A 288358-nucleotide genomic window follows, 5' to 3' on the forward strand; every position below is an offset into this window, starting at 1 on the left:
ATAAGCAACAGGGGTAAGAGGATAAGGAGGAGCCAGCCTATAACACAAGGGCAGAAGACTTGCCCTCGAAAACAGAGGGAGAAAGGGAGGCTCTCTGTTGATGTGGATATGTCTGCAGGTAGTATGGTGGGTAGGGAGGCAGAAGTTAAGAGACAAGTGATCAATGGTCTCATTTTCTCAATGAAGATGCATAGTGATCCACAAAAAAAGTGAATGAGGGTAGGTGTTAAGTAAGAAACTTAAAAAGAGCAGAAAAGCTGTGAATAATCCTTGAAGGAAAGAAGAGAAGAGAGAGGAAAGAGGAGATAGACTGAAGAACAGTACTCAAATCCCAGGTAAAGTTTGCATCAATTTGTCATAAATCATTTTGCATGCTTGTATGGCTTTTATGAGGTAAAATAACAAAATAGTGATAGACTATCACTATGAGGTAAAATAACAAAATAGTGATAGACTATCATGCCACGGATCCCTCACTTGTTATATGTCATTGATTCTTAGATGCAATTTTTTGCACATTTAACACCACTGAAATCAGGATGTATCTGTCAACTGATGGCACCTTGTAGCTAGAATTGCAGCATTTTCTTTTAGTTTTTTTAAAAAATAATTAAATGTCTATAATTTGATACACTCAAGTGCTTTTGATTTGATATAATGCTTTGGGCACATTAGTTAATCGTTGTGAAACAGATTTCTTGCCTGTAAAATGGGCAGAAATGTCCCTCATGGTTAGTAAGGATAAAATAAGATCATATACAGAAAACACTTAGAATGGTGCTAAATGTAGCCAGACTAGACAAATATTAGTTATTTTTTTTCCTTCTACAATGCTTATCTGACTGAATGTAGGAGAAAAGAATGGTCATTATGCCACTGATGAAAGGAATCAAGGGTGTAAGTAGGTTAGAAAAAGGAGCAACTGCAGGCAGAGACATGAAAGACTGGGAGGAAAGTGGGGGAACTGGAAGTCTTACTGAAGGCAGAGAAAACAGGTGTAAGTGGAGTAAGGAGAGGGCATACTGAAAGGCAGGAGAGGGAGATTCATGATTCAGATTTCAGAGGTGGAGATTTTCCCATCTTTGTGCTGTGAATCCTAAGCACAACCACTGAAATAAGTGGCTAAGATGAAGTGATAAAGTCCACTGTAATTGAGCTCCACCTTTCTTGTAAGTCTGAAAATAATGAATTGAAATGGTCATCCTGTTTCATAGAAGCTGAAGGTGTGTGACATCACCATCCTAATCAGATGGCCTAGAGCAGCTCTTGACAATGGAAATAAAAATTATTTTAAAAGATAATTTTTTATGTCTAGCTGGTATCTGCTCATATGCTTTTTTTTCTTTTCAATATAATAGTGATGTGTTGCATAAGGATGATGTTTCAGTCAACAATGAACTGCATATAAGATGGTGTTCCCATGAAATTATAATCTACATTTTTTACTGTACCTTTTCTGTGTTTAGATGCACAAATACTTACCACTGTGTTACAACCGCCTACAGTATTCAGTGCAGTAACACGGTGTACAAGTCTGTAGCCTAAGAGCAATAGGCTATACTCTATAGCCTAAGTGTGTTGTAGACTATGCGATCTAGATTTGTATAAGTACACTCCGTGACATTCGCACAACAACGAAATCGCCTTACGATACTTTTCTCAGAAAGTATCCCCAACATTAAGTAATGCATGACAGTAATTACTTGGGACAGGAAGTTTTGACCTTCAGTATACTTTTGTACTGCCACCCTGGAATATAATGTCCTGATTAAACATTTCTCATAAATGTAAGTTACCAACTTGCACTTGTCAATTAACTAATCATCTTATTGAATTTTTAAATTTAGAATAAGAACCTAACCACTACATACTCTGTTGTAATATCTATTTATATTTATTGGTTATTGGGGCAACTTGGCAAGATTCTTGGGAAGGGGAATGTATGTGGGTTTTTTTGTTTGTTTGTTTTTGGCTTTTTTTTTTTTTTTTTTTTGAGACAGAGTTTTGCTCTTGTTGCCCAGGTTGGACTTCAATGGCACCATCTCGGCTCACTGCAACCTCCGCCTCCCAGGTTCAAGCGATTCTCTGCCTCAGCCTCCCGAGTAGCTGGGATTACAGGCACTTGCCACCATGCCTGGCTAATAGATATATATATTTTTTGTATTTTTAGTAGAGATGGGGTTTCACCGTCTTCACCAGGCTGGTCTTTAACTCCTGACCTCGTGATCCACCTGCCTTGGCCTCCCAAAGTGCTGGGATTACAGGCCTGAGACACCACATCCAGCCATTTTTTAATCCGGATCCCCACTCTCAACTTGATAATTGCGAGAGGAACGTGGCATTCCAATTCCTGCATTTAGATAAAAAGAAAGCCACCACCAAGTCATTTAATTGAAACACTCTATATTCTGTGGAACACATAAGGATGCTTAGTTTGATGTCTTATCTTTGTGGTTTCATTTTCACAGATTAGACTCTCTAGCAAAGGTTAACATTTGGATGGCACCTACATTTTACAAAACGTTATTTTCATATTCGTGGTCTCAGGTGATGTCGAAGAAAACACCATTTTTTTCCTTCCTGTTTCCCATTACGGGATTTTCATTGGGTCACTTAGTTGATTAAGAGTGATGGTTCTTTTTCTAAAACTTAGCTTGATTCACTGTCATTTATCTGTCCTAAATAATGTGCATTGTCTGTCACTCTCTATTAACTTTAGCATATAGTCTATCCTTATTCCTCTACTTGTCCCCAATATCAACTAGGAAGGAGCACAGGGCAGTCTCAACTGTAGAGAAAATAATTTTAACAATTTTCATCTGAACTCAGTTCATCACAACATCATCCTGACTTGTTAAAAAATATTCAGAAAACCAATGGTCATTTTAAAATTACATGATGCTAAATTACTGGTTTGACTGGCATTTGTCACCCAAAGAGTTGCTTCAGCTTTGTGCAGTTGCAACCTAGGGCTTAGGATGACTAGGTGAAAAGTAAATTGCAATTAGCTGAAGGTGCCCCATGGGTAGATTTTCTGATTTTTGCCACTTGAAGCAATTCTCAAAGACATTAAAAAGGACTTCTGATTAGTTTTAATGAAATTCGAGAGCAGTTATATAGATAGTTTGCATCTTCAGCGGTGCATTAATTTGCAAATGATGGGGACAACCTTTAAGAATTGGGTGCTTCTTTAACATTTAGGATCAGATAGCAAAAATAATTATTTTTCTCCATTCTTTTGTGCTTTTCCATCATTTGGAAATGGCAATAAACAAGGACAATTTCCTGGAATGCTCATTGGGGTAGGTGGATGAGTCATTCTTAAAGTGTCATCAAATTTATATGGATAAGTTGCAGTGAAGTAGTCAGATGATATCGGACATTGATTACAAAATGTGTGAAAAAGGAAAGTTACTTGGGGATACAGGAATAGTTCATTCATGTTTTTTCTTCTTGTCCAACTGAAGACACTGTAGTTGTAATAATAGATGTAGTAGTGTTTTTTCCCCCAGGGTGCTTATCAAGATACTTGCATTCTTTGACCATTCTTTCAAGCAGGTTTCAAAACCCATAGGGATTCCTTTGGCTTTGCAAGAGTTGGGTTTTTCCTTTTGCAATTATCCCAGCAGTTCAAGAGTGGCTATTACAGACATCAAATTTCAGAATTGTCCTATTTTTTGTCCTGCTGATTTCCAAAAAAAAACTGCAATATAATTAATTCGTTTTCAATTTGGTTTATATACCAAGGCAACAATGACAAAGGTCTGTGATTTTAGAATTGTAAGTTTCCTTTTCCTAAGGCTTAAATTATAATGGAGTAGGAAAAAAACCAAAACAAAAACCAACCCAAAACAAACCATAAAATTTCTACTTTAACATATAGGAAGCAGGATTCACAAAGCCTGGGGTCCAATGGCAGTCATGGACTTCTGCCAAGCTGAAAACGTCTGTGAAAAATGAGGATGTAGACCTATATGTTGAATGCATAAAACCTCTTACAGTTTGAGCAGGGCTTCCGGGATGAGGAGATTTCCTTGATTCATGTATGTCTAAGGGAGTTGGTTCTGCTGTGCACTATGTTACCATACAATTTTGTTCATACTTGCATTATTTGCTTAGTGTATTCTAATTGTTATACATGCCTATCTGTCTCACCTCACCTTCCCACTGCTACTTAAACTAAACTATGAACTCCTTCAGAGTGGGAGCCATGTTTAACCATTCTCAGTCTTAGAGCCCAAAACATGTATGATAATGTCCTATTCAATGTTGGTTGAAGTTACATATGAGAATTGCCCCTTTTTGAATCTGAGGCTGGACATGTGTCATTAATGAACTTTGGTGAATTTTCTTTCACATGTCTGGACAGTGAAGTAAAAACGTCAGTCAATTAGTTGAGGTTTTTTTCTTCATCCAGTGCCCAAAATGTTAATTACACTTTTGCTGAATGAGGATGCTGCTTTGATGTGATTAGGAACACATTTTCTAAAATGAAGTTTCTGATTGAAAGACTATCATCTGAAAAGTAGATGGCAGGTATAAAAAAAGTATAAAATCTTTTTTCTCTGAAGAAAAAAAATTCATATCCAATTATAAGATTTTAAATTTATGTCATTAGAAAATTAGAAATATTTTAAATCTAGTTTGAGATCATTTTTGTAACTTGGTGCATCAGCTAGGAATGCATTAAGCTGTAAGTAACAGAAAAACTGACTACATGTGGCTGCTGATGTTAGTTCAGGGGTCCAAGGATGTTAGCCCTACCTTTCCATAATTTTCTTGACCTTTCTTAAACCCATAGGTTGGTTGCCACAGCTCCAGATATAAAATCTATATGTCAGGCGGGAAGCAAGTGGAAGGATTGCTCCAGCCCAGCCACATCTACCCCCTTTTAAGAAAGAAAGTAAACGCATTTCATAACCCTCAACAGTGGACATAGGCTTGAAATTCATGAACTATATCTAAATCACACGGTAATTAAGAGATGCAAACAAGTTTAGGCAAAAAGACCTTCAGTGGGAGAAAGTAAAGTACTTTGTCCAAGGAGCTGAGAATGGCTTTCTTTGGAGACAGCAAGTTTAATTCAAGGTAATGTGAGCTGATGGGAAACAATGCATTGAATAAATTCAAGCTTAACCCTATATTAGGATAATTTCTTTTCTGCTTATTTTTTTATTTTCTTAGGGCTTGACTTATTCTCTTAAAAATGAAAGTTTATTATTACTCATCAAACATTATTTATTTGAGAAATAGAAGATGCTGGCAAGAATGCAATGATGGTTGCATAAACTATTTGGGACTACATGTGAAAGTCCATCATTTCTAGGACTTTAAGCAGATCATTTCATCTCTTCTATGCGTCATTGTTCTCCTCTGTAAATTGAGTGGGTCCAATTAGGTAATCTCAGAATTTTTTCTTGCTTTATCAATTTATTATTCCATGATTTGTGACACTAATCTATTAATTCAATAAATGCCTAGAAATCCTTGTGTTTATCAAATTATTAAAATTAAGAACTAGAGTGGTAAGATCACTGTAGAAAAGAGTTAAACATTGATATATCTCATGAGAATCTATTACACTCCTTGATATAAATGAGAGAGAAATACTTACACATGTACACTAAGAAATATGCACAAGAACATTCACAGAGACACTATTCCTATGGAAAATACAGGGAAGAACTCAAATGCTCCAAGAGTAGGAAATGAATAAATAAACTGTGGTATATTTACACAATAGACTATTTCACAGCAGTTAAAATGAATGAAGTACAGCTAGTTGGAACACCACGGATGGATTATAGAAATATAATATTGAGAAGGAAAACATAAGTCCCCAAAGACTATATATGGAATGTCAATACCCTTTTTATAAAGTCAAGACAACTAAAACTTAATAACACATTTATTAAGAATAATAAAAATTATGTTTAAAAAGTATGTTTATTGTTACCAGAATCAAGGTACTAATTACATTAGGGGAGAGGAGGCCAAGAACATGACAGAGGAGTTTGCCATAGGCAATATTAGTTACTGTCAATGTTTTAATTATTATATTGAGTGGTAGACTCATGGATATTTATGATTTTAAATAAATATGTAAGTATATAAATACATATATGCATATGAAAGGCCAATGGAATCATGATAGGGTATATCAAAATATAGGGTATATCAATGATAGGGATAATGATTAAATCCATTCTGTGCACCTATATTTCAAGTAAAAAAATAGAAGTCCATATTGCCCATGGAACATCTTTATTCTCAGCGAATGTTCTTCATTCCTCATGTAAAACAGATGGTGCAAACATTAATTCACCAAAAATGGTAGAATTCTCTTGGCTATTTAGGATGTCTTCTATGAAAGAGCCTAGTCATTTAACTCGTGTTAATAAAACAAGGAGGGAAACTGGAAATATATCACGTACTGTCCTGAACTCTAGTTGGGATGCCAACAGGGAAGACAACAGTCACTGTCTATTTTCTGTGACCACCAGTCTCACCCCTGCTCATTCACCGAAGTGAGGTCAGGACAGTGAGATGTGAGGGGTCATCCATAGCATCTTTCTGAGCAAAGAGAAGATTGTTGAGATGACCAAATACTTGCTATTTCAAAGCACATACTCTACTGGGTGCCATCAAAGATCATCAAGATACGTTTTAAACCACTGAAGAATCCACAAGCTAATGGAGAACACAGCAGACAAGAGCAGACAGAGTACAAGGCACTGAAATATAATGACAGACATGCACAAGCAAAAGCAATTCACTTGTTTCATATTACACGTGCACATGCACACACACACGCCGTCTGTCATGGACGTAAAGGAATATATCAATGGATAAAGTTAGCAAAGTCTTTGCTCTCCAGGAACTTCCATTTCTCCTGGAGAAAACTAACAATATTTAAATAAACAAATAGATCAACAAGATAATTTTAAACAGCACAAGTGAAACAAAGACAATACAAGCATGTATTATGATAGAGATCAAGGAGAGAAACATGGCGTTAAGAGCAGAAACCACTTCAGTCCTCCTAACTTTTGAAGATCTTCACTCCATGCTGGCTTTGAAATTGTATCAATGCTCATTTGAACAAAATCACAACTCCTTCTGTTTATAAAATGGATCATCCAAACTGAATTTTGTATTATTCAAATTGAAGTGTCATTAGGCATGCACATCTGAAACCACTGAAACCTAACCAAAGTGTATGTGGAGAACTTAAACCTCTTCACCATTCAGCCACTCTGCAATCAGGCTCCTGTTTAGTACCCTCCCCTTTCTTGAAAACCTTCAGGATGACTGGTGCCCCCCACTCTCCTGCAATAGCTAGCAGCTACTGAAGAAGAGTCAATTTCTTTCAACAGGGCCATGCTTCTTACATGTCTGAGGGTTATATCCTAAGATAATTTAAATGTGTGTGTATATACATAAGCACAGATTTTTAAAGGCAAGTTACATATTCAAAGATATGTTATAATATATATTCAAATATTCATACAAATAATCTCCATCCTATCTGTGTATGCTATATTGAGACTAAGTTTCATACCTAATGCACATCTTGAGGTAGCCATCCATATGTCACTCTGATTTAATAATCATGCAGAGCCAGGCACGATGGCTCATACCTGTAATCCCAGCATTTTGGGACAATAAGGTGGGTGGATCACTTGGGGTCAAGGGTTTGAGACCAGCCTGGCCAACACGGTGAAACCCCAAAAGAATACAAAACGTAGCCATGCGTGATGGTGGACACCTATAATCCCAGCTACTCAGGAGGTTGAGGCAGGAGAACCGTTTGAACCTGGGAGGCAGAGGCTGCAGTAAGCTGAGATCGAGCCACTGCACTCCAGCCTGGGTGACAGAGCGAGACTCTGTCTCAAATAATAATAATAATAATCATGCAGAAACTTCTAGACTCTAACAGAGTTGTGACATCAACCAAGGTGCTGATTAAGTTTTAGTGAGAAGTTTACAACTTCCTATATATCTTCTGCTGATATATGAGTTTGTAATTTTTTTCAGTTCATAGACCTGATCTAGAGTTACTCTGAGAAAACTGACCACCTCTGCTTTCAAACACAACATCTGCCCTTGATATACAGCATAGCTTATCTTCCCCAGTAGAAAAAAAGTATTTTGGAACAAGCTTCTTGACTTTTTAGTCAACACCTCTCCCTCACTGGGTAAAAAGCACAAGTGATGGAACTGTTCAGGGGATCTATTACACAATCATTGCATCAACCCCTTTCAGGACCAGAAGGCTACCACACAATAACCCGCACTAGAAGCATCTGCTTTAGGCATTTCATAAACACCCAGCAGTGTTGGTGATAGCTTGTTGGTGCTGGTTGTGAAGACTGTTGAACGTTTACTTTTTCCAATTATAAACATTTCAGATGTAAAAGTCTAGAATGGGGAGGAAATTAAAACAGCAAACAGACTTAAAGCCACGCTCATCTGCTAATAGATCTAAGCCCCCTTTCTCTGGTGACTTTTGAGAAGTCATATTTACTGACTGAGGTGTGACCCCTCCCCCTGCTTTCTAAATCACTGTAGTTTAAGCACACTCTGTAGAGACCCACCGTCCCCGGCAGCTTTCCAGATACCACACTTCTCCCTTTGTCTAAAATTGTTCCCAAGACAAGGGTCAGCCCCACCACACATTCTATAGAACCACCTTTCTCACATTGAATAGTAGGCATGGAAGCCTTCGCAGGCCCCCATATCTGGGGGCAGGAAGAGTATTATGAGGGGATGGGATTATTCTTTTGGGATGCTTTCAGGACTTAATTTTTCCATGGTGGAAAACATCGCTTGTTTTCAAAAGCAAGATTTCACCATTATTTTTAGCTGTCGGTCACATTTTTTGTAAGGAGTTCTGTTTCAGATATTGACCACTTTTTGTACAAACAATTCAAAATTTATCTTTATCTTGCACTATAATAAAAGTAAATACATGCAAGACTTGGTAACCAAATGAATTGCAAAGCTACTTAGCTAACTATCAAAATATTGCACATGAGTCAGCTAGAGACATGACCTATGTTATAAAATATTCATAATTGTTCACTAATATAAGTGATATGTGACTTGTGGATATATCAATTGCTTGCCTTTCTGCATAACTTGAAATTGCATACATGTAGTCAAAGGACTTCCTTCAAAGATGTTCATCTGTAATTCACTCATCTGAAAAAGCAAAAAGCTTTTTATTCCATATCGGCAGCTACCCACTCGGTATCTACGCTGAAAACAAAGCAAAAATGGACTGAATTGACTACATTTTTCCTCCTTTCATCTGAGTATTTGGTCTTATATAAATATGTGAATACAAGGCCTCATATTTTTTAACTTTAATAAAAAAAGAAATATTTATTTATTTCTAATCACAACAAATTAAATATGTCTCCAGGCAATACATTGCCAAGAAAGGAGATGTTATACAACTTTCTGAGAACTTGATGAATAACAACTAGAGCCATTTTGGTTAGCTGCACCCATTTCTTCCTACTTGGATTGCCTCCTTTCATTTCGTATGCTCAGCTCACACTTCTCAAAATACTAAATGCTTGATGAAATGTCTTAAGTGTCTCACCTCTTTTTTGTATGACACTGAGCATACAATTTGGAGACTTGAGAACAATCACAACTTTCTTTGTGTTCTACCTGTGATGACCTTCCTCTCTTTTGTCATAGTGGCCCAGGAATAAGATTTTTCTGTGGAAAGCTATTAGGAAGTTATTGATAAACAACTAGTCTGCAGATAAATCAAAATTGGTTTCTAATAAGTACAGGAGTGTAATTCTCATCTCTTGTTCCTAGAAGACCAAAAATCTTGCAATTTCAGCTTCAGTCTCAAGAAAGTACAATTGTGGTTGTAGTAATGGAAGTAAATGTTTCTTTTTAAAAATCATTCTTTTCTAACACAGAGATATTATCAAACACTTCTTTAAGTGTAGACATCCTAGTTTCCCTCGAAAGTGTTTTAGGTATCCTATTAACGTTCCCAGGTCTTTGGTAGTTGGATGGTATGTTCCCCATCAACTGGAATCATGGCTACAATGAAAAGAGCTGATTCATTCTTTCTTCATCAGTTCTGTTCTTGGAACCAACAAAATTCAATTCTGCTGTCAATAATCTTTTAGTACACAGTGCCCGTCTCACGGAAATAATGGTCTCTCAGGTCACTTTTTCTATATTTTTTCTCAGTCTCTTCAGTCCCCTCTCTTCGCCTCTCCCTTGCTTTCCCTTTCTATGCTACTTCCCCTGGAAATTGCCTCAAGTTTTTCTGGTTTAAATTATTTTATGCCATAAATTATTATGGCTTAAATTGTGACTTAAACTTTTGAATCTATACATGGTTCTCAAGTAAATATTTCTGTGCTAACCCCTCTGATGAGTTCCATATTCTCCTTTCAACAGCCTGCTGGACATCTTCACCTAGATTCCCTTTAGCCCTTCAACTCCAACAGATCAAAATGGAATCTATCTCTGCTCCCTAGATCAGGATCTCTTCCATAAAGTCACCACCAGCCCAATCACCAGATATCAAACCTGGCCTTTATCTTTTACTCTTCCCTGCCTCTTGCTTCCCAAAATCAATGCACAGTTCTGTCGATTCTACTCATATGATCTTTCCCTTCTTCATTTTGCATTGCCAGAGCCCTGTGTCAGTTGTTCATTATCTCGGACCTGTGGTATGGCCTTGGCATCCTAACTGTTTTGTGCACCTCTTGCCTCTCTTACCCACAGTCCATCTTACATGTGACTGCCAGATAGCTTCCATTACTCGGATCCTCAGAAACCTGCTCACAACTGCCTGCAGAACCAAGTCCACACTACTGTTCAGGATCTCTACAACCTTACTCAAAGGTACAGTAGCTCACTCCTCACTTCCTTCCTTCCCTCTTTATACACTATTTGGTGATAAAAACAAACTGGTGATTGTTCCAGATGGAGTTTCCCAGGAAGCAGTCTCTGGGGCAGAGATTAGCAAGCAGTGTTCATTGGGAGTGCTTTTCTACAGCTGTGGAAAAGAAGGAAGGAGGCAGGATTGGGTGGAGGGAGATGAATTTCCATGCAGGAAATTTGTTGGCAAAGGAAGAGTTTTGGAGCTGGGATGTCTTTTCACGGATGTCATGAGTTGGGGTAAGTGGGCTTGGCCTTGAGACCCCCATGTTGATAGTCATTGGGTGCAGTCTACTTTGAGGAAGGCAGTTTTCTTCAACAGAGGCATTCCCCAAAAGGGCCAACTGCAGATGCCCATCTTTTCCTGACACTCCCAATGGATAGAGAAATAAACACCATATAACTCCTTCATTCCTCAAAAGTGGGCCTGAGAAATAAGCCCATCATGGCACCTATCCATTTACCCCCTACCACTCTCACAACCTCACACTGGCACTTTTCTTTAAGCTCAGTGGCAGGCTGCTAGCTGTCTCTCAATGCCCCTTTCTAAACTTTTTTTCTTTAGGAATACCCCTTCCTCCCCATTACATTTTCTAGCCTCTCTGCACTAGATGTGCTTATGTTACTAAGTTCTAAGCAATCCATGTGATAAAAAGTGATATTCTCAACTGCCAGATTGGTATCCAGAGGAACTGGTAGGCCTCCTGTGTCTCCTCCTTTCCCTCCTGATTCCTGGAAGGCAGACAGGGTGAGGGGAGCTGGAACAGCTCATTCGTTCCATGAGGTGAAGGCTGGTGCAAAGGATTGCACAGCAAGAAGCCAGCAGGTGTGTGGGGCCTCCCTACTAGCTCTGGACTGCTCATCCTGGAGAGGAAATCTTCACTCTTCTTTAAACCTTTGGTTATTTTGGTCATCGTTACATCAGTTGAACTTGCGTATCCTACCTAGCTCAAGTTGCAACATTTTTCTCTCCATTTCCTTATACCTATAGTATACCAATTGTTCAAATGTTACCTCCTCCATAGAATTTCTTTGCTCTCATCTCTGCACCCCTAGAGTAGGAATATCGAGGTGGTTCCTCTGTTGACTTTTCATAATTATTTATTTGTATTTTCCTTACCAAGAGTGACACTTTCATCATAAATGAAATTCTTCGCCTATTCCTTAGCCCTTTTACCAAGCTGTAATATCTGGTAGGACATCTGGGTATAATATTTTCTGACCCACCAGGTGCAGCAAAGAGTCGTTTACTTGGTAAGTATCTTTACTACTTGTTGACTGAATGAAGTTCTTTTTAATACGAGATTGAAAGTGGCATTCCTGTGACTTTTCACTCATCAGTTTTGTAACAGAAAACTTTTTCACTCATCAGAGGTAACAGAAAAATCCCATTTCTTCTCGCAATGATCCCTAGGGACATTTCAAGCTGCTTAACAAATTCCCTCTCAGGTGGAGTGGCCTACGAATAAATTTTCAGCCTTCCTTGGGTCTTGTGCACACACACCCACTCTCTCTTGTTTTAACAAAAGGCTAGAATTTACATTTAGAGAGTTAAGGTTTTCCAAAACAGATCTCCTGGTGGTGACAATAAATAATGGTTCCAGCAGAATCAGCTCATAAAAGTAGGCAGCAAGAGATTCTCTCTGAGGATCTACTGCTCCTCCCTTACTGCGCATGTTTTGGTGTCATAAGTGCTATTTTCCATGTTCTCTTGGGTCCAGAAAAGGATTCGAATTCAGACTGCCGGTGGCATGATTATGACCCTGGCACTTACTAGAATGGTGATTTCAAAAAAGGTGCTAAACCTCTCCAATTGTGAGTTTTTTCAACTATAATTGGCTATAACACGGTGGTGTGCTCTGTAGTCCCAGCTACTTGGGAAGCTGAGGTGGCAGGATCCCTTGAGCCCAGGAATTTGAGACTGCAGTTAGTTATGATCAAGCCACTGCACTGAAGCCTGGGTGCCAAAGTGAGACCCTGTCTCAACCAACCAATCAATAAAATAGGAATAAAAGAAGGGCAATAAACTGACGTAATTAGAGGATGGGTTCTGGAGCCTAAAATACCTGGGATTTCATCCCAGCTCTACCACTAACTGGAGCTCCCATGTTCTCTTTAAAAAGATCAGGAAAGACTTCATGAAGGAGGTAGTACATATTTGAAGTGACACTTGGGGAAGCATAAGAATGTGACTGGGCCGTGGTGGGCAAGAGCAGTCTTCCTAGTAGTATAAACAGATTAAGCCAAAAACCAAGAGGCTAGAAAGTATGTCTTTGCCCTGAAGATACTGTCCCATCCTTTTTTGAAGCCAACAGAACATGGCACATGGCACGCGTGTGCGCATGTGCGCGGGTGCACACACACACACACACACACACACGAGCAAGGGAGTCAACACAAATCCTGCAAGAACCACTGGCTGCCTACTTTGTAGGTTGCTTTTGTGTTCATGGGAAAAACCAAGAAAATGATGAGTTCAAGAAATTAACATACTATTAATGGACATTATAAAGTGGTGATGATAATGATTTCAATTTTCTTCTTTAAATTTTTCGGTTTTTCAAATTTGCTCCAATAAACACGTAGGATTTCATAATTATCAGAAAACAACAATAATTAAAAAAAAAATAAAGTCGTTCCTTCTTGCTGGATTTTTCAGCTTCTGTATTTCTTTGCTCAAGAATCCTTTATTTTCCTGAATCCAGTATACTATGTGGGGCTTCTGGATTAGTTAGCTCTACTGATTAATCCCTATCTGCAATTATCCTTGAGAATCAAAGACAGAAAGGAACACCATTTTAAGATTTATGCGGACCTAGTCAGGTACTTCCGGTTGCCAGGTAGCAGACAACCAAAATCAACCACAGCATTTTCTCTAATCACTGGCTCAGGATCCACGCAGCCACTACACTGCCTTAGTGAACATTGAGACAAAGCCTCAATGAGCATTGAGGAATGAGCCTCAATTTGCCAATGTAGGTTTAGTTCATCTCCCATAAATTAGCATATCTGCGTAAGCTTAGTTATTACACAAAGCACCACCATAAGAAAGTATGCTTAGGTACGCTCTCTTTGATACTGGTGGCCTTCAGTGACTGCTTTCTATCCACACAAAACAATAGTTAAGTCAACACTGTAAGTGGCAATTCATGAGAACGTCTGCCCTAGCCTTCACAGCGCACCCTGTAACCCTGACTGGAAGCAAGACTATGTCTGCATACTCATTGGAGCTACCAGAGGGCAGACATAAAAATGTCCTATTATCTTATGTAGAAGCTACCCCACTAGGTGCCAGTAGACCCAATCCTATGTGAAGACAGGTTCTGTTTTCCCCATCTTGATCCACAGTGTTTAAAAAATATAAATGAGTTTTACCATTTTTTAGAAAGGAAATTTTATATAAAAGCCTGGATTTCTGGCTTCTCTAGAAAAATAAATGGAATGGGCAATGACTGGCCCACTTTTCCTCATAGTGACAATTTTCTAGAGCTGAGTAGAGACTACTCCCTTCAGGACAAGTTGTATGGTCTCCAACTCAGCTCAGCCTCCCTCAGCCCTCTCGTCTCCTCCATTGCCCTGTTTGGCTCATTTTAGTAACTGACTGGCTCCTGTAGACTTTAGCATTTATGACCTTTGGTTTGTAGCCACTTCACCTATATAGGAAAAGCAGTTTAAAGCTACTGCATACAATCCATTTGCTATCTCTACAGGAGTTACAATGGCTCTACAAGGTTGTGTCTGTTGCTGGAAAAGAGGCCTCCCTGATGTCATTTATAATCCAAGTTACCTTCTTCTGTTCTTACTCTGAGTTCTGGGCCTAAAGAAGCAAGAACCTCTGCTGCAACCTCATTTACCTCCTGAAGGCTGGAAGCTATTTAAAGCTCCAAAGAGATCTGAAGAACTCTTCATATACTCTTGATCATTCAGATTTTGTTTTGTTTTGCCTTGTTTTTGTAGGACCAATTGATTTACTGGGCGAATTTGGCTTTCAATGATCATCACAGTCAGACAAATGTTCTCCTAAGGGTGGACTCCATAGGGCCACAAGTACAGTCCTTACAATTATACCAGGATACGTGTGTGCACAAGCAATCAACTGCCAAAGGAGCATCAGCAGGAAATCTGTTTCCACGTGAAGAAGAATCAAGGCATTTCATTTCTCTCCAGAAGTCACATACATGGCCAAAAACTTGTACTAGTCAGGGAGCCAGACCTGTGGATGGGCTTCTGAAAAGATTGAGGAATGATAACTTTCTCTCCAAAGTTTAGCAGATAGCCGAATGTTAATTTTGGTTCACCAGAAGCTCAACTACACTTAGAAAATGTTGACCCCTCTCAAACAAATATACAAGAAAAAAACAAACAACCCCATCAAAAAGTGGGGAAAGGATATGAACAGACATTTCTCAAAAGAAGACATCCATACAGCCAACAGACACATGAAAAAATGCTCGTCATCACTCGCCATCAGAGAAATGCAAATCAAAACCACAATGAGATACCATCTCACACCAGTTAGAATGGCAATCATTAAGAAGTCAGGAAACAATAGATGTTGGAGAGGATGTGGAGAAATAGGAACACTTTTACACTGTTGGTGGGATTGTAAACTAGTTCAACCATTATGGAAAACAGTATGGCGATTCCTCAAGGATCTAGAACTAGATGTACCATATGACGCAGCCATCCCACTACTGGGTATATACCCAAAGGATTATAAATTACTCTACTACAAAGACAAATGCACACGTATGTTTATTGCGGCACTATTCACAATAGCAAAGACTTGGAATCAACCCAAATGTCCATCTGTGACAGACTGGATTAAGAAAATGTGGCACATATACACCATGGAATACTATGCAGCCATCAAAAAGGATGAGTTTGCGTCCTTTGTAGGGACATGGATGCAGCTGGAAACCATCATTCTTAGCAAACTATCACAAGAAGAGAAAACCAAACACCGCATGTTCTCACTCATAGGTGGGAACTGAACAATGAGATCACTTGGACTTGGGAAGGGGAACATCACACACTGGGGCCTATCAGGGGGAGGGGGGAGGAGGGAGGGATTGCATTGGGGAGTTATACATGATATAAACGTTATGCACATGTACCCTAGAACTTAAAGTATAATAAAAAAAAAAAAAAAGAAAACGTTGACCCCTAATTAGTGGAAGGATACACTAAGTGATGCTTTAAAACCTTTTATTGTTCTTCTTACCCACCCCTTCACTCCAGACTGAGATTAGCTAGGAATTTTTATGCTAAGAAAATATTAGAGGCTCACAGGCCAGGTCAAGAAGCCCTCTTGGTCATTACTGACAGCCTCAAGCACTTAAGACTGATCCATCATGAGCACATCAGTGGAAAACTGTCTAAAAATGTAAGGTTTTAACAGAGATCATAATCTTCACACAAACAAAAGACACTCAGAGATCTGGTGAGGACAATTCTGAGCATTACGCATTGTTGTGCTTGCAAGGCGTTTATGAATGGACTGCTCTAGTCCCACCACCAAAATGAGCAAGCCCTGGTTAAATCTCACTCACAATAAGGGATCACAGTACTAGGCCCAAGTGCACAGGCACAGCTTCTTGCTCAACTGCCACCTCTTCTGTGAAACTCTACTTGACCCCAAGATCAGGGACAAAGCCTTGCTCTTCTCTTCTTCTGAAGCACCTTATACTTATGTTTATTATGGCACTTGCCACATCGTATTGCACGTTGCATCTGGCTCACAAGATTGAGCTCATCATGTGTCCTTAGAGCCTGACTACTGTAGGATTCTTATAGATCAAGAGTTTGTAGAAAGATAGGAAGGAAAGAAAGGAGAGAACTGAGGTGGGAGGAAACTGAGGCTGAACGGATGGGACATTTAGCTCTACTTACCCAAGGGTCTGGGCGCCTCCTCCTGGGTCTTGCACTTGTTGCTTCCTGTGCCTTGAGTATGTTTCCCATTTTATTAGACTGGTGAATTCTTGTCATGTTTCAATATAGTTCAAAACTCACTTCTTTTAGAAAGGCTTCTGCATCCCTCGCCCATCACTGCTCTGCTTTTTACTCCCAGCACAAGAGTAGCTTAGTTTACTCATCACCTTGGGTCTAGAAAAAATTTTTTTAAACATGTCTCTTCCTGCTAAATTGTGAGCAACTTTAAGCCAAGAATTTTCTTTTGTTCCTTCAGTTCCTAGGAGTTCCTGGCATAGCATAGAGACATAATAAATATGCTCAATGAATAAATTAGTGAGTGGAACTCCCTAACCTTTGCACATTAAACTAAAGGGCACCTATTTTAAATTTTAAAAGTTACTTGGGAATTCCAGCATAAGCATATGGATTATCTATTTATTCACATCAAATTTTAACTCTAGGTTTGCTGCTCTATTATCTAGGGAGTTTCTGGGTCACCTTTCTCAACCAGTTACCAAGGAAGCATGGAGTAGAACTCATTTCAACGTCATCCTCAAACACAGAATGACTTAAAGGAAAACACACACAAAAACAAATCATTTAAAGTCAAACATAAACAACACTCAAATACTCTAGTAAGTTTTCTAATTTTAAGTATAATATTCATGCTATTTTAAAGTGTTTCTATATTTATTACATGAAATGACATAGAAACAAATGAATTATGGGTAACGGATGTAACATTTAAATAAGATTGTTGGGCCTTGAGTACAAGAGGTTCCTCTAGGGGGCCTTTAAGGCAACTACAAGAGGATGAGTCAATGAGGCTACAAAAAGAAACAGGTTTGAGATCATGAGAGGTGGGCAGGAATTTATGTTGTGTTATTAAGTTTGAGCCTTAACTTACAGGAAATGAAAAGCCCTGCAATGCTTTCATCAAAGGAGTGATATGGTCAGATTAGCAACTGTGTGTCAGTGCTGTAGATATATGTGAGATATATGTGTCTGTTAAGGCCAAATCAAGGCATGGCAATGGGATGGAGAGGAGACATATCGAAGACATTCTTGAAGAAGGGATATAATTTGGTGACCAATTCCATGGGAGCTGTGAAGAAATGCCTTCCTTAGAATGTTTTTTATAGTACAATTTATATAACCAGATTTCATTCTACTTTCTTTGTTGCTTGATCATACATTTGGTACCACCAGGTTCAAAGTGTGGATGTTATTACTAGCTATCCATTCTTAAAACTCAGAAGGGAGACACTAAAAAAAAAAAACAACCTATAATCGATCCTAAGGCAGGTTTTTTCTGATTTATAAGAAGCAAAAGAGTTCAATGAATCCACTGAAACTGAATCCTAATCAGGCATATATTTATCATTAATCAGAGATTTTATTTTGTGCCATTGACTGCTTAAATTTTCAGTGAGCCTTTGGATCCATGTTAAAACTCTGATGATATCAGGCACACAGCCATTTAATCAGCAATGTAAGACGACACAGAAAAGGGGTTTAAAAGAACTGATTAAAGTATAAAGCTACAACATTCTATGTTAATGAAACTTTTAATACACATTTGACTTAAAGATGCATACAATGACTACTGAATCTCTATTCATAGGCAGCCAACAAGATATGAATGAGTTTATTAATTTCAAACAAAACTTCAGGTAGTGCAGTTAAAAAAATTACAAAGCACTTAAAAATGGAAATTAACAATGGAAGCAACAATGACTATAAAACATGATGGGATAACTTTAAAGAAAGGATTCAAGTATTGTTTGTAAAGTTCTTCAGACACTAGTCTTTGAAAAGTTTGTGCATTTCCCATCATTGCATAGTAAAAAAACAAAAACCACACACACCACTTGGTAAAACTCCACAGCTCTATGTGATTCATGTTTCATAACATGCACTTATGTGTACTGCTCAGTTATCTAGTAGGAGTAGCTCTAATGGGCTCATGCACTATCCCAGATGAGCAATGAAGTTAGCGCATGTCTCCTCATCCAGGTGTCATTAATTAACGCAGCAAAAGTAGAGCAGGTGAAATGGGAACTTGATCATCACTTAACACTAACTCTTGTTGGGTAACATTAAACAGTGATACACTTGTGCTTTGAGCTCAAATTAATAAAAAGGAATCTCCACACCACAAAAATTAGCAAATGAATGGCATGTGCAAAAGAAAATACAGCAGAGTTTGAAACTACATAACCTAATATCATCAAAAATAATTATAATCCATTTTTACAATTGATATGGTTGCATTATCTTTCATATTCATACACACATAGCTTAAAGCTTGTGTATTTTACATATACACAAATAATTTAACATTGGAGCATAGGTTCGATTACCTATGAAACTGCCAGTGTAACAAAAAGTTACACTGACATTTGCCATATGTACATAATATTTGGGGACCACTGTGGTCTGATTTAAAACATAACATCGCACATTTACAATGTTGTTTGTGAAATGCTTAAAAGTTAACAATAGAGATTTAAATTGTTTTGTAACCACCACGATTTTATTTCTGTTAAGTCACCATGGTGCCTCTGGAATCTCAGTGAAATGTGTATGGCGTACTTCGCAGCAGCTTAGTATCTACTAGAGAGTAGGAACCAGCAACAAGGAAACACTAAGCAATGCAGCAACAGGAAAAGATACCAAGTAATCTGAGTTTCCTCCAAGCTTCCTCCGAACTGAAAGAGCCATTGCCACTAACTAGAGGGATGCTACCTGTGTCATCCGCTGAGAGGCCTTGTAGATAGCCCTGTTATTACAATATAAATGTACAGCTAGTCCTAGAGAAAGCCCGCCTACCTGTGTAGCACCTATTACTCAGAAAGCAACAACATGGTAAGATGTTTGGTGATGGTCTATTGTAGAAAACAGAAATTAAAGTTTCTGCTCTTATGACTGTGGTACTTCCCCAATGATAAGACACCTCGGGGGAAAAAAATCCACTGTGTTAAGCAGTGCATTCCAACTTTCCAAAATCAAAGTTGTAAGACTGATAACATGAATCTTGCTGAAAAGGGACCAAGAGCTAAATCTAGCAATGGATTTGGTGTCATAAAGAAGTGACGAGTAAAACTGTATGTCCTTTTCCTTAAAAAAAAAAAAAAGGGCATTAGAGAAGTAGGGGTTCTTTGGGACAATCTTTACTAAAGCCCATCTATAGATGGATGCTCACTGAAGTGATCACGTACAGGTTTGTACATTAAAACAAAGCTGGGACCAAATTTCTTTAGCTTATTTATTTAACATGTGACAGAAGCTATCTTGACCATATTTAGAAGAAAAAAATCAGTAAAAGTGAAGGAAACTCAGAGGGACTTGGAAAGCCCAGATTACATCTGCAAATCTGGCTGGAGGGAGAAGAAGAATGTGGATTTGTATATAGTAGAATCCCATTATAATCCAGTGCAACGGTCCACTGATCAGTAAAATGCCAGAGGTCAAACAAGGTTTCCTGAAAGCACGGCACAGCATAAAAGCCTATTTTAACAATGTGGATACAAAGGTAACTGCTCCTTCTATATATATTCCCATTACCACTTTTCCAATAGGGTTCTATCATATATATTTTGAGGCAGGAAAATAAGCATGGATGAAATATTGACGCTAACAAATACAAATAAAATGGAAAGTTTAATTTTTTCCAAGCTTTTAACATTTAAATTTTTTTTTTATTTAAGGCTTTAAGTTTATCCTCCTTTCACATTAAAGACAGGGAAAGAAAATTGTCAAAACCGAAAACCAAAATAATGAGCTTGGCACTTCTGTGATTAATTTGAAAGGGTATCTACTTTCTTACATTATATACATAGGTTTATAATGACATCAAAAAATTTTTGAGACTTAGTACATATATTTCCATTTACATAATTTTGTGTCTTTGATATGGGTTATTTTGTTGTTTGTGTCCCCCCCCCTTTTGTTTATTTTTGGTTTAATGCACACCAACTTTAAACTGCACTTGTTTTGTGCCCAAACTCCCTGCATCTGTGGCTACATCTGTCTTTTTAAGCAAGCCCAAGAGTCATTGTATAACATGTTATAAGAGAAGGACAGAGACAGAGAAAGAGAGACAAGAAACAAAAAAGATGGGGAGCAAAAAATAAACTCAAGTTTACAGAGACCCTTTACAAGGAAAATATCTCAATACAGACAAGTGGAAATGATGTGTCAAAATCTCTTATTTCCATATTTACATTTATAAAAGAACTATACAATAGCATCATTGTTCAAATTCCAGCTCCCATTTCCAAAGGATGCTCAGTCCAGGAGAAAACACAATGGGGAAAGTGAATCAACAAGAGCAAGGTCCGTGGAGTTCTGCCCTGGTCTGGTCTCCAGTGGGGAGTGGGGATTATAGAGGGTGGGAGGTAGGGGGTAAGTAGTGGGGCTCCGAGAGGATGGGGTGTGGGGACGTGTTTAAGTGAAGAGGCCCAGGCAGCTTCTGTGTGTTCATCTGTCATCTTCACCTTAGGAATTCTGTTGCAGGTTTTGCTGAGAATTGGCTTGCTAGCTTGTTGTATATATGCCATGCAGTTTTTACCCTTTCAAAAATTAGATCTTCATGCCACTGGAGTTTGTCATCGGCAGTAAAGAAAAAAAATCATGCCAAATCACTTAGAAGATATTAAGTGCCAGCAGGCTGAGGGAAAAAAATCATTTACTATGTTTTTTAATGATTCTTTTATTGCACTTAATTTTTGTGTGTGTGTTGTTCCTTCGTCCGTTAGGGGAAAAAAAGATTCTGGAACAGTTCTTTTTATAGCATGGTCTTTTGCCCCCTCCCCCTTTATTGACAGGTGGTGAAAGGGGTTCTTTGAGATTATTTCCAAAAGAGACAGTTTTCTTTTACCCCATCCTTGTCACCCCAACTCCAGCTCCGTAGTCATTACCACCCAAAGGTTTTGTTTGCAAACTTAATAGTTTCGGCAACACTGCTGCGAGTATGTCATACCCAGAATCCAACAGTGCAAGGTGGTGTCCATCCAGCGCAGCTGATTCAGATGGGGCCTTGCTGAGTAGGATCAAACCTTCTCTTCTTGACATTTCTTCCAGAGTGCGTCAAAAGAAGATGCAAGCAGAGGGGGAAAATCCACAATATTAATCAGATGATGATGAGAGAATGGTGATGATGACAATAATGCTAGTTCCAGAGCAAAGTAATTAACTCACACGGAGGCAGTCTCCAGAATAACTTGAAATTGAAAGATAGAATAGCTAACGTTTTTGAATGTCTTCACAACATACCCCCTAGAGTATGTCCTTTGGTGAAGACCAAAAGAAACTTTGAGTTGTTCATTTTAAATCACAGGAAGACTCTGCGGCCCAATTTGTCTCTTCTTTCAGAAATAATCACACTGCTAATTCATTAGGTGAAAATTATTACATGGAGGCCTCTTCCGTGAAGGGGCCTATTGGGAGAACTAAGAAAAATGGAAAGTCTTGTAGCTACTTCCCTTCAGGCTTATACCAGTTCTACAGCAGTGGACTGGCCTTTGCCAAAGTGGCAAAAAAGCCTTGCTCTATTCAGTTATCTTGCTGCCTTGGGTGTGTGAGCTCTTACCCTACTACAGAATAAGCATTTTTCATATCTAGAAAGTTGGAAAACAGAGTGCACAGTAAGATAGTGCACTCAAAGGAGAGTGGACACAGGTTCAGGTTAGTTAAGCAAATGCAGAATTTAGCTTAGTTGAAAATCGGCAAGTTAAAATGCTTTGCTCACAGTGTCCAGTCTCCTAAAAAGTGGCTCCTATGTTTAAAGAGAAAAGAAAGAACCAGCAAGACACTACAAGGCAACAATAAAAGTTGGTTGCAACCTCCCCATGGTCTGGCTTTATGTGGGGCATCAAGCAAGGGGCTCATGCATTTAGTCTGCATACTGGGCGGGCGCAACGCTGCTGCCACCGAGGCATCATGCAAAACTGGAGACTGAGGAGTCCCCAGAGCCCTCATTCCCCTGCTCACTGACTCAGGGCCAGCTTGGATACCCTTACAGGCCCTAAGTATCAAAGCCATTGCAATATATTCCTCCTCCCCAACAAGTAATTCAAAATAAAAACAAAACCAAAGCTCAAAATAAGTATAAAGGCATCCTGCAAAGTTCTTATTTTTCCCAAGATGGTCACTTTGATGCTTCTCTTTTGAAATATCAACATAAAAGTCTTTAAAGAAAACTTGTCTTTTCTTTTTAAAAGTTTACATTAAAACATCTTCATGAGTGACCTAAGTGTGTGACTCATTGGCCTAGCAGGCAACCATTGCAGCAAACACTATCTGCAACGATGCTGTTTATTTTTCTTCATCATTCCCACCCAGCCCTCTTTTAAGTCAACATTCTTGAAAGCGGGCGCTGGTGATGCTGCCCAAGAAACCAGTGTGAGACCAAAAGGCAAGTATCCCATAATGTATCCTCCACCAAGTTAGTTTGCTGCAGAGCACAGGGTCTCCATCTGCCACCTATGTTCATATCCCCGGAAGGTAGAGGTTTAAGGAGCCATAGTCTGTGAGTCAGGGAGGAAAAACTGAGACTGCTTGACCTTGTGAAGTGACCCTGAAGGACAAGAGGCTGCAATCTTGTAAGCTATGTATTGTTAGAACTCAAGATAAATGTTAAAGTTTCCTCAGTAAATCCAAATGTAGAGGAAAGGGCAAACCAAACTAGCACTGTGCATGTAAATGACTATATTGCCCACATCTAAATTCCTTTACTCAAATTCGGGAATGACCCATAAGTAGCCATGTCCAAGGTCATAACAGCAATGCAGTCCACTTTTAAACAGAGATAGGACATTTCCATTTCACCCTGGCACACAGACAACCGCTGGTGTCCAAAAGCTTGTGCTCTTTTTAAAAGTTGGTTTTTGAAGCTCAGGTTGCACCTTTTTACAGAAATATGGCTCTATAGGATCACTGGGTTCCCAGGTCAGACTGAGAGGCCGAGCCATCCCGTAGAACTGTATCTTTCTGGATGAAAATGGACTCTGAACACCAGTGGGGTATTCCAGGACCTTAGCTCTTCCACTGATGTCCCAGCAGGGGGAAGGTGAGCTCCTTTACAAGGGAAGCTACCCCACGATGAGGACAGAGATGAACACTCCGGAGGCAAGTGGGCTGTGAAGGTGCCTCACGCATCAATTGTAAAACCACCATGGCCGCTCTATGTTGAGAACGGTCTGTATTTTCTCTATGAAAAAAATATTCTTTCAGTTCAATTTTAATGTGAAAGTGCAACTACTGTGGGCAGGTCCTTGCTATCTTTCTTCTATAACGGTTTCTTCTGAATACCCTCTGCTCACTGGGATTCTGAAGGTAATTAACTTTCTCATAACCTGTAAGGTATTTCTGGATCATTATAAAACACCAGCATAATCCATAAAGCTTACATTGTCACAGCTTTCATCAATTTTTACTACTTCTGAAATAATCTGGACTTTTGTCTACAATATACATTATACACATAAACATCTACACAAAATTAAAGCAAGACTCTTTGCGTAACAATAACCATCTCAAAGCTGTAAAGCCTTTAGATCTTCTTTCAAGGGCATATATTTATCCACGGTTAGCACATTCTTATCATTCTATGCTGAGTCACCCCCTGATGAAGTGCCCCCAGCCCAACCCCTCCTAGGCCACCATACACTGAGCTCACTTCCCTGGGGTGCTGGGGCAGGGAAATGCACCGATCTTCCTGGCCAGCCTGGCACCATGAAAGAGAAAGTGCCTAACCCAGGAGTCCCAGGCATTAAGGGAATTAGGCTTCTCATTTTGGACAGGGATATAATCATGGAATTCAAAAAAGCAGCAGTCTGGCTATCCTCCTCATGGAAAGACTAGCCAAATTTAATTCCATTTCCTAATCCTATAAAAATCAAAAGGCCCCCACAAAAAATGGTGTTTACTCTTTTGAGAAAATATAATTAGCAATATTAAGTTCCTTTCAAATTTTATCTGACTTGAATTCAGATAACTTTTTTTTTTTTTTGAGACAGAGTTTTCGCTCTTGTCGCCCAGGCTGGAGTGCAATGGTGAGGTCTCAGCTCACTGCAACCTCCATCTCCCGGGTTCAAGGGATTCTGTCTCAGTCTCCCGAGTAGCTGGGATTACAAGTGTGCACCACCATGCCCGGTTAATTTTTGTATTTTAAGTAGAGATGGGGTTTCACCATGTTGGCCAGGCTGGTCTTGAACTCCTGTCATCAGGCGATCTGTCCAACTCGGCCTCCCTAAGTGCTGGGATTACAGGCATGAGCCACCATGCCTGGCCTCAGATAACTCTTAACTTTGCTGGTAATAGTCTAGATATACCTCTCTAAATTTCATTTTGTGTGAGAACATAAATTGCCTTTTCTTTAACATGTCCAATAAAATGGAACACAGGCCAGACAGAATCTCTTAAATCCAGAGTTAGGCTCAGCAAGAACTTTTAACACAAATAACTTCTCAGAGAGAAGGAACCACGTATGATAATTACACAGAACTAACACTTTAATGTAAGGAGTAGCTATGCCAGGCCAGTACGGCCACTGTTGAAATCCACTTTGCCACTGAATCCCATGGACAGGGCAAGTAGTGGGAGAGTAAGATGTGGTGATGGGGTTCCACAGACTGAGGTGTTACAGTATCATTGGAAGAGCTCCGTGTTCATCCTGTAGTCCTTTTGATTTCAATTTTCAACAAACCATGTCACTACTACCTTCATTTCTTTTCCCACCTTCACCTAGAATTTCTCTTTTCCTACTACCATCATCTACTAATGCGTGTGTAAATGACTTTGCTTACATCTAAAACCCTACATTCAAATTTAGGGAATATCAGATAAATAGCAATGTCTAAGGCGCTGAAGGCAATCCTGTTCACTTTTAAATGGAGATATAAAATTCTCGTTTCATACACTTTCCACCTTTCCTAAGCTTTAGGGAAGACGCTACTAAAATGGTCCAGCTTTTTCTAATGTCCAGTAAAAACAACAGCTCTAACAGTCGAATCAAGCAGTATTATTATTCATGCTGGGTAGGTATCATGAGTCTCCATGAGTCAACTCGGACAGAGGTTTGCAATCCTCTTCACCACAGCTCATAACTTTATTCTGTGTGTGTGGGTGATGGGGAAGAACAGGAACATGGGGTGAATGAAAATAAATGCAGATATAGAAGTAGAGCAAATTGGTGTGCCACATGCCTATGTTCGTTTTTCACAGGATTTCATAGGGAAAATCCTAAGACCCTCAATACCTGGGACTCTACAGACTAATCATACCCTTAGTAACCTCATACTTTTGGAGTATGAAATTAAGCAAAGTTAGCCGGGCGCAGTGGCTTACGCCTATAATGCCAACACTTTGGGAGGCCGAGGCGGGCAGATCACCTGAGGTCGGGAGTTCCAGATCTGCCTGGCCAACATGGAGAAACCCCATCTCTACTAAAAATACAAAATTAGCTGGGTGTGGTGGCGCATGCCTGTAATCCCAGCTGCTCAGGAGGGTGAGGCAGGAGAATTGCCTGAACCCGGGAGGCAGAGGTTGTGGTGAACCGAGGTCACACCACTGCACTCCAGCCTGGGCAATAAAAGTGAAACTCCGCCTCAAAAAAAGAAAAGAAAAGAAATTAAGCAAAGTTACTACCCATAATATTACACAATATTTTTTAAAAATCAGAATATTTTTTAAAAATCTACCAAATAAAGCATTTAAAAATTCTTCAGGAAATCCACAACCTTGCTTGTGGAAATCTTGCTTGCATTAACCAAAGCTCTCTGACTCAACTACTCTACTAAAAGGAAGTATGTAATTTAAATCTGTATTCTTTTCAGATTATAATAATCTTGATACATCTTTAACATCACTTCACACACATAAATGTGCACACATTCACACATGCACACATTTTCATGCTTTTTTACCAGCTATTTCAGAGGAAACAGTGGTTTAAGGAAAGAACTTTAAAGAATGGCAGACAAGGTCATGGCTTAGAGCATAGCTGTATTTCTCATTTATACTTTATACTTAGGCAGGTCACGTATAGTATGATACTTCTACATCTAAACTACTCACTAGTACACCTATAGAAATGTGACATTAGGAAAACTTAGTATTTTCCCTGAGCAGTTACTATATTTTCCTTTAATCAAAAAGTTGACATGTCCTCAAGTTGTTCAGGTTACCTTACCAACTTTTCTTCTAGAAATAAAAACCTGATATCAGAAGGGATTCCCAATAGCAATATTTAGAACAATCTTTTGTACAAACTATTTTCAACTTCTGATTCTAAAGGAATCTCTTATTAAACATTTACATTGAGCTCAAAGACTTTCAGTTCAAACAGCAAATAATTATACTTATGAATTATCTCCAGACTAGTAATCTCCAGAACTGTCCAAGTGGTGGGAAAATCTAAACATTATCATTCAGCACCAAAAGCCTTTTATTACAAGGTAGAAGTGTTATTTAAAGCTGAACACAAACCACATAGCTACTACTAAAATCTAAAGCAAATTAAGATCCTCACGTAGCAACCAATAGTCACCCAGGAGTAGCACATTCTCCAAATTTAAACTCCTAAAGTTACATGTTCTGGAATTATTCTTCATCGTTTTCTTTGCTTCAGGGCATGAAATACCTCACCCTATTGTGTGGCTTTCCACAAAATTCTCCCTGAAAGTGATTATTTAGAATTATAGGGCACAGGAAGGGGCTTTGGCTTAGCTCAGCAGTACAGGTCCCTACACAGCAACAACCAGGGAGCAGTCAACAACGGCTGTTTCTCATCTCACCAAGTGCTGATCCCCCCACCTTTTGTTTTCCGCTCTTGTGATAATGAGATCTCTCTCTCTCTCTCAGATATAAATAATCTTTACAGGGCCTAATCCACTTATATACACAGTGATAAAGCCTTTTCCATTTTTCCCCAAAGAAACATGCAATTCAAGCTGTGAGCTAGGCCAGGCCACTGTTTTGAGGTCCTGCTACAGAAAGTGTGCTCTTCTCTCCAAACACTGCAACGATAAATTTGGCATTGCATGTGGTTAGATGGCAAAGATGTGTAATAGACTGTTTTCCAGGCCTTTGAAACCGGGATTTCTTAATGCCAAATGAGGCATTTGGGCATGATCCAAATTTATTTTTCTTGAGGCATACTTATGAAAAAGTTCAAGGAAGCATTATAAAATAAGAGTATGACAGTACTATAATGTTCAATGACTTTTGTAGCAGTAGAACACTAAGAAAAATTTTGCTTGAATTAGGTCCGCCCAAACAAAAACATATTTCTTACTAGATGCCACATTCGTGACTTACTATGTGGGCAATATTTTATTAATACCAAAACAATAAATGTAAATATGAGTTGTCCATTTTATGTGTGTATTTTTGAAAAGAAACTGATGCCAAAACTATTTCACTAAACAAGTTCAACTCTATAAATATACCAAGAGAAAAGATGTATAATTTTATAATACTATTTCAAGTTAAAGGCACTCAAAAACTGTAGGCTTACTCATTAAATCTTAATATGATAACAAATTAGCAGAAAATGTTGAATGTATTTAAATCATCTTTGGTTTCTTTAATCAGCTTCTAAAAACAACACTTTAGCTGGCTGAAACATATTGAATCCAAAATCCCAAATATAAAACATATAAAGTTTATAATTAAGGCAATTATTCATAGTTCAGGGCAAAAACTTCCTCTTTTGAGTAACCAGATGGAGGCAAAGTGGGTTTTGAATTTGGGTAATGGTCTTATTTCCCACTTAAATTTGTTTCTGTAAATCTGGCTGAAACTTAATTTATCACAGAAGGCATAGGAGGCCCTACCTACAAATCATAATCATCAAGCCACTATAGCATGAAAAGGTATAAAAAGCAATTATACAATGATTCTGGAGTGTAGAAATCCTAGCCTGGATAAATCAGGTTTCAAAATTTTGATCACAATTAAAGTTTATTTGTGAATACCCAGTGTGTCTATTTAAACAATCTTAGTTCAGTAAGCAGTGTGCAATCCAAACTAAAAGGTCACTAAGAAAACACACCAGGCCTACCTGTCAGGTCAATATTTAGTCCTTGATTAAAAATATTGTCACAAAGCCATATTTTTCAAATTCTGATTTAAAACCAATTCAGTTGTTTGAGGATTACACAAATACTTTTTAAATCTCTTTTTATTAAACTATAAAGCTTTTCAAATCACAAAGCTACATATACTATGTTACATATGAAAAATACAAGTAATGATTGCGTGATTACTCAGGTGGTGAAAATTTCAAAATATCAGTGGACTACAAACAAGTTTTAAACAGATACAAGCAATTTACATCCACTTATTTCCAACTACGTGGTTTCCTCGATTTCCTGTGTAGAAATGAATGTATCTCAGAGTGCCTGGTCTTATAAGCTGGACTGTCTTCTACTGAAGAACTTCTTTGTTCTCCTTAAAAATCAGTGTATATGAATTCCTTCTACATTTCCCACTTGCCTGAAAATGACAGTTAAGGGTCCGTGTTTCTTCATTTCTAACCCATTTCTGAATAAAAAGACTTATATTTTGCAGTTTGACTGATAGAACCTAAGCTCTTGTAGCAGGAACTCAAAACTTGGTTATGTAAGCAGAAAAGAGAAGTGCCAGAGCCACTGAGAAGAAGACATGCGGCATTGCTTACTTAAATCCCCAGCCTGTGCCCCCAAGGACAATAGCTGCTACCAGGATGGCACCAGCGATGGAGCCTATTATGAGATTGGTGGCACTAGGACCTGTGACAAAGGATCATGGGAAGAGAGTCATATGAACCAACCACTTTCGTTACCACAAGGCAAAGGCAGTTAAGCAGTTTCAGGAAGTAAATATCCTGTGTAAAAGACGGCTAAACATTTAAAATTGCCTTTATTTACTTAGCTTAATTGCACTGTAGATGCCATGGTGAGCGTTACTTGGATTTACATGCCTTTAAATCTAAAGTTTCTGTACCACTGACAATTCAGTTCCATTAAATTCACCTTTCACAGAATTTGAAGCAAATAGGCCCCACTTACTGTCTTTACACATCCTTCTTCTCTTCCCTTTTCCAAGTATCATGTATCAAATAAGTAAAAGCACATAGAGAACACCATTGCATTCAGATTAGCTCCATCCGACTGACAAATGGGGGCATAGAGGAAAGGAAACACATTCTGCTACAATGCCCTTCCGAAAAGCACCTAAAAGTGGTCTGAATGCTAACTTTTTAATTCCCCACTTGGAGACAGTTAAAATTTAGCAGTCAGAAGGAAGTCATCACTACAGATCTGACTTTTGAAGCCTTGCTCTCAAAGATACACTTCTTCACGGTCCTTACAGTGGTAAAGACCAAAATGGGGTTCCAAATGCAAGATATAAGGAAGCATAAATCTCATTTGGGTAACTTTGGGGAAATGGTAAAAAGATTCCTTAGATTCAACTGATAATAGCTTTAAAGTTCCCACTGTTACTAACAGAACTTTGAGGCTTAGAGATATAAAAAAGCAGAGAGCCAAAGGACAGTAAGAAAGAAAAGACAAGGTGGCATTTCTATCAATTGCTAAGGGTAAGAGCTAATCCACATTCTAGTAACTCCTGTCCACTTGCTCACTCCTCTCCTTAAGCTCAGCATTTTAAAATCTAAACAACTTTAAACCTTGTATAATAATTACTTTAAATATCCCATCCTTCAGGATGCTAATATGCAGGTACAATGTCCCCTAACAACAAAATACTTTCAGTCCTATCTATCCTTGCTCCAGGAATCACAAAGTCAATGTTGCCAGTTTCTCTAAAATCCCTGAGTTTTGTGTATACATTCATTTCTGTGTACAAAAATTCTCTTTTCTGCTCACATCAGTGCCCTCAACTGTGTACATAAATGGATGTCACTTTTGGCGGCACTCAAATTGCATATGCATCACGTGTTTTTACTCAGAGACCACCCAGGGCTTGGCGGGCAGGTAGAGGACAGCTGCAATACAGTCTCAGGGGTGCAGGTCTCTTCAGGCTCCTGGGCTTGTGACATGCTCTTAAGACTAACCACTGACCATCTAGAGAACGAATCCCAGTTGCCTTTAGAGATACATCAATAATAATAATAATGAGAGCCATAAAAATAGTTTAGCTACTGTATTGTGCACTTACTATGTGCCAGACACAGTTCTGAGCACTTGACATATAGTATCTCATTTGATCTTCACAAAAATCATATGAGGTGGGAACTATGACTATCCTTGTTTAATGGATGAGGAAACAGAGGCTTCCAGAAGTTAGTGAGTGATAGTGGCAAGATGTGAACACAGATTTGTTTGACTCTAAAACATATTCCATAAGTCAAGGATCAGCAAACTAGAGCCCACAGACCAAATCTAGTCCCACTGTCTGTTTTTGCAAAAAAGTTTTATCGGAACCCAGCCATGTGCATTCATTTACATATTGTTTATGGCCGTTTTCATGCTAAGACAGCATTGTTGAGAAGCTGTGACAGACAACCTTGTAGGCTGAAAGCTAAAACTATTTACCATCTGGCCCTTTACAGAAAGTTTGCTAACTTCTGTTTTCATGAAACTTTATTCCATTTACATGTATTTCCTCCCCACATTTCAACAGAGAATCAAATTTCAAAACAAACATTAAAAAATATATAACCATGTACATACTCTATGCTTTGGATATGATTTGCACTTAGTTAGCTTCAGAAAACAGAGGCTAGGATTAGAATCAATACATAACTCATGAAAAATGATTCCTGACTTATAAACTAAGGAGTAGAAATTAAAAAAACAAAAACAAAAAACTGCCCATGGAATTCTTAGTGACTGAATGCACATTACTCTGTCAGTTAAACTAAGAAATGTTGACTAAGAAATGTTAAGACAATCTATATTGTACTACATTATTTTTTAAAAAACTATATTTACTCCTTGAGCAATTATGCTAAAACTTGGAATTTGAAGGGAAAAAAATCAGTACGCTAAGGACAATTAGTGCTCATAAACTAGGAATAACAAATCTATCTTTAGAAAAAATATATATACACTTACACAGACTTACCTGTCACAATTAGAAATAGTCACAAACGAACAAAACTGGAAATGACTGATGAAAACAAATGCTGATAACAAGGACTATATTTTACAAGAAAGGCCTCTTTGATTTTACCTATCTCTAAGACTTAAAGGAAGGATTATTAAATTCATCCTTTCAATTAGTACATTTAAGGACACCAAAGTTACAGTCAATGTATGATGTTAAAAAATGCATTTGGGATGATTTTCAGAAAACTACCATTCGTCAAGGAGGAATTTCACATAAATGCATGCATGGAGTTGGCCCTGAAAAAGGAATGTTTCTTCTGTATATAACCCAGTCAACAGAGCCAAGGGAAAATTTTACAGGACAAAGTTCTTGTCTCTAAATATTTTTATTCCTGTTATGGTCTTTGTTTTCTAACACACAAGGAGAAACAAAATCTCTTTTCTAGTATTTCTAGCTTCCCCTGTGCTAACCAGCTTCACAGTCCATAGTGATGAGATGTGAGTTGGAAGATCAAAGTCTGGCCAAAGTCCCTGAATCCAGGAGAAAGAAGGCTCATGTCATCTTCAACACAAGGTGTGAACTATGAACCTGCTTCCCTCTTAATGTTATTTTGGTGCCTGGGTCTCCCAACTCCAGTACGTAAGAGGAGCACCCATTTGTTTTAACCAATGGAACTAAAGAAAAACTTGTCTGATATTCACAATAAGCCCATGATTTGGGGTGGCTGAGTAAAAGATAACTAGTGATTCCTGAAGATACTAGTAATTCATTCCTGGGCCACTTTGAAGTGTTACCACCACCAGAGTAGATAGAAAAGACTGTGTAAAGGGTTATGTCTGCCATTCTTAAATATTCTTTTTCTAATTAGAGAGAGAAGAAAAAAATCATGATAATATTTTAATCTACAGATTAGCAATCTCAGGAAGCAGTGTCCCATGGAGAACTGACAGCTATTCTGAGGATGTGGATCAAGTACAGAGCACCCTAAATCAAAGCATCAGGAGAACTGTATTTCTGTGACAGCTTAATGGGCAAGTGGCACACAATATATTTATTTACACCCTGGCTACTTTTAAGACCAACCCACCAGGTGATTTGCAGCTGTTCACTTACGGTTATACAGGTTTGGATTAAATATTTTTTCATTCTTAATGCTCCTTGCTTCCAAATACTTATGTAGACTTCAATTTTGAATTATTAACCTATTTTACAGGAAAAATAGGAAGACAGTATGCTAAATATCTCCTTTCTAAAAAGTTAAACTGCAGTCTCCTATGTCATTCTAAATAAATGAAGAAAACATTAGTAGCTATCATTTTTATCACCTTTAAAAGGTGCTATAACTGTTGATAATTTCTAGTTATATATGTAAGTTTATTTGACTGGCACAGATTAACTTTATTACAAGAATCCTAAGAAAACACACACATAAAAGCATTTTTGCCAATAAATGGTTAAAAAAAAAGTCTGTATTTTAAAATTACTTTTACAAAATGGAGGAGCAATGGAAGTGTTGGGACTCTTGCCTTAATTGTGAAGATATCGGAAGCACACCCAGTGTTATGTTATGCCCCACATTGTTCCAGACAGGAGAAGGTTCTACATGACACAAGAAAACCACAGGACACAAGCAATATCCAAGTCACACCACAAGGTGCACTACCACAGGGAACACGGTCGACAGGACGAGACACGGGGTCAGGTACAGGCATCGCCTCACACACCAGGCACCACACAGAAACACTCTGAAACTGGCAAGATGCTTACTCTATTCCCCACCCTGTGCCTCCAAAAATCACCCCCAGGGCCAGAATGGTGCCCGCCACGGCCCCTATTAGCCTGCTTGTGGCCATATTCACTGTGTGGAGGGAAAACGGAGATTTTTTAACAAAGGAAATTACACACTAATTTCACTAACATACAAAATAATCTATTCAGGACATGCTTTGAAAGTTGGCTAAATATTGAATTTTTTTTGCTATAAGATTTGAAATTAAGATCTACATACATATTGAAGATATTTGAGGATAACTGTGAATTTACCTTCAAACTCCGCACACCCTACTTTTAAAAAACATAATTATCTTATACATATTTATAAACACACAAATAATTCAATCTGTTATAGTTCCTACCAGATGTGAGGTAAAATTAAAAAGTAATTTAAATTGCATAACAGCAAATCTGTATTTTAATTACAAAAGTAATAAGCCATTGGTAATTGTTTACAAAATTTTCAAACTGTAAAATATGCCTAAGAAGCTACATCTTTTCAAAATTCAGAATATATCATTCAGTTTTGTGAAGATCCTTAGAAATTCAAGACAGAATAGCTTTAAAAGTGAATACATGTTTACCTGGGAAGTTATTGAAAAGTGTATTTCAAATAAGTCTGCAATGTTTGGATTTCTGTCATAGTATTTGGACATTTTGTTTTTTGTTTAGTAGTAGTCTCAAGTAGATAAACTATGCTGTGATAGAAAGTTAGGGTCTCTGGGAGACCACATTAATTGCTTCAGACCACCAAGTGGTAGATGACTACCAGAGTGACACTCTGAATAACTTTATGTCACTGCTTCTGTGTACAGCTTTCCTATCCTGGAAAATGGGCCTGGAATGAGTGGGGGTCCCCAAGGTTCCCCTTACAAAGGCAAAATGAAGTTTGGAGTTAAAGTTGGAAGACAAATTGTTTGCAGTTGTGTGTCTGTGCCTGTGTGCACACAAGTGTGTGGACATACATACACTTTATCTCGTGTTTCTACAGGAATCAAATTCAGATCACCTTTTCCATGAAAACGGAGATTGGCTTCCACAAGGCTGCCCTTCACGTGTGTTATGTGCTCTGAGACAGTGAAACAAAACAAAGATCCACGACTCAGAGCCACCATTTTTTAAGGCTTACAATTGGGCTCACTGACATTTTTAGTTAAATATTCTCCCAGAGGAAGAGAGAGAATCCTGGATTTCTAACCCTGTTAAGCAACTGTATACTGCTTCATCTTATCACAAGATAATAATGTGAGGGAGAAATTCTAGTTTTATCATTGACTAAGCACAACCTGGGTTCTTAAAAAAAACAAACAAACAAAAAAAGATGGGGACACAACAGAGAACAGAAAAGTCCCCTGAGAGTGTGGAAGGCTAAGGGAAGAAGACCCACACTGAAGGTGGCAGCAATGTTTCCCCACTATGACAATATGTTAGAACTCAAAATCACCTGAACTACTTTGATTTTCAAGTTACGGAGGCAAATACTGGGATTGAAAGGTATTCCAAATATGAAGCCTCATTTTTAAAAAGACCTTAGAAAACCCTCGCTTTCAGAATACTAAAAATACATATAACTTTTTTTTGAGACGGAGTCTTGCTCTGTCACCCAGGCTGGAGTGCAGTGGCACGATCTCAGCTCACTGCATCACTGCAACCTCTGCCTCCCGGGTTCAAGCAACTCTTCTTCCTCAGCCTCCCAAGTAGCTGGGACTACAGGTGCACCCCACCACGCCTGGCTAATTTTTGTAGTTTTAGAGACAGGGTTTTACCATATTGGCCAGGCTGGTCTCAAACTCCTGACCTCGTGGTCTGCCCGCCTCGGCCTCCCAGAGTGCTGGGATTACAGGTGTGAGCCACCGTGCCTGGCCATAACTTTTTTTTTTTTTTTTGCTTAAGTTTTAGGCATTGGTTCTCAGAGCTGCAATACATGACAGTCCTGTGACTTCTGCAATTTTTATATAAGCCACGTATGCTAAATAATAGAAAAAAACCCTCTCCCATAAACTGTGATACTAAATGAATGTTAATTTTTTAGAAATTGTAAGAACTACATGAAAGATAAATAAAAATAATTTTAAAAGACTTTTGTCTTTGCTATGGATATAATTTCTCACTGCAGAAACAAGACAAAATCATGTAGGTTTTCGAAATACAACCAGAGGAACAAGACATTTCTACAGAGGCTTCAAATGGGTGTTCAAGATGAACAGATATAGTCTGTAATCTCCAATGAGAAAGAATAATTATCTCTACATTCTTAACTGATAAGTACTCTTAACGCTAAAGCAAGATAAAAGTGGGAAAAAAAGCTTTCTCAAAAGCATCCCTACCCTCCCTGTTCTCTCTCCCTCCCACTACTTTGAGTTACACAGTATCCTGCAAATACATGTAAAGTGCCATTTGATTCTTTGTCATTGTACTGAGCATGGTTATCTCTTAAAGATGTGAAGATTTTCTTTTTGTCTATCCTGCTTTGCTTTTGTTCTCTTCCTTTAGAGAGCGCTGAACTTTGTTGTGGCAAGTAGGAACTTGTGCATCATCTCGACATAAATTAACTGAGTAGCTCATGGGTGGGTGGATTTTTACAGGGGACATATTTGAAAATGAAGGTTGCAGCTACTTTTCATAGCTACAAAGAGTTTATGATCTCATTGAAAAAAATCTACTTCTATACTAATTTATCTATTCTGTAATTTATTCATTAATTCACTCATTCATTACCTACTAAATATCTTTTTTTTGTTGTTCAAGGACCTATGCTGGACACATGATGATATATCTTATTTTCCTTCTCATCCTACCAAACCTGGAGACGGAACTCTTAACAGCTTCTAGCTGACAACACAATCCTTGTATTAGGAACTTAACTTTGCTCCCTAACTCTTTGATACACTTACTTTTCAGTATAACGTGTTTGTGGAATCTGTTTATTACCTAGCAGAATGTTTTCATTTTTGTTTACTTGCTTATATCCATTACTTGTTGGTTTATTTTTAGTCTTGGGCCCTGCTATCTAGGTTTACTTGTGCTAAAGGATAGAATTTTTGGTAAGTATAAAATATCAAAAACTATAAATTTTATCCTTTTCTTAAGATTTTCTACTTTATATGTAGAATTCCTTTATAGACAAGTCATGCTTCAGACATTTTGAAAATGTGCTGTTTTGAAATTGAGTGGGGTTTTTTTTCCCTTATTTTTAGAGAGTTTCTCAAATAAGAAGGTGCATTATTTTCCCACGATTCCAAAGGGGGTTAAAATCCTGTATCATTTAATACTTCACAGGCAGGAGGCACCAGAGTCATCATTTGTATTCCATGGACCGAAGTTCTTTCTTCAGGGATTTATTATTTCACTACAATTCAAGACTAGAAAAGTAAATACTAAATAAACTCTTTATGTACTAGTGTATAATATTGGTATGTAGCTCCATATTTCAATACATTATACATAGAATCAGATCTCCTTACTCTTTTGCAAAAAAGAAAAAAACTTAAGTTCATTTTTAGACACATTGACAAATGTCTAAAAGGATGCAAAATAAATAATTTCATGTAAGGATCTATTTCAGTTTATGCTGTCAATGAAAATAGTTTTTCTGAACTGAAACAAAATAAATTCACAGTTATTAAAAAAATTTTAAACTTAATATATCCTTGGGTTATTGATAAGGCCATTGTTATTTGAAAAAAAATTCAAGTAGCACATAATTATACATAAGCATAATCATATATGATAAGGATAACTTCTCATATCAAATCATCTAAACTATAAAATCTAAGATTTGTGCACTGACAAAGACAGTCACCAAAAGGATATATTGCAAAAGGTAAATGTAAACACTAAATACTCCTCAAGATTAACACCTTAGAAAGCAAGATTTCAAAACTATTGTTTTAAAAATACTAAATGCTAATAATATAATACTTCCTTTCTTATCTAATTCCATAAAAAGCACCATTGACAAGTAATGGATCAGCTAATAAGCCTGATTACTAACTAGTTACTGTTTTGCTTTCTACTAGCTATTATGCTATAAGAACTAGTAGAATAACTTAACATTCAGCTTTTTTTTTTTTTTTTTTTTTTGAGAAGGGTCTTACTCTCTTGCTTAGGCTGGAGTGCAGTGGTGTGATCTTGGCTCACTGCAACCTCTGCCTCACGGGATTAGGTGATCCTCCCACTTCAGCCTCCCAAGTAGCTGGCACTACAGGTACATGCCACCACACCTAGCTAATTTTTTTATTTTTTTGTATAGATGGGGTTTTTCCATGTTTCTCAGGCTGGTCTGGAACTCCTGGGCTCAAGCAATTCGCCCACCTCAGCCTCCTTAAAGTGTTGTGATCAGGATCACAGGCATGAGCCACTGTGCCTAGCCTCATTATTCAACTTCAAAACAGGAGTGTGAAATAACAGAAAAAAGCATTTGGCTCAAGATAAGGTGATTATGCTATATTCTTGGCTCTGCCACTCACTCACTGTTAACCCTGAAAACTAACTTAGTTTTTTCATTTGTAAAACAAGGGGTCTAGACTGAATTGTTTCTAAGGCCCTTTTTATCTCTGATTTGATGAGTGTGGTTGTGATAAAAAGGTCTGACCAAAGCTTCCCAGGAATAATATCTCTGCCCATACATACCACTGAAAACATCAGCTATGTCCCAGTTTCTCTTCCTTCTTACAATGGTGATGTAAACTATCACATGAGAAAAGTTCCACTGTATTCTATAGTAAGTACCTTGAGAAGGTGTCTATATACAGACAACAATTAGGGTACTTGATGTGGATCTCCCTGTAACAGGAGAGAATTCTAGGCCTTTTAAACAGAGTTAAAATACATTCTGTCCTTGTAGAATAAAGCAAAATAATTTTCTATAATGATTTCAGTGGAAACAAGTTGAGAGAAGGACTAGGCTTTAAAAATATAAAAAATTAAAAATAAAATTAAGACAGGGTTTTTGTATGTGAAATAAACAACAATGTAGAAAAAATAAATAAAGTAATGTGACAAAAATCCTTTTAAAAAAATCCTTGCTCACATGGCTTGCGCTTTGAGATCCTACTTCTTGTCTTTCAATAGTTTGGTTTGAGAAGTTGGTGTGAATAATCCAGCATGCCTTAAATTATGAGTCCATAGCGGACAACTAGAGCAAGTACAGGGTGACTACAGTGGCAATGCTTTCAGGTATGCTTTCAGTCCCCAAACAGGAGAGGTTGAATTTCCTATTCTTCCAGGAACTTACAGTTAAAATAAATACCCAAAACACGTCAGTTCATTTCTGACATTCTCAAATCAATGAAGATGGAGTCATAGAATTCGCCTTCATTTTTACTAATTTGGTCTTGATCCAAAGGGCAGTCGGGTACAATTTATCTTTTACGTCCATGTTCACGATTTTTAAAAAGGCCATATTGCTTCTTGAATTTTTTTCTCTATATAATGGAAGCACATTGAAATTAAATAAAACTAAGTATTTTTAATACTCTTACTGCACCTACACAGAAAACCTTCACCTACGGATACGACTGGCCACTGTGGGTGGTGTCCATTATAAACGGCAAGCATTTGGGGAGGGCCCAAACACCGTGCTCAATCAGGCAGGTGCCAATCAAACCAGTTGGATCATGAGAAAAAAGACACAACATGCAGTTTTTTGTTTTTGTTTTTGTTTTCTGAGACAGTGTCTCGCTCTGTCGCCCAGGCTGGAGGGCAGTGGCGTGATCTCGGCTCACTGCAAGCTCTGCCTCCTGGGTTCACACCATTCTCCTGCCTCAGCCTCCCGAGTAGCTGGGACTACAGGTGCCCGCCACCTTGCCCGGCTAATTTTTTGTATTTTTAGTAGAGATGGGGTTTCACCGTGTTAGCCAGGATGCTCTTGATCTCCGGACCTCATGATCTGCCTGCCTCAGCCTCCCAAAGCGCTGGGATTACAGGCGTGAGCCACTGCGCCCGGCCACAACATGCAGTTTTTGAGAAAAATCTTAGTGTCCCACACACTGCTGAGCCTACAGTCAATAAAACACTGATTGTTTTAATAACCTGAGTCCATTACCTATTACTCTTCAGCAAGGCAACAAAACAAATCAATATGGACAAACTGAAAAGCGGCACTAGCATGCTGCATCTCATTTCCTTTACATGTTTTGAAAGAGTGTAATATTTATGGAGTGTCTGTGTGCCAAGCATGTTATCTTTTAAATAGTAGATAGTCAATAAATATTTGCTAACTGAATAAAAAGAAAAGCACAGAATTTATCACTTGGAATCTTCTTTTAACCTGACAATCAAAAACAAAACAATATAATCTACAACAAAGTTTTTTAGTTTCTGTTTTACCAGTAGATTAATGGAGTTTTAAAAAGAGGTTAAAAAGATATAGATAGCTATTATAGATAAAAGCTATTATTTACTTGTACTAAAACTGCTTGATTTTTCTGGAAATCTAAACATTTGTAAAAATAACTAGGTCATTTATTTCATTTAACGACTTATTTTCAATTTAATCAAAATTATTAGAGATTCATAAGGTTTTTAATAATTTTAGAACCAATGGATACCTTTACAATGACTACACTGTCTTCATGAAGAAAGAAAAAAGAAAACATGCAACAGGAAAGCAGCATACCAGAATGCTTATCTCTTTTTTCTTTTTTTGAGATGGAATCTCACTCTGTTACCCAGGCTGGAGTACAATGGCACGATCTTGGCTCACTGTAACCTCCCCCTCCCAGGTTCAAGCAATTCTCCTACCTCAGCCTCCCGAGTAGCTGGGATTACAGGCATGCACCACCACGCCCAGCTAATCTTTGTATTTTTAGTAGAGATGGGGTTTCACCATGTTGGCCAGGCTGGTCTCAAACTCCTGACCCCAGGTGATCCACCTGCCTGGGCCTCCCAAAGTGCTGGGATAACAGGTGTAAGCCACCGTGCCTGGCCTCTTTTTTGGGGGGATGAGTAGGGGACTCAGTGTTTCACTCTATCACCCAGGCTGGAGTATAGTGGCACAATCTTGGCTCACTGCAACCTCTGCCTTCTGGGTTCAAGCTCAATTCTCATGCCTCAGCCTCCCAAGTAGCTGGGATTATAGGCACATGCCATCATTACCGGCTAATTTTTGTGTTTTCAGTAGAGACAGGGTTTCACCATGTTGGCCAGGCTGGTCTCAAACTCCCGACCTCAGGTGATCCACCTGCCCTCGGCCTCCCAAAGTCCTGGGATTACAGGCACGAACCACTGCGCCAGGCCCAATAACGCTTATCTTGAGCACCTCTGAGTTTTAATATTTTCTGTATTTTCAAATTTTTCTTCAATAAGTTATGTATGTATTCCTTGAAGGATCAAAAAAGTTTTTTGTTTTTTTTTTTAAAGATAGTGTGGGATGCTACCACATTAAATGGAGAGAGCAAAGCAAAACAAAACAAAAGGCAGCTGTGGGTACTCTTTCTCTAGCACGTGGCTTTCTTTACTTAATGCCTCCAAAGATTTTTAGGCATGGGTGGGTGAAGGAACAGGGAATAGATATTATAGAACCAGACAATTAATAATCCTGTACCCTACTTAAAGAAAAAAGGCAGAGTCTAAGTAAATTTAGCTCTGCTCATCCTTTGAGGCATCTTTATACCTCACTTGAGGAAATAGCATTTAGATCTTAAAAAAAAAAATCACAGACACACTGCGGAGAGAAAATTTGGAAAGAATGAACCTTGGCTTCTCTTGTTAGAGCTTAAATCTTCTCTAAATCTAACTTCAGAAGGTGGATCCAAGAATTTTTTGTTCTAGTTTTAAAGTAACAAAAGACTAAGTGTAAAAGTGGAATACGTTCCCTTTTAGAAATAGAAGGAAGAAAACAGAAATAGACTGTGAGGGTGTGATTATGATTCTTACAGAATTTTAATATCATGGGCATATTAAGCAAATGCATAAAATGTGTTTTAACACACCCACTATTACTGAACAATTCACATGCGTCTGAATCAGCCTAAATCTCTTCAGGAATTGAGGACTACAGAGTTTTATCTGCATCTGAAATCATCTTTTCCCACATAAACGATACTGAAGTTCAGAGAGTTTCAATAAATTTTCATCCAAAACTAAGCTGATCAAAATGGTACTAATCCTATATGCATTTTCCAACCCGTCAGAGAAAAGCATGGCAGTTACTTACAAAAAAACCTGTTAGCAGTACCATGATAAAGAAGCTGATGTACAATGTCATCCCTGTATATAAAAACTGGTTCTAGTATTTCCTTGGCTTCTCAGGTACAATGTAACAGATGCTATAGTAAGCCTGTTTGTGACTGATAGGTTTTCTAGATCTTTGAAAATTGTATGAGGGGCTGGGAATCGGGAGAATACTGAAAAATGATTACCATACTCCTGGTAACACAGACTACATTATAAGATGATGTAAGAGGCCGGGCGCGGTAGCTCGCACCTGTAATCCCAGCCAAGGTGGGTGGAACATGAGGTCATGAGTTCAAGATCAGCCTGGCCAAGATGGTAAAACCCTGTCTCCATTAAAAATACAAAAATTAGCCAGGTGCAGTGGCAGGTGCCTGTAATCCCAGCTACTCAGGAGGCTGAGGCAGGAGAATCACTTGAACCCGGGTGGCAAGAGGTTGCAGTGAGCCAAGATCACACCACAGTATTCCAGCCTGGGCAACAGAGTGAGACTTTGTTTCCCCCCCAACTCCCCCCAAAAAAAAGATGATTTAAGAGGGCCGGGCGCAGTGGTTCACACCTATAATCCCAGCACTTTGAGAGGCCAAGGCGGAAGGATCACTTGAGGCCAGGAGTTCAAGACCAGCCTGGGCAACATAGCAACACCCTTTCTCTACAAAAAATAAAAAAATTAGCCGGGCATGGTGTCAGGATTCTTGGGCCTTGCAGTTTGAGGCTTCAGTGAGCCATGATTGTGCCACTGCACTCTCACCTGGGTGACAGAGCAAGATCCTGTCAAAAAAAAAAAAAAAAAAAAATGATATAATGGATGGGCAGAGAACAAGAGTCTGAGATCAGGCACTTGGGACTTGAGTCCTGGTCCCAGCCTTGTCTCTCACTACGTCGGTGACTACAGTAAGTGACCTGACCTCAGGGTCTGGGCCTTCTCATCTGCAAAAACAGAGAGTGGTCCTAAGTGGCCCCTGAGTCTCTTTCTAATCCCCAAATTCTAATTTATCTCCTCTTAATGACTGATTAAAACAAAAGGTCCAGATCTTTTACATTTTCTTTGAAGAATGAAAGTTCTGTGAAGAATTCCAACTCCTTCCTAGTCAAAAGAGTGTTCAAAAAGAGCTTGGAAGGTGACAACTTCCTTCTGGGGAGATTCCAACATTGAAAAGTAACCAGAGTCTCATGGCAGCCAAAGAGATTTGATCTATTAGAAAAATGGCATAGCTTAGACAAACTACAAAATAATTTACGATTATGGAAAGAGAATAAGGTTGAAAGAGAAAAAGAATACTGTATTAAAGAAAATGTGTGTATTTACTTCTTCCCAGTCTCAGTTCTGGACTAAGAAGTAACTCAAACACATTTTAAAAATATGATATAACAGAATCCTTAATTCTGCAGTAACATAAATCATATACTTTAAAGGCAAAAAGAGATATCCTTATATGTCTCCTCTTAAGTGGATGAGAATGTTATATTGATGCATTGGAACAGTGTCGATGAATTCAGTATTCCATGAATTGAAACCGAAATCACACAAACCCTTGGGTCCTTCATCCTTCGGGGGGTGAAGGTTCCTGACTGGATCCCGGATACTGCAATCTGTCCCTGCCCAGGTGAAATCACAAATGCAGGTGGCTTCATTACTACACACCTGTGAAGAACAAGGAACAGATATGGCATTTTCACTGCATTTTGCAGAATAATGGCGATAAATGTAAAAGAGACGTGGGGGCAGGGAGGAAGCTTTAAAAACTATTTGGAATTTCTTTTTAAAGTTTCCCATGGTTGTGATCCCTAGACATGAGGTAATAATGCATAGATCACATTGTGTAACATTTTTTTCCATTAATTAAAGAAAAAGATTAAAAGGAAGAAATTCTTCAATTATTTATCTTATTTATTATTATTCTCAAATTAAATTGAATTATTCATGTTATTCTTAAACTGAATCATGATACTACTTAAGTATACAAATGTCTGATAAGATACTTTTTCCTACTTTGTTCAGAAGTAGCTGTTTCTAGGAACATACTTTAAAAACATAAATACTTCATTCAATAAATTAATAGATAGTGGGCTCAAAAGCATTGCTGGAGATAAAAGGCCAGGAGATATAAATCACCAGTGCCTTGTATGACCTCACTATCACCATGTCCAACACCAAATTCACTTGGTGGCACTTTCCCTGCCCAACAAGCATTCCCCCCAGCCCCATCCCCACACCCCTAGACCCTGGTAACCCTCTTTTCTCAGTCAGCCAAGCTGAGGACCCCAGAGTGATCTTTGTCTCCTCCCTCTTTCTCCAGGGACCCGCCAGCATGCTGGAATGGAACTGTAATCTAGATGAAATAAATAACAATCAGCAAACTAGAGACAGGAATGTTTAAACCCTTATCTCCCTGAGAAATACATTCAGGGACAGATTACTAGAGATGATAAAATCAAACAAGGGAGCTTTTTAATCTGAAATATTCTAATACCATGATTGCGATTAACAAGGCTGAATGTGGCCTTTTCGTTGTTGTTGCTGTTGTTGTTATTGTTGTTGAGATGGAGTCTCGCTCTGTCGCCCAGGCTGGAGTGCAGTGGCTTGATCTCGGCTCACTGCAACCTTCGCCTCCCGGATTCAAGCGATTCTTCTGCCTCAGCCTCCCCAGTAGCTGGGACTACAGGTGCCCACCACCACACCCAGCTATTTTTTGTATTTTTAGTAGAGATGGTGTTTCACCATGTTGGCTAGGAGAATGGCTGAAATGAAAGTCCAGCCACTGTGACCATGCCAGACCATGAAGGTTTCAGCTGTCACATTGATACCTACTTACCCCATGGCCCGAACAGACTTTACCCTTGGAATCGAGTGGACAGCTGCTCATATTTAGGGCTTGAATTTGTAGGCACTTCCGATCTAAACACATCATAGACGGGCCACATGGCGTTCCATCTTCTACATAGCCCACATCTGTATCATCATCTAAAACTACATGAGCACCACTAAAACAAGAAAGATATCCATATAACCATTCACACCACACTTAGAAATACAACATCAACACGAATGAGACTTGCTCTTCAGGAAACTCAAGAGGCTGTCAGTGGATGTGGATTTCTCCTAGCATTTTCTTACTCCTCTTCTTCTTTCCCTTTCCCTACCTTTCCTTAATAAAAGAGCATGAAAAAGAAACTCATTATCATTATTAGAAAACACATCAACAAGAAAAATGTCATTTGCACAAAGTATATTCTAAATCTTCACTTGTTTTCAAGACCCAACATTAAGACTAAAGGAGAAGTATCTGTATGAGAACAAAAGAAGCAAATATATTAGTAGCTCTCCAAGGCTTTCAGACGTAGCATAGTAAAAAAAAAAAAAAGCAGATGATGAACAAAAACAGCAAATAAAAAATATTTTGAAAAATATTATCCTTACTTCAGAAGATCTGACTATCCATAATTGAAAAAAATAAACAAACCAGTTATTTCCTATTGATATTTACAGACATGCCTAGCGTAATGATGGGGATAACATTCTAAGAAATGTGTCATTAGTCAATTTTGTCTTTGTGCAAATGTCATAGAATGAGCTTACACAAACCTGGATGGTATAGCCTACTATACACCTACACTGCTAGATGGTCGAGTCTATTGCTGCTGGGCTAAACTCCTGTATAGTATGTTACTGTCCTGCATACTGTGGACAATTATAAAACAATGGTAAGTACTTGCCTATCTAAACATATGTAAATACAGAAAAGGGGCAGTATGACTTTTCTATGTTTAGATAGGCAAGTACTTACCATTGTGTAAAAAATTTCAGTCAATGGCAGACCGCATATATGACAGCGGTTTCATAAGATTATTTCATGTGTTTTAGAGCTTACTTCTAAAATTTCAAAGTTGGGAATAATTTGAATTTGAATGATAATGCTATAGTCACTAACAGAATATCTTGCTGAATATTTAACAAATATGCTAGTTTAGTATATACAACAATATAATTTAACAAGGCTATTTTATCTAAAGGCATGAAAACACACATTCAAATAAAGCTTGTATACATCAAAGTAACTAGCTTTAGAGACTACAAATTTATTCCAGGAGGGCTCTCACTGTATAAGACCCTGTTAGAATTGTCTTCAGAGCCATTTAAAAGCCAGAAAAGAAGTAACCATTTGACCGAGATAGCATTATCCAATTTAGTACCCAATCAATTTCCTAAAATTACTTTTGGATCATCCCAAATCTTGTATTATCTCACTTAAGGTGAAGATATGGTACTCTAAGGATACTAAAAGTTTGCAGACACTGAAGGCAATTCTGTAGCGGGAAGGCCAAAAGTGTTTTAGCAACAACATTGAGTAAGAGACTAGTATCTTAGAATTATGACTACTTTGAAGGAAACAATACCTATTTGGAATATAGTATGACTCCCTGGATAAACAAAAATAAGCCTCGTATCTACATGCCTTGTACTCACAGACAACTGGATATCAAATGTTTGCTTATAGGTATACCTACTGTTTTAATATTTTCTATATGTGATTAGGTATTTGTTAAGCCATCTTCCAAATCAGACATAAACTACATAAACTGTAGCTTAAATTCTTTTTCTTTTCAGTCATAAAAAAAAAAACACACACACACACACACAGTGTTCAAATAGTGACATACTCTAATGCTTAAAACGTTAATAATGGGTTAGAATGAACACCATAATTCTGCTCTTAAAATTATGATGACAAAGAAGGGTATATTACTACTAACTAGTATAACTTTGAGCAAATGTAAGCTACAAGTCAATATACAACTTTGTTGTTTTTAAGTGACTGTCAACATGAAAGGTGATAATAAAATCTAAATTAACTTTCCTCTTGTAAAAACTAGAAAAATCTTTGATTTCTGATTTTTTTTGAAATTTGGTTTTCTGAAATTTGTAATTCTCATGGCTTATTAGGTCTTCCAACATTTAATATGTTACCTGCAGTCAATCACCCGGCCTTGATGGTAGAAGGAAGTTGGAATGATCTCACCCTGAAGTTGACCAATACGTGGAGCTCGAGTAAGATTGGTACAGAGTAAGAATCCACAGAACACATCACTGAACATGTGTAAAGAAAACAAACAGACCAGACAAGAGGAATCAAGCTCAAAAAATCCAAACGATTCGGTCCACATTTATTCAAATTTTTAAAATATTCTCTTTCTTTCTAAACAAAAACATTTGATCATATATCATTGGTAGGTGATAACCTCCTCCTTCTTTGCTAAGAGGATCACAGCTTTGTTTGGAACAGCAAAGTGCCCAGCCCTGAAAGATGGATCATGACTGCTGTCTCATCTATTCTTGGTACTCCCATTCTCGACACCCATTTTCCTATCCATTCCCCCTTCTCCTCTTCTTAGAGTTAGAAGTGGCCCCTGGGCTGTGAAGACGTGAGTAAAAGCTGGCTAGGGAGTGACTGGGAGGATTTTGTTTTTGGGATAAAAGGTTAGAGACTGACAAGGAGAAGACCTTTTGCTCCTATCCCTACTTCCTAGCTTTGAATGTGTAGCTTTTGCATCCTCTTAACAATCATGAGTTCACAAAGCATAAGGACAAAAAGCCAACATGCTAAGGGTTGCAGGATGGAGGGGCAGAAATTATCTGGGTCTTTGGTGACCTTGTTAAATTCATGCACCATAAGGACCTCTACCTCCAGTCTATCTGTTAAGTAAACAATGACTCCCAAAAAATGGGCAAAGAATTGAAGTGGCAAGTCACAAAAAAAGGAAATCCATGTCCAATAAATGTAAAAAATGTGCTAAATTCCACTTGTAATCTGGTGAAATGCAAATTAAAACCATGCTAATATAGCAGGTCACACCCACCAGAACAGATAAAAGCTAAAAGTCTGATAATACCAAGTGTTGGTGAAATATGGTATAACAAAATTCTTATATACATAATACTGATGGTAGAATTGACTGGTTCAGCCATTTTAGAAAATAGTCTGACATCATTTGGTAACACTGATAACATCCCCTATGACTTAGAAAATTTTCTGCCTATGTACAGGCCTTACAGAAAGAGGTACAAATGTGCACTAGGTTACATATACAAGAATATTCATAGCAGCATGATGCCTAATAGCCAAAAAATGAAAACAGTCTAAATGTTCATCAACACAGAATGGAGAACTAAAGTATAGTATATTCATTTATTTGTACATTTATAAAAGTGAAATAAATAAATAATAAAAATGAACAACAGACAGCTATACACACTACAGAAAACACTTAAAATGCTGGACTTGAGAAACAAAATACAAAATAACACATGAAGCATTAGGGATGAAAACTTAGGCAGTAAAACTCTAAAGAAAAGTCAGGATGAAGGTATCTGCACTATTTCTGGGATGATGCTGCAATGTTCTATTTCTTGACCCATGTAGGAGTGACATGGGAGTTCACTTCATAATTATTTGGTAAAATGTATATTTATGTGTTGTTTATTTTTATGTTTATACATTTAACAATTTTTTAAAAACAGAGATGAGGTCTCACTATGTTGTCCAGACTGGTCTTGAACTCCTGGACTCAAGCGATCTACTCGCCTCAGCTACCCTAAGTGCTGGGATTACAAGCAGGAGCCATTGTGTCTGGCCATATATTTCACAATTTTTTCAAGTTTCAAACACATGAATTTCCCTTACCTTATTGGGGACTGGGTATTCTATTACCAGACACTAAAAAGCTATCTTTTACAATAATTTAATCCAATTCCTGTCAAATTTTTGAGGTCATGAAACAGAGAGAGATAATCAGATTCTCTAGGACATGGAGTGAATGAGTAACGCTAATCAAAATCAAGGTGTCCAATCCCATGGATTTTGACTACTTCAGGCTCCCCTTGCTCCTATCCGCTGACACCTCAAGGACTGAGGATCAACACCTTGGAACATCTGTGCTCCACTCATGAGACATCAGATAAGAAGCTCTGTTCTCTATTATTTTGGTTTAATTTTTTAAAAATTATAGTCAAAGATTTGTTGCCTACTATGGCCTCATTCATCATCAAAGACTACATGGAATTGCAAAGTTTCGTAAAATATAACAGAGATCATTAACTGAGAATAAAGCTTCCCTTAAATTCTTGCTCTGCTTCAAAATTAGGAGAATTTTCATTGCTTTAGAAGGGATGATTTCATTGTTTCACAGTAATTGAATTAACCTTAATAACCTAATTAATGAGAATTCTAACTTTCTTCAACTAATCAAAGAAATATCAGGCTGGGCATGGTGGCTCATACCTGTAATCCCAGCACTGAGAGGCTGAGGAGGGTGGATCACTTGAGGTCAGGAGTTTGAGACCAGCCTGGCCAACATGGTGAAACCCCATCTCTACTAAAAATACAAAAAGTAGCCGGGCGTGGTGGCAGGTGCCTGTAATCCCAGCTACTAAGGAGGCTGAGGCATGAGAATCATTTGAACCCAGGAGGAGGAGGTTGCAGTGAGCTGAGATCACGCCACTGCACTCCAGCCTGGGCAACAGAGCGAGACTCAGTCTCGATTTAAAAAAAGAAAAAAAAAGAAAGAAAGAAAGAACAAACGAACAAACGAAAGAAAGAAAGAAAGAAATATCAATGTGCTCTGAAAGCATTTCATTTCCTGAGTCAAGATGCCTTTAATATGTACTAACTAGATGCTTTTTGGAAAGGAAAAATCTCCGGTGTAAATATTAGCTATCTGAATAAATCAAATGTTACCACACTTGTGAAACGATAAAAAAAATAGTAAGATTTCATGTTCGTCGCAAAAATATATATGGTCTATATAGTTTGCTTTTAAACTACATGTATACTACTACGTTCATAGGCCATATATTCTAGTAAAAGTAGAAAATTAAAAGCTAGTATTAATTTGTAATGCTCTGGCAAAGTATCTCGTCAGAACAAAAATGAAGTAAAATGTGGCACCTGAGAAATTTTCTGAATTTTGTAGAAATGGCATGACTCTGTAGCATAGTAACAGTTTAATCTATAGCCATTTGCCTCTAGATATAATAATATCTATTACAAACAAATACTTTAAATTTTTCAATAGGTGAACACTTAGAAAAAAATCATTAGCATTTATTTTGTGCTCATTTTGCACTTGCATAATAAGGGCTTCCAAGTCCAGTGATGATGCCCTCAGAGCTGACCACTCACTGTTTGCTGCACTGAATCCACCGGTCTCCATCCTTCCCGCAGTTTCCCTTCTCAGTGCCTTCTGTATTCAGCTTTTCATAGCAGAACTTGTCAGACCCTGCAGCCTCTTTTGGAGATAGGCAAGAGAAGAAAATTAATTTTCATTTTCTTTGTTATCCATAACCAGTAATGTGCCAGTAAGTGTTTAACACCTGATTCTCCAGAACAAGGAAAAAGGACATCCTGATTTGTAGCATTTGCAAGTTTCCATGGCATAAATTCTCCATGGCTGATTTCACACTCAATGTGATGTCCATGGGCTTGCAAAATTCCTAAAAATTTAACAATTGGCTCTTGCAAGCTAATACGAAAAAGTTCCAACACAACACTGGTTTTAGCCTGAGACAAATTTCTCTCCAATGCTTGTTGGTGAGTTTGAGGATGGAAGGTGCGAATGATTATCAGCAGGAATTGGTGAAGTGACACACAGGCAACTAACATTCTTAATCTTGTTTTATATCAATATTAGGAAATTTATTACAAAGTTGTAGCCCATTGAGATTTTATGTTGGCACCAGAGTTTTGATAATTAAACCTTTCAAAATACAAATGTCTCCATTATCTTTTCTCTGTCAAAACTAAAGCACTGAATGTAAATCAGTCAAATAAATGATATTTGCCAAACTCTAAAAGCACTCATGCCGGAGCCCCGTTTTCCTTTTGTGTGCTTTCTTTCCTTTGGGGTGAATCCGGCCTTGGCTAGAAAGGCAGACTCATTTCTCATTCTTCCCCCCGTCTGGCCCTCATGAACTGATATTATTAGAAAGGCAATGTAAATGTCAGGAAGAGGATATGTGCATGAACTTTTAGGGAATGTACTAAGAATCATAGCCATGTACCTGTCTGCATCTCAGGAAGTACATGCATCTCTTCACTTTGAAGTGAGACAGTAAATGACAAAATTTAAAAAATAAGTCTGGTATCTTCCCAGGGTAAAAACCAGAAAGCTAACTTGTGTGTGTTAATGGAAAAAAGGGGGTCAAATGTTAAAGCCAAGGTACAAAATAAATCACACAAGTGGCTGAATAATCACACTGTACTCAATCAACCCAAACTTTGCAAATGAATGCAACACCCCTTCTCTGAGAGCCACAGCCACTAAATGGCACTGCTCAGTTCTGACAAGTGCCTAACTTAAGCAATTGTTTTCTATAGTTTTTGTGACTAAGATTCACACTTCTCTTTATTCTCATCCTTTCTAGATTTTTTTTAAAAACATCACTCCAAGCTGTGCATCTCTCTCAGCAAGACTGGCAGAGAACACTATAAGAGAAAATGGTATGTGTAACCACCAAGCAAGGAGATGCCACCTACTTGTTCCCCAGATGTACTGACACTGGTTGTCTCTGGTCTTGCACTCGCCATTGTAGCAGCGGCCCTGGGGACAGGAGCACACATGTGAGGCACACAGAGTCAGCTTGTTTTCCCCAATGTTTTTACTACAATGTCTCCTTCTGGTTCACTTGGATAAAGTTTTTTCATTTCATACTCTAATATTTTTATAGTGACCAATAAGAATCACAAACATCTTAAGAATAACAGTTAAAAATTTAAAACTCTAAACAGAACTCATTGTACAGCTCTCTAAATGTAAACTAAACATCTAAAATTTGAAATTTTACAGTAAACAAAAATTGGTATATTTCTGTGAGAGAACCAAAATGATTTTTAGGTTCTTTTGTGTATGGATGGTTAGAAAACATCAAATCTGCATCTGACATAATGATACTTACCTGTAGGTTATAATATGGCTTCAGGGAACAAAAAAACTCATGACAGATTGTCATATTTTCTTTCCCACACCAGGCAGGTTGAAATTACTGAAAGATGGTCACAACTCAATAAATGAGACTCCCAGTTCTTCAGCCATTACATTCTTTTTTTTTTTTTCTCTCTTAATCTGGGCAATTTGTCACCAGAGGTAAATATATTTAATATTTGGCATCACATGAAGCAACTCTAAATTAGAATCCCACTATAATCATTTACTTGAGTAAAATTCCCTTCGAAGTTATATTAATATTGATCAACAAAGGAAAAAAATTTCCAACGAAGCCTTTTTAAATTACAGTTAAAATTTATAGCCCAGCATACCTGATTTTGATTGCATGCATATCCGTCTTGCTTATGAAGATTTGGTGGGCACTGCAAAATATTATCTTTTTAGTTAATATTCAGCATGCTAGGTACCTTCAGATAATGTGTATACTATATATAATGCAAACATGGTGGATATATATATAACTAGAAACATTGAGAAAAACACATGCAACTCCATAGATTATTAATTCCAATTATTTATGCTGTTATTGGTAAAATACGTAAATAAGGGCCACACAGTGCATGCATTTTATATGTTTCTTCTGTTTATGGTGAGGTGGACCAGAATAACAAGTCACATTCACTTGCCTACAGAGTTAAAAGTAGAAGAGATTAAAATGGACAATGAAGGAAATGAATCAGCGTGGTACATAGGAAGGGACACATTCAAGAAACTAATTTACAAGAACTTGCTCAGCTCTCTGAAAATGTCAAATCTGCATTTGACATCATGACATTTTACCTATAGGCTACTTTAGTGAAACAGAAGAAATACTTTGCCTTTCAACGCAAAGTAAGTGCTATATCTCCATTATATTAATAGCTCTGACCTCTTCAAACTACAGACATGTTACTAGAACAGTCTGTGATGTGATGGTTATTGCTTTTTATAGGTCTATGTATCAAATCATTTTTAAAAGAAATACTTCATTTCCCTCCAAAGTTACTCTCTGTACATTGTATTGACCACATTTAAGAGAATGTAAAAAGGTCAAGTCAAAGGCTCTGCTACAGTGTTTAAAACAAATACAAAAAGAAAAAAATATGCAGGCATGGCAAATAAATAAGAAACAGCAGTGTGCACCAAGGTCCTCCCTCAGTCTTCACCTTCTCAGTAAATGATGTTCCATCCAATTGTTCAAGCCAAAGGCCATAGTCATCTTCTATTCCTCTCCTCTCTCACTCTCCCTCCATCTAGTCTGTCCATAAATCCTGCTAGTTCTATCTTCAAAATATAATTCCAATCTGACCCCTTTTCTCCACCCCCACTGCTCATACCCTGTCCAAGGCACCACCACCTCTCACCTGGATTACTGTAATAGCCTTCCACCTGAGTCCCTTGCTTCTACCCTAGTCACCTTAGAGTTTACATTGCTATCAGAGTGATCTCTTTAAAAAGGTAAATACTACATCACATCGATCTTCTGTTTCCCAACTTACTCAACAACCTTACAAGCTCAACATGATTTGCTCCTAAACTCTCGCATCCTGTGATGTCTCTGTGACATCATTTTCTGCTCACTCATGGCTGATGTGACTCCATGTGGACACACCAGGCATGCTGCCACCCACAGCCTTTGCCTTTGCTTTCCTGTTGTCACTCCAGATTTCTGCATGGCTCATTCCCTGACCTTTGTTAGAGCTTTGCTCAAATATCATCATCCCAAAGAGGCCTTCGTAGAACCCATGCTCTTCAAAGCTGCAGCCCCTCCAATGTTGGCACTCTCTGGGGCTGTGCCAATTTAGGATAAGGGCTTTAAGGGCTTCTTTTTATTATTATTATTATTATTATTAGAGAAGTCTACAATTTTCTTTGTTTTTTTTTTTTTTCTTCTCCAAAGCACTTATCACGAACTGACAATTCATGTCTTACTTACTTGTTTGTTCGTTGTTGCCCCATCATAATATGAGCTCCATGCAGGCAGGATTCTTTTTTTTTGAGACGGAGTCTCGCTCTATCGCCCAGGCTGGAGTGCAGTGACCGGATCTTGGCTCACGGCAAGCTCCGCCTCCCGGGTTTAAGCCATTCTCCTGCCTCAGCCTCCCGAGTAGCTGGGACTACAGGCGCCCGCCACCTCGCCCGGCTAGTTTTTTTGTATTTTTTAGTAGAGACGGGGTTTCACCGGGTTAGGCAGGATGGTCTCGATCTCCTGACCTCGTGATCCGCCCGTCTCGGCCTCCCAAAGTGCTGGGATTACAGGCTTGAGCCACCGCGCCCGGCCCATGCAGGCAGGATTCTATGTTTTGTTTCCTACTGCTGCCCTATTACCTACAACACCACCACGCATGTGGCAGGTGTGCAAGTACTGTGAACGGCCAGAGAACATAAACGCATGGCCCAATAACCAGATACCACTATGTTATTCTATGCTGCACATATTGAGCCATTTATCAAGTTCACCACAGAAACATAACAGAACTGATTTAGCATTCCTAAGAAGCAGTAATTTCCTAACATTCCAAGGCAAATGCTTTGGTTCTACACCTTTCTAAAGAATAACTGACTCTCATACAAGTTTCATTCACCACAGCTTTTCAATCTGGTGAGTATTCAAGGGATCAGCACTAAAAAGCAGAAATACACAACTACACAAAAGCAGAAATCCCTGTGGTTTCTTTCATCCATCCAGAGTCACTCAAAATGCAATCACTATCTCAATAATCAACTATCATTAATTATTCACTCACTCTAAAACTAATGCAACCAGTGACAGGGATCATGGTGGACAGGAGGCAGGACTAGATTGCAGCTCTGGACAGAGCAGCATGCGGAGGCCTGCAGTGTGAACTTTAGCTCCAGATCAACTGCAAGAACAAACCAGCAATCCCAAGAGGACCTACAGACCCTCTGAAGGAAGCAGACTGCTCCTGCAGGACCCAGGAGACACCCAAATACTGTGAGTGCCCCAACTGTGGAAGGGGGAACACACACCCCCACTGGAGAAGCTGAAGGTCTGTTTGCAGGAGAAGTTTCTGACTTTACCTGGAGCTGAGTCAAGTTAAAGAGCCGAGCCAAATACAGGGGTAGAGGAAGCAGCAGAAAGGCTCGGGAGTTCACTGGGTCCCCGAGCAGCCCATTCTTGCCAGACACCACAGGGATCCATAGGGAGGGTGGCCAGAGGAGCAGGGTAAAACTCCACAGGGAGAAGGAATTCTCTAGCTGAACTTTGTAACAATTTGAACTGGGCGAGAAGCCTCCTGGCCATCACTCGGGGGAGGGCACCAATTGGGTGTGCAGACTTCACAGGCCGGGGAAGAACTAAAGCCCTTTTTTCTTGAAGCTAGGGCCATCGGGTGGGGGCAGGACTAGGCGTGTCTGAGCTCAGACTCTCCTTGGGCGGGTCTTGCTGTGGTTGCTGTGGGGGATGGGGGTGAGATTCCCAGATCCCGACCTAGGAGGATTATGGCTGCCTCTGCTGAGTCATGCAGGTTGTCAGGAAAGTGGGGGAAAGCCAGCAGTCACAGGCCTCATGCAGCTCCCACACAAACTGAAGAGGTGATTATAGTGGAAGACAAAGGGCATATAATCTTGGGAGTTTTAGGGCCCTGCCCACCGCCAATCCCTCTCCACACTACTACAGTTGATGCTTTCCGGAAAGCATGACCTTGTGGCAGGAGGCCAACAAGCATAAAAATAGATCATTAGACCACCAAAGCTAAGGACCCTCATGGAGTCCATTGCACCCTCTGCCACCTCCATTGGAACAGGCGCTGGTATCCACAGCTGAGAGACTCGTAGATGGTTCACATGACAGAACTCTGTGCAGACAACCCCTAGTACCAGCCAGGAGCTGTGTACACTCACTGGGTGGCTAGACCCAGAAGGGAGACAACAATCACTGCGATTCAGCTCACAGGAAGCCATATCCATAGGATTAATCCAATCCAACACAGAAAAAGAAAAAAGAATAATAAAATATGAACAAAGCCTCCAAGAAGTCTGGGATTATGTTAAACAACCAAACCAAAGAATAATTGGTGTACCTGAGGAAGAAGAGAACTCTAAAAGCTTGGAAAACATATTAGAGGGAATAATCGAGGAAAACTTCCCTGGCCTTGTGAGAGACCTACACATGCAAATACAAGAAGCACAAAGAACACCTGAGAAATTCATCGCAAAAAGATCATCACCTAGGCACATTGTCATCAGGTTATCCGGAGTAAAGACAAAGGAAATAATCTTAAGAGCTGTGAGACAGAAACACCAGGTAAACTATAAAGGAAAACCTATCATATTAACAGCAGATTTCTCAGCAGAAACTCTACAAGTTAAAAGGGATTGGGGACCTATCTTCAGCCTCCTCAAACAAAACCGTTTTCAGCCAAGAATTTTGTATCCAGCGAAACTAAGCATCATATATGAAAGAAAGATACAATCGTTCTCAGATAAACAAATGCTGAGAGAATTTTCCATTACCAAACCACCACTACAAGAACTGCTAACAGGAGCTCTAAATCTTGAAACAAATCCTGGAAAAACATCAAAACAGAACCTCTTTAAAGCATAAATCACACAGGATCTATAAAACAAAAATACAAGTTAAAGCAAAAACAAAAAACAAAACCAAAGCACACAGACAATAAAGAGCATGATGAAAGTAATGGTACCATGGTACGTCATATTTCAATACTAACATTGAATGTAATGGTATGTTCCACTTAAAAGATACAGAAGCACAGAATGGATAAGAACTCACCAACCATCTGCTCCTTCAGGAGGAGACTCACCTGACGCATAAACACTCACATAAACTTCAAGTAAAGGGGTGGAAAAGGCATTCCACGCAAATGACACCAAAAGCAAGCAGGAGTAGCTATTCTTATATCAGACAAAACAAACTTTAAAGCAACAGTGGCTAAAAGAGACAAAGAGGGACAGTACATAATGGTAAAAGGCCTTGTCCAACAGGAAAATGTCACAATCCTAAATGTATATGCACCTAACACTGGAGCTCCCACATTTATAAAACAATTACTAATAGACCTAAGAAATGTTGGCCAGGCATGGTGGCTCATGCTTGTAATCCAAGCACTCTGGGAGGCCGAGGCAGGTGGATCACCTGAGGTCAGGAGTTCAAGACCAGCCTGACCAACACAGTGAAACTCTGTCTCTATGAAAAATACAAAAATTAGCCTGGCATGGTGGCACGTGCCTGTAATCTCAGCTACTTGGGAGGCTGAGGCAGGAGAATCACTTGAACCTGGGAGGCAGAGGTTGCAGTGAGCTGAGATCACACCATTGCACTCCAGCCGGGGCAACAAGAAGGAAACTCTGTCTCAAAAAAAAAAAAAGAAAGAAAGAAAGAAAAAGAAACAAAGAAAGAAATAAGAAATGACATAGACAGCAACACAATAATAGTGGGGGACTTCAATGCTCCATTGACATCACTAGACAGGTCATCAAGACAGAAAGTCAACAAAGAAACAATGGATTTAAACTATTACTTGGAACAAATGGACTTAACAGATGTATACAGAACATTTCATCCAACAACTGCAGAATATACATTCTATTCAACAGTGCATGCAACTTTCTCCAAGATAGACCATATGATAGGCCATAAAACAAGCCTCAATAAATTTAAGAAAGCTGAAATTACATCAAGCACTCTTTCAGATCACAGTGGAATAAAACTGGAAATCGACTCCAAAATGAACCTTCAAAACCATGCAAATACCTTCAAAAAGGAAACTTCAAAACCATGCAAAAGAGATTAAATAACCTGCTCCCAAATGAGCATTGGATCAAAAACAAAACCAAGATGGAAATTAAAACATTCTTCGAACTAAACGACAATGATGCCACAACCTATCAAAACCTCTGGGATACAGCAAATACAGGAAAGTTCATAGCCCTAAATGCCTACATCAAAAAGTCTGAGAGAGTACAAACAGACAATCTAAGGTCATACCTCAAGGAACTAGACAAACAAGAACAAACCAAACCCAAACCCAGCAGAATAAAGAAAACAGCCAAGATCAATGCAGAACTAAATGAAATGGAAACAACAACAACAAAATGCCTAAGATAAATGAAACAAAAAGCTGGTTCTTTGAAAAGATAAATAAAATTGATAAGACCATTGGCAAGATTAACCAAGAAAAGAAGAGAGAAAATCCAAAAAAACTTCACTAAGAAATGAAACAGGAGATATTACAATGGATACCACTGAAATACAAAAGATCATTGAAGCTACTATGAACACCTTTACACATATACACTAGAAAACCTAGAAGGAATGGATAAATTCCTGGAAAAATGAAACCCTCCTAGCTTAAATCAGGAAGAATTAGATACCTGAACAGACCAATAACAAACAGTGAGATTGAAATGATAATTTAAAAATTACCAACCAAAAAAGGCCTAGGACCAGATGGATTCACAACAGAATTCTACCAGACATTCAAAGAAGAATTGGTACCAACCTTTTGACACTATTCCACAAGATAGAGAAAGAAGGAATCCTCCCTAATTCATTCTATGAAGCCAGTATCAACCTAATACCAAAACCAGGAAAAGGACATAAACAAAAAAGAGAACTACACACTGATATCCTTGATGAACACAGATGCTAAAATCCTTAGCAAAATACTAGCTAACTGAATTCAACAACATATCAAAAAGATAATCCACCATGATCAAGTGGGTTTCACACCAGGGATGCAGGAATGGATTAACATAAACAAGTCAATAAATGCAATACACCACATAAACAGAATTTAAAACAAAAATCACATGATCATCTCAATAGGTGCAGAAAAAGCATTTTGACAAAATCCAGCATCCCTTGATGATTAAAACTCTCAGCAAAATTGGCATACAGGGGATATACCTCAATGTAATAAAAGCCATCTATGACAAACCCACAGTCAACATAATACTGAATGGGGAAAAGCTGAAAGCATTCTCTCTGAAAACTGGAATAAAACAAGGACGCCCACTCTCACCACTCCTCTTCACCATAGTACTGGAAGTCCTAGCCAGAGCAATCAGACAAGAGAAAGAAAGAAAGGGCCTCTAAGTTGGTAAAGAGGAAGTCAGACTGTCACTGTTTGCTGATGATATGATTGTTTACCTTGAAAACCCTAAGGACTCCTCTAGAAAGCTCCTAGAACTGATAAAAGGAATTCAGCAAAGTTTCCAGATACAAGAATAATGTACACAAATCAGTAGCTCTTCTATACAACAACAGCGATCAAGCAGAGAATCAAATCAAGAACTCAACCCCTTTTACAAAAAAAAGCTGCAAAAAAACAAAACAAAAGAAAAAAAACTTAGGAATATACTCAACAAAGGGTCCAAAAACCTCTACACTAAAACACTGCTGAAAGAAATCATGGATGACACAAACAAATGGAAACACATCCCATGCTCATGGATGGGTAGAATCAATATTTGAAGATAAGCATAATGCCAAAAGCAATCTACAAATTCAACACAATCCCCATCAGAATACCACCATCATTCTTCACAGAATTAGCAAAAACAATTCTAATATTAATATAGAACCAAAAAGAGCCCACATAGCCAAAGCAAGACTAAGCAAAAAGAACAAATCTGGAGGCATCGCATTACCTGATTTCAAATTATAAGGCCACAGTCACCAAAACAGCGTGGCACTAGTATAAAAATAGGCATACAGACCAATGGCATATAGAACCCAGAAATAAATCCAAATACTTACAGCCAACTGATCTTTGACAAAGCAAACAAAACATAAAGTGCGGGAAAGGACACCCTTTTCAATAAATGGTGCCAGGATAAATGGCTAGCGGCATGTAGGAGAGTGAAACTGGATCCTCATTTCTCACCTTACAGAAAAATCAACTCAAGATGGATTAAGGACTTAAACCTAAGACGGGAAACTATAAAGAAAACACTGAAAAACCCTTCCAGACATTGGCTTATAGGCCAGGATTTCATGACCAAGAACCCAAAAGCAAATGCAATAAAAACAACAATAAATAGCTGGGACCTAATTAAACTAAAGAGCTTTTGCATGGCAAAAGGAAAAGTCAGCAGAATAAACAGACAACCCAAAGAGTGGGAGAAAACCTTCACAATCTATACATCTGACAAAGAAATAATATCCAGAATCTACAATGAATTCAAACAAATCAGTAAGAAAAAAAAATCCCATCAAAAAGTGGGCTAAGGACATGAATCAACAATTCTCAAAAGAAGACACACAAATGGCCATCAAACATATGAAAAGATGCTCAACATCACTAATGGTCAGGGAAATGCAAATCAAAACCACAATGCAATACCACCTTACTCCTGCAAGAATGGCCATAAAAAAAAAAAAAAAAACAGTAGACGTTGGTGTGGATGCGGTGAACAGGGAACACTTCTACACTGCTGGTGAGAATGGAAATGAGTACCACCATTATGGAAAATAGTGTGGAGATTCCTTAAAGAGCTAAAAGTAGATCTACCATTTGATCCATCAATCCCACTACTAGGTATCTACCCAGAGGAAAAGACCTCATTATTGAAAAAAGATACTTGTGCATGCATGTTTATAGCAGCACAATTCGCAACTGCAAAATCCTGGAACCAACTCAAATGACCATCAACTAACCCAAATGCCCATCAATCAACGAGTGGATAAAGAAACTATAGCGTGTGTGTGTGTGTATATACATACACATATATATATGATGGAATACTACATAGTCATAAAAAGGAATGGATTCACAGCATTTGCAGTGACCTGGCTGAGAATGGAGACTATTAATTCTAAGAGATGTCACTCAGGAATGGAAAACCAAGCATCATATGTTCTCACTGATATGTGGGGGCTAAGTAATGACGCAAAGACATAATAATGATACAACAGATTTTGGGGACTTGGGGGAAGCAGGGAGGGGGGCAAGGGATAAAAGACTACAAATATGGTGCAGTGTATACTGCTCAGGTGATGAAGGCACCAAAATCTCACAAATCACTACAAAAGAACTTACTCATGTAACCAAATACCACCTGTACCCCAATAACTTATGGAAAAATAAATTTGTAATGTTAAAAAATAAATAGATGGGGGCAGAGCAAGATGGCTGAATAGGAACAGCTCCAGTTTCCAACTCCCAGCACGAGCGACACAGAAGACCGGTGATTTCTGCATTTTCAACTGAGGTACTGGGTTCATCTCACTAGGGAGTGCCAGATAATCGGTGCTGGTCAGCTGCTGCAGCCTGACCAGCGAGAGCTGAAGCAGGGTGAGGCATCGCCTCACCTGGGAAGCGCAAGGGGGAAGGGAATCCCTTTTCCTAGCCAGGGGAACTGAGACACACAACACCTGGAAAATCAGGTAACTCCCACCCCAATACTGCACTTTAAGCAAACAGGCACACCAGGAGATTATATCCCACACCTGGCCGGGAGGGTCCCATGCCCACGGAGCCTCCCTCATTGCCAGCACAGCAGTCTGCGATCTAACCGCAAGGCAGCAGCGAGGCTGGGGGAGGGGCACCCGCCATTGCTGAGGCTTAAGTAGGTAAACAAAGCCTCTGGGAAGCTCGAACTGGGTGGAGCTCACAGCAGCTCAAGGAAGCCTGCCTGTCTCTGTAGACTCCACCTCTGGGGACAGGGCACAGCTAAACAACAACAACAACAAAAACAACAGAAAAAGCAGCAGAAACCTCTGCAGACGCAAACGACTCTGTCTGACAGCTTTGAAGAGAGCAGTGGATCTCCCAACACAGACGTTGAGATCTGAGAAGGGACAGACCGCCTGCTCAAGTGGGTCCCTGACCCCTGAGTAGCCTAACTGGGAGACATCCCCCACTAGGGGGAGACTGACACCCCACACCTCACACGGTGGGGTACACCCCTGAGAGGAAGCTTCCAAAGTAAGAATCAGACAGGTACACTCGCTGTTCAGCAATATTCTATCTTCTGCAGCCTCTGCTGCTGATACCCAGGCAAACAGGGTCTGGAGTGGACCTCAAGCAATCTCCAACAGACCTACAGCTGAGGGTCCTGACTGTTAGAAGGAAAACTATCAAACAGGAAGGACACCTACACCAAAACCCCATCAGTACCCCATCAGTACTGTTAGAAGGAAAACTATCAAACAGGAAGGACACCTACACCAAAACCCCATCAGTACGTCCTGACTGTTAGAAGGAAAACTATCAAACAGGAAGGACACCTACACCAAAACCCCATCAGTACGTCACCATCATCAAAGACCAGAGGCAGATAAAACCACAAAGATGGGGAAAAAGCAGGGCAGAAAAGCTGGAAATTCAAAAACTAAGAGCGCATCTCCCCCTGCAAAGGAGCACAGCTCATCGCCAGCAACGGATCAAAGCTGGACGGAGAATGACTTTGACGAGATGAGAGAAGAAGGCTTCAGTCCATCAAACTTCTCAGAGCTAAAGGAGGAATTACGTACCCAGCGCAAAGAAACTAAAAATCTTGAAAAAAGAGTGGAAGAATTGATAGCTAGAGTAATTAATGCAGAGAAGGTCATAAACGAAATGACAGAGATGAAAACCATGACACGAGAAATACGTGACAAATGCACAAGCTTCAGTAACCGACTCGATCAACTGGAAGAAAGAGTATCCGCGATTGAGGATCAAATGAATGAAATGAAGCGAGAAGAGAAACCAAAAGAAAAAAGAAGAAAAAGTAATGAACAAAGCCTACAAGAAGTATGGGATTATGTAAAAAGACCAAATCTACGTCTGATTGGGGTGCCTGAAAGTGAGGGGGAAAATGGAACCAAGTTGGAAAACACTCTGCAGGATATCATCCAGCAGAACTTCCCCAACCTAGGAAGGCAGGCCAACATTCAAATTCAGGAAATACAGAGAACGCCACAAAGATACTCCTCCAGAAGAGCAACTCCAAGACACATAATTGCCAGATTCACCAAAGTTGAAATGAAGGAAAAAATCTTAAGGGCAGCCAGAGAGAAAGGTCGGGTTACCCACAAAGGGAAGCCCATCAGACTAACGCAGATCTCTCGGCAGAAACTCTCTCTACAAGCCAGAAGAGAGTGGGGGCCAATATTCAACATTCTTAAAGAAAAGAATTTTCAACCCAGAATTTCATATCCAGCCAAACTAAGTTTCATAAGTTAAGGAGAAATAAAATCCTTTACAGATAAGCAAATGCTTAGAGATTTTGTCACTACCAGGCCTGCCTTACAAGAGACCCTAAAGGAAGCACTAAACATGGAAAGGAACAACCGGTACCAGCCATTGCAAAAACATGCCAAAATGTAAAGACCATTGAGGCCAGGAAGAAACTGCATCAACTAACGAGCAAAATAACCAGTTAATATCATAATGGCAGGATCAAGTTCACACATAACAATATTAACCTTAAATGTAAATGGACTAAATGCTCCAATTAAGACACAGACTGGCAAACAGGATAAAGAGTCAAGACCCATCAGTCTGCTGTATTCAGGAGATCCATCTCACATGCAGAGAAATACATAGGCTCAAAATAAAGGGATGGAGGAAGATCTACCAGGCAAATGGAGAACAAAAAAAAGCAGGGGTTGCAATCCTAGTCTCTGATAAAACAGACTTTAAACCATCAAAGATCAAAAGAGACAAAGAAGGCCATTATATAATGGTAAAGGGATCAATTCAACAGGAAGAGCTAACTCTCCTAAATATATATGCACCCAATACGGGAGCACCCAGATTCATAAAGCAAGTCCTTAGAGACCTACAAAGAGACTTAGACTCCCATACAATAATAATGGGAGACTTCAACACTCCACTGTCAACATTAGACAGATCAACGAGACAGAAAGTTAACAAGGATATCCAGGAATTGAACTCATCTCTGCACCAAGCAGACTTAATAGACATCTATAGAACTCTCCACCCCAAATCAACAGAATATGCATTTTTCTCAGCACCACATCACACTTATTCCAAAATTGACCACATAATTGGAAGTAAAGCACTCCTCAGCAAATGTACAAGAACAGAAATTATAACAAACTGTCTCTCAGACCACAGTGCAATCAAACTAGAACTCAGGACTAAGAAACTCACTCAAAACCGCACAACTACATGGAAACTGAACAACCTGCTCCTGAATGACTACTGGGTACATAACGAAATGAAGGCAGAAATAAAGATGTTCTTTGAAACCAATGAGGACAAAGATACAACATACCAGAATCTCTGGGACACATTTAAAGCAGTGTGTAGAGGGAAATTTATGGCACTAAATGCCCACAAGAGAAAGCTGGAAAGATCTAAAATTGACACTCTAACATCACAATTAAAAGAACTAGAGAAGCAAGAGCAAACACATTCAAAAGCTAGCAGAAGGCAAGAAATAACTAAGATCAGAGCAGAACTGAAGGAGATAGAGACACAAAAAACCCTCCAAAAAAATCAATGAATCCAGGAGTTGGTTTTTTGAAAAGATCAACAAAATTGACAGACCGCTAGCAAGACTAACAAAGAAGAAAAGAGAGAAAAATCAAATAGATGCAATAAAAAATGATAAAGGGGATATCACCACCAACCCCACAGAAATACTAACTACCATCAGAGAATACTATAAACACGTCTACGCAAATAAACTAGAAAATCTAGAAGAAATGGATAGTTTCCTGGACACTTACACTCTTCTAAGACTAAACCAGGAAGAAGTTGAATCCCTGAATAGACCAATAGCAGGCTCTGAAATTAAGGCAATAATTAATAGCCTACTAACCAAAAAAAGTCCAGGACCAGATGGATTCACAGCTGAATTCTACCAGAGGTACAAGGAGGAGCTGGTACCATTCCTTCTGAAACTATTCCAATCAATAGAAAAAGAGGGAATCCTCCCTAACTCATTTTATGAGGCCAACATCATCCTGATACCAAAGCCTGCCAGAGACACAACAAAAAAAGAGAATTTTAGACCAATATCCCTGATGAACATCGATGCAAAAATCCTCAATAAAATACTGGCAAACCGGATTCAGCAGCACATCAAAAAGCTTATCCACCATGATCAAGTGGGATTCATCCCTGGGATGCAAGGCTGGTTCAACATTCGCAAATCAATAAACGTAATCCAGCATATAAACAGAACCAAAGACAAGAACCACATGATTATCTCAATAGATGCAGAAAAGGCCTTTGACAAAATTCAACAGCCCTTCATGCTAAAGACGCTCAATAAATTTGGTATTGATGGAACGTACCTCAAAATAATAAGAGCTATTTATGACAAACCCACAGCCAATATCATACTGAATGGGCAAAAACTGGAAAAATTCCCTTTGAAAACTGGCACAAGACAGGGATGCCCTCTCTCACCACTCCTATTCAACACAGTTTTGGAAGTTCTGGCTAGGGCAATCAGGCAAGAGAAAGAAATCAAGGGTATTCAGTCAGGAAAAGAAGAAGTCAAATTGTCCCTGTTTGCAGATGACATGATTGTATATTTAGAAAACCCCATTGTCTCAGCCCAAAATCTCCTTAAGCTGATAAGCAACTTCAGCAAAGTCTCAGGATACAAAATTAATGTGCAAAAATCACAAGCATTCTTCTACACCAGTAACAGACAAACAGAGAGCCAAATCATGAATGAACTTCCATTCACAATTGCTTCAAAGAGAATAAAATACCTAGGAATCCAACTTACAAGGGATGTAAAGGACCTCTTCAAGGAGAACTACAAACCACTGCTCAGTGAAATCAAAGAGGACACAAAAAAATGGAAGAACATACCATGTTCATGGATAGGAAGATTCAATATCGTGAAAATGGCCATACTGCCCAAGGTGATTTATAGATTCAATGCCATCCCCATCAAGCTACCAATGAGTTTCTTCACAGAATTGGAAAAAACTGCTTTAAAGTTCATATGGAACCAAAAAAGAGCCCGCATTGCCAAGACAATCCTAAGTCAAAAGAACAAAGCTGGAGGCATCACGCTACCTGACTTCAAACTATACTACAAGGCTACAGTAACCAAAACAGCATGGTACTGGTACCAAAACAGAGATATAGACCAATGGAACAGAACAGAGTCCTCAGAAATAATACCACACTTCTACAGACATCTGATCTTTGACAAACCTGAGAGAAACAAGAAATGGGGAAAGGATTCCCTATTTAATAAATGGTGCTGGGAAAATTGGCTAGCCGTATGTGGAAAGCTGAAACTGGATCCTTTCCTTACTCCTTATACGAAAATTAATTCAAGATGGATTAGAGACTTAAATGTTAGGTCTAATACCATAAAAACCCTAGTAGAAAACCTAGGTAGTACCATTCAGGACATAGGCATGGGCAAGGACTTCATGTCTAAAACACCAAAAGCTATGGCAGCAAAAGCCAAAATTGACAAATGGGATCTCATTAAACTAAAGAGCTTTTGCACAGCAAAAGAAACTACCATCAGAGTGAACACGCAACCTACAGAATGGGAGAAAATTTTTGCAATCTACTCATCTGACAAAGGGCTAATATCCAGAACCTATAAAGAACTCAAACAAATTTACAAGAAAAAATCAAACAACCCCATCAAAAAGTGGGCAAAGGATATGAACAGACATTTTTCAAAAGAAGACAAGCATACAGCCAACAGACACATGAAAAAATGCTCATCATCACTGGCCATCAGAGAAATGCAAATCAAAACCACAATGACATACCATCTCACACCAGTTAGAATGGCAATCATTAAAAAGTCAGGAAAAAACAGGTGCTGGAGAGGATGTGGAGAAATAGGAACACTTTTACACTGTTGGTGGGACTGTAAACTAGTTCAACCATTATGGAAAACATATGGCGATTCCTCAAGGATCTAGAACTAGATGTACCATATGACCCAGCCATCCCATTACTGGGTATATACCCAAAGGATCATAAATTATGCTGCTATAAAGACACATGCACACGTATGTTTAGTGCAGCACTATTCACAATAGCAAAGACTTGGAATCAACCCAAATGTCCATCTGTGACAGACTGGATTAAGAAAATGTGGCACATATACACCATGGAATACTATGCAGCCATAAAAAAGGATGGGTTTGTGTTCTTTGTAGGGACATGGATGCAGCTGGAAACCATCATTCTTAGCAAACTATCACAAGAAAAGAAAACCAAACACCACATGTTCTCACTCATAGGTGGGAACTGAACAATGAGATCACTTGGACTCGGGAAGGGGAACATCACACACCGGGGCCTATCATAGGGAGGGGGGAGGGGGGAGGGATTACATTGGGAGTTATACCTGACGTAAATGACGAGTTGATGGGTGCTGACGAGTTGATGGGTGTAGCACACCAACATGGCACAAGTATACATATGTAACAAACCTGCACGTTATGCACATGTACCCTAGAACTTAAAGTATAATAATAAAAAATAAATAAATAAAACTAACACAACCACAGTCAACAGTAATGCAAAAGCAATATTGCTATTAGAATAAGCACATCAGGATCTAAAATTAATTTGTCAGATTTTACTTTTGTGATGTTTCAGTTAGAAAAAACCTTGTAAAATTCTTCACTAATGAAAAAAATGCCCTTATTCTAAATTGGCACAGCCACATGTCAGAGTTCTAATCTATCTGGTTTTAGTTTAGGCTAATAAAAGACAGTTGCTTATCACAGGAATGTTTAACCAGAGAAATTAGGGAATGTTCCATGTTCTCTGCGCACATTTAAACCAGGAGAACCATAAATCTGTGCACTTTATTCTGCTTATGAGCAGAGCATTGGATTCAGTCTCTAAAAATGTCATTCCAGAACCTTCCTTGTACATTATGCTATACAGGATGGTTCACTCGAGGCAGACAGGCTTCAATAGTGCAATAGCATTTAGAAGTGTTTACTTTAAATTTATGTTATACTACCCACCCAGATGATATATTTCATAGCACTAACAAAAAATATTTCTCCTATCTTTCAAATATCTGTATTACATCTACCAGTATTGTTTGTCAAGGATTTATCTTAAGTATTGTTTATTCTATTATAAATTGTAAGTTTAATAAGTAGCTCTGAGGCAATATAAAAATGCTAATATAAAAATTAAGAAAAATACATTATGAGGTAAAAGAGATAAAGTCATAATGTTGCCTGTATATACTGTATATACTGATTCTCAGAGTTGCAGAGATTCCATTTTCTTAATTATTAGTGGTATTAATTAAATTCAAGGCTCATTATTTCTTAAGGAGAAAAAGAAGATTTTTGGGGGGTTTTAAGTCCCTCTACCTCTATTTTAGGTTCATTCTGATCATGCTAGAAAAATATTAGCAAAAATATTCTATTCTAATGTACTACTGTGAAATTAATTTAACAGCGTAATTTTCAGCTTAGACACATGCTATAAAAAGAAAACATGTTTTACTTAGACAATAGAGTATTAGGTTAAACAAAGAGTTCTCATCATAAAAGTCTTATTTCTAGTAAATTCTATGGCACTTAAAGAGTTAAAAATTGAAATGAAAAAACTATACTTCTAAAAGGGCTGACTACACAGAACTAAAACCATATGTGGTAAATATAAAAATAGTAGTATTCTACAAAGCTAAAAATATAACTCAGTGAAACAGTGTATTAGGATTGTCAATACACTTGTCATTAAACACAGAACCTACAATTCTCATACTTTGATTACAGAAAATTGCAAAAAAACCTATTTAATGAAACGTAAGAAACAGATATGCTTAAAAATAATGAAAACATGGCCTGAACATATTTCACGGTACAATTTATTTAAGAGCATCCATTTGAATTGAACTTCAAATAATATATATCAACACCTTTACAAAAATGTTAATTAGAACCCTTCTTTCTCTCTCCTCATTTTTCCTTCTGATTAAGGAACTTAGTGTAAGCCCAGCTCCCCTCCTCCTTACTCACTTCCATCATTGGGAGGTGGAGTGATTGACCAATGATAAGCTTGGGAAGAAGAACTAGGCATTCTGCCTCAGTTCTGCCATGCTTTTAGAAGCAAGCCTACCCACATAAACTATGCATTTTCCATTGCTCCCCCATGCCATACATTGTCCTTCTGGACCCAATTTTGTCAGTAACCTGTTGCTACAGCCTGAACCGGGATCTTAAAGATAACTTTTTAGCTCTCACATTAAGCTACAGCCTTCAACTTGGCCATTTTCAATAACAAAAGTGATATTTTGACTGCCAAGTGTACTCTATTGGGAGCCTCCTGGAAAGCACAATGCCTAGCAACAGGTAACCCCCATTTTTAGGAACTTGTCCTGAGGAGCTAACCCTGAACAAGAAACACTCTTGTAAAAATGCACAAAAATGTTCACTTCTATACTACTAATAATAAACTGCCAAAATCTAGATACCCACATTGGGTATAAATCAACTGATAAATCCACACGACAGACTCTCATACAATCGTGAAAAGAATTACCTATAAAAACTGTATAATAGCATGGGAAAATGCTTTTAAAATAATGTCAGAATTAAAATGAAGGTAGAATGAAATCTAAAATTCTTTCCATGGCCTACATGCCCTGATTCTTGACTTCCTTTTTGAAATGTTTCCACTGTTCTCCAGCTATCCTTGCTTTCATTCCATTTCATGGAGAAGCTAAGCTTCTGTACTCATTATTTACTGATGAGCTCCTTCTTATTTGTGTCTCTGCTTCCATGCCATCTCCTCCAGGAAGAAATATTTGATCACCCTATCTACCACATCCTACCCTATACTCTTTCCACTTCACCTTATTTTATGCTTTGTACTTACCACCATCTGACATTTTTGTTTATTTACTTGCCTTTCTACACCCAGCAGAATGTAGGTTCCATGAGAATAAGGCCATGTGCCAGTATTTAGAGCAGTGCTTATCACACAGTAGGCCCTCAACAAATATTCACTTGAATGACAAATAAAGACATAATGTGTATAAATTAAACACATAAAATAATAGGTAAATTAAACACATAAACATTATATAAAGAAGGAATTTTAGAGGGCAATATTAATTATGTGGCAATAATTTTAATGGGAAGAAGATCATGCCAAATCACACAGGCCATGAAGCCAGGGCTACATGTGTGTGACAGACATGGCAACGGAGAATTAAGAAAGGTGGACTTCTGCTCCCAGTCCCACTTCAGCCAGAGTAGTGCTGCTTGTTCCTTATTTTCTACATTGGGCATCCATCCAAATTTTGTCTAATAACTGGTTTCGTGGCTTTAAAATGTTCCAAAACAGCACATTAGTGCTTCATCAGTGTGAATGTACTGTTTAAGATGTAAGGACCAGAAAAGAAAAATCAATTAGTTGGATATAAATCATATAAAGAGAACTAGTTATGAAGGAGAAATTAGGAAGAAAAAAAGATTTAGGCCCCTACCGCACACACACAAAAAAAGAAAACCACACCAAACTTTCCTAAAATGAAGGTATGGTAAAGAGCTAGAAATAACCACAAACCAAGCAAAATAAAACATAAAACAAAGGAAACAAAGCATATTCACATGTGCAATCTATACTGAAAGCTTTAAAATATGTACAGGTTGAGCCGGGTTGAGTGAGCTTCCTAAAACAAAAACCCAAGATCAGAAATGCTCCAAAATCTGAAATGTTTTGAGTGTTGACATGATGATGAAGATGACATCGTTAACACGACAGAAGCGCCTATGGACGTATGGTGAAAGTGTGTGATGGGCTTCATGAAGAATTAGAGCCAGTGTGCATTCATAACAGAACAAGAAATCATGCCAGTTTATATTAGGTTGGTGCAAAAGTAATTATGGTTTTTGCCATTAAAAGCAATGGCAAAAACCGCAATTACTTTTGTACCAATCTAATAAAATCAAAGAGAGACTTCTAAGCAAAAACTCTGTTAATGAGGCAGATGACTCTGGAGGAACCATTTTTAAAATCCATCCAGCAGAATGTCCCCTTATCCCTAGAGGACCCACTTCCTGGTCCCTCCACTGCTTCTGATGTTTCTTAAAAAAAAAAAAAAAAAAAAAAAAGTAAAATACAGCATACAGTAACCTTTTCAAAGGTTTAAAACACAGCATCATAAGTGGTGACTGAAAGCCTGCCATTTTCATTGTTGCTGTTTTTCAACAGCTGATACAGTTATTTGGGTGATGCTACTGTGCTGCTTGATTATCCTGAACACATTATTTTTTCAATGTCTTAATGGTATGTCCAATTTTTTTTTACTGTTAAGTAATTAGGTGTGAATAAGTACAGGAGAATAATTGCATACTGGTAGCACTTAGATTCAGAGTCAGGAATGATGGTGATGCTGAACAACCAATGATTGTCCACATGGGTGGCTGAGATAGTGATATCTTTGCTTTCTGAGGATTCAATGTACACAAACTTTGTTTAATGCACAAAGTTACTTTAAAATATTACATAAAATTACCTTCAGGCAATGTGTATAAAGTGTATATGAAACATCAAAGACTTTCTTGTTTAGATTTGAGTCCCATCCCCACGATATCTCATTATGAATATGCAAATATTCCAAAATCCAAAAATTTTAAGTCTGAAATACTTCTGGCCCCAAGCATTGTGGATAAGGAATACTCAACCTGTACTTACAAGTAAAATGTATTACCGAAAACTCAGTGCGCCATACCTGGCCAGAGTCTCCAGTACAATATTCAGTAATATCACACTCGTTCACAGCATCCCGGCATTCATACCCTCGTGGCTGAAACTGCAAATCAAAATTCAATATTAAGAGTTAGGATTATGTAATATTTCAGAGTTATTATAACATTCTTAGACTCACCAACAATGCCTATAGTCTCACATAACTAACACCAAACTCTTTTTAAGAATTAGCAAGACAGAATATCCGACTGCAGAATAGAAACAAGGCCCAGATGCTACCATCTATACTAAAGATGAATCATCAACCAAAGCTTTAAATGTTCAGATTTCAAAATCCACTGTCTCAGAGTACTATTTTCAGAAAACAATGTGATGGAAATCACCTAAAGAAGAAATTCTGGTTTGGCTTAAGACAAAATAGCAAAACACTATAATACAAACATTTAAGATCTCTCGGAAAAATTCACATATATACCCAACCTTCATTGAATTACCTATTAGCATAGATATTAAACTTGCCTTTGCTACACATAGACAATCAAATTTTAATAAATTCATATGAATTACCTTTGGTAATGCCAGGGAATGCCTATCGTATACAAAGCATTTTATTTGAGGAGGGTATGGGTAAAAGGTGAAGGAAAGAGACCATTACCCTCAAGCAATTTATAATCTAGTTGGGGACATGAAGCAAGGAGAAACTAAGCTAGAATCTTCTAAATACCATAAAGCATAATAACCCCTAATATGGAAAAAAATCATAAAATTATGTAATTCTATGGTTATAAGGAATATTAGAGGTTATATATATGAGAAAAGGGAAGATTAAAATGACTTTTCAAAAATAACTGGTGGTCTCTGTGGATGGAAGACTGTATATGTCCATACACACAAAAACCGTGTATATACACATATGAGTATGCATTCAGATGTTACTTTCCTATCTCACTTTCTTGCCTTTACAGGGGATTTTAAACCCAATGGGAAAATATGAGCACTAGCTTTTATGTTCAGGTCTAAAATAAATTAGGGTACGTTTTGAAGAAAAATGTTATAAGTAGGTCATATTATCAAAAAGACCACAGAAATCGTCCCTCTTCTATTCAACAATTTAACATGGATTTCATCTGTGTTAGTAGGGCAACTCTTTTAGAAGCAGTTTAGGTATATTTTCTTAATGAGGCATTGCAGGATAAGACGGCTGGTAGTGAATGATAGTAGAGATAAATGTTGCAGCTCACAGAATCTGAGATTTATCGATTCTATAAAACTGCCAGGCTAATATGTACACTGTACCCAAGAAATTTGTGACAAGCTATACAAACGCTCCGTGTACACACTGAGCTATCTGGCTAATCTGTCAGTTAAAAGAAAGATGAAACTGTCAGAACACTCACAAGACATGAGGTGTTGTTACAGCAGGGCCCATCGCTGCAGTGAGCCCCATTGGAGAGGGAACATTTCTTACAGCACAACCCATAGCATTCCTAGAGAAAACACTTCACGTGAGTAAGCCAAGAGCCTGACCAGCTGGTCAGTCATTTTCTCTCCACACGTGGCATGCATATTCCAAATGAGTACATTTATACAATAGTAAGCAAATACTCTGGGAAAGAATTAATTACTTTAAACAAGGATAGATTCCTTCCTGCAATACTTCTCAGCAAAGTCAGATCTTCTATGAAAGGACTTCAATACCAAAGAGAAAGCTTAATTTTTAGCAGGCAATTCTTCTCCAACTAGCTCCACTACATTTTAATACCCAATCTATTTTATAAAGATAAAAATAATATACAACACAGAAAGAATGTTTTATGATTTGGTAAAACTTAGATGAATATGAGCTATAAATTTTTAAGAGGTAGGGAATTCAATCAGAAGAATCCATTAGGTTTGCTCAGACAAGGCCATAAGGACATGACTAATTCTAACGTGTCTGAGCTGAATTAAGCACTAATCAGAGAGATGAGAAAGAAAGGCAGCAAGACCACAATCAATGAGCTGGCCTCCCACGAATGCTATACCTGTTTGCACCAAGTAAGATCTGTGCTGTAAGTATAGAAGGTTTCTTATACCTACCACATGAAAACCACAATCACACTCCTCCCCAGCTTCCACATATCCATTTCCACATTCCGTGGGCTCAAATAGCTAAAGAGATTAGGGAGAGAAGGGAAACATTTTTCAATTTATCACAGAACATCAGCACATCAACCAGGTCACATACAAGGGCCGTATAATCAGCTATCATGTGATATTCTTCTATGATCTGTTGTTACGGCATCTTATAAATGATGACTATGGGAAATACTGTTCACTTATTAATAGCACTTAAAAAAATATATCTGAAATGGGGCAGTATCTCTTGGGGGATTCTCTGGCCGTGGGCTCCAGAGATGACCTCTAGCATTAGAATTACTTTTTATGGAGATAAGCTGTCAAGAGGAATAGATCACTTTTCATATTTGCTAATGGAGCTAAAATGCATTGCTAATAAGAATCACGGATATCTAATTTGCTGACTTGTCTCAAGACAGCTGAGAAGCCATAAAAACTGTTAAAAAGATAAATATGCTTCAGTCATAGCCAAATGTGATATGTACAATCAAGTAAACGCAAGTAAACATAGGGGAAAAAATGTTGCTAGAAATCCAAGCCCATCATTCCACTGGAAAGAAATCCCAAGTGTCTGAACGCATAAGACACATGTATGGATATATAGAAATCTCTCAGTCACTCCTAGGGCAATAGAAGAGTACAATTTCTAGAATAATCTAGTCTGCTGGTGCCATGACCTTGCTTGCCAGATAAACTATATTATAGTGCAACCGTAAAGGTAGTTGACTGTTTATGAGAAGCATGCCTACTTCCCATTCCAGGGGCGGTGGGGAGGCGGGCAGGATTTCTCTGGGCATAATCATCACACCTTAAAGGAAGGCTGGAGCAGCACATTACAACCCAAATGGTCTGAGCCCTGAATATGACAGGGAGAAACTGACTCCATCCGCAGCAGCTGAACACACCTCAAGGAAGGGTTGCCTTCCACTAAAATCACCTGAGAAAGAACTGATCCTCCTTCCACTTCCAGGAAGGCAAAACTATTATGAAAAGCAAAGGTTTCCAGGCTACTTGGGTGGGACTCCCCTCAAGGAAATGTCCTATGAGTAAAATCAGCATTGCACATCTCTGTGTTATTTTGATCTGGAGGCAGGAGAAATTGGAAAAGGGAAGGACTGACTAGAACATGGCCTGCACTTTATACCAGGCTCCTCGTTCTTTCCTTCTTAGGACTCTCCCTCCATCCTGAGATGGGTCACTATCTTCAACCATGTGGAAAACATGGCAGTGGGGAAGATTCCCACTGAAAATAAGCACAGAAAATATGCACAGATACAGTATAAAAAATAATATACACACAACACATGCATATACATACATTCAAAACGCTTGGGGGAAAAAGTCACTTCTTTGATACACACATATAAACTATTCCACTGGAATCCATAGCTGTTTATTAACCATTGTACTAGGTAGTTTAAAAAGACATAATTCCCCATCCTGGCTAACCCGGTGAAACCCCGTCTCTACTAAAAAATACAAAAAATTAGCCGGGCGAGGTGGTGGGCGCCTGTAGTCCCAGCTACTCGGGAGGCTGAGCCAGGAGAATGGCGTAAACCCGGGAGGCGGAGCTTGCAGTGAGCTGAGATCCAGCCACTGCACTCCAGCCTGGGTGACAGAGCGAGACTCCGTCTCAAAAAAAAAAAAAAAAAAAAAAAAGACATAATTCCGTATTTACTAACTTTTAAAACAGACAATTTATAGTTATTTTTATTTCATTTCCAATTTATTGGAATAATTTTCTCCTAACTCACAGACAATTTCAGAAATCCACTGATGGATCCTTATGCATATGCTAGAAACCTTAACCTTTCCAAACAAGTGAGAGTTGTTTCCTCAGGCATGATGCTTATAATGGGCTGGTAAGCTGCAAGGTGGGTAAAATTAGCCATGTACCGTGCAATTCAAAAATGCCAGCAGCTCACATTAGTTCATTATTACTTATTTCACCCATTTTGAACACTTTGAGGTTTTTGGATTTCTGTTGCATTGAGATCAATATTATGAAAGGCAGGGAACTGACTTTAACGATGTAAGGTCACTTTAAAAGTCCTGTTTCTTTTTCCACTGAGATTTTACACAGATGTCAGGCATCAAGCTACCATCTCCTGACTACGTAGTGTTGCTGAATTATGGGTTTAGGAATAAATTATCCTGTCAGTTACCACATTAGTTACTGATTTAAAAAAAAAAAGGTTACCATTATTTCGCTGTTCTCTCAATTTGCACAGTATTAAACATTTTGCATGGCAATGAGCTATATTTGACTCATGAAGTAGTATCTTAAAAAGAAATACGAAATTTGCCATGTTAGAATTTCTATACCATCTGCTAATTAGCATTGATCCTATCTTTTGCCTGCCGAGCAGCTTCGTTTCCAAACACGCTACTACAGGTCTACAGCCCTGATTTATGCAAAAACTTTGAAGCCAATGAGTTTGAGACTTCCAGCTTTGCTGAAGTTTAGAGAAGTATGATGCATTTACCATATTCTACGTAATAGTCCTGAGGGGCTTGGGACATATACTATAATCCGTTAATATTTCTACAGCAAGACTTACGAATATTTACCTTATGAGGTATAAATATTTTTCAGTTTAGGACAAGTTTTACTGTCAAATGTGTTTTCCACAAACATAAAAAACACTTCTGAAAATTTTCCATTTTCTGAATTAAGAATACGTGAATAAAGGATTGTGACACTATATAGACAAAGTTTGATTAAATGCCAAATGACAATGTGGCCCTCCCCAGGTAAAGAGACAATGCATTATAAACACATATGTATATCTATGGTAACCATAAATACCTCGGGTGATTTTTTGTCTGGCTGATATTTACAAGGAACTAATGTCCCAGGAGGACAAACCACTCAAAAAAGTCAAGAAATTAGTTAGGCCCTGACATGGTTTGGCTCTGGGTCCCCACCCAAATCTCATCTTGAGTTCTAATTTCCACTGTTGAGGGAGGAATCTACCTGATGGGAGGTGACTGAATCATGGAGGTGGTTTCCCCCATACAGTTCTCATGATAGTGAGTGAGTCTCACTAGAGCTGATGGTTTTAAAGTATGGCACTTCCTCAAGCTCTTTCTCTCTCTCCTGCCACCTTGTGAAGAAGGTGACTGCTTCCCCTTTACCTTCTACCATGATTGTAGGTTTCCTGAGGCCTCCCTAGCCATGTAGAACTGTGAGTCAATTAAAACTCTTTTGTCTGTAAATTACCCAGTCGGAGGTAGTATCTTTATAGCAGTGTGAAAATGGACTAATACTTGTCCCTAGAAAGAATGTCAAGGAGAAATGGAATTTTTATCAGAGAAATTGTTTAAAATAATATTTTATCTTAATTTAACCCACCATCTCTTAGCAGCAGGGTGAAAACCTTAACAAGAGAATCTCAAAGATATTTTAATGGAAGGATTGTTTGCTTTTTGGAAGGGAGGATTTTTGAGTTCTAGCTAGCACTGAAAAACCAGAGACTAAGAACACTGAAACTATGGTTTTGTCATTCACTTAAACAGGACTCAATCTTTAACATGATAAGGACTTTTATAACTAAATATTAATCTGACTGACAAGAAACCTGCTTTCCAAGACAGGCATCTGATATCCAGCACTGTTCCATTATAAAACACTGGAGAAATAATATACTTTCTTAGTAAACTTTCTAAGTTACTAACCTTTGTTGGCCTGTTGAAAAGGCAGGCTCCACCCCCTCTCTGTAAAAAGTCTCTATACTCCAAAACGCTGCACTTTGAAAATTTTCGAGAATGGGACACCCTGAGGAGACAAAGAATCCGCTATGTAAATAATTTACCAAAAGCAATCATCAGAGAAGAAAATTAAAACCCCTAAATTGGAACAAAATGTTCACTTTGGATCCAAATGAATCTACACAAATTTTGACAAGGTATTTATGTTCAAATTGCCACTTAAGTACATGTGGTGGAGTTTGCAGAGATGGAAATTCAAAGAAAATCAAAGATTTGAGGGCGATGTTACAACCTCCTCAGCAGGTCACCCTTTTGTGACCAGGCTTGAAATGGTTTTTAAAAAGCTCATTACAAAACCTCTTCAAATAGGCTGTATTTTAAAGTTTGTTCATTTTTATTTGCTATATCGCATTAAAGTCAAGCATTTTTTTTTTTTTGCCTCTGTTCTGAATAAAAGGAGCTCATGAACTTACTAGATTTTACATTGGAGGAGAGAGTTGTGAGGGCCAGTTTATTAAAGACTGTATCATGCAGGCCAGCAATGCAATTCAGGTGAACAAGGAAACCCTAAAGAGCTATATTAGATCATACATGTATATGTACATATGTTTTTAGTATGTATATGCACAGTGACAATAGAATTAGGGTATGCTCCCATGAATAATAGCTCTTTATTCTCAATTTCAAATCTATTTGGTGATATTCATTATTAATCAGGAATAGAAAATGAGCCTCTCTGTGAATTACTTAATCAAATATAATACCTCTATGTAAGAACACAGGGGAATATTATATACATGGTTACGGTTAAACTGAATCTCACACACACACACACACACACACACACATACACACACACCTATTCCTCAGGAATACAGTGTGTGATTGTAACAGTGCTTGAACTTGCAAGTGACAGGCCACTTATTCTAGGAAGCAATTCAATAATTTTATGCATTCTGATGTATGAAGGTAGTTTACAGAAGTAGGTAAAACCTGCCACTTTTGATAGGAACCTCTTAGAAAAACTATATAGAAATATATTCTTGGGAAAATATATATTTACTTTAAAACATTTTATTATATCTCATTTAAAATATTTTATATATTTTATATATATTATGAAGAGTCACTGTAAAAAAACCCAGAGATTAATTTAGAAGATAGAAGACATCTCCCTATAGAGCCAATATTATAGGTGTTACCTTCTTATAGCAGTCCTCAGAAAAGCCTGGTTAAGCCATAAATTACTAAGCTATGGAGTAACAGGAAGGGAACCGTGGAAGCTAAGGGTTTCATGTTTAAACTCTATTTCTAGAAATGCATTCTAAAGTAGCAGGGATAATGGCCTACTGTGCAAACCTTCATGCCCACACTCCTCCCCAGGAGTTGGACTCCTAGGAGGGCTGGTGGAAGAAAACAATGGGACTCTGTTCAAGTATGTCAGGGCCTTGGGCAACCAGGGCTCAGAGGAATGCAGGTAGGACCAGAAATGGTTGGTGTGTTGAGCAGGTGTCTGGCATGGCAAAGAAAGCAAAAGAGGCACATAGGTGAGGAAACCTCTCCCCTCTACTAGGAGTAGGTTATGGCTTAGGGGGCCTGGGGGCAGTGGCTCGCATGAGGCAGGGGTCCCTGGGAAAGAGGGCAACATTTCCAGGCCTTGGTTCATTGAATCAACAGCAGCTCTGGGGAAGCTGCTTTAGTTCCCAAAGTATTCACAAAAGAAAAGTGAGGGAATGTTCAAATGTTGATCACTAGAAGACTACCTGATTTAGACACGGTAAGTCTGTCTTAATTTTAAAAAAGTTTTATTGATTTATAAACAGTATAGTATAATTTTTATTACTGTAAACATATATATTTATGAGTTCTTTAAAATGTAAATTGATGACTAAATTGATTTCACTGACTACTTCAGGTAGACAACCAGCTTTTAATCTAAGTGTACTAAAAAATTAATGCCTCCACTAAACTTAGAAGGCTTTAATCATGTGCTTCCTTTAAGGGTTAATAAGAAGTACAAGTTCATACATTTTACTTTTATCACCAACCTTAAATAAAAAATTAAAATATAAAGTAAATTAGCTCTTTCAGTTTAAAAATATCAGACAACTAATTATTGATTTTATATTGTGCTTAGCCTGAAAGACCAATACCCGAGAGACCTTGTTTCTAATTCCATGCAGCAATTTTAGCAAAAGGCATATATCAAATGCATGCATAATGAAAATTTACCCTGTTTCCTCCATGATGCAGCCACCCCAGGATTCTGTGCAGTCACATTCTGGTCCAACAAAACAATAAAAGCAACAGAAGAAAAAGGAAACAAAGAAAGTCACATATTTAATTGGTATTATAACTCCCACAATAATTCTTTATTACCAATTCCATGTCAGTCAAATAGACAAGGAATGTGAAGTCTTACAGAACAAAATTTATTTCTTTTAAATCAATATTTCCTTATCCTTTCCAGAACTATAGGTTACTTCCTAAGAAAACAGCTGGCAAGAAATAAAACTGTGCCTCTCTTCATTATTTTTGTAACTCTGACAACTCAATTTGGTTCCTAGTTTCAACGTTTAGTGAAAAGTACCCTGGTCTACAAATTGGAAAGCCTGAATTCTAGCCCAAGTTCTATCATATGAGAGAGTCCCATAGGCAAGTAACTTAGCATTTCCTGGGTCTCAGTGTTTCTACCTCTAAAATGGGAATAACAGCTGTTTGTCTATCTTCCAGAGTGGTTGTGGGGTTCACACTAGATGGTGTACCTATGTGCTCTCTGTGAATTATAAAGCTGTGTTGCACAAACACAACGGATCATCACTGAAGTTTTCTAACAGAGAATGCTCGAAGTTAGAAAAGAGAGTTCAATTTGTAAGAGTTGAAGTGAGGATGAACAAGAGACTTGAATGAACACTATGCTAAAAGGTTTAGTAAAAGAGAGCAATCTAAAACAGAAGTGTACATAATCACTTAAAAACATTTATAACTTAACTTCGATACCAGAGACTGACATATTGATATTGTGATGGGCTCCTCTCTTCATTAATTTTTTCCTGTTTCTCCTTTCTATACATCTCTCACTCTCTATCGAGATATATACCTATATCTACATATATCTTGACAGAGAGAGTGATATATATCGATGTATATATAGAGAGAGGTATATGCAAAGATAGGCTTCCAAATGGATTTTTTAAACTCAAAGTTTAGAACCAATGAAACAGCTACCTAAACAAACAAGTCACAAAGAAATAAAGAATTTTAGGAAGGAGGGAACTATGGCAAGCATTAGTAATGAACTCTACTTCTCACACTATTTCACCATGCAACTCAGTAACACCTCTCAGCTGACTCTAGCACTGGCCTCTTTCCAGATCCAAGATTTCTAAACAACGGCCTAAACCTGGTCATACACCTTTCTGGTTTTAAGGTGAATATGCCAGATGGTGAAACTCTAAACACTTCCTTTAATGTGTACTAGGTGTTTCCTGGGAAAACAAACACTGTGAGCAAGACAGTCAATGGAAGTTTGCAGAGGTTTGTGAAATGCCACCAGACACTTGTGATGACTATCTTAACGTACCCATAAAGGGAATTGAGAAGCCTGTGTATATATAATGTTTCAATTTTCCACAATATTATGCATTAATGAAAAAAGAATATAAAATACAGAATAATATTAAGGTAGATTTTGTCCTTTTCTTCTCTGGAGAGGTTGGGGTGACAAGTGAGACCTTTACTCCCAGTGTCTCATATTTTCAAAAAATATGAAGGGACTTTCACCTAATTTCTAGTTAAGTGAATAATATGAGTGAACACACTGGTCTCTCTTTTCACAGGATTGCATTAGGTCGTTGCCCGCTGCCACAAAAATGTATTAAAAATTATATTTTACCATTGTGTTGGTATAAAGATAAATACAATCTGGGTTGAATTTTATTCTGATTTTAAAAGAAATTAACATTTTTCATGGACCCTTCAAATTACTGTGAGCCCTAGACCCTTTGCCCACTAGAAAATTAGCCCTTTCTATCTACCTCTCATCTGATTAATGAAAAAGTGATACCTAACAGTCACCAGCTATGTTTTTTATGGGTGGGATGTGTGGCCCTATTTGCTCTCCCTTTTGGACCTGCCTGGCCCACTAGAGGAGAATCCTATCCTCTACCGCCTGTTCCCAGGCTTAAAAGGCCCTGGGGCAGGGTCTTCCCTTGCAAAGCCTTTTTCTCCAACTTTTCTGATGGGACTAGGTGGGTAACTTTCATTAGAGTTTAAAGATGAACTCTCTTTGACTCTAGATCTAAGCTATTTCCCAATCCAACTGTGAACTTATTAAGCTTGTGATGGAGCTTAATCTAGCACCTTGTGCGTCTGCTCAGCTGCTAGAACCCCGAGCGTGAGAGTATTCCCTGCTCCCATCCCCACATTCTGCAGTGTGAGAAAGAGCTGACTCATTCCCAGAGAAACATACATTCCCAGAGTGTATGATTTTATGCATTTTGAAAGGGAAATTTTTACAACCTAAACAGATTAAAAATTACCTTAAGTTGCTTATTTTCTAAATATTTTAGAAGAAGGAGATATCCTACAATTAAACTATAATGACTGGAATGAAAAATATTTATTTATTGACTGGACATGCATTATACAGACAGAATGGCACATGAAAGTGAGTAAGAAGGTCAATGTACATACTTGGCTTTCTGCTAGAAGGTTCCCATTGGATTCCAAGGTTTTGAGCCAGGCTCTGCGATAATACTTGTGCCACTGCCATTGGAAGACCATACTGTTTTTCAGAGTTGAAAGTGTGTGGGAGACATTTGAGAGAGTGCACAAAGCTAGTTATTATTTCTTAATTGTTACCACAAATCTTCTCAGTTCCCTAAGAAGAGCCTGTCAGTATCTAAAGATGGCATATGCTACTTCTCACCTCCTCTTTACAACTGGGCCCAAGAAGCAGAAAGCCCCTCTTACTATGTGATATCTCTCAGAATTTGAAGCTGTCACATTGAAACATAAAATACAAGTCACAAAAGGCTGTGCTCCGATTCAACTTATACCAAACTAAGAATAAATTCAACTTACTAAAATATGTCAAGAGAGGTACCCACTAAATGGGCTACTGGGATAACCTGGTATAATATACTCCAATATTATTCCAGGCTAATTGCAGGCTACTGAGATAACCTGGTATAATATATTTCAGTATTGACAAGAGTTTAGATATAGTTGGGTATGCTTTTTCGGTGCTGTTACCAATTAAGAATTTCCTTTATAAAACTGAAAGTATTAAAATCCAAACAATGAGATTAAGGAAATAGGTGTTTGAGTTCATTCTACAATTCAAATTACTGTGAGCCCTAGACCCTTTGCCCACTAGGTAAAGGGTAGAAGGTAGGTAGAAGGCATGAAAATGAAAACATATACATAGGGAGAAAAAAAGCTACAGTACTGATATCAGAAATCCTTTGATTTTAATGAGTTAAATTTAACATGGACAGAGGAGCATTATAACAAAAAAAAGTCAGGGAAGGATTAATAAGCTTATAAGAGCTTAACATCTTTATCTATAGAGGCCTAAAAGTCTCTAGGCCAATCTTCAGCTGCATTTGCCTGATATATAGGAAAAACTGTCATTATGATACCAAAATACATCACTATGAACCAAAAGGACCACGTTGGGTTCTATTTATTAATAACATAAGCCACTCGTGCTACATTTGCCATGTCATCATTCTAAACAAGCACAAGAAAGGATATAAACTGGGCCATAGGGAAAAAAGAGAACAGATACAAAGATGAAGCTCTACTTTAATTGGTAAAATTTACCTCATTCACACCAACTCCTCTTGTGCGAGAACAGACACCTCCAAAGTAACTCAGACTGCTTCTCTTATAGTGAAATGTCACCCGCCTGAAGAAAAAGCAGTGCTATGAGAAAACCAACGTGGTGGACCATCATTTCATACTCTCCCAAAATATGTCTACCCTCCTACACGGAACACCCCCAAACCATCCTCCTCCAAGAAATCAAAAACTGTATTTCAAATACCTTAACATTTATGACATAATTACCTTTAAATTTGTTATGTTAAATCATTTCAATTGAGCAAGCACCAAGTACCTACTAAGCATCATGTACTAGCCCAGGAATTAAAAACACCAAGATAAACAGACACAGCTCTTGACTTTTTTCTAGTAGCAAATATCTAATAGTGATTAAAAGGAATTAATATTGCTGATTATTAAAAATTGCTGATTAAAGACTGAAAAAACAGGAAGTAAAGGATAATGGTGGGAGAAAAAGAAGGAGTAGTTTGGTTGGTTTGATTCCAGGACAGAACCTTATGAGGACTATCTGAAAATAGCTTTGCCATGATTGAGGAAGAGAATAGCTTATTATATTAAAAAGAAAGTATGGAACCCCTTTTCCTTGGTAGTGGAAACTCAACTGAATGGTTCATCTAAAAGGACTATATTTGCTAGCCTCTCTTGTAGCTAGGTGTGGCCCATGTGACTACCACCTAGCAAATGATTTGTTCACGAAACAGACATGTGTAAGCTTTCAGGAAACTTGCTTTACAGCAGTCAGCTCGGCTGGAAGGAGTACCCTTTTGCCCTTCTCCCGCCATGTCACGCCCGCTGCCAGTAATGAAGGCTGGAGGGCCAGCAGGCATCCTAGACTGTGAGCTGACCTTCAGGATGGAAGTTATGGGCTCTAAAGGTAGACATTACGACTACAGAACCACCAGCACCCCAGCACTGGATATCCTAACTCCATGCTTCTTATCTAACAGACAAAGGAACCCACAGCAATCTTGTTCAAGTCACTATTTTCTGATATTTAACTTAACTGAACCAAAAAAGGGATAAGGACAAATGTCAGACCAAAGACTACAATAAAGGCTGAAATGAGTACATACGAGATGAGGTGCACAGCATCAGCATGCTGCCTAATGCGCTGCCGGTATTTTGAGAACTCATGGAGCATCTGCACAGGGTTGGTGGTGATGTCAATCTGATCCCTCTCAGTCCATGTCTCTACAGCCACCAGGACAACCCTGGTGTTGAGCTGCTCCTTGTAAATCTGAGGGTATACAACAGGACAGGTGCAGGAGGAAAACACTGGGTCAAACATGCACGATCAGTGAGTCAGAGTCAGTGGAAGGACAGGAAGGGGGAGGTGAGAGGAGAACATGGGGTCATCATTAGCCCGATATATAGAATCTTCTTTTCCTTTCTTTTTTCCAAGAGCAAAAATAAAGAAAGAACAATCACACAATTTGGTTTCAACTCTCCTACAGGGTTATTTCGATCCCAGAGCAATACATTCACCGTCCTAGGGAGAGACAGTAAGGATTCTAAAGCCAGGACATAAATTTAAAACATCGTTCATAAAATCACCCTTTCAAATCTCATATCAGGTAACAGGTTGGAGCCTGATATACCAGTTCTGAGTAAGTGCAGGGCAACCATTTATTCCTGCTGGATTGGCATGGATCATTAAATCTCCAGATAAGCACCAAACAATATAGCTGGCATGCCCTTGGAGGTCATATTATATGAAAAGTAAAATAGCACTGGGAGAGATTGAGGGATAGACTCAATGATCTGAGGCTAAAAAAGAGCAGATCCCTATCACTCATCTCATCCTCACCACAGGGTGGCATCACCCACAATATTTAAATTGTTCCCTTCCTGCTCTGTCTCTACTTTTGGCCCAGTAGCTAAACAATTCACACAATCAAGAGACTTCAATGAATGCTGTCATTTTGCCCTATTTTCAAACTAATTAAGAAAACAATGGGCTGGGCTTCGTGGCTCACGCCTGTAATCCCAGCACTTTGGGAGGCTGAGACGGGCGGATCACGAGGTCAGGAGATCCAGACCAACCTGGCTAACACGGTGAAACCCCGTCTCTACTAAAAATACAAAACAATTAGCCAGGTGTGGTGGCAGGCACCTGTAGGCCCAGCTACTCCGGAGGCTGAGGCAGGAGAATGGCATGAACCTGGGAGGCAGAGCTTGCAGTGAGCTGAGATCGCGCCACTGCACTCCAGCCTGGGGGACAGAGTGAGACTCCGTCTTAAAAAAAAAAAAAAAGGATGATCTTTCAACACACTGAAGAAGGGGAACACCATTATGCCTAAATCAAATTGAAGCTATTATATAATGACTTTACAACAAAAACAAGTTAAATGTAATGTCTTTTAAAAATTAGTGGTCAGTTTCAGAATCTTATGTGGTCACCCAAAATAAAAATTACACTTTGCATGACGTGATTCTATTCAATCATCTTGAAACAACTAATTCAGAGATGCTACCAAGTAAACAGCTTTTGCAGGGGAAAAGGTGTGTTTAAGATTCTCTTTTCCATATTCACTTGTAGTTTTCCTCTGAGAAGATAGACAAGGGCTGAAATTAAAGAAAATTAAACGGGGTATAAATTGGCTCTGAGGTGCAATCCTAACTTTATATGAGATACTCGATGTGCATCCACTCATGTTATACTTTTGTGCAGCTGTGCCCACCAGGTACATAACATATGTATGTTATGAGTATTTACATGATTGGAGGTTTGTGGACTGCTTAAAAGGCAGAAAAGAAGGCAGCTCTTGGGAGTAAATAAATATCATTTAGATATTTGGCAATTTATGAAAAATGGTGGGTTTTTTTTTCCCATTTAAGAGGGAACACACAATAAAATACCAGATAAAAATATATTTAGCTGAGCAAAATAGCACTTTATATTACAACATATGAAGTAGTATTCTATATTTAATTTCTGACTAGTCAACTGAATTATTCATTGGAACATAATGTATAATGTTCACATCTATAGAGTTCTAACCTAAGACAGGAAAAAGGAAGAAAATCTTAACCATTTTCTGTAATTCACAAAATAAGGAGGAAAACATATCAATATTAAAGATTTGTACAGTTAGAAGTCTTTGTAAGGAGATATATATTTTATTATTCCAAATTAGTTGTATTTGGGGACTGCACTTATTTCCATCATCTAGAAATCAAGTGTGAAATATCACATCAATGGAACACTAAGAAAATATATTTGTATCCTCAAAAAAAAATTTTTTTTGGTATTACCTATATTCTCCAAACATACTCTGCCTCAATCCATTTTTTCTTCTCTGTTACCACCATATATTTAAGAAAAGCCCAATTGTTTCTTTAAAAAGTCTCATTTGCCAAGTATAATAGCAAATAGATTTTGGTAGCTATTTCTCCGCTGTTTTTGTCCTCCATAGGCTGGGGGCAATAATGTACAGACACGACTTAGAAGCAACACTAATGTACCTTTGGGATTCCGGGAATAACTCAGTCATCTGAAACTCTCAGAGCACTACTCTGTCAAGTGGACCATCCTATAATTCCTTAGCCAGATGAGCTTCAGGATTGTATTTTTAAATTTGCTCAAGAAATACCAAAAGTACAAGTAAGCAAACAGAGATAAACCATTCCATCTTGGCACACAAATTCAAGAAAACCGGGATACTTACAGAATCCACAAGGTTGACCACAGACTTTGCAAAGTTGTTGGTATGTGCATGAGAAGAGCGATGCTTCTTATACTAGGGGGGAAATATATACCAGTCACTGCCAAATCATAAGTGAATAATAAATTTCAAAATTCTGTAAAAGCAGAAATATCTCAGCAATAGTAGAAATACTGATTTAAAAATACATAATTTAGTTTGTAATATATCGGATTTGGTGGTGTTATTTCTCTGTTAGGTGGCAAAACTTTGACTATCTAAAACATGATGTTAGCTGGGCAGCATGGCTCACAACTGTAATCCCAACACTTTGGCAGGTGGAGGCTGGAGGATTGCTTGACGCCAGGGGTTTGAGACCAGCATAAGCAACACAGTGAGATCCGTGTCTTTACAACATTTTTTTCAAAAAAACAAACAAACAAACAAAAAAACCTATCATGTTCTGAATAATAGTAAGGGCCTATGGAAATCAATATGACAAGCTTTATACCTAAAAAAGTAAGTTTTTAATTTAGTCTTAATGTCTACAAATTCGATCCTTATGTTTTCATTGAAATAACATTTTGTAGCTCACACAAACGGCTTAACCCACTTTTCTCACTTTAAATTCAAGGCCACGCACAGATCAAGAAAATGTCTTTGTTCAGCACTTTAGATACTGTCCATGATATGGACAGCATTTGCCAGGCATCCAGTGTATCCTTTCAGAGGAATGCCTCCTCCAAATGAAGCTATTTGCTTTTGACTGCTCAAAGTTAAAACAAAGAGAAGACAAAAAGTAAAAATGAAGTGTTCTGAGAGTTTATGATTGTTTATGTTTATTTAAGAAATAAAGGAAAGTAAATTAATAGAGTAATTCTACAATGACATCTGGAGGACTACGATTTAAGCAAGGAGTAGTACACTTTGCTTAATATGTCTTTAAGATGACATTTGAAAACTGAAGTCTACCATAGGAAGATCATGCCCTCTACTGGTCCATGAGGCTACTGTTATTTCTACAATACTAAGGGAAAAAAAACCTACTTAAAACCACTGATTCAAGTTTGCACAAGTCTTTGACATTTATCTTCAATTATAATTATGAAAATAATGCATCTTTCATAAAGATTCAAAATATTTCTACATTAGAAAATTCTTTCATTTGCCCATTCACACCCTGTAACTTTGTCAGATTCCCTTCATTTCATTCTCTGTTTTTTAAACAAAGAATATATATATCTCAATGTTTATTTTTTATAACAATGAAAACACTGATTACCCATAATAAATGCTAAAGAAATATTCTGCTATTAGTATTATAGTATTCAGTAATACATAACTGTTGGTATAATATTACTATTACTGTTCATGTTATTGCTACTACTGTACATCATAATCTGACCCAAATTGTCTGTATTTGTGTTCTTTTAAAGTAAACTGTAAATGTGTGCATATAACTGGGTCATAAAACATCCTATTAATCTAAAATTATTCAGGCATTTAACACATTTTGTAAACTTGGCATAAAGAAGTTTCTATAGATAGCTCAGCATTTTAAGTTACCTAGCAAATTCCACAAGCTGAAAATTTTCCAAGATACACTTAAGAGTAAAGGCAAAAATATTAACATTAAGTTCCTCTGGGGTGATGAAAATGTTCTAGTTCCACTGAATTGTGGATTGAAAGAAAACATGACAAGTTTTAAAACATTTCAAGTTTTAAAAATTAATAAAATGAGGTCTTTTAAAAGTCTATCAAAGTGTAACGTTTTAAATTTATTTCATATTTGTAATTTTCAATCCTCTGATTTTCTTTTTAGAAAAATTATTCTACCTGCCATTGTTAAGTAAATTAGAGAGTGCCAAGAATGGAAGCAGAGATACCTGTTGGGAAGCTACTGCAATAGTCCAGGTAAGAGATAATGGAGGCTAAACAACTGTAGAGAGAAGTTAGTGAATTCAAGAACTACTATAAGGGCAGAGCTCCCACAACTGGAGGATGTATAGGATGTGGAAGGTGAGGAAAGAGAATTAAAAGATAATTTTTAGGTTGTGAACTTGAACTTAAATAGATGGGGGATTGTGGTGCCACTTACAATAATAAGAAAGACTAGGAGAAGAGAAGTTTAGGACTAGGGAACTAAGAGTTCTGATTCAGAAGTTCTATTCAAATCGATACTGAAGTACAGATATCAAACAGGCAGTTCTATATATGAGCACAGAATTTAGAGGGCTAGAGCTAAAAGTAGAGAGTAACGAATTTAAAGTCATGATCCCACTTAAAGACTTGAGACTGGAAGTTGTTACTTAGGTAGACAGTAAAGAAACAGAAGACAGCCCTGAACCAAGCCCTGGGGCACTCACATAATTCAAGATGTCAGATTTTAAAGACTTGTTAGAAATAGCCAGTGAGGTGAGAGAGCCACTGTGTCACAGAAGCCAAGAGATGAAACAAAATTTTCAAAAAAAGAGGGTAATCAACTGTGTCCAATACCGCTGAGAGAGTAAGACAAGGACAGTACAACGACCACTACATTTGTTAACTTGAAGTGCCATTTAATTGGACACCTAAGGTTTAGTAGAAACTGCAAGTGTTTCTCCTGAAACAAATATTTGCTACCCCCAAATAATTTACTCAAGATCACACAGCTAGAATTTAAATCCTTCTAGTCTCTAGGTTGAGAGAGGAGGTAAGCTGGTTCAGTTAACAATTCCTATTAAACAGCTCATGTATATTCCTAACAAATCATGATTATTAGTGAGAACTCAACATTTGTTAGGTGTATACAAAATGTAATGGTTTTTAAGTAAGGAAAACTAAGTGAGGTTTAAATTGAAAAACATTTAAATTATCCTCACATATTTACATTTATTGATGCATAGTTAAGAATGTAGCAAAAAACGTAAGCAAAACATTTGCTTTTCATGCACTTTAAAAATCTCAACCAATTTTCTATTAGAATAAGGTTTTTAATATTTATTAACTTAAGCTGCTCAAAGACATGTTTGCAGACTCTTATCAAGGCTATAATGGGCTTGCAAATGAGGTTCTACCAGCCAGGTACTAAGATGCTTTTTACCAAATTGAGGGATTTTTCTTTTCTAATGGAAAGCCACTGATAATGTGACACCTATTAAAAATAAGATATCTGCATTTTTTTTCAGACAGCCAATGTTAAATCACTCTGAATTAAAGGGACAAGCTTGAATGCAAATGTAGGCAGAATGTTTCTATTTCCTGCGTGAATTAGACCTAATTCTGCATATAAAGAAAAATACGCAATCACCATTTATGATAAAACTTACTTTCACATTTTCTGATCAGTTTAAAACAATCTTTATTTAAACTGACAAATTTGCTTCTCCTTCCTGAACACATGCAATCCTTAAGAAAACTCTTCTGAAAAAAAATAAATTAGAATTTGATTTTCAACTCGAAGGTGAGAATTATCAAAATAACTATTCTGGATCGTACAGTATAAAGATTGTAAGATGAGTACTCTCAGTGAAATGATTATCCTAAAGCCCAGCAGCAAATCTCCAAATATTCAGAAACATATGTATTAATTATTTTAGTTCAGTTTGACTCTTAACATATGAATTTAAGTACTTTGATCCAGTAAGTTCTGATATACTACGAAGTGGCAATCAAATTTAAAAACAACCTTCATCTCATAGAAAGCATACCTCAAAAAAATTTTTTTCAGCTCTCAAAAAAAAAAATTCTTATAAAATGACATGTGTATTTGGGACTATTATGGATTAGAATGTAACTTTGTCTTAAAGCTTCAAAAGGAATATACTTATTTCTATCTGCCGAGAAGTACTATTTCTTTAAATACCAGAAATCTTAGGTAATTTCTATTTGAGGCATTATTACCACTCAAAAATAAAAGCTTTCCTTTTTCTTGAGACAGAGTCTCACTCTGTCACCCAGGCTGGAGTGCAGTGGCGCAATCTTGACTCAGTGCAACCTCCACCTCTCAGGTTCAAGCAATTCTCCTGTCTCAGCCTCCCGAGTAGCTGGGATTACAGGTACACACCACCACATCTGGCTAATTTTATATATATATATATATATTTTTTTTTTTTTTTTTTTTTTTTAAGTAGAGATGGGGTTTCACTATTGCCAGGCTGGTCTCGAACTCCTTACCTCAAGTGATCCACCTGCCTTGGACTCCCAAAGTGCTGCGATTATAGGTGTGAGCCACCACAAGCAGCCTTTTTATTCTTTCTAAACATCTATTCCCTCTAAATTTATCAGTACAAATTACAATTCTTATTTCTTGTTTCAAAAACAGATGACCATATCAAGCCTACTTCTCACCCATTTTAACAATAATAATAGGCCAGGCATGGTGGTTCAAGCCAGCAATCCCAGCACTTTTGGAGGTCGAAGCAGAGGGATTACTTGAGTCCAGGAGTTCAACACCAGCCTAAGCAATATGGTGAAACCCAGTTTCTACAAAAAAAAAACAAAAAATAGCCAGGCATGGTCATATGCGCCTATAGTCCCAGCTACTTGGGAAGCTAAAATGGGAGGATCACTTGAGCTGGGGAGGCGCAGGTTGCGCCGAGCTGAGATTGGACCACTGCACTCCAGCCTGGGTGAGAGTGAGAACCTATCTCAAAATAGTAACAATAATAATAATACTAACAATAATAAAATGAATGATCAAAATTTACCCTTAAAAGATGTGATAGCCTAAATAAGGAATTTTATCACAGAACATGTGACATAGTGTGTAGAAATTTTCTACATATAAAATAGTATTTTAAGAAGTGTGCTATTTTATTATTCATAAGAATAAGGTTATTTAAACATTTACCATTGAGAAGGGTTAAAAAATAAATTCAAAAAACATGTTGTTTTAACAATTACCAAAAAACTGTAACTGTTTAATTGTAATTAACAGTTAATAGTAATTGTTTCCTATTTTGCACAGTTACTGAGATTTGCTCTTTTGATTGATAGCTTCATGTACTTTCCTGATATATTATGGTAGAACAAGAGATTTGGAATTGCAAGTAAAGGTTTGAGAACAGATTCTACAGATTAATAGCTATTTGAGAATGTACTTTGTGTATTCAAAGACATTGTATATATCTTAATTATTATTTCCACTACTCTAAAAGTATTTATATAATGGATGTTGAAAAAAGTTTAGGCTTCAAAAGCCATAATTTCACAACACGCCACAATGCTCAAGATTGAGAATCAGCTGGGAAAAAAATCTCAATGTTCCAATCAACAAAAATAATTCAGATAAAAAAACTATCTTGGGGTTTCAAGCAAATTAAAGTCCTTCAGAAACTCATATTTTAGCCTTTATTGTCTAAAACAACTGCCTACGCATCTGGCTTTCCTTTCCACCAAAAAGGACCTCTCTTAAATTATAAGTGTTCTGATAAATTTTGCTTCTTACTAACATCTCAAACAATATGTTTAAAGGCAACTGGAATAGAAAATAAATGTGCATACAAAAGTCAGAGGTATTCTATTGAAAAACTTTATATTCAACACAATTAAACTGATAGTTAATGAAAAACATCCATTAAAGTAGAAACTTAAAAGTTTAAATATAAATTAAGTCACTATTTTTTTAAATTTATAATTTTAAGGCCTTCTCTGAGTAGGGTCTGCTAATTAGAATTTCACATCGTTTTAGCAGGAAGCACAACCTTATCATATCATGTACTAATCTAATTTTGGTTTCCTTAAAGTAAAACAAGGACTTAAAGATACTTGCAAAACAATTTCAATTTTTGTTCCAATCTTTCATAAGTTTGTCACCAATACCTGATTTCTATGCATTTTTTTGTTGTTGTTGTTGAGACGGAGTCTCGCTCTGTCGCCTAGGCTGGAGTGCAGTGGCTGGATCTCAGCTCACTGCAAGCTCCGCCTCCCAGGTTCACGCCATTCTCCTGCCTCAGCCTCTGAAGCAGCTGGGACTACAGGCGCCTGCCACCTCGCCCGGCTAGTTTTTTGCATTTTTTTAGTAGAGACGGGGTCTCACTGTGTTAGCCAGGATGGTCTCGATCTCCTGACCTCGTGATCCGCCCATCTCGGCCTCCCAAAGTGCTGGGATTACAGGCTTGAGCCACCGCGCCTGGCCTTCTATGCATTTTAAAAAGATTCTCATCTATATAGTCTTTTCAGAAGTGCAACTTTGTTTTGATAAAAACAAGTACTTTTTGCCTTAGTGTATACAACTTTTAAAGTTCAATCACACAACTACAACAGAGATTACAACTGGCCTAAACAGTCTGGGGAGTGTGGCAGTGGTTGCTGGAGCCAGCTCCCATCAGATCACAACAGCCAACTAGATATATCCTCTCCTAACTCCTCATCAGTGATCTCACTTTGATAGCTTGAAATCAGCTATGGTGGCAATATTTACACCACAGATATCAGCAAACATTATAAATCAAGAGAGGTAGGTGTTAAAATTTACCAGCACACCACTAGGATTAGGTGTACTAGTATGTAGCCTAATGAGCAAGACTCTTCTGGGTTTCAGGCAAGTAATTTTATATAGGAAATGGTTAAGTATAGTTAACAGAGTTTCTATTGTATCTTCAAGAGGGGAAAATGAGGAACAATGAATGTTTTTCGTACATCTGTTAAGTGTTACTGAAATGACATATTCCATCACATTTTACTTCCACAGAAGTTAACACGAGATTATTCATCTTTCCAATATTTAAAGACGGTAAGTCATCAAAGATACTCATTTTAGATACACCTTTATTTTATATGTTTACCTCCTACAATTATATCTACCATAATCATAATTAACTAGTAAGAAAAAATAACATATTAGCAGGACAAAAGCATGGAATAAAATTAGAAAGCAGTGACCAAATACATAGATGAAGAAAAGCAGAGAATAAGAATTTTAAATGAAGACAAAAGATGCCAGGTAGTTAAATCTATCAATTACAATTATTAAACATAAGGAAAGTTTAGAGTTATGAAAATTCTGTTAAATGCGGAGTCTCCAAACACCAACAAATAAATCAAGTCATTTAACATGTCTAAATATCTTGGGGTTAATAAGTAAAAAGTAATGATTAAATATAAAGTAAAATGTATTCTTTCTTAAGTAAGCTATCTGGTCTAAAACCCACTGACTCTATATTCTTACCGTTTTGTGATCATTAACAATCATAAGTTCCAAATATTTCATTTCTTCAAATATACCACGTGATGGCTATGGAAAATAAAAATAGATGGTCAGAATGATAACTGACATAAAATCTCTCTAGCGCTCACTGTTAAGTTGTAGATAAGACTGAATTTCAGAACAACTCTCTGCTGCCTACTTTATAAACACCTTAGAAGAATGTTGGTCAGACAAATTTTAAAAAGTGATCATAAAATATAGGTATATATTTAAGTATTTAGAAAATAACTACATTATATTATTATTAAGGTACTTACTTATCAACATAGAAAACAGTCCACATTGTTTGTATATGGTTTTTATATGTAAAAATATTCTAGAGCAAAATTATAGCATAATTCTGTTAAAATAAACAAATCTCAATTTCACATTAACATGTGATAAGATATTCATATTTCCTTAAAATGTCAATGAAAATCTATGTAAAACTCATTAAATAAGAACAGCATAAGTTATAATTACTTCCAGGTATAGCTGATACAGGTATCAATGTAGTTAAATAGAAATATTAACTCACTAGAGTGAAATTCTAAAAATAATACACCTAATTCTTAACTGCTCAACTTCTCAAAGGAACAAATATTGGCAATTACTACATTCTAAAGTCTTCTAAATTAACTAGATAATCCTTTAAGAGTAAGTATTTTAGCCTTCATTTGGACTTTTCTTTTTCACAGGTGGAAAATTGTAATGGTGGCTCTTTTTTCCTCATGTACATAGTCATTGATCACTTTATATTTGATGGGGTGGACTGTAGTGAAAGAACAGCAGCCACTGTAAAACTTGTTATTACCAACCACATCTTTATGAATGAGCTAAAAGAACTCTTATAATAACTTATATAATATATAATAAATGTATCCATAATCATCATAATAAGAGTTTCATGAAAGGGAGGATAATTTAACCTGGAACTAAGTTTTTGACGGCTGGTGGTCTATTTTTTTTCACAAAAAAATACACTCAGCAAAACATTATCTAAAATGTGTGATTTCTACTATAATTACTCATTAAGTTATCTAGTAAATTACCATGTAATGTATAAGCTGTGGAATTAATTCTCAGTTACATAGCATTCACCATGTAATTACTAAACAGTCCCCATCATTACCGCTTTCTAGCCTATTATGAAAAGACCAGAAACATAATTTCAGTTACAAAGCCCCTATACGTTTATCAATACATGTGAAGTATATAACAGTAGTTGATTATACAATTACATGATTTTTATTTAGAAACTGTTATATTGCTAATAGTCAAATAAATTCATTGTGTTCTGAAAAACACATACAGTTTTAAAGTTTGGTGTAACAGAGTTTTTGATTTGAAAGTAATATAAATAAGCATGATTAGCCAACATTTCAAAACCTAACTCTTCTCCCTACATTTTTTACTAACAGAAATGTTTTATATGACACTATATAAGCCATATAGAAAGAAAAGTCTGCTGTACTTTAAACAGAAAATAAAACGCACTGCAATTATCATCAGAAAACACTTTGAAAATAGAGCTAAAACAACACATTCTTTAGATGACATCAGGGTTCAGAGACTACTGTAATCAGTTTGAATCACTAACAGAAAGAGATCAATAAAAAGCAGTGTGCTGAGAAGGCTCAAATCATTGGGTTTTTTGGTTTATTGTTTTCTTTTTTAAACAACAGTCTCCAAAATCTAAACTGTTTTAGGTACATTTAGATACTGTGTGATGATAGGCACATGACTTCACTGAGTAAAACAGCCCCACCCAAGGCTCATATGCCACACTCACATTCACTGCTCTCTTCCTTCTTTTCAACCACTGTAATTCAGATAGAAAGGGCCACCGGTCACCTCTTTCCATAGCTGTGGAAAAGAAAGATTAGTATCAAAATTTTATGCTTATTTCAATGGGAGTATGTTTTAAAACATTACATGAAGAAACGGTGGCACTGATAATATATGTCAAACTAAGGTGAAAAAAAAGTACACCAATCATATTCCACTCATGACCACGAAGATGGTTCAAATGTAATTTTGTCCCAAACATCAAGAAAACATAATGTTCAAGATTCATTAGAAGATGCATATTTGACATACAACCACTTGACAATACTTGAAAATCTGAGAGAATTCTACTATGTCTAATTCATTTTAGCATTCAAAATAATGTATGGCATTAGCTTTTGCATAAATTATTAAAAACTTTCAGCAGTAATATACAGAAATAAAATCACATGCCCCAACAATCCAAAAGAAGCTCCTGCCAACATCAGCACACTTAAGATGTGTCTGGAGCAGAGCATGAGAGGGAGACAATCCAAGCTGGCTCAAGAGCAGCAAACTGCCAGGAAAATTTCAGGATGAACCTCACTGTAAATGACTCTACTAAATTTGGCCACACTTTCTGGTTCCCAAGGCAGCTTTACTCACAGCCTTAATGTTTTAGTCTTTGCATTGGAAATGACTCTCCATGCCTCTTTACCTGAGAGCCACCGTTCATTCCAGTGCTGATCTACGATGTTCACCCCAGATATCAGACCAATTCCACTTCCAACAAGGCTGCATATCTACTGAGCTCCACCAAGTAACAGCTCCTACTACATAAAATATAACTGCTATTTAATTAAAACTTACTGAGATTCTTCATTTGCTTAGAATACTGTCCCGCCAAGGTTTTCTGGATAATATGTGGTCGACCTGTGCTTTTCTGAAACACAACAATTGCAGGCAATTTAAAAAGCAAGATGTGAACAAGCCTCTACGAAACAGTGTTAGAACTTTCTCTAACGTCCTTCTAAAATGGGAATATTTATACGTCAGTTTTTTAGCTATCAAAAGTGAGAAGTATGTCTTATTGAAATCTTAATTTTACATAAAAGAGTATCATCTAACTGCCCCAGTTTAGATAAAAGCATAGTGTTATTCGTTACTCTTAAATCTTAGCTTTCTTCAAAGCTATAAATGGAAAATTCATAAGAAACACAAAAAGTCAATAAATATGTAAAAACATGCTGAATGCTTTCATATTCCTTCAACATGCAATTTTTTTTAAATGAAGCACCAACTTTTGCAATAAAACTGGTGAAGTTTAAAAATTACGATATCCATAGTTAATTACCGTTGCAAGGCCAAAAGCATTCTCACACCTTGCTGGTGAGAGGAAATTGGTAGCATAGTTTGAGAGAGAATGTCAGCAAGGTCTATCAACAAACGTGAAAACATTTATATTTTTTGCCCCAGAAATTACGCTTTTAGGAATGTCTATTACCATTATTCTTATTACTATTAGCTTCCATTACTGAGTGCATAGTATGTACCAGGTACTGTTAATGCACACATTACTTAATTTAGTCCTGACAAAGACCCCATATAGTGCATGGTTTATCACTGTTTTACAAATAAAGATGTTGAGGCTCAGAGAGATACATCCTTGTCTTAAAATTGTATTATAAAATAATGATCCAATTTATTTTTTAAAATATATGGGACTATATCACTGAAAACTGGAATAACATACTCTGAAACATGACAAGAAGTTATCTTTGGGGGGACAGGATAATGGATAATTACTATTTAAGTATTTGTTTTGCTTTTCCAAATTTCCTGTATTAGTTTTATAATCAGAAAAAGTCATAAAAAAGAAACTTAATAGGTTACAGAAGACTTACAACAGTTTTGCTATTTGTTTATTACTTGAGAGATAACATGAATTCTCATTAGAAATATCCCATGCATATTACTTGATTTATCGCAAAGCATACTAAAATCAATAATAACAAATTAAACATCAAAATATCTAATTAATTACAGCAAGCTCTAAATTCTGGTAAAAGGTGAAAAGGTAGTAATGAAATTAACAATGGGATCAGCAACACAATTTTAAAAACTGACTAATTTTTCAAGCACTGTTCCTTTCCTCTACCCATAGTATGGATGAGGACAAATCATTACATAAACAAAAGGTAGGCAGTAGGAAGGAAGGCAAAGAGAAGGCGATTTGCATGTAACAATCAGGCCCTGAATACTATGATCATAAGCAAATATGATCAATGTAAAACTAATGCTTTAAACATTATAACAACAGTTTATATTTATAAATCCTTATGACAGTTTAATAGACATTGTCACCTACATTTATTAATTCATCAAATCTACAAAATCACCCTACTATGAATGCATTAAAAAATTATCTCATTTTATACATTTAAAAAACTCTAAGCTTAAATAGTTATTATGTGGGATTCTGTGTTTTGTTCTTTGTGGATTTTTTTAGGGTACCAGGGCCATTAATCATTAAAGCCAGAAATCAAAGTCAGAGTTTTTGCTGAATGAGTTGAATAATTTTGCTGTACACAGATTATCTTTCCTTACTGGAGTGAGAAAAATATCATTTTACTTAATCAAAATGTCTTTATCTAAGTGGGCTGTCTTCATTATCTGAGAATTTTTATAGTTACTAGTTGAAAAATAACAGAGGTTTATTCACACACCAACCCTTTAAAACTTTTCTGTTTCAACTTTGAAATTTACCCCATATTCACACAAACATTGTCACAACCAAGACAATAAAAGTTTGCCTGTTTAGCTTTTATTATCAGTAGCCTACATGACTATTAGCTGTTTCACTATTTAATTATTTATTTATTTATTGAGATGGAGTCTTGCTCTGTCGCCCAGGCTGGAGTGCAATGGCACGATCTTGGCTCACTGCAACCTCTGCCTCCCAGGTTCAAGCGATTCTTCTGCCTCAGCCTCCTGACTAGCTGGGATTACAGGCGCCTGTCACCACACCCAGCTAATTTTTGTATTTTTAGTGGGGACAGGGTTTCACTACATTGGCCAGGCTGGTCTCGAACTCCTGACCTCATGATCTGCTGCCTCGGCCTCCCAAAGTGCTAGGATTATAGGCATGAGCCACCGCACCCGGCCCAATTTTATCTAAATTTGAAATCCCTGAAGATAAAAAATGTTTTCTGTTTCCCATCAAATATCGCAATATTCTGACTCTGTCAGTCACAAAATATTATTTTTCCACCTCAGTTCTTTTCACTGATCTGACTTCTGTACTTTTACCTCTCAGTGCCTTAATCTCCTCCTATTCTTCCCCTTGTCACTCCTCTCCAACCCTGTCAGGTTCCTCAAAGTTCCTCACACACCCTAGGCACACTCCTGCCTCAAGGCCTTTGTATGTGCTCATCTCCTAGAATGTTCTTCCAGCTCTCTAATTTCCTTACGTTCTTCATTCACCACTTGTCTTCTTTTGGTGGCCTTCCCTGAATCGTGTATATATAAAAATTTAACTTTCCACCTTCCTGGCTTCACTTTTTCTCCTTACCATGTATCACTATCTAACATACCACACGTAATTACTTATTCATTCTGTGTAACCCTATCTGCCCCTATAGACTGTAAGCCCCATTTGGCTCAATCTCTATCTATTTTACCAGCAAAGTATCCCCAGAACCTAAAATAATACCCAGCTTGTAGTAAGCCCTCAATACAATATTTACTGAATATACATCAAATTTTAAATTTGACTGAATTCTATTAGCAAGCAACACTATTAGAGCATGTGATTTCTTGTCTAAATCACTGGTTTACGCATGACTCTAAACATTATTTTCCTCCCTATCTGTAAAGAAAACTAAGTATTCTATAATGTAATCATAGTTCAGCCCACAGATTTCCCCACTAAAGATTTTCAGGTTCATAAAATTAAGTACATTCTTATAGTCACACAATTTTCTAAAGATGACAGTTAAGAATGGAAGCTATTTTTTTCTAATTTCAATAGGTTTTTGGGGAACAGGTGGTGTTGGGTTACATGAATAAGTTCTTTAGTGGTGATTTCTGAGATTTTGATGCACCCATCAGCCAAGTAGGGTACACTGTACCCAAATTTGTTTTATCCCTCGCCACCCTCCATTTTCCCCCAAGGCCCCAAAGTCCAATGTATCATTCTTATGCCTTTGTGTCCTCACAGCCTAGCTCCCACATATGAGTGAGAACATACAATGTTTGGTTTTCCACTCCTAGTTACTTCACTTACAGTAATAGTCTCCAATTCCCTACAGTAATAGTCTCCAATACCATCTAGGTTGCTGTGAATGCCATTATTTCATTCCTTTTTATGGCTGCATAGTATTCCATAGTGTGTGTGTGTGTGTGTGTGTGTGTGTGTGTGTGTGTATCCCTCTCTCACATTTTCTTTATCTACTTGCTGACTAATGGGCATTTAGGCTGGTTCCATATTTTTGCAATTGCAAATTGTGCTGTTATAAACGTGTGTGTGTGCAAGTATCTTTTTTGTATAATGACTTCTTTGAAAGCTAGTTTAAAGCAAGGAGGCTGGCTAGTATAAAACAAAATATTCTCCCTGCTCTTTTCATAGACTGGGAAGGACTAGGATTTGCTTCAGAAAACCTATATTTGATGCCTCTTATTATCCCTTACTGGTACTTGGGCCTGGCATGTGCGACTTAAACTTTAAAACTGAGGGTACTACTCTAAATTTGAAATAAGGTAGCATGTACAAAGGCACTTTGAAATCTGCATTCTTTTCTCTTGTCGGCTCAAAGGCAAAGATGCTGGAGGAGTAGAACGCCATCAGGCAACTGATGGCACAGACTCACCTCATCATGAACCAGCTCCAGAGGCTCTATCATATACACGAAGGTGTCATCTTCAAACATGCCACTAGCACAAAAGAAACCACACAAGAAAGGAATAAACAAATACAGGAAATGGCAAGAAATAGCAAGTGAGCTTCATTATTGTGTCTTCAAAATAAAGAGTATAACTGAACAAATCCCTTTACACTGTCACAAGTTTAATTCACATATCTGCATGGAGTCCCACTGTGGCCCCAGCACTCTATTAGGCAGCATGGAGGCTATACAAATTATAAAAGTATACATCAAATGCATGCAAATTATACCTGATATAACTGATGTTTGAAATTCAACAAACAGATTGGAAAACTACTCTGGGATAGGACTATTCACTCAGTGGCAGTCCCTAAAGTAATTATTCCAGAACCATGTACAACTATACAAACTTCTAGTTATGCAAATTCAATATCATCTGTAAGAAAACAGGTCCTTCATATATGAGAATAATCTAAAACCATCTGGTTCTGAAGAAGCAAACAGTGGTATCTTTATGCTCGCAAATTCTGAATTGCCATCCAGCACTATGACTCTATGTCATACAAATTGCATTTAATTTTCAGGGACATAAGGTTTTTTATAAAAGGGCAAAAAGTTTCAAGATTCTTTGTCATCACATGGCTAAAACTAAGTCTTTATACGAGGTGCTACTGTGTTCAGGTCTAAAAGGTGCCAACACATGGTTTTGTTAGAGCCCACACCTAAGTCAATGTGAGAACTCCTCTCTTTGTCACCCCACCCTTGCCTGGCTAACTCCAACTTACTGTTAGGTCTAAGTTTCTTAGATCTAAGGGCTACTGACTCTCAAGTCTAGCTGTAGGTCTAAGTGACATGTCCTCCGGAATATGCCGCTGGGAAACCTTCCTGGACTAGGTTTTGCTACTCCACAAACTCCTATCTTCCCCTTTACAGCTCTTAGCACAATGGTAATTAAACATTCATCTATGTAATCATTTGATTAATCTCTGAATCTCCTACAAACACTAAGTGTTCAAGAGGACAGGGACATTGCCCTCCTTGTGCACCACTCCATATGCAGTCCCTAACACAGCACTGGCACAGAAGAGTCACTAAAATATATACATATATTTAGTATATATATATAATATATAAATATAAACTATATATATCCTTAAAAGGAAAACTCGAAAGGGTCAATGAATAAAATGCCAATGACATTCCCACTTACTGAAGTCCATTGCAGGTTGACAGAGCCACCTTGGAGTCTTTGACGCCTCTAATGCTTCCATGGTAGTAACAGTGCTCTCCGCCCTGGAAAGCAGAACGTTTCATTGATTGGTTGTATTTTATGCATCATAATTAATTCTTTGGGTGCTTCCATAAAACAAAAAGAAATGCAAGGATGGGCATATATGTGCACTGTATTAATAACCCTAGAAAATCCTCCTAAAGTTGCAAATAAGACTAGGCAATTTTTCAACTTTTTTATAACAAGCATGTGTATATTAAATTGAATGCAGGAGAAAAGGCTTTAAAAAAGAATGACACCAAGGTAATTAATAAAACATACATTTCTTAAGTATGTATTATAGGAGTACAAGTACTTCTCAGATGTTGTTATGGAATAAGGACTTCCACTTGACTGAAGAGAGACTCCAAAAGTTTGTTTATAATCATTTTTGATGGAAAACTATACAATATCTTATTTGTTTTCTGACCTTTAAAAATTAACTTTTAAAACATTTTAGAAACAATATATGAATGCAGTTTTCAAAGTCACATAATAACTACAGATTTTATTTTTTAAAAAAATACAGCAGTTTCCTTTGTCCCTCAAAGGAACCCCAACAAATCTTGAAACTTTTCGCCTTTGTCCCATCAAAACAACCCCATCAAAAAGTGGGCAAAGGATACGAACAGACGCTTCTCAAAAGAAGACATTTATGCAGCCAACGGACACATGAAGAAATGTTCATCATCACTGGTCATCAGAGAAATGCAAATCAAAACCACAATGAGATACCATCTCACACCAGTTAGAATGGCTATCATTGAAAAGACAGGAAACAACAGGTGTGGAGAGATGTGGAGAAACAGGAACACTTTTACACTGTTGTGGGACTGTAAACTAGTTCAACCATTGTGGAAAAACAGGGGGCAATTCCTCAGGATCTAGAACTAGAAATACCATTGACCAGCCATCTCATTACTGGGTACATACCCAAAGGATTATAAATCATGCTGCTATAAAGACACATGCACGTGTATGTTTACTGTGGCACTATTCACAATAGTAAAGACTTGAAACCAACCCAAATGTCCATCAATGACAGACTGGATTAAGAAAACATGGCACGGGCCGAATAGGAGCAGCTCCAGTCTCCAACTCCCAGCGCGAGCGACACAGAAGACCGGTGTTCTGCGTTTTCAACTGAGGTACTGGGGTCATCTCGCTAGGGAGTGCCGGACAATCGGTGCTGGTCAGCTGCTGCAGCCGACCAGCGTGAGCTGAAGCAGGGCGAGGCATCGCCTCACCTGGAAGCGCAAGGGGGAAAGGAATCCCTTTTCCTAGCCAGGGGAACTGAGACACACAACACCTGGAAAATCGGGTAACTCCCACCCCAATACTGCGCTTTAAGGAACAGGCACACCAGGAGAATATATCCCACACCTGGCCGGGAGGGTCCCACGCCCACGGAGCCTCCCTCACTGCTAACACAGCCGTCTGCGGCGATCTATCCGCAAGGCAGCAGCGAGGCTGGGGGAGGGGCGCCCGCCATTGCTGAGGCTTAAGTAGGTAAACAAAGCCGCTGGGAAGCTCGAACTGGGTGGAGCTCACAGCAGCTCAAGGAAGCCTGCCTGTCTCTGTAGACTCTACCTCTGCGGACAGCGCACAGCTGCAGTCCATTAGGGGAAAGAGCGGGGCGGTGCAGACGCGAACGACTCTGTCTGACAGCTTTGGGGAGAGCCGTGGATCTCCTAACGCGGAGGTTGAGATCCGAGAACGGACAGACTGCCTGCTCAGGTGGGTCCTGACCCCTGAGTAGCCTAGCTGGGAGACATCCCCCACTAGGGGCAGTCTGACACCCCACACCTCACAGGGTGGCGTCACCCCTGAGAGGAAACTTCCAAAGAAAGAATCAGACAGGTACACTCGCTGTTCAGCAATATTCTATCTTCGGCAACCTCTGCTGCTGATACCCAGGCAAACAGGGTCTGGAGTGGACCTCAAGCAATCTCCAACAGACCAACAGACAGTCCTTCTGACTGTCAGACGGAAAACTATCAAACAGGAAGGACACCTATACCAAAACCCCATCAGTACGTCACCATCATCAAAGTCCAGAGACAGATAAAACCACAAAGATGGGGAAGAAGCAGGGCAGAAAAGCTGGAAATTCAAAAAATAAGAGCGCATCTCCCCTGCAAAGGAGCGCAGCCCATCGCCAGCAACGGATCAAAGCTGGTCAGAGAATGACTTTGACGAGATGAGAGAAGAAGGCTTCAGTCCATCAAACCTCTCAGAGCTAAAGGAGGAATTACGTACCCAGCGCAAAGAAACTAAAAATCTTGAAAAAAAAGTGGAAGAATTGACAGCTAGATTAATGCAGAGAAGATCATAAACGAAATGACAGAGATGAAAACCATGACACGAGAAATACGTGACAAATGCACAAGCTTCAGTAACCGACTCGATCAACTGGAAGAAAGAGTATCAGCGATTGAGGATCAAATGAATGAAATGAAGCGAGAAGAGAAACCAAAAGAAAAAGAAGAAAAAGAAATGAACAAAGCCTGCAAGAAGTATGGGATTATGTAAAAAGACCAAATCTACGTCTGATTGGGGTGCCTGAAAGTGAGGGGGAAAATGGAACCAAGTTGGAAAACACTCTTCAGGATATCATCCAGGAGAACTTCCCCAACCTAGTAGGGCAGGCCAACATTCAAATTCAGGAAATACAGAGAACGCCACAAAGATACTCCTCCAGAAGAGCAACTCCAAGACACATAATTGCCAGATTCACCAAAGTTGAAATGAAGGAAAAAATCTTAAGGGCAGCCAGAGAGAAAGGTCGGGTTACCCACAAAGGGAAGCCCATCAGAATAACAGCAGACCTCTCGGCAGAAACTCTACAAGCCAGAAGAGAGTGGGGCCAATATTCAACGTTCTTAAAGAAAAGAATTTTCAACCCAGAATTTCATATCCAGCCAAACTAAGCTTCATCAGTGAAGGAGAAATAAAATCCTTTACAGATAAGCAAATGCTTAGAGATTTTGTCACCACCAGGCCTGCCTTACAAGAGACCCTGAAGGAAGCCCTAAACATGGAAAGGAACAACCGGTACCAGCCATTGCAAAAACATGCCAAAATGTAAAGACCATCGAGGCTAGGAAGAAACTGCATCAACTAACGAGCAAAATAACCAGTTAATATCATAATGACAGGATCAAGTCACACATAACAATATTAACCTTAAATGTCAATGGACTAAATGCTCCATTAAAAGACACAGACTGGCAAACTGGATCAAGAGTCAAGACCCATCAGTCTGCTGTATTCAGGAGACCCATCTCACATGCAGAGACATACATAGGCTCAAAATAAAGGGATGGAGGAAGATCTACCAAGCAAATGGAGAACAAAAAAAAGCAGGGGTTGCAATCCTAGTCTCTGATAAAACAGACTTAAACCATCAAAGATCAAAAGAGACAAAGAAGGCCATTACATAATGGTAAAGGGATCAATTCAACAGGAAGAGCTAACTCTCCTAAATATATATGCACCCAATACAGGAGCACCCAGATTCATAAAGCAAGTCCTTAGAGACTTACAAAGAGACTTAGACTCCCATACAATAATAATGGGAGACTTCAACACTCCACTGTCAACATTAGACAGATCAACGAGACAGAAAGTTAACAAGGATATCCAGGAATTGAACTCATCTCTGCACCAAGCGGACCTAATAGACATCTATAGAACTCTCCACCCCAAATCAACAGAATATACATTCTTCTCAGCACCACATCGCACTTATTCCAAAATTGACCACATAATTGGAAGTAAAGCACTCCTCAGCAAATGTACAAGAACAGAAATTATAACAAACTGTCTCTCAGACCACAGTGCAATCAAACTAGAACTCAGGACTAAGAAACTCAATCCAAACCGCTCAACTACATGGAAACTGAACAACCTGCTCCTGAATGACTACTGGGTACATAACGAAATGAAAGCAAATAAAGATGTTCTTTGAAACCAATGAGAACAAAGATACAACATACCAGAATCTCTGGGACACATTTAAAGCAGTGTGTAGAGGAAATTTATAGCACTAAATGCCCACAAGAGAAAGCAGGAGAGATCTAAAATTGACACTCTAACATCACAATTAAAAGAACTAGAGAGGCAAGAGCAAACACATTCAAAAGCTAGCAGAAGGCAAGAAATAACTAAGATCAGAGCAGAACTGAAGGAGATAGAGACACAAAAAACCCTCCAAAAAATCAATGAATCCAGGAGTTGGTTTTTGAAAAGATCAACAAAATTGACAGACCGCTAGCAAGACTAATAAAGAAGAAGAGAGAGGAATCAAATAGACGCAATAAAAAATGATAAAGGGGATATCACCACCGACCCCACAGAAATACAAACAACCATCAGAGAATACTATAAACGCCTCTACGCAAGTCAACTAGAAAATCTAGAAGAAATGGATAATTTCCTGGACACTTACACTCTCCCAAGACTAAACCAGGAAGAAGTTGAATCCCTGAATAGACCAATAGCAGGCTCTGAAATTGAGGCAACAATTAATAGCCTACCCACCAAAAAAAGTCCAGGACCAGATGGATTCACAGCTGAATTCTACCAGAGGTACAAGGAGGAGCTGGTACCATTCCTTCTGAAACTATTCCAATCAATAGAAAAAGAGGGAATCCTCCCTAACTCTTTTTATGAGGCCAACATCATCCTGATACCAAAGCCTGGCAGAGACACAACAAAAAAAGAGAATTTTAGACCAATATCCCTGATGAACATCGATGCAAAAATCCTCAATAAAATACTGGCAAACCGGATTCAGCAGCACATCAAAAAGCTTATCCACCATGATCAAGTGGGCTTCATCCCTGGGATGCAAGGCTGGTTCAACATTCGCAAATCAATAAACGTAATCCAGCATATAAACAGAACCAAAGACAAGAACCACATGATTATCTCAATAGATGCAGAAAAGGCTTTTGACAAAATTCAACAGCCCTTTATGCTAAAAACGCTCAATAAATTGGTATTGATGGAACGTACCTCAAAATAATAAGAGCTATTTATGACAAACCCACAGCTAATATCATACTGAATGGGCAAAAACTGGAAAAATTCCCTTTGAAAACTGGCACAAGACAGGGATGCCCTCTCTCACCACTCCTATTCAACATAGTGTTGGAAGTTCTGGCTAGGGCAATCAGGCAAGAGAAAGAAATCAAGGGTATCCAGTTAGGAAAAGAAGAAGTCAAATTGTCCCTGTTTGCAGATGACATGATTGTATATTTAGAAAACCCCATTGTCTCAGCCCAAAATCTCCTTAAGCTGATAAGCAACTTCAGCAAAGTCTCAGGATACAAAATTAATGTGCAAAAATCACAAGCATTCTTATACACCAGTAACAGACAAGCAGAGAGCCAAATCAGGAATGAACTTCCATTCACAATTGCTTCAAAGAGAATAAAATACCTAGGAATCCAGCTTACAAGGGATGTAAAGGACCTCTTCAAGGAGAACTACAAACCACTGCTCAGTGAAATCAAAGAGGACACAAACAAATGGAAGAACATACCATGCTCATGGATAGGAAGAATCAATATCGTGAAAATGGCCATACTGCCCAAGGTTATTTATAGATTCAATGCCATCCCCATCAAGCTACCAATGAGTTTCTTCACAGAATTGGAAAAAACTGCTTTAAAGTTCATATGGAACCAAAAAAGAGCCGCATTGCCAAGACAATCCTAAGTCAAAAGGACAAAGCTGGAGGCGTCACGCTACCTGACTTCAAACTATACTACAAGGCTACAGTAACCAAAACAGCATGGTACTGGTACCACAACAGAGATATAGACCAATGGAACAGAACAGAGTCCTCAGAAATAATACCACACATCTACAGCCATCTGATCTTTGACAAACCTGAGAGAAACAAGAAATGGGGAAAGGATTCCCTATTTAATAAATGGTGCTGGGAAAATTGGCTAGCCATAAGTAGAAAGCTGAAACTGGATCCTTTCCTTACCCTTATACGAAGATTAATTCAAGATGGATTAGAGACTTAAATGTTAGACCTAATACCATAAAAACCCTAGAAGAAAATCTAGGTAGTACCATTCAGGACATAGGCATGGGCAAGGACTTCATGTCTAAAACACCAAAAGCAACGGCAGCAAAAGCAAAAATTGACACATGGGATCTAATAAACTAAAGAGCTTTTGCACAGCTAAAGAAACTACCATCAGAGTGAACAGGCAACCTACAGAATGGGAAAAATTTTTGCAACCTACTCATCTGACAAAGGGCTAATATCCAGAATCTACAAAGAACTCAAACAAATTACAAGAAAAAAACAAACAACCCCATCAAAAGTGGGGAAAGGATATGAACAGACATTTCTCAAAAGAAGACATCCATACAGCCAACAGACACATGAAAAAATGCTCATCATCATCTGGCCATCAGAGAAATGCAAATCAAAACCACAATGAGATACCATCTCACACCAGTTAGAATGGCAATCATTAAGAAGTCAGGAAACAACAGGTGTTGGAGAGGATGTGGAGAAATAGGAACACTTTTACACTGTTGGTGGGATTGTAAACTAGTTCAACCATTATGGAAAACAGTATGGCGATTCCTCAAGGATCTAGAACTAGATGTACCATATGACCCAGCCATCCCACTACTGGGTATACCCAAAGGATTATAAATTACTCTACTACAAAGACACATGCACACGTATGTATTGCGGCACTATTCACAATAGCAAAGACTTGGAATCAACCCAAATGTCCATCTGTGACAGACTGGATTAAGAAAATGTGGCACATATACACCATGGAATACTATGCAGCCATCAAAAAGGATGAGTTTGCGTCCTTTGTAGGGACATGGATGCAGCTGGAAACCATCATTCTTAGCAAACTATCACAAGAAGAGAAAACCAAACACCGCATGTTCTCACTCATAGGTGGGAACTGAACAATGAGATCACTTGGACTCGGGAAGGGGAACATCACACACTGGGGCCTATCATGGGGAGGGGGGAGGAGGGAGGGATTGCATTGGGGAGTTATACATGATATAAACGTCATGCACATGTACCCTAGAACTTAAAGTATAATAAAAAAAAAAAAAAAAAAAAAAAAAAGAAAAACATGCACATATACACCAGTGGAATACTATGCGGCCATAAAAAAAGATGAGTTCATGTCTTTTGTAGGGACATGGATGCAGGCTGGAAAACCATCTTCCAATAAAACCATCACAGAACAGAAAACCAAATACCACATGTTCTCACTCATAGGTGGGAATTGAACAATGAGATCACTTGGACACAGAAGGGAAAATCACACACGGGGCCTGTCGTGGGGAGGGGCGGGGGGAGGGGGGAGGAATAGCATTAGGAGATATACCTAATGTAAACAATGAGTTAATGGGTGCAGCACAACAACATGGCACATGTATACAAATGTAACAAACTTACACGTTGTGCACATGTACCCTAGAACTTAAAGTATAATAAAAAATTAAAAAACAACAACAACAAAAACATAGCAGTTTCCTTTGTCCCTCTTTCCCCTCCACCTCCAAGGCAACCATTTTTAAACCATTTTTAATGTTTTAAGCTGTTTCTTCTGGTGTTTGGCTACATATTTTTGAAAGTTTATATTTTTATGTTCTAATTCCATGTTAGAAATTATCTACCTAATATAGGATCTTGAAAACCTCTCTCACCCCCAATACATTCTAATGCATATCACCAGTTTTAGTTAAATCTATATTGTTTATGCATACACAAATACTGTTCACAGCTCTGCACTAATAATTATTGTATTTTCTTTCTTGCTCCTTTTTTTTTTTTTTTTTTTATAATTTTTGCTCCTTTGTTGTACTGGGTACGCTGTGACACTTTTTTTTTTTTTTTTTGGAGATGGAGTCTCACCCTGTTGCCCAGGCTGGAGTGCAATGGCATGATCTCAGCTCACTGCAACCTCTACCTTCCAGGTCCAAGTGATTCTCCTGCCTCAGCCTCCTGCTGTGACGCCTTTTAATCAAAAAAACTATGCACTTCAGATCTGGGCAGCTACTTTTTATAAATAACAATAATTTTTATTATTTATAAAAAGAATATAATAATAAAATAATATTTTTTATTATTTATAAAATATAGCTGAGAATTCCCTCCTTTCCATTTTTCTCCATACATGAGTTCCTACCAGACTAGGGAAGTCCCCAACTTCCTATCTGGTTATCTGGTTGCACGGGGCAAGCAGTAAATTGGGGACTTAACTACTCTACATCTACTTTCAACCAGTTTTTCTTTTTTCAGATGCTTTTATTTCTGCCTTTCTGGGATAAGTGACATAAGTTGACTTGTTTCTTCTTGGTTTCCCCCCAAACAAACTTAGCAGAGCATGAAAAGCTCAAAGCTAAGAGTCAACCCTCATCCACTTTCCATCTCCTGAAATTTTATAGCTACGTCTCACCTGCTTGTTTCCTCTTCTCCTGTCTTTGTCTTGGTGGGTTCATATCCTTTTTTATCCCCTAACTGTTATTTAGGTGGGTTATTGGGAGAAAAAAGAGATAAATATATATTTAGACAGTCAGGGACTGGTTCCAGAACCTCTACATATTCCCAAATCTGCACATACTCAAGTCTCACAGTTGGCCCTGTGAAACCCACATATATGAAAAGCTAGCCCTCCATACACACAGGTTTTGCATCCCACGAATACTGTGTTTGCTTGAAAAAAGTCTACATATAAGTGGACCCGTGCAGTTCAAGGATAAACTGTATATATGTGTGTGTGTACAGTAAAGGCCTGCTTTTCTTTTATTTTCTTTTCTTTTTTAAAGACAGTCTCACTCTGTCGCCCAGGCTGGAGTGCAGTGGCATGATCTCAGCTCACTGCAACCTCCACCTCCCAGATGCAAGCAATTATTGTGTTTCAGCCTCCCGAGTAGCTGGGATTACATGCATAAGCCATCGTGTCTGGCCTTGAATCACTGCATTTTTTGAACCTTAAATGAGACTTCAGGCAACATCCAATCATCACAAGAAAGTTTTAATAGCTACAGTGTGTAGTTATATTAAGCATTATAAGCAATTTGGCAGCTTCCAATTTAATATCAGTACTAGTGGTATTAGAGGATTTTCTGAGTTTTTTATTACTAAATTTATACCAAGTTTTAAAAAAGTATTATGGAAAAATATTATTTGGTAACACTTCAGACCACAGCAAAGTAACATCTTGAGTTATATCATATAAAATAAATCCTGAGAGAGAAGGAGCAATCCATCTTGGGTGCCAAGCATAACAGTAGTGAGCCAGTACAGGGAGCCCACTTCTAGAGGGCACTGGCAATCATGACTTTGGACAGTCAGCTCCAGGGGAGCCTACCACCCAGGAATCTGGCCATCTTCAACAACCATTACCTCACAGTGACTGCTGTCTCCATATACCCATATGGGGACAGAAACAAAGTGCAAAAGGCTCTTCTAAAAATAACAAAAGGACAAACTGATTCCCACATCTTCAGGTTCTCAAGTCCATGATTCTTTCTCCAGTTAGGAAGACTTGAGACAATTAAAGAGGGCTGGCCCTGACCACCTAGGAGTGGGTCACAGACCTGTGACTTGGCAAATGGCAGAAAGGAGAACCAAAATGGGCTCAATTCAGCCCATGACACAAGTCTCTGTGCACCCCTATAGACATCAGCATTTTCAGATCCAAAACTGTCAGTTAATTAAATTCAACAAAAACGGAGCATCTGATAAGTGGAAGTTATTGGCTAGTCACAGGAAATTAAAAATCCTAGTATGCTCCCTAGCTTTCTCAGCCTGCTACTTGCACACAGCTGAACACTACACAAGCCAGATCATGCTCAAATAATAACTCTGCTCCACAAGGTTTCCAAGGTCAGAATCCCATTGGAACCTACCAGGCTTCCTCTTCATATACTGACACATTGAAGCTATGTCCATCTTATAAAAACACTTCCTAACCAGAAACGGCTGGGGATAATAACTTTGTGACTCTAGTGATAACAACTTGTAGGGGGAAAAAAATCCGGTTCCCTGGTGTTACTAATCTAATAACAGGAACTGGACAGACATCATGGCTCATGCCTGTAATCCTAGCACTTTGGGAGGCCAAGGAGGAAGGATTGCTTAAGCCCAGGAGGAGTTTGAGACCAGTCTGGGCAATGTAGTAAGACCGTGCCTCTATAAAAAATAATAATGATAATAATAATAATAGTAATAACAACAGGAACTGTTTGATTCTACTCATTTCAGTGGAAACAGAACCAACAGTTTCAATTTGGTTTTTAAAATTACCCCACCTTTGTGTCTGTTTAACTATTTCATCTGCATGGTAAAGTTCCATCAGCCAGTTCTTTATTGCTTATGAAACTCCCAAAAACCTGGACATTCATAGTGACCACACACTGATATTTTCAATCTATTCCTGCAGATCTGGATAAACATTTGAAAAGAAACTACACAGCCCTTAACTAGAAAATGTGTATATTATCACATCTAGGTTCTGAATATAATAAAAACTACTGACACTATACTCAAATGATTATTCTACACACATATCTTTAAATTCTTCAAGCTTATCAACTACTAGGATATGCTAAACTATTTTAATAATCAGTGAGCTGATAATAAATGAGAAATAGAAAAAAGATATCTATAATGGGACATGTATACCTGATTTTGACTACTGCAGAATAAGGAAATAAAAATAATAATTCTGGAGAACTGGGGAACTTGAGACCCCAACACATAAATTATTAAATAATTTGTTTAATTATTTACCTTCATTAAATTTAATAGGGAAAATGTTCTTGTAGTAGTTTAATAAAGTATTAGAACAGTATGGCTGTACCAATGCTATGTAAATTTTTAATAGTTCATATAAATTATACTATTCCAACTTAAAATAGCTTTGTGAGGAGCTAGTGTCATCTGCTATCTTGATTTCTTGGGGCATATTTTAACCCCGTGCTCCTTACATATTCTATAATATACTCTGAATGTTGCCAGGAAGGGCAATATTTTGAATGTTAATAATAATTTCAACTTTATACTCAAAATTCAAATAACTGATAATCCTGGATCTAATTTAAGTGATATAGTGTGGATAGTTTTGTTTTCCTTGCTATTGCTTAAACTGTGTATTATTTATGCAGTGGTAAGAAACTTTTTAAAAAACTGGCTATTAATTAATTCAAAGACTAGGGAAAAAATTCTAGTAGTGTATACACAAGTAAAAGAGTCATTTTTAGTATAGGAGTGGAAATACAAACTTTAAGTTATCTAACTCTTTGGTTAGAAACAACACAAACATGAATTTTTAAACCCAATTATGGCAAGTTGAGAGGCAGTAAAAAAGAAGGGAAAATAGATTTAAAAAATAGTCTGAAAATTTCATTAAAATATTACTAAAGGAAGAGGGAATGAGAAAAATAAAGGAAAGGAAGCAGAAAGAAGTGGGGAAACACTCAGAAAATGGAAGACAGGCAGACCTGTGTGTCTGAAAACACTCCTGGCTCCAATAGAGCACTTCGGCCAGACTCTGATTGACTTCTGCAGGGCCCACCCTCCCTTACTCACACACTAGACAAGGTCTTCAGAACACGCACTCCTCCAATCTCCTCCACTCTGCATCAACCCTACCTTCCAGCCAGGAGCCATGCGCACAGAGACCTACTCCACTGACCATAATCCAAGCTCTCCTGCTGCCAAAAAGCCTTCACTCCTAGAAGGGAGCTTGAGCTGAGCTGTGATGATGATTTGATAAGGAAAGCACAAAGAACATTCTAAAAGGGTGATGTAGTTATACTGATAAAGAAAAGAATAAAGGTGAGAAGAGAACACAGGACCCACAAGGGCAGGGATCTCTATCTGTTTGGTTCACTGATGCATATCTAGTACCTAGAACAGCAACTATGACCTAAACTAGGTCACAGTACAAGCGAAATCAACATTTTTTCTGCTTTTTTGTTTTTTAAAAGTTATACATATCGGGCCGGGCACAGTGGCTCATGCCTGTAATCCCAGCACTTTGGGAGGCCGAGGTGGGTGGATCACTTGAGGTCAGGAGTTTGAGACCAGCCTGGCCAACATGGTGACACCCCATCTCTACTAAAAATAGGAAAATTAGCCAGTCATCGTGGCACATGCCTGCAATCCCAGCTACTCGGGAGGATGAGACAGGAGAATCACTTGAACCCAGGAAACAGAGGTTGCAGTAAGCTAAGATCGCGCCACTGCACTCCAGCCTGAATAACAGAGTGAGACACTGTCTCAAAAAAAACAAAGTTGTGTATATCTAAAATATACAACATGATATTTTGATATACATAGTGAAATTATTACTATAGTCAATCAAATTAACACGTCTTATTTCTACCTCACAGTTACCTTTTGTGTAAGTGTGTGGCTTGAGCACCTAAAATCTACTCTCTTAGCAAATTCCCATCATACAATATGACTGACCATAGCCCTCATGCTATTCATTCCATCTTGAGACTTACAGCCTACATAACTGCAACTTTGTACCATCTGACCTACATCTCTCCAACCCACCACCTCACTCCCACCCCTCCACCTCCTGCCCCTGGTAACCACTGTTGTGTTTCTATTACGTTGGTGCAGAAGTATTTGTGGTTTTTGACATTACTTTCAATGGCAAACACCGCAATTGCTTTTGCACCAACTTAAATACATATTTGACTTTTTTAGATTCTACACAAAAGTGAGGTCACAGAACATTCTCCTTTCTGTGTCTGGCTTATTTCCACACACACACACACACACACAGACACACACTGCATACAATGGAATAGCATTCAGCCTTAAAAAAGGAGATCCTGGCAGTTGCCAAATATGGGTGGACCTGAAGGACATTATGCTATACAGTAAAACCATATTTGTTTAATGAATGAACAGGAATGGCTTATTCATGAGCATATGTGACAAGAGCAATCTTAAAGGATTCTTGTTTGATGAAGAGGGTGGGTAAATAAACTCTTTTTTATTTATTAATTAATTTATTTATTTTTTTATTATACTTTAAGTTCTAGGGTACATGTGCATAACGTTTATATCATGTATAACTCCCCAATGCAATCCCTCCCTCCTCCCCCCTCCCCCGATAGGCCCCAGTGTGTGATGTTCCCCTTCCCGAGTCCAAGCGATCTCATTGTTCAGTTCCCACCTATGAGTGAGAACATGCGGTGTTTGGTTTTCTCTTCTTGTGATAGTTTGCTAAGAATGATGGTTTCCAGCTGCATCCATGTCCCTACAAAGGACGCAAACTCATCCTTTTTGATGGCTGCATAGTATTCCATGGTGTATATGTGCCACATTTTCTTAATCCAGTCTGTCACAGATGGACATTTGGGTTGATTCCAAGTCTTTGCTATTGTGAATAGTGCCGCAATAAACATACGTGTGCATGTGTCTTTGTAGTAGAGTAATTTATAATCCTTTGGGTATATACCCAGTAGTGGGATGGCTGGGTCATATGGTACATCTAGTTCTAGATCCTTGAGGAATCGCCATACTGTTTTCCATAATGGTTGAACTAGTTTACAATCCCACCAACAGTGTAAAAGTGTTCCTATTTCTCCACATCCTCTCCAACATCTATTGTTTCCTGACTTCTTAATGATTGCCATTCTAACTGGTGTGAGATGGTATCTCATTGTGGTTTTGATTTGCATTTCTCTGATGGCGAGTGATGACGAGCATTTTTTCATGTGTCTGTTGGCTGTATGGATGTCTTCTTTTGAGAAATGTCTGTTCATATCCTTTCCCCACTTTTTGATGGGGTTGTTTGTTTTTTTCTTGTATATTTGTTTGAGTTCTTTGTAGATTCTGGATATTAGCCCTTTGTCAGATGAGTAGGTTGCAAAAATTTTCTCCCATTCTGTAGGTTGCCTGTTCACTCTGATGGTAGTTTCTTTTGCTGTGCAAAAGCTCTTTAGTTTAATGAGATCCCATTTGTCAATTTTGGCTTTTGCTGCCGTTGCTTTTGGTGTTTTAGACATGAAGTCCTTGCCCATGCCTATGTCCTGAATGGTACTACCTAGATTTTCTTCTAGGGTTTTTATGGTATTAGGTCTAACATTTAAGTCTCTAATCCATCTTGAATTAATTTTCGTATAAGGGGTAAGGAAAGGATCCAGTTTCAGCTTTCTACTTATGGCTAGCCAATTTTCCCAGCACCATTTATTAAATAGGGAATCCTTTCCCCATTTCTTGTTTCTCTCAGGTTTGTCAAAGATCAGATGGCTGTAGATGTGTGGTATTATTTCTGAGGACTCTGTTCTGTTCCATTGGTCTATATCTCTGTTGTGGTACCAGTACCATGCTGTTTTGGTTACTGTAGCCTTGTAGTATAGTTTGAAGTCAGGTAGCGTGACGCCTCCAGCTTTGTCCTTTTGACTTAGGATTGTCTTGGCAATGCGGCTCTTTTTTGGTTCCATATGAACTTTAAAGCAGTTTTTTCCAATTCTGTGAAGAAAGTCATTGGTAGCTTGATGGGGATGGCATTGAATCTATAAATCACCTTGGGCAGTATGGCCATTTTCACGATATTGATTCTTCCTATCCATGAGCATGGTATATTCTTCCATTGTTTGTGTCCTCTTTGATTTCACTGAGCAGTGGTTTGTAGTTCTCCTTGAAGAGGTCCTTTACATCCCTTGTAAGCTGGATTCCTAGGTATTTTATTCTCTTTGAAGCAATTGTGAATGGAAGTTCATTCCTGATTTGGCTCTCTGCTTGTCTGTTACTGGTGTATAAGAATGCTTGGGATTTTTGCACATTAATTTTGTATCCTGAGACTTTGCTGAAGTTGCTTATCAGCTTAAGGAGATTTTGGGCTGAGACGATGGGGTTTTCTAAATATACAATCATGTCATCTGCAAACAGGGACAATTTGACTTCTTCTTTTCCTAACTGGATACCCTTGATTTCTTTCTCTTGCCTGATTGCCCTAGCCAGAACTTCCAACACTATGTTGAATAGGAGTGGTGAGAGAGGGCATCCCTGTCTTGTGCCAGTTTTCAAAGGGAATTTTTCCAGTTTTTGCCCATTCAGTATGATATTAGCTGTGGGTTTGTCGTAAATAGCTCTTATTATTTTGAGGTACGTTCCATCAATACCAAATTTATTGAGCGTTTTTAGCATAAAGGGCTGTTGAATTTTGTCAAAAGCCTTTTCTGCATCTATTGAGATAATCATGTGGTTCTTGTCTTTGGTTTTGTTTATATGCTGGATTACGTTTATTGATTTGCGAATGTTGAACCAGCCTTGCATCCCAGGGATGAAGCCCACTTGATCATGGTGGATAAGCTTTTTGATGTGCTGCTGAATCCGGTTTGCCAGTATTTTATTGAGAATTTTTGCATCGATGTTCATCAGGGATATTGGTCTAAAATTCTCTTTTTTTGTTGTGTCTCTGCCAGGCTTTGGTATCAGGATGATGTTGGCCTCATAAAATGAGTTAGGGAGGATTCCCTCTTTTTCTATTGATTGGAATAGTTTCAGAAGGAATGGTACCAGCTCCTCCTTGTACCTCTGGTAGAATTCAGCTGTGAATCCATCTGGTCCTGGACTTTTTTTGGTGGGTAGGCTATTAATTGTTGCCTCAATTTCAGAGCCTGTTATTGGTCTATTCAGGGATTCAACTTCTTCCTGGTTCAGTCTTGGGAGAGTGTAAGTGTCCAGGAAATTATCCATTTCTTCTAGATTTTCTAGTTGATTTGCATAGAGGCATTTATAGTATTCTCTGATGGTTGTTTGTATTTCTGTGGGGTCGGTGGTGATATCCCCTTTATCATTTTTTATTGCGTCTATTTGATTCCTCTCTCTTTTCTTCTTTATTAGTCTTGCTAGCGGTCTGTCAATTTTGTTGATCTTTTCAAAAAACCAATTCCTGGATTCATTGATTTTTTGGAGGGTTTTTTGTGTCTCTATCTCCTTCAGTTCTGCTCTGATCTTAGTTATTTCTTGCCTTCTGCTAGCTTTTGAATGTGTTTGCTCTTGCTTCTCTAGTTCTTTTAATTGTGATGTTAAAGTGTCAATTTTAGATCCTTCCTGCTTTCTCTTGTGGGCATTTAGTGCTATAAATTTCCCTCTACACACTGCTTTAAATGTGTCCCAGAGATTCTGGTATGTTGTATCTTTGTTCTCATTGGTTTCAAAGAACATCTATTTCTGCTTTCATTTCGTTATGTACCCAGTAGTCATTCAGGAGCAGGTTGTTCAGTTTCCATGTAGTTGAGCGGTTTTGATTGAGTTTCTTAGTCCTGAGTTCTAGTTTGATTGCACTGTGGTCTGAGAGACAGTTTGTTATAATTTCTGTTCTTGTACATTTGCTGAGGAGTGCTTTACTTCCAATTATGTGGTCAATTTTGGAATAAGTGCAATGTGGTGCTGAGAAGAATGTATATTGTGTTGATTTGGGGTGGAGAGTTCTATAGATGTCTATTAGGTCCGCTTGGTGCAGAGATGAGTTCAATTCCTGGATATCCTTGTTAACTTTCTGTCTCGTTGATCTGTCTAATGTTGACAGTGGAGTGTTGAAATCTCCCATTATTATTGTATGGGAGTCTAAGTCTCTTTGTAGGTCTCTAAGGACTTGCTTTATGAATCTGGGTGCTCCTGTATTGGGTGCATATATATTTAGGAGAGTTAGCTCTTCCTGTTGAATTGATCCCTTTACCATTATGTAATGGCCTTCTTTGTCTCTTTTGATCTTTGATGGTTTAAAGTCTGTTTTATCAGAGACTAGGATTGCAACCCCTGCTTTTTTTTGTTCTCCATTTGCTTGGTAGATCTTCCTCCATCCCTTTATTTTGAGCCTATGTATGTCTCTGCATGTGAGATGGGTCTCCTGAATACAGCAGACTGATGGGTCTTGACTCTTTATCCAGTTTGCCAGTCTGTGTCTTTTAATTGGAGCATTTAGTCCATTTACATTTAAGGTTAATATTGTTATGTGTGAACTTGATCCTGTCATTATGATATTAACTGGTTATTTTGCTCGTTAGTTGATGCAGTTTCTTCCTAGCCTCGATGGTCTTTACATTTTGGCATGTTTTTGCAATGGCTGGTACCGGTTGTTCCTTTCCATGTTTAGTGCTTCCTTCAGGGTCTCTTGTAAGGCAGGCCTGGTGGTGACAAAATCTCTAAGCATTTGCTTATCTGTAAAGGATTTTATTTCTCCTTCACTGATGAAACTTAGTTTGGCTGGATATGAAATTCTGGGTTGAAAATTCTTTTCTTTAAGAACGTTGAATATTGGCCCCCACTCTCTTCTGGCTTGTAGAGTTTCTGCCGAGAGATCTGCTGTTAGTCTGATGGGCTTCCCTTTGTGGGTAACCCGACCTTTCTCTCTGGCTGCCCTTAAGATTTTTTCCTTCATTTCAACTTTGGTGAATCTGGCAATTATGTGTCTTGGAGTTGCTCTTCTGGAGGAGTATCTTTGTGGCGTTCTCTGTATTTCCTGAATTTGAATGTTGGCCTGCCCTACTAGGTTGGGCAAGTTCTCCTGGATGATATCCTGAAGAGTGTTTTCCAACTTGGTTCCATTTTCCCCCTCACTTTCAGGCACCCCAATCAGACGTAGATTTGGTCTTTTTACATAATCCCATACTTCTTGCAGGCTTTGTTCATTTCTTTTTCTTCTTTTTTCTTTTGGTTTCTCTTCTCGCTTCATTTCATTCATTTGATCCTCAATCGCTGATACTCTTTCTTCCAGTTGATCGAGTCGGTTACTGAAGCTTGTGCATTTGTCACGTATTTCTCGTGTCATGGTTTTCATCTCTGTCATTTCGTTTATGATCTTCTCTGCATTAATTAGTCTAGCTGTCAATTCTTCCACTCTTTTTTCAAGATTTTTAGTTTCTTTGCGCTGGGTACGTAATTCCTCCTTTAGCTCTGAGAAGTTTGATGGGCTGAAGCCTTCTTCTCTCATCTCGTCAAAGTCATTCTCTGACCAGCTTTGATCCGTTGCTGGCGATGGGCTGTGCTCCTTTGCAGGGGGAGATGCGCTCTTATTTTTTGAATTTCCAGCTTTTCTGCCCTGCTTCTTCCCATCTTTGTGGTTTTATCTGTCTCTGGTCTTTGATGACGGTGACGTACTGATGGGGTTTCGTGTAGGTGTCCTTCCTGTTTGATAGTTTTCCGTCTGACAGTCAGAAGGACTGTCTGTTGGTCTGTTGGAGATTGCTTGAGGTCCACTCCAGACCCTGTTTGCCTGGGTATCAGCAGCAGAGGTTGCCGAAGATAGAATATTGCTGAACAGCGAGTGTACCTGTCTGATTCTTCCTTTGGAAGTTTCCTCTCAGGGATGACTCCACCCTGTGAGGTGTGGGGTGTCAGACTGCCCCTAGTGGGGGATGTCTCCCAGCTAGGCTACTCAGGGGTCAGGGACCCACCTGAGCAGGCAGTCTGATCTTTCTCGGATCTCAACCTCTGCGTTGGGAGATCCACGGCTCTCCCCAAAGCTGTCAGACAGAGTCGTTCGCCTCTGCACCGGCTCCCGCTGCTTTCCCTATTGGACCTCAGCTGTGGGCTGTCCCCAGAGGTGGAGTCTACAGAGACAGGCAGGTTTCCTTGAGCTGCTGTGAGCTCCACCCAGTTCGAGCTTCCCAGCGGCTTTGTTTACCTACTTAAGCCTCAGCAATGGCGGGCGCCCCTCCCCCAGCCTCGCTGCTGCCTTGCGGATAGATCGCCGCAGACTGCTGTGTTAGCAGTGAGGGAGGCTCCGTGGGCATGGGACCCTCCCGGCCAGGTGTGGGATATATTCTCCTGGTGTGCCTGTTTCCTTAAAGCGCAGTATTGGGGTGGGAGTTACCCGATTTTCCAGGTGTTAGGTGTCTCAGTTCCCCTGGCTAGGAAAACGGATTTCCTTCCCCCTTGCGCTTCCAGGTGAGGCGATGCCTCGCCCTGCTTCAGCTCACGCTGGTCAGGCTGCATCAGCTGACCAGCACCGATTGTCCGGCACTCCCTAGAGAGATGACCCCAGTACCTCAGTTGAAAATGCAGAAATCACCGGTCTTCTGTGTCACTCGCGCTGGGAGTTGGAGACTGGAGCTGTTCCTATTCGGCCATCTTGCTCCGCCCCCGGGTAAATAAACTCTTATTCCCCACCTGGGTTTTTTGCTATTGTTTAGATATCATAAAGGTTGTTTAGAAATCATAAAGTTTACCTTTTTAAATATGCAATTCAGTGTTTTTCTTAGCATATTCACAGAGTTGTATAACTATCCCTACTATCTAGCTCCAGAATAGTCTCATCACCTCAGAAGAAACGTCTGTATTCATTAGTAATCAATCCCCATTTCTCCTCCCCTGCACTCCACCAGGCCCTGGCAATCATGAACCTACTTTCATTTCCTATGAATTTGCCTATTGTGGACATTTCAAAGGAACAGAAGCGCATCATATGTGCCCCTTCGTATATGGCTTGTTTTACTTAGCATAATGTTTGTAAGGTTTATCTATGGTGTAGTATGTATCAGTACTTCATTCCTTTTACGACTGAATAGTAATTCCACTATGTGAATATGCCATATCTCCTTTATTCCTTCATCAGTTGAGGGACATTTAGGGTGTTTCCACCTTTTGGCTACTACGAATAATGCTATGAACATTTATGTACAAGTTTCTTTGTGGACATATGTATTTAATTCACTTGAGTATATGCCTGGGGGTAGAACTGGTGCATGATATCGTAATTCTTTGTTGAACTTTTTGAGGAACTGCCAAACTGTTCTGCCAAGCAGCCACACAACATTTTACATTCCCACAACCTGTGTATGAGGGTTCCAATCTCTCCACAGTCTCGACAGCACTGGTTATTGTCCATCATTTTTATTACAGCCATCCTCGTGGGTATGAATTGGTGCCCACCCAAATTTAAAACTAAATGAGAGAGTGACATAGAAATGAAACATAAAAATGTCACCTTCATTTATTATAGAGCTATACTGGAGGAGAGGATTAGTTGAGAATCTAATAGGCCTGCTAACGCTGCACCCAGGAGTTAGCTAGCCTTACCCATCCAGGCAGAGACAACGTGGGACAACTCAACCCCCCTGACACACACGGGGGTGGCCACAGTACAATTCAGAGAAGAGAAAGGTGGAGGGAATGTGTTCTTCCTGTAGGAAGGTGGATCCCACAAAAAAAAAAAAACAGGGGAGGGAGGAATTGGCTGCACAGACCTACTTTCCCAGCAGTCAAACTGCTCTTCCTTCCCTGAGCAAGAATGAGCAAGAGAATAGGAAGAAGCCAAGGTGAGAAAATAGACCTAGGAAAAGACGCTTTCCCCATCTAATAATGATAGTAATAAGGTAGAGGGAAGTTGGGATGGAGGCACTTCATCTATTTATTCATCATGACTGCTGGTCAGGTAGTAGTTCCTTTTATAAGCAGAAGAGAAATCAAAGTATTAGTAAGCACTTACAAATATGTATTAGCAGCTCACCAAAAAAGACCTAACAGAAATATGTTAATTTTGAAAAGTACTTTCATAGTGTTATATTGATGCTTACTCTTTTATAAGAACTGAAATGCTAAAAATTAACTTATTTAAATAGGCTCATCAGCAAAGTTGGTCAACAAATATACAGTACTTGAAATATGCTAAGAGGGTGAATCTTAAATGTTCTCACTACAAAAAAAGAGATAACTATCTGAGGTGATGGGTATGTTCATTAGCTCGAGTGTGGTGACCATTTCACAATGTATAAACATATCAACATGATGTTTTGTATAATACAAAAAATTCCTATATATACGATTTAAGTTATATACCTTAAATACATGCAATTTCTATTTTTCAATCATATCTCATTAAAGCTAGGGACAAAAAAGGAAACTAGTCACAAAGGCCCACCTATTATACGATTTCATTTATGTCCAGAATAGGCAAATCTATTGAGATAGGAAGTATTAATAGATTAGTGGTTATCTACAGTTGGTAAAAGAGAGACTGCCAACTGTTAACAGGTGGTGTAAGGTTTCTTTATGGAACGATGAAAATATTCTAAAATTAGATTATGTTCATGGATGTACAAGTCTGTAGATATACTAAAAATAATTATATGCCTTATGATCTTTGTTATATCCCAATAAGTTTGTTAATAAAATAAGAAAAGTAAATAAATTACCTTTAAAGTTGTAAAAAAAAATCAATAAAATAGTTGTATTATATATTATGTGCAAAGCACTGTAGGAACTTAAACAAATGCTATTGCTCCATCAAGTGCAGAACAAAAGTTCTTCCTTATTCACAGATTGATACCCAGCATTCATATACACGCTTCTTCTTCACTTCTCCAGCTCCTATATTTGCTTCACATGGAAAGCAGCACTTTTAACCCACATGCATGCAATAAAAGTAAAAGCCAAGACATCAATCTTTTCTTAGTGAGAAGTAAGAATGAGGGAGGGGCTTGGTAGTGGTGAAATGGGAGAACCTAGACAACCCTCTTTTCAAAGTGCGGTTGCAACTGATTCCTGGGATACTGTCAATATCCACCTTCATATTTAACTTCACAGCCAAATAAGACTGTTCTTTAGTTATGTGGATAATATTGTGTGTCTACGTGTGTGTGTACAATGTGTGCACACACATTGTACTTTTCTCTAAACAATTTGAGATCTTTGAGCCGGGCATGGTGGCTCACGCCTGTAATCTCAGCACTTTGGGAGGCCGAGGCCAGTGGATCACGAGGTCAGCAGTTTGAGACCAGCCTGACCAACATGGTGAAACCCCGTCTCTACTAAAAATACAACAAAATTAGTTGGGCGTGGTGGCAGGCGCCTGTAATCTCAGCAAGTTGGGAGGCTGAGGCAGGAGAATCGCTTGAAACCAGAAGGTGGATGTTGCAGTGAGCCAAGATTGCGCCACTGCACTCTAGCCTGGGCAACAAGAGCAAAACTCCATCTCAAAAAATAAATAAATAATAAATAAATAAACAATTTGAGATATTTGGGGGGAAAAGGCTGCATTATGTGAAAGTAAGTTTAACCTAGCCATTCTTACATATTAATTTCCTTTTCTGGTACTCTGGACAAAGATTTTCTGAAACAGCATAAAAGACAATCTTCATGAAGTTTATTTACAAATGCTTATATATATATATTATGTATGTATGTAATGGTGGTGGGAATATGAATTTATACAAACTTTCAGAAAGAAAAATTGTTAATATATGTGAAGAGTGTTAAAAAATTGTACCAACTCTTTGACCCAGAAAATTCCTTTCTCAGAATTAACTCTGAAGCAATTATAAGGGATGTATTCAAAATGTATCTGGAAGGCCTTCCCTTGAAGTTATTCGTATAGTGAAAGATTAGAAACAGTCAAAATGTCTATCACCATGGCATTTTTAAACAAATTATAACAAATGAATTAGAAATAATATGAAGTTTTTAAAAATTAAAGGTTTAGAAGATTACTTAATACATGCTAAAATATTTAAAATTTTGCTACATTTAAAAATCTTGACATAAAATAGTGTGCACCATATCAATACAGACACATAAAAAACAGACTTAATTCATTATCTATGAAGCACGTAAGTTTGGGCATATGAGCTGTTTGGAGAAAATGGGTCATGAAAGAGAGAAAAGCAGTGAACACAAAAACAAACTGCAGTGAATACAATTTCTTTTGCTAGAGTTGAAATACCTTTTGTTTTCATTTTAGTTAGAACTGATAACAGATTTGGACCTCAAATGATCTCTGGAGGCCAATTAGTTATTCTGTTTCTTTAAAAAAAAAAAAAAAACTAACTTAGTGCCTTAGTGAAAAGTTTGGATCAGGTTCTGTGTCCTGCAAAGGTGGCTCATTTGCTGAGTCTATAAAGTTCCCTGCAATCTTGTCTACTCCAGGCTCATGATTCAGCATCCGCAGTGCTCAGGGCCCTGGCACAGCTGACAGAAGCTTCAGTTTGTACAAATGCCAGGAAGCTCATTCCCGCGCTTGATTTAGCTTTTCTGCTCACTTTCCACAGCGTTAACTTTTAGGGAGACTCAACAACCCCCAAGTGCAACCTAAGGCAAGAACTGACAACTAATGATACATGAACGTTCTTAATCTGTGGCACAAAACCAAAGGCTGGAAAACACATCCAATTACAAATTGGAATGTTATAAATCCTGAGACATGCCAGGGCCTTCTGGGCAGTATTTATAATGAAGGGCACCTATAAATATTTGCTGAGAAGCCATCAGACTGAAAATCCCAGTCACCTTTACTGCACAAGTCCACACATGGGAAAGGTGCTACTTTTATGCTGACATGAGTTAACAATCTAGGAAACAAACAAACAAACAACAAATCTAGTGATGTTTCCCCACTTTGTTCCCTTTCCTGTGCCCCAGTATCCAGGACACCAGGGACATTGCTCAGGTTCAATGGCACTTGTTGACTCCCTAAAAGTCAGAGTTTCTTTCTGTAGCCATTCTGAGGATCTTCACCCTGACTGATGGAGGTCACTGTTTCTTACATACAAATCATCTCTCTCTCTCTCTCTCTTGCTTTAATCCAAATTCACTTGCTGTTTATTAATCCTTCCTGAAAACAAGAAATTTCATCTCCAAATGAAGGAATCAGATACCCAAGTACCCTCATATTCAATGCTCCATGGCCTTAAGCAGGCTTATTTGCCCTCTCTCTGCCTTAATTTCTTCCGTAGTACAGCAGGAATAATAATATTGACCTCACAGACTTGTTATGACGGTTAGAGAAAAAGTACTACCTAAATTTCACTTCCCCTACCTGTCCTCTGCCCTTCTTGGGCAGCAAAGTCATTTGCACTAAAGAATCATTCTAACAGCCCATCCAGTCTTCTAATCCAGATTCGATGGCCATGAGCCTCGTCCTTCTTCACTGACTACTTTCAGGTGTTGATGTGGAACTGTATAGCTCTTTATACTATCACAAAAGGTACTGTATGTATAATAAAAACAATAAACATTTTCTGTCCTGAATATCTAATGTTATCTCAAACATTTGTACATTTTAATAAATTTCTCCTCACTAAAAACAGTATCATTGTAAAAGAGCACAGGTGATTTTATCGAGACAGACAATCAAAACAATGCAGTGTGCACTGATCAACTCTATGATAGGTACACTTACACTAGAGAACTTGCCGACGCCAGTAACCATACCTTAGAGTACTGTGGTTTCCCATTTTCGTAGTGAATCTCCACATAATCAGAAGACAACAAACCACTACAAAGGAAAGAAAATAGAGTGATTTCTGCATCTAAGACACTTGGAGGTTTAAAAACAATCGGCTCAATAAACGAACGTGAGGGGCATGCAAACCACAAATAGCTGCAATCCATGGTTAGTACAGAAACAAAAACAGGTTATCATCAAGAGTCTCACACAGTATCCAGGAATAAATTACTCCCCAATCTATGGGGAAAAAAAGACAAGACACAGACAATCTAATGGTGAACTCTTTTTATACACACTATTCAGGATCTGATTCATATGTTAATTAATATGGAACAAACCATAAGGCAAGTAACACGAGGAGACAGATCCTATAAAAACTCCACAATTATGCCCTAAACCATTGGAATGTCATAAAATGTAATCACCAAGGAAGAGTGTAAAGCAAAGGTCAGCAAGTGTTTTCTATAAAGGCCAGGGAGTAGATATTTCAGGTTTTGTGGGCCATGCAGTCTCCACTACACTACTCAGCTCAGCCATTATATTTCAAAAGCAGCCACGGGCAATATGTAAACAAATGAGCATGGCTATATTCCAACAAAACTGCATGGACACTGAAATTGGAATTTCACATAATTTTTATGTGTCATGGAATATTATCCTTCTTTTGATTTTTTTTGACTATTAAAAATACATAAAACAAGGCTGGGCATGGTGGCTCACACCTGTAATCCCAGCACTCTGGGAGGTCGAGGTCTCAAAAAAAAAAAAAAGAACCTAGTTCAGCCCCATATTAGTGGTGTGACCCTGGGCAAGTTCCCCAACTTGTATGTCAAATGGAGATGGTCAAGAATGTGAATCTCATAGAACACTGTGAGGATTAAAGGAAACCATGAATATGTAGTACTTAGCTCAGACTATGCAGTACTGGGCTAAGAAATGCAGTACTTAGCCTAGTACTTACTCAGTACAGAGTAAGTACTAGTATGCTGAGTAGGTACACATAAATGGGCCCTGTGGTGGTCACTATTTTAACTCAACTTCTTAAAACATATTTCTCCCTCTACAATGTGGAAATATAAAATATGTGCCTCCTGAAGAGCACTGGATTACTAGGGCATCTAGGTTCCTGCTTGGGCTCTATCACTAGGAATAATGACAAGTGATAACTCGCATTTGCTGACCACTTACTATGGCACAGGTACTATTATAAGGACTATAATGGTATTAACTCATTTAATCCTAATGGGAACGGAAGGACAGGACTAGGTCCCACTCTGAGTCAGTTGTATGCCCTAAACTTGGGTCTTTATTTCTTCTTATGTAAAAATGAAGGGCTAAAGCAGAAGATTCCTCAGCTCTTGCCCTACTCTGCTATTCTGATTTTCCATAATTTTGCCTCATAATAGGTTTTCTTGTTAGGAAACCATGACACTACTTCTTTAGCTGAAGAATGGGAGGACTCAATGATTTTGCATCACTTTGAGAGCTGCATCTGATGCATTCTAAAAATGATTCAGTGAAGAGGGCTGGAAAGGGGTGTAAAGCACCAGTCAACAGAGTAACTGGGGGCCTCCTGGGTATGTCCAGCATAGTGCCCTGTGTCTGCTAACGGACAACCTTTCCAACACAGAAAGGAAGTCAATGCTTAAACTTTAGACCTGCTTCCCATTAAAATCACAAATCAAATGTGTATTGAAGGATAATTCCACTCTTGAAACTAAATTGTGGTATGTCTACTCACTCCCTTTAAAAAATCTCAGATAGTAAAAGCAGTGACAATTACTGAACTCTGTATACATGGGGAATATGTCACAGGGTGCAGAAACTTCTTTCACGGCTAGTTAGTTAAGGTGGCTACCAGCACTGTGATATACAGACAGAGCTGGTGATGGTACCATTCTTCTGTGGAAAGCTTCTGCAACACTAGGAGGCAGAGAGGTCTCCCTAACTGCATTCTAACTGTCTCTCTCTACAGGTAATTTATTATTTTCAACCACATAATCATTGGAGCATGTCTAAGAGTTGGAAACCATGTTATTTTAATTTTGCCTGTAATTACAGGGGCAGAGAACTGCATTCTAACCATGAATTCCCAAATCGGATAAGGGTCACTTCAATTATCCTATTTCCCTCTTTTTAAGGATCTCTTTTTCTCATGAACATACCTATTACTAGTATCTCTGGCATTTTAGAATCTTAAAGAAGAAAAACAGCTACTTTTCAGGAGGTCTATGGCAAACACTGAGACAAATACACCACCATATGCCCCTCCTCACCATGCCAGTCCACTCTTCTACTTCCTATAAATAGCACACACCCCCATTTACTCCATCCTTTCCTTCTGTCTGACCACAGCTAGCCTCCCTTGAAACTAATTCTTCCACTCATCACAGTATCCCTAGCACCTGGCATAATGCCTAATGCATAGCAGGCCCTTAATCAATATCTGCTGAATGAGCAAACTTCTACCAACACCTGCTATATGGGCTTGGAAACAGGATGAAGAATGCAACTCTTGAATTGAAACTAAGCAAAATCAGCACAAATATGCAAGACTGATCACCTCACTCAAAAATAATATTAGTTTGTAATTTCCTTGAAACTGAATTACATCAACTGAAATGTAACCTAATTAATTATAAATGTCTTGAAATAATATTGAAATGTAATTTTTGATGATAGACCAAAAACACTGAAAAGGGAAAAGGGAACAGTTGATTGTGCAGTGGTGTGTCTCCAGCCCTACCTAGCCAAGAAGGAAAAGGTAATCTACATCTCTATATGCCTGAAGATGAGTTGTCCTTTCTTCCACCTCTGCTCTCTGTAGTCCTAATACAATTTCCTGTTGGAAACAGAATGTTCTGAAATGCTAATACTCATCTATTTAGCAATTGTGGACCCAAACATAAACTGGCATTTAACTCTGTTGATCAGCCAATTGGATGTTTGGTTCTGAAGATGCTAATAACTTGTGGGCAAACTGAGAACATCCTAAGTTCTAAAATAAACATCTTTTTTCAATTACTGAAGCTACAGAAAAGCTGTATTCTGTGGCTACTCCCATGCTTCTCATGCAGGTTATCTGTTGAAAGAGGAGTGACCTTTATAAGTAAATGGATAAACATAGGATGGAAGTTGAGAGCCAGTGAAAGAGAGTCGAAGAACTAGAACAAGGAAACTCTTGAACCCACTCACTCTGCACCTTCATGGTGAATCGGCACCACCAAAGTAGTGACTCTAGAATCAGACTAAATATGATTTTACTCAAAATATGAAGAACATGTAAGAGCAGGAGAATATAAAACTATTGAAACAAGACAAATGAGCCAAGAATCAGGTCAATGAAGGAACTGTGGCAGAAATAATGCTGTGTGTCCACCAAATGCTCTTTCATTTTCCCCTTCCTCGCATCCTGATAAGACCACATTTTGCAGCTTCTGCAGCAGTTAGGTTAGGGCCAAGACAATGGATCATGGCTAATGAGAGATGAAGGCAGTGATGTCTGCCCTTCTACTGTGACCACTAAAATCCCTGCAGTATTATCTAAGCCCTCTCTTTCACGGCAACCCTGGAAGCCACATACTCCAGATGGCATAACTGAAATATGAATGCAGCCTAGACCCTTTCATCATGATTTGGGGAAGAACTGCCTAAAAGAGCTGCTCAACTTGCCCTAGATCACAGTGTGGGGAAGAGATAACATTTTACAGTGTTGAAGTCTCAGATTTCATGTTTGTCACTGAAACACTGTCTAAACTATCCTAACTTCAGGATTTATCACAAATATATCTTTTAGAAATCTATGTTCAAAGAATTTCACAATTATCAGGAAATGCACAAGCAGAGGTGCTATTATATTTAGGAATTGGAAATTCACAAAAAGAGATTTACCTCAGGAAGGTTTTGTGTGTGTGTATAGACGTGTGTGTGTATGTGTGTGTATTTGTTGGAATCCTTGAATATGAGATTCATGTTTCTAATGTAAGTAGACACATAAATAGCCATATGGTCAAAACTCCCAAAAGTTTATATCTTCCATTACAAGGAAGTTCCATATGGAGAAGCCAAGAATTCTAATAATTGGAAAAGTTAGGTACCAAGATTCCCTAGTACCTATGAAAGCTATTAACCAAGAAGGGTAGATTCCAGGTTTTTTGGAAAATAACTTTAACCCCTTACTTTAAACAAAGAACCGGCTGGGTACAGTGGCTCATGCCTATAATCCCAGCACTTTGGGAGGCTGAGGCAGGCAGATCACAGGGTCAGGAGTTTGAGACCGGCCTGGCCAACATGCTAAAACCCTATCTCTACTAAAAATACAAAAATTAGCTGGGTGTGGTGGTGCGCATCTGTAATTCCAGCTACTCAGGAGGCTGAGGCAGGAGAACTGCTTGAACCCGTGAGGCAGACGTTGCAGTGAGGCAAGATCACGCCACTGCATTCCAGCCTGGGAGACAGAGCAAGACTCTGTTTCAGAAAAAAACAAAACAAACAAACAAAAATGCTTCTCTTTGGAGGAATTCTGATCAGGGAAGTTTCTTTGATCAATTCTGATCAAAGAAAACAATTGTTCACAACAAAACAACGTGGCTAACCGGGCCTTGGGCTATGAGGAAGACTACTAGAAAAGACATACATTGGACCACAAAGGAAACCATTTTCTCTACATGACTTAAAATCATTTACTTCATTGTAAAAGTGTATGAACTAGAATTCCTTTCTAGTTCTAAAATCTATATTCTCTGAAATTTTGTATTAAGCACTCAGTTTAATTCTAACTAGGAAATTGAGGGAGCTGCTGAGAACAAGCTTGTCTGAAGGAACCTAGAGGCCAACACAGCATTTCTTCACCAGCAGAACTAGGTAAAAAAAAAAGTCTAGATGAATAGCAGCAAGCACCAAGACCTAGCAACTGGATGGCCATATAATTTATCATCCACACTGGGGCATTTCTGGAAAAGAAAAGAGGCATATTAATCATTGTGCCAGGACAACACACATACATAAACCAGGAAGGGCTGTCCTAGGAAAACTGGGGCATATGGTCATCCTACCAAAAGGCCAAATTTAAGGTATACACTTCGAGTTCTACATGGAAGGTCAGGTTGGTCTACAAGGTAGAAAATACTCAAAAGCTGAGATTCTAGTGAGCAAGCAGTCTGTGAGTATGTCTTCTCCTCCAGTTGCTTTTGGGTTCTGTCATCATGTTTCACACAGCCACTGATATGGTTTGGCTGTGTCCCCACCCAAATCTCATCTTGAATTATAGTTCCCATAATTTCCACATGTTGTGGGGGGGACCCGGTGGGAGATCACTGAATCATGGGGGGCAGGTCCCCTGATACTGTTCTCATGGTAGTGAATAAGTCTCACGAGATCTGATGTTTTATAAGGGGAAACCCCTTTCAGTTAGCTCACATTCTCTCTTGTCTGCCACCATGTAAGATGTGTCTTTCTCCCTCCACCATGATTGTGAGGACTCCCCAGCCAGGTGGAACTGTGAGTCCATTAAACCTCTTTTTCTTTATAAATTACCCAGTCTTAGGTATGTCTTTATCAGCAGTGTGAAAACGGACTAATACAACCACTGTTTTAGGAAAGCCTTGAGTAGGTGCTTTAGGCTCTCTCAGTGCACAACATCAGTAGGCAGACCTGGGCAAGAGGACTCAGCAGTGTAAGATGGAGAAGTCAGGAAGCTATGAGATCACATTCACTGCAAGACACTGAACTTGTCAGGTGGTGACCAGTCATGCACCTTGCCATACGTCTTTGTTCCTAAGTAAACAGTAGCACAAATAGTAGTAAAACATGTAAGTTACTTCCATATGTGTTCAAATTGGGACTGGAGCAGAAGTTAAACAAACGGTAGAAAAATTAAATGGTATCTAGAAAAAGAGTACCACAGATGCTCATATTTCTCATGCAAAGTCAGTCATCTGATTATCTTCTGCTTGACAGTGCTTAACTTCTCAGTATTGGGAACCCTAATCACACCCAAATGAGCCCTGACATTCATCCAAGAAGTCTCCTACCACCCCTTCCTTCCAGGTCCACATTTTATACCAATGCTGTCACTGTGGAGACCCTCAACTTCATGGAGCCTCGAGCATAGTGACATTGTTATGCCCAAGGCTCCATGAAGCCACAGTGAAGCACCGCGTCCGCTCCCTCTTTCCATTAGAAGCTTCTCTGTTTTGTCCTTTTATACACATAAGATATTTTAAATTCACTAGATAATTACTGTAAGTGGTAATGAAGACAGACACAGAATTTGAACTCAATATATTCATATGAACATAAGCTTGTAACCTATGATTATGCTTGCGCTTATAATGCTTTTCTTTTTTCTTTTTGTAACAGAAGACTTTAAAAGTATAACAATTTTTCAACCATTACTTTCCTAAAGTTTTAAAAATTTAGATTCATACCACCTAAAATAGTTTTTATACCAAAAGTTGTTTCAGCTAAAAAATATATACTCCTTTGAGTGTAAACAATACAGTAAGACTTTTAAGCTACGTTAAAAGATCAAGAACATGGAGAGGCTGCGATTTAAGCATATAGCAATGATATATTAAGTGGGTGAAAATAATTATAGGTTGCATAGAGGCTTTGTGTTAAGTCAGACAAAGATGGCATGCCAGGCAAGGGCTGGCAAGTGTGGGCATCTTTCATAGGAACAGAAATGCAGGCAGAGAATGTTCCTAGCATGAATAGGGTGTAGAGGTTTTTCTTTGGGGTAACAAGAGAAATTTAATGAGCTCCTAAACCACATGAGAGATTGCAGTGGAAATGTAAATGTGTAGGTACTCCTGCATCTCAGGTAATGGTCCCATTAACCATAATGAAGTTTAGAAAACCCTAGTATAATAAGGACAAGAAACATAGGCAGGCCTGCAAGCCAACTGTAGAGTGGAGAAAGGAGGGGTTAGGAGACTTGAGATGATATAAAAGCTGAGAACCCTCACTCAGCTGGCTTGATCAGCTGATAAAAGCCAGTGAGAGTTCCCTTCTGAGGAGGATACTATCAGAAGAAAAATCTTTAAATAAAAAATGAAAGATGTTTCATTTCTTCCCCTCAACTTAAAGCCCGACCATATGAAGTGGATAACACATTACTAATTGTGGCTACCAGTGTCTTTCAAGTTTCCAGTAATTTTGAGATTCCTTTATGACAGAATCATGGTTACTTTCACAAATTTAGTTTTACCCCTGTATGTCATAAACCCCCCCCCCAAAAAAAATTAAACACAAGGAAAACTGGATCCAAATTAAAAAGGCATATCTTCTGCACATAGTTACACATCACTGAAATGCTATGATGAACAAATTTCAAAGCTAATAATGAATATAGTTGGTGAATATTGCTAATCCAGTTTCTTTTCTGATACGTCCAATATTTATTAACATAACTACAAAGCAAGCATCACAGATAGTGAAATTGCAGAGAACAGAAGAGGATCCATGATCACCCTTGCCTTCTGGTAACCTTGTACAGAAGAAACTACTCTCTTCCAAGTCCAGTTTTTCCCATATTCTAGGAAAATAACTCTTTTCATTTTTAACTTTTTTCATTCTTTACTTTTTTCATTTTTCATTCTATACAGAAAAACTGCACATCTGTTTATATGGTATTCTATTCTTCCTAGGTATATATAAAATAGCCAAAAGAATAAAAAAGAAACCAAGAGAAAAACTATCAGAAATAATAACAGTAAGGTGGCTGGTTACAAGATAAATATGCAAAAACAAAATACATTTCTACATGTACAACCAACAAAAAAAATCTAAAAATAATCTAGCTGGAAAAATTTCTACTAACAACAAATTTTATATGTGTACAAATATAGTTGGATTTATTTATATATGTATAATGTATACAGAGATATATGTATATGAATATACATATTTACATACTATATATAACCTATTAATAAACTTGGATTTAAATAAACATGAAGAAATATGTATACAACATATAAGTTGTGAAAAAAAGAAAAGAAATATTCATGGTGATCAATCACATACCAACCTACAGCTGCACTAGCAATAAAATACCTGTAAATTAAAATCATGAAAGAGATCATTTTCCCCCATCACTTTAGAAAATAAAAATGAATGACAGTAGCCACTGCTGGCAAGGATACAGGAAAACTGGCAAGCAGAGGGCAATTTGGCAATAGGTATCAAAAGCCCCGAAAGCATGTTCACCCTTTAATCCACAAGTTCCACTCCTAAGGGTTTCCTGAGGAAATGGCTAGACAAAAACAATAACATGCATGATGTAAGTGAGAGCAGCTTTCTAGTGCTTTCACAGACACTTTGAAAGATGTTCACAACATCATTCAATGAGAAGAAAAGTAAAAGAATACTATGCTTGGCAACTTTTTAGGAGTATGTTTATAGGTACACATTCACATACAGAAAAATGTCTGAAAAGGTGTATACCAAATATAGCACTGGGCTACTGTTTCCTGCAGAACTTTCAATAGTTTTTATTTTCTTTCTTTTGCTTAACTGTATTACCTAAAATTTTTACAATGAATGTATACTGCCATTTTAAGAAGAAACCATAATACAAGCTACATTTTTAAGGGAAAAGAAGCATAGCTCCTTTAATAAAGGAATTATTTAATTAGGGATTAATTTCAGGTCCAGGAAATGCCAGGAACCACAGACATTCATAATACCACCACCTACCATGCAGGGAGCAGCAGCTGGCCAGGCTTTCCCTACATCCCCTAAACTCAACGAGAGGGATGTTCACTGAACATCCACTGGTGGGAGTAGATGAGGACAAAAAGAGAAACAAATGCCTCTCACCCTCAAGGTGATTATAATCTCATTGCTAAAATACGCAAGGCAGCATTTGGCCTACGACCATAAATAGCAAACAAAGCATCAAGCAGCCCTCAAGGAGAAAATTAATTTCAATTAATATGATCAGGGAACCCTTTAGTGAAGAAGCAGGGCTTAGGCAGTCTCTATGATACAATTTGGACAGGGAAATATTGGCAGGAAAGAGAAGATCCTATCGACAGGGACCACTGTGTACAAATCCATGAAAACAGGAAAACGCAAAGAGGCATATTCAGGGAAGAGCTAAAAGTCCAGTTGAGCTGGGGCATCAGTGATATGGGGCAACAGTATTGAAAAGGTGGGTTTAGAAACAGTGATCCACAGGCTTAAGCAAGGGGTAGGACTTTCTTGTCTTTTGTTTGTTTGTTTGTTTGTTGAGATGGAATGAAGTGGTTCTTCCTTTCCTTTTTTTTTGAGACGGAGTCTCGATCTGTCACCCAGGCTGGAGTGCAGGGGCGCGATCTCGGCTCACTGCAAGCTCTGCCTCCTGGGTTCACACCATTCTCCTGCCTCGGCCTCCCAAGTAGCTGGGACTACAGGCGCCCGCCACCACACCCGGCTAATTTTTTGTATTTTTAGTAGAGATGGGGTTTCACCGTGTTAGCCAGGATGGTCTCCATCTCCTGACCTCGTGATCCACCCGCCTCGGCCTCCCAAAGCGCTGGGATTACAGGCGTGAACCACCAGGCTCGGCCTAAGACTTTCAAAGGAAAGGGAACTCTAGGACCAGAACTTAGAACTTGAAAGGCTATTTATAAAGACTGAAAGCAAGCAGAAGCTGGAAAGACTTCAGGGCCTGGGAAGGGCTGAACACAGATAAGACTCTTTTACTGGGTCAATTAGAGCCATCAGCAAAGTAATTAATGTTAGCAGCAGGAGAGAACGGCAAGAAACCAGCAAAGACATTAAGGAGCAGCCTCTCCACATATGAAAACCTGTGGCTTTAACTGTCCTCCACTCATTCAATTAACAGCCGAAGAGATTGAGTGAGAGAAAAAAACAAGAATATGAGAATTAAAGCAATGATTAACAAAGATAAAGGTTTTTACCTAAATGTTGCCATTTCTTTAAATTATTTCACTGTAAATTATATATGTTTGTCCTAAAATTTATTATGCAAATGCTAATGTGTACTTTGCAATTTTACACCGCTTTAATAAAGGAAGAGTAAGATTTTTGTAGAACAACTACTATTGTCTTTTGTGTGCTCTCTTTCTCTCTTTTTGTCCTACCTAGAAGCCCAACTCTTGATTTCTCCTGCATCACCAAAACCTGAGACTGGAACATATCTACTGGCTGAACTGAGACAGGGGGCCTCTGTAGAGCAAATCCCCAAGAGACAGACCAAGGGCACGTCTGCACAGCCCTGTAAAGTAAAAGGCATCTGAAGTTGTCACCCTTGATTTCTCTGTACCATACAGAAAACAATATTCTGTGCAATCATGGTAACCTTCATACATATAACACAGGAATGTTTAGAGATGATAATCTTGGTCCTTTTTATTTTTTATTTTTTGAGACAGGCTCTTGCTCTGTTACCCAGGCTAGAAGACAGTGGAAATAGCATGACTCACAGCAGCCTCAACCTCCCAGGTTCAATCAATTCTCCCACCGTGGCCTCTCGAGTAGCTGGGGACCACGGGCATGTGCCACCATGCGTGGCTCATCTTTTTTAGTTTTTTGTAGAGATGGAGTCTCACTACCCTCCCCAGGCTGGTCTCCAACTCCTGGGCTCAAGTAATCCTCTCTCCTTGGATTCCCAAAGTGCTGGTATTAGAAGCATGAGCCACCTTACCAGGCTGGTTCTTCTTAAATAGTAGATATGCTTAAGTAATTGTCACAATGTAGCAATTAGAAACATACTTCTACAGTAATCTCAAATCATTATGGTAGATAAGAACATAACCTAGCAAGAAGAGGAAGAGAACAGAGAATTTTTAATGCTTTCTTCATGTGGGTACAAGACTATTATCATACAAAATGGCACCTATTTTTTTAAATTACCATTTAGAAAAAGGACCTTCAAATAAGCCCACCTTCTGAGCACATTTCATGGCATTACAAAATTATTCACTGGGACTTCTAATGTTTAAAAAAAGTCATGATTTACCTAAAGTACAACTAATTTCTCTAACAGAATTTTCATTCTTCTGAATTATGCACCATTTTAAAATAATAACAAGCTAAGATACCTCTGAAAATTACAGAATTTATTGGAAAAACTACCAGTCATTTGTAACTTCTTTAGAAAGGAGAATTCTTCCAGCTAGTGTGGACTTTCAGATTCAGTGTCGTTTAGGAGAGTGCTAACTGGACCTTTTTCACTGTGCTCACTGTCATATTCCCAGTCACAGGGGAATGCCTGAACTAAACAGGCACCCAGGAGCTGACCATCTCTGAGGTCTCAGAGAAGTCACTAACATTGTCAGACTAGTCTTCTCCCTTACAAAAACCAAGAATGTTGAATTATAGGGTCTCTAAGGAAACTTCTAAGTCTAAAAGAGTGAATATGAGTATGATTGTCATCATCTCCTACCCTAATTATACACCTATGATAAACTGGAAGTTAAGGACTGTTAACACACACATCTATTTGATAATTTCATCTATTTGATACATGCTTTGTCAAATAATCAGCTATTGCATACTGGGATGACTTCAGGCCCATCTCTTTCAGAAGGTGCTGAAAGAACAGTTCCATTCATATTGCCTATATGCTGTAAGGAGCTGCTGAATTTTTCTTCTAATTCTACGTATTTCTATGTACCTCAACTAAAAGACTGTACCTCAATTACCAAGATGTAAAGTGATACATTCTTTCTACAGATTAGATTGATAACAAAATTCCTTTACATAGAAATTAATCTGGGAGCTAATGATCAAGATCTGCTAAAGCCTCAGTTGCATTATCACCAACCTATTTAAGTGGTCTTTTCAAAATCAGACAACACATTACAAAACCATCACTTAACTGTAACTAAAACAAATTTTAAAAAACTTAAGAGTCATGCTAACATGTTTTTAATCATAAAGACACTAAAAACAAATTTTCTGAAAATATAAGTACTCATCCAGCAAAATCTTATAATAAGCAAATTTGATGACAACTGATGTCACTTTGAAAGACATATATAAAATAGTGATTAGAGGTGCATAATTTAATCTACTCCAGGCTAATTATAGAGTCTAGACATTTTGCATAATACTAAAACTGAATTTTTATCTTTTAACTATTATTAACCATTTACACTCGATTCTCTAAATATATGTCTTGAAATCATTTTAAATAATTATAAGCACACACATTCCTTCTATCCTAATTAAATATAATGTACCAGTAATAAAATCAAAATAGTGGTAGTAGAAAAATGCAGAACAACAGATCTATAAATCAGGGCTTTAAGACAATTTGTAAAATTGAGCATTTTTCCTACAGCCAGACAACTTTCATTAAATGGTCTTAAATTTTCAGTCCATGTAGCCTATCTTACTCACATTCACAAAGTGCCTTGCAGTGTTTGGATCAAAAGCAAAACCTTTATAAGATTCCAGAAGCAGCCAAATCCCAAAGAGACTGACACAGAAAAAGAGAGAAACTATTCTATTTAGGTCTTTCAGAGGGACTATTTTTAATTTAATCTTAAAACCAGACATTTTTAGAACCCTGGTAGAAATGCTAGCATTAACTGTATGTCATCCATTATGGCGAATTTACTATCAGTATCAGTTCCAGGAACCAGAATGGTTAGGACTACAGAAGATAGGAGAAAAGTCCTAAATGAACTGATTCACATCCAGGAAAGCCACACCAAGGTTGGTAACTCATGACAGGGGTAGAAAAATGAAGTGGCCACTCCAGGAAAAACCCAGAAGCTTGTGGTCTAGTAGAGTCAAAATTCTGGGTCAAGAGAAATGCCTATAAAGGCTAGTGATCATACCAGCCTGTTGACACTAGATAAGCAAACAAGACTCTTCAAAATAACCATCCCATAAAAAGGACAGGCACCACATTACATCCACAGTTCTTGGTATAGCTGCCTAGACAGAGTAGGCATTCTAATGTTTGTTGATGAAGAGTCAACAAGTCAAGAAGCTCAGAAAAAAAACAAGATGGCACATCATACTCAATCCACAGGAACCTGAGGGTCCTAGAGGCAGGGCTCAGCCCCCAGGTAAGCAATGAGGGGTCTGAGATAGCACATGGCAGTAGCAGCAAGAAAACTGAGACTCAGGCTACTTTCTGTCTCTTATCTTTTGTAGATAAGTATCTGTGAAGGCAAAAGTCAATCCCAGGCAGTCAGCCCATGAAGACTGGGAATGTGTGGCTGAAAGAAGAACAAAGGATGAGAGCAGACATGATTGCAAGATTACTTCAGGAACAGTCATCTTTAGTATTATTTCAAACAGAGCTTTACAAAGAAAGTGCATACGTGTGTTTAGGTGTATGTGTTGTGTGTGTGTGTGATTTTTTTATTTTAGCAAGTTATAACAAATAGTAAGACAAGGAAATGCTGCTGGTATATGTCCACAAAGATCAGGAGGAAATGAGGTCAGAAGAAGTTGTCTGCCCTCAAACTGCTAGGCCAAAAGAGAAAATTTCCAATTATTCCTTATCAAACAAGGGTGGGCTGAGTGCCAGCTCACTGAATATTTGCATTATATGTATGTGAACTTTTTACACTAGTTTTAATTTCAGTGACACAGCATGAATAGCTGAAATTCTTCAAGAGTGAATGTCTGTGCCCTCCCAAAATTCATATATTGAGGCCCTAACCCCCAATGTGATGGTACTAGGAGATGGGGCTTTTGGGAGGTAATTAGGTTTAGATGAAGGCAAAGGGGTGAAGTCCTCATGATGAAATTAGTACTCTTTTTTAAGAAGAGACCAAAGAACTTTGTCTCTTCCTCTCTCTCTCTACCATATGAAGACACAGGAAGAAGGTGGCTTGTCTGTAAGTCAGGAAGAGGGTCTTTGCCAGCAACTAATTCTCAAGGTGCCTTGATCTTAGACTTCCTAGCGTCCAAAACTGTGAGAAATAAATGTTGTTTAAGCTTCCCAGTTGATGAAATTTTGCTATAGCAGCCTGAGCACACTAAGACAAGCATTAATTCTCTCCTCAATCCTAAACAAATTATTCTTTTGTGGAATGTTAGAAAAAAAATGCATCTACATTATCTTTATTTTTTCCTGAAAATTCTATTGCTACTATTTTTTTTTAACACTACTTGGCTTTTTCTTTTTCTTTTTTTTTTTAATAAAAATGTCCAAATCTTCCATGTAAGCTTCAGGATGAGAGGTTACCTTGGGTAGGAGTGGGGGTGGGGGACATGACTGAGAGGAACACAGAGAGCTTCTGAGACACAAGCAATGTTCTATTTCTCAACCCGGCTGGTGGGTATAGAGGAATGCCCATTTTATTGCTCTTCTTTAAACTGGGTGAATTTATTTTCCACTCCTTTATGTGTACATTTCATAATTTTCATAAATTAGAGGAAAAGAAACCTAAAATGTTTACAGATAATAGAAACAGAAGACCCCAGTCCAATTCTAACATTAAAAATATTGAGTATGAGACAAATTGAGCCAGAAACAGACCCAGGAAAGAGCCTCTGGAATTAGAAAGCTGTCACTACTAAGACCAGAATGGGAAAAAAAACTCTAAAGAACATGTGGGAGGTGAAAAGCACAGAGAGAACAAAAGGCAACTTTCTCCTTCTCTAAAAATAGCAAGCCTATTAGGCCACTTTTAGACTCCAGTGCTCATGTAGGAGTCCATTTCTATTAAAAGAGTAAAACTTAGAAAGGAAAAAGAAGTTCTTGGAGGATGCCAAAGTATGGAAAAGTTCAAAAATGTCACGAAATAATAGACCAGACAGGATTTGAACTATATCTGACTTTATTACCAAAATAGTGAACTCTCAGACCAGAGAGCTGCAGGAGCAGAAGAGTAAAGTGTGAGACAAACCAAATCCTTCCCCACACTGTTTTTTTCTATGGAAGGACACAGAGGAGCAAAGACTGTGTGTGGCACAACACGGAGCAAATCTCATGCAGCATGCAACCATAACAAAGCTGGTTTCAAAATAAAATGGCAAGGGAAATTATCCCGTGCCCTTCTCTGGAAGAATCTGCAAACTTGTATTTGATTTTTAAAAAACAGACCTTGTTTTCAATCATCAAAACTGCCATGGCTGGATAATATCAATCTCAGTTGTTTTGATGATCACTAGAAAACATATTTCTGAGTTCATAATGACAATAAATGTCTTCCTTTTCTGACCCCCACATTCTCCTACTGTATTAAGAGATGTCTGTACACAGGAAGGTGAAATTCATGGATGATAGCACCAACAGTGAATCTAAAGAAAAGCAAGGCTTATGATCCCGACTATACTGAGATACAGGCATACCTTGGGGATACTGCAGGATCTGTTCCAGACTACCGTGACAAAGCAAGGATCCCAATAAAGCAAGTTACACAATTTTTTGGTTTCCCAGTGTACATAAGAGGTAGGTTTACACTATACTGTAGTCTATTATGCATGTAATAGCATTATATCCAAAAACACTTTATTGCTAAGAAATGCTAACCATCACCTGAGCCTTCAGCAAGTCATAATCTTTTTGCTGGTGGAGGGTCTTGATGTTGATGGCTGCTGCACTGAGTGATCAGTGGTTGCTGAAGGCTAGAGTAGCTGTGCCAATTTATTGAAATAAGACAACAATGAAGTTTGTCTCATTGACTGACCCTTCATGAAAGATTTCTCTGTAGCATGTGATGCTGTGTGACAGCATTTTGCCCACAGTAGAACTTCTTTCAAAATTGGAGTCAATCCTCTCAAACTCTGCCCAACCAAGTTTATGTAATATTCTAAATCCTTTGCTGTCATTTCAACAATGTTCACAGCAACTTCACCAGCAGCAGATTCCATCTCATGAAACCACTTAACTCAAGTCTTATCATGAGACTGCAGCAGTTTAGTCACATCTGCAGGCGCCACTTCTAATTCTACCTCTCTTACTATTTCTACCACATCTGCAGTGACTTCCTCCACTGAACTCTTGAACCCTCAAAGTCATCCATGAGGGTTGAAATCAACTTATTCCAAACTCCTGTAAATGTTTATATTTTCACCTCCTTCCATTAATTAGGAATGTTCTTAATGGAATTCAGGATGGTGAATCCTTTCCAGAAGTTTTTCTATTTACTTTGCCCAGACCCATTAGAGTAAATCAGGATCTATGGCAACTATCACCTTATAAAATGTAATACAAAATGTATTTCTGAAATAATAAGACTTGAAAGTTGAAATTACTCCTTGATTCATGGGCTTCAGAATGGATGTTGTGTTATCAGGCATAAAAACACACTAATCTCATACATCTCCACCAGCACTCTTGGGTGGCCAGGTGCATTGTTAACGAGCAGTAATATTTTAAAAAGGAATCTTTTTTTGTCCTATGCCATAGGTCTCAAAAGTGCGTTTAAAATATTCAGTAAACCATCTTGTAAACAGATGTGCTGGCACCCAGGCTTTGTTGTTCCATTTATGGAGCACAGGCAGAATAGATTTCGCATAATTCTTAAGGGCTCTAGGATTTTCAGAACGCTAAATGAGCACTGGCTTACCTAAAGTCACAAGCTGCATTATCACCAAACAAGAGTCAGCCTGTTCTTTGCAGCTTTGAAGCCAGGTTTTGACTTCTCCTCTCTAGTTATGAAAGTCGTAGATGGAGTCTTCTTCCAATAGGAAGGCTGTTTCATCTACATTGAAAACCTGTTGTTTAGTGTAGCCACTTTTATTAATTATCTTAGCTAGATGTTCTGGAGAACTCGCTGCAGCTTCTACATCAGCACCTGCTGCTTTACCTTGCACTTTTATGTTATGGAAACAGCTTCTTTCCTTAAATCTCATGAACCAAATTCTGCTAGCTTCAAACTTTTCTTCGGCAGCTTTTTCATCTCTCTGTCTTCATAAAATTGAGAAGAGTTATGCTTTGGATTCGGCTTTCACTTAATGGAATGTTTTGGCTGGTTTGATCTTCTATCCAGAACATTAAAACTTTCTCCATATCAGCAACAAGGCTGTTTCACTTTCTTATCATTCCTGTGTTCACTGGAATAGCACATTTAATTTCCTTCAGAAACTTTTCCTTTGCATTCACAACTTGGCTAACTGGCACAAGAGGCCTCGGTTTCAGCCTGTCTCAGCTTTCAACATGCCTTGAAACTATGCTTAATAATTCCTAGTTTTTAATTTTAAGTGAGAGACATGTGACTCTTCCTTTCACTTAAACACTTAGAGGCCAGTATAAGGTTGTTAACTGACCTAATTTCAAAATTGTTGTGTTTCATGGAATAGGGAGGCCAGAGGCGGAGAGAGAAGGGGAATGGTCAGTCGGTGGAGAAGCCAGGACATACACATTTATCCATAAAGTTCACTGGATTCTACAGGTACAGTCTGTGGCACCCCCAAAACAACTATAATAGTAACATCAAACATCCTGATCACAGATCATCATCATAATTTAAATAATAATGAAAAAGTCTGAAATACTGTGAGAAGTACTAAAATACGACACAGAGACAGTGAAGTGAGCATGCGCTGTTGGAAAAATTGTGCCAATAGACTTGCTCAATACATGATTCCCAAAAACCTTCAACTTGTTAGGAGTACAATATCTGCTAAGCACAATTAAGGGAAGAACATAAAACTAGGTATGTCTGTGCACTCATGTTATATAGTTCAAGGCACTTCCAGATGCTTTTTGCTCAAAAACATAAAGTCTTTTTCAGAGTTTCTATTTTTCCATCAAAGACAATACATTACAGTGTTAGAATATTTAGAACATCCAATAAGTCTGAAAAGGGTTATTCTAGGAATGTCTTCACATGCATGCTCAGAAGGTCAGATCAGTATTATAAATTGCTCTATTCTGACACAAAAGTTTTTAAATCTTGAGGACATGTAACGGCACTCAATAGCCTTTTCAGCTGACTATAGTATCTAAAACCAGAGGACATTTTTGAAATAGCTAACAATTTAAATATCCACACTAAACTGCAATTCAAAATCAGAAATGATGAGTGAAGTAATAGCATAATGAGGCTTTTTTCCTTTTTTCTGTGCCTCAAGCATGATCATTCTTACAATTCTTAACTAGAGAAGAATTTAAATTTGTTCATCCTTTAAGAGGATATTAAAGAGCTTGTTCAGAAAATTGAAAATAATTCTAATTTTTAAACCCATAATCTCATTAAATAAGCATATGGATATCAGTTCTTTTATCTCTTTTATGTGAATTCTAAGCATTACACCATTTCCTATAGTTACCTACATTTCACCACATGTGTCACTGACACTAGCTTCTAAATATTCCAAATCCCAGTCATCTGCACCTAGTGTTGAATAACTCAGTGAAGGTTCCTAGTTAACAGAACCTCACTTGTTACCTCATCATCCAAGGCCACTGACACTGTAACATACCTAACAGAAATATGTAACAGTCAAAATACTTCCACAGAATGAAAATGTTTCCTTCCCTCTCATTTTCTGTCTTAGACTATCATTAATTTTTCCTTATTTGGATTCCTTGCACAGATAAGTTCCTCATAAATAGCAACAAAGGAATAAAAAAGAAGAAGAAAAAACTACTACACATTCCCTATAGAAAGAAATGACTCCAATTTCAAGCTGCTAAAAACTGCAAAGCTAAATATTGAGAAGTGTAAGCCAACACATGCATCCCCAGAATTTCAACAGGTCAGAGGACCTTCCATAGGTGAAGTGAAGAAATGTGAAAGTTCAAAAGCCTGCCTGCCACACAGAGCTCCAAGGAGGTTCTGCTAAGAGCTCCACTGACTTGATCATGCCCCTAGGGAGGGATGCACCCCTCCAAGGCAGAGAACAACAGATTGGTGAAGAGTGATCAAAACAATAAACTCCAAACAAGCTGTGGAACCCTGGCTCACTCTTCCCTCCCTGTGCCCACTGGCTCTCCTCCCCACACTCTGCTTCAGCAAATAGCTGTCCCCATGCATGGAAGAATTATAATGAGAAAGAATGTAATACAGATAACCAGGAAGAAAAGAAAGAAGGAAAGTAGCAAAGCGCAGGGGAGATGAAGGATATGCATCATAAGAAAACAGATGAAATGTTTAAATACTCTGATCTCGAAGAAATTATAGAAAGAACCTCTTTTGTAAAAGGAGTTCAAAAAGACATCATAAAAGAACATGAAAAAGCAGCTGGCAAAGCTCAGGAGAGAAAAAAATGAAATAAAAAATAAATAGTACAAGGGTGCAAACCAAATTAGAAAAAGGAAAAACAATGAAAATACAGTCAGGAATCAATGACAAAATGGTATAGAGATGATAGACAAAAAAAGATAAAAGATACACCTTGTTGGTACTCCTAAATAAAACACATGGAAGAGAAAAAATAGGTAAACATAGAACAGAACAGAACTTTCCTAAAATCACAGAAAGACTTAAATTTGCAGCTCAAAAAAATATACTATGTTCCTGGAAAAACTGGTAAAACAATGAACATAAATAGTGTTAGTACACCTGGAAGTTACTGATAAAGAAAAATCATATGACCATCTAAGGCTGAAAAAGCAAGCTCTCTAAAAGGAAAAACTAGGTGGCCTCACATCCACTGAGTAAATCTCCAGCTTAAGTGGAGCCAGTTCTATAAAGTCCCAGGGAAAGTATGATTCAAAATTTCATGTCCAGCCAAGTTATTCTTCAAACATTTTCCAACTGTTGAAGAACTCATGAAATACAACACTCAAAAGTCTTTCTTGGACAATCTGCTTTTTAATTAATTCCAGTCAAGCAAAACACACATAATCCAGGAAGTATGGAGACACCACGCTAAAAAGACCCATGATGGGCCCAGTTATTTTAAGTAAAGAATTGGTATTTATTGTGGTTACTAAACAAAATGCAAATTTAATAACTCTTGGCAATGTAAAAAGAATATTATAACAGGTAAGAATGAAGAAAAGTGAAAGAAGTCTTAGTATATAAATTTCTTCTCCTCTTAAATACACAATCTTAGGCATTTCTTTTTAAATGACTCCAAACAAAGTTCTTCATAACTTTAGTAGGATTTTTTTAGCAAGTAATATCTTTTGTTATGAAGAAATACAGTATTCATCTGATCTTCACCAATTCCTTTCATTTCCCTTGTTTTTCTTTTAAATTTAATATTTATTAAGCCCCAAAAGAAAGTGCTCATAATTAGAATCACAGACTATGAGTTCCTCCACGTGTAATTCCTCTTAATGTGACTTCATGCACAGTATAGGCACTTCATAACTATGATGCATAATTAGAAAACAAAAACTAGGAAGCAACTAAAGAGAACAAGTCTAGGAAATGAGTCTCAACTCAAGACTAACTGCAGTCAATTGGCTCTGACTATCTACAAAACTATGTTGATAAAGATTCTGAGGTCAAGTCTAGGATCCAAAGGAAAGACTCCCACAACTATTAGGTAATGTTAAAGCCACGGGCTCAGGAGGAGAGAAGGAATCACTCATGTGTTACATAGCCACTACTGATACTTGTCTTTATTACATAAAACTTATTAGATAGTTTATTTTTTATTATATAATTTTAACTATGAAAATAATATAAGTTCATTACAATGTCAAAAATACAGAGGTAAAGAAAATACAGGCTGGGCACGGTGGCACCTGTAATCCCAGCACTTTGGGACACCGAGGCTGGCAAATCACCCGAGGTCAGGAGTTCAAGACGAGCCTGACCAACATTGTGAAACTCCATCACTACTAAAAATACAAAAATTAGCTGGGCATGGTGACGCATGCCTATAGTCACAGCTACTCAAGAGGCTGAGGCAGGAGAATCGCTAGAACTCAGGATGCGGAGGTTGCAGTGAGCCAAGATCAAGCCACTGCACTCCAGCCTGGGTGACAGAGCAAGACTCCATCTCCAAAAAAAAAAGAAAAAAGAAAATACAAATAATCTCCCCCTGAAAAATAAACAATATTGTATTCAAATTTTGTTAAATTTAATCACTTATATTTAAAATATCATTATAGAATAATCTCATATGTGTAAACTATCAAGCCTTCTATCAGTATACATATAGAGTTCTCTGAATTAAGTTTAATGATATTAATAACGGTTACTTCTGAAAACGAACCTGTTTTTCACTTTTTCTTTGTATTCTTTTTGTATCGACTTGACATTTTATAATGAGCAGTGTCACTTTTCCAAAAACATTATCTCTTTACAAAAAAAACTGCTTTTGATTTAACAACTATTCTTCTATGTCTCAAAAGTATAAAGACTTCTGACAATGAAAAAGAAACTAATATAAACATCTATTGCTATCTTCTTTTTATATGATGGTTTGGTGACAACAGATCACTGTTGAGGATGAACAAGTAACTTGGGATATTCACTGCTTCATCATGACAAGCTGCCATTTTAATGAATCCTTGGTTTTGGACTAAATTTTGCCAGTGATCTCAGAGAGAAAAATTGAGAAAATTATTCAGAGTTACCAAGATGCTTTTTATTACAAGTCTTATGTTGTTGATGACGCCTCAGAAATAAGGCAAGGTCTTTTACTACTCAAATACAAAATGCCTATTTCAGTACCTGGAACTTAGTAGGTACCCAATGCATGCTACGTTTAGCTTAATTAGGTGATATTTGAAAAACAGGAGGCTTTACTGAGCCCCTTCCTTTTCTTTTTTCTTTTTCTCCCTTTTTTTTTTTTTGGAGACAGAGTTTCAGTCTGTCACCCAGGCTGGAGTGCAGTGGCATGATCTTGGCTCACTGCAGCCTCTGCTTCCCGAGTTCAAGCAATTATCCTGCCTCAGCCTCCCGAGTAGCTGCTACTACAGGCGTGAACCACCACGCCTGGCTAATTTTTGTATTTTTAGTAGAGATAGAGTTTCCCCATGTTGGCCAGGCTGGTCTCGAATTCCTGACCTCAGGTGATCTGCCCACCTCGGCCTCCCATAGTGCTGGGATTACATGTGTGAGCCACTGTGCCTGGCCTAGCCTTTTCTAAGACCTGTCAGTAAAGTGATATAAAGTGAACTAGACAATTTATTTAGAAAGGAGAAAAACTATTTGTCTCTTCCTCATTTCATTATACCCTTACCTCCACTGGAAGATAGTCCCAGAAATGAGGGAAGCCCAAGCAGGCTGTACGGGACCATTGGTCTGCAGATCTGTGCTCTACAATCACTATCGAATACCAGCCTACAAATTTAGGGACTAAAATAAAGTCTATCAGGAAATAAAAGACTCCTGAAAAGCTTAAAGACACCTATAAACTTAAAAGGCAAGTTTGCATTTTTGTATCAGTGAGACCAAACAAAAGCATTAGACTATGGCTTAAAAACACACAACAGTGGACATTCAGACAAAATCTCATTAAGAAAAGTATATTTTTTGATGAAGCACCTGGGAAAAAGCCATACAATAAATCCTACTGTATTAGTGCTTTCTCGCATTGCTATAAAGAAATACCTGAGCCTGGGTAATTTATAAAGAAAAGTGGTTTAATTGGTTCACAGTTCTGCAGGCTACAGAGGAAGCATGGTGGCATCTGCTCAGCTTCTGGGAAGGCCTCAGAAAACTTACAATCACAGTGGAAGGTGAAGGGCGGGGGCTGGCACTTCACATGGCCAAAGCAGGAGGAAGAGAAAGCAAGGGAGCAGGGTTACATACTTACAAACAACCAGATTTCATTAGAACTCACTCACTATTGTGAGGACAGTACCCAGGGGGGTACAGTGCTAAACCATGCATGAGAAGTCTGCCCCCATGCTCCAATCACCTCCCACCAGGCCCCACCTCCAACACTGGGGATTACAATTCGACATGACATTTGGTGGGGCCACAGATCCAAATCATATCACCTACCATGCAAGCGTCTGACTGCAACTTGTCATACGGGATATCATGGTTTTCTCAACAGTCAAATTTTAAATATACTTTCTTGTAGTTAAAAAAAAATAGCGCTGCATTTATATCTCACTATGTGAATGTTGAAAAGCGAGAGTCCTTAAAATAGATGTGAATCTCCTTTTATTGCAAGGTAAGGTACAACCCAATCCCATAATGTTTTTCAGATCCTCTGAGCACCTTTTTCCATTTTTAAAAATGATTTCAGCCATCCCAGTCTTTTTCACTTATACTTCTAGGTTTGCCTAACAATTAATTTTGACAAATGCCTGCTGTTTCATGTCAAAATGCAAGTATAATTGATTGGAAAACAAGATTTTTCTTATTTTACTTAGACAAAACTAAGGGACATGACTACACACCTGCTTAAAGAATTAGACTGTTTTGTTAACAGCAGAGAAGTTAAGAAAAAAATCCAAATGATGTTAAAGTATTACAGGTTTTATCCTTCAAAGAGCAAACACCCACAAAAATAAACAGACTAGATCTGCAATCTAGAAGATACAATCCAAATGAAGGTACTCTGTTTACCTTGACATGCAAATATAGATTTCAAGCTATAATTGATGAAATGCTTGAAAGAATAAAAGCCAAAGAGTGGCAACCTAGGAATGTTAAGGTCCATGACAGCCTGTAGTGTGAGTAGGTGGAGAAGGCCTAGAGAAAAACTCCTAAACTGAAGTTTTCCTTTACCTAGCAAAACATCAGCGACTTGGTGAACCTTGAGAGCAAAGGCTTAGGCCACTACATTTCACTTTTCAGCTGAAGTTACCACTTTTTGCATCCCTATTCTGCTTTGCTTCCACTTTACTTTCCCACCATCCTACAGGGTCGAGGGTCAGCACATGGTAATGAATCCCCACCCATAAGCCTTTTCCTCTGCAAAAGTTGTTTAAATATGACAAAGAATAATCATGTAGAAAAAGACCACCTTTTGTTTGCAGAAATTGTTGTGGTGAGGAAAAAACAAAAGGCTTGTCCAGAATCCTGGTAAGAAATTTCATGAAACCTGGCAGTCTCTATGAGGCATATGTTATTTTAACAGGAAATAAATTATTTTGTCTTGTCTAAGAACTCGAGACTTTAAATCTAACCCTTCTTAATGTGATGATCCATTCTATAAAGTGTCAACACACAACTAAAAAAGGCTGGACCTTTCCAAGAACTAATGTAAATATGTGTCACCCACAAAAATCCCACACTCTCTCTCTCTAAAGAAGAGGAGAAAGCCCAGTGAAAATGTGGATATCCTTTGCACTTGCAGCTAGATGGGGGTGCCTCTTTAGAGAGCAAGTGGAGATACAGAGCCAGAATGCAGATCAAATCGACAAGATGTGCAAACTTAACATTCAAGATCTAACTCCTCCATGGATCTAACTCTTCCATGTCTCAGTTTCATCATCTGCAAACAGGGATAATAACAGTAATATGGTTTCAGTCTGTGTCCCTGCCCAAATCTCATGTAATTCCCAATGTTGAAGGTGGGGCCTGTGGAGAGCGACTGGATCATGGAGGAGGATTTACCCTTTAGTGCTGTTTTCATGACAGTGAGTGAGTTATCACAAGATCTGTTTGTTTAAAAGTGTGTGGCACATCCCCCTTCTCTCTCTTCCTCCTACTCTGGTCATGTAAGACATGCCTGCTTCCCCTCACCTTCTGCTATGACTGTAAGTTTCCTGAGGCCTCACCAGCCATGCTTCCTGTAGAGGCTGCAGAACCAAGAGCCAGTTAAACCTCTTTTTTTCTATAAACCCTTACTCAGTATCAGGAATTTCTTCATAGTCATGTTAGAACAGACTAATACAAATAGTAACTATCTCCCCCGTTGCTGTGAGAACTAAATGAGTTAGTTCATATAAGGCACTTTGGATACTACAACACACACTGGAAATGTGTAGATTATTAGTGATTAAGTTGATTATTAGTGTTATTTTGCCTGGATTCCAGGCCCTGTTAAACTTTGAGCTAAAATTTTTATCCTTTTGCTGATAATTCTGGAGGTGAAAACCAAATCTAAACTACCATTTTAGAAGCTTTAGTTTGCAAATACATACCTCCTGGCAAATTCTATAGCTAGCAGGTTTGATATCCCTTCTTCCCCTGTAAGTCACTTGGCTCTTACCAAAGTCAGGAGAGGAAGTCTTATAGCAATCAAATCTGGTATTGAAGACCTCAAAACATATTCTCAGTCCCAGAATCTTCATTAACGTTTTGACATACTTATTCTTCTTTCTACTTAATCTTTACTATTTAAATATTCTGAAATATTTAGGTACAGAGGGTACATTTAATAATTCCACATACATAGTCTATAGCTTACACACATAAGAGCCCTACAGGCAATACTGTCCCTATTAGTAAAGGAGAATGACAAGAGCTATGGGCTGAAAGTCCAGAGTCCTGGGTTCTAGGGTTCAACATATCCCAAGGGGACTCTGGACAAAAGAGTCCACTACTAAATTTCTGGGTCTTCACCTGTAGATGGTGGAATTTGGTACAAACTCTGTAACTCTACAAAGTATGTATCAAATTAATAGCTACATTTGTAAAGTTATTTTGCTAAAAAGTGAAATAAAGCCCTTCGTTTTCCAGATTTCAGATTCACAATACTCTTAAGCACCTGGAACATGGCCAGCATCTAGGATACAAAGTTGAGTCTTCAAAGGCACTATTTTCAAGGCAGGGCATCTCTTACACTTGGCCAGAGAAGATCTCAAGTCTTTATTCAAGGTTACTAATCCATTACTTACATAAAATGCTACCAATTTTGGTTATTTCTTATTCTGGCTCTAACACATTAAAAAGGAACAAATTAGTTAAGAGCTGGACTGATACAACAGGTTCACTCAGGGAAAAGATGATAACCTATATAACAAGAAAATAGTCACAAAGTCTATCATATTGCTGATTAAACAGGCAAAACAATAATTTTGCATATTAAAAAAGTAAAATTACATCTAATATATTCTATCCAAGAAAAAATGTATTTTAACATATTATAGAGGATTTTTAAATGGCACCTTTTTTAAAAGTTGTATTAAAGATATATCAAAGTTATATAAAGTTATATCAAGAAATAGATCATGAATATATCAAGGAATATATCAAAGATATACCAAGGATATATAAAAGTTATATCAAGGAATAAATTTGAGTTACCTGGAAAACCCACTTAATGTGTAAAAATCCATTCCCAGAAGCCTGTATAAATGAGGCTTTACAATATAAGACCTTTCAAAATAGTCTTTTATAGGTTTTAGGTGACGGGGAAAAAATTAGGTCAAAATGTACACAGTTGCAGCATAGACAACTGTGTTAGTGAAGCCATGATCACTCTGAGTGGCTTTTAAGTAAAACCTTACTATATTTTCAATTAAATGCTTCCATGAATAGCAAAATAGGAAATAACAGACTGTTCACAAATCCTTACAGCAGCCATCAAAAAGGCCAAAACCAGAAGTGACTTATGACAGAATATCTGCAGAAGAAACTGATTATTACTGGTCATGTAATAGAAAGCATACTTTGCCGAAGGAATGAAACACCCGTTAAATGTCTATTACACATGCCAGTCCCTTCACATACTGCCTTTCCATCAATGGAAAGGCATTTCCATACTACCTCATTTAGCCTTTCCATCAATCTCAGTTTACGTTTTCATAAACTGAGGCTCAGAGTGGTCTCACGATTTCCCCCTGGTGGCGGAATCAAAACGTAAGTCAAAATATTTAGCTATAAATCTGAAGCATCTACCATACCACACTATTAATTCACTCATTATACAAACATTGACTGACCCTCTACCTTGTGTCAGGCCCAGTTTTAGGAGCTGACAGTCAAAAGTATTTCTTTTTCCCTCCCTTTTCTCACTTCATTATCTCCTCTCCTTTAACTTTCAGACAAGTACCTTCTTGTCCACTATAAGAAATCATCCATTGGCCGGGCGCGGTGGCTCAAGCCTGTAATCCCAGCACTTTGGGAGGCCGAGACGGGCGGATCACGAGGTCAGGAGATCGAGACCATCCTGGCTAATACGGTGAAACCCCGTCTCTACTAAAAATACAAAAACTAGCCTGGCGAGGTGGCGGGCGCCTGTAGTCCCAGCTACTCGGGAGGCTGAGGCAGGAGAATGGCGGAAACCCGGGAGGCGGAGCTTGCAGTGAGCTGAGATCTGGCCACTGCACTCCAGTCCGGGCGACAGAGCTAGACTCCGCCTCAAAAAAAAAAAAAAAAAAAAAAAAAAAGAAATCATCCATTCAAACCTGTACTCTTATTCCACATGTACCAAGGTCTCTTTTGGTACATGGTATGACACTTAGCTTTAAATAAATATGAATCTAATCCTGTAAATATGCTCTTCCTTTTTAATTATGCTAACTTTTCAAATTACCACCATGACAACATTGGACAACACAGTGCTGGAGAAGAGCAAAACTCCATTCCCCTAAGGATCACAGTGGCCTGACCAAATTAAGGCAGTCCCAAGGGAACTAATTTATACTAAAGGAGATGCTGCTTCACTTAATAAGGTTTAATCTTATATTTGTGAAATCATTAATCAGTAAAAATAAGCAATTAGCTTCCCATACAGAGAGTAACTATGCCTAGGGGAAAAAGAAAAGTCATTTAGTTCATCCCAAAAGCAAACATGAAATTTGAACATTCTAGTGAACATCATGCTTTGCTCAAGAGGACATCAGTGCAGCTCTTCTGGAGGATGATACTGAAGTACTTCATCAAATTAAGTATACACTGGCCCAATAAACCAGCAACACAACCACAAAACCTATTATAATGTACACGTATAAATCAGGATGGATAGAGCCCACTGGCCTATACAGCCAATGTATATGTACATGTATAAAAAGGCTCTATCCATCCTGATTTATACATATACATTATAATAGGGCTTGTGGTTGTGAAGAGCCACGGGAAATCTACATATCTCCCCCTGGGGGATGAAGCAGTTAGAGACATAATATAGGGTACTCTACCACAGTTAGATATAAAAATATACACAGGTTTACACATAGACCTTTATATATTGTATTGAGTAGAGATCTATAGCATAACACTATTTTTATTCAATAAAATTACATGTCCACAAACTATAATTTTTAAGAACACATATAATAAAAAGATCATGTAAAACACATCAGGTTGGTTGCCTCATTAGGATATGGGCAGGAAAAATAAGATGGGGACTGGAGATAGATAAAGATAATGAAAACATTAAACAATATTGGAGCTTTGCTCAGATCAATGATATAACATGGCATAAATGAGAAAGACAATTAACAATAGCCCTCTGTACCTGAAGTTCATTGGAAACCCAAAGAGTATCACTTAGAATCACCAAAACATACGATTTACACTTATTTGACTTCTTTTCTACAGTTCTTCAAAGTCGATGGAAAAATACCAATTTTTGGCCAACATTTGTATTACACATGAAAGAGGCAATAAGCTGCATGTCATAATCACAAAACCAAAAACAAACAAAAAACTCTCTTAAATCCATAAACACAGAAGAAAAGTTTCTGCTGGCTCACAGGTAACACAGGAGAAAATAACTACAGTTATTATAAAGTGTGTTTAGGTAAAATTATCAAAAGGTAACCTGTTTTGAACAAAGACTATGGCCAAAGAGCCAGTTTAAACAGCATGCCCTTATACACAAGTGCCTGCTGTGTGCACATAAAAAGAGTTTTCAATTAGATTTGGATGACAGATGTGTTAAGAATAACAAGAAATAATAATAATCACAAAATTGTGGTATTGCATACTGATGGTTTCTATATCATTTTTTATACACCACCATCATTCCCCAAATCAAGGCAAAGGAAGTTAGTGCATTTTTGACATTATTTTTCCCAATGCAATCAGATACAAAATAATTTTTGGCATCAAATTTGATTTTTACAATAACCTAATCTTTTCTGTAAAGAAGATACTAAAAACATATTTGTGTTGCTGCATTTCAATTCTAACCAGAATGCTAACATAGTTTATTACATTTCAATGAAATTTTAGAAATAAAACTAAATTATAGTTAACACATTGGTTTTATATTTAATAATGGGTAGGTATTAACTTCTCTCTTAATAGACAATATTAACTTCAATTCATTTGTAAAACATATTGAGACAGCAAAAATCTGGCAGAATTAAACCTGAGATTGCTATCACCTTGCAGAAAGTTCTTATAGACTCAAAGTATCCTTTTTCAGACTATAAAAATCTCCTACTGTTTAACAGTACTGGACACTGGCAGGAAGAAACTATAAATAGCTTCTTATGTGCTTAAAATACAGTATTTTTCATGCCTTAGAAAAGCTCTTTCTATAACTTTCCACTCTTTTCTTGGAAAATGATCTGTATTCTTATTTTGTATTCTAGGTAAACACATATGAACAGAACTTTGGCTGTTATCTTTGGGACAATAGCAGTATCAGGAACCAATTTCCAGGAGGTGCTGATAACTGAATGAAGTAGCCTAATGCTCAGTCTCCATGAGTGAGTTGCTTTTAAGTGCAAAAATTGAAACCAGGGGATAAAACATTACAGAATGACAGGAAAAAAAGTACTTGATAGCAGTCGGCATAGTTTAAGAATCAGCTACCTGAGGCTGGAAGTGTTCAGGAATATACCAGAAGAGCTCTCAACGGGGATAAGAAGAGATTCGAAAATCACCCAGGGAGTTATATTGTAGGATGTTTAAAGATTTATCTAATTCTAACAGGTGATGATAAAAAGGAAGCTCATTTTTAAAAAAGCTACAAGTTGTTCTTGGAAACAGAAAACAAATACACAAATATACATGTAATCGTTTTCACTGAGGTGTCACAATCAAAGCTCTTTTCAATTCAGTAGCCTGTATAAATCCCTCAATTCAACCATTACACACTTAACCAAGCCAAAAAGAAAAAGTGAGTAGCTCACGCCTTAGCCTTCTTTAATATTTTGACTTTAAACATAGAAAAATACTGAAACCCAACTTTCAAAAAAGAGGTTGAGCTATGCTTTCTTCAACAGTAAGAAAACCATATATTCTACTAAAAAAAAATAATTAAAAGTATGAGGTTGTGACACTCAAAGCCCTACCAGAGGTGGCAGATGAGAGGGTGATTCATCAACAATGGACAAAAATGCTGGCAGGAAAGTATCTCCCAGCTAACCAGGGATCCCTTGCACAGGTGGGAGCAGACGGCAGTAGATACAGCTCAAAGACACACGCTCACAGGTTCCTGGAGGTCCCTTGATGCCAAGGTCAGAGGAAGAGCAAGACTAATCCTCAGGATTGTGCACAAAGGAGAGGAAATGAGCATCTATGCTACTCTGTGAAAGATATTACTTATAGAGCTAGTAGTCAAATTATACTAATGAAAACATTTTGATTACAGACCCTGTATCATTCACCGCTGAGATAGAGATATCTTACTAACATACAAGGTTTTGTTTCCCTTCTAAAAGTTACTTTTGAGCACCCATTTGTCATGAACGTAATATCCATTATCATGGCTAACTACATGAAATGCCTGTGCTACACACATGTGGAGTAACATCTAAGGAACTGTGTTATTTTTGTACTTTGAGAGTCATACAATTAAATCATTACTTACCAGTAAGTTGCCTTCAAAGAAAGAGACAAAAATACTGGTTTTCTTTTGCTTCCTATATGGTGTGGCTACATGACAACAGATCTGATGCAACAATGAGTACGAGATCTTCTACACTGATATTAGTGTCTGATCAACACAACCAGGCATTAAGTTAGCCTTATATTCTGGGCCTTATAGGAAGAAAGAATTTTCTGCATAAGAAATAACCAGCAAAAATAAATTTTCAAACAAGTCATACAATATTTTAATAACATAATAACACTTCCAAACAGCATTATCTTGAGAAGAGATAAACTCAAAACAAGAAAAATGTAGTACGGGTGTTGGTCACAGTGCTGGGTGCAGGAACAGTCTGATTCCTTTAATCCACCAACCTGGAAACCTTGTCTCAAACTGCTTTTATGGAAAATACCTCACGGTGTCTTGAGTTTGCTCATTTTTTCATAGTTCACTGAATCAAACGCATACAAAGAACCCAGGAATTCAAAGCTGCATGAAGATAGACATATTATTTACTTCTAAAAGCACTGTTGTCACTAGATGTTTACATTCAGACATAAGAACATTCGTGATTTCACAGCAACAGAATTAACTAAACCTCTCAAAGGAGTAAGATCACATGTACATTTTTAACCTCAGCTAAAATATCAGTAGTATTCATTTTTGCAACTTACAAAATTTCTGTTGTTAAAGCTGTGTCAGGTTGAGATATTAGTGAGAAAAAAAGATGTAAAATAGCTAAGCTGTATCAACAATCCATCACTTCTATTTATCCAGTAAACATTCGATATCAACCACTGAATGGCTGGCTAAAATAAATGGATGCTCAAAAAGTTATTGTCCTTCATCACACCCAAAAGTACTGAACCACTCACCCTCAAATTACTCATCCTTCAAAATAGCTCAACCATCTCCTCCTCTGTGTAGTTTTCCCTGATCCCACCCTAAATTGTGGGCTCCTTAAACGAACTGCATCTTATTCTTTTATCCTATGAGCTAGCACAGTGTGCAGGGAGGGCAAATGCTAGCAATCATATAAAGAAACCCTTTACCACTGAACAGCTCTAAAGAGCAAACAGTTTCTTAGGGTCAAGTATTAGCTCAGTCCTTAATGAATAAATAAGAACAGTAATAAGGAAGAGCCTCAGACACTAATACGTTTCTAAGAATTTCTCGGTTGGTCAAAGGGTTTCAGTTTCCATTATGCAGGATGAGTAAGTTCTGGGGATGTAGTGTACAGTATGGTGACTATAATTAATTATACTATATTGTATAACTGAAATTTGCAAAGGGAGATCTTACATATTCTCAGCACAAAAAGAGAAAAAAGATAACTACGTGAGGTGATGGATATGTTAATTAGCTTGAGTGTGGTGATCATTTCACAATATATACAAAAATTAAAACATCACCTTGTATACCTTAAATATGCATAATTTTTATTTGTCCATTATACCTCAATAAAGTTGAGAGGGGGACATTTAAGAAAAATAAGAAATCCTAGGGATTTACAAGACATATAGTCTATTCTTATGCTGTGAGATCCTTCTGGTCACACGTAGTTTAGTCTGATTTATTGGATGTGTGAACTCACTTGGGCAAAAAATAAAGGAGGAAGAAATGAAATGTGCACTTTACAATGTGTTAGAGATTTTCCACCTTATTTGAAAGATATTCCTGTAAAATGGACAAATATATTTGTACTTATATTAAAGGACTTGAAACTTTTTGTAGAAATTGTTTCATTTAAAAAGCCAATAAAGGCTAGGCATGGTGGCTCACGCCTGTAATCCTAGCACTTGGGAGGCCAAGGCAGGTAGATCACCTGAGGTCAGGAGTTCAAGAACAGCCTGGCCAACATGGCGAAACCCCATCTCTACTAAAAATACAAAAATTAGCTGGGCATGGTGGCAGGTGCCTGTAATCCCAGCTACCTGGGAGGCTGAGGCCAGAGAATTGCTTGAACCTGGGACGTGGAGGTTGCAGTGAGCCGAGATGGCGCCATTGCACTCCAGCCTAGGTGACAAGAGCGAAACTCCGTCTCAAAAAAATAAATAAATAAAATGCCATTATAGATTTTGTTTTTAAACACAATCTAAATATTATTTTAAGGCTCATGGATCTCATCAAGGAAGAAGAATTAGAATGAACATGTTAAAGAGAGTACTTTTATAAACAGCCCATAATAAACCATAGTCAGGATTCTTATTTGGGGATTCTAATTTACAATTAATTTTAAAAGGTTAGGAGAAATGACTCTAGATTATGGGATTCTGGTGTATGAATCATCCAAAAAATGGTTCTAAAATAACACAATTCTCATTGGCAACAGATGACCATCAAGAGTCTTAACGAGCCATTTCATGTGATATCAAGCCCTTACTTTATATAAATCTATACAGAATCAAGAGGAAAATTTAATAAGTTATTGTTTGGGGCTGGATTTAGGCAATGAATTCAAAACAAAGTAGTATTTTGTACTTTATTTTGTATTTAGTAGTATTCAAAATATTTAATATTTAATAATATTAAATATTTAGTATTCAAAATATTTAATATTAAAATACAATATTTAGTAGTATTCAAAATAAAGCAAGGTTAAGACACAAATGATATAAAGTTTTTTATTTCTCTAAGGTTCACCTTTGTAGAGCTTTTCAAACACATTTTCAGTCAGACTTCTTTATCACTGAAAAATGTCTGCTATGGTTTGAATGTATAGGTCCCTCCAAAATTCATGTGGAAACTTAAAACCCCACCTATGAAGAGGTGGGGTCTTTGCAGGGTGATCAGGCCATGAGGGTTCTGCCATTATCAATGAGATTAATGAGATTAATCAGATCATCAAGGAGATTAATGCCCTTAAAAAAAAGCCTTTGGAGAATTGCCTGGCCCTTCCATATGGCTCTTCTGCCATGTGAGGACACAGCAACAAGGCACAATCTTGCAAGCAGAGATCCCTCACCAGATATCAAGCCTTGGTCTTGGATTTCCCAGCCTCCAGAACCATCAGAAGTAAATTTCTATTGTTTATATATTGCCCAGTCCATGGCATTTTGTTATAGCAGCACAAATGAATTAGATAATGTATCGACTTTCCAAGGTTTTGACAATGGGCATTCCTAGGTCTGATCTTGGCTCTCTTACTTACTAGCTGTGTGGTTCTGTTCACCTCTCAAAGTCTCCATTTTCTCTCACTTCATGTCCCACGTTTCTTGCTTACCTTCAGGCCTCCACACTCTCTTTCCCTTCAAACCTTTTCTGACTACCTCTTAACCATGCTTTAGACCTGAGTTTAGACATTTAGCTCCATAAACGTTTAGCTCGCTATCCATTTCCACCTCTAATCTGGGTTAGGTACCCCTCCTATGTGGGATAAAAACATCCTGTATTTTCCCCATCACAGTACTTCTCAGATTATCATTAAACGCCTACAGATTTGTCTTTCCTCCTCCGTTCTATAAGCTTCATGAGGGAAGGACTTTTCTAGGCTAACTTTGACAGTGCCTGGCACTTAGCAGGCACTCATAAACATTTTTTAAATAAAAGTGCTTGGAATCATTCATCAACGGCTTCTGTCAATGGAAATCTATCAATCAACTCAGAGGTTAGAAAGAACTTCATGCACTTGGCTAATATAGAGAGTCAATATGAGAAATCCTTTTAAGAAACACTTCTGGTCATTTGCAAAACCATGGTTGCACACATTAACCATTATTCTACTGAATGTCCTACTACATCAGGCATTAGGGATAAATTCCTCTTTGACAAGGAAACATATCTCTAGACAGATAAAATTCTTGTATCAGATAATGAAAATTACACAATCCACTATCTTATCTTTCTCACGTAACTGCCAGAAAAGTAAGATCTAAATTCAGTAACTACTGTAATAAACTTATCTCAGATGCTTGGTCACATCTAATTCTCTGTGCTTTTCAATTTTTTGTCACAATTAACTTCTTCTGGAATTTTTATACATTATTTGTATTTGTCTTCAAAAGTCCAAGAAGTGCTTGAAAAATGAGTCAAGTTCAGGTTTTATTTGCCCACATTCTGCATTGGGGTGGATACCCACAAAGGGTCTCCTTTTATCCACCAGTCAAGAAATAGTCTCCTGACTCACTAGAGGTGTCTGTTATATCCTAGATAAGATAAACAGTGTAATACGATCCCATCAACAATTAAATTCTTTTGATTTTGCCAGAAATTCTTAGTTGCCATACTTGTTATTCTCCTGCTAAAGACTGTAGCCACAGGGTCCTCTTTTCTGGACAATCCCAGTTTTCTCATCTCCCAGAACCTAGAAAATCTAAATCTGGTTCCTGTGGCCCTCCTCATTTCTCTAGCCTGGTGCTTAATTTCCCTGGGTCCCAGTCACTCACAATGATTATTGTCAATAGGCAAGCAGGGGTAGGGGCAGGCAGAGGGCAAACATCCATTGAATTTCACCACCCAACAGTTATGCTAGATTTTGTTCATCTATGAAAATCAAGAATCAGTATACAAGTATCAATGGTTTGGTTGTGATTTTATTTTTAATAATCTTATTATGTCTAATTGTGCAAGTCATTCCCAAACCATTTTGAAAGTAGGTTGCATAGACACCCCAAATAAATAGAACCAGAATCTACTAAAATTTAGACGATATTTCTTTTATTTTATATGTTTTCAAGATTTTCAGGACCTGATCTACCAGCATAAAGATGAGTCATCAAAAGCAAATAATACCCAAGGCATTCAATATAGGCTGACTCAGACCAGAAACATCTGATCACCCTGATCAGAGAAAATATGGCAACAAAAAGAGTTACCTGACACTCTAGAATTAAAATGTTTAGAACTAGACAGGAAAGGATGGCTTCAGGAGAGAAAAATCCATAGCAACTCATTCCTACCAGTGCTAGAAAGCTTAGAATACTATCAGGCCTCTAGGACATATAAAACGCAATATTCAACTACATCATATTGCACACAGCACAGTGGCAATCAATATTTACAGCAACTTTGGGAATCCCTGCCTCTTACGATTCTTTATCATCACATACTTTTTCAAAACTACCAAAACAGTTCCAATCTTCCTAAAGTACCTAAATGCAAAAGAAACCACAATCTCTCAAAACAGCACTTGAAAATCATAGTATAAGGGACAGTTTTACCCATTAACAAGCAGCACTTAATACTGAATGTCTCACTGCAATATGCAAGCAATAAGTGAATTAGGATGGTGTATTAGTTTGCTAAGGATGCCACAAAGTACCACAGACTGGTAGCTTAACCAACAGAAATGTATTTCCTCACAGTTCAGAAGGCTGGAAGTCCAAGATTAAGGTGTCAGCAGGGCTGGTTTCATTCTCAGGGCTCCCTCCTTGACTTGCAGACAGCCGCCGTCCATCTCACTGTGTCTTCACATGGCTTTTCCTCCAACACACTAGTGTCTGTGTCCAAACTTTCTCTTTTCATGACAATAGTCATATTCAATTAAGGACCACCCAAAAGATTTCATTTTAACTTAATTACCTTTTTAAAGACTTTATTCCAAATACAGTTACATTCTTAGGTACTAGGGGTTAGAACTTCAACGTATGAATGGGGAGGGGGAGACACACAATTCAGAGCATAACAGATGGTTCTACTCAACAAACAGCATTATTTTCAATCCTATGTGGGACCGTCTGTGTTTTCCTTATATGGTTACAAATTGACCAAAATAGTTCCACTCTTTTTCTCACTTAATGTGAACAGATATGCAATCATTAGAATTAGGTTCAGCTCACTTGCAAATTGGTAGTCCAGTACTGTGACCACAGCAGCCATAGTGAAGGAGACTCCAAGCAGGCAGCCCATGCTGGAATGCCTGCATGTGACTGAATCTCGCCAGGCCGCATGTTACTCAGCAGTAAAATGGGGATAATCACACCTTCCTTGCAGGGTTATCAAAGGAACTTAAATAGGAGACTACGGGTAAAGATCTTGGCATCGTGTCTATAACCATAATAGAGAGCCTTCCTTCTGCAGATCTCTTGAAACTGGGAAGTAAAGCATTTAACCTTCTAGTTAACATCATCAAAACCCCGAGACTCCTGAAACGGAAAAAATGTTCACATCATCTCCCCTAATTCCTTCGGACTAAGGCCCAGAGTGTGTGACCAGCTCTCTACAGCAGAGCTGAGATTGGAAGTCTTGACTCCAAATTCCTAGGGCTGGTGCCTTCCCTGATTCCCTCTCTCAGATGTGTAAGAGAAATGTCAGCAGTGAGCACGATGGGCTGCTAGTCGGAGAGAAAAAGGCCAGCAGTGACACACAAGGCCTGCCAATCTGGATTCAGGAGTCACAAAAACTCAGAAACCAAGACGTAAGACAGCGACACCACAGCTCAGGCTGGTATGGGTCAAGCTGCCTCAAGCTGTCCCCAGCCACAGCTCCTGGCTCCTGTCCTGGTCTCACTCGACCACAAGAGAAAAATGAGGCAGGAGGCCTGTTTCTTCTCCACATGTTCCTTCTTACAACCATATTTAAGTTCAATCTCCAAATCCGCAGAGCTGAAAAAAAACATTTAGCCAAACATAGCTGAGTATCTCCCTTAGGATCCAGGGACTCCCAACAGGCAGTTTGCCTTTTGTTCCCAGGTTGGTAATTCAAGTTCTTTAAGAAAGAGGGCCTCACCAGTCCTGACTCACACCAGGAGTTTGGTGCTTTTGGGCTCCCACACCTCTGCCTGCCACTTCCTGTGGAGCCTGCATCTTTCTCCCTCCTACACCTTTCAAAGTCTAAAGCACCTGCTGTGGGCTCTGCTGGGCCCTGCCACTATGCCCTTGGCATTCACTCCCACACACTGAAGGCAGCTGACTGGGAGTGCCTGAGACCCTGGGCTGGAAGGCTTTGTATTCTACCCAGGAGGAGGTAGTAAACAGCTACTGCCCCGAGAAACAGACCTCAGAACAATCTGACAGTTGGTGGACAAAACTCCAGCTCCCTGCCTCTAGGCTGGCATGAGCCCACAGACTCCCAGAGCTCTCAGTGAGAATCCCAGCTGCCCAGAGGAGTAAACAGCTTGAGAACTCCCCCTTTCCTAGCTCCCTCCTCCTTGCCTCAGAGACTGCTACCAGGGGACCCAAAACCAAGGTAGCATCCTGTAGGACTCCCAAGTAATCCCACCTTCCCCAGAAAGCCTTCCCTCATCACCAAGTCTCTCAAGTCACTTCCTATCATGTGTTAACACTATTCATATACACTGTAATCTCATTTCTCTACCACAGGCTCTTGAAGAGGAGAAATTCTTTTACACGGCTCTGAATTCCCCCATGTTGCTCAGCACAGTGTCTTACGCAAATGAGAAGCTCAATAAATGTTTGTTGACTGAATGAAGAATGAATTAACCATGCCAGTCAGCAAGAAGGTTGGGCTCTGTATTTAAGCTAACTGAAACTACATCAGTGTGGCTGTCTGCTTCTTTCCAAAGCGCAGCGTGAACTGCTTTTAACAAGCAAATTACTGCATGCATGTATTTCTTTAAATTAGCATTTTCCAGATATTCATCTTAAATCAAACACCTCTGATTCCCAGAAAATCAGAACAAAGATTTTTTTCCTAAATTCAAAACTACTTACTCTCCAAGTTTTGGGTCTACTCCTCAGTTTTGGGAGTCAGTCACCCAATGTGGATGTCTTACATCAATTTCACCCAGATTTCTCCCTGGGCATCATTTAAGATGAAAGTACAAAGACGTGTCACATTCTCACACTCTCTTGCTAGAGTAGTGTTCTGTTAAGAAGGAACATAATGCTGCCTTTTTAACCAAGAAGGCATTACCCTTGATGCATCCTAAGAATTCTTTCCTCTCTGTACTGGGCAGGGGCCAAAAGAAGCACAGGGATTTCACTGCACAAAAAACAGCACAGCATGCTGAGGGCCTGGGTGTTCACCTCAGACCAGTCAGATGGCCTGGAAACTTAAATATCCACATATATGCAACAGCCTGCAAGTCACATCACGTTCTTTAATGGATGTCTGGTGAGCAGCTCTGGGAAAACTGGACAAGTACCAAGTGTCTCGCGAGCACGCTTTCAACTCAATGGAAGTATATGTTATCTGAATCCCCAATGCCCACTACCTCGAGCACATATCCACCCAGGGCCTGCCAAATTGTCTCCTTTTTTTTAATTCAGCCCACTTTGAAGAGAGAAAGATTACATAGTGCACCCCTCCCTTCTCACTTACTAAAGTCAGAAAAAGACTGACTGAAGCCAAAGGGAAGACGAGCAGCATTTCTTATGACCTGAGCTGCTCTCACCAGATCATAAGCTCCATGAGATCAATGACTCTTCTCCTCAATGCAGAATCCCCCAACATCTCAGCGCAGTGACTGCCTCACTGAGGTAATAAAATTCCTTGTTAATGAACATGTGTAAGCACCACATGTTATCTCATCTAATCCTTGCAACAACCTACAGCTTTGGAAGGAAACTAAAGCTTAAGAAGCTTAGAATATATCCATACGATGGTATATTACTCAGCTACAACATGAATGAACCTCAAAACATTGTGCTAAGTAAAAGAGGCCAGTCACAAAAGGGTACCCATTGTATGAAACGTCCAGAATAGGCGAATGCATGGAGACAGAATGTAGGTTAGTAGTCACCAGGGGCTTAAAGGAGAAGGGAATGGGGAGTGGCTGCTAATGGGTACAGGGTTTCCTGGGGGTGATGAAAATGTTCTAGAATTAGATTGTGGTGATAACTGTAAAACTTTGTGAATATAATTTTAAAACACTGAATGATAAACTTTAGAAAAATGAGTTTTGTGATAGGTGGTGGTGGTCATGGTGGAGGTGGTAGAAGAGGAGGGGGAGGAGGAAAAGGAGGAAGAGGAGGAAGAGAAAGAGGAGGAGGAAGAGGAAGAAGAGGAGGAATAGGTGGAAGAGGAAAAATGAAGAAAAGGAAGAAGTTAAGAAGCTTCCCCAAGATCAAAGAGTTACCCATGCTTTCAACCATTATGCCGCTCTGATCACATTTATTCTCAGTAGACATTTGCTGAAAACACCAGCAAATATATGGGTAATATAGGCTTTGGCATAATTCTAATCACACACAGAGAAGAGACAATCAATCCTCAGACCTTCTGAGATTTCCCAGGACTGATATACATCAAGAATTGTTGCTCTAGTATCAATCATACCTCAATAAAGTGGATAGTAAAAATCAAAATTAAAAATACCTAAAATGCTTGTTTGACATAAAAAAAAAAAAAGGAAAGACAAGAACGTTACCCTAGTGATCTTTTCAAAACCTTCTGTAACTTGGAATAACAGCTGTTTTAGAGGAAACACTAAACAAAATTTTTAAAGAGGAGCACCCTGAGAGGAGTGTAATTAAAGGACCTCTAAGGCTGTAAGTAAGACCCCTGGGGCTAAATAAAATAGAAATCTGACCATGTCTCTTCCACGCTTACTGCCATCCAATGGCTTCTCACCCACACTCCTCACCATGGACCACAGTCCTTCATCGCCTGGCTGCAGAGCTGCTTCCTCTCTGATCTCGTCTCCTCGTTCTCCCACTATCCCCTACCCTGCACTGCACTCTGGTCATAATGTCCTCTGCCCTTCTTGAACATCACACATCCTCCTCAGCTCTGGCTGTCTTGCTGTCCCAGCTGTGCAGAACCCTCAGCCTTCCAGCAACGTGTGGTGGCTCCTCTTTGACAACCAGGGCTCAGCTCAGGTTCCCTCCTCAGACAGGCCTTCTTGCTTCTTCTGACCATCTGAATCATGCTGGACACCACACCTTCAGTCCCTCTCCATCCCATATGTCTTTATGTGGTGTCCACTGTCTGCCTCCTCCTCCGGAATAAAGCTCTAAAAGGGAAGGCACAAGTCTTGTCTATCTTATTCTCAGCAATATCAGCACCTACAACAGCCAGAGGCACACAGCAGATGCTCACTCAACATTTGCTGAACAAATGAATAAAACACACAGCACTGGAGCCAGGCGCGGTGGTTCACACCTGTTATCCCAGCACTTTGGGAGGCCAAGGCGGGCGGATCATGAGGTCAGGAGATTGAGACCATCCTGGCTAACACGGTAAAATCCCGTCTCTACTAAAAATACAAAAAACTAGCCGGGCGTGGTGGCGTGCGCCTGTAGTCCCAGCTGCTCAGGAGGCTGAGGCAGGAGAATGGCGGGAACCCGGGAGGTGGAGCTTGCAGTAAGCCGAGATTGCGCCACTGCACTCCAGCCTGGGCGATAGAGCCAGACTCTGTCTCAAAAAAAAAAAAACAAACAACCAAAAAAAAAACACAGCACTGCCATGAGATGCCTCTGCAAGCCAGATGCAAACCAGGCTCTCCTCTCAGGAACTCCTGTCAGGTTAGTCCTCACAAGCTGGGCTTCTGGGCCTGGTGAGATCACTAACCCTGCAGATTCTATGGTCACCACCTCGATTAACTTATGGTAACACCTTTATGTGCTCACACCTCCACACCCTGAGCCCACATAATTACCGGACACCTTTCCCTCCTCTGATAACTTAACACCTTTGCCTGTAATATAGCAATGATCATCCTATAGTGGAAATGAGGTCCCTCTTTCCTCAGAAGCTCTTTTGGGTACTCTATTACGGACTTAAACATTCTCTTGACTCTCTACCTTTATTCTAACACATATCAGACTTTTTGGTTAATCCCAGACAGAAGTCATCTAAACTAGAGCCCACCCCCAGCAATGCATCTCATGTTCTAACACAGTTCCCTCGTCTCCAGTTCATTATGTCAGCCTTGCACACTTAGGTTGCACTCAGAAAGCTCAGGACAGCATGAGGGATGTATTACATTAGTCCATTCTCATGCCTCTCATAAAGACATACCTGAGACTAGGTAATTTATAAGAAAAAAAGCTTTAATGGATTCATAGTTCCAACGGGTGGAGATGCCTAACAATTATGGTGGAAGGTGAAGGAGGAGCAAAGGCATGTCTTACATGGCTGCAGGCAAGAGAGCATGTGCAGGGTAACTGCCCTTTATAAAACCATCAGATCTTGTGAGACTTTATTCACTATCACAAGAACAGCAGGGGAAAAACCCGCCGCCATGATTCAGTTACCTCCCACCAGGACCATCCCATGACACATAAGGATCATGAAAGCTACAATTCAAAATAAGATTTGGGTAGGGACACAGCCAAACCATATAGCACATGAGTGCAGCTCTCAGCCTCTCTCTCACTGCAGCTAGTTTTCCCTTCAGAGACCTCCATCTGTCCCCGGTTCATAGCCTCCTCTTGACCTCATCTCCCTTCTTACCCAGACTGGATCCTGACACTTAACTACCCAAGTTATTCATGAGTATTCAAAGAGCTTTGCCTCCACTGTTGTTCTTCTGTGCTACCACAGAGACTGAGCCCTGGGTCCACACTACAGTCTGCCTCCTTCATTCACACTCCGCAGTGACAAAGCACTCCAATTTTTAAAAATAATAAAAATAAAATGTAAAAAAACACCACCAGAAAGAAATACACAAAGACTAATACACAGCACATGATTTCTAATGAAGGTTGCTCAAACATTCTTGAATTTGACCTTGATGGGCTTCATCACTCATTCATCCCAGCAATTTCGTCATTTTCCTCAAGCCCCAACCCAACCTCCCTCTCCATCCCAATCCCTACAGTAAATAACTTCAGAAATGTGTTTCTTCAACTCCATCCCCTCACCTGCAAGTCAGTCTCCACCTGCACACACCCTACAGCGTCACACCAATGCAGGACAACCTGTCTTTCCTGGTTCAAAACTAAGTTCTCCCCTTGTGCTCTGATCTAATTCCCTTCAGTCTCTACCCAGCTCTTGCCCTATAGATTATCTCCTCTTTCCTTTCTGCATCTTCAACCTTCCACTCTTATCAGTTCCATCTCTCAGTCTACCAACTTGCTCTGTTAACTTGCTCTGTCATCACTAAAAAGCCCTGCCTTGACCCCAGTGTCTTCTGCTCTCTTTTCTTCTCATCCAAACCTCCTCAATGGATATTTGCTGCCTCCACATCGTCTCCTCTCATTAACTCCCAGCATACTGTAACCTGGTTTCTGTCCCCTCTCATTCCCCCCACCTCAGAGCTTCACTGAAACTGCTGCTTTCCGACCACCAGTGACTGCTCAAATGGCAAATCCAAAGGGCAAATTTTGCCTCTTACCTCATTAGATTATTCTACAGCTTGTGCCAGTAGATCACTCTACTGCAGATGACACTGTAAATCATACCTTCCCATTTTGAAACTCTGTTTAATCATTCTCCTGACTGTCCTATTTCTCCAATCACTCCTTCTCAATCTCCTTCATGGGTTCTTCGTCTTCTCCCCTCCTCTTATCTGTCTTCTCAGCTTTTTCCCCTCCTCTTACCTGTCTTCTCAGCTTCTCTCTCCTGCTCTACCCACCCTCCGTGGGTAACCTCATTCACAGCCATGTTGGTCATTAACATTTATATAAAAATACCTCCCAAGTCTACAATCTCTAGCTCTCATCTCTCCCCTGAGGTTATATCCAGCTACCTCCTAGACATGGCCTCATGTATGTCCCAAAGCCCCTCAAATCAATCATGTCTCTTCTGATGCTACATTCTCTTCCCTTCACCATTCAATCTGTTTGTTCCCTGGTACTGCCCATTTCAGCTAGACATCACCCTCCACCCAACCAACCAATCGAGGTACCTCTGTTAGCTTTAACTATCCTCTCTGCCTTGTTATCCATATGGAGCAATCCTAATAATTTTTATCAACTGCAGATTTATTGAAAGTATTCCCTCTCCATGCCTCTTAGTACTTCCTGGGAACAGGACCTCTGTTTATTCCCCTGACTTGATATTTCAGTCTAGGGGATAATGGCCCAGCACTTACATGTGAAATACCAGAACTTCCATGAGCTAGGCTTACCTCTCCCAACTCATCTCCCTCGTCTCAACCTTGTCATTTATGAGGAAGCTCAACAAAAGGCTCATGCTCCCCTAACATGCCATAGTGCAACGTGGCCTTGCCTCTTCAGACATACTATCTCACATGCCTGCCTAGAACACACTTCAAGATTTAGCTCAAGCATCACCTTTCCCAAGACGCCTTTTCACACTCCTCCAGCCTGAGAGCTGCCTCTCCTTGGTGCTACCATAACATTCCATTTTAACCTCCAGCATATTTCTTTTTTTTTTTTTTTTTTTTTTTTTTGAGGCGGAGTCTCGCTCTGTCGCCCGGACTGGAGTGCAGTGGCCAGATCTCAGCTCACTGCAAGCTCCGCCTCCCGGGTTTACGCCATTCTCCTGCCTCAGCCTCCCGAGTAGCTGGGACTACAGGCGCCCGCCGCCTCGCCCGGCTAGTTTTTGTATTTTTAGTAGAGACGGGGTTTCACTGTGTTAGCCAGGATGGTCTCGATCTCCTGACCTCGTGATCCGCCCGTCTCGGCCTCCCAAAGTGCTGGGATTACAGGCTTGAGCCACCGCGCCCGGCCCAGCATATTTCATACTCTTCTAAAATTACGTATTTGTCTATCAACCTTCCCCCAAGTAGACTCTAAATTCCTCAAGTCAGAGACTGCTCACAATAGGTGCTCAACTTGATTCCTTTGCATGCTAAGTGTTACTGATAACTTCTAGCACATTTCCAGACCTCTAAGTACCCTGGCCATCCCATATGACCCTTTCTCTGCCATGTGCTAATTGACTAGAAGGTTCTGCTATGGCTGAGATATTTTATTGCTCAAAACACACAACAGTGTTGGTTGTGATCCTCTTGCTACAGTTTGAAATGATGGTCTCCACCGCAGTAAGAGTCAAAGGAATTGAGGACTTACACTAAAATTAGCTCTATCTTGACACTCAACATAGTGTAAGACTTGGCAAGACAAGTCTCTTAGGCAGGCAAACTGCTGACACAGCATGGTGAAACGGAACTCAACCAAAGAGGAAAACCTGCAATACCTTTTCACAGGCAATTCTGAGTTATGCTGATTCATTCTGACTTAAAGCTGCAGTAACACTTGAGTAAGTAACACCCAAGCTGACTGTGCATTTTTTTCTGCAGAGCTCACAGAATTTGGCATACAAGAAATTTAATAGTTGTTCTTTATGATCCTTTGCAATTTCTCAAATATTGGTTGTGGTCACTTACATTATAGTGTTTGATAGCATTAACAGGTATTTTTCTTGCAAAGATGCAGTCCTGATCAAAATACTGACAAAAGCTTAAAATACTGACTATAATTTCTGTAACTCAAGAAAACCATATAGAAAATCTCTTTCACCAAAGAAAGGCTCAGTGCTAGATCTATTTGAGGCTGAAGAGCCTTAGTTAAGTCAACAGCTCTTGTTCACACTTTGTACAAAGACATCTGTACAACTGATTCCAACTTAGGAAACAGCATTTAAATATCAACAAACACATGCTCAGAGACAATCGGGTAAATTTTCAACAGGACCAAAATTTCTAAGAAACCATATTAGAGCAAATTCTAAAGCAAAGAATCTTCTCAAAATAGGTATTTGCAAGTCATCACTTACTCTGTTCTTCCCACAGAAGTCATGTGAATTGTATTATAAAGAGTAAATGGAAGAAATTTCTAGACTGTAGTCAAATTATACTTGAATCAGTACATTTATTATTGCTTCTTATATATAGTGATGATTATAGTTAACATTTAATTAACTGGTATTACTTCAAATATTTATTCCATTTAGAATTGTAATATGTAAGTGCTGTGTTTGAGATGCTTAACATGTTAAATGTCTTCTATTTCAGAAAAAAAAAAAAACATACTTCACCATTCAGAATTTTATACTTTACGTCTAAAATACATAATCTGCTAGAAAATAGTTGTTAAACAACAGACATTATTTTGACTAAACCAATATTATAAAAACAAAGCTTTATTGCACCTGCTACTTAAGAGGATTATGTCTAAATACTCACTTGTTCAGTATGAGGTCAAGAATGAATTTGGAGCCGAAGGCTTCAATCTGGAAGCTTGCCTGGGCCAGATGGACAGCCTATGGATTCAAAAAGACAGAAGAATCTTAACTTACCTTCCTGTCTTTAAGACAGATTATTATCAAGAATGATATTTAAGAGGAATAACTTTTATGTATCAGTTCATTTCCTTATGTATCTTCACACAGTAATTCATTTCTTTAGGAGACTAGGTACAATATCATGGTTTTGCTAGGAAAATCTAAATATTTGGGTAGCAAAGAGCTAATAAGACAACCCATCCTGGAAAATGAAACCACTAAGATAAAAACCAACAGCATATTCTGCTGGACTTCCAAAGTGACCATGATGAATTATGCAAAAGTCTGACTAATTAAAGCTTGATTTCAGCCTGTTTTGTGCATAAAGCTAACCAATTCTTTCTGCACACCTAAGTGAAAAATCATGTCAGTGCTCTGCTCTTCAGCAGGAATTAGAACTTTCTCTGGAACTTTCTCTAAATGATGCATCAGCAGAATATGACAGTAAAATAGGAGAGTACAACTTTCTAACTTCAGAAAGCACTTAGAACCTGGCCTTTTGTGAATACTGAGAGCTTATGTCCCCCTTTAAGAGTCAAATGTTTACAAATATTGTCATTATTTTGTCTTAATTCAAAATACAAAGATAATTCCATCTAAACATGAATCCTATTTACTAGGTGTTAAAGATTATTACAGCTCACAGAAGCATCTTGAATACTGCAAATTAACAAATCAATGAAGTTTTGTCCAAGTATTAGCTAACATAAACTTCTCCTTTATCACACTATCAGAAAAAAAAAAAGGACAAGGCTAAATGAAACACCTACACCATACTTCCTTAACTCACAAACGTCCTTCCTCCAGAATTGCATTCCTAAGGCACAGTGGGTGCTACAAATCATCTGTGAAGTGCTCCATGCATGGTAACTGGACGCCAGCATGAACATACCAAGCATACCCCTCCCAGTACTTTCTATTCCCACCTTCCCCCCAGTGCTACCCCATGCTCCTCTTTGCCTTCCCCTGTATTTTTGACAACTGAAACTCTCCCAATCCTTCAAAGGCGTCCCACCTGCAGTGCTTTCCAAGAAGTCTTCCTTCACACAATCTTCACGCTCAGGGCTTTGGAAGCACTTTATTTGTTCCTCCCTGTCTCTCCCTTTCCCATCCTTCCCCTGGGTGGTGAGCTCCACAACACATATCACAGGGGTCTTGCAAACAGGTCTAGGTTAATGACTCTTCCCAGCATATCTGACCTTTCAAGTAATTCACCAAATATTCATTGTCAAGACCTTTTTGTCATACCAAACCCATAAAACACTATAAATAAACCATGACTTATACTTTCAGTCAAGCACATTGCCAAATCAGATAGTCACTCAATAATAATCAATCCATACAATGCAAAAAGGAAACTAACAAATATTAAATTTTAAATACAAAATAATGAGAAAGAAGGCTCCTAAATCCTTAATGCCATAGGACGCCAAGTCGAATTCCAAACAACCTTCTAGAACAGGGTCACCATACTTGTGGGCTTCCTGTATCCATACAACTATGAGAGAGAGAGAGAGAGAGAGAGAGAGAGAGAGAGAGAAAGAAACTTATGTCAAGTGTGGTCTCTATTATCCACAACAGAATCTCTATTCAATACAAATATCCACTGTCTTTAAATTCATTCTGTACCTTGAAGCATTAATTTTTGCATAAAGATATTTATATTGATGAATAATTTGTACAAGGAGAGATTTTTCAGCTCTGGATCCAAAAAAGCTTTAAGTATGCAAAATTTAATTTCTAAGAATAAGATAAATCCTTAGTATAGTTTCTCTTAAGAATATTATATAGTAGAGATGAGTTCATTAAATATACCTACTTGAACATCTTTATAAACACTAAGAAGAACTTTACAGTGACCCAGTAAAAAGCTTATTTCATAGCGAATAAGTGATGCAACAAGTACAAACACTGACAACACTCTGTTGCAAAATAAGGTAATCTGGTAGTAAATGTAGTACCTTCATTTTATAGAATTGTAGGAGTTATACAATTTGATAAATGCTAAAATAGGTTTATACCATGTCAATGTGACTAGTTTCAGTTTAATAGAATTTAATCAAAGAGCTAGTCAATCATACTGGGTTTTCCTTTGCTTTTGCATTCAATCATTCCACACAAACATATTAAGTCCTGCTTTGCATATAAAGATAGCTGGGACACAGCTTCTGCCCTCAAAGAAGTGATGGTCTCCAAAGGGGCAGGTAGAACTGTCAGCCTCAGCTTGTCTAATGGGCCACAGGACAGGGACCACAGCTGAACCCCACCCAGGCACAGAGGGGTACAGAAAGGATCCACTGACAAGATGCTATTTGAACAAAAACTCAAAAGATGAATAAGAATCCACGTGTCAGAGAAAGAAAAGACACTCGGGGCAGGGAGGAAAACATTTACAAAAATCGAGTCAAAATGAATGTGAGAAAAACAGGCTTTTTAAATTTTTAAAAAATGAGTATGGCCTGTAGGAAAATGGTTTTCATCATCATCATCATCATCATTTAAACATCTTAACAGATTACTCTCCAGAACTGACGCAATTTATAATGCCAGCAACAAAATATCTGTTTATCCATTGGAAAAAAAAAGAATTTGATTTTATTAACTTTATCTGTAAGAATGTTTTAATATTTTAATTCTAAGAGGAAGCACATTTTCTATAAAATGATTTAAGATTTCCTCACCATATTCATCTTCTTTGTGAATGTATCAAATGGAATTAGTTTCATCTAATATATTTATATCCATTTTAAGTCATTTAAATATACTGATGTTAGTTTTCTTACATTCTGTTTCTCTTTCCATTGCTATACATTCTACAAGTGTCTATACAGTACAGATTCTTCTCTATACCAAAATAAATATCTGACAAGTGCTACTTTTCCCTATCATTTTATTTCTGCCCTGTCTTAGGCACAATTAAAATAGTGTTTAACTTCTGGATGCTATGTATTCCATTTTAATTTGTCACTTTTTCTTTAACAAAATATTATACAGTTTTTATATATGCCCATTTAAAATATGTTTTCAAACCATGTAAAGTGAGTTCTCATCATTATTTTATAAACCACATTGTTGTTTTATATTATATATTTATATATATATATATATATATTTTTTTTTTTTTTTTTTTTACAGAATATTGGCTTGCTTCTTCCAAATGGTAGAAAAGTTAGAAGAATGGCTGGGATGAGTTCAAAGTCTTATAATATACAGTCATATCATTTTTGGTTGATTTAACAGATTTTAGAGTTAATTAACTGACCAGCATCACTGAAATCTACTAAAAATACAAAGACTACCTACAGTATTATTCTTCTTTTGCAAAAGAACTATGCAGTGAGGTTTAGAAATGTGTTCAGTAACACAAAATCAGATCCTAGGAATGCTTCAGAGAAGAGTTCATGAACCACATATTAGGTCAAAATCAGTTATTTTCTCTTTCGGGATATCTGTTAAACAGCCTTGCTTTTATAAGGACATTCACTATAATAGCACTGTGGAAGAATGCAGGGTTTTATAGCCAAAGAACATCATTTCACAATAAGAATGAGCACGTCCCTGGACTCAGAATTACCACCCTGAAGGACTGAGAACAGCTGTTGCCTCACCACTTTAGTATTTTTCTTTTAACTCAGAATCTGGCACAGGGAAATTACAGGAGCTCTAAAAACAAAAACAATTAAACTCAATTATATACACAAACCTCCTTCACTGGAGAACAATTTACACGTCTTCGCAATGTGCTTTTGTTTGTATTTTTTCTTTCTAGTAGATGGCATCTAATGGTGTAATATTAAATGACTTCAAGAAGGCTGTTGGGTTCTTCAGCTAAGACTTGTTTTGCGCCTTATCATCAAGCGATGTTATGACATTAAGCAATCATCCATGCCCAGCTCTGTGTAGGGTGCATTAAATAAGCTATGTTTTCTTAGGACTTATATTCTAGAGTAGCTAATATAGACATAAAAACAAGAAGAAAAATAACTCTATATCTAATCATAAAAATAAAAAGCAGCCATGTGCAGGATATACATGTTTTCATTAAACTATGTTTCACACAAAATAGGTGTTCAAACAGTGTTCTTCACTGTTTGTGAAGAATCTGTGAGTTCTGTAGCGCGTACCCATAACTGGAACTGAAAATGGGAAGTAACACTTTCCCAGAACTCAAAAAATATTATAAGGCTGAATTTCTACTAAACTATAACATTTAGTAGAAAATGAGCAACTTGGGTAACTGTGTGTCTACGCTATGGATGACCACATCTTCTGAGACATATATTTTACCTTAGTATGCTCTAAACCAGTGGTCCCCAACCTTTTTGACACCAGGGTCCAGTTACATGGAAGATCATTTTTCCACGGATGGGGTGGAGTGGGGGATGGTTTCAGGATGAAACTGTTCCACCTTAGATCATCAGGCATTAGATTCTCATAAGGAGTATGCAACCTAGATCCATCGCACACGCAGTTCACAATAGGGATCGTGCTCCTATGAGAATCTAATGCCACTGCTGATCTGACAGGAGGTGGAGCTCAGGCAGTAATGCTCACTCACCCGCCACTCACCTCCTGCTGTGTGGCCCAGTTCCTAACTAGCCACAGACTGATATCACTCTGTAACCTGGAAGTTGGAGACCCCTGCTCTAAACTGTAGGTGGTATGGCATTTGGAAGTGGTTTCCTGATCTTAAGACATACTAAGTTTATTTAGGGAGATATTCATTTAAGTAATGAAGGAAACATGGCCAAAAGAAGAATATCAATAGACAAGAAAATGTTTTACAAACAGAGGTAAGAAGCCCTTTAGGGTATCAAGCAGGCCTGAGCAAACACCAGTGGAATGACTGACACTTGACTTCGTAAAGAAGAGGGCTACAGGTCTAGGCTTCAGGAAACAGGGCATTAGAGAGAGCAAAAGGCAGTAAGCAGATGCCTGTCTTCTGTTTATTCTAACATAGAAAAAACAACGTTTATTCTATGTCTGTTAAAACACTGAATATAGCATCTACATTGTATATGTGTGGCAGGGTGTGTGTGTGTGTGTAACCACAACCTTTTCAGGAAGTGTTTTATTTTCTTAATCTTGTTGCATATGGTTCTTTCCCTTACCTTTACAGTTTTTCAATAGACCTTTCAAGAGTTTCTACTCCATTATCTAGGAATATGGTGAAGAAAGGTCAGAGAATATAAAAATCACCTTTTTTTGAAATTCAGGACATTTTATAATGTTTCAGAGAAGGCAGATTTGAAAATCCACCAACTAACAAGATGGGAGGAGGAAAACCCGCTAATTTGATGCTAGAGGGACCCCGCCTTTGTCATCATGGGTTGAGCTGCTGCGGACAAGAGTCCACTTCACCAGGAAGACTTTCATCAGCATGGCTGTTTGGTATGTTTTTCTTTTTATATGAAAACAGTAGGCACAGAATCCAGCACCCCAGATAATTAAATATCAATGAGAAGAAAATGTCAACTTTAAATTGAAGTAAGTTTGAGGAAAAGAAGTCACCTTTTTTTAATCACAGAGGTTCTTCTAAAGAGGACTAGTTTGGACCTATCCTGTAGCTGGAGAAACATAAAAGTCCAGCTTGTGGATCTTTTTTCTGTATAATGCAAAAATCCAAATATGTAAATATATCTTAAAAGTTTTGAAGTCCAAAAGAAAATATTAACAGACCATGTTTAATTATAATTTGGTTCTAATCCCTCATTCTAAATTGGTGATTGCACAGGTTTGTGTTATGATAAAAATAATAATGCCTCATATTTCTTACATTTTAATCATCTCAAAGTACTGTCATGTCTATCTAGAACACAGCACCCCATGCAGTTGGTAGAGCAGACATTTGTATTACCCTTTTATAGAAGAGAAGCATTTTTAAAGGGCACAGATAGATAAGTAATGTTATTGTCCAAGGTCACACATCAAAGGAAGAAATATGAGGTGTCAGTTTTAGTTAAATGACAAAAAAGTGCCATATTTATGCCAGAAGTCCTTACATCTGCAAGCCTCAATGTTTTCTGGTCATTAAAATACAAATAATAATAGCTTAACGACATGATGTTTGCGAGGATTAAATAATACAATAATGCAACTGACGGCTGGGCTCAGTGGCTCACACCCTAATCTCAACACTTTGGGAGGCCAAGGCAGGAGGATCGCTTGAAACCAGCAGTTTGAGACCAGGTTAGGCAACAAGGTGAAACCCTGTCTCTACAAAAAAATACAAAAATTAGTCAGGCGTGGTAGTGCATGCTACACAGGATGCTGGGGCAGGAGAATCACCTGAGCCCAGGTGTTTGAGGCTGCAGTGAGCCAAGATCATGCCACTGCACTTCAGTGCGGGTGACAGAATGAGACCCAGTCTCAAAGAAAATAGCAGTAATAATAATGTGACCAATGTAGCTCAGTCATATTGAAAGAGCTCAATCATTTAGGAAGGAGACAGTAAAGTAGGAAAAAGAGAAAAAAGAATATAGTAACATTTTGGAAGGGTATCAATCAACTCCACCCTAAAGTTTCCTCCCAGGATAGTTAGCCACCATCTAGCAAATTCCAATGTACATTTATACTCAGCAAAATTTGCAAACTTTATACTTTTATTGCTAATTATCATTATGTATTATGCTTTGACCTTGTTCAAGTTGTCATGTCTTCAAAATAATATGAATCATTTTCCTGAGAAGTGAAACAGCTGCAAATGTTACATGAAGGCAGTACTGCAAATTAGGGTAACTTGCTGAACATTCTTGTCACGATGCATTTAAATAGGTACTTCGAAGGAGAAAATTATCATCATGTTTTCTTCTACCATGTTCCAATTGATAGTATTATGGGCTTACCATCAACAAATCTGTATTAAATACCGAACTTATGTAAGATACTAGAGCAGATGTATAGGAGAGTTAGTTTTAATTTTTGTTTGTTTTTTTGTTTGTTTGTGTTTTTTTTGAGACAGGGTCTCGCTCTGTTGCCCAAGCTGGCGTGCAGTGGTGCAACTGCAACTCACTACAGCCTTGACCTCCTAGCTGAAGCAATCCTCCCACCTCAGCCTCCCAAATAGATGGGACCACAGGCACGTGCCACTATTCCCAGCTAATATTTTTTTATTTATTTTTTGTAGAAATGGGGGTCTCACCATGTTGTCCAGGCTGGTCACAAACTCGTAGGCTCAATAATTCACCCCCCTTGATCTCCCAAAAAGTGCTAGGATTACAGGTGTGAGCTGCCGTGCCTGGCCGAGAATTAACACTTAGATCAAAAAGATTATAATATGGTTAAGGAAATAAAATGAGTAACTGCAAAGAGTGAAAAATATGTCAATTAAATAGTAAGAATTGTTATTGTTATTATTATTTTAGAGATGGGTCTCACTGTGTTGCCCCAGCTGGTCTCGAACTCCTGGCCTCAAGCAATCCTCCCATCTTAGCCTCCCAAAATGCTGGGATTACAGGTGTGAGCCACCACACCTGGTATAAATATTATTTGTAAAGATACCACATACAATATAAGCATGATTAATTACTGAATTTGGAGTAAGGGTAACAAGTGTATTTGAATTTGTGGAGTGAGTCTGCTGGGGGCTGGGGAGAGCTGAGAATGGCTTATGAGGAAGACGTTCTCCTCACTTAAAGATAGAATTCAGACAGCTCTTCCAGGATTTATTTAATAGAATGAAATTATAAAGTGTTAATAAGTATTTGCTAACAAATAAATGTTTAAGAAACATGCTTTTAAAGTAAAACACAGGATGCCTTCCATTCTGGGCTGTTATACTGCAATGTGGATTGTGGTGTGAGTTAAACATGACAGTTTATCATAAAATAAAGAATTTCACAAGAATGACAAGTAGGGGGAGGACATACATGCCCAAAAATGCAAATGTATTTTGTTAATCAATCTATCTTTTGGCCCTAAATTAGGAAGCTTAAGTCATACCCTTTGAAGGCTATTACAGAAACAAGACCAAAGCATCAACAAAATACACTCTTCTCACAACCCACTGTGAACATCTCCCACTAACGGAAGCACATCACTGTTTGACTTTGTTCTCTGTGCCAACCTAGCTGAAAAAGATGGAACGTCTACCGTAAAAGAAATCTAGCCAATATTCGATTATGCAATCTGATGAGACAGAAAAAAGGAAAGCTTGGATTTATGGATTTGTGAATTTTAACTTCTGACCAAATCTTATACAAGAGCTCTTTTCTAAATAAATCAATCTTAAAGAGATTCCAAATTCATCTTCCTCTCTTTTCTTATGTACCTCAGTTTGAGGTACTCTTTTTTTTTTTTTTTCTGAGATGGAGTCTCTCTTTGTCATCCAGGCTGGAGTGCAGTGACATGATCTCAGCACTGCAACCTCCGCCTCCCGGGTTCAAGCGATTCTCATGCCTCAGCCTCCCAAGTAGCTGGGACTACAGGTGTGTGCCAATACACCCAGCTAATTTTTGTTATTTTTTCTTTTTTTAGTAAAGACAGGGTTTCACCATGTTGGCCAGGCTAGTCTTGAACTCCTGACCTCAAGTGATCCACCTGCCTCGGCCTCCCAAAGTACTGGGATTACAGGTGTGAGCCACTGCACCCGGCCAAGGTACTCTTAAACATACAAAAGATGGATGCTGAAGAGAAAGAGGAAGTAGGCACTGGTAATCCAAATACGTATTCCAGTGAATCACATTAGCCACACTAAATATTTCTTTTTAAAATCTTCATGGCCAGCCAAAGAAGAGAAGGTACATTTAATCTTATGGTAGGTGTGGGGAAGGTCAAACTAAGATTTTCCCTAGTGATTATTTAGCAATCCTGGAGGACTTTGTAACAACACACTTTCACTGACAAAGCATCCTTGGCCAGGTACATGAAATGTCTTCTATACATTTACCGTTAGTGACTAATGTTTGCTGGATATTAACTGGCAATGCCAACTAAGGAGAAAGACTGAATTACAAGCCTTTGGAGCACTTGCTATTTAAAATGGGTAAAGCAGCACAAGTATCACTACAGCAGTATTATTTCACTTCCATATATTTTTTGAGAGATGAGTAAAAATACAACTATGACAACAGTTACCATGGAAGCGGTTTCTTTCGGCTGCCTTCCTGAATAGTAACATTTAATGTGGTGCATTAATCTAGTAGCTGAGGTGTGATTCACCTTGTTCTTTTTCCTCGTCAATTCCTACATCACCAAACTGCAGAACTCCAAGGAACACTTCTCTCTCTGCTAACACTTGTGTCATAAAGCAAGAACATACTTTGTCTTTCTAGCCAGAATTATTGAACACCCACTAAATAATTTAAATAAAAGAATGGAAATAAAATATAGATTCTGGAAAGCAAGACATCAAGCACCATGCTTAGTGTCTGTGACTCATTACATGGCAGTTTTTTTTAATTTGCTTACATAATGTGAATACTATTCTAAAAGAAAAAAAAAAGCCTCATGTGAGGCAACCCCCCTAAATAGTCCTACTTCCCTGGACTGCCTACTCTGGTCCTTGAAATTTTGACTAGAACAGCCCAGTGGACTCATGTCAATGCAAATATCAATCCAAGGCAACAGAAGGTTCTTTAACTTGGGTCTTTATGATGACTACATAAGGATTAGTTAAGAATGAGTAACTCTGAAATACAAAATGAAAATTATGGTACAGTAATTATACAGTTCATTTGAGCATTGTTGTATCTAGCAAACCATAAATGATATAGAGTAGATTCAAATATTAACCTCCAATTCTCCCTCATTAATAAATTACTGAAAATGTGTAATCAAAGAAAGCTGAGCAGATCTGTCCAGGCCAGAGCTCTCTTCTCTTGACGTACCTCAATTTACTGATCCTTGCTGGTAGGTTTCATACTGTTTGTACTCAGTGATTTGTGTTGGGATCTCTATACCAGAGCTGATATTTCCATTTGTAGAATTTTTCAGGCTCTGCTTATGAGATTGCTCAAAGTTCATGTTAAATATACAGCTGTTTGACAATGACATTCCTAAGTGGTCTTTGCTTTCCTTGACAGCCCTCAGCAAGTTGCATATTACTGCGGCAGAGATCCCTTTTATCTACAGAGGACTACAACTACAGATTAGGAAAAGTTCAGTGTTCTCCGGTCCTCAGCCATGTCTGGCTCTGTCCTTTGCACTGAATTCTGACCTTATCTATGACTATGGATGGGTTGCATTCTACCCCTTTGGATGAAAAGAGTAACTTTCAAATTGGGAGTCATGTCAAAAATGGATTCCTCCATTTTACAAAAACGCAGGTGCCAGTAGACTTCCTAAGTAACATGATTAAGGCCTGTTCCTTGACATAGAGGCCCACAATTGTCCTGTTTCACAATTTTACTCAAAACAAGTATTTGTAGTACATATACTTTACCCAAAGCTAGATGTAGAAAAGCTAATATTCATAGGCGAACTCATGTTCTCTAATATTGAACTTCCACAGAGCTCTGGAAAATATCAACCACTCAACCTGTATTTGCACAATTTTTAAAACTAACATTTAGAATACTGACCACTATGCAGAATCTCCTATTTTCGTACACAAATGATAGGTCTCACCATGTCCATGTAATGTTTTAGGCCTATTAAAACTCCATTTTTGTTTCTAAATGTGAACCTAGAAATAGCATGGAGCCTTGAAGACATACAAAATAAAAATAGAATATATCTATTATGTATCTGAGGAATATGTCTACTTCCTTAGATTATATATTGCCTTGTTGGCTTCTACATCATACATGAAATCATTTACTCATTAAGCAAATAATCATGTGTGTCTACCACATTTCAAGCAGAAGCCCTGGCCTTCCAGGGTTTACATTTTAGGGTACGTGTTTTGCGGGGGATGGCTAATACGACCAACAAGTAAATACAAAATAAGTTAGATAATGATGAGTGATATAGGCAAAAAGATTAAAGTAGATAAGAGTCAAAATAAGTTAGGGAGTTTGCAGAACAAAGAGGTGACAGTTTTAAATAGGATGGTCAAAGAAGGAGTCTTTGAAGAGGTGATATCTGAGTAAAGACTAGGTGAAGGTACAAGTCACGTAAATACCTAAGGAAAGAGAATCCCAGGCAGAAGGAACAGCTAGTTGTAAAAGCCCTGAGGCAGAGACACACTTGGTCTATTCAAAGAATAACAATAAAAAGGCCAGTGTGGGTCAAGTGGAGGGAGACTAGAGGAGTTGTGCAGGCAAGAGTCACAGAACCAGTGAGGGGTCAGTTGTGTAGCACCTTGTGGGCCACTGTAAGAACTTCGCCTTTTATTCTGAATGAAATAGTAATGTGCTGAGAATTCTGAGTGAGGAATGATACGATTAGGTTTCCATTTTTTAAAGTTCACCAGAAGCTACTGTGTGAATAATGTACTAAAGTGGTCAGGGGGCAAGGGAGAAGCAGAGTGGCTTAAGAGGCTGTTGCAATAATAATCCAGGTAGGAGGTGATAGGGGTTTGACTTGGGGAATAACAGTGGAGTTGATGAGACTTGGTCAGATTCTGGGAAGATAGTGAAGGCAAAGTCAGTAGGACTCACTTACAGATTAGACGTGGATTATAAATGAAATAGAGGTGACAAGAAAACTCTAAAATATCTGGCCTGAGTAACCAGAAGGAGCAAGCAATTTATCAAGATGGGGAAGATTGCAGGAGAAGAAGGTGGTGGTAGGAATTCAGCACTCTGAATCTAAGTTTGATATGCACATTACACGCCCAAGTGGAGTTGTGGAATAGACAGTTAAATATAAAGAATAAATCCTTTAAGCTAATTGATATGTTTTGGACCTGTGTCCCCACCCAAATCTCATGTTCAATTGTAATCCCCAATGTTGGAGGTGGGGTCTAGTAGGAGGTGATCATGAGGATTTTGATCAGGAGGACGGTTTCTCATGGTTTAACACCATCCCCCTTGGAGCTGTCATCATGGTAGTGAGCTGTCATGAGATCTGGTTGTTTAAAAGTGTGTGGCACCTCCTCCCCTCTCTCTTCCTCCTGTTCTGGCCATGTGAATGCCTGCTCCCACATTGCCTTCCACCATGGGTAAAAGCTCCCTGAGGCCTCTCCAGAAGCAGATGCTGTCATGGTTCCTGTACAGCCTACAGAACCATGAGGCAATTAAACTTCTTTTTTTTATCAATCAACCAGTCTCAGGTATTTTTTTATTGCAATGTGAGAATGGACTAATACAGAAAATTGGTACCAAGAGTGAGGTACTGCTATAAAGATACTTGAAAATGTGGAAGCAGCCATGGAACTGGGTAACAGGCAGAGGCTGGAAAAGTTTGGAGGGCTCAGAAGAAGACAGGAAGATGGAGAAACATTTGGAACTTCCTAGAGACTATTTGAGTGATTACAACCAAAGTGCTCATAGTGACATGAAGAGAGATGGCCAGGCTGATGAGGACTCAGATGGAGAAGAGGAACTTACTGGGAACTGGAGAAAAGGTCACTTTTGTTACACCTTGGCAAAGAGCTTGGCTGGACTATGCCCCTGCCCCAGGGATAAATGGAACTTTGAACTTGAGAGAGATGATTTAAGATATCTAGTAGACATTTTTAAGCAGCGGTGTTCAAGATGTGGCTGCTTCAAACAACCTATGCTCATATGCGTAAGTCAAGAAATGAACTGAAACTAGAACTTAGGTTTAAAAGGGAGGCAGAACATAAAGGTTTGGAAAATTTGCAGCCTGGCCATGTGGTGAAAAAAAGAAAAGCCCATTTTCAGGAGAAGAATTCAAGCAGACTGCAGAAATTTGCATAAGTAAAAAGGAGTTAAGTGCTGATAGCCAAGACAATGGGGAAAAAAAGCCTTCAAGGCATTTTAGAGACTCTCACAGCAGCCCATCACAGGCCCAGAGGCCTAGGAGGGAAGAATTGTTTCATTGGCCAAGCCCAGGGCCCTGCTGTCTGCCTCAGGACACTGCTCCCTGCTTCCCAGGCACTCTAGCTCTGGCCAGTCATGGTTAAAAGAGGCCCAGGTACAGCTCAGGCCGCTGCTTCAGAGGGTGCAAGCCATGAACCTTGGCAGCTTCCATGTGGCATTAAGCCTGCAGGTGCACAGAGTACAAGAGTTGAGTCTTGGGAACCTCTGCCTAGATTTCAAGGGGATATATGGAAAAGCCTGGATGTGCAGGCAGAAGCCTGCTTCAGGGGCGGAGCCCTCATGGAGAACCTCTAATAGGGCAGCACAGAGGGGAAATGTGGGGTGGAGCCCCCCCACACAGAGTTCCCACTGGGGTACTGCCTAGTTGAGCTGTGAGCAGGACACCTTCACCATCCTGAAGACGTCAAAATCGTACATCCACCAGCAGCTTACACCCTGTGCCTGCAAAGCCACAGGCACTCAGTGCCAACCCTTAAGAGCAGCCTTGGGGGCTGAACCCTGCAAAGCCACAGAGGCAGGGCTGCCAAGGCCTTGGTAGCCACACCTCACAACAGTGTGTCCTGCATGTGAGACATGGAGTCAAAAAAGATTATTTTAGAACTTTAAGGTTTAATGGCTGCTTAGGTGGGTTTCAGACTTGCATGGGGCCTATAAGCCCTTTTCTTTGGGTTGATTTCTCCCTTTTGGAATGGGAGTATTTACCAAATGCCTGTACCTCTATTGTAATTTGGGAGTAACTAACTTGGTTTTGATTTTATAGGTGCATAGGCAAAAGGGACTAGCCTTATCTCAGAAAAGACTTTGGACTTTGGACTTTTGAGTTAATGCTGGAACGAGTTAAGACTCTGGGGGACTATTGAGAAGGCACGATTGGATTTTGCAATGTGAAAAGGACATGAGATTTGGGAGGAGCCAGGGTGGAATTTTATGATTTGGATCTGTGTCCCCAACCAAATCTCATGTTCATTTATAATCCCCAGTGTTAGAAGTGGGGACTGGTGGGAGGTGATTTGATCACGCAAGTTGTAACACTCGAATCCCTTGGAGTTGTTGTCACAATAGCGAGTTCATGACAGCTGGCTTTTTAAGAGTGTGTCGCATTTCCCCCCTCTCTTGGTCCTACTCCTGCCATGCTTCCACTTTGGCGGAAGACACCTGCTTCCGCTTTGCCTTCCACCATGAGTAAATGTTTCCTGAGGCCTCCCCAGAAGCAGATGCTGCCATGCCTTCTGTACAGCCTGCAGAGCCATCCGCCTTGGAGCTGTCATCGCGGTAGTGAGTTGTCATGAGACTTAGTTGTTGAAAAGTGTGGAGAGCCATGAGCCAATTAAACCTCTTTTCTTTACACATTACCCAGTCTCAGGTATTTCTTTATAGAAATTTGAGAACAGACTAATACACTAATTAAAGATATATCCTTTAATGTTTACTGAGTGATTAAATTTCGAAGTAATGGACAAGTGAGTAAATGAGTAGGCATATGAATGAGTCAATAAATGAGGGCATACTGGGGACAAAAAAATTCTAGTAAATGAACAAAGGAGGGTATATAATTCCATGGATAACTTACTATCTGATAGAGCTAGAGTTTAAATACGAAACCTAAGATAACAGAGAAAAAATTACAGAAGTCAACTGTAAAGCAACATACTCATTGGGTTTTAAAATCAACATTTTCAATTAGAACAGTGTCACTTTGAAAACCAAGAGATACTATGCACTATAAGCTTCCCAAAAAGAATTCAAGTCCAAGAGCGTCACTTTCATGTCTTATACATACATGTTAAAATTTCAAAAGAATGATCAGCAAATGAAGATGCAGCTCCCTAACAAACCACATGGATCACATGCATGAATGTGTATATATTAAACATTCCTAAAAAACAACATAATGTTTATCTTTGATTTTCTAAAAGTCCATTTCCATATTCTGGAAGTCATAATATCTCTACTGCTTCTAATATTTCAAACATGTCACTACTTCTAGGCATACAACATCATATACATTGTCATATACAATATCTCATTTTAGGAATTTTTAAAGGCATAAACTTAATTATTTTTATTTACTAACTATATTTCCCATCTTAGAGGCCTCATTTTAAGGCACAGAAATAAACGTATATCCCACATCCTACTAAATAATGTAGGGTTTCTCAAAATATTTTACCAATTTCATGAAGTTTATATTGTGAAATTCAGGAACAAAAAGATTCTGAAGCATTGTATAAATCACTTCATTCCTACATCTGTTCTCTGGGCTGCTACTTAAGTCATCAACTGACAGCAAGGAGACTTTTCTTGAATTTTTAAAAAATTCACAATGCTTCAAAATACTGTAATAGTGCCAAAGAATAAAAAACAGAGCAATTTTTATGATTTTACATTCTTTCAATTAGTTATTTCAGATGATGTTTTTAATTACCTGAAATAAGCAAATAACTATATCTCGGCAATATTCAGTTAGTCATGATTAGAGAAAACATAATGTTATTAATACTTGATTAAGAGCTCAAAATAAAAGCTACTTACAGTACATTAATTTTTTCCAAAAGTAGACGACTATAATAAATTTAACACTTTTATCTTGGCAAAAAGAAAATTTTAAAATCCATTTAAATGAAGACTTCAAGCAAACTCTTTTCTTTCTGCTTCCTATTCCAGTGAATACTAAATTAGCCAATTTCCCACAAAATAAAAACTATAGAATCTGCAAGAATGTAGGCCAGAAGAAGTGGCTCACACCTGTAATCTCAACATTTTGGGAGGCTGAGGCCAGAGGATGAATTAAGGCAAGGAGTTTGAGGCCAGCCTGGGCAACACCGTAAGACCATGTCTCTACAAAAAGTAGAAAAAATAGCCAGGCATGGTGCTGCGAGCCTATAGTACTAGCTACACAGGAGGCTGAGGTGTGAGGATTGCTTAAGCCCACAAGTTCAAGGCTACAGAGAGCAATGATCACACCACTGCACTCCAGCCTGGGTAAAAGAGAAACAAAAGAAAAACAAAGAAAGAAAATGTTGTAGTACTTAGGGCAGAAAAAAGCTAACCTGGCTGGCTCACCAAGCAACTAGATGCAATGTAGGAAACCATGCTGAGTGACAGAAAGAGAACAGAAAGAAACAAAATTTATCAGTTTATAAGCTCTATTGCAGGGTTTCTCTACCTCAGCACTACTGACACATTAGGCTAAATACTTCTTTGATTTTAGGGGACTGCCCTGTGCCCTGTGGTACATTTGGCAGCATTACTAGCCTCTACCCACTAGATGCCAGTAGCCTCCCCCACCCAGTTCTGACAACCAAAAATATCTCCAGACACTGCCAAATGTCCTATGGGGAAGCGTTGGCAGCAGGGAGCAAAATGGTTGAGAACCGCTGCTCTCTATGTACAGAAGATGTATGTATAGATTCTTCTAGATGTGTTGCCTCAACACAAAATTCAACTTTCTTTTCTTATTTATTTATTTATTTGAGACAGTCTCGCTCTGTCACTCAGGCTGGAGGGCAGTTGTGCGATCTTGGCTCACTGCAATGTCTGCCTCCTGGGTTCAAGCGATTATCCTGTCTCAGCCTCCCGAGTAGCTGGGACTATAGGCACGCCCAGCTAACTTTTGTATTTTTGGCAGAGATGGGGTTTTGCCATGTTGGCCAGGCTGGTCTCAAACTCCTGACTTCAGGTGATCCACCCACCTTGCCCTCCCAAAGTGCTGGGATTACAGGCATGAGCCAACGTGCCCGGTCAAAATTCAACTTTATTTTCAAAGCTTATTTTCAGCTGTCACCAAGGCCCTTGAAACAAAACAGCAAGAAGTAACTGATGCAAACAAAAATGGGAAGTTTCGTTCTTTCAACAGTTAAATATAATCCAACTGAAAAGAACTAGATTTTTTAAAACATATAGCCATAAAAGCTTTCCCTCCAAATTAAACTACAGGTTTAAATCTGTCAAATGAGCTTAAATCTGTCAAATATCCTTCAAAAAATAATAACGGAAGAAATACTGCAACTATCTACAGAGTCCAGAAATTTGATCTTTGAAAAAGCTGCTTAATATTGCTTTCTTTCTCCCAAAGTGGCAGCTTCATATTATCTTTTGAAATGTCATTTGATGACTCAAAAGAAAACAACTATAATTTAGACAGCAAGCAAGGAGAGGGAATAGGTCTCTATGTGGCCTCTGACGGAAATTACTAAGCTGTTTTTCCACAATTCACGTAATACAGTCTCTCCATGGGTGAAACCCCCAGGTCTCTACATACCATTTGCCTGGTGAAGGCTCCCACATTTCCATATCATCCTGACTTATCCCTGAGCCCAGAGACAACGAAGTTATTAACATATGCACAGATATGACCAACAGTCCTCCTGAGCTGAACAGGCTCAGTTTCCTGTCAGCCTCCTAAATCTTCCTTTTCGGCCCCACATTGGGACCTAGTAGCACTATTCCCCAGGATAAAGCATAGTAGTCATTTTTGACTTCTGGATTATTTCCTGCTGCTATGCTAACAAATTTCCCTGGATGTCAGGGCTTACAACAACACAAATTATCATCTTACACTTCCGGAGGACAAAAGTCCAAAATCAAAGTCTAGAGTTTAAAGTTAAGGTGTTGGCAGGGCTGGCTCCATCTGGAGGTTCTAGGGAAGAGCCTGTATCTTAATCTTTTCCACCTTCTAAAGGCTGTCTGTATTCCTTGGCTTGTGGGCCCCTCCTCACATCACTCAAACCTCTGTTTCCAACATTATATCTCCTTCTCTCTGACTGTATCAGGGCCCTTATGATTACACTGGGCCCACACAGATAATCCAGGATATGCTCCCATCTCAACAGCCTCAATTTAGTCATATCTACAAAGTGTCTTCTGCCATGTAAGAGAACATATTCATAGGTGTTGGAGATTAGGATGTGGACATCCTTAGGGGAATCTACTATAATTCCTCTCCTTTTCTAGCCTACAATAATCCAAAATGTATCCCAAATCTACTTGCATCCCTGCAATTCCTCTGCTTATCACCCAGTGCAGTCTACACAATCACTGCCCGGACAAATGCAAGCCCCTCCCAGCTGGTCTCCCTGAGCCACTCTTGCTCAGTTCTGTTCATCTTCCAGAGAGCTGCCATAATGATCTTATTAAAATATAAATCAGATAATGTTATTTCCTTGTTTAAAACCCATCAGTGGCTTCCTGATCAAACCACAACAAAATCTGTATAGACTCTTCATCCTCTGGCCCCTTCTTAACTTTAAAAAAAAAAATAACAGAGCAGGAAATACACAATTTTTCCTCCACAAAATGTTTCTTCATCCCTCACCATCAACTTTCTGAGGCTTTGTATGCCAAGCAGGAGCTCCCGACAAATCCTCAAATGGGGATACTTGGGTTCCAACTGTTCTTGCTGAGTCTCCAAGTTTACTTTTCTCCCCAGAGGCAGAAGACAACAACTGAACATAGAATTCTAACCCTAAGTCCCACTGTTCCAAGTCCTTTTCAAATGTAAAATGACTGCTAAAACCACAGCAAATTCAAAATAAGTAAAGAATAAAAATCAAAGTGATAGGGCGCAAAGGGGAAGAACACCACAGTGTGATACAGGCTTTGCCTTTCAAAGCAGGCAGACGAAAGATAGTACTTAGGTTGAAGGATCTAAAAATAGGGTAGAGATAAATTATTTAACATTGTGAGAACTAAAAACAGAAATGTAACAGCCTTTGGGGCGTGCTGGAAGAGAAATTTTCACTTTTCATATTATATTTTTATGAACTCTGAATTCTTAGACCATGTAAGTAAATATGTCAGAGTAACCACTAATTTCATACAACGTATTTACACTAATTTTACAGGTGTAAGTATGCATGTGTATGCAAATTGCTCATCAGTTTTTCACCTCCAGTAACATTCCTTTGCTCTAGGCTCCCAGCACTCCTGTTTGGAATTCCCAGACCAGAGACTGTCTTTGTTTCTGGACTTCCTGGTGGTAAAACACGACTTTATGGACTTCCTAGTGATAAATCAAGTAGGCAGTGTGATCCCCCCAGCAGTCTCTCTGCTGACCACTGTTCCTTAGTCCCTCTCCTCTGCTTCTATTTTGCAAAAGCTCTTTTGTCCCTGAATCATCTTACATCAGCCACTCCTGAAGCCAGCTACTCTTTTCATTTTCAATCAATAAATGTCCTCACTTCATAATTCCTACTCTCCATCCAACATGCCCAAATCTCAGGAGGCAGCTTGTCCACAAATGCAACCATGGCTTGGAATAACGAACAATCCCTAATTCAACGGCCCATACCCTCATTTCATGTCCTCTAATAAATATCCAAATGCCTTTTATTGGAGGATATTTCACAGAATTTTAGAGCCATAAGAGGTTCCAGAGAACAAATACATCCATATCAAAATCACCTGAGACTTATAAAAATGCAAACCACTAGACCCCGTACAGACCTATAAACTCAAAATCTTTTCAACAACTTCCCCAAGTGGTTCCAACTCACACTAAAGTTTGAGATTCCCAAATCTAATTCAACCTCCTTATTTTTAAAATTAGGAAATTTAAATCTACAGATATAAGTGTCTCACCCAAAATTGGCTTTCTAATGCACAGCCAATTATTCTACTCATAATCTGGTTTCCCTTTTAAAGAAAGTTGTGAGACAAAATATGCAAAAGCAGATAGAAGGAAACTACCTCAGGCCAGATGCGGTGGCTCATGCCTGTAATCACACACTTTTGGAGGCCAAGGCGGGTGTATCACTTGAGGTCAGGAGTTCAAGACCAGCCTGACCAACATGGCAAAATCCCCTCTCTTCTAAAAATACAAAAATTAGCCGGGTGTGGTGGTGGGGACCTGTCATCCCAGCTACTCAGGAGGCTGAGGCAGGAGAATCACTTGAACCCAGGAGGCGGATGTTGCAGTGAGCCGAGATCGCTCCACTGCACTCCAACCTGGGCAACAGAGGGAGACTCCATCTCAAAAAAAAAAAAAAAAGAAGAAAAAGAAAAAGAATGAAATAAATTAAAAAAGACACAAACAAATGGGAAAACATTCACAAGGGAAAGATGGTGTTGGAAAAACTGGACATCCACATGCAAAAAATTAAAATAAAGTTAGTCCCTAACCTTACACCATTTAAAAATTAACTCAAAATTGACCAAAGTCCTAAATATAAGAGCTAAAATGACTAAACTCAGCAGGAAACAGAGGAGAAAGCCTTCGTAACATAGGATTTGGCAATGATTTCTTGAATGTAACATCAAAAGCACAGGCAACAAAATAAATAACAGATAAATCGGACTGCATCAAAATGTAAAACTTTTGTGCATCAAAGGACACTATCCACAGAATGAAAAGCCAACCCATAGAATGGGAGAAAATATTTGTAAATCATATATATGGTAAGGGACTGATATCCAGAGTATATAAAGAACTCCTAGAACTCAACAGCAACAACCAAAAAAAACCCCAAACGGCTGGATTAGAAAATGAGCAAAGAATTGAATAGACACTTCTCCAAATAAAATGTAAAAATGGCCAATAAACACATGAAAAGATGTTCAACATCACTAATCATTAGGGAAACGCAAACCAAACCACAAAGATACCACTTCATACTCCTTAGAGTGGCTAATATTTTTTTAAAAATAAGTAACAGAAAATAACCAGTGCTGGTAAGGATGTGGAGAATTGGAACCCTTGTGCACCATCAATGAGATTATAAAACGGTGCAACCACCATGGAAAATGCTACGGAGGTTCCTCCAAAAACTAAAAATAGAATTGTAAGTGCCTAGCTTTTTATATCTCATTAGTCTTTCTAGGGCATGTGTTTAAATACACAAACATAAAGAGCACTTCCTGCCAACCAACTATAACAACTAACAGTGGCCTAATTTTCTTCAGTGACCACATTATGATCAGAGGCGGGGAAAAAAAAGTCATTCTGAGTTGATGGAAAATCCCTGGAGGTTGAGCCAAGAGTGAAATGATCCAATCAGAATTTAAAAGGATCAGTCTGCCTGATATGTGTGAAACAGAGGAGAACCAGAGTGATAGGAAAGGGACAAAATCAGGGAGAAGAGAAGACACTCTAATGGTGCATGTGAGAGATAGTGGGTTAGAACAGGTTGGCAGCAAAGAAGTGGTTGGATCTCCGGATAGTTTTTTAAGGGAACATAAGACTTGATGGCTTGGCATGATGCTTGAGAGGAAGAGAAGGGAAAAGGTTTTTGGCCTAAGCAACTGGAAGGTGATGTTCCATTTAACCAGATGAGAAGGATCTGGGAGGGACGGGCTAGGGTAGCAGACAGTACAATCAAGAGTTCCATTTTGGGTATGTTAAGCTTGAGTTGCCTGTAAGACATCCGAGTGGAGATACAGGTTAAATAGTTGGATATGTAGGTCTGTGTATCAAGGAAGAGATTATGCTTCCCATGAAAGAATAAAGATTCTCAAATGATTACATCACAAACAAGTGCTTCATACAAATAAGTTAATAAATGTTTAACACATTATGGTGTGAAAACATAGAAGTCCAAGAACTCTGAAAAACTATATGGAAAAACAAATTTAAGATCTGATGGCAGACAAAATAATTCATAAATACTCTAATTGGGTAATAATCCTAAAATGCATTAGTAGGTCTTAAAAGGATTAACGTTCCAAATAAAAGAATAAATAAGCATATAGTTATAGTTAATTAGAAGGGTAAAGAATAATAATTAACCGTTTCCAAAAACTGTTTAACAAGCCACTGCAAAGCCAAAAATAGTAAGACGGCATCATCTCAGTATCACACTGGTTCTGAAGGGAACAAGTGACAGTACTTATGCAGCCCAACAGCGATAAATGCTTCTAACTACAGTCTAAACGTTCTGCAGAGATGAAAGTCCATTACATTACACAAGGCTGTCTACAGTAATTACCAAGTTTACTAGCTCTCATAATTTTAGCCATAATGTATAAGAAGAGGGGAATCAGTGTACTAACTCTTCTTGTTTAAGACTGATAAGATGTGAAGACCAAAATCTTATCTTATCTCCTTGTCATAACATATTCAATTATCCTAGTGTCCAAATAAAAACAGAATTTATGTCTGATATTTCTACCCTGTTAAATTTCTTCTGGGTTGGGAGGTCTATGTCCTATTCTATTTGTCATGGTTTTATGATTGTTCCATTTCATTCCAAAGCCAGAAAACTACCAAAGGCAGATGAAAGTATTTCTTAGGTTTGGTTTCATTTGGGGAGTTGGGGGAAAGGGAGGAGAGGTGAGTGGATGTCTAATTGGAATACTTCTTGGGGAAATTATCATCTGAACATGTGCTATTTATACTATAAGTATTTGGGGCCATACCATATCCATCTTGGCAATTAGCTCCAAGAAGCAAACAGTTCACCTTGACAACCCACTGAAATGCCTAATATCCAAGCCTGACCTAGAGTGTCCTGATTATAGGCAAAGGTTTACGGAAAACTTCATTACACCCTTACAGTACAATTGCCTCAATGTGGTCCAGGGCTTGCAGTCTCTGAGACATCATGGGCATCCTAATGTAGTCTCTCCTACTTGGGTGTTCACTTCTGTCTGAGGTAGACCAATCAAGCTCATCTGCAGCCATACAACCAGGAAGACTCTGAAAATCACCCCTCTCCACGACTATCTCACAATTACCCTTAAATCTCCTTTCTTTTTTAATAAAAGAAATACTTTATTCATGAAAGAGCAGTTCACAACTTGGATTCCCTAAGCCTCTGGTCAGTCATCAATCGGTAACATTTCCTGTGTACCTCCTGTAGGCCAGGCACTGTGCAAACCACTTTACATGGGGGATGCCATGTAGGCCTGCCACAGTCTCTGGGATGGGCACTATTACTATGTCCATGTGATTGATAAGGAAGCTGGGGCTTAGAGTGGCTAAGTAACTTGTCCAGTTCCAGATAGTTGGCAACAGCCGATCTGTCAGACCTCCAGAACCTTGACCTCCAACCATTCTTCCTCCAGAAGAGAGAGAAGTCAAAGGGATTTCTGACATTCTATACAGCCTAGCAGCACAATCATATTTATCCCACAAATAAATGGCTACACTGGATCATTAAAATGCCGGTTTCCTTGCTTTGCACCAAAATATGATGTCAGTGTAGAAATACTGGCTATACTGCATTTCACATGCTGACAAAAAGTTTAAATTGGGTGTATATCATTTCTTTAATTAGTAAAAAATAAAGGCTATATTAACCAGTTCTTATTAAATTCAGTTTATTTTGAAGACCTACTTCTTCAAGCAGCATACTTCTATATTATAATATTTTTCAAAAAAAAAAGAAAATCTACTTCTAGAATGGTTCAAATGTCTGACATATTATTGAAACACCAAACATGACCACTTTGTTCAGGATACAAGAAAGAAGGAAAAACTGCTACTAGAAAATGAAAATTAAAGAAGGAAAGGTAAGCAGATAAGCAAAATATTCTACAAATGCTAGTAGTTTAAACAAGGTTATTTATCTGGAGTACTCATTTAGGGAAGAAAAAAAGATGAGAAAACCAGCTAGTCGCAGAGGAAGGCCAAGGGAGGTATGTACAAATGCATATAGTCCAGCTGCAGTTAGTTCACAGGTCTTTATCATCAAGAAGAAAGGTGTCTACAAAGGACAGAAACTTCCCTATTCAACCCACAGATATGTGAAAAAAGAATCAGAGACTGGAAGTCTGTAAACCACAGTCCTGGTCATTTTGGTCACGCTAATAATTCTTAAGACCTGCAGCAAACTGACCTGACTTGTTTGAGCTTTTGACTCATCCTCTGGTTGCATTTCCTCATTCAGAACACAGAAATAATAACCATCTTGGTAGTTATGCTGCAAGGACCATGTGAGATTATAGATATGAAAGTGCCTCAATAAGGTTCCATAGAAAGGCTATGTATTTTATTGATTACCAATGCATTGGAGAGTTGAGCTGAAGTTGATTTCATGCATTCTACTTATCTGAAAACATAAAAAGTGAGCATAAACATGGGGAGAGAGGACTCTCCTAAGCATTGATTGATTCACATTGTTAATGGAGTCCATCTGCAATACAGCTATTATAGTATATGGTATTAGCAGGCCTGCTTACAATTAAAAGACAGCACAAAGCACCCGATTAAGCAATCCAGACTACAACCTGATGCAGTAAATTCTTAAATAGCCACACTAAGGGAAAGCAGGTTCTAAAACAGGCACTGGAATTCAACAGATACTCAAAAACCTCTATCTCCATGGCTCTGGAATGTTCTTTATGATGTCTCTAGCTGTGATTGGATTTGACTACATCTAAATTTAATCTTTAGCCCCACTGAGGGCAAAAAGAGGTGGTCCAGGAGTATGTGACTAACTTGTTCTCACCACCATCTAAGATTTTTTTTTTAACGTGGCAGGATTATCACTGCCATGCAGATAAGCGAAAGTGAGTGTGCCCAGCTATATAATTACAGATTGAAGCTCAAGAACAACATAATCACTGGTCCAAGGTTTACATGGTTGGCTCTGTGCCTGCATGCAAATATCACATTGAATTGTAATCTCCAGTGTTGAGGGAGGGTCCTGGTGGGAAGTAACTGGATCTTGGGGATGGTTTTCCCTCACGCTGCTCTCATAGTCACCAGTCGAGGGTTGATACGATTTGGCTCTGTGTCCCTATGCAAATCTCATGTAGAATTGTAATCCCCAGTTTTAGAGGAGGGTCCTGGTGAGAGGTGACGGGATCATGGGGGCGGATTTCCCCCATGCTGTTCTCATGATAGTGAGTGAATTCTCATGACAGCTGATGGTTTAAGTGTGTGGCACTTCCCCCCTTGCTTGCTCTCTCTCTCCTGCTCCACCATGGTAAGGAGTGCGTGCTTCCCCTTTGCCTTCTGCCATGATACGTTTCCTAAGACCTCCCAGTCATGCTTCCTGTATAGCCTATGGAATTGTGAGTCAACTAAACTCTTTTCTTCATAAATTACCTAGTCTCAGGTAGTTCTTTATAGCAGTGTGAGAACAAACTAATACAGAAAATTGGTACCACGAGTGGAGCACTGTTATAAAGATACCTGAAAATGTGGAAGCACCTTTGGAACTGGGTAACATGCAGAAGCTGGAACAGTTTGGAGGGCTCAGAAGAAGACAGGAAAATGTGGGAAAGTCTGGAACTTCATACAGACCTGTCGAATGATTTTAACCAAAATGCTGATAGTGATATGGACAGTGAAGTCCAGGCTGAGGTGATCTGAAATGGAAATGAGGAACTTACTGAGAACTGGAGTAAAGATCACTCTTGCTATGCTTTAGCAAAGAGTCTGGAGGCATAGTGCCCTGCTCCAGAGATCTGTGGAACACTGAACTTAAGAGATGATTTAGGGTATCCAGTGGAAGAAATTTCAAACCAGCAAAGCATTCAAGATGTGGCCTGGCTGCTTCTAAAAGTATGTGCTCATGTGCGTGAATGAAGAGATGGTCTGAAACTGGAACTTATATTTAAAAGAGAAGCAGAGTGTACACGTTTGGAAAATTTGCAGCCTGACCCTGTGGTGGAAAACAAAAACCCATTTTCTGGGGAGAAATTCAAGCCTGCTGCAGAAGCTTGCCTAAGAGGAGGTGAATGGAAATGCCTCCAAGGCATTTCAGAGAACTTCATGGCAGCCCCTCCATCATAGGTCCAGAGGCCTAGAAGGGAAAAATGGTTTACTGGGCCAGGCCTGGGCCCCACTGCTCCTGTGCAGCTCCAGCCATGGCTAAAAAGAGCCAAGGTACAGCTCAAGCTCTTATTTCAAAGGGCCCAAGCTCCAACCCTTGGTGGCTTCCATGTGGTATTGGGCCCACATGTATGCAGAAGGTAAAAGTAGAGGCTTGGGAACTTCTGCCTAGATTTCAGAGGATGTATGAAACACCTGGAATATCCAGGCAGAAATCTGCTGCAGGGGCAGAGCCCTCATGGAAAATCTCTATGAGGGCAGTGCAGAGGGGAAATTTTGGATTGGAGCTTCCATACATAGTCCCTACTGGGGCACTGCCTACTGGAGCTGTGAGAAGAGGGTCACTGTCCTCTAGACCTCTGAATGGTAGATCCATTGACAGCTTGCACCATGCACCCAGAAAAACCACAGGCACTCAATGCCAGCCAATGAAAGTAGCCCCAGAGGCTGTACCTTGCAGAGCTATAAAGGCAGAGGTGCCCAAGGCTATGGGAGCCCACTCCCTACGTCAGTGTGCCCGGGATGTGAGACATTTATCTGATGTAAGAAAGGCAATTATTTCAGAGCTTTAAGATTTAGTGACTGTCCTGCTAGGTTTCGAACTTGCATGGAGCCTGTGGCCCCTTTATTTTGGCCAATGTATCCCTTTTGGAATGGGAGCATTCACCCACTGCCTGCACCCCCACTGTATCTTGGAAGTAACTAACTTGTTTTTTATTTTATGAACTCATACATAAAAGGAACTTGCCTTGTCTCAGATGAGACTCTCAACTAACTTTTAACACTGGAATGAGTTAAGACTTCAGGGGAACTGTTGGAAGGTATGATTGGTTTTGAAATGTGAGAAGAACATGAGATTTGGGAGGGGCTGGGGTGGAATGTTATCGTTTGGTTCTGTGTCCCCACCCAAATCTCATGTTGAATTGTAATCCTTAGTGTTGGGGGAGGGACCAGGTGGGAGGTGACTGGATCATGGGGACGGATTTCCCCCATGCTGTTCTCATTATAGTGAGTGAGTTCTCATGAGGGCTGATGGCACTCCTCTCTCTCTCTCTCTTAATCTCTCTCTCTCTCTCCCCCGCTATGCCATGGTAAGACTTGCTTGCTCCCTCTTCCCCTTCCACCAGAACTGTAAGTTTCCTGAGGCCTCCTAGCCATGTTTCCAGTATGACCTGTGGAACTATGTGTTCATTAAATCTCTTTTCCTCATAAATTGCCCAGCCTCAGGTAGTTCTTTAGAGCAGTGTGAGAACGGACTCATACAAAAGTTCTATTTACACTTCAGTTCGTTGGTTTGTTTGAACTTAACTACTCTGTAATTAGTGTCTATCAGCAGAGGAGACTTGTTTGAATTTCCATCCTTTACATTTCTAAATAAAAGGCTTAGAGAACACTTAGATCTTAAGGTAGAAACTTGGTAACAAACATCTTTCACAATACACAGGGCCTGAATTTATCAATGTGTAATGTTCCAGATGAGGAAATTAGCCTCTCTCTATTCTTTAGCCAGAGAGGACGCCCATATAACGAAACTTTATTTGAAACATTGTGCTAATTCACAGGTTCACATCTGTCCCAGGCTGGGGTGCCCTGTGATGGAGAATGAACCTCTCATGTCACTTTATAGAAAGCAAAAGTTTTATTCAAATTGGCCATGAATTAACATGATTGTTTTTAATTTCTCATTATTCTGAGTAAAACATACTGGATCTAGTCTTTTTATAATAGCATTTCTACCATTAAATTTAATTAAAATCATACTGAATTTATACAAATTCTAAATACAAAGACTCCCTTGTAAAATTGAAAATTCACTCAGTAGATTCTGAATGAATGAATTATATGAATGAATGAGTCTTTCATAAGGTTAAAGGATGCCATACCAACTGTGAACTGAATACTTGGTATGAATAAAGCCTTATAATTGTATATGTTCTTGATGGGAATAAAATATTTTCATTTAGAAAACTCATACTGTAGAAGCAATTCATTACTCAGATCTTAGAAATGGAGATGACATGATGTTCTGAAGCAGGAATTTAACAGAATTTGGACTTGAAAGCCTAAGAATACATTCCTGAGAGATTCGGTTCTTGCCACTGGTCACAGGGGTTTTTCATAACTAGCCCCAGGGTTTGGACAAAAATGAATAGAATCATCCAAAATTATCTCCTGCTATGGACTGACCTTTGGGTAAACAGGCCTGGAAAAATGCTGAAAGGAGAAGGCAACAGCAAATGTGTGGTGTAAGAAGGAAAGCAGCAGTTCTTCTCAAGAGAATTTTACATCCTCTCCCTTGCTCCACAAGGAAAATTCACGGAGCTTAAATTATGCTTGTTGAATGTGGATAAAGGGAGTCACATGATGAAGTAAGTGTTCCATGAAGATGAATCTGTCAGCAGCGGGGCTGATGGATTGACAGAGAGAGACCAGAGGCGATGACAAGAACACAATGCAGAGAAGGGGGGAGGGATGGAGTCATGGGAGACACGTCAAGACTTAATCGGCGACTATTTATAGGCAGGGGAGAGAGGAGTCAAAGATGACTCCCAAGGTTCACTCTTAGATGGCTGGGAAAACAGAGGGGTATGGCTGAGAAAGATGAGGAAGGCAGAAGGAGAGCTCTCTTCCTGCATGATTTACCTTCACACTGGGTGATGCCACCAACCCTGGGGATCACCACTACTTCTTGTAGACACAGGGTCTGGCTATGTTGCCTGAGTTGCTCTCAAACTCCTAGCCTGAAGTGATCCTCCCACCTCAGCCCCCCAAAATGCTTGGATGACAGGTGTGAGCCACTGCACCTGGCCTCCTGGGTTATTTTTTGACCAACTGTAAAGAGAAGGACAGTGGTCCACCCTGTTAACAAAGCCTGAGAATAAGTGAAGACAGAATGACACTAGTAGTTACATAGTTAGCAGGAATGAGTCAACTCGTGAGCAGAAAGCATTATTTAGGGACACACACTAAAGCAAGACTTTCGACAGCACAGCTCAGCTGTAGGCTGCTGGAAAGCACAGTAGCAGTTAGACCAAACCAGAATGAAATGTCCAAAAATGGTCTAGACTTGGCCGGGCGCGGTGGCTCAAGCCTGTAATCCCAGCACTTTGGGAGGCCGAGACGGGCGGATCACAAGGTCAGGAGATCAAGACCATCCTGGCGAACACAGTGAAACCCCGTCTCTACTAAAAATACAAAAAACTAGCCGGGCGAGTGGCGGGCGCCTGTAGTCCCAGTTACTTGGGAGGCTGAGGCAGGAGAATGGCGGGAACCCGGGAGGCGGAGCTTGCAGTGAGCTGAGATCCGGCCACTGCACTCCAGCCTGGGCGACAGAGCAAGACTCCGCCTCAAAAAAAAAAAAAAAAAAAAAAATGGTCTAGACTTTATGGAAGAGAAGAATCAAAGACAAGGGTCCAAACTCAAATGCCCAAAGGGGCCAGAAATGCAGAAGGGTTAGTGTTAGCAACAAAGAATGCGGGCACTGCAATAAATAGCATGCGTCATTCTATCTGAAAAGGAGTCACGTCTTACCTGTAGGTGGGTTACTCCCTAGGTGAATTACTCCCACCCAGGGCCATAAGCCCAACCTTCTGATTCTTCAAGAGAAACCATCACACCCACCACTCTCTACCATATCATGCCTTTTTATCTTCTGCAAGCACTTGTCAATACCTAAAATCTTCGTGTGGTTGTCATTGCTGCTCTGGGCATGTTTATGGTCTGTCTCTTTCTACTAGAAGTAAAGCTCACTGGGGAGTCACATAACAGGCACTCATCTATGCTCAATCAATATGCGCTCACCTCTTGACTTCCCAGGACTTACAATTTGGTATGGAATAAATCCAGAGCCCTCATATCTTCACAGTCTTCACAATCTTCCACCTTCCCTTTCTGCCACTTCCAAAACACTCTACCTTTCTCCAGCATGAGCTCTGTAAAGGGAAGACCTGGGTTCAAATCCTGGCTCTCTCTGCCACTTACTAGCTATTTGTCCTTACTGAAGATACTAACTATAAATCTCAACTGCTACATCTATAAATGCCTATGTCACTGGGTTCCTAGAGGAACTAAGTAGGATATTTAAAAATTGATTACAAATGTTACACTAGGCCAGGCACAGTGGCTTACGCCTGTAATCCCAGAACTTTGGGAGGCCAAAGTGGGCAGATCACTTGAGGTCAAGAGTTCAAGACCAACCTGGCCAACATGGTGAAACCCCATCTCTACTTGAAACACCAAAATTAGTCAGGGAGGCTGAAGTGGGAGAATTACTTGAACCCGAGAGGCAGAGATTGCAGTGAGCCAAGGTCATGCCATTGCACTACAGCCTGGGCGACAGAGTGAGACCCTGTCTTTGAAGTTTCCTATACTTGAGTTTCCCCTTCTTGTACTCACCACCCAAATAACTTGCTACTACCCAAGCAAGTCAGGCCTTTGCACCTGGAGCCTCTCCTCTGCCGATTCTGTGGCTCTTCCTTTCTCCACCTTCTCCACCTTCTGCACCTTCCTTTCTCCACCTTTCTCCACCCTCTTCACTTAACTCCTAATTGCTCTTTAGGGCCAGCTCAATTGTTTCTTCCCCTATGAGGTTTTCTTTGACTTCCCTAGGCAAAGGTTATTCTCTCCTTTGGACGCCTACAGCCTTCTGTTCCTTCCACTAGTAACTGCACTAACATAAACCACACGTCAGCGGCTATCTGGATTCTAACACTCTACCAGTGAGCAAAGGTAGGGACAGTGTTAGTCTTCTTCATTTTCCCCAGTGTCTAGCACAGCGCCTGATTCAAAAGACGTACTCAATAAATGTTTGCTGAATCAAACAAAACTGAACACCTACCATGTGTAAATCTGATTTATTGGAAACTCTTTGAGTAGAAAGATACATCTTGCTCTACCATAACAATAACTACCAGATAGTCAGCTCTTGATTATCACACTGATGATGGGTAGCAGTGAGAGACATTATTTAAGAATTGCTGATATAGGTATTTTTTGCTACTTTAGGTAGTATAAGCATATAGTTAGTGTGACTTATGCAGTGCTAAAAACTCAAGACCAAAATTCTCTCTCCTACTGATCTGGCACAGTGCCAAAAATACTGAAGAGTATTTTGAGGGTCCTTTTGAATTTCAGTTTGATTACAACATGAATTCCATGGGAACCACTATACTCTAACATATGAGTGTTCAATCATCAATTCATTCAACAGAAGGCCTACTACATGCCAAGCATTACAAGTAAAATCATTACAAGTCTGAATTCTATATATTACAATTTTGTAACGACTGCTTAGGAAGACCTGGAAAACTTGGGAAGGCTGTTTAAAGGCAGCTCTTTAGATAAAGTCTGGGCTTGCTAAAGAAACTTCCAGAAGGGAAATCTTTTCCCTATGTTCTACATATAAAACTTTCTATTGATTTTTTAAATTCCTTATAATAAAGGTCATAAAAATATAGGTTCCAGATTTGTAAAAAAAGTGTGCTAACATCTCATGGCAGAGACAGGTGGGACTCTTCATCCCATGTTTCTTTTTCTGTTGTCCCATACCAACAACAATGGAACAACTGGTTTCTGGAAAGTCAAGAAATGTGGAACCAGCCCTGTTCTAAAATAGAGAAGGAAATAAAAATGATCACCAAGATCTAAATTCATTTAAACTTCTCTCTATTCTCTCTTCAACCTGGGGTGGTAGGTAGTAGAGAAAGCAACAAAAGACTGAGCCACACACATGTCAACTAAAGTCAGCTTTCCCCAAGGCCCAGTGCTATGCATCGTGCATCTCCACAATCCCTTCCCAACCAGAAGAGAAGAGAATCCTAAGGGAACATGATACAGAACAAGTAGTTTTTTGTTTTTTGTTTTGGTAAGGGGGTGGTTTGTTTGTTTGTTGAGACAGAGTCTCATTCTGTCACCCAAGGTGGAGTGTAGTGGCACTCACCACAACCTCCGTCTCCAGGATCAAGACATTCTCGTGCCTCAGCCTCCCAACTAGCTGGGATTACAGGTGTGCACCACTGCGCCCGGCTAATTTTTGTATTTTTAGTAGAGATGGGGTTTCACCATATTGATCAGGCTGGTCTCAAACTCCTGACCTCAGGTGATCCATCTGTCTTGGCCTCCCAGAGTGCTGGGATTACAGGCGCAAGTCACCACGCCCAGCAGGAGGAGTAGTTTCTGACTAAAGTTTCAGGAAAAGCTTCCTTAACTTTCCTAGGAACAGACTACATACAATTATCTCAGAATGAATGGATGAATCCAAAGTGTTCCTCCTGCTTTTAAAATGTATGGTCCATTTTATTAATATGTTACATTAATGGTTAATAAAATGCTTACATTTAGTATCATACAATTCCATTTATGCCCATAAAAGTCTCTACAAGTAAAAAAGATCAATCCTGATAACAAAATAAGAGATGTAAGAAAAAGCAATGTTTTTTCCTTCTCTAGTCTCACACAACACTCAACCCAACACTTCTGACGTCTGATGTATGGGAGGGTTTTCCCCCACACCAAGTAATTCTGCAGATTCTCCATCACATACCACCTCAGTGTCCTCCAATTCAATTCTGACACTTAGCCTGGAGATAGCGTCAGATCCACCGGTTGAAGGCCTAGTCCCACAAGCCTACAGATGCGCACTTCAGATGCCAATCTCAAGCCCCATATGGAGGCCTGTGCTCCTGAAAGATCAGTTATAAATTGGGGTAGCCAGAATCCCCTTAAATTAATTTGCTAGAGCAGTTCACAGAACTCAGGAAATACTTTACTTACACTTACCATTTACATAACAGATATTACAAAGAATACAGATGAACAGCCAGATGGAAGAGACACATAGGGTGAGGATCTTCAGTGCCCTCCCCAGGAACTCCACCCTCCAGGAAGTTTCACATGTTCAGCTATCCGAAAGTTTCCGGAACCCAGTCTTTTGTGTGTTTATGGATGCTTCCTTACGTAGGTATGACTGATTAAATCACTGGCTACTGGTGATCAACTCAACCTTCCGCCTCTCTTTTTGGGGTTGTGGGGCGCAAATCCTAAACCTCTAATAATGTGCTGGTCTTTCTGGTGACCAGCTCCCATCCTGAAGCTATCTAGAGACACCCAGCCACACATCATCTCATTGGCATATGAAAGACACTCACTCTGGAGATTCCAAGGGTCTTCGAAGCTGTGTACCAGGAAATAGGATAATTACCAAACACATTTCACAATATCACACAAAGCAAAATTAAATTTTTCCATTTCAGACCCTAATACTGCTACATGGCAGGAATCTGACTTCCTAGCTAGTAAGAAAGAATTTATAATAAATCATCAGCAAATAAAACTGTCTTTAAAGAATCTTGAATTGGGATAAGCACCAAAAATCAAGGAATATAGCACTTAGATCCAAGGTGTCAAAACTCCCTGCCTGCTCTGGACTACCTTGGTTTATGCCTACTATCCTGGCATAATTATTAGGAGTGCCCACTTCTACTTTAAAAAATGGCACAGTTTGGACGACTGGTTATACATCACTCTGTGGAGATAAAAAAGATTTTTCAACATTCTTTGACAAAGAAACAGTAAGGCATTCAGAAACATTAGCATGCAAAGAGGTGGTTTGCACAATCTGCTTTTACACTCACCAATTCTAGAAGAGTTAATAAACATGTTAACTTTCACAGCTATAACATAATAAAGATTGATCAACACTAAACATTTATGAAATTTCTTCAGACATAAATGTGGAGCTTGGCCTTGCAACCCATATTGGGGAATTTCCATTTCCACCTCTACCCCCAGTCTAGGGATCCATGAGAAAGGCACAGTGATTCAGCATTTCTAAGGCTTTCATTAAAATGTGCTTCAGTGCAATGAAATCAGGGAAGGGAAAAAAAGGTACATAACACAGATATTAAAATAAAAACTTTTTTACATGAAAGCAGAAATGAAATTCTATACTTTCTTACTGAAACATTTCTAAAGCAGCACAACTGGCAAGTGTCTCTCATCACTGTTATTAAGCAAGTCATCCCAAGATACAGCAGAAAGCAGATGGAACACTTTTTATCAACTACTTCAAGAGATGCTTAACAACAGAAGTAAAAGGGGGAGCACAGAACACAAAGGGTAATTTCAGGGCACCCACCAAACAACACTGTCTATACCTGTACGGGAGCACTTTTAGAATCTTGCTTATCTCATTTTCCTGTCTCCTGGAGGACAGATCATGTCTTTTCATCCTTTTAACCTTTATCTCTTATCTTGGAATACTTAGCATACTGCTTTGCACATGACAAAGGTGCAACAAATGTTTATAGAATTAAACTAATAAGAAAAATGCTTTCAAGTATGATTTCTGTAGAAACATTCTTTTCAAAGTACAGTATAAAAGAAACCCAACTACAATTGAGGGTAGGGGGGAGGATGACACATAGAATCATTCCAAGGTCAAGCAGGTGATCCACAGTCAGAAGTCTATTCCTCTAGGTAAGTGGTGGGTACAGGTTTAACAAACCTTATTATCATGGGGAGTCAGGTATATTACAGTCAAACCACGTCCCACCAAAGAAAACAGTCACATAAGGTTAAACTATAAGGCAAGCATTAGTCATAGCCTCAAACATCTGAATTATTAAAAAGTTCCATTGAAATTTCAAGTCTCTGCTGAGGACGGCTTGAGCATTCTTTGAAACAAGCTTTGAGGCAGCTGTTTTTCCTTCCACCAGCACCCTAAGCAAAGGTGCTGGAGTTTGAGAACTAACCACTCAACTCTAAAAGGTCCCATTTATAAGGAAAGCTATAAAAGCCTCAATGCATTTTATCAAAAGGGCCCTGGATTTCTCTTCTTTAAAGACAACACCCATTTCTCCTATCAATAAATGTATTTACCCCATAATGTATTTCTCCTATCAATAAAATGTATTTACCCCATAAAAACATACGCTCTAAAATGCATTTTTCCTTTAATTGCAAATGAGTTAGACATGACCTATTAGTCAGCCCATTAAGTTATACAGGAGCTTATGGAGAAAAGGGCTGGCTGAGATCAGAGACACATTTATCTCATGGTGGGTAGCAGCCACTTCAAAATAATGTGAAAGAAAGTTCACCTCTCCAGTAATATTCAAGGTGAAGGAAGCACTTTCTTAGAGACCTAACTTGTAAAAAATAGTAAACACTAAACATTCAGGTCACCTGAATTTTATATTAGCTGCTTTACAACACAGGAAAATCACCCAAAAGCCTTAAATGTCTAGCTCCCCATTTGTAAAATGGGGATAAATACTGTTACCACTCACCTATATTTTAGAAAACTAATAAAAACAATGATGTAAACTGCAGATACTTTCTTAAATTCTAGATGTTTAGACAGTTAACTGTTAACTGTTGTTCTCACCTGAACAAGTACAGGTCAAAAGGAAACTTTTAACATACAGACTCTATTTTCTGTTCCCGATAAACGACAGAGGCACCAATAATCCATTGGGTAAATCGGCTCGGGGTTCAAAATAATATTAATTCAAGTAAAGAATAGTAACCAGGGAAAAAGATCCCTTAAACTCTTTGGATATTAAACATACTTGTCTTCTACTGATACCTTTGTAAATATGAGTCCCACTTTCTGAACTAACCTGAAAGTAAAGCAACCGCTCATAATCAATACAAATTAGGTACTGAAGAACTATGCCAACCAAAATTGTTCTTCATATTATGCAAATATTTGTGTCTAGTCACCGTAATCTTTTTAAATGTCAAATTGTTTACCTATTGAAAATACAACAGAAAAAAAAATTTTTTCCTCCTACTGAACAATTAAAGAAACAAAGAGACTGTTTAAACATTCAGTTTCTAAGTGGAAAAACTGATGGAGACACTGCAGCCAAATAGCTTCTTGAAGCAATCTTATATGTGCAGATTGAAAGCAGTTTTTATATCATGGGAGGCAGTTTCATATCAAGGCAGAATACTGCACCCTTACATAAAGCCTCACAGAAACAAGTCAGAATCATAAACACATTCACTTAACTACTGTTCAGTGCCCAATGTACCTGAAAGATACATGGATATCATTTCAGGTATCAGAAAATTCTAGTTCCAATTTAGTCAGAGAAGAGAAACAGTCCTATCCCAGTAGATTCCAAGTTAATTCCTTCCAGTTTCTCCCCTATCATAATATTAATTGCTTTCTTAATAAAATGCTGCAGTAAAATTTGTGAAATCAGATTCTGGCAGAAAATCAAATCAAAGGAAAACTCTTAATGATAGTTACTTTTGCATAGCCAGCCTCCTGCCTACCTTATTATGTTTTTGCTGGTGTCTTGCCTTTGTGTCAAGAACGTGGTAAGGGCTTTCCGAGTCTTGGTTGATGTAATATATGAGTCTTGAAGGCAGTGTGATTTCTTTCTGCATTGCATTGCTGTAACTGATATTACTGCTGCTATTTTGTTGCAATGTATTGTCTTCATCTGCCAGGACTCCCAAATTTTTTTCTGCAGTTTCATTCCAACGCGGAACTGGTGGAGGTAGCGGGGTGGGGGAGCAGGAAACACAAACATACACAAACACACATATATTTACCCCATAAATACATAAACACTAAAATGCATTTTTCCTTTAATTGCAAACACAAAGTTTTCTATTTATAAGCAGTTAAGAAGTATAGCTACAGTAAAGCAAGTTATTTCAACAATAAAATGGCCTGGAGAGGTTAATAAATAGCCAATAAAGTTTATACAACTGTGCACTATTTGTTTTGATTTATGTCTTATATATACATTTCTAGTCAGACTCAGATCCATACTTCTAAGTGTTGGGGGGGAGGGGGTAGAATGAACTTGAGAGAAGAAGAGTCATTAAATGAACATGTTCAGGGGTCCTGCCCCCGATCTCCACCCCTTCTCTGAGTCCACAGAAGCACAACTCTACTCTGCCTAGTGGCATCCCATCCGAGAGCTAAGAACGCTCCTAAGATAACTTGAGTACTGAATTCATGGATACCGAATGTTAATTGACTCTTTTAACAAAATGGGCAATTCCCTTCTCTTTTAACTTTGAGATGAGCAAACATACTTTGCCATGTAGGGATACAGATGCTGGCAGCTTTCCAATTTCTTTTTATTTTCCTGCCAAAGCCAGCTTTCTGCTTTCAGTGATGTCCAATCATCAATGTATTGAAGATGGTATTATATTAATTGTTCATTATAATGACAAGCACTTTGAGAAATCAGAACCAAAGGTCGTGCACGAAGTATGTCTTCAGCACCTTAATTCTTTGGTCCCTGAAGTGTGCCTCCCCCACCTTAATTCCAACCGCACTGAATATGCCGGGTAGGAAATTTGAGGAAACAGCCCATCGCCACTATTATCACTACATCCTCCCCGCATTCACATTAAGACTCCACCACGCAAGTATCAACTTGCTCCCTCGCTGTATTTCCCATCCACTGGTTTCCCCTCCGCAAGTTGCACAGAGATCGCTGAGGGACCCAAGATCCACTAAACACCTCCCAGTGGAACCAACAAGAATTGGAATGGGTTTTTAGCGAATGCAACAGAAATGGACTTCCAAAAGTGAACTGGGATGAATGGGGGTTTGGGAACGAGAAGGGTGGAAAGACACGCAGGGAGGGAAAAAGGAAAGGCCGAGCCGGGGACAAGCCTGGAGCGCACGGACCCGCGCGCCCTTCGCTTTCCTCTGCAGGGCCCCGCGGGAAAGCCAATGCAAAGGGCACGGGGCCATACCCACCGCTGGGCGCAGCAGCCCCCCAGGCGCGGGGCCGGTACGAGGCGGCGAGCGGAGGCAGCAGGAGAAGGACGAGGAGCAGGCGGCAGGGCGGCGTGCGGGCCGGGGCGCAGGCAGGCACCGAGCCGGCGGGGCCGCGTTGGGGGTCGCAGGAAGCGCCGGCAAGGCTGCAGCCCGCCAGGGGCGGCCGCCGAGAGCTGCTGCCAGGCGGCTTCATGGCTCATAGCTCCCGGGCGCCGCTCCGTGTGGCCAGCGAGAGCGCCGGGCTAGCTGCGGGGCGGCTGCGGGCGGAACCGGTCACGCCGGCTCGGCGCGCATGGTGCCGCGGCGGGCAGGGGGCTCCGGGGTCGGGGCTCGGGGCTGGGCGGCGCCCCCTTTCCCGGCTCGCCTAGCCTCACAGCCACTCCCGGGGCGGGACGCAGAGGAGTCCAGGGGTCCTCGCCGCTCCGCCAACTTGGAGCCTCCCCAGCGGCTACTCCCTCCCCCGGCGGGCGCGGCCGCTTCAGCGACTGCGGGGGCTGCCGCCGGGCCTGAGGATGCTGAGGCGGCGCGCGGGAGCGAGCGGCGCGGGTACGCGCGGAGCGGGCGTGCGCTCCGCCCCCCGAGAGCGCGCCCGAGCGGGGCTTGGGGTGCTGATGCTGCTGCTGGATGCTGTGCTGCTGCTGTTGCCTGGCCCGCAACGCACTGCGCATGCTTTGTTGGGGGGCGGGGAAGGGGGGAAAGCAGCAGAGTGATGCAGCAGCCCAAGCAACATCAGAGGTGACGGGTGGTACCTCAAAAGATGGGGGCGGTGGAGGGGGAGCTGGCAGTCACGGATAAGCCAGAGGGGGAGAAAGAGAGTGCGGGGGTTTCCAGGCCAGAGACAGGGATGATCGGGAGAAAACAACCAGCCGAAGTCCACCTGCCTTTTCCACCACCCCAGACTTCACATACTCCCTCCTATTCCAACCCCTTCCTGCTCTGGATAAACTAAGGCCATGCATTCCCTTCTTAATCCCTTATTTATTTGCTTCCTGCATGTAAACATAAAGGATTGAAGCCGGGGAGGTAAAAATAGCGCGGCTCCTCATTCAGATTGCCAGCAGCGGGTGGGACTGCGGCTGAGAAGCGCGTTTGCACCGCAGGCTGGCGCGGAGTGGCAGGAATCCCCCGCGCAGGGGCGCTCCGCCCCGGCCTGTGTCCTCCCTGCCGATGCCTGGGGTCTTTGAGGAAAGCACAAGAAGCCTGACGGTATTTGCTCAAAAGTTCAGAAAGTATGACTGGGCATATTCGGGAAGGACTTAGACATTCTGGCCAGGAAGAAATACAGAGATTAGAAACAGAGTGTGTGGCAGCTATCTTGGGAAATCCGTTGTTTGTCAACCACGGGGGTGGGCACGCATTGAGTAGGACACATTTCTGTTGAGATCCAGTCCTGACTGCTGCAGAGGAAAGGGGAAATTTTCTGTCGTTACTGTAAAAACTGTAAATCCCCGACTTTGGTGGGTTCGCAGCCACTAAATCTGATGGCTTCAAATAAGAGTCTGTGGCATATTTCTGCCCCCAAATTCTCATAATTTAAGCATTCATTTATTCACCCTCCCAATGACAATCCGAGTCATGTTGTCTTACTCCGACATCCATGGGGTGAGGGCTGGGGTGGAGAATTCCCTGATTAAAAGAAAGAATGTGGGTATAAAGTGCCATGGCCATGACAGAACTCAGTGTTAGCCATCTTCTCCACTCACACTTAACAAAGAGAAAAGAGGAAGTCATATACGCGCGCACACACACACATTACAGAACTGTTAGGTAAATACTGAGATAACTTCCTTTCTATGTTGAGCTAGGATATTATTATCACATATTTATTCCTGTAAATTTGTAATTGATGCTACCTCCCCCATGTGAGGGCAAAAACAGTTTTCCCTTCTGCACACCATAGTGTCCCTAGGACCTCATACAGTGTCTGAGGCACAGAGAAATCACTTGGAAAATATATACTGAATGAATAAAGAAATGGGTAGTACACACAAGCAGAAGTCAGACTTGGGGCAGGCCAGTGAACACTCTAGCCCCGCTAGAGTGCCCACTACAGGTCAGTGTTCTTAGGGGTGTCTCCCTCAAGTCAAGCATGCTCTGGCTAGGTTTTCCCATTTTATATTTGACACAACATACATTGTGAAAAAGAGCCTGACAGAAAGCAAGCCAGAAAGGAGATGCACAAGCAATGAGAAGGGAGAGGGAAATGAAAGGTGCAAAGCACCCAGATGCAAGTTACTTGAAAGGTATCTCTTGCATTTGAGTGACAACCTTTTAAAGTCTGTTCCAATAAATAAACCTACCAGCCAGCCTGGACTAACCAAACACACCGGCCAGTTACAACACATCATTTCATGCACTTGGGGTATGGAATGAGGATTCAATATAGTTTCTTCTTCTTCTTTTTTTTTTTTTTCATTTTGAGATGGTATCTTGCTCTGTCACCCAGGCTGAAATGCAGTAGTGCCATCTCAGCTCAGTGCAACCTCTGCCTCCCAGGTTCAAGCGATTCTCCTGCCTCAGCCTTCCGAGTAGCTGGGATTAGCTGGGATTACAGGCACGTGCCACCACACCTGGCTAATTTTTGTATTTTTAGTAGAGATGGGGTTTCACCGTGTTGGCCAGGCTGGGCTCAAACTCCTGACCTCAGATGATCCACCCACTTTGGCTTCCCAAAGTGCTGGGATTACAGGCATGATCAACCACACCCGGCCTCAATATAGTTTCTAATAAGGGGTTGGGGTATTTACAAAGAGGGATGTTGTTTTATGTACTACAATCAAAAGACTGCATTTATTTACAGAACTTTAATGGTTACAGACATTGCTAGAGTCAAGATAAGGTATCAGTAAATGAAATAATGAGTCAGAGAAAGAGTACATTACTTACAAAAAATTTACTGGAAGTTTAGTCTTTAAGCCATATATTTAAGGGAAGGTTAAAAACAGAATCAGATATTAACTGATTAAATAATTTAATTGGTCAACTTGATAGAGTTAGTAATATTCTTATTAGGTAGTTCAGAATTTTTATTGTTATAGAGTTTACTTCTAAATATTCCACTCTGTGCTTTCATAACATTTAGTGACTTGCTTAATCACTTACCACCTACTGCTTTGCTCTGTATTCATGTATGTGCATAACATCTTTCTTCTATCAAAAAATACCGAGAGCAAGGCTGTATCTTGGTCATCTCTGACTCCAGAGCTTAATATAGTACCTGGAATTGAATCAGCATTCACAGAGAGGCAATCACAGGTAGGAAAGGGAGGGATTCAGCAAGCTGGACTAGAACAAAGAAATATACCAGAAGCTTGAGTGCTATAATGGCCCTGGTTACAAATGTGTGTTGGATCCTAAGGCCATCAGGGGACCACTGGAGTGATCTAGTCAAAGTGGCAGACATGGAGAAATGCTGCAGTCATACGTGAAGGCAGGTGGCCAGAAGGTCCATAGGAAGGAAATTATACCAGGCAATATGGACACTAGGTAAGCACCATGAAGGGTGCATATGAGCAATACCCAGGAAGGGTCATCATACTGTCCACAAAAATGGTCCATTGGTCTTGTGAGGGAGGAGATCAGAAGGTCTCTATGTGCCAAAATCTGTTTCCAGTGGTAGAACTGGACCCACTTTGCAACCAGTGAGAAAACTGGGTCTGGACGGGAGCAAGCAAAGGACAGAAATAGAAATATTAGATGTGGGAGGCATTGGCCTCAAGAGGGCTGAGATGCTGGGGGAGAAAGTAGAAAGGGATGACAGAAGAGAGGTCCAGAAGGTAAAAAAAGTAAAAAAGCAGGGGAAGGTAGCAAAGCAGACTCATAAGAGCAATTGGAATGGAATAAGCATTCGCCCAAAAAGCCAAAGTCAAAGAAGGTGTGCAGCAAATTAGTGGACGGTGCTGATACTAAGAGAGATCTGGGGAGTGACAGCAAGAGCACGAACAAGCCTCAAACAGCAGCTCTGGCTCAAGAGCTGCTTATACCCAGGAGCTCGCTGGGACAGCCTGTGTTACAGAGCCAGCTAGAGAAGGTTTCTCAGCCTCCTTTTAAAATAGCTGTGAAAACTGATTTTACCGGTGGAAGTGGATACTTCAAAGGAGAAAAGACAATGCATTTCTTCATGAAAGTAAAAAGCGAGTGGGCTTCATTATTGGTACTTGCCACGTGGTTCAGGAGTCAGCAAACATTTTCTGTACAAGGCCAGATAATAAACATTTTGGGCTTTGTGGTCCATATGGTCTCTGCTGCATTTTTTTTTTTCTTTACAAACCTTTAAGGATGTGAAAACCATGCAGCCTACAGGACCTGGTTGGTCAGCTATCCATTTTAAAATCTCTCTCTCTCTCTACATACATATATGTATATATATATTTATTTTAAATATATATACCTTAAATATATACCATATATATCTTAAATATATATAATTATACATTTATATATAATTATATATTATATATTATTATATATTATATATTAATATATATTAGTATATAATAAAATATAGTAATATATATACCTTAATATATATTAAATTAAATTAATTAAATATATATATATTTAAGGTGTATATATATCAAAATATATATTAATTAAATATATATATATTTAAGGTTAAATTTTTTTCATCAACTGTATTATGTCCTATGCATATAAGCAGAAAAAGGGAAGGAAGCATGTGCCACAATGTAGAGGGCTCTAATTCTAGAAAAGATTGCTCCCCATTGTAATTTAGATATTTGTTTAATCAGTAAGTAGTCACTAAATTCTCAAAAGATGTTCATTCTTTTGGAAAGATTCTTTAGGATTCTTTAGGAAAGAAGTGTTTCTCCTTTTGGAGCCAATTCTCAGATGTAGATAATGGGAGAAAAGTCAGAAATCATTCACCAAAAAAAATACAGATGTCAAAAAGATTCTAGACATTTCTTTAGTTTTCCAAGCTATATTTTCTTGTGAGTAGGGAATGCTGAATGGATGCTACAGCCATGAGTGGTCAGAGAATGGAGTAACACACGCACTCTAGTCCTTCCCAGAGCCTATCAACACCTGGGATCTGCCTGTGTTCCTCAGACTCAATCCTGTAGAGTGGCCACGCAGCAGGGAATACACACTCCTGACACAGAGCCACACCTCATGTCACAGGCAACCTTCAAGTTCATGAAAATAAGTCTGCAAGTCTGCAGGTTTGTGTTAATTACACCACTGCTCATTCTGAAGACCAGGACAAAGTGAGACAATTTCAAAAGTCACTGTGTGACTAATTTCAACACTACTGGGAAAAGAAAAAGTATTCAATACCAAAAGAGCAATGGCAACAGACATTTCTAGGGGAGTAGTTGAACAGACAAGAATGTGTTACAATGTCAAGCATGAAAATATCCGAAGAAAGATAACCACTGAAGAAACCTAAAATTAAGTTCTTAAAGGAAATTATGTTAAACAGAGTTTAATTAGGAATTCAGATAGTATAAGATAAATTTGAAAACAGTTAATTTTTCCCCCACTCTAAAACATTAGGCTTGTTTATCCAACAGTTTTGTGTGTTTACAAGCTGGGCACAAAGGGTTACACGAGCCTGTCATGGTGATTCGTGGTGATAATATGTGCTCTGCAAAACTTGGAAGAATTGTGTTTATTAGGAGTAATCACTGAGTCAACACGTAATCATTAAGTCCTCACTGGGTCACAGAGCAGCGCTAGGAGTTTCTGTAGAAGTAAATTACCACGTCCTACTCAGGGGTGGGGGTGGGGGCTAAACTATCGCAGCTGAATTTCATATGAAAAGGTTAGAACCCCAGCAAACAGAATTAATATGCTAATGTAATCCCTTCCACTTGCCTAATAGCAATGGCTAAGTCCTTTAACAACGCCTGCTTTAATTATTCTGTGCACTTACACACTGCAGAGTGCTTTCATCTATATTATTTTACGTGATCCTCAACACTGTGATACAGAGAGGGCAGTTCCTGTTATTTTTAGGAGCTCCAGCTAAGAGGTAAGAATGCTAAGACTCACAGCTCTTTGCAGGGGTCCTCAATCCCTGCTCATTCAAATCACCTAGAGAGCTTTTTTACAAAAACTTTTATACATTGTAGGTGTACAATGTGATGCTTTAATATACATAGTAAAATGATTACCACAGTCAAGCAGATTGACATATTCATCACTCACATAGCTACGCATTCCTGTATGTGTAGCAAAAGCCTACAATCTACTCTCTTAGCAAAGTTCTAGCATACAATACAATATGAATAGCAATAGTCCTCATGCTGTACATTAGCTCTCTAGGCTTAGTCATCCTACATAACTACAACTCTGTACCCTTTGACAACATCTCCCCTAAGTCTCCCTCCCATCCGGCCCTCTGCTGCCCTCCACCCTTGGTAGCTACAGTTCTAGTCTTTGATTCCATATATTCAACTTTTTTTTCTTTAGATCCCACGTATCAGCAAGATCACACAGAAGTGTTTTTCTTTCTGTGTCTGACTTATTTTATTTAGCAATAATGACCTTCAGATTCATCCGTGTTGTCACAAATGGCAGGATCGCCTTGCTTTTTAACTCTGATAAAAATTTCGTTGTATAACTGATTCGATCTTTGCAAAGTATATGAATGTATTAAATAATCACATGTACCCTGAAATACATGCATCTGTTATGCAGCAATTAAGAAAGAAAAAAATTACATACATACACAATTATAATTTCTTTATCCATTCATCCACTTACAGACACCACAGTTGTTTCTATATCTCAGCTATTGTGAATAATGCTGCAATGACCACGGGAGAGTGCAGATATTACTACAAGATGATGATTTCACTTTGTTTGGGTATATAACCAGAAGAGGTATTGCTGGGTCATATGGTTGTCCTTTTTTTCTCCTTTTTTTTTTTTTTTGAGATGGAATTTTGCTCTTGTTGCCCAGGTTGGAGTGCAATGGCACGATCTTGGCTCACTGCAACCTCTGCCTCCCAGGTTCTAGTGATTCTCCTGCCTCAGCCTCCCAAGTAGCTGGGATTACTGGCATGTGCCACCACATCCTGCTAATTTTGTATTTTTAGTAGAGACAGTGTTTCTCCATGTTGGTCAGGTTGGTCTTGAACTCCCGACCTCAGGTGATCAGCCCGTCTCAGTCTCCCAAAGTGCTGGGATTACAGGCCTGAGCCACTGTGCCCAGCTGGTTGTTCTCTTTTTAATTTCTTTAGGAACTTCCATGCTGTATTCCACAATGGCTGCACTAATCTATGCGATTGGTGCCAAAGTGCCATTAAAAATAATGATGCTGGCCGGGCGCGGTGGCTCACGCCTATAATCCCAGCACTTTGGGAGGCCGAGGTGGGCGGAGATCGAGACCATCCTGGCTAACACGCTGAAACTCCGTCTCTACTAAAAATACAAAAAATTAGCCTGGCGTGGTGGTAGGCACCTGTAGTCCCAGCTACTCGGGAGACTGAGGCAGGAGAATGGCGTGAACCTGGGAGGCGGATCTTCCAGTGAGCCGAGATGGCGCCACTGCGCTCCAGCCTGGCCGACAGAGCGAGACTCCCTCTCAAAAAAACAAACAAACAAACAAAAGTAATGGTGCCATTAAACGTAATGGCAAAAACCACAATTACTTTTGCACCAACATAATACATTCTCACCGATAGTGTACAAGAGTTCCCTTTCTGCACACCCTCACCAACATTTATCTCCTGTCTTTTTGATAGTAGCCATCCTCTCAGAAGTGAGGTGATATCTCATTGTGAATTTATTTCGCACCTAGAGAGCTTTGATAGTCTACTAATCCCTGAGTGTTTAGGATGTTCAAGATTAGGGCTCAACATCAGTGGTTTTTAAAATCCTCCCAGATTAATAAAATGTGCGGCCACAGTCAAGATACACTGGGTTAAAAGATTTCCTTGAGGTAACATAGCTGGCTCAGCATCAGAACTGGAATTCAAACCCTGAATTGGAATCCTGTGCTGTTCCCAAGGTTTTATTTCCTATTTCTGCTTTTATCACAAGTTAACCTTGGATAAAGAAAGATAGAAAACAAATTTAATATAATTGTTGGAGGACCTAAAAATATATATATAGAATTAGAAAACATTTGATCCAGAAGTTACCTCCGAGATCATCTAGGAGTCCAAACTCATTGTTGTGCAATTACGAAAACAAAGGCTCAGAGTTTTAGCTCGTTTCCCAAGGTCACACAACAGTTTGTGCAGAGCTGGGACTAACATTCAAGCCTTTTTCTGGCTTTCCAGTACTTTCCATAGTGTTTAGTACAAGGTTTGTTTAAAAAAGTGTTTTGACTCAGAAAAATCCCAGTCTGCCATGTAATCCACTTCCAGTCTTCCACGTGACTCCACATGACACTGCTTTGTAAAGAGGAGGATACAGCTGTGAGGTCTGGGTCCCTACATCACTGATTCCTGTAAGCCCAGTTCCACAACTTGGCAGGATAAAATAGTCTCATTCTGCAGCATGAAGAAAGTGCAGTAAGCAAGGAAATTCCCACGTTTGGAGGTAATCCACCCAAATAAAATACCTGTCTTTCTCCTACTTCTCTTGTCTTTTGTATCTCAAATACAAAAGATCTCAAGGTGATTTCCAAGGAACAATTTTCTTATCAGATGAGTTTCTTATACTACCCTTATTATGTCTTACAAACTCAACAACTGCAGCTTCTTAAATCCTATTTTAGGTTTTAAATTTGGTGAGAAACACAAAAGAATGCAGGAAACAATCAAAATAAAATAAGAAGAAGAAGGCAGAGAAAGAAAAGGAGTCGTTTATCTAGCACCTACTGTGTGCCAGATGCTGTGTTAAATGTTTTAGCTGGATGATGTCACTTAGTCCCTTTACAACTTTATGAGGGAGTTACTACGGTTACTCTCAATTTTATTCATGAGAGAACTGAGGCTTGGAGAAGGTAAATAACTTGTCCAAAGTCTAAAAAGCTGGGCTGGGTCAGAAATCCGTGTATGCCTGGCTCTGAAGAATAAACTCCCAACCATACCATAATGACTCACAAATACTATCAATATCAAGTGTAATAATAAAAATCACATAAAAAACTGCAAAATTCAATCTTCTACCAATTCCACATTTCATTAGTGATTAATTTCATTTAAAATTAGAGTTTAAAAAAACACACACACTGATGTTGTCTAATCTATTTGATCGCAGCCTCAAAGCAAACCACCTGAAACAGTGTCTTCAAAGGAAATATAACATTTGAAATCATGGTTCTTGACTATAAAACAACTTTACACTTTATTTTTATCTTTTTAAAACAACTGACACAGCCAGGTGCGGTGGTTCACACCTGTAATCCCAGCACTTTGGGAGGCCGAGATGAGTGGATTATTTGAGGTCAGGAGTTTGAGACCAGCTTGGCCAAAATGGTGAGACCTCACCTCTACTAAAAATACAAAAATTAGCCAGGCGTGTTGGTGTGTGCCTGTAATCCCAGTTACTCAGGAGGCTGAGGCAGGAGAATCACTTGAACCCAGGAGGCAGAGGCTGCAGTGAGCCGAGATTGCACCACTGCACTCCAGCCTGGGCAACAGAGTGAGACTCTGTCTAAAAACAAAAACAAAACAAAACAGAAAACATTGACACATTCATCCCCACACAGAACTGTTCTGAATTCTGTTCCTAACTTCACATTAAAGATTTTTGAATGCAGCTATTTTATACAATTATTTGTATAATTCCAAAACAAAACCTAATTTGTTTCTTATATTGGAATACCTCTCTACAAGAGAAGACCAAGATCTCCACTTACCAGATAATTTACTTTTTTCTAAATTTTAAATTAACCAACATAGCTACCCGTTAAATTTAATAGGATCAATTATAATAGCAACATTTATTAACCACCTCCCCATATCAGATAACATTAGCTTTTGCCATATTAAGATGTTTAGATTTCTAAAGACATAATCATAAAAGCCTAAGTCCTGAATAGAAGTAATTAAATACTTTTATTCTAAGAAAAAAACAGCTAACATTTGTATGGCTCCTTAAACCACACAACATGCTTTCGTACACCTAATGTCATTTAGTGCATTGCAGTGCGTAGGCCAATGCTGAACTATCTGTATTATTTCTGTTGGATTGTCATGGGATTTGACTATTCATGACATGGATTTGGACATGGCTTAAAGACAGGCATCAAATGAGAGAGACTAACAGTCACTTCTCCAGAAGGAAAAGATAAACTCTAGGATTCTCTAGATCTAAGACTTTTTATTTGCTATTTTGATAAATTACCTAAAAGATTGCATGTTAAAACGCCCAGTCATGCAAAAAAAAATTAAGTTCTTCCAGGTATTCAAATGTTTGGGTGAACTGGGATGAACTATAAACAGATTTTCTGAGGCTTTAGGACATAAGGAAAAGCTGATAAAAGAATTTTAATAACAAGTAAGTTTTGGAAAAAGTAGTCTAAACTATTTACATATCTAAATAGCCATGATTCCCACCTTGAAACATCACTGCACACATACATTATTATCCAAATTACAACTGGCACTCACACACACACACACACACACACACACAGTCAGCTCACAACTGGCACTCTCACACACACACACACACAGTCAGCTCACAACTGGCACTCACACACACACACACACACACAGTCAGCTCACAACTGGCACTCACACACACACACACAGTCAGCTCACAACTGGCACTCACACACACACACACAGTCAGCTCACAACTGGCACTCACACTCACACACACACACACAGTCAGCTCACAACTGGCACTCACACCACACACACACAGTCAGCTCACAACTGGCACTCACACTCACACACACAGTCAGCTCACAACTGGCACTCACACACACACACACACAGTCAGCTCACAACTGGCACTCACACACACACACACACACCACAGTCAGCTCACAACTGGCACTCACACACACACACACACAGTCAGCTCACAACTGGCACTCACACACACACACACACACAGTCAGCTCACAACTGGCACTCACACTCACACACACACACACAGTCAGCTCACAACTGGCACTCACACACACACACACAGTCAGCTCACAACTGGCACTCTCACACACACACATACACACAGTCAGCTCACAACTGGCACTCACACACACACACACACACAGTCAGCTCACAACTGGCACTCACACACACACACACAGTCAGCTCACAACTGGCACTCACACACACACACACAGTCAGCTCACAACTGGCACTCACACACACACACACACAGTCAGCTCACAACTGGCACTCACACACACACACACAGTCAGCTCACAACTGGCACTCACACACACACACACACACACACAGTCAGCTCACAACTGGCACTCACACACACACACACACAGTCAGCTCACAACTGGCACTCACACACACACACACAGTCAGCTCACAACTGGCATTCACACACACACACACACAGTCAGCTCACAACTGGCACTCACACACACACACACAGTCAGCTCACAACTGGCACTCACACTCACACACACACACAGTCAGCTCACAACTGGCACTCACACACACACACAGTCAGCTCACAACTGGCACTCACACACACACAGTCAGCTCACAACTGGCACTCACACACACACACACACAGTCAGCTCACAACTGGCACTCACACACACACACACAGTCAGCTCACAACTGGCACTCACACACACACACACACACACACACACAACACAGTCAGCTCACAACTGGCACTCACACACACACACACAGTCAGCTCACAACTGGCACTCACACTCACACACACACACAGTCAGCTCACAACTGGCACTCACACACACACACAGTCAGCTCACAACTGGCACTCACACACACACACAGTCAGCTCACAACTGGCACTCACACACACACACACACAGTCAGCTCACAACTGGCACTCACACACACACACACAGTCAGCTCACAACTGGCACTCACACACACACACACACACACACACACACACACAGTCAGCTCCAATATGGGAAACAGACTGTGGAGTTAATATTGACTATTCCTTGAATGGGATAAAACAACTTCATCTTAAAAATGCCAACATTACAACGTTGGAAACAAAATAGAAAATATCAAAATTACACCAAACTCTGATGTACAAGCCATATAAAGGAATTGGATGCAATCCAGGAAAAATCATTCTAAATGACCAAGCTGCTGCCAGATGAAAATCTAAAAAGATAAGAATTGTACCATCTGGCAAGATAAAGAATGAGAGAGAATATTATCTAAGGCTTTAAAATCATGAGCAGTGTAGATAAGGTGAACATAACAATCCAAATCCTGAACTATTTTAATGAAGGGGTAGCATTTGAAATTTGAGAGAGATACTGTGAGCAAATAACAAGCAATACTGCACATAGTACTGAATTAATTTGTAGTGGACCTCTCTTGGGGAACCCTCCCTGCTCAGAGATCACAAGTAGGCCCAGGTTTTTCTCCTTAAATACTGAATGGAAGAGTCATAGATATACTCAGGTGAACTCTCAAAATTATCAGCTCAGAAGTTCTTTAAATATAATAATAATTAGCTGACATATGGAACACTTACTGTTTTCCTGATTACTGCAAATAGCTTTACATGTATTGTTTCCTTTAATTAAGTATGATCTTCCCATAACAGACTTAGACATTATTTGTGAACATCCCACTTTCATTTTTTCCTTATCGTTAGCTCTAGTGGGTAGTAATTTAATCTGTTTGAAACAGTTTTCTAAGTATAGCTGAAAAAAAATGTCTAGATGTCTGGTGATATAAGATAATGTACATAATAAACATTATTTTCACCAAGTAAAAAATAAAAATAAGAAAGTAAGTCCCCATGTCCGTGTCTATCCCCCATAACCTTGTTCGCCAGGTCCTCCCCCAACCCACCCATCACAGCTCATTCATTTAGGGTCAGGAGCCTGATACAAGCTGGACCACTCACAGCGGCACTTCATCTTCCAGCCACAACTGATTGGCTCAGTTAGGGCAAAGTCCTTACTGGGGACCGTTTTTTTGTTTTTTGGGGTTTTTTTGAGACGGAGTTTCACTCTGGGTCCCCAGGCTGGAGTGCAATGGGACTGGTTTTTTAACTGGATAAAATGGGATATAAAGCTCAGCTGCTCTGTTTCCCATTCTACAAAAGTTGAGGATAACATCTACTGCAGTGAGCGGCACTAAGAAGGTTCTGGCTAGGAAGAGCAGATAAAGTATTTACCTAACCATGACACTTTTGCAGTGACAAGGATAAGATGCATAAACTAAAAATATCTCAGACAAACTCAGATGTGTGATCCTTCTAGTCCTTACCAATAAAGACTCCCTGAAAGACACAATGCGAGGATTGGACAATGGCTGTTTTATGTATTTATTTATGTATCTAGTATTTGAATATTACAGAGACTAGTTTTGAAAAAGAATAGTCTCTACTTTATAGTAATAAGGTTAATTAAATGATTTTTTAAATATTTCTGGTTGCTAATATTTCTGGTTGCTAGAGAAACTTATTAAAAACAACAGCACCGCCGGGCGCGGTGGCTCACGTCTGTAATCCCAGCACTTTGGGAGGCCGAGGCGGGCGGATCACAAGGTCAGGAGATCGAGACCACGGTGAAACCCCGTCTCTACTAAAAATACAAAAAAATTAGCCGGGCGCAGTGGCGGGCGCCTGTAGTCCCAGCTACTCAGGAGGCTGAGGCAGGAGAATGGCGTGAACCCAAGAAGCAGAGCTTGCAGTGAGCCGAGATCGCGCCACTGCACTCCAGCCTGGGTGACAGAGCAAGACTCCGTCTCAAAAAAAAAAAAAAAAAAAAAAAAAAAAACAACAGCACCAGGATGGTGTGATGGACCTGAAGTTGAGCTGCTCAGATGGCCCTCAAGGAAGGCTCGTTGACACAGCTGTGGGGAGTGTTGTCAGCAGACAGCCCTCAGCTCTCAGCCTTTGTATGGGGTTATTTCAGTAGTGGAGAGCAATGATGCCCCAGGGTCATACCATTTCTGGGGTGAGCCACAGCTAATAACCGGTTGAGGTGAGGATATAAAGGCCCAGCCATATTGAGTAGTCTTACTAGATTTAGCATATAAAATTACAGGATGCCCATTTAAATTTGAATTTCACATAAACGATAAGTGATTTTTACTATAAGTAAACCTCATTCAAAATTTGAATTTAAAATTCAAATGTGCAGCATTTTCTCTGGTGACTCTGATGTTGCCCCAGTGCAACACAACTCTGATGGCCATTCTCACCCCAGAGCTCCCTGTGGGGTGTGCCAAATAGCTCTTAGATCAGCTAGCTTCTCCCCCTGCCTCCTTCCTTCCCAAGGCCATTCCCTAGAAAGCATCTTGTATGTGAAACTCCATCTCAAAGTTTGCTTCCCAGAGAACCTGCCACAAAGGCATCAACCTTCTGTTTTGCCCTAAAAAAATCAGATCATAAAAACAATAGCCCAAAGGTTTTTTGAAGTCTAAAATGACAAGAAAATGATTACTAAATATTTTATTGATGGTTATATTTTAATAGTTTTTTAAAGTATTGATTGATTTTGAATATTAATAACCATTATATAATAATACAAATAATATATGTTCATGAAAATAACTATTTTGCAAAAGAAAAAGGATAGTGAAAAGAGTGGATTCTTTTACATTTTATATTTTTGCAAGTTGCTTTCTTGAGTGTCTCATTATAAGACTGGTAGATTTTCATATCTGCTCATGCATTTAACTTGTTATTTTGGTTGAAGTATATGAAAAAAAGTAAACTTTTCATTATAACATCATATAATCGTAGATATTCATCTTTAACACAAACTAAAACTACCCAGGTGGTAGTTTCTTAAAGGTTAGTTGTGATATAAAACCTGAAACTTTATCATTATTGAATTAAATCACTGTTACATTAAGATATGTAGGTCTATCCTGCATATTTAGCAGAACATATTTTAGCAAATATTCACTTTAAATGAATCATTAGAGCTAGAGCTTTTCTGGGTTTTATATAAACTTTACAACATATTTGAGCCATTGCATAATCAACTTGTATATATATATTCCTTTCCTCTTTATGGAACTTAATTTTATTATCTTTTAAAAAGAAATATTGGTAGTAAATCTTTGTTATTTGTTATGAGATTTCATGTTCTAAGTCAAGAAAGCAACCCTCCATTATAATATTGTTCTTTTGGGAATTCACAATCCATTTTATGATGATTTGTTTTATTAAAGAATTTACAATAAATGCATTTTAGCAAAACTTGAGAACTGCTGAGAGCAGCAGAAAGGCAGTGAAGTGCAGTGGCAGGACCAGGCAACTCAGGACCGAAGCGTCCAGGATCAGTCTTATGAGGAGTTCAAAAAGTGGTTTACGTGGAAGCACTTGGTAAAATGCAACATACTGCAAAATGATCAATTATTATATTCAGGAATTTACATTTAGTCAAATGTTGTTTGCTAGTTACTATAAATTATTAAATGGAAATAGGTGTGGCATATGTCTGTAATCTTTGATGATGTTTATGTCATAGAAGAAAACCATGCTTTATTGTAATATGAGGCTTCAGGCAGATCATAGGCTGTAATTTGGTGATATCCAAGGATGCATATCCCATTCTGGAACATTTCCCAGAGATGCAGCAACATTTATAAGTCTAACTTTCACCCCGTGAAGTAAAGCACTGCATATATCTAGGTTATATTGTACTGGTTTTTTCATTATTAACATACATATTCTTTATGGCATAGAGGAGCATCTAAGGCCCCTTGTCGCTATAACATAATAGCAAAGGTTCTTATGTTTTATTGGCTGTCAATCACTATAAAGAAATTAGATACAAGCCATGCTCAGTCAACAAGGTGAGGCAAACACAAAAGTAACCCACCTCCAGTCTAGTACAAACTTTATATAAAGGTGACAACGGTGATCAGAATCCTTTGTTGACAAAGTTCATCCTGCACCCACTCTGCAATGCACTCACACTTTGTTCTGTCCCACCTCTACCAGTACCTCCCCTTCCCTACTACCATCCCCCTTGGCCCTCCATGCCCCTCTCCATTGCTCCTGTCTCCTCACCATTCTCTCCATCTCTTCCTAGCTTCTCTAGAACCATATGACTTACCTACTCTCTTGTGGCTCAGATTTCCTTGGCTGACTACGGGGAATACATTCATCTGCAATGGCTTTGGGATCACTTCTCATCAATTAAGCCATGCCAAGCAGTTCAATAGGCCAACCAGGAGCCATGGAGGGTGATGTGAGGTCATGTTAAGTTGTGGCTAATGAGAACAAGCTAGAATAACAAGACTCCTAAGTACTCAAAGGACCCTTCCTTCCCAGCGAGGGGAGTGCTGAGTCAGAGAAACAATGCCTCCAACAAATTTGGACATGTTCCATTTGGCCTGGGATTAGGCGTGTCTGCAGCTTCTGTTGGCCATTTTTGCATTTATTGCCTGATAAAAAACCTCACATGGTTGTTCCCAAGCAAGAAGAAATATTACTAGAATAAAATGTATATAATAAAGACAGCATATCACAAAAGAAACATAGTCATATTTAAGAATAGATAAAGTTAGATAAAATGGCCTAAGGTTATATAGTTACAGAAGCTCTGAGTCAAGAGTCACTGAATTCATCCTCCCTCCCAACGGAGGAGACTCCCTGTAAAACAAGGGTTGAAAAGTTGAATTCCTATAGGGACTAGGCAGGTAATTTAAAAAGTAAAGGTACCAGGCAATAAGGAATAGTGAAGACTGTGGCAAACAAGAAAACACATGCCTTTCTACATCAGGCCACCCTTACACAGTTCTATTCAATTGTCATCTTCAGGCAAATAGGCCCAGTGCTACTAGATTTTCCCATTTTTCGAGAGAAACTTGAAATCTAGACTTTGAATAACTTTAAAATATTTCAGCATTTACTCATTCTACTGTTTTTAAATACTGCCTGAAGTCAAAGAAAACATGAAAGTGGACCAGACCTGGCTCATCATAGTGACTTCTGCTCTTGAAAAACCTAATAGCCCGACATGAATTTCAGCAGCTCTAATCCTACGCTCTCCCTGCACTGAACCAAAGCTCATATTGGCACAACTTCCACTTTAGATTATATAATTCTGTCCTATGGATCAACACAGAATAACCCTACTCTTCGTATGTATTTCCTTTTTGTTCCTGAAATGCCCTCCAGAAACAATGCCTACGCCTTTACCTTTACTCTTACCTTTGCTAATACATCCAGTCTCTTTTGCTCTCTAACTATCTTTTTGAATTTATCTATTGCTGTTTTATGCTTTTCTTTAAATTGTCTTCATCTTGACCCTTCTCAAGTATCTACAGTGAGTCTCTACTGCCTTTCATTTTTAGTGTGTCTATGGTCTGGCCCATGGTTACCTATTTAAATCTCCCAGTTTGTACCTTCTGCTCTAACATATTGTTGGCAGGAAATGATTCTTCCATTCCTGATGCTTCTTTCCAAGGAGGTGGAAGTCTACTGCAGTCTACTCCCGCTTTTCTCTGTCCCCGTACTGCTTCTGTCTCTGGTATACAGAAGTGATTTAGCTGATGAGTAAATTTGAGAATAATAAACTGGGCATGCTTACATTAGCTTTCTTTTCTCCTATCCTGGAATTTCCTTTCTCCTACTGGGATTGAGATACCCACAGAGAACAGAAGTCCTCCATCAGTAAGAGTGATATTTTGGCCTCCACCTGTCTTTTAACGTCTATAGAACCTAGTTAGGGAACTGAAGAGTTATTTATTGTGCCCTCTGAAAAATGCAATTCACCATGTTCCTTCCCAGCTAGGGAGAGTCTGAAATCCCACAAATCATTATAACTAAAAGGTAGTGCTTTTACAGCAAAAGAAACTACCATCAGAGTGAACAGGCAACCTACAGAATGAGAAAAAATTTTTGCAATCTACCCATCTGACAAAGGGCTAATATCCAGAATCTACAAAGAACTTAAACAAAATTACAAGAAAAAATCAAACAACCCCATCAAAAAGTGGGTGAAGGATATGAACAGACACTTCTCAAAAGAAGACTTTTATGCAGCCAACAGACACATGAAAAAATGCTCATCATCACTGGCCATCAGAGAAATGCAAATCAAAACCACAATGAGATACCATCTCACACCAGTTAGAATGGCTATCATTAAAAAGTCAGGAAACAACAGATGCTGGAGAGGATGTGGGGAAGTAGGAACACTTTTACACTGTTAGTAGGACTACAAACTAGTTCAACCATTGTGGAAGACAGTGTGGCGATTCCTCAAGGATCTAGAACTAGAAATACCATTTGACCCAGCCATCCCATTACTGGAGATATACCCAAAGGATTATAAATCATACTTTTATAAAGACACATGCACACGTATGTTTATTGTCACACTATTCACAGTAGCAAAGACTTGGAACCAACCCAAATGTCCATCAATGATAGACTGGATTAAGAAAATGTGGCACATATACACCATGGAATACTATGCAGCCATAGAAAAAGGACGAGTTCATGTTCTTTATAGGGACATGGATGAAGCTGGACACCATCATTCTGAGTAAACTATCACAAGGACAGAAAACCAAACACCGCATGTTCTCACTCATAGGTGGGAATTGAACGATGAGAACACTTGGACACAGGATGGGGAATATCACATACCAGGGCCTGTCGTGGGGTGGGGGAAAGGGGGAGGGATAGCATTAGGAGATATACCTAATGTAAATGACGAGTTAATGGGTGCAGCACACCAACATGGCCCATGTATACATATGTAACAAACCTGCACATTGTGTACATGTACCCTAGAACTTAAAGTATAATAATAAAAAAATTAAAAAAAAAATAAATAAAAGGTAGTGCCTTTAATCTTGCCCAAGGTAGTCCTGCAGCCTTTCAAAGAGCTTAATTAAGCCCATGGTAAGAAATATTGTATTTTACCAGGTTATATGTAGGTCATAGAGAATGTGATTGTGCCCTCACCACCATCAGCAGCGTGGGATGTGTGTGTGTTGGAGGGCAATGAAGAAAGACTAGTTGACTCATAAAATATTTGTTCTTGCCCATAAATCTGTGGTTCTGAGAAAGACAAAGACCTAGAAGAACATCCAGATGATTGGGAGACAGTGTTTCCCTCCTTTGTCACATCAGGGCCCGCATAAAGAATGACAATACTTCTATGAATCTCTGGGATAAGCAACAAAGTCCACTCACTCTCTGACAGAAGTGACCAGCCCAGTGGTTCTAATCACCTCACGCCTTACCTAGGTGCTCCAAAGGCTAAGAAGCTCAGTGTCTTCGCACAACCATGTGCCTATGCACATCAGCTCAAAAACTCTGCCTTAAGTCCAGTGACCAGAGCTTATTTGTCTTTATTTCCCTAGAATCTAGCAGAGGGTTCTAGCACTCAAAAATCCTTATTGAAAGACAGACATGGGCTGGCACGGTGGCTCATGCCTGTAATCCCAGCACTTTGGGAGGCCAAGGTGGGTGGATCACCTGAGGTCAAAGAGTTCAAGACCAGCCTGGCTAACATGGTGAAACATTGACCCTACTAAAAATACAAAAAACTAGCCAGGCATGGTAGGGTGCACCTGTAATCCCAGCTACTCGAGAGGCTGAGGCAGGAGGATTGCTTGAATCCAGGAAGCGGAGGTTGGATTGAGCCAAGATCGCGTTACTACACTCCAGCCTGGGCAACAGAGCGGGAGTCTGTCTCAAGAGAAGAAAGAGAGACATGAACACACAGGCTCCTTCTAACCCCAGGGAATGGAAGGTACAGGATTCAAATAGCTGAAGTCCTCAGAATACTGTACTGACTATTCAGAATCAGCCTGATCAGAGAAACTTGATGTTAATACTCATCTGTCATTTGCATGGATTTTTAAAAAAATAATAAAATGCAGGCGACAGTGTCAGAAAGGCACATGTTCATTGCCGGTAGAAACACAAACAGGTGCCACTATTCTGGAAATGTGAACTATAAACCTAAATGTTTTCATACTCTTGGACTTGAAAATAAAAATTTATACCTAAAGATATTTATTATAGCATTATTTTGCACAACAATAGGGCATTAGATAAATTATGTGATGGAATTTTATAAGGCTTTTTTGGCATCGTTTATGAAGAGTTTTGGTGACATAGGAAAGTACTTCTCTTATACTATTAGGAGACTGAAAATAGAATACAAAGTGGTATATAAATTATAATTTTAACCATTTAAAAATATACATACACATCAATATTCCAAAAATAACCAAATAATCACTGAGTGACAGGGTTATCGACAATTATTGGTTTCTTAGTTTCTTTTCTTTACCTTTCCTTTCCTTTTCTTTTCTTTTCTTTTTTTTTTGAGACAGTGTTTCCCTCTTGTCATCCAAGCTGGAGTGCAATGGCACAACCTCGGCTCACTGCAACCTCCATCTCCGAGGTTCAAGCGATTCTCCTTCCTCAGCCTCCCAAGTAGCTGGGACTACAGGCAGGTGTACCCAGCTAATTTTTTTGTATTTTTAGTAGTGACGGGGTTTCGCCATGTTGGCCAGGCTGGTCTCGAACTCCTGACCTCAGGTAATCCACCCATTTCGGCCTCCTAAAGTGCTGGGATTACAGGCGTGAGCCACCGTGCCCGGCCTACCTTTCTATATTTTCTAAATTTTCTACAGTAATACTGCCTTAGTTGTATAATCATAAAATATTTTAGTAAAATCATATTTATGGGATATGTAATGAGATGGTAAATGCTTATAACAGTAAGCAAATTAAGATGCATAATTGTATATATAGTATGACTACAACATTCAACCTTTGTAAAATAAATATTTAGAAAGGAAAACTCTAAAATAATAACTGTGGTTGTTTTTGGATAATAAGATTGAGCAATTCTCATTCTCCTTTCTACTTTTCTGCATTTTTCAATTTCAAACAATGAAAATGTATTGATCTTATGATGATAGCAACAATAAAATTCCATGTTTTTTAGTTCAAAATTTAACTCGGGCTTATTTTGGTAGAATTTTCAAAGTAGAAGATTAAGGAAAGCTAAGTTGGAGGAGGACCTAATTATTATTCGAGAAATAACTCTTTGGCAAAAACATCAGTGAGATTAAAACAGTCTCACTGTAGCTTGAAAAAGACCCCATTCAACTTGATTTTCATAATCTAGTCTGCAATCACTGTTAGACTTGAGAACAGCAGTTAAACTTTGACATTTTCGGCACTCTGACTTTTCTTTCTATTCCAACAACTCGCAGCTATGTCAATTTTTAAATTTAAAGCATCTCTGGAAACAAGAGACTGTTTAACAGACATAAAGACGATAAAAATACAATGTCTCCTTATTGTCTTTTTCATGTTCAACGTGTTTTACTAAGATTCATTTGTCAAGAAGTGACAGATGTGGAGAGTTTACCAAAAAAGGACACAGCCTTTAGCATATAATCAGGGAGAATTTCTTTCTGCTGATCCATGTTGACGTTAACTAGCAATATGGTTGCTTGGCATTTCCTTCCTGGAAGTGAATTTGCCCCGTTACTGGAATATCTTTCTTCCGCTTCATAAATCTGATAGTGTGAGCATCAGGAAGCCCTGTTACTGTCCGACACTACTTCTAGTGGGCTGGAACATAAACAGCTCCATGTTTATGACAATTCTGACTGCTTACAGGTGAAAAGAAACAGAAAAAAAACCAAGAAGGCTATCAAAATGCAAAATAATTCAAATGGCGAAATTAATCTCTTCCATTTTTTTGGAATATAATCTGCCAATCACTTTGTGCTTTAATGTGCTGACAGTGAAAAGAAGAAATTAATCTCAAGCAGCATTTTAGCTGATAATGAATTATCAATTTGAAACTAAGATATTTTTTCTAATGGCGCATGCAGTATATCAGAGAAAGTATCAAGAAGTCTCCTTCCCTTCCTTCCCTTCATCCCACCCTGAGGGTATAACACTGAGTTGCTTTACCATTAACACAGGGATTCATTGATGCACTAGATTTTTTGAAATCTGTCCAAACATTTCTCTCTATTCTTTCTACTCATACAGTAAATTATCATGTGATGGAATTTTATAAAGCTTTTTAGGCATCCTTTATGGAGAGTTTTGTTGACATAGGAAAGTACTTCTCTTGCACTATTAGGTGATTAAAAATAGAATACAAAGTGATATAAAATTATAATTTCAACCATAATATTCCCAAAATAACCAAATAACCACTGAGTTATTATGGGCAATTATTGGTTTCTTCTCTTTACCTTTCTATATTTTCTAAATTCTCTAATATTAAAGTGAAAAATAGAATGTGTATACAGATGAATAAATGTCAAAAGGCTGTGGAGTAAAATATGAAGAACAGAAGAAAGGACATTGTGGCAGAGGATGCTAACTGCTCACCAATGTCTAATTGCTCTCTTTCCTGGGCACACAGGTAAACTACATTTCCCAGCCTCCCCTGAAGTTATAAGCAGTCAGTCACACAGCTGTGTTCTGGCGAATGGAATGCCAGCAGGAGAAAGACATCACTTCCGGACCTGGACCAGAAGAACCTCCAATGTGCAATCCTGTCTCTCTTGCTTCACCTGCCAGTTGAATGGAGAAGTCCTCAATGACATTAAAAAAAAAAAAAAAAAAAACTGCGAAGAAATAACAGAGGAGAGCTACCCAGGAACTGCTTGTACACAAATGCTCATATTGAGCTATTACATGAGCAAAAACTAAACTTTTATTATATTAAACCACTGAAATGTTGGGGTTCTTTGTTTCAGCAGTTAGTCTACCCTACAACCATAGTTACATCTATTTAAACAACTGTTGAAATAGCCATCCACATAGAGAACTTCACCTATGTTATATCCATGATGAAAAGCAGAAGCTTAAAAAATGACAAATCTATGTTTTCAGCCCACAGATAAATAATTCAAATTACTGTTTGATTTTACAAATCCCTTGTTCTCTAGATGTGGTGAAACATTTAAAACATTTTTGCTAACTTGGTGGCCACCAATCTGAGAACATCACATCACTCTGCATAGGACGTGATTAGATTTAGATTTGCAGTAGACATCACAGAAGAGGTAGCACTTCAGCTCAGTCTTGAAATATGAGAAAGAGCAAAACATGTGATTAGTGTCCAAGAATTTTAAACAGGAAAGGGTTCTTAAGATAAGAAAACTAAGAGCCAGAGAGGTTAGAACTTGTCCAAGGTCACACTACTATACTGTAGCAATCCTTGGTTTAGATGAGGAATTCCTTCACTTCCAGGCTGTTTCTTGTCTTTCCCATTTTCCACCACATTAACTCACATAGCAAAGTATTTTTTGTAAATTATCTGTTATTAGGCAATGACTGCATGTATTTTCAAAATTTTTAATATCTGTCTACACACACATACACACACACACACATCCATAAACATACCTGAATGTATGTAGGTATGTTCCTAGCTGAACCGCAGCAGATCCTCTAATACAATTGTATCCATAATTAAGGAAAACTTCTCCATTCCTACTGACTTCAAATTGCAAATATCTAGCCACGTATACTGTGTGGTAACTAGTCTCCTAAGATGGACACCAAATTTCATACCTCGTGGTATCCATGCCCTCGTGTGGTTCTCTCTTACACTGACTTAAGATTCCCAATCAAGTGTGTTCAAAGTGGCAGAGCACCAATTTCAGCCTTTAAAAGAACTGGCCGCTGCTTCTTCCTCCCTCTTGGAACATTCAAATTGTGGAGTCCAGAGCCACAGTGTAAGTACAGCCATGTAACTAGGGCGGGCGCAGTGGCTCATGCCTGCAATCCCAGCACTCTGGGAGACTGACGCGGGTGGATCACTTGAGGTCAGGGGTTCGAGACCAGCCTGGCCAACATGGTGAAACTATGTCTCTACTAAAAATATAAAAATTAGCCGGGCATAGTGGCACATGCCTGCAATCCCAGCTACTCGGGAGGCTGAGGCACAAAAATCGCCTGAACCTGGGAGGTGGAAGTTGCAGTGAGCTGAGATTGTGCCATTGCACTCCAGCCTAGGCCTGGGCGACAGAGTGAGATTCTGTCTCAAGAAAGAAAGAAGAAAGTACAGCTACGTGACTAGAAAGACCACACAGAGAGGCCATATGGAGAAGGATAGAGGCCTAGCTGTCTCGGGAGCCCAGTCGCAGCCACCAGGTGACCTCCACCACAGCCAATATCTGACTGCAGCCACAAGAAAGACCCCAGTTAAACCAGTAGAACTTCATGGCTGTGCCCAGTCAACCACAGAGCAATGAGAGCTAATAAATTGGTTATTGTTTTAAGCACTCACTAAGTTTTAAGGTAGTTGGTTAGACAGCAATACATAACCAAAACAGAATTTGATTCATAGAAGTAGGGTATTGCCATAACAAAACCCTAAAACATATGGCATGGGCTTTGGAATTCAGTGGCAGGCAGAAGCTGGAAAGCTCCTTGAGGAGATGAATAGGGAAGGCTTGAAGGACACCGAAGAAATTGCTATTGGAAACTGGAGAACATGGCCTGAATTTTGGGCAGACCAATTAGCAAAACTATCTCCTGTAGCACGGAAGATAAGAAGAATATGTCATAAACAGATAGCTCTGGCTAGGAGATTTTCAGTCAGAATGTGGTCAGCTTCTCCATATCCATGGGTTCTGCCTCCATGGGTTCCTCATTCATTGGTTCAACCAACCACAGATGGAAAATACTCAAATAAATTATAATAGTACAGCAATAAAAATAATACAAATTTTTTAAATGCAGTACAACAACTATTTACATAGCATTTACATTGTATCTGATATTATAAGTAATCTAGAGATGTTTTAAAGTATACGGAAGGATGTGCATAGTTTATATGCAAATACTATACCATTTTATATAAGAGACTTGAGCATCTTCGAATTCTGGCATCTGCAGTGTTCCTGGAACCAACTCCCTACACATACGACTGTATTGAAAGCACCAGCTGGCTTCTTTTGGCTGCCTGTGTTAACATACAAGAGGAGCAAAATGAACTAAAAAAGTAATTCTTCAGTTTTTAACCAAAATTAGGAGAAATATACAGAATTTAGAGCTTTCTGGATTCAAAAATAAAACTTTCTCTTTTCTAGCTCCTCCAGGCAGCAAAAGATCCTGGAAGAGATGACCTCAGAGCAAAGACCAAATCCAGGACCCTTCTGGCAAAACATGATCCCAAGAGTAATTTTGCATCAGTGAGGTAGCTCATTTGTTGAGACCTTAGGAAGTGTTGAGGATATTCCTCATAGACTCTTTTTCTACACAGAAAGACTTCTAAGAACCTTAAATGGCATGTCTTATAAACACTCTCACCCACACAATAGAGCTCCTGAGAATATTAAGACGTTGTTCCACAGCACCCTGATTTCCAGGCCAAGGTAGGGGGGTCTGTCTCAAAAACAACTGTGCATGTGACTTCTGTCTAATCAAGTGACCCTGTAAGATTTATAGGACACTCGCACAGTTTAAGAAATCTGTACTCATAAGGTATCATCAGCTTGGACTAAAAGATGCAAACATAGTTTAAGATGAAAAGAAGTCTGAGATATGTTCATCGGCTTGCTCCTTTCTGCCCGTGGATGCCACCAAAGAAGCATCATTAAAGTCTCTCTTCTTCCTGCTGTCGTGTCTAAGTCAGAGTCTCCTAAAGAGCCCGAACAGCTGAGGAAGCTCTTCATTGGAGGGTTGAGCTTTGAAACAACTGGTGAGAGCCTGAGGAGCCATTTTGAGCAATGGAGAATGCTCAGAGACTGTGTGGTCATGAGAAATCCAAACACCAAGCACGCCAGGGGCTTTGGGTTTGTCATATATGCCACTGTGGAGGAGGTGGATGCAGCCATGAATGCAAGGCCACACAAGGTGGATGGAAGAGTGTGGAACCAAAGAGAGCTGTCTCAAGAGAAGATTCTCAAAGACCAGGTGCCCACTTACTGTGAAAAAGATATTTGTTGGTGGCATTAAAGAAGACACTGAAGAACATCACCTTAGAGATTATTTTGAACAAATGGAAAAATTGAAGTGATTGAAATCAGGACTGACCAAGGCAGTGGCATAAAAAGGGACTTTGCCTTTGTAACCTTTGACGACGATGACTCTGTGGATAAGATTGTCATTCAGAAATACCTGTACTGTGAATGGCCACAGCTGTGAAGTTAGGAAAGCCCTGTCAAAGGAAGAGATGGCTAGTGCCTCATGCAGCCAAAGAGGTCGAAGTGGTTCTGGAAACTTTGGTGGTGGTCGTGGAGGTGGTTTTGGTGGGAATGACAACTTTGGTCATGGAGGAAACTTCAATGGTTGTGGTGGCTTTGGTGGCAGCCATGGTGGTGGTGGATATGGTGGCAGTGGGGATGGCTATAATGGATTTGGTAATGATGGAAGCAATTTTGGAGGTGGTGGAAGCTACCATGACTTTGGCAATTACAACAATCAGTCTTCAAATTTTGGACCCATGAAGGAAGGATTGGAGGCAGAAGCTCTGGCCCCTGTGGTGGTGAAGACCAATACTTAGCCAAACCATGAAACCAAGGTGGCTATGGCTGTTCCAGTAGCAGCAGTAACTATGGCCGTGGCAGAAGATTTTAATTAGGAAACAAAGCTTAGCAGAAGAGGAGAGCCAGAGAAGTGACAGGGAATTACAGGTTACAACAGATTTGTAAACCCAGCCAAGCACAGTGGTGGCATGGCCTAGCTGCTACAAAGAAGACATGGTTTAGACAAATACTCACGTGTATGGGCAAAAAACTCGAGGACTGTATTTGTGACTAATTGTATAACAGGTTATTTTAGTTTCTGTTCTGTGGAAAGTGTAAAGCATTCCAACAAAGGATTTTAATGTAGATTTTTTTTTTGCACCCATGTGATTGATTGCTAAATGTAATAGTCTGATAATGATGCTGAATAAATGTCTTTAAAAAAATGAAAAGAAGTCACTGGGCACTAAGTTTATATTGATAGAAAGAAAGCTTGAGGAAGCTACTCAGCTGTAAATATAGGCCATTTCTTATGCAAAAGGAAAGATGACTCAGAGGGTGAAAACAAAAGCCTAAGTGGTGGAACCAAGAGCCACAGAGGACCACTCTAGGGAGTAGAAATGAATTTTAATCAAAGAATTGGCAACATTTTCTCAACTTAATTTCAGAATTGCTATGAACAAGTGACTGCTCTATGCTTCCTATTTTCCCTTTCATGAATGGGATTTCTATTTCAATTTTTCATCACTGCCTACCCATTGTATTTGTGTGTTGGGTGGGAAGCAGATTCTTTGTCTTTTTACTTCATCAATCTTCAGGTTCACGGTAGCCGAACCCAAGAACCTTAGAAACCTTAAGCCGAACCCAAGAAAACTTAAGCTCGCCTAGATATGATTGAGGTGACATGATCCTGGATTTAAAGCTCAAACCTAGTGCCATGATATGAGTAGACTTTAATGGCCTTGGAAGGGAGAAAAATCTATTTTGCACTGAGGAAGGACATACATCATTGAGAAACAGAGGGTGGACTGTGGTGGCTAGTCTCTAAGGATGGCCATCCATTGTACCATGGCACTCGGTATTCATATCCTTGCATAAAGCCCTCCCACATTGAATCTGGGCTGGCCTGTGACTTGAGTTAACCAGTAGAATAAAGCAGAAGTGATGCTACACTATTTCTAAGCCTAGTCTTTAAAAGGATGTACTGATTTTGTTTCCCGCATCTTGGAATGCTGGCTTTGAGAAACCCTAAGCTGCCGTGTAAGAAGTTCTGCGACAGAGGCCATATCTGCGGAGTGGCCATAAGAACAGAAGAGGTCTTGAGTCTGCTTAGAGAATGAACAGGCACAGTGATCCCAGTAAAGCCCAGATGACTCTAACCACAGTCACCAACTGACAGCGACCACATGAGAGACTCCAAGTGAAACAAGCAGAACTGCCCACCTAAGTCAACCCATGAAACTATGACAGATAATAAAATGATGCTTATTTTAAGTCACTAGGTATTAGAGAGACTTGTTAACAGCAAAGATGATCAAAACATACTTATTTACATGACTCCTGAGGACTCCATGGCAATGAGTTTGAACCTATCCACAACCAAGGCTCAGAAATAAATAGGCATGTCCAGTGGGCTTAGGAAGAGGGCCACCACAAGCCAGACTCCAGAGAGGAGTGTGCCACAGTGAGCCAGGCCTGAGGATAAGTGTTGAATAGATGGAAACATTTGTTCTGAGTTCAAATGAGGCTCAACTTAAGCCACACTTATCCGTCCACCTGGTTCCCTATATACTATGGGGCTAAAAAGCAAGATTATCAGGAAAAAAAAGTTAAAAAAAAACCTTATCATTATGAGCCTAAGCAATTCTGCCAGAAAGATAACTTTTTTCTCTTCCACCTCACTCTCATCCCTTGTCCCAATCCCTACTGAAGAGTGGAGCCAAAAAAAAAAAGTAACCAACAAACCAGAGAAAGGGGTAAACACCAAAGGTGGGAAACAGGTTAGTTCCCCTGGGCACACACTCCAAGTACAGTAATAGAGAGTTAGGCACCATCAATGTGGACAATGTGGACAATCATTATTAATAATTAATGAGGGACAATGAGGGAAGCTGCCAAAACAGAAGGCTGGCAGACATAGGCTGTTGACATAAACTATATGAGAAACCAACTCCCATTTTTGTAGATTCACAGAGAGAAGAAAGATTGAGGTAAGGTGAGTGAGGCTATTAATTAACATGCATATAGGGAAAAACAGTTGAAGTCATCACATCCAGGAGCCAGAAGCTTGTTGGAGACATTTGGGTTACATATGTGAATCCTTTTTTGGACTTATCACAGTGAGCAAATACCATATTCTTAATCATCTTTCTATCTGTAGTTCCCAGGACCATGCCTGGTACAGAACAGGTCTCAATCAGTATTGGCTTATAAGTATTATGGTAACCAGAAATAAATTAAAAAGTGGCTGAGTGTGGTCCCAGCATTTTGGAAGGCTGAGGCAGGCAGATCACTTGAGGTCAGGAGTTTGAGACCAGCCTGGCAAACATGGCAAAACCCCAACTCTACTAAAAAATACAAAAAATAAAAATAAAAAATTAGCCAGGCATTGTGGTGCAGGCCTGTAATCCCAGCTTGGCAGGCTGAGGCAGGAGAATCGCTTGAACCCAGGAAGCAGAGATTGTGGTGAGCCAAGATGGTGCCACTGCACTCCAGCCTGGGCAACAGAGTGAGAGTCCATTTCAAAAAAAAAAAAAAAAAAAGAGAGAGAGAGAGCCGTTCCAAGATGGCCGAATAGGAACAGCTCCAGTCTGTAGCTCCCAGTGTGATCGATCCAGAAGATGGGTGATTTCTGCATTTCCAACCGAGGTACCTGGTTCATCTCACTGGGTCTGGTTGGAGCGTGGGTGCAGCCCACAGAGGGTGAGCCAAAGTAGGGCAGGATGTCGCCTCACCTGGGAAGTGCAAGAGGTCAGGAGATTTCCCTTTCCTAGCCAAGGGAAGTCATGACAGACTGTACCTGGAAAAACAGGACACTCTCACTCAAGTGCTGTGCTTTTCCAACCATCTTAGAAAACAGCACACCAGGAGATTATATCCCGTGCCTGGTTCAGCGGGTCCCACGCCCGTGGAGCCTTGCTCACTGTTAGCACAGCAGTCTGAGATCGACCTGTGAGGCAGCAGCCCAGGAGGGGGAGGGGCATCGCCATTGCTGAGGCTTGAGTAGGTAAACAAAGTGGCTGGGAAGCTCGAACTGGGCAGAGCCCACCACAGAGCAGCAAGGCTTGCTGCCTCTATAGGCTCCACCTCTGGGGGCAGGGCATAGCTGAACAAAAGGCAGCAGAAACTTCTGCAGACTCAAACGTCTCTGTCTGACAGCTCTGAAGAGAGCAGTGGTTCTCCCAGCACAGTGTTTGAGCTCTGAGAACGGTCAGACCACCTCCTCCTCAAGTGGGTCCCTGATCCCCATGTAGCCTAACTGGGAGACACCTCCCAGTAGGGGTCGACTGACACCTCATACATGTGGGTGCCCCTCTGTGACAAAGCTTCCAGAGGAAGGATCAGGCAGCAATATTTTCTGTTCTGCAATATTTGCTGTTCTACAGCCTCCACTGGTGATATCCAGGCAAATAGGGTCTGGAGTGAACCTCCAGCAAACTCCAACAGACCTGCAGCTGAGGGACCTGACTGTTAGAAGGAAAAATAACAAACAGAAAGGAATAGCATCAACATCAACAGAAGGGACATTCACACCAAAATCCCATCTATAGGTCACCAACATCAAAGACCAAAGGCAGATAAAACCACAAAGATGGGGAGAAACCAGAGCAGAAAAGCTGAAAATTCAAAAAATCAGAGCACCTCTTCTCCTCCAAAGCATCGTAGCTCCTCGCCAGCAACAGAACAAAGCTGGACAGAGAATGACTTTGACGAGTTGGCAGAAGTAGGCTTCAGAAGGTCGGTAATAACAAACTTCTCTGAGCTAATGGAGGAAGTTTGAACCCATCACAAGGAAGCTAAAAACCTTGAAAAAAGATTAGATGATTGACTAACTAGAATAAACAGAGTAGAGAACACCTTAAATGACCTGATGGAGCTGAAAACCATGGCACGAGAACTACGTGACACATGCACAAGCTTCAATAGCTGATTCAATCAAGTGGAAGAAAGGGTATCAGTGATTGAAGATGAAATTAATGAAATAAAGTGAGAAGTTTAGAGAAAAAAGAGCAAAAAGAATGAACAAGTCCTCCAAGAAATATAGGACTATGTGAAAAGACCAAATCTACATTTGATTGGTGTACCTGAAAGTGACGAGGAGAACAAAACGAAACCAAGTTGGAAAACACTCTTCAGGATATTACCCAGGAGAACTTCCCCAAACTAGCAAGGCAGGCCAACATGCAAATTCAGGAAATACATAGAACACCACAAAGATACTCCCCAAGAAGAGCAACCCCAAGACACATAATTGTCAGATTCACCACGGTTGAAATAAAGGAAAAAATATTAAGGGCAGCCAGAGAGAAAGGTTGGGTTGCCCACAAAGGGAAGCCCATCAGACTAATAGTGGATCTCTCAGCAGAAACTCTACAAGCCAGAAGAGAGTTGTGGCCAATATTCAACATTCTTAAAGAAAAGAATTTTCAACCCAGAATTTCATATCCAGCCAAACTAAGCTTCATAAGTGAAGTAGAAATAAAATCCAGCACCAATTACACAAGCAAATGCTGAGAGATTTTGTCACCACCAGACCTGTCTTGCTCCTGAAGGAAGCACTAAACATGGAAAGGAAAAACCGGTACCAGTCACTGCAAAAACATGCCAAATTTTAAAGATCATCGATGCTATGAAGAAACCACATCAATCAATGGGCAAAATAACCAGCTAACATCATAATGATAGTATCAAATTCACACATAACAATATTAACCTTAAATATAAATGGGCTAAATGCCCCAATTAAAAGACACAGACTGGCAAATTGGATAAAGAGTCAAGGCCCATCAGTGTGCTGTATTCAGGAGACCCATCTCATGTGCAAAGACACACATAGGCTCAAAATAAAGGGATAGAGGAAGATGTACCAAGCAAATGGAAAGCAAAAAAAAAGCAGGGGTTGCAATCCTAGTCTCTGATAAAACAGACTTTAAACCAACACAGATCAAAAGAGACAAAGAAGGCCATTACATAATGGTAAAGGGATCAATTCGACAAGAAGAGCTAACTATCCAAAAATATATATGCACTCAATACAGGAGCACCCAGATTCATAAAGCAAGTCCTTAGAGACCTACAAAGAGATAGACTCCCACACAATAATAATGGGAGACTTTAGCACCCCACTGTCAATATCAGACAGATCAATGAGACAGAGGTTAACAAGGATATCCAGGACTTGAACTCAGCTCTGCACCAAGTGGACCTAATAAACATCTACAGAACTCTTCATACCAAATCAACAGAATATACATTTTTCTCAGCACCACATCACACATATTCCAAACTTGACAACATAATTGGAAGTAAAGCACTCTTCAGCAAATGTAAAAGAATAGAAATCACAACAAACTGTCTCTCAGACCACAGTGCAATCAAATTAGAACCCAGGATTAAGAAACTCACTCAAAATCACTCAACTACATGGAAACTGAACAACCTGCTGGGTAAATAATGAAATGAAGGCAGAAATAAAGATGTTCTTTGAAACCAATGAGAACAAAGATACAACATACCAGAATCTCTGGGGTACATTTAAAGCAGTGTGTAGAGGGAAATTTATAGCACCAAATTCCCACAAGAGAAAGCAGGAAAGATCTAAAATCAACACCCTAACATCACAGTTAAAAGAACCAGAGAAGCAAGAGCAAACATATTCAAAAGCTAGTAGAAGGCAAGAAATAACTGAGATCAGAGCAGAACTGAAGGAGATAGAGACACAAAAAAAATCCTTCAAAAAATCAGTGAATCCAGGAGCTGGTTTTTTGAAAAGATCAACAAAATTGATAGACTGCTAGTAAAGAATAAAAGAGAGAAGAATCAAATAGGCACAATAAAAAATTATAAAGGGGATATCACCACCAATCCTACAGAAATACAAACTACCATAGAGAATACTATAAACACCTCTACACAAATGAACTAGAAAATCTAGAAGAAATGGATGAATTCCTGGACACATATACTCTCCCAAGACTAAACCAGGAAGAAGTGGAATTTCTGAATAGACCAATAACAGGCTCTGAAATTGAGCCAATAATTAATAGCCTGCCAATCAAAAAAAGTCCAAGACCAGACAGATTCATAGCCTAATTCTACCAGAGGTACAAAGAGGAGCTGCTACCATTCCTTCTGAAACCATTCCAATCAATAGAAAATAGGGAATCCTCCCTAACTCATTTTATGAGGCCAGCATCATCCTGATACTAAAGCCTGGCAGAGACACACACACAAAAAAGAGAATTTTAGATCAATATCCCTGATGAACATCGATGTAAAAATCCTCAATAAAATATCAGCAAACCAAATCCAGCAGCACATCAGAAAGCTTATCCACCACGATCAAGTCGGCTTCATCCCTGGGATGCAAGTCTGGTTCAACATACACAAATCAATAAATGTAGTCCTTCACATAAACAGAACCAATGACAGAAACCACTTGATTATCTCAATAGATGCAGAAAAGGCCTTCAACAAAATTCAACAGCCCTTCATGCTAAAAACTCTCAAGAAACTAGGTATTGATGGAATGTATCTCAAAATAATAAAAGCTATTTATGAAAAATCCACAGCCAATATCATACTGAATGGGCAAAAACTGGAAGCATTCCCTTTGAAAACCAGCACAAGACAAGGATGCCCTCTCTCACCACTCCTATTCAACATAGTGTTGGAAGTTCTGGCCACGGCAATCAGGCAAGAGAAAGAAATAAAGGGTATTGAATTAGGAAAAGAGGAAGTCAAATTGTCCCTGCGACATGATTATACATTTAGTATAATCAGATGACATGATTATACATTTAAAAAACCCCATCATCTCAGCCCAAAATCTCCTTAAGCTGATAAGCAACTTCAGCAGTTTCAGGATACAAAACCAATGTGCCAAAATCACAAGCATTCTTATACACCAATAACAGACTAACAGAGAGTCAAATCATGAGTGAACTCCCATTCACCATTCATAATTGCTACAAAGAGAATAAAATACCTAGGAATCCAACTTACAAGGGATGTGAAGGACCTCTTCAAGGAGAATACAAATCACTGCTCAACAAAATAAAAGAGGACACAAACAAATGGGAAAACATTCCATGCTCATGGATAGGAAAAATCAATATCATGAAAATGGCCATACTGCCCAAGGTAACTTATAGATTCAATGCCATCCCTATCAAGCTACAAATGACTTTCTTCACAGAATTGAAAAAAGCTACTTTAAAGTTCATATGGAACCAAAATAGAGCCCGCATTGGAAAGACAATCCTAAGCAAAAAAAAAACAAAGCCGGAGGCATCACGCTACCTGACTTCAAACTATACCCAAGGTTACAGTAACCAAAACAGCATGGTACTGGTACTAAAACAGAGACATAGACCAATGGAACAGAACAGAGGTCTCAGAAATAACACCACACATCTACAACTGTCTGATCTTTGACAAACCTGATAAAAAGAAATGGGGAAAGAATTCCCTATTTAATAAATGGTGCTGGGAAAACTGGCTAGCCATATGTAGAAAGCTGAAACTGGATCCCTTCCTTACACCTAATGCAAAAATTAATTGAAGGTGGATTAAAGACTTAAATGTTAGACCTGAAACCATAAAAACCCTAGAAGAAAACCTAGGCAATACCATTCAGGACATAGGCATGGGCAAGGACTTCATGACTAAAACACCAAAAGCAACGGCAACAAAAGCCAAAATAGACAAATGGGATCTAATTAAACTAAAGAACTACTGCACAACAAAAGAAACTGCCATCAGAGTGAGCAGGCAACCTACAGAATGGGAGAAAAGTTTTGCAATCTACCCATCTGACAAAGGGCTATTATCCAGAATCTACACAGAACTTAAACAAATTTACAAGAAAAAAATCAAACAACTCCATCAAAAAGTGGGTGAAGGATATGAAGAGATACTTCTCAAAAGAAGACATTTATGCAGCCAACAGACATACAAAAAAAGCTCATCATCACTGGTCATTAGAGAAATGCAAATCGAAACCACAATGTGATGCCATCTCATGCCAGTTAGAATGACAATCATTAAAAAGTCAGGAAACAACAGATGCTGGAGAGGATGTGGAGAAATAGGAATGCTTTTACACTGTTGGTGGGAGTATAAATTGGTTCAACCATTGTGGAAGACAGTGTGGCGATTCCTCAAGGATCTAGGACTAGAAATACCATTTGACCCAGCCGTCCCATTACTGGGTATATACCCAGAGGATTATAAATCATGCTACTATAAAGACACATGCACATGTATGTTTATTGTGGCACTATTCACAATAGCAAAGACTTGGAACCAACCCAAATGTCCATCAATGATAGACTGGATTAAGAAAATGTGGCACATCCCAGCACTTTGGGAGGCCGAGACGGGCGGATCACAAGGTCAGGAGATCAAGACCATCCTGGCGAACACACTGAAACCCTGTCTCTACTAAAAATACAAAAAACTAGCCGGGCGAGTGGTGGGCGCCTGTAGTCCCAGTTACTTGGGAGGCTGAGGCAGGAGAATGGCGGGAACCCGGGAGGCGGAGCTTGCAGTGAGCTGAGATCTGGCCACTGCACTCCAGCCTGGGCGACAGAGCAAGACTCCGCCTCAAAAAAAAAAAAAAAAGAAAAGAAAATGTGGCACATATACACCATGGAATACTGTGCAGCCATAAAAAAGGATGAGTTCATGTCCTTTGCAGGGACATGGATGAAGCTGGAAACCATCATTCTGAGCAAACTATTACAAGGACAGAAAACCAAACACCGCATGTTCTCACTCATAGGTGGGAACTGAACAATGAGAACACTAGGACACAGGGAGGGGAACATAACACACTGGGGCCTATCGGGGGGTGGGGGGCTGGGGGAGGGATAGCATTAAGAGAAATACCCAACGTAAATGATGAGTTAATGGGTGCAGCAAACCAACATGGCACATGTAGGTATACATGTGTAACAAGGCTGCACATTGTGCACATGTACCCTAGAACTTAAAGTATAATAATAATAAAAAAGAAAGAAATGAAAAAGTTATAATGACCTGAACTGGAGTTAAATATGTATTATGGATTTATCTGTTATTATTTGGAATGGCCCTTTGTGTTTAAGTCAAACTACAGTTGCCATATGTCAGGTAGAAAAGTCACTGGTAAATACTAACAGTAAAATACAAGTCATCCCAATTAACATTGGCTATAACTCAACCAAAGGGGGAATGTCCAGAAATATAGTCAATCGGTGATGAGAGAGAGGTGTGATAATGAGTCTTTTTACTGTTAGAAGAACCCATTTGTCTCATCAATCACCTTCCATGTGCAGAAATCTAAGGGGAATAATACCATCTCCTTAAGAATGTGACAGATCAAGACAAAGAACACACACTTACTGAGAACCAGTTTACACAGTACAGAAAAGTCCTGTTAATTGTGTTACTTCTCCTGACACCTTCCTTAATAAACACACTGAGGTTACTAGGATAGCACAAGGAAGTCAGAGCCTAGTTTGACTGATGGGTACTTAAGAAACTTTATTGATTTCATGATACCAAGCTCCAGGACTCAACTTTGATAAAGGTTATATGAAGTATTAGATTTGTGCAAAAGTAGTTGCAGATTTTGCCGTTACTTTTAATGGAAAAAAATCGCAATTACTTTTGCAGAAATCTAATATGTCCCTGTCCGTGGCACAGTACTTTTCACAATTCCTGCCCAGTTCAGTTTCTCCCTCCTATTGTTACCAGACCCCACCACTCACCCAAGTTAGCCTTTGGCTTGGGGGTTTCCTTAGTATTGTCGCAGCTTTGTCATCAGAAAGATGTTGCTGGACCCCATGGGTCGGTATGGACATGAAGCAACAATACTAAGGAAATCCCCGACCGAAAGGCTAACTTGGGTGAGTGGTGGGTCCAGTAACCTCTTTCTGGCGAACCATTGAAGGGACTAAAGTGAGTGGTGAGGTCCGGTAACATCTTTCTGGTGACCACTGAGGGGACTATAGTGTGGAATTCCCAGACCCAAAGTCTACTTTGGATAAGTGGTGGGGTCCGGTAACGTCTTTAGGATGAACCATGTTGAGGATGATACTGAAGGAAACTCCCCACTCCCTGCCCTGAAGGAAATAGACTGCAGCACTGATTGGCCGATTTGGGGTAAGTGGTGGGGTACCAGGGTAAATTATGAGATTGGGTTAGAGGCCCAGTTTAGGACCTTGTTTAGCATATCATCAAGAAATAACCATAAAAATGGGCAACCAGGGCCAGGCGCGGTGGCTCACGCCTGTAATCCCAGCACTTTGGGAGGCTGAGGCGGGCAGATCACAAGGTCAGGAGATTGAGACCATCCTGGCTAACACTGTGAAACTCCGTCTCTACTAAAAAAAAAAAAAAAGAAAGAAACGAAAAAATTAGCCGAACATGGTGGCACGTGTCTGTAGTCCCAGCTACTCCGGAGGCTGAGGCAGCAGAATGGTGTGAACCAGGGGGGCGGAGTTGGCAGTGAGCCGAGATCAGGCCACCGCACTTCAGCCTGGGCAGCAGAGCGAGACTCCATCTCAAAAAAAAGTGGGGGGAGGGGCAATTAGCAGCCCTCGGGGCTGCTCTGTCTATGGAGTAGCTATTCTTTTATTCCTTTGCTTTCTTAATAAACTTGCTTTCACTTTACTCTGTCAACTTGCTCTGAATTTTTTCTTGCGTGAAATCCAAGAACCCTCTCTTGGGGTCTGCATCTGGACCCCTTTCCAGTAACACTGTCATCATTCAAACCACGCCCAATAATAATTAGGAAGACTATTGTTAAGAGAGACTGCAAATATAATTTCCTTCAATTCAGTTAGGGTTTTTTTGGAGGGCAGCGGGTAGGTGTTCAGGGAACACACCTGTTTTTTTCCAGTTATACTGAGGTATAACTGACAAATAAAAATTATATATATACATATATATTTACAGTATATGCGATGTTTTGATATGTGTCTAATTGAGAAATGACTACCACGATCAAGCTAATTAACATGCTCATCACTTCACATAGATTTTTTGTTTGTAGTGAGAACATTTAAGATCTACTCCTAAACAAACTTCAAGTATAAAATAACAGTATTTTTAACTGTAGTCACCTAGTCACCATGCTGTGTATTAGACGTATGGAACTTATTTTCCTTCGATTCAGTTTTGCTCATCTTTTGGAGTCTTATCCATTGTTTTCTTTTGGGAGGCTCTTGTACTTACCCATTAGCTGTGGAGAAAATCCCAGACAGGTCTGTAGCCTCACGCGGCCTGAATCATATTGCATCTCCAACATCCAATAAATACTAACTTTACATAAATCCTAAGGACACTATTTAATTATAGACCAAACATTAAAAAAAAAAAAAAAACTGTAAAAAGCTTCTATTGGTGTTAGCCACTAAAATCCATTTTACCTTCTTCTGGTAAGTGAACTTTTTTCAGAACTCATCTTTCTTCTACTTTCAATATGTGAGCTTCAGAAGAGTTGAGCCCACAGCATGGTCCAGGGGTGGGCATATAACCTGGGCTTAGCTAGGTGGAACCACACTGGCCACAGTAACTGGTCTATTGATGGGTCTATTATTCACTTAAACACACTGAAGCTAATTCTACACATTTGCTAGAGCAACTGAGAGAGGGGCTTCCTTCCTATCTTCCCACCATAAGAGGGATTTTGCCCGAGAAAAAAGCCAATATAGAAGAAAGCAAAGCTGATAGCTGAAGAAAGAGAGCTTGGTAACATCTACTCTTGAACTTTCCAAGTAGGTGAATCAAGAAATTCTCCCTTATACTTAAAATATATTTGAGTTGGGTTTTCTATGATTGAAAATTTTCTGACGTAAAGACATTAAAAAAATTTTAAGACATGGAGGAATGTTGATGTTGCTATGGATTAGTCTAAGATATAAAAGGGATATGGGGACCCACTTAGAACCCCACAGTTGGTATGAAAATTATTTTAAGCTGAAGATATTTGAGATTTAACAGACGTGGAAAGAAGCCTTCTAGGAGCTTCCCTTACATGACTAGAAGCAGCAGCTTGTGGGAAAAGAGGCTTCCATATACTCCTACTTTAGAGCAAGTCTACTCCCAAGAAGAAAACTGAGAGTACATCTACCTCCTCCTCTCTGGGGGAGTTTCACGGCCATGAAGAAGACAAAAGAGTTCCTGCATGAACAAAAGTGATCATAAACTTTCTTATCTCCTACTTGTTCTCCTAAAACCCATTTTTCTTTCCTAAAGAAATCTATTTGTTCTTCTCATAGAAGTATTTTCTACCACCCCCCTTTTTCCTACTGGGGTATGTAAACTTCAATTATTTATCAAGCTAGCTACTTCTTTTGTTAGTTCTATATGTATATGAATAACAAGCCTTTTCCTCTTGGTTGTCTGTCTTTTGTCAGTTTAATTTGCAGGCTCCTGTTATTGAACACAAGAGGGTAGAGGAAAAGTCTTTTCCTCCCAACAAAGACAAAAGGAAGAGAATAAATGCTGAGGTATCCATGAGCTGCCAACTGTGGGTACCCAGTTCCCAATTCCACCTGCATAGCCACCTTTAATCAGGGTAATGGACAATAAGCAGACCAAGTCAAGGAAACATGGCATTAAAAAAAAAAAAAAGTAGTAATTTTTACATTTAAAAAATGTGGCCAGGCATGATGGCTCACATCTGTAATCCCAGCACTTTGGGAGGCCAAGATGGGTGGATTGGTTGAGCCCAAGAGTTCCAGATCAGCCTGAGCAACACAGTGAGACTCCATCTCTACAAAAAATACAAAAATTAGCCAGGCATAGTGGCACACACCTGTAGTCCCAGCTACTCAGGAGGCTGAGGCAGGAGGATCTCTTGAGCCCGGAAAGTAGAGGTTGCAGTGAGCCATGATTGCACCACTGCACTCTAGCCTGGGCAACAGAGGGAGACCTTGTCTAAAAAAAAAAAAAAGTTAATGATTTTCAAGTACTTATGGATATTTACTTAAACAATTTCTTAAGTTGACATTTCACCATTTTGTGAACTCCAAAGAATGTGTTATCTGAAAGTACACTAAGTCATCTAGCATTCCTCAGGAAATGACCATCATCTGATTCCTAACTGGTCTACTATTTATATGTCTTGCTGACTCATGGTTCTACCTGAGGCTAAGGTCTTCCAAACTGGCTACTGGGCACTTCAGCCTAAAATCTCAGAAAAAAACTCATCATCTCCATTCCCTGATCACTCCCAACCTCCCAACATCCATATCCCCTAGTGATTATCTGATCTGTAAGTTTCCTTTTATTTAAATGCTGAATCTGTCCCAGAAATACTTCCAAGCCGTGGAACATTCTATGACCAGCTGGAATTAAAGTTATGCTAACAAAGATCTTGGCACCTTCTCTTGCAAGTTGTAAAGTTAAATACAATAGTCCTTCCTGGATCTCTAAGGCCTACTCTATCTTTATTTCCATAGTACATATTTTTAACACCTAGAAATAACAAAATAAAATAATGTTTACAAATTGATGCCACATTTAAAAAAAGTTTCTATAAATGTTCAGTTCAGAAATAAGTATTAGTAAGATTTCCCTATATGCCCCCTTTGGATAATTTTCTACATCCTCCCGGGGTTCAAAAGGCTTCATCACAATTCAGGGGACATCTTCTGGGCTGCTCGCTCTGGTTTTACTTTTGTCTCTTTTTTCCATTCTCTTTCCCCAATTTTTTCTTGATCAATGTCTTGGTCTCTAGATTCTGTTCTTTGTTTGCCAGATTAATTTGTAGATGAATTCTTATGTGACACAATTGCATTGTAATGTGATATTCTAAAGAAAAAATCTTAATCTACATGAATTGGAATTTCAGGCAAGATGGAAAGTGACAGAGATGCAATTTGGGGACAGAGATGCCATTCAAGTGGCTGCTCCTCAAATCATATCAGAAGTATGTGTATATTCCACTGGCCCCAACTTTGCCCATCAGGTAGCATTATTGATCAAGATCTAGCAGGAGAAGCAGCAGCCTCAAGAGAATTGAAGCATCCACCTTCCTTGCAGAATTCATCTTTTTCTGACCATGCTTAGAGCAATCATTTTGTGGATTTTTTTTAAAATTCTTGCTTTCAAGTTGCGTCAGAAAGATGATTATGTATTATTTTGTAAACAAGAAGGGAATATACATATCCAGGTCAGGGCAAAGCTCTTTTTTTCCTACCAAAACCCCAGGCCACAGGACCCTGTAAATAGCAGTCACAGATGGCTCTCTCTTTCTCTCTCCCACTTTCTGGCTTCTGTAAATCTAAAATAAAATTCTAAGCCCCCAAACCATCTAAATGGACCCCTCCTCTCAAGCCGAGGTCATTCCAAAGTTAACCTAAAAAACCAGTTCAGGCCATAATGGGAAGTGGGGGTCAGACATGCCTCATTATGCTCTCCTGTCTTTTGGAATTCAGGCATAGCTGACCAGCATTAACATTAACACAGAGACTTTAAGACTGACAGAACAGACTCTTTAAGTCTGATAAGAAACATTCACAGTCTGTTCCCTTCTATTGATGCTATCAGCATAATGGGAACCCTGGTCTCCACAACCCTTTATCTTAACCCAGACATTGCCTTCCATTGATTCTAGTTCTTCAGACAATAATTTAACTCTTCCAACCAATTGCCAATCAGAAAATTTTTGAATCTACCTATGACCTGGAAGCCCCTGCTTTGAGTTGCCCTGCCTTTGGGGACTGAACCAATTACATACATTGATTGATATCTTCTATCTCCCTAAAATGCACAAAACCAAGCTGTAGCCTGACCACCTTGGGCACACGTTCTCAGGATCTCCTGGGGGCTGTGTCAACCACCAGTCACAACAAAGAGTTGAATTCTTCATTGACATTTCCGTTCTTTATTTCCAAATCTCTTGATGTTTTTTGCCCATCCTGGGGCTTCCATGTGGACCTTCACTCTCTACCATGTCTCCTCAGATTGCTGGCTCAGGTGGACTTCCAGCTTTGATGGCCATTTCTCAGGACATTGTCTTGTAGTGATTGGTTCCCTTCAGCTCCAAGCACTATGGCTTGCCTGACAAGTCCTGCCTTGCTATGAATCTACCAAGCTAAGAAAAACACAAGTATACATTAGTGAGCCATGCACATATTCTTCTGAAAGCACAAATGATTTCAACAAACTTCCTCTCAACTGAAAAGCAGAAAAACATGAAAACGACACTAATTCGGGCTAAATGCAGCCTACATGATGAATGAAAATACGGAATTCATTTTTAAATGAAATGTTTTGCTTTAATATATATATAGTAACTTAAATCAGGCCTAATGTTTTATCAGATACAGGTTCTTTAGAACTTGGGGTTTTTTTCTAATTTTATTTTAAGTTCAGGGGTACATGTGTAGGATGTGCAGATTTGTTACATGAGTAAACGTGTGTCATGGTGATTTGCTGCACCTACCAACCTATCACCTAGGTATTAAGCCCAGCATGCATTAGCTCTTTTTCCTAATACTTTCCCTCCCCACCCTCCTGACAGGCTCCAGTGCATGTTGTAGAACCTGTTTAAATGAATAAAATAAGACTTTTATTTGCAACCCGCTCACTCCAGAGCTCCCCACTTCTCTTACCCTGTTTCTTTTCTTTTTCCCCCTGCAGCACTATCACTTTTAGAAACGTAACACTGGATGATTTAATTATTTATTTTTGTTCACTGTGCACCCTTGCTAGAATATAAGCTCAAGAGCCATGAGATTCTTTGTGTTTTTCACTGATGTATGCCAAACACCTAGAACGGCACTTGGCACATTACACATCTCAAGTAGAATTGATTGATTGAACGAATGAGAATTAGCCGGTCAAATCTAAGTATACAACAAGGGCTTGAGAGATTTCAGTTTTTTTCCATTTCCCCAGTAAATTTTTTTACTATTATTCATTGACATATAACTTTTGTTGCTGGGTCCAAATAATCACTTCTTGTTCTTCTTTATCCCCTTAAAGACCTGAAACATAATTTTTAAGTCACTTGATAATTGTATATCGTTTTATATTTCATTAGGAGTGGATTCTTCTCTTGATTGACGATTTTGTTACTGTCTTTTTTGGTGGTAGTTTTCCTAATGGAACTATTTATATTTGGGTTGGTAGACTCATCTTGGGTGGAGCTGTTTTTGTTGTATTTTGTTTGGGTTGTTTACTTGCTCTCTGGTCTCCTCTTCTTATGTATAAGTTTTGCAATTGCCTCCACTCAGCCCCTAGGGAGAACTTTAGCACGCAAATCCAGAAACAGGTCTTGCTTTGGAGATATGGTGCTCCTAGCCCAGAGTGATGGGACTGTTGTAGATCTAGTTACTGAGCCAGATAGATCCTGCTGCTTGGCTTGCTCTATTTCCTCCCGTTCCCTACAGAGATTCAGCTTTATAAAGCCACAGCTTCAAGCAGTGATCAGAGTGGTTTCAACCTCCTTTCATGGTCAGGCAGGCCCACCTAGCCTTTGGTTTTACACAGTGATGCTGGCTCTGGTGCCCCACCACATGTGTACCACTTTGGTTTTCATTGCCCTGTAGGAGTCACCCTCCTCACTCTGCCTATTTCTGGACCTACAGCCCAGCAGGCCTATACTGCAGTCCAGCTTACCACTGAGTGTTTCCATTTCTGGCCCATGAAAATGTTTAGCTTTGGGGTTTTTTCCACAGCTATGTCTTTTAAGTTTGGAGCAGAGAAGAAAATTCTAAAGATATACACACACCACTTGATGGGGAAGTATAGAAAGAAGATAAAGAAGGGTGTAGCTATAGAAAAATCTGTAGATCAGGGGTCAGAAATTGAAGAACATCAGTTTTGCTTAAGGATGGCCCCACTTTCAAAGACACAAAAATAATCTAATCAAAGTTAGCAGGTATATCAGCTAAGGAATGAATGATGTCCAAACGCATATTCACTGTAAGATTCTAATACACTGATATTCAAAGAAGAGGAGGAATGAGACAAAACAGGATTGCAGGATGTCAATCAATCCATGCAGTTGTCCAGGGTCCCTGCTTGTCAACTCCCATGACCTTAAACCCAGTTAGAAGGAATGTGATCAGGAGATTAATTGTGATACTAAATTCCAGATTTCATTGAAAAGTCCATCACTCCTATACACACTGGTGCTTCTTCTTGCACAATTCAGAAATTTGCATTGAGGGTCTCACCAATCCCCAGGAATTTCTTAGGTTCTTTTCTTCCTATTTGTGTTCATTCTGCATTTTAAAAACGTCTTCATTTGCTTTTATATTTATCTTCATATTCCTGGTGCCCAAATGCAGCACAACATATAAACTGAGCTGGAGCCCCAAGAGTGCAGGCTCTGCCTTCTTGCAACAGTGCTCTGCCTATTTAGAAGAGGCATCTCCAAGCACCCTATGTTCTTGACCTTATATTTCCCCTAGACCCAATTTCCTGCTTCTCTCTATTTCTCTAACTCCCACCAGATACCATGGTTGGCTGGGTGGATGGTTTGTTTGTTTGTTTTAAGTCTGATGATGTCGTTTATGCTGAAGAAGCTACTGTTTTACACTTTGGAAATGTTTCATCCTAACAATCCTCCTCCCTAGGTTAGATTTTCCCTCTGCCTCCACACTTATGCCAGCTGGAGCATCCTTCCATCAACACATTTCTGAAATGGAATTACTGTTGGTGATGTTTCTCAAGTCTTTAGTGGTGCAGGAAAAAACAATATGTCTTCTTCTGTGTTTTCTAGCTTCTGTTCAGACCAACAGAAATACTGCCTTCTTGACCTTTTTTTCTACAGCAACACAACCTCTTTACTCCTGTTGTTCCATATCTATTCCCCCGCTTCCCCAGGGATGCCCTATCTCTCTTTCTCTTTCTCTCTCACACGTTCTCGCTCTGTCACCCAGACTGGAGCAATCATAGCTCATTGCAGCCTCCAACTCCTAGGATCAAGCAACCCTCCCTGCTCAGCCCCTGAGTAGCTAGGACTAGAGGCACACATTACCACTCCCAGTTAATTTAAGATTCCCTATCTCTTTCAGGTAGATTCACATATTTTCCCACATATTTTTACCTATTCCTAAAGTAATCTCATTCCTTCTCTACAGCATGCAGGCTTATATCACTTGTCTGATTGATGTCATCCTTCCCAGTATGTTCTCTTTCTACTTAACCCCAAGAAAAAAAGTCTATTCTTAAAGTTGGTCCCGTTTGCCTTCATGTTTCAGACTCACCACTTCCAAAGCTCAAGCAATACTTTTCTGATCATCTATCAGATTTTGAATCTTTCTTCTTCATCTGTAGTTTTTCTTCTGCCTCTCAGCAAATATGATATCTATAGCCAGAGTGTTCTGGCACCAGAAGCCTTTATATTTTCCAAGATGACAAATTCGTGTATAGAAAGGGTCCACTTAAAATATGTATGTGTGTGTGTGTATAGAAAGAGATGTATTTAGATCAATATAAATGAATATTCTTACAAATATGTGGTAAAGAGGATTTCTTAAATAAGAATCAAAAAGCAAAATGAAAAACAAACCCCCAGAAATGAGAAACTAGACCAATCAACTTGATTACGCTAACATTTAGGCCTGTATGACCAAAGACTCCATGAAAAAAAAGCTGAAAGCTAAGCAAAGCTGATTAGGAGAAAGTATATACAGCATACTTAACAAAAGATCATCTCATAGATTAATAAGGAAAAAGCAGACAATGTAATAGAAATCTGAATAGAGATTATAAACAGATGATTCACAAAAGAGAAAATGCAAATGGCCAATAAACATGAAAAGATGCTCAATCTCACTAGAAACCAGGGAAATGCAAAGTAAAACAATGACATACTGTTTCTCTCCCTTAGATTGGCACAAAGGTTTAATTTTATTTATGAGTTTTTGCAAGGTTTTCAGGAACTGGGTACTCTCAGATACTGCTGCGGGAATATAAATTGGTTCAAGCAATTTGCACATAGCCTACAACCCAGCAGTTCCACATATAGATTTCTATTTGAGAGAAACTCTGGCACATATTCACTTTGCAGACACTTATTCAAAGGTTCCAGGCAGCATTGTTTGTAACAGACAAGTATCAGTAGCAATAATAGTTAAAAGGAATATATTAGATCTGTTTGTATCAACATGGGTAAATCTCAAAACCTCATTGCTAATTGAAAAAGGCAAGCTGTAGAATAATATGCATACAACACCGTTTTGTCAAACACACAGATGATACTAAAATGATATTCTGAAAACTCTTAATATTGGTTATCTCTTGACCTCTTTTTCTACAGCAACACAATCTAACTCTTTACTCCTGTTGTTCCATATCCATTTCCTCCTAAGGATTCCCTATCTCTCTCACTCTCTCTGTATTAGTCTGCTCTCACACTGCTGATAAAAACATACCCGAGACTGGGTAATTTATGCAGAAGAAGAGGCTTAATGGACCCACAGTTCCACGTGGCTGGGGAGGCCTCAAAATCATGATGGAAGGTAAGGGGGAGTGAGTCACGTCTTATATGGATGGCGGCAGGCAAAGAGAGAGAGAGCTTGTGCAGGGAAATTCCACCTTTTAAAACCATCAGATCTCACGAGACTTATTCACTATCATGAAAATAGCATGGGAAAGACCCGCCCCCATGATTCAATTACCTCCCACTAAGTCCCTCCCACAACAGGTGGGAATTCAAAATGAGATTTGGGAGGGGACACAGCCAAACCATATCTCTCTCTCTCTTTTTTCTTTTTCTTTTTTTTTCTTTCCTTTATTTTTTTATTTTATTTTATTTTTATTTTTGAGACAGCAGCTCAATCTGTTGCCCAGGCTGGACTGCAGTGGTGAGATCATAGCTCACTACATGATCTATGGGAAGAAATATATATTACAAGTAGGAAGTAGAATAACAATAGCTAATATTTATTAAGTGCTTCTACATGCCATATGGTATTTAAGTGCTTTACAAATATTATTACATTTAATCCTTAAAATCACTCTATGAGGTAGGCATTAATATCCATTCTCCAGATAAGAAAACTCAGTCATAGTCAGGTTAAGTAACTTGCCTAAAGTTGCACAGCCGTTTAATTAGTTTAATTTGAGCCTAAGCAATCTGGCTCCAACCCTCCCTTACTACTCTATCATAATGCCTGGGATATGGCATCAGGGTAGTTGGATAGTGCTCAAAGAGGACTTAGTGGCAGCTTTAGCTGTAGGTGTCCAGTTTTTTGGAAGGAGAAGGTATTTGGGAATCATTTATATAGTTAAAAATCAATTTTAAATAGGAAAAGCAATTACTGATAAATCTTAAATGCAACCACCTCCAAAAGGAAAAGAAGCATGAATGAACAAAAAGAAAGGAAGAAAGAGAAGAAAGAAAGAAATGGCTTTTACAGATCTTCATTTATTTAGTGATTAATTTCATAACTCTGATTTATTGAATCAATTTAGTGCTCAAAAATCTCTGCCATTATCAGGATTCATCTCAGTCCAGGTGGAACAAAAGGAGATAAGAAGGAAAACAAAACCCTAGGATTGTCCCTCCTGTCCATCAATGCTAGCACCACCAGTCCAAAATTGTCTACAGTGAAGTTCTGTCTGTTTTGAGATAAGCCTTCCTTTGCCCTTGAAATTAATTCCTAATCTACTGCAATCAGTTCTGTCTCATTACCCGGAGGATGTTACCCGGCCTGCAGTCATCCTTATTGTTTGGCTCTAATGGAAAGAAAAGGTAATTCCAATCAAATTGCAATTAAAGCAAGGAAATAAGGAAAAGTTTTTCTTCTTCTTAGAAACCATCCATTGCCCCCCCAAGACCTTCCAGGAGGCAGCAGGGCACAAAGGCCTCAGCAAAGCCCTCCAACTGTTTCATCACCCGGTTGAATAGGAAACCAGTTTTCCTAAAAAGTCAATCAAGGTGGGAAAAAAACCTACAAAATGAGCTAAAAAAGAAATTTTGCCACTAGAAACCATGTTTAACCTTTTCTTTAGCACAGAGAAAGTTCCAGGCCCAAGCATAGTGACCTAAACCATGTTCTTGGACTTGACCAATCCAATATTAGTAATCAACTACTTTGTGGGTGGAGTAATAGCTGAGGGAAGTGAGATTTGAGCTCCCCCACGTGGCGGAAGCCTTCCACTAACCCTGAAGGGGTGAATGGCTTCTTGCAGACTAGCCTAGATTTCTCAGGTCTATGTGTGATTCACTTATCTTCTTTTCTGAAATAACATTTCGTGATAAGACTTCTTGCCCTATTACACTGAATACTGCAGTGATTGTGAGTGGGGTTAGCCCAGAATATCTTCTCCATAATAGACAGTATGATCTGTTTATTTCTATCTGTTTTTGCCAACCTACACCACACTTTTTGTGTGAACTCATTTTTTTTTTTTAGCAAGTTTTTATTTTCAGGGCTGTGCTACAACTAATTTAGTATCTGATTTTCCAAATATTCTATGACCAAGGAGAAAAATAACTCTCACATGTGTTGTTCTCTCTAAGGTGGTACTTAAAATGGGGCACGTAGTCCTATGAATAAGAATAAAATAAACCCTATTGGGTTTGATACATATTCCTCAACCCTCAAAACACCTTAGGAATACAAAACACAGAACTTCTTGGCCACAGCTTGCAGTATTTTTTCCTCCTCTGTCTTAGGAACTCCTTCCAGATATAGAACAAGCCTTGAGTTTGCCAACTCTTCTTGCTACTGCAGCATATTTTCTCATTCCCAAGAAAATATTCTTTCTCTTAAAGAGTAAAATGACCAAAATTAAAAGTCAAACCACAAACTGGGGAAATATTGCACTTATATATGACAAAGCTCTTACATAAAACTATCTGAGAAAGACGACCTTCCTAATACATAAAAGAATATAACAATTATTTCCCAAAGAGGAAATGCTGATGCACAACAAAATTTGGAAATACTTAACCCTCTAAAAAAAGTTTAAAAATGCAAATTAGAATAATATTACACCTTTTTTCTATCATGCTAACAAAGACATTTAAAATGGAGAATGTTCTAGCTACATACAATAGAATAGACACCGGATAATTTGCTTTTAAAATTGATTTGAAAAAATACCAAGAGCAGCCTTAAAAATATTCATACCCTTTGACCTCTAAGGTTAATACCAAGAACATAATACAAAATAAGGGAAATACACAATGCACAAATATTTTTATTGACATACTATGGCTAGAAACAACCTAAATAATCAACATTAAGAGATTGGAACAACATTAAGGAAAACTATTACAGTTTTCCTTAGCCTTCTGATTTTCATTTCTGGTTCTATATATTAAAATCACTTGGGTTGCTATATTTTCACAATAATGATGCCCAATCCTCATATCAGAACAACTGAATCAAAATCTCTAGGACTGAGACCTAGCCATATATGTATAAAAAGTCTCCAAGTGGCTTTCATGTGTAGCCAGGGTTGAAAACCACTAGGCTAAAGAAACTATGATAGACACTCATGCAGTAGAATATTATGCAGCCTATAAAAAATGCTTTCAGAGTTTGGAAAAAATACATACTTTAGGTCCTGGCATGATGGCTCATGCCTGTAATCCCAGCACTTTGGGAGGCCGAGGTGGGTGGATCACTTGAGTTCGGGAGTACAAGACCAGCCTGTGGGCCACACAGCAGAACTTTGTCTCTACAACAACAACAACAACAACAAAGAGTGGCATGGTGGTGCACACCTGTAGTCCTAGCTACTTACTCAGGAGGTTGAGGTGATAGGATTGCTTGAGCCAGGGAGGTTGAGGCTGCAGTGAGCTGAGATCTTGCCACTGAACTCCAACCTGGGTGACAGAATGAGACCCTGTCTTGAAAAAAGAAAAGAAAAAAATACATATCTTATTTTGAAACAGTTCTAAACTTACCAAAAACTTGCAAGGTTAGCATAAAGAACTTTCATGGACCCATCATCCAGAGATGCCATTCAAGTTTAGCCAACTGTCCCAGAAACATCCTTTACAGAAAAGAATGCAGTTCAAGATCTCACATTGTTTACAGCTGTTGTGACTCTTTTTCATGACCTCGACATTTTTTAAAGATTATAGGACAATCGCTTAGTAGAATATTTTTCAGTGTGGGTGTGTTGGGTTCCCCAAGATCACCCCAGGTTTGATGATTTGCTAGGAGGACTCATAGGACTCAGCAGATGGCCACACTGGTGGCTATGATTTATTAAAGCCAAAGAATAAAAAGCAAAATTAGCAAAGGGAAAAGGCACGATGGGCAAAATCCAGAGAAAACCAGGCAAGCTCCCAAGAGTCCTCCCCAGTGGAATCACACAGGATGTATTAATTTCCCCAGCAATGAGCTCTGATAACACATGTGAAATGTTACCTACCAGGAAGCTTATTAGAAATTCAGTGCTGGCCAGGCACGGTGGCTTATGCCTATAATCCCAGCACTTTGGGAGGCCAAGGCGGGAGGATAACATGGTCAGGAGATCGAGACCATCCGGGCTAACACGGTGAAACCCCAACTTTACTAAAAATACAAAAAAACATTAGCCAGGTGTGGTGACAGGCACCTGTAGTCCCAGCTAATTGGGAGGCTGAGGCAGGAGAATGGCATGAACCCAGGAGGCAGAGCTTGCAGTGAGCCGAGATCGTGCCACTACACTCCAGCCTGGGTGACAGAGCAAGACTCTTGTCTCAAAAAAAAAAAAAAAAAAAGAAAGAAAGAAAGAAAGAAAGAAAAACAGAAATTCAGTGCTCACGGTTTTTATTGTGACTGGTCACATAGGCACTGTCTGTCCAGCAAGTACCAAAATTCCAGACTCCCCAAAGGAAGGCAGAATTCAACACAATCCACATTCTTTGTACAAGCAGTTTAGACAGAGTGAGCCACTCACTGTGTGATGGGAACACTCCTTAAATCCAAGTTCCCGGATACCAATCACTGGCAACCTTGCAAGCAGGCCTTTCTAAGGATAGCAGCCGCAGGCCTGCTACGTTAATTCTTGTCTACACACTGGATTTGTTTGATGTTTCTCATAATTAGACCCAGGTAATACATTTTTGGCTGGAATATCACAGATGTTGTATTCTTTTCATTGCAACGATTGGATGGAGCATGGCATCTGTTTGTTTCTAGTCTGATTCTATCTTTTACGTGTGACTGCTGACAGCTTTCAAGCCCCACTCCTCTTTCTTTCTCTTCTGCCCTATATCCTGGCAAGCTGATAAGAAAGCCTGGGTGATTCGTTGCTTGATGCTGATGGCAGATTCAAAGTACATGAGCCCTGTCTCATAACTGATAACCTTCACCCCAGCCAGAGCCCATTAACCACAATAAAAAAATCAAAACCAGCCACCCTCTGTGCTTTCTCAGCCATTTCCAGACCTGTTTGGGAGCCTGCCCTACTCTTCCCAGAAGCCTCAGTATATGAGTAATAAATACATCTCTTTTTATCCCCTTGGGGGGTGTGTGTGTGTGTGTGTGTGTGTGTGTATGTGTGTATCATCATCAGTCTCAAATCTAAACCAACTTTGGAGGTGAGGGGTGGCCCATCTTGCACCTATAAAAGTCTCATTACTGGTGGTGTTAACTTTTCTTGGTCAAGACAGTGTCTACCAGGCTTCTAAAACTAGAAAATCATGTTTTTCCCCTTTTGTAATCAGCAAATTTTTCTGGAGAGATAATTTGAGACTGTAAAATTTCATTTAAACCCTACTTTCACCCACTAGTTTGAGTATCCATTAATGTTAATTATTGCTGTGATAGTTGTCAAATGGAGATTTTTCTGATATCATCAATCCTTCTACATTTATTAGTTGGCTTTCTACTGTAAGGGAGACTTCTCTTGCCTTCTCATTTATTTATTCATTTATTTCTTTTATCAGTGTGGAGCCACATATTTGTGTTTTATTCAGTAGATTAGAATCTGTAACTGTCATTATTTATCTTGATGTTCAAATCACCAGATGTGGCCAATGAAAGCCTCTTTAAACTGGCTTCTGAGAACTTTTGTGATCTCCTCATTATTGTTTGAGAATTTCTTTGCTTCCTAGCACAGAAGCATATTCAGGTTCGTCTTGTGCATTCCCTGCCTCAGCCCTGGAATCTGATGTTTCTCCAAGAAGCCCTCATTCTTTTCATTTAAAAGTGATATTAACAAGTCAAAATCTAGATGCTAGATGTGCCTACTATAGCTGGGGCATGACTATTCCCAGTCCCTTTCTGTGAATACAGTTAGGATGTATATGAATGTATACACACATCAAATCTCTCTGTATTTCTATATCTGCACACATAAAAACCATGAGGTTCACACTGATACCACAAAGTCTAACAACACAAAGTTCATTCTGGTCTCCTTTTATTTTTCTGTAATTGTACTCAACTCCAACAGTGAAAAGCCTGGCTCCTCTTATATGAATCATCCTGTAAATGTCCAATCTTTCTACATCCCCCTCCGTCTCTCACCCAAAACTCTAATTTGAACCTGCCTCTATACACTGCTTAACTTGTTTGGATCTGCCTAATGGCTTTTGTTTTACAGCTCTATGGAGGTATAATGGATATACAGCAAACTATACATATTTAAGTGAACGATATGTTGAGTTTTGACATATGTATATGCCCATAAAATCATAACCACCATCAAGATAATTATAATCTCTCCTTCCTGCCCCCCTCCACAATAATCCTCTGTGTTCCCAGGCAACCACTGATCTGCTATCTCTCACCATAGATTAGTTTGCATTTTATATAATGGGATCACACAGTATGCACTCATCTTTGGCTTCTTTCATGCAGCATAATTGTTTTGAGAGTCATCCATTCTGTTACGTGGATCAATAGTCCATCCGTTTATACTGCTGAAAAGTATTCCATTGCATTGATGAATCACAGCGTGTTGATCTATTCACCCACTGAAGGGCATTTGGGTTGCTTGTAGGTTTTTGTTGTTGTTGTTTGTTTGTTTTGAAATGGAGTTTCACTCTTATCACCCAGGCTGGAGTGCAATAGTGTGATATCGGCTCACTGCAACCTCCTCCTCCCAGTTGCATGCGATTCTCCCACCTCGGCCTCCTGAGTAGCTGGGATTACAGGCACACGCCACCACACCTGGCTAATTTTGTATTTTTAGTTGAGACAGGGTTTCACCATGTTGGCCAGGTTGGTCTCAAACCCCTGACCTCAGATGATCCGCCCACCTCGGCCTCCCAAAGTGCTGGGATTACAGGCATGAGCCACCGTACCCAGCCATTGCTTGTAGTTTTTTTCTATTATAAATAAAGCTGCTATGAATATTCACTACATAGGCTTTTATTTTGTGAACATAAGTTTATTTTGTCTTGGATCAATGCATAGAGGACAACGACTGGGTTGTATGTTAGGTACAGGCTTAAATTCTTAAGAAACCAACAAAATGTCTCCCCAGCACATTGTGCCATTTTACACCAGCGATATATGCGAGTTCCAGTTAATCCACATCCCTCCCAGTACTTTGTAATTTTACCAGGTTTTATAACATTAGCTGTTCTAGTGTGTGTGAGGTGGTTTTCATTTGCATTTCCCTAGTAAGTAAGGCTGTAAAGCATCTTTCCATGGGCCTATCTGCCATTCTTATATCAACTTTTATGCAAGTTTGGCCCATTTTTCACAGGCTTTTTTTTTTCTTTCTTTTTTTTTTTTTTGGTCTTCATATTCTTAAGTCATAACAGTTCTTTTTATACTGTAATCTTTTGTCAGATATCTTTCAAAAAGATATTCTCTCATTCTGTGGTTTGCCCTTGCACATTCTTACAATGTCTGTGATGCACAAAGTGTTTTAAGTTTGTGGTGAAGTTCAAATAATTAACTTTCCTTTTTTATTCCTTGCTTTGTATGCTATGTTTTAAAAACTTCAACAAAAACAGATCATCAAGGTTTTCTCTTATGTTTTATTCTAAAAATGTTATTGTTTTATTTAGGGATATGATCAATTTCAGCTTTATTTTCCTGTATGATATGACATAAGGGATGAGGTTTATTTTGGTATCCATGCAACTGTTTTGTTTTGTTTTGTTTTGTTTAGACAGGGACTTGTCTGTCACCCAGGCTGGAGTGCAGTGGCACGATCTTAGCTCAATGCAACCTCCTCTTCGGGGGCTCAACTGACCCTTCCACCTCAGCCTTCCAAGTAGCTGGGACTACAGGCGTGTGCCACCATGCTCAGCTAATTTTTGTATTTTTTTGTAAAGATGGGTTTTCGCCATGTTGCCCGGGCTAGTCTTGAACTCTTAAGCCCAAGCGATTTGCCTGCCTCAGCCTCCCAAAGTGCTGGGTGCTGAGCCACCGTGCCCTACCTTATATTATTTTTCTAGTGCCATTTTGTTGAAAGATTCTCCTTTCCCCCACTGAATTTCCTTGGCAACTTTGTCAAAAATCAATTGACCATATATATGCATGGGTCTATTTCTAGACTCTCTATATTGTTTCAATGGTTTAGTTTTTTAACTTTATGGTGATACTACACTGCCTGGATTACTGTATCTTTATAATAAGTCTTGAAATCAGTCCCCAAACTTTCCTGTTATTTTACAAAGTTTTTGGTTATTTCGGGTTCTTTGTATTTCCATATAAATTTGAAAGTTAGATTGTCAATTACTTTTTAAAAAATCTTGTTGGAATTCTGATTGGGATTACAACTTGGGGAAACTTGGCATCTTAACAGTACTTAGTCTTTTAATTCATGAACATAGCATAGGTCTCCATTTAGTTAAATCTCCTTGAATTTCTCTCTGTAATGCTTTAGAATTTTCAGTTTACAATCCATACACATCCTTGGTTAAATTTATCACTAAGCATTTCATATATTTATTACTATTATAAGTGGTATTCTTAAATTTCAATGTGTGATTATTCATTATTGGTAAAAAAAAAAACAAATGATTTTGTCGTATAATATTATGAACTGATCTTACTAAACTCACAGACTAGTTTAAATAGCCTTTAAAATATATTTTGTACTTTATTTCTACATAAAGGATCATTTCTTCTGTGAATAAAGACAAATTTAGCTCCTTTTCTTGCCTTATTTCACTGGCAAGAAGAATCTCTACTATAACATTGAATAGAAGTGGTAAGAACATATATTTTTTACATGATCCTCCTGTTAGGGAAAAAGTATCCAGTCTTTTACCATTAAGTATGATGTTAGCTGTAGGTTTTTGGAAATGACCTGTAGGTTGAGTAAATTCCCTTCTGTTCTGAGTTTGCTGATAGTTTTTTTAAAAATCAAGAACGGATGATGGATTTTTCCAAACACATTTGATTGTCAGTTGAGATGATCCATGGTTTTCCTTCTTTAGTTAATAAGATAAATAACTTGGATTTTTTTTGAAACCATTCAGCCAACCTTCCATTCTATGGATAAGTCCCACTTCATTATGACATATTTTCCTTTCATATATTGTTGGATTCAATTTACTAAAATTTGTTAAGAATTTTTGCATCTATGTTCATGAGGTGTATTTGTCTGAACTTTTCTCTTCTTGCAATGTCTTTGTCTAATTTTGGTGTCAAAGTAATGTTGGCCTCAGAGTAAGTTGTGACGTAGTTCCTCCTCTACAGTTTTCTGGAAGAGTTTATGAAGAATTAGTGTTATTTCTTTCTTGAATTATTAGTAGACTTGACTAGTAAAGCAGCTAACACTGCAGTTTTCTTTATAGCAAGGCTTTTAACCACAAATTCAATTTTTTAATGGATAGAGGACTGCTCTGGTTATCTATTTTTTCATGAGTGAGTTTGGCTAGTTTGAGTCTATCAAGGAATCTGTCTGTTTCATGTAAGTGGAATTTATTGTCATAAAATTACTCACAATATTTATATATTATTCTCTTATCTGTATGACCTATAGTGATGTCACCTCTCTCACCCATGCTTACGGTAATTTATGTCTTCTCTATTTTCTTTTTTATTATTATTATCTTCTCTATTTTCTTCTGATCAGTTGGGTTTGAGATTTATTTGCTTTATTAATATTCTTATAGAACCAGCTTTTAGTTGCACTGATTTTTCTATACCATTTGCCTATTTTCTATTTCATTTATTTTCTTATTATTTCCTTTCTCCTGCTTCCTTTTTGTATAGTTTGCTCTTCTTTTACTGGTTTCTGAAGTTTCTTGATGGTATGGATGTCCTGCAGAAGCTAGGTTCTTCAACACAGAGCTGGCCAAGAAATCAGAGAAGCTGAATGATTCAGGAGAATGCAGAGCAACTGCAGGTGAAGCCCTGCTTCAGGATAAATGTGGTGAGTTAGCAGATAAGAGACAATGTGTGTGAGCAACCAAATGGCTGCTGTTTTGCTTCTATCCTTCAAATAACCCATAAGAATCTTTCCTGTGGTCTACTCTAATAGGGTATATACAGGAAGGGGAATTACAGGAAATTTAGTTAAGTCAATCCAAGTCAACCCAATAAGAGGCCATCACAAACCTACTTGTGTCTTTATATTGAAAGTGAGTTTCTTGTAGGCAGCATATAAAGTCATGTATCAAATAGCAATGTTTCAGTTAATGATGGGCTATATATGGAACCAATGGTGGTTCCATAAGATTATAAAACTCCATTTTTACTGTACCTTTTCTATGTTTAAATATGCAAATAATTATCATTGTGCTACACTTGCCTATAGTATTTGGTACAGTAACATGTTATACAGGTTTGTAGCCTAGGAGCAATAGGCTATATCATATAACCTAGGTATATAGAAGGCTATACTATCTAGGTTTGTGTAAGTACACACTGTGATGTTCACACAATGAGGAAATAGCCTAATGAGGCGTTTGTTAGAATGCATCCTTGTTGTTAAGCAATGCATGAAAGTAATGTGGCCTTGCTTTTAAAAAAAAAAATGCAGTATGACTATCTGCATTTAATTAGAGAATTTAGAACATTTACATTTAATGTGATTGTTGATATGACTGTGTTTAAATCTACCTACTTTATTTCTTTTCTAGTAGTCCCACCTATTCTTTGTCCCCTTTTGCCTCTTTTACTTCCTTTTTTGGATTAATTATGATTCTATTTTATATCCCTTGTTGGCTTACTAGCTATAACTTCTAGTATGGTTTTTGTAGTGGTTGCTTTAGATTTTACATCTAAATATTTACATCTAATATTATACCATGTTATGTATAACATTAAAACGCTACAACAGTAAAGTTCCAGTTCTTCCCATTCTGTTCTTGGTCTTGCTTTGACACATTTTACTTTTGTATTGTTATAAAGTTCATCATACTTTTTTTGCTTTAGTCAGTAATATTTTAAAGAAATATTTTAAGGCCAGGTGTGGTGGCTCATGCCTGTAATCCCAGCACTTTGGGAGGCCAAGGTGGGAGGATCACCTGAGGTCGGGAGTTCGAGACCAGCCTGACCAACATGGAGAAACCCTGGCTCTTCTAAAAATACACTATTAGCTGGGTGTGGTGGCACATGCCTATAATCCCAGCTACTCAGGAGGCTGTGGCAGGAGAATCACTGGAACCCGGGAGGCGGAGGTTGCGGAGCCGAGATTACACCATTGCGCTCCAGCCTGGGCAACAAGAGTGAAACTCTATCTCAAATTAAAAAAAAAAAAAAGAAAAAAAGAAATATTTTAAATAAAAAGAAAAGGAAGCCGGGTGCTGTGGCTCACTCCTGCAATCCCAGAACTTAGGGAGGCTGAGGCCGGCTGATTGCTTGAGCTCACAAGTTTGAGACTAGCCTGGGAAAAATGGCAAAACCTTTACTCTACAAAAAGAAATTACAAAAATTAGCTGAACATGATGGTGCATGCCTGTAGTCCTAGCTACTTGGGAGGCTGAGGTGGGAGGATTACTTGAGCCCAGCAGGCAGAGGTTGCCGTTAGCTGATATTGTGCCACTGCACTCCAGCCTAGGTGACAAAGTGAGACCCTGTCTTCCAAAAAAGAAAAAAGGAAAGGATATTTGTATTTACCCACATTATTTATCATTTCTGGTGTTCTTATCCCATTGTGTAGATTCAGATTTCCATGTGGTATCATCTTCCTTCTACCTGAAAACTTCCTTTAATATTTTAGTTCAGGTCTTTTGCTGATTAATCTTTCAGCTTTTTATATCTGAAAAAGTATTTCACCTTTATCATCATTTTAATGGTTTTATTGAGATATAATTCAAATACCATACAATTCACCCTTTTAAAATGTATATTTCAATATTTTTAGGACATACACAAGATTCTGCATCCATTGCCACATTTCTGTTCTCCATAAAGAAATCCTAACTTGCTTTATCTGTCACTTTCCATTTTCTCCTCCCACCTCTAGCCCTAAACAACTGTTAGTCTACTTTGTGTCACTACAGACTTGCTTTCTGGATATTTCACATAAGGGGAATCATAAAATAGTCAATCACCTTTGACTGTTTTTCTCACTTACCATAACATTTCCAGGGTTCATCCATGTTGCCTGTGTCAGGACTTCATTTCTTCTTATTGCCAAGTAATTTGCCATTGTATGGGAACACCATATTTTACTTATTCATTTCTCACTTGATGAACATTTGAATTGTTTTCACTTTTTAATCATTAGGAATGCTATGAACATTTGTGTATGAGTTTTATGTGAATATAAACCTAGGAGTAAAATTGATATGTCATGGTAACCATATGTTCAACACACCTTCACTGTATGACACATATTTTTGCTGGCTGGAGAATGCTAAGTTGACAGTTTTTTTCTTTACGTATTTTAAAGATGTTTCTACACTGTCTTCTAACATGCATTGTTTCTGGTTAGTAGTCTGTGATAATTCTAATCTTCATTCTTTTTTCCATATGTGTCTTTTTTCTCTAGTTGCTTTTATTGTTTTTCTCTTTATTACTAGTTTTAACCAATTTGATTGTGATGTGACTTAGCATAGTTTTCTTCATGTCTCTCATACTTGGCATTTACTGAGCTACTTGAATCTGTGTGGTTTAGAGGTTTCATTAGACTTGGAAAAGTTTTAGTCACTATTTCTTTGAGTTTTTTTTCTGTTCCCACTTATTTCCTTTGGGAACTCCCATTATGTGTGTATTAGGCTGCTTAAACTTGCCCTAAACTCCCTGAGGCTGTATTCACTTTTACTGGTCTTTTTAATTTGCTTCCTTTTGAATAGTTTCTATTGCTCTGCCTTATGTTCATTAATCTTTCCTTCTAAAGTGACTAATCCGCTGTTAATTCCATCCAATGTATTTTTTCTTTCAGGTATTGTATTTTTATCTCTAGAAGTTTGATTTATAGTTAAACAACAGTTTAAAAAATCCAGTTAAAAAATATCTTTCATGTCCCTTTTTAATATATTCAGGATATAATCTACCTTCTTGACCATAAGAAATATAATTACAGTATCTATTTTAATGTCCTTTAATTCCATCATCTATATTACTACTGAGTCTCTTTCTATTGATTGCTTTTTTCATTATGGCTTGTATTTCCTGCTTCTTAGCATATTTGGTAATTTTTTATTGGATCCCAGACATCATTAATTTTATCTCGTTAGGTACTGGATTTTTTCTATATTTCTGTAAATATTCTTGAGCTTTGTTCTTGGAATTAAATTACTTGGAAACAGTTTGATCCTTTGAGACCTGCTTTTATACTTGTTTTACCCAGGATCAGAGCAGCTTTTAACCTAGGATTAATTTCATCCCACTGCTGAGACATTATCCTTCTGAATACACTATCTAACATTCACAAATTATAAGTTCTATCCACTCTGGCATGTGGGAATACAAACTCTTCCAAGCCCTATGTGAACCCCAGTGATTCTTCCTCCTAGAAAACTTGGGTAGTTTCTTCACACACACATACACTGTTCAGTTCTCAGATGAAAACTCAAAGGGGATGCTCTTCAGATCTCCAGAGCCTTCTCTCTGTGCAGACCTCTCTTCTTTGGTATTATGTCTCATGCACTCTAATTGCCATGATGTGCTTGAACTCACGCCACCACCTCCTAACACGCTAGAGGAAAAACCCCGTTCTTATTATTCTGTCTTGTCCAAAAGCAGAAGTCTCCTTAATGGTATTTGATGAAGGAAAGAGGGAAGGCAATAAACACTTTTAAAGAAGAGAATGGAAGGGAAGAGAAGAAATGAAAGAGGAAGAGTAAGAATTGTTTACATAATTTTAATAATATTGGAGAAATCTTATGACAGTGCTAATTTTTACAAAAACAAAATCACACATACAATATGGTCACAATTACGAAACAAAACAAAAATAAAAACAAACCTGGGCCAGGACTGAGAGAGACACTCACAACACCTGCCCTTGGGAGTAGGATTGTTCTTATTTTTAGTTTTTCTATATTTTCCAAAGTTTTAGAAATAATAATTTTATAGCATTTTTATATTGAAGGAGGAAAAAAATGCAACTGAGATAAACTGGATTCACCTTAAAATAAGAAGGGAAGTAAGGAGAAGAAGAGAATAAAATACCCTAAATTTTGTGACAATTTTTTAGGTAGAAGGATTCTATGGGTTGCTGTATTAAGATTAGAAATTCCACTTGGTTGACTTATTGAAATGTTACCACCAACACCACCACCACCACTACCACCAAAATGTAGCCCTCAAGGATCCAAGAGACTTGTAATTCCAAGTAAGTTGCTACACAATACTAAATAAGATGATCTTCTCACTTACACTGACCTAAAGACTCTCCAGTGATAGTCAGTAGCCAAAGATCCTCTGGCATTTGGCATGAATGCCAGAAATCTGGCTCTAGCTATCTAGATTCTTGACAATGTTTTGATAGCACAAATAAGTTTTCAGAGTGGAGGCTTAACTTTCCAGTGACATTTAAACTCTACACAATTCAAAGACAAAGAGGAAGTTATTTTAAACAGAGCAAAGAAGAACAAACAAATGTGTAAGGGTTGGTGCACATAAAAACCTGACTCTCTTTGCCAGACTTCTATGTAGCATGTTCTCCACTATGCTTCTCTTACATCTTGTGATAAATTCAGTGTTTGCAGGATTTAAAAAGACGTCGTGTAAAGATCATTTTTCTGAATGAAGATAAAATAAAAAGTCTTTCCCCAAAATGCAAACATTTTGCCTCTTTGTTCATTGATTCCCCAGCAAAATTCAGTGTTTCTTCTTCTTTGTAAACCTTGTATTTGCTATGGCTAACTCAGTTTTCTGCTTTCCTGTTCATACATATTAAAGGACTCAATGACATAATCGGCTTTGCTTTTCACTCAGTTGCTTAGGGTTTATAAAAATAAAACACAAATACCCACAGCTGTTCTAGGCAATCACTCAGCTCTTTGGAAAGAAAATACAGATACAGAGACAGGTGGTTCTGCTCTAAGCACAACATTCAAAATTAAGAGTGGAGAGACTGCAGCTGTGTTTCCAGGAGAAAACTAGCAAACTCTAAGACTTCCTATGCTAAATACAGTTGCATATGGACACCCAGGATCAAGGAAGTAGCCTGTCTTTAGTCTTGCTTCTCCAGAGGTTGACCAGGATATCCAAAGTCTTACTCTATGGGGATATTTCAGGATTTATGATTGCTCAATTGCGGTGGTTCAGCAGTCTGGATAATGGAGAGTTGACAGCATGCTGACTGTCAGATGGTGAGGTTAGCAAAGAACACACAAGGAAGTCTACCTACCCTTATGTCAGCTAGTTTGATCACAATAACTTGACTTTCTGCATACAATTAAGCAAAGGCATGGAGACAGAGCAGGGGAAGCTGATAGCCCAGATGGTTTTAAAGGAGAATAAGAAAGCGAGTAATACTGTCTGGTTCTACTCTTAATATACTTGCAGCATCCAGCCTAGCCTAAGCTTCTGACTGCTAATGTAAAGAATGTGAGGCCGGGCGCGGTGGCTCAAGCCTGTAATCCCAGCACTTTGGGAGGCCGAGACGGGCGGATCACGAGGTCAGGAGATCGAGACCATCCTGGCTAACACGGTGAAACCCGTGTTACTAAAAAAAATACAAAAACTAGCCGGGCGAGGTGGCGGGCGCCTGTAGTCCCAGCTCCTCGGGAGGCTGAGGCAGGAGAATGGCGTAAACCCGGAAGGCGGAGCTTGCAGTGAGCTGAGATCCGGCCACTGCACTCCAGTCCAGGCGACAGAGCGAGACTCCGCCTCAAAAAAAAAAAAAAAAAAAAAAAAAAAAAGAATGTGAGACCACAGAAGCTATGACTCCTGTTTCCAAACTGGCTGTCCTTGCTGCCTCCAGCTCCCTTCAGCTGCCCATAGAGCTTGCCTTACAACTCCTTCAATGTCAGTACTACTGTACAACTGTTTTCAGCTTTATGCATTTCTCTGATTTCGAACTTACCACTGAATTGGGTTGGGAGTCCCTACTCCATCTCTAGTCCCAAGAACCACAATTCTTGCCAGATTAGCCTTCTCCCAAGTGGTGGCAGACTCAAATAGCAGCTTAAACCTCTATATGATTTTTCTACCCCACATCACCCTAAAGCTTTTCCATATCAATCCAGCCATTGATTTATGGGCTATATTGGCACTTATCAAACATTTCTACAACAATCCTTCTATCCCACTCATTTCTAATTTTCAGCAGAAAAAAGAATTTGAGAAGAATAATCAAGATTACAACAAGAAAAAAATCAAACAAATGAAAAACCTATGGTGATTTTTCATACATGTTAATAAATATTATTATATGAATGAATATGAGCATAACAATAAAAGCCATTACCAGTTCAAGTGAACACTGATAGTTGGGTGTGATGGCTTATGCCTGTAATCTCAATACTTTCGGAAGCCAAGGCAGGAGAATCACTTGAGGCCAGAAGTTCAAGACAAGTCTGGGCAACATAGTAAGACCCAAAATAAAAAATAAAGTTAAAAAAGAACATTGTAAAATCTGCTTTTATGAATTTTGGGTTTTTTTCAGGTTTTTTTTTTTTTTTTTTTTGGTAGGGGGAACAGTTTCCCTCTGTCACCCAGACTGGAGTGCAATGGTGAGATCTCAGCTCACTGCAACTTCTGCCTCCCGGGCTCAAGTGATTCTCCTGCCTCAGGCTCCTGCGTAGCTGGAATTATAGGCATGCATCATGATGCCCAGCCAATTTTTCTATTTTTAGTAGAGACGGGATTTCACCATGTTGGCCAGGCTGGTCTCAAACTCCTGACCTCAAATGATCTACCCACCTTGGTGTCCTAAAATGCTGGGATTACAGATGTGAGCCACAATGCTCAACTTGCTTTTATTAATTTGGTCTTTTTGTTTTGTTTCATTTGAAACAGGGTTTCACTATGTTGCCTGGGCTAGTCTTGAACTTCTGGGCTCAAGCAACCCTTCCACCTCAGCCTAATGACAATTACAGGTGGCATGTGCCACTATGTTTGCTCTGCTTTTATAAATTTGAATTTGTAGTAATTCTTAAGAGGAGAGAAGGAGAGAGGAGAGAAGATTCTGGGAAGATGGCACCATAGGAAGCACCATAAATCTGTCTCCTCAACTAGTAACAATTGCACTGGCAGAATCTGTGTGATATAAGATTTTTTGAACTCTGGCATCTATTAAAGGCTTGTAACTTCTAGGAAAAGGCATGGGTGGTAAATTGAGGTTAATTTTGGTCAATTTCAGCTCTTATAACAACAACAGCTACCCATCCTCCACCGTGTAGTCCCACAGCAGACAGTTGTATACATGTTCCTGGAGAGCCTGTATGTAAGCTCCAGAAGCCAGGATGAGCAAAAAGGATCATGTCTTCCAAATATCATGAGTCTGTGCTCTACCTGCTGATTGCTGCTTCTGATCACTGAGATGCAGAGAAACAGGCAGGTGGCCATTGTTTTGCACCTCCCCCCATTATTACAATCCTGTCTCCCATGACTGAAGTGACTTCCAGGGCACTTAAGGGGCTGCCATTTCAACAACAACACCGCCACTTTATTTTTCTTTTTTTCCTTTTTTTTAGGAGCCAGGCACTGAAGACTAGGACATTCAAAAGCAGTTGGATATATAAGGGAAATTAGAATGTCACTGTACACGCTCAGGGAAAGGCCCAGGCTCAGAAAGGGCCTAAGAATACCCTTAAGTTCATGCTTCAGTCTGATCCTTGGCACAGAGATAGCATTCAACAAACAACAACAAAACAAAAAAATAGCAAACTTTGAGGAAAGGAGAGAATCTGATTTCTAGAGTTAACATACTATTAGATTAAAATGTCAGTTTTCCACAAAAAATCACAAGGCATATAAAGAAACAGGAATGCACGGCTCATTCAAAAGAAAAAAATAAACCAACAGAAACTGTTCTTCAAAATACCTGATGGCAGATCTACTAGACAAAGACTTTAAAATAACTGTCTTAAAGATACTCAAAGAACTAAAGGAAGACATGGAGAAAGTCAAGAAAATGGTATAAAAACAAAATGGAAATATCAACAATGTGATAGAAAACCTTAACACAAACTGCAAAGAAATTCTGGAACTGAAGAGTACAATAACTGAAATGAAACATTCACTAGAAAGATTCAAATGCAGATTCGAATATTCGAGCAGACAGAAGAAAGGATCAACAAACTCAACAAACTTGAAGATAGGACAATGGAAATTGCTGACTCTGAGTAACACAAAGAAATAAGATTGAGGAAAAATTAACAGAGCCTAAGGGACCTGTGCGATACAATCAAGCTAACCAATATACACATTGTGTGAGTCACAGAAGGAGAACAGAGAGAAGGAGAAGAGAGACTATTTGAAAAAATAATGGCCAAGAACTTTCCAAAAGTAATAAAAGACATACATATAAACATTCAAGAAGCTAAACTAACTCCAAGTAGGATTAACTCAAAGATACCCACATTGAGACACATTACAATCAAACTGCTGAAAGCCAAAAATAAAGAGAAAGCAGCAAGAGAGAAGCAACTTTTATATACAAGGAATCCTCAATAAGATTTTCAGCAGATTTCTCATGAGAAACTCTAGAGGCCAGCAGAATTGGGCTGATATATTAAGTGCTGAGAGAAAAAAACCATCAACCAAGACTCTTGTATCTGGCAAAACTGTCCTCCAAAAGTGAGGAAGAAATTAAGTCATTTCAGATAAACAAAATCAGAAGGAGTTTATTACCACTAGACCTGCCCTACAAGAAGTGCTCCAGGGAGTCCTGCAGGATGAAATGAAGGAACACTAGATGGTAACTTGAAGCCATATGAAGAACTAAAGGTCTTAGTTGAGGTAAGTACATGAGCATTATAGAAGCTAATATTATTGTAACAATGGCTTGTAATTCTACTTTTTGTTTTCTGTATGATTTAAGAGATTAATACATTTTAAAAGCAATTATTAATCTAAAACTTATAATTATTGTAACTTTAGTTTGAAACTCCAAATTTTGTTTTCTACATAATTTAAGACATGCATTTTTAAAAGTATTTTTTTAATAATACAATGTATTGTAATTGTTTAAAGGTATAATTTTGTGACATCAACAACAAAAAGAATAAGGATACAGATATAAAAGAGTAAAAATTTTGTGTGTTATTGAAGTTAAACTGGAATAAATTTAAATTTCAGTGATATGCCTTGAGGATGTTAAATGTAATCCCCTTGATAACCAAAAGAAAATACCTATAGAACATACACAAAAGGAAAAGAGAAAGAAATTTAAACATTTCGCTACAAAAAGTCAACTAAACACAAAAGAAGACATGAGGAACAAAAATGTATATGACAAATAGAAAACAACTAATTGATAGATGTCAGACTCTTCTAGTCAGTAATTACTTTAAATGTAAATGGATTAAACTCTCCAAAGACAGAGATTGAAGGAATGCATTTTAAAAAATGATCCAACTATGTACTATCTACAAGATACTCATTTTAGATCCAAAGACACAAATAGGTTGAAAATGGAATGATAGAAAATAATATTCCATGAAAATAGTAACCAGAAGAGAGCAATGGAGGATATGCTAACATCATACAAAATAAATTTTAAGTAAAAAAAAAAGTTTACAAGAGACAAAGAAGGATATTATAATAAAAGGTTTGATACAGCAATAGGTAACAATTATAAACAGCTACATAACTAATACGAGACCACCAAAACATATGAAGTAAAAATTGACAGAGTTGAACATTGATTAAATAAATTGAACACAAAAATAAATGGAAAGATATCTCATGTTCATGCATTGGAAGAATTAATATTCTTAAAAAGTCTATGCTACCCAGAGCAACCTATAGATTCAGTGCAATCCCTATTAAAATTCCAATGACATTTTTTGCAAAAATAGATAAAACAATTCAAAAATTTGTATAGAACCACGAAAAAAAAACCAAAAAACCCTGAATAGCCAAATCAATCTCGAGCAAGAACAAAACTCCAGGCATCACACTACCTAATTTTGAAATATACTACAAACTTATTTAATAACTGGGCCTTATTTAATCCTCAGCATGACTATGTAGTAGTCTTAGTCATACCTGAAGATTATGTCATTTGCTTATGAGAATGGAAGGAAAATCTTACATCTATGGATCCTTTTCCAATCCATCTGGAGACTTTTTCCCATCCAGGACCTTTGCACTTGCTTGTCCTTAAGTCTGAATTACTCTTCACATCTTCACTTAGTTGGCTGCTTCTCCTCCTTCTCAAAGCAAGTGTCTTCTCAGAAAAACCTTCACCAAACCACTTCTTCTAAAATAGGTCTCCTTTATTATTTTCAACCACAGAATCCTATTTGTATATTCCAAAGCACTTAAAAATTTGTACTTATGAACTTGTTTGCTGACCTCTTTATCATGTGTTTCCCCCATTACCCTATACGTATACTCCATGAGGGCAAGGACACTATCTGTCTTGTTCACCATTATGTCACCATCACCTAGCAAAGGGCCTAGCACAAGGTAGGTTCTCAGTGTATATTCATTGAACGGATGAAGATGCTAAGGAAGGAAACATAGAAACACAGATAGGTTGGGGACCTTTGTGAGCAAGAAGGAAGCTTTTGTTCTGCTTCATGCTGAACATCTGGAACGCCACCACCTGGTCAATTGCCCACCATCCATCAGGGACACAAGCTCCTCAAAGTAAATCAAGTGGTGAGAATAGTTTGGGAAATGTGACCTGGATGAGATTCAGTTATAGTTGAAAGCTTGGCTGGTGGTTACAAGAGAAAGTGCTAGCCAGGGAAGAAGTTGTTTGGGGAGGAGGGTTCTTGGGCCAGGGGTAAATGGAAGTCATAACCAAATATCAAGGAGTTTACACAGCGTCAAATCACACTAGGCAATAGCTTTAGTTTTGAATGCTTTCGGGCCTGGCATCAACGAGGTACAGTAAGGAGCCAGAAGGCACTGTACGAACCAAGGACTCCCCTCCCCTCGATGCTACAAGGTTATATAAACAAATACACCAAGAGTCATATTTTGTCAAATGCTCTTTCTGCATCCATTAAGGTGATCACATGGGGGGAGAAGAAGGGTAAAAACTGAAAGACCAAAGATCCAAAAGATGATTTAAGTCACTGAATTGGGCTAAATTTGTGTTTTTGTTTTTTTTTTTTTCCTTCTCCTGCCTTGCAAGAAATTGTAAACCAGACAACTAACGTTTTGGAAAACTAAAATATCTACATTTTCTTAACAGATTCAAGTGACAGTGTAAGAACATTAAAAGATTTCACAGCAGGTGAATGAAAGAATCCTGATGGACCATGGTTTGGGAAACCAAATCATAAACCATGGGTCTATATGGCTTATTTAAATGCTATTCATTACTGCCTTCTTGTCTGGTTTTAGGATGATTGACTTATAGGTCCCTAGACCTGGGAGAAACTTGGTTATTGGCCAGGTTTGTTCTGCCCACGCACAGCAAGTCAATCACTGAGACGAAGAATTTTGCAAAAGAGAAGGAGTTTATTCACAAGGCAGCTAAGCAAGGAGGCAGGACAACAGCTTTCAAATCTACTTCCCCAAAAATAGGGCTTGAGGGTTCTTATGTGATAGAAATCTGGGTGGTCCAAAGTATGGGTAAAGGTGATTGACAGGTAGTAAATGTGAGGTAATTAGGGTTTCTGTGCAAATGTAATTGAGCTACATGCTTTTCACAGGACACATGTGCAGAAAATGGTGGCATTAACATGATCTGAGGGTGGAATTTTTGGTCCTCTGACATCAAAATGTCACTCTATAGGCACCTGCACAGGCCCAGCTGAAGGGTCAGTGGTCTCAACCAGCTTCAGCTGAACAAGAGCTTTCCTACAGTTCCTGAAAAACCACGTTAAACACTGTTACTATAATGACCCACAGTTAGAGATGTTGTCTGTAAGGAAGCTAGTGGGAGTTTTAAGATCAACTAGAAGTAACGGATTAAAAGCAAGCAAAGCAGGTTAGTGTTGGTGGGCTTAATCAGCTTAGCCCTTAGTTTCACTTTAGTGCTGATGTATTTCATCCTTCCTCATTTCACAAATGAGGAAACAGATCTTGTAATTTGTTCATCCCAATTTGATTCCTTTAAGAAGCCCATCCCCCACTAAGCAAGACATGTTAGAATTCATTTGAAAGAAATCCTCCTCCAGGTTACGTGGATTCCCCCTGCCTTTCACCTGCCCTGCACCAGGCTCTCAATTTCTGTTAATTCTTCATGCAGCCCCTGCATCTGATGCGTAACAGTGCAGGATCTCCCTCTTCAGTGTGCTCTGACTGCAGACCCTGCTCCATTTCCAAGCAGTTGCTCTTGCTTCAGCTCTGTGGTGATGCAATCTTATGAGCAGCTTTCTAGGTAATTTTCCCCCTGGTTTGATCTGGCCCCCTGGACCTCACACCAGTATATTGACAAGTAGGCTAAGTTCTCAGGTCTGTCTTGACCTTGGCAATGAGAATAGATTTTTTAAAAATGTTTATACATCTTGATTTCTTCAACTAGATTATGTATTTCTTGAAACAAGTATTATTAATCTTCCTTTTCTTCCTCACACTACCTAATACAGTTCCTGGTGATAAAAATATTAGTGAATTGATTTAATTTATTCCCTGACCACCAATACAGCCCCCACATTATATTCTGAGTGAGCAGAGTAGGCAGCTGCTGGCGTGATATAAATTTAGAGTTTAGGAAAGCTCTCCCAGCCCAAGGACTATTTCCCTCTGCCAGGATACCTAAAATAGCCACATTACTCACTCCTTTGAGTCAAGGCCTTGAAAACTCTTGTTAAAATGCAAATGTCATCTGGGAGGGATAAATTGAAGCTATCAATGCCTATTAATAACATAGAATATTATTAGCTTAGAAGAGAATAAGAAAGATCTAGAATATAGAAGGGCAGGCTTAAGAAAGCCCCCAAATTTAGGACCCAGTGAAAACAAGAACAGCATTTTGGCAATAGGTAGATGCATACTGAAAGAAATAAGGATCTCGGAAAACGAAAATAAGATGAGAGTAAAAAAGGACCTGTTATAGCACACAAAAAAAAGATTAATAATAACAGCTAATATTTTTTCAGAGATGGGGTCTCACTATGTGGTCCAGGCTAGAATGCAGTGGCTATTCACAGGCACAATCACAGCGCACTACAACCTTGAAGTCTCAGGCTCAAGCAATCCTCCTGCCTCAGCCTCCTGAGTAGCTGGGACTACAGGTCCATACCCAAATAACAGCTAATATTTTAAAGTACATACTCTATGCCAGATAGTGATCTAGGTGCTTCACATGTATTTCCTCACTTTTCGTTTTTTCATATGAGATAGACGTAATTATTCATCACTTTCAGGTGAAGAAGCCAAGGTAGAGAGACATTAATTGATTATGGCCGGGCACAGTGGCTCATGCCTGAAATCCCAGCACTTTGGGATGCTGAGGCAGGTGAATCGCTTGAGGTCAGGAGTTCTAGACAAGCCTGGCCAGCATGGCAAAACTCTATCTCTACTAAAAATACAAAAAATAACTGGACGTGGTGACCCACACTTGTAATCCCAGTTACTTGGGAGGCTAAGGCACAAGGATCGCTTGAACCCTGGAGGCAGAAGTTGCAGTGAGCCAAGATCCTGCCACTGTACTCCAGCCTAGGTGACACAGTAAGACTCTGTCCACACAACTCCCCCACCCCGCCCCAAAAAAATCAAGACATTGATTTGTCCAATGTTAGAAAGCTAGTCAGGGTGTGTACAGCTGGAATTTGGACAAGCTATCTGGTTCCAGGATCTCTTTGTTGAACCTCTGTGCCACAGGGTCACAGTGTTTGGTTGTTGCTCTCATTAATATGATCCTGATTTTAATCACAGAAAGGTGCTGTTCACTTACCTCAATCTCCCTTATCTACATTTACTCGTCTCCCAGGCCTAAAGACTCTGTCTTTCAGTATGTCTATTCCTTTCCATTTCTCCTACAACCTAGCTCAAGTTCTCTTAATTTCTTTTCTAGAAAGCAATCACTGTATGCCAGGCACCATGATATCTTATCTCATTTAAGCTTTCAATGAAATACTAATAATTTCTACATGAAGAAACTGAGGCACAGGAAGGTCAGTCACCTGCCACACTTCCCAAAGTCACTCTGTTAATATTACTCTTGGGATCTGCACCTCAGAGTCTGACTCCAAAGACCATACTCATATTTCCCATGTGATCTAACTACCTGACTATCCTAAGAGCTTCCTACCTTACCTCCCTTTTGCTGGTCTTTGCTTTGCCCCATCCCCACATCACAAACAATAAAGTCTACTTTGTTACTTTGTCCACACTGACTCCTAATCTGTCATCAAGGCTATGGATGCTGAGACACCCACCTCATGCCACTCCAGGCGTAAGTACCTACAGAAAAGTCACTGATACATTTGATTAATTTAAAAAAAATGTTGGCGGGGCACAGTGGCTCACACCTGTAATCCTAGCACTTCGGGAGGCCAAGGCGAGTGGGTCACCTGAGGTCAGGAGTTCGAGACCAGCCTGCCTAACATGGTGAAACCCCCATCTCTACCAAAAACACAAAAATTGACTGGGCGTGGTGGTGCATGCCTGTAATCCCAGCTACTCAGGAGGCTGACATGGGAGGATCACTTGAACCCATTTTACTCCAGCCTGGGCAACAGAGCAAGATTACATCTCAAAAATAAAAGAAAAAGAAAGTGACATAGGAGGGATAATAGGCAGTTTAGAAGCTTAAAGCCAACGAAAAATATTTGAACTTAATCATAGTTAAAGAAATACTGGGCTGGGTGTGATGGCTCACACCTGCAATTCCAGTACTTTGGAAGGCCAATGCAGGAGAATCACTAGAGTCCAGGAGTTCAAGACCAGCCTGGGCGACATAATGAGTCTCCATCTCTACAAAATATTTAAAAATTAGCCTGGCACAGCAGTGTGCACCCGTGGTCCCAGCTACTTGGGAGGCTGAGATGGGAGGATCACTTGGGCTCAGGAGGTTGAGGCTGCAGTAAGCCACCCTGAGCAACACAGCACGACCTTGTCTCAAAAAGGATGGAAGGAAGGAATGGAGGGAGGGAGGGAAGGAAGGGAGGGAAAGAAAGAAAAGGAAGACAGAGAAAGAAAGAGAAGAAAGGAAGAGAGAGAAAAAGAGAGAAAGGGAGGGAGGAAAGGAGGAAAGAAGGAAGGAAGGAAGGAAGGGAGGGAGGGAGGGAGGGAAAGGAGGGAAAGAAAGAGAAGAAAGAAAGAGAAAGAGAGAGAAAAAGAAAGGGAGGAAGGGAGGGAGGGAAGGAAGGGAGGGAAAGAAAGAGAAGAAAGGAAGACAGAGAAAAAAGAGAAAGGGAGGAAGGGAGGGAGGAAGGAAGGAAAAGGAGGGAAAGAAAGAAGAAAGAGAGAAAAAGAGAGAAAGGGAGAGAGGGAGGAAGGAAGGAAGGGAAAAAAGAGAAAGAAAGAAGAAAGAGAAAAGAAAAAAGAAAGAAGGAAAGAGAGAAAGAGAGAGAAAAAGAAAAGAAAGAAGAAAGAAAGAAAGAAAGAGAAAGAAAGAAAGAAAGAAAGAAAGAAAGAAAGAAAGAAGAAAGAAAGAAAAAAGAAAAGAAAAGTCGGGAAGGCTGTTTGAATTTTTTTTTTTTTTTTTTTAGACTTAGTCTCACTCTGTCACCCAGGCTGGAGTGCAGTGGTACAATCTCCGCTGACTGCAACCTCCACCTTCCAGGTTTAAGCGATTCTCCTTTCTCATCCTGCTGAGTAGCTGGGATTACAGGCATGCACCACCATAGCTGGCTAATTTTCGTAATTTTAGTAGAGATGGGGTTTTACCATGTTGGCCAAGCTGGTCTCGAACTCCTGACCTCAAATGATCCACACGCCTCACCTTCCAAAGTGCTGGAATTACAGGCATGAGCCACAGCACCTGGCCTGACATGGTATTATTTCTTACCTATTGGTTTGGACAAAATTTTTAAGATTGATACCTAGTCTCGGAGAGAGTGGATAAAGTGGTCTTTATAGACTATAGTTTCGAAAGTAAATTGGTGCAGCTTTTTTGTAGGGCAGTTTAAGATTATTCACCAAAATGTAAAAAGCACATACCATTTGACTGAACATTTCTATTACAAAAAAATGCCCTCTATGGTTAAACAAGAATAGCTGCTCAAAGATGTTCACTGTAGCAATTTTTGGTAAGAAACCCCAGTTACTGGTAAGCAGGTCGTAGAAAATAAATTGTGATGTCATGAATACATTTCCAAAGATTATCTATGCTAAACTGTAACAGTTCCCAAATTAGGTTATAATCACCAAGAAAATATTATACCTAATATTTAATATATTGATGTATTTTAACTCCCCCTTCTTAAATCTACTTTTATGTATGTTTTAAAGTGCACATGATAGAGTAATGTAGTGGTGTGGATATATGATTTATAAATAAATATACATATGTTGGCATTAAATGACAAAAAATATCTGTTGTTGGGAATGCAGTAATTCAAATTTGTGCTGGAGATTGATATGCAGGGTAAAGATCAAACGCCATAGCATGTCACCCATACAAGGACTTCAGCAACAGGGCTTTCAATTACCCTACTTCTCTCACCTCCTTTTCCACTCCTTTTTCTCTCCCCCAACCCAAGGCAGCATATGGCCCAGGAAACCAATTTACTCATGGGTTCTTAGTTATGTGTGTCTTTTGTGCGCCTACGTGTTTTGCTGGGTGTACCAAGAATTCAAGGCCTTGACTAATCTTTACCAGGGCCATTTCTCAGGGTTGTGTCTGAAGCAAGCAGCCTTCAGGGATGAGGCAATGTCTCCCTCTGGGACAAAGAGCAAGGATGTGGGGCCCCACTCAGAACCCTGGAGTGGGTATGAAGATTATTTTAAGTTGAAAACATTAGAGATTCAATAGATGCAGAAAGCCTTGTTGGAATGTCCCTTATCTGACTAAACGCAGCAACTTCTAGGAAATGAGGCTACCATAAACTCCCTCTTTGGGGTGGGCTTTACCCCCAGAAAAAAAGGCCAAGAGCAAATCTACCATAAATACTCTTTCCACAGGAGTTATATGGCCATGGAGAAGATGCAAAAGACCACTAGTACCCACATAAACAAGCTTTATCACCAGCTTTCTTATCTCCCAATTTGTTCCCCAGAAACCAATTTGTTTTTGCCATAGAAGCCCTTTCTCCTCCCTCACTTTTCCCTACTAAGTTAGGTATATGCACCTCTAACTTTAACCATTTAATGAAACTAGCTACTTCTTTGGTTAATTGCCATATGCATACAAATAAAACTTTTTTTCCTCCTGTTAATCTGTCTTTTGTCAGATTAATTTGCAGGTCCCCATTTAAAGAAATTAAGAGGATAGAGGAGAATTTTTCCCTCCCTGACAATGCTCATGTTGCTTGCCATGATATAGCTAATATAGCCCTTTGTAACTTACCCAGGAGTCTCATATCTTCTGCCAACATCCAAGAAACCATAACAAGCTCGGTAAATAGTGTCTAAGTAGATTAAAGGTAAATCTTAGACTCAACAATGGAGCATTTTCCTCACTTCTATTATACTACTCATAATTCCCTAAGCTTGAAATACCTTTTCTCCAGTCTTTGCTTCTTTGTGACTTCTTTTTTTACTTTCTTTTATGGATAATATAGTTTTTAAATCCATTTGTTTCCTACTGACTTCAAAATTATACTTTATATATTTATTCTCAGATGAATTACCCTTAGGTTATACATAGGTTTCCCTCTGAAAAGTTTCATCAGTATCTCCTTACTTCTCTCAAACTACAAAGACATCAGAATGCTTTAACACAAATCATATGTCCACTTTTTCCATGTTATCTATCGCCATTGAAAAGAATCAAACTCTGGAAAATATCTAAAGAAGTTTATTCTTAGCAAAATGTAAGTGACCATGGCCCAAGAGGTCCTAAGAACATGTCCCCAGTGTGGTTAGGTTACAGTGCTAGTTTTATATGCTTTAGGGAGACCTAAGACATCAACCAATACATGTAAAGTACACATAGGTTTGGTCTGGAAAGGTGGGACAATTAGAAGCAGTGGGGCTTACAGGTCATTGGTGGATTCAAAGATTTTCTGATTGGCAATTGGTCAAAAGTATTATTATCTGAAGACCCAGATTCGATAGACAGGAGTGTCTGGGTTAAGATAAGGGGTTGTAGAGACCAAGGTTCTTGGTAATGTAGAGGAAGCCTTCAAGTAGCAGGCTTTAGAGATAATAGATGGTAAATGTCGCTCATCAGACCTTAAAAGATGCCAGATTCTTGGTTAAATCTCTTCTGGCTCTGAAAAAGACCTGGAAAGGGAAGAGGATTCTTTACAGAATATAAATTTCCCCCACAGGAGACAGCTTTGCAGGGCCATTTCAAAATACTCCAAAGAAATATACTTTGATGTAAAATACTTAGATACTTTCAGGGCCTGCTCCCTGTCATGTGATGCTTTACTAGAGTCAGGTTGGAATTTGGTATCTATTGCTACAAGTAATCTATTTTGTCTTAAGACCTATGTTTTAATGTTAATGCTTTTCAATTGTGCCTGAATTCCAGAGGGAGGAGAGTATAATGAGGCCTGTCCAGAACCCTTTTACCATTATGACCTGAAATTGTGGCTTTTGTTATGTTTTGTTTTGTTTTGTTTTCTTTCAGGTTTCTAGGGGTCCATTCAGTTGGATGGGGAGCTTAGAATTTTATTTTTTGGTTTATATATTGGTGTCTTTTATTTTAATTTTACCTCGTTTTTATTTCCCTCTGCTTTTATTCATTTTTTAATTGTTTTGCTTTGTTTTTGCTAAAATCAGTTATTCAGATTCACCTCATGCTTACCAAATGTTTTACTCATCATTACTTCATGCATCCCAATCCTTCCTTCTAAGTTGAATCCCTTTCTTGTGTTGAAGTATATCCTTTAGTAGTTCTTTCAGCAATGGCCTGTAAGTGGTAAATTATTTCAGCTACTTTATCTAAAACACCCTTATTTCATCCTCACTCTTTGGAGACCATTATAGCAAACATTTTTAAAACTTAATATGCATAAAAACAATCTGGGGAAGTTTGTTAAATGCAGTTTCTCAGGTCCCTTTGAGTTCTATTTTAGTAGTTTTGGAAGGAAGGGGCCAGGAATCTACCTTTTCTACTAATTCTTCAAGTAATTCTGATGTTACTATGTCAAGCCCACACTTCGAGAAGAAATTAGGCTATAGACAGAGATAGCCATGGAAAAGATTTTTTTTTTTTTACATTTTTAAATAAAAGTAATACATGCTTATTAAAGACATTTTAGAGCAATAGAGAAACAGGGAAGAAAAAGTCACTTAATTCTATCCAAATACAATTACTGCCAGTATTATGATATAGAATTGATCCTCATCATGCAGAGGATCTGCAAATGCAGATTCTGTATTTGCAAATTCTGCCTACCCCTAAAATTTATTTGCAACCCAAAAATCAAAACTTGTGGTCATTCATGGACATGCAGACAGCAATGAAAACTTTGAGTCATCTGCCCAACCTGCGGATGCTCCTAACTGACATCAAAGAAGGGCCTGCTCTGCCTTCTTGTTTCAGCTCCCATTCAGATGTGATCAGAGGATGCAGAAGGTAGCGGGGCAGGGCAGAGTAGTTCAAGAAGCTCCAGCTTCAGGGTCAGTAACACAGGGGCAGCTCATGCTGACATTTATTACAACAGCCTTAGGCAAGTCTCTTAACACTTTTGAACCTCATTTTCTTTCCTTTGTAAAATAAAGAAAATAAAATCTACCAAGATGACTTGTTTTTGGATTTAAGATTATAATCTATGTGAGATATGTGATATATGTGTGTGTGTGTATCTATGTGAGATATATAGATACACACACACACACACACATATTTCCCCTAGAAACAATGACTCAGTGTTCACTAATTCAGTGTTCACAGACTTTATGGAACACAACTATCATCATGAGAATCAACCATATTTCCTTCTAGACTTTTTAATATGTATAAATTTTATGCAACATTGCTGTTGAGATTTATATGATACATTTATTAGCCAAGGTTAGCTTCTCCCACTCGCGATCCTCTTCCTCTAATGTGGTGGTTTCAACCTGGCTGCACATTAGAGTCACCCGGGAAGCTTTAGAAAACATTGATGCCAGCCAGGCGTGGTGGCTCACGCCTGTAATCCCAGCACTTTGGGAGGCCGAGGCAGGCGGATCACCTGAGGTTGGGAGTTCAAGACCAGCCTGGCCAGTATGGTGAAACCCTGTCTCTACTAAAAATACAAAAAATTAGCTAGGCATGGTGACAGGTGCCTGTAATCCCAGCTACTCAGGAAGCTGAGGCAGGAGAATCGCTTGAACCCGGGAAGTGGAGGTTGCAGTGAGTCAAGATCACACCATTGCACTCCAGCCTGGGCAACAGAGCGAGACTCCATCTCAAAAATAAATAAATAAATAAATAAACAAATAAATAAATAAGTAATAAAAAAAGAAAACATTGATGCCCAGACCGGATTCACAGACATTCAGATTCAATTGTTACAAGGCTGGGCCCAGGCATTAGCTGCATTTAAAAGCTCCAGATTGTTCTAATGAACAACCTGAGGTCAAACCTCTGTTTAATCTATTTGGAAAGGAAGCTGCTGGTCTCAGTGCACTTTGGAGTCACCCATTTGGCAGCCCCCTCTCCCTAGGGTATCCTGCTCCCCCACTCCCTATGGTGTCCTGCTCCCTGTCTCCCTATGGTGTCCTGCTCCCCGTCTCCCTATGGTGTCCTGCTCCCCCACTCCCTGCTCTGTTCTTGCCATAGCTCTTTCTTCTGCTTGTCAGCACCTGGAACTCAGGTCTACTGTCCTTCCCGGGGCAATGCTGCTATTTGTGCTACTGATCTGGTGGAAGGGTGAAGTAGGAAAGGCCCTACAGTGCCTTTACTGACTCACCTCTTAGTCTCCTCACAACAGTGTCCCACAAGGCTAGAAGAGAATAGCAGGCTTTACTGGGAGATTGGAGGCAAGGAAAGGAGACTGCAGAGCAAAATAAAAACTGCCAACAAGGCACCAAATGTGATTGCTTCAATAGTCTAAGGAAAAATCACCACCACTACCCAAAAAATGTTTACCCAGACCCCTGCCTTCTGCCCTCTTCATTCCTTATCAATCCATAGGACACACCCTTAATAGGATGTTTCCCAAAATATGAGTTACTGAGTCTAGAATAACATTCCATAAACAATGGAAAGGGATCTCTCTACCATTGTGAGATAAACATATACTTCTTTTTATCTTCCTGACAGTTCAGCAGGTAACCACTGAATCAAATGCACACACACACACACACATGCATGCATGCACAAAGAGAGAGAGAAAGAGAGAAATTCACAGATAAAGCACATATCATGGATGTAGAGAAACATTTTCCTCAGTGTGCATTAACATTGCTCCCATATATATTGAAGATAATCTTTGACTTTATTATTCCAATAACTTCAGCCTGGCCACCCCACAACTATTACTTACACTCCTGCTTAGAAATCCTTCCCAGAGGCCTGTTGGTGTTTAATTGTCCCATTTATGCATCTTTCTTAATCATCACAGCCACATGTCTCAATGGCCATGCTTTGGGTGCCACAAAGAAATAGCAAAGCATTCATAAAATCTTTGCCCAGTCCAATGTCCTGAAGAATTTCCCTTTTGTTTTCTTCCAGTAGTTTCATAGTTTAAGGTCCTACCTTTAAATCTTTCATCTATTTTGAGTTTATTTTTCTATATGATGAGACATAGAGGTCTAGATTTATTCTTCTGCATATGGATATCCAATTTTCCCAACTCCATTTATTGAAGAGGCTATCCTTTCCCCAGTGTGTATTATTAGCACCTTTGTCAAAAACTGGTTGACTGTAAATACGTGGATTTATCTCAGAGTTCTTTATTCTGTTCCATTGGTCTATGTGTAAGTTTTTCTACCAATACCATGCTGTTATGGTTACTATAGTTTTGTAGTAGTATAGATTTTGATGTCAGATAGTGTGATGCCTCCATCTTTGTTCTTTTTACTCAGGGTTTCTTTGGCTACTTGGGGTCTTTTGTGGTTCCATACAAATTTGAGAATTGTTTTTTCTATTTCTATGAAAAATGTCATGAGTATTTTGATAGGGAATGCATTGAATCTGTAGATTGCTTTTGGTATTATGGTCACTTTAAAAATATTAATACTTCTAGTCCACGAACATAGGATGTATTTCCATTTTTTGTGTGGCTTTTTCCATATCTTTCATCAGTGTTTTGTAGTTTTCATTGTAGAGATCTTTTGCCACCTTGGTTAAACTTATTCGTAGGTAACATTTTTGTAGAAGGGACAATTTGACTCTCTCTTTTCCCATTTGGATGTCCTTTGTTTCTTTCTCTTGCTCTGGCTAGGACTTCCAGTAGTGTGTTGAATGAGAGTGGTGAAATTGGGTATTCTTGTCTTGTTCCATTTCCTAAAGAAAAAGACTTCAGCTTTTCACCATTCAGTATGTTAGCTATAGGTTTGTCATATATTGACTGTATTATGTTTAGGTATATTCCTTCTATGCCCAGTTTGTTGAAGACTTTTATCATGAAGGATGCTGAATTTTATCTAATGCTTTTGCTGTGTCTATTGAGATGCTCATGTGAATTTTGTCCTTAATTCTGTTTATATGAGGTATCATGTTTATTGATTTGCACATATTGAACCATCCTTGCATCCCTGGGATAAATCCCACTTATCCTCACATGTTATCTTGTTGATGTGCTGTTGGATTGCATTTGCTGGCATTTTGTTGAGGATTTTTACATCTATGTTCATCAGGGATACTGGCCAGTTGTTTTCTTTTTTTGTCATGTCCATGTCTGGTTTTGGTATCAGGGTAATGCTGGTCTTATAGATCAGGGGGTTTAGAATAATTCCCTCCTCTTCAATTTTTTGGAATCGTTTGAGAAAAATTGGTGTTAGTTCTTCTTTAAAGATTTGGTAGAAGTCAGCGTGAAGCCACCTGGTCCTAGGCTTTTCTTCACTGGGAGACTTTTTATACTACTGGTGAGAACCTAAATTATGAGAGTCATTACAGAAAACAGTATGGGGATTCCTTGAAAAACTAAAAATAGAACTACCATAGGATCCAGCAATCCCACTATTGGGTATTTATCCAAAGAAAAGGAAATCAGTATATTGAAGAGATACATGCACCCTCATATTTACTGCAACAACATTTACAATAGACAAGATGTGGAATCAACCTGTGTCCATCAACAGATAAATGGATTTAAAAAATGGTATATATACACAATGGAATACTATTCAGCCATAAAAAGAATAAAAGTCTATCATTTGTAGCAACACGAATGAGCTGGGA

General features: G+C 39.0%; 1 protein-coding gene, 1 long non-coding RNA gene and 1 pseudogene across 5 annotated transcripts; 2 read left to right on the forward strand and 1 right to left on the reverse strand.

Moving 5' to 3' along the window:
- Positions 1 to 18385: 18385 nt before the first annotated feature.
- Positions 18386 to 209480, reverse strand: ADAM23 (ADAM metallopeptidase domain 23). 4 transcript variants are annotated; one of them, XM_033230556.1, is made up of 26 exons: positions 208884 to 209480; positions 207434 to 207651; positions 171450 to 171526; positions 126058 to 126121; positions 101802 to 101884; positions 100577 to 100640; positions 96579 to 96651; positions 95734 to 95807; positions 93924 to 93989; positions 86798 to 86869; positions 84203 to 84366; positions 83109 to 83193; positions 81975 to 82065; positions 79512 to 79560; positions 77247 to 77346; positions 73530 to 73601; positions 72848 to 72937; positions 71473 to 71553; positions 52158 to 52208; positions 51378 to 51441; positions 50025 to 50130; positions 46814 to 46933; positions 44661 to 44829; positions 43378 to 43489; positions 33664 to 33754; positions 18386 to 21914 (listed from the first exon to the last, which is right to left on the reverse strand). In XM_033230556.1, the coding sequence occupies exons 1-26, from the start codon at positions 209095 to 209097 to the stop codon at positions 21866 to 21868; spliced, it is 2499 nt and encodes an 832-aa protein (XP_033086447.1). In that variant the 5' UTR covers positions 209098 to 209480; the 3' UTR covers positions 18386 to 21865. The 4 variants fall into 4 exon arrangements, with proteins under 4 accessions (XP_033086447.1, XP_033086445.1, XP_033086444.1 ...); XM_033230554.1 differs by lacking the exon at positions 33664 to 33754 and adding an exon at positions 29522 to 29612 and having other exon boundaries at positions 208884 to 209476; XM_033230553.1 differs by lacking the exon at positions 33664 to 33754 and having other exon boundaries at positions 208884 to 209464.
- LOC117094611 lies at positions 184624 to 197504 on the forward strand. The gene is made up of 3 exons (XR_004441610.1): positions 184624 to 184797; positions 193695 to 193699; positions 197477 to 197504. It is a non-coding gene; the product is annotated as an uncharacterized LOC117094611 (long non-coding RNA).
- Positions 209481 to 234485: 25005 nt separating the features above from the next.
- Positions 234486 to 235520, forward strand: LOC117094172 (annotated as a pseudogene).
- Positions 235521 to 288358: the final 52838 nt, after the last annotated feature.

Source organism: Trachypithecus francoisi, unplaced genomic scaffold (genome assembly GCF_009764315.1).
Source record: "Trachypithecus francoisi isolate TF-2019V2 unplaced genomic scaffold, Tfra_2.0 Lachesis_group13, whole genome shotgun sequence".
In the NCBI taxonomy this organism is placed as follows: Eukaryota; Metazoa; Chordata; class Mammalia; order Primates; family Cercopithecidae; genus Trachypithecus; species Trachypithecus francoisi.

What these genes read in the sequence shown, in the direction of transcription:
- ADAM23 (XM_033230553.1), bottom strand. Translation starts at nt 209,097, where the DNA reads ATGAAGCCGCCTGGCAGCAGCTCTCGGCGGCCGCCCCTGGCGGGCTGC. An exon ending in GGAAACCACAGTACTCTAAG is followed by an intron (nt 101,885 to 126,057) that starts GTATGGTTACTG and finishes TCTGCTTTCCAG; the next exon opens with GGCGGAGAGCACTGTTACTA. An exon ending in TGGATTCAGTGCAGCAAACA is followed by an intron (nt 46,934 to 50,024) that starts GTGAGTGGTCAG and finishes ACACATGTTCAG; the next exon opens with TGATGTGTTCTGTGGATTCT.